At 45.2% G+C, this 278,239-nt stretch overlaps 1 protein-coding gene and 1 pseudogene across 1 annotated transcript; both read right to left on the reverse strand.

Moving 5' to 3' along the window:
• Window positions 1-83,262: 83,262 nt before the first annotated feature.
• Window positions 83,263-220,881, reverse strand: RNF182 (ring finger protein 182). Its single transcript, XM_077269919.1, has 2 exons — window positions 220,746-220,881; window positions 83,263-88,649 (listed from the first exon to the last, which is right to left on the reverse strand). Exon 2 carries the CDS (start codon window positions 88,418-88,420, stop codon window positions 87,680-87,682), a length of 741 nt encoding a protein of 246 aa, XP_077126034.1. The 5' UTR covers window positions 88,421-88,649; window positions 220,746-220,881; the 3' UTR covers window positions 83,263-87,679.
• LOC143783281 (inverted formin-2 pseudogene) lies at window positions 113,597-115,918 on the reverse strand (annotated as a pseudogene).
• Window positions 220,882-278,239: the final 57,358 nt, after the last annotated feature.

Genomic DNA, 278,239 nt, shown 5'->3' on the forward strand with positions numbered 1-278,239 from the left:
GGGCACCGAACCCTCACAAGAACCACCAGGGCGATCAGGATGAGCCCTATGAAAGGCACGGACCAAATCAGAGGCATGAACATCAGAGGCTGTCACCCAAGAATTATCCTCTTGACCGTAGCCCTTCCACTTGACCAGATACTGAAGTTTCCGTCTGGAAACACGGGAGTCCAAGATCTTCTCCACAACGTACTCCAATTCACCCTCAACCAACACCGGAGCGGGAGGCTCAACGGAAGGCACAACCGGTACCTCATACCTGCGCAATAATGACCGATGGAAGACATTATGGATAGAAAAAGATGCTGGGAGGTCCAATCGAAAGGACACGGGGTTAAGAATCTCCAAAATCTTATACGGGCCGATGAACCGAGGCTTAAACTTAGGAGAAGAAACCCTCATAGGGACAAAACGAGAAGACAACCACACCAAGTCCCCAACACGAAGACGAGGACCAACACGACGACGGCGGTTAGCAAAATGCCGAGTCTTCTCCTGGGACAACTCCAAATTGTCCACCACCTGTCCCCAAATTCGATGCAACCTATCCACCACAGTATCCACTCCAGGACAATCCGAAGACTCCACCTGACCGGAAGAAAAACGAGGATGAAACCCCGCATTGCAAAAGAAAGGAGAAACCAAAGTGGCAGAACTAGCCCGATTATTGAGGGCAAACTCCGCCAACGGCAAAAAGGCAACCCAGTCATCCTGATCCGCAGACACAAAACACCTCAAATAAGTCTCCAAGGTCTGATTAGTTCGCTCAGTCTGGCCATTAGTCTGAGGATGGAACGCAGATGAAAAAGACAAATCAATGCCCATCCTAGCACAGAACGCCCGCCAAAATCTAGACACGAACTGGGTCCCCCTGTCAGAAACGATATTCTCTGGAATACCATGCAAGCGAACCACATTTTGAAAAAACAGAGGAACCAACTCGGATGAGGAAGGTAACTTAGGCAAGGGCACCAAATGGACCATCTTTGAAAAACGGTCACACACCACCCAGATGACAGACATTTTCTGAGAAACAGGGAGATCAGAAATAAAATCCATAGAGATGTGAGTCCAAGGCCTCTTCGGAATAGGCAAAGATAACAACAATCCGCTGGCCCGAGAACAACAAGGTTTGGCCCGAGCACAAACATCACAAGACTGCACAAAAACTCGTACATCTCGAGACAGGGAAGGCCACCAGAAGGACCTAGCCACCAAATCCCTGGTACCAAAGATCCCGGGATGACCTGCCAACACAGAAGAATGTACCTCCGAGATTACTCTACTGGTCCAATCATCAGGAACAAACAGTCTCCCAGGCGGGCAACGATCAGGTCTATCAGCCTGAAACTCCTGCAAAGCCCGTTGCAGGTCTGGGGAAACAGCAGATAATATCACCCCATCCTTAAGGATACCTGTAGGTTCAGAATCACCAGGGGAATCAGGCTCAAAACTCCTAGAAAGGGCATCCGCCTTCACATTTTTAGAACCTGGTAAGTATGAGACCACAAAATTAAACCGAGAGAAAAACAACGACCAGCGCGCCTGTCTAGGATTCAGGCGCCTGGCAGACTCAAGATAAATCAAATTCTTGTGATCGGTCAATACCACCACTTGATGTCTAGCCCCCTCAAGCCAATGATGCCACTCCTCAAAAGCCCACTTCATAGCCAAAAGCTCCCGATTACCAATATCGTAATTTCGCTCGGCGGGCGAAAATTTTCGAGAAAAGAACGCACAAGGTCTCATCACGGAGCAGTCGGAACTTTTCTGCGACAAGACCGCCCCAGCTCCGATCTCGGAAGCATCGACCTCAACCTGAAAAGGAAGAGTAACATCAGGCTGACGCAACACAGGGGCGGAAGAAAAGCGGCGCTTAAGCTCCCGAAAGGCCTCCACAGCAGCAGGGGACCAATCAGCAACATCAGCACCCTTTTTGGTCAAATCAGTCAAAGGTTTAGCAACATCAGAAAAACCAGTTATAAATCGACGATAAAAATTAGCAAAGCCCAAAAATTTCTGAAGGCTCTTAAGAGAAGAAGGTTGCGTCCAATCACAAATAGCCCGAACCTTGACAGGATCCATCTCAATGGAAGAGGGGGAAAAAATGTACCCCAAAAAAGAAATCTTTTGAACCCCAAAAATACACTTAGAACCCTTCACACACAAGGAATTAGCCCGCAAAACCTGAAAAACCCTCCTGACCTGTTGGACATGAGAATCCCAGTCATCCGAAAAAATCAAAATATCATCCAGATACACGATCATAAATTTATCCAAATATTCACGGAAAATGTCATGCATAAAGGACTGAAAGACTGAAGGGGCATTTGAAAGACCAAAAGGCATTACTAAATACTCAAAATGGCCCTCGGGCGTATTAAATGCGGTTTTCCACTCATCCCCCTGCTTAATTCGCACCAAATTATACGCCCCACGGAGATCAATCTTAGAGAACCACTTAGCCCCCTTTATTCGAGCAAACAAATCAGTCAGCAGTGGCAGAGGATACTGATATTTGACTGTAATTTTATTCAAGAGTCGATAATCAATACACGGCCTCAAAGAGCCATCTTTTTTAGATACAAAGAAAAAACCGGCTCCTAAGGGAGATGAAGAAGGACGAATATGTCCCTTTTCCAGGGACTCCTTAATATATTCTCGCATAGCAGCATGTTCAGGTACAGATAGATTAAATAAACGACCCTTTGGAAATTTACTGCCCGGAATCAGATCTATGGTACAATCGCAATCTCTGTGAGGAGGTAGTGAACCAAGCTTAGGCTCCTCAAAAACATCACGATAATCAGACAAAAATTCCGGAATCTCAGAGGGAATGGATGACGAAATGGAAACCAAAGGTACGTCCCCATGAGCCCCCTGACATCCCCAGCTTAACACAGACATAGCTTTCCAGTCAAGGACTGGGTTATGAGATTGTAACCATGGTAATCCGAGCACCAAAACGTCATGTAGATTGTACAACACAAGGAAGCGAATCATCTCCTGATGGTCTGGATTCATACGCATAGTCACTTGTGTCCAGTATTGTGGTTTATTACTAGCCAATGGTGTAGAGTCAATACACTTCAGAGGTATAGGAACTTCCAGAGGCTCTAGATCAAACCCACAGCGCCTGGCAAAGGACCAATCCATTAGACTCAAAGCGGCGCCAGAGTCGACATAGGCATCCGTGGTAATTGACGATAATGAACAAATCAAGGTCACAGACAGAATAAACTTAGACTGTAAAGTGCAAATTGAAATAGACTTATCAACCTTTTTTGTACGTTTAGAGCATGCTGATATAACATGAGTTGAATCACCACAATAGAAGCACAACCCATTATTTCGCCTAAAATTCTGCCGTTCGCTTCTGGACAGAATTCTATCACATTGCATATTTTCTGGAGCCTTCTCAGAAGACACCGCCAAATGGTGCACAGGTTTGCGCTCCCGCAAACGCCGATCAATCCGAATAGCCATTGTCATGGACTCATTCAGACCTGTAGGTGCAGGGAACCCCACCATAACATCTTTAATGGCATCAGAGAGACCCTCTCTGAAATTCGCCGCCAGGGCGCACTCATTCCACTGAGTAAGCACAGACCATTTACGAAATTTTTGGCAGTATATTTCAGCTTCATCTTGCCCTTGAGATAGGGCCATCAAGGCTTTTTCAGCCTGAATCTCTAAGTTAGGTTCCTCATAAAGCAACCCCAAAGCCAGAAAAAACGCATCCACATTGAGCAACGCAGGATCCCCGGGTGCCAATGCAAATGCCCAGTTTTGAGGGTCACCCCGCAGCAAGGAAATTACTATCTTAACCTGCTGTGCGGGATCTCCAGCGGAGCGAGATCTCAGGGAAAGAAATAATTTACAATTATTTTTGAAATTCAGGAAACGAGATCTATCCCCGGAGAAAAATTCTGGTATAGGAATTCTAGGTTCAGATATAGGAGCATGAATAACAAAATCCTGTAAATTTTGAACCTTCATAGCAAGATTATTCAAACCTGTAGCCAAACTCTGAGGATCCATTTTAATCAGGTGAGATCAGAGCCATTCAAGGATTAGAAGGAGAGAGAGAGACAAAGGCTGCAATTAGAGCAGAAATGCAACTGAGTCAACTAAAAAGCAAGCTCAGAAGAAAAAAAAAAAAAATCTGCAGACTTCTTTTTCTCTCCTTTCTTCTGCCAACGGTTTTAACCCTTGGCCGGCCATACTGTCATGGTTCCCAATGGCAAGGAAACGTCAGAGAACTTAAACTACAGACTAGCTCCTGGGTGATGGAATCTCGAGCTGACCGTGAGCTAAACCTACCACACAACTAACAGTGGCCGGGTGGCGTACCTACGTTTTATCCCTAGACGCCTAGCGCCAGCCGGAGGACTAACTAACCCTAATAGAGGAAAAGACAGACCTGGCTTACCTCTAGGGAAATTCCCCCAAAAAGGAGACAGAAGCCCCCATCATATATTGACGGTGAGTTTAGAGGAAAAGACATACGTAGTATGAAGGTAGGTTCAGCAAAGCGAGGTCCGCTTACTAGATAGCAAGAAGATACAATAGGGAACTTCACGGTCAGCTGAAAACCCTATTAAAATACCATCCCGAAATTACTTTAAGACTCATGTGTCAACTCATGACACCGGAGTGGCAATTTCGGCCCACAAGAGCTTCCAGCTACAGAAAAATAACATAACTGTGAACTGGAACAAAAATGCAAAACAAACTTAGGACTAAGAGTCCAACTTAGCTGATAGTAGTCTAGAAGCAGGAACATGCAACAGAAAGGCTCTGGTTACATTGATGGCCGGCACTAGAATAACTGAGCAGCAAGGCTAAATAGGATACACCCATATCCTGATGGAAACAGGTGAACAGAGAAAGTGAAGCACACAAGTCCAGTACCACCAGTGACCACCGGGGGAGCCCAAAAACCAAATTCACAACAAATATCCCTTAATTAGCCCCTATGGTAATAATATCTCCGATCGTGGCTCCAGGAATATGTTCTTCCATCCTGGCCCCATATGCTCTCCAATCTTGCCCTCATCAGTATCCATTCTGCCCCATGTGGTGTCCCATGATCCTGCCCCACCTGCCCCGTGATCCTGCTCTATCTGTCCCCATTGTACCCATCCTGCACCATGTGGCACCATGTGGCTCCTTCCTGCCCCATGTCTCCATCCTGCCGCATGATACTGCACCCTGTGTCTCCATTCTTGCCCTCTGTGTCTCTATTCTTCCCCTTGTGTCTCCATTTTTCCCCCTGTGTCTCCTATTCTTCCCCCGTGTCTCCCATCCTGCCCCCTGCCGCTTTCAAACATTTGACGTAACTTTTAGGGGCCTATATGACAAAAAATACCCAAAAGTGACACCATTCTAAAAAAAACTGCACCCCTCAAGGTGCTCAAAAACCACATTCAAGAAGTTTATTAACCCTTGAGGTGCTTCACAGCAACTGAAGCAATGGGGAAGGAAAAAATGAAGTTTTATTTTTTTTTCCAGAAATTTTTATAAGGGTATATGTGAACCAATATGTGTAGGAAAACTACTCTTTGGTGCACGGCAGGGCTTGTAAGGGAAGGAATGCCATTTCACTTTTTGAAGGCTTGTCGCGTTTGGAGAGCCCCTCAAGTGCCTAACATGGGAAACTGCCTACAAGTGACCCAATTTTAGAAACTACCCCTCTCAAGAAATGTATTTAGATGTGTATTGAGCACAGAAGTTTATAGCGTTGAGCCGTGAAAATAAAAAAAAAATCACATTTCTCCCATAAAAATGTAATTATAGCCTCAATTTGTAATCAAAATGATAACAGGAGAAAATGCACTGTAAATTTGTTGTGTAAATTCTCCTGTAAGGCCGGGGTCACACTTGCGAGTGCAATGTGAGAAACTCACGGGAGTCTCTCGCCTCAATACCCGGCACAGCCGCCAGCACTCGGGTCCAGAGCATTCAGCTGCATAAAAATACATGCAGCCGCACGCTCCGCTCTTGAGTGCCGGCGGCAGTGCCGGGTATTGAGAGACTCACGCGTCTTTCTCGCATTGCACTCGCAAGTGTGATCCTGGCCTTACTTGCAATCGCATTGTGCCGATGGGAGACAAGAGGGAGCTCACTCCTTCTAAGATGCCCATCGAGGTCGCTGTGACTATTGACAGCGGCATCAGAAGGGTTAAATGTCCGCAAACTGTGCTCACACCAATCGTGGGTGCTGCCACAGTGTCAGCTCTCATAGAGCGTGAGCCCGCACGATCGTGAAGAAGTATATGTACAGCGGTTTGCGAAAACTTAGCTCACAAAGCGCTGTAGATACACGGCACATGTCGGAAAGGGGTTAAAGTGAACCTTACATCTGATACGTGCTGCCAAATTTTTGGGCAGCATGTATCAAACACTGTATGAACAAAAGCCTTGTATGTTTGACTTTGAAATGCTGCGGCATTTCGGAGAAAAACATCCTTTTAATAGCCACTGGGTACCGAGCCGCATGGCCGACTAGTGTTAAAGGCAGGTCCCTGATGACTTTCCCTGCACACTGCCCTGGATTGATATGATTCAGCCTATGTGCACGTAATAGCAGAGACTTATCTGTCACTTGCAATGGATGGTGAGAAGCCATAATGTATCAGCTGTCAGGTTCACGTTAACACTTATAACCAATCCCCACTGACTGACAGTTCACAGTAGCAAATGTATAGACAGAATTTTGTGTATTATATTTATTTTTTCAATCCTGTCATCTACTAATTTCCTCCCTAGCTCAAGATTTCATAAACCCAAAGGTCACTGCATATACACAGAGTATGAAAAATATGCTGGAAAGGCCTCTAGGTTTCCTTAGTCTTATTTAGAGTACTACCAACTATGTCCCAAATAATTGCTGACATTTTGCCAAGAAGCTCTATTCTTGGCTGCCTTATACAAGGCTATGCAAATTGCCTCTTCTGAGAAAAAGAGGACTTATCTCTATAGCGCCACCTGTTGGAAGTAGCGATCCTACAAGTCACAATCAACCCTCTAACGAGTCGTGCAATATGACTTAGGATAAAAGCCAAATCAGTATCTCAATTCGCAGACACGGTGTTTCGGGCTGTTGGCCCTCGTCAGTGCGAAGCATGAGAACTGATTTGGCTAGGTGAGAGGCTCTGGACTGGGGTCTAAGGGGTATCGTTTCTCCTTATGGAGAGTGACATACCATCTGGCTTGTCAAGGTAAGGAGGCTTATTTGCCGTACAATGCTACACATATATACAAGGCTATATACATTATACATGTATAATGTATACATACAATATATACATTATACAAGGCTACACATTCAAAACTTAATGGTTTATTGTGGACCAGATTTATTTAATAAAAGCGACCAGAGTTTGCACTCCCTTTATGATTTTTTATCTGTATAATTTAGACATTTTCTGTGGCAGACATGCTGTCATCCAGTAGATGGCAGTAAATGATTTAAAGAAAATTTACATAAGCAAATAGCAAAACAGTTTACCGCATAATGTCTCTTGAACCATTATCTCATTACGCCCCACTAAAAAGGATGGGGAGCTATCCAAAAAACGTATTCCTGACATGTCTGTAAAATCAAGTCAAAGAACAAATTTATTCATTATTGTTATTCCTCATGTAAATGTATTAATTATTTGACAACTGGGTGTTATTGTCAATGTGTATAACTCTGCACAAGCACACAAGCTAAAACTGTCCAATCAGTCAAAAAACAAGAAAGAAACAAACAAAATGAGCATATAACCTGTAGAAAGTAAAAAAGTAAATAGGAATAGTACATGTAAATAACATAGGGTACTTGGTTAATATTTTGATCAAAAAAGCGTAAAGCCATTCCACTATGACTAGGTGTACTCAATAGGGACGGTCCTATATTATTTCTAGTAGAAAAACCTCACCTTCTGTCAGCCTTCCGCAATATAGATGGGGCAGAGCAGGGCCCAAGCCCGACTGTTCAGACACCTGCCCATGGTCAGCTATATAGATGAAATGCCTAGCTCATAAAGGTTGGTCACAAATTACAAGAAACTACAGCAAGACCAAAGAAATGAGCTGGAGCATGAATTGGTACATTATAATTTAATTTAGTTATAAATAGAGATGAGCGAATATTTCAATGTTCGGTTCGGATTATGACTGCTGAATTTGCAATAATTGCCGATTTATTCATCGAATATTATTATTATTATTATTATTTATTGTTATAGCGCCATTTATTCCATGGCGCTTTACAAGTGAGGAGGGGTATACATAATAAAAACAAGTACAATAATCTTGAACAATACAAGTCATAATAGGTACAGTAGGAGAGAGGACCCTGCCCGCGAAGGCTCACAATCTACAAGGGATGGGTGAGGATACAGTAGGTGAGGGTAGAGCTGGTCATGCAGCGGTTTGGTCGATCGGTGGTTACTGCAGGTTGTAGGCTTGTCGGAAGAGGTGGGTCTTCAGATTCTTTTTGAAGGTTTCGATGGTGGGTGAGAGTCTGATGTGTTGTGGTAGAGGGTTCCAGAGTAGGGGTGATACGCGAGAGAAATCTTGTATACGATTGTGGGAAGAGGAGATAAGAGGGGAGTAGAGAAGGAGATCTTGTGAGGATCGGAGGTTGCGTGTAGGAAAGTACCGGGAGATGAGGTCACAGATGTAAGGAGGAGACAGGTTGTGGATGGCTTTGTACGTCATGGTTAGGGTTTTGTACTGGAGTCTCTGGGCAATGGGGAGCCAGTGAAGGGATTGACAGAGGGGAGAGGCCGGAGAATAGCGGGGGGGGACAGGTGGATTAGTCGGGCAGCAGAGTTTAGAATAGATTGGAGGGGTGCGAGAGTGTTTGAGGGGAGGCCGGCCACAGAGCAGGAGGTTGCAGTAGTCAAGGCGAGAGATGATGAGGGCATGGACTAGGGTTTTTGCAGATTCTTGGTTGAGGAATGAACGGATTCGTGCAATATTTTTGAGTTGAAGTCGGCAGGAAGTGAAAAGGGCTTGGATATGTGGTTTGAAGGAGAGATCAGCGTCAAGGATAACCCCGAGGCAGCGAGCTTGTAGGACTGGGGAGAGTGGGCAGCCATTTACTGTAATGGATAGGTTCGTTGGGGGGGTCACGTGAGATGGGGGAAAGATGATGAATTCTGTTTTGTCCATGTTAAGTTTCAGAAATTTAGCGGAGAAGAAGGATGAAATAGTGGACAGACATTGAGGGATTCTGGTTAGTAGGGAGGTGATATCTGGTCCAGAGATGTAGATCTGTGTGTCATCAGCATAGAGGTGATACTGAAAGCCATGAGATTCTATGAGCTGTCCCAGGCCAAAGGTGTAAATGGAGAAGAGCAGGGGCCCAAGGACTGAACCTTGTGGGACTCCGACAGAGAGGGGGCGAGGTGAGGAGGTGGTGTGTGAGTGGGAGACGCTGAATGTCCGGTCTGTTAGGTATGATGAGATCCAGGATAGGGCCAAGTCTGTGATGCCAAGGGATGAGATGGTCTGTAATAATAGGGAATGGTCCACTGTGTCAAAGGCAGCCGACAGGTCGAGGAGGAGGAGAACAGAGTAGTGTCGCTTGCTCTTGGCGGTTAAGAGGTCGTTGGTGACCTTAGTTAGTGCAGTTTCAGTGGAATGGTGTGACCGGAAGCCAGATTGTAAGCGGTCAAAGAGGGAGCAAGAAGAGAGATGGGAGGACAGTTCAAGGTAGACGTGTTGTTCCAGTAGTTTGGAGGCATAGGGGAGAAGTGATATAGGGCGATAGCTAGATACAGAGGATGGGTCAAGAGAGGGCTTTTTGAGGATAGGTGTGATGGAGGCATGTTTAAAGCGTGAGGGGAAAACACCAGTTGTTAGTGATAGGTTGATGAGATGGGTTAGGGTTGGGATGAAGATTGTGGTGAGGTTTGGGATGAGGTGGGATGGGAGCGGGTCAAGTGCACAGGTGGTGAGATGCGATCTTGAGAGTAGAGTGGCGAGTTGATCTTCTGTAATGGAGGAGTAGTTGGTTTTGGAGGTGGAGGGTAGGGAAGCTGGGAGGAAGGGCTCTGGGGCTTGTTGACCAAAACTGTCTCTGATGTTATCAATCTTCTGCTTGAAGAATGAGGCAAAGTCTTCAGCAGAGATAAGTGAGGAGGGAGGAGGTGCTGGGGGACAGAGGAGAGAATTGAAGGTGTTGAATAACTGTTTAGGGTTGTGAGACAGGGAGGATATGAGAGATGAGAAGTAGGTTTGTTTAGCTGTGGCGAGTGCGGTCTTGAAAGTAGTGAGGGACTGTTTGAATGCGATTAAGTGGTCGTTGGAGTGGGATCTTTTCCATCTGCGCTCAGCAGCCCTGGAAGCTCGCCTCAGTTCTTTGGTCAGGCTGGTGTGCCAGGGCTGTCTGTTGATTTTGCAAGCTTTGGTATGTGTAAGTGGGGCAGCAGATTCCAAAGCTACAGCTATTGTGGTGTCATATAGAGCGGCAGCGTCATCCGCATTGTGTATGGAACTTATGTCTGTGAGAGGGAGGAGGGATTCAGAGAATGAATGTAGGTCAAGATGTTTAAGATTTCTGCGAGGGTGTGAAAGTTTGTGGGGTGGGGACTCTAGACATGGAGTGGAGAGAGATGAGAATGTGAGAAGGTTGTGGTCAGAGAGAGGAAGAGGTGAGTTAGAGAGGTTAGATAGGGAGCAGAGGTGGGTGAAGATGAGGTCCAGTGTGTGACCATCTTTGTGAGTGGCTGCAGAAGACCACTGAGTGAGGCCAAAGGAGGAGGAGAGAGATAGTAGTTTAGTGGCAGCTGAGAGGGAAGTGTCAATGGGGATGTTGAAATCGCCCATGATGATAGTGGGGATGTCTTCAGAAAGGAAATGAAGTAGCCAGGTGGTGAAGTGGTCAAAGAAGATGGTGGCTGGCCCTGGGGGGCGGTAAATGACAGCCAGTTGGAGGTTGGAGGGGGAGTAGATGCGCACAGAGTGCACCTCAAAGGAAGGGAGGGTAACAGAGGGTGGCAGTGGGATTGGGGTGAAGGAGCAGTTATCTGACAGGAGAAAACCAACTCCTCCACCATGCTTGCTGCTGGGGCGGGGTGTGTGAGAAAGGTGGAAGCCACCGTAAGAGAGTGCAGCAGGAGAGGCTGTGTCAGAAGGGGTGAGCCAGGTTTCGGTGATGGCGAGGAAGGAAAGTTTGGTAGTAACAAAAAGATCGTGGATGTAGGAGAGCTTGTTACAGACAGAGCGAGCGTTCCACAGAGCTCCTGTTAGTGGGACTGGGGAAGCGGGGGCTGGGCGAATGGGTATAAGGTTAGAGAGGTTACGGAAGTTTGTGATGGAGCGTGGATGGGAGGTAGAAATGACTGTGGGAATGTGGTGAGGAGGACCAGGATTTGGAGAGATATCACCAGCAGTGAGAAGGAGCAGAGATAGTGTTAGCAGGTGGGAGCAGGAGAGAGCGTGAGGGGGCTGCCTGTGCTTTGAGACAGAGGAATGTATGTTATGGAACAGTTCTGAGGAGGAGGTGAGATGGATGGGGAGGATTGAAGAGGAGATGAACAGTTCCTTACTTGGTGTGGGGATTGGGGGAGGTAGCAGAAAGTGAAAGATTATAGGGGTAAAAGTGACAACAAACAGAAACATTGTTTGCAGTGACAGGCCAGTTACCTTCAGTTCCCTTCAGGTTCAATTCAGGTTTTAATTCTAATGTAATCCACACTTTTAGAACACACTTCTAGAAATCACACTGCAGACTGAAGTCATGCAGACTTGTGCTAGGCAATATATGGAAAACTAAGTGCGTTCAGGTGTGGAGCAGAGAGGAGTGGTCTCTGCTCATCTTGGTCAGAGAATTAAGGGTGGACCAGATGCATACAATCAAGACTAAGTAAACAAGGTCATAAATATCACAGAGTAAGTTGGGGGTTAGCTGAAAGGCATACCATCACAATGCTAGGAGCAGAGGAAAGTCTATGTGCAAAGCTGGGTGATGTATTATGTGCACTTCATAGGAGAGCTGGATGAACATACCATCACAATGCTAGGAGCAGAGGAAAGTCTATGTGCAAAGCTGGGTGATGTATTATGTGCACTTCATAGGAGAGCTGGATGAACATACCATCACAATGCTAGGAGCAGAGGAAAGTCTATGTGCAAAGCTGGGTGATGTATTATGTGCACTTCATAGGAGAGCTGGATGAACATACCTGTTGGAAAAATAGAGATGCTTGTTAGAGTGCGATGGTGGCAGGTAGCAGGGCTCAGTCTGTATACATCTTTCAGGTTTTAATTCTAATGTAATCCACACTTTTAGAACACACTTCTAGAAATCACACTGCAGACTATTATGCGAAACATAATCGAACACCATTCAAGTCAATGGGAGGCAAAAACAAATGCATGCCCAATTCCTTCAAATGGCCAAAAAAGCTGCCAAAACGCATCAAATGAAAGAGAGACACCAGGAAAGTGGCCTCAATTCACCGACAGTGCAAATTGTAGCATGGCACAGCAATCAGCCATGCATGACGTATTGTGGTCTAGGCCAGCATTTACAGCTTTCAATTGAACGTCAAAGTAAGAAGAGGTGGCTGAAGGATTAGTGTGGGCCTGCTGTGCTGGGAGTCCTGATACCACATGCAACATCTCAACCTGCTTTCATGCTCAGCCACACTCAGATGGTACAAATATCAGTTTTGTATACTGCTATTGTCAGAAAAATCTAAGTATAATAGTAACACGGGTAGTTGACTCCAATGAAGTAGAGGCCTGAAGGTCTCGGAGGCCTACTGCTATAGGCAACATACATGAAGGAGACCCAACCAGGAGTCTACACATTTACAAAGATTAGTGGGAGACACCAACAAAGTGCCATCAATTTCACCACAGTAGAGATAGTATAATAGGGACCTGTGTGAGCTTGTCTCGCCATAGGGCCAAAAACAGGTTTGTACCGTTATCGGACACTGCCTTCCCTGGATGCAGGTTCAACTGAGACAGTCATTGCTTATACTCAGCCTGGATAACTTTCCACAACTCTTCAGCTATATGACTGAGATCTCCAAGGCATAGCAATTTTACCACTGCTTGGTTGCAGTGAGCCATGGCTGCTCAGTACGGAGGTGGTGGGGATACACTCTGCACTGTTGGAAGGTGTGTCTCATTAACGCAGAGATTGAGGGTGCAGGTGGAGACCCTAGAGGAAGAGGAAGAAGCAGTGGAGGAAGTGTGAAATATAGCGGTTTGTCCTGCAAGCCTTAGGGATTCCAAGACTTGTGGATCAGCGCCTGCTCCCATAGCCACCAAAGTCACCCAGTGCCAATTCAGTAAGGCGTAATGCCCTTGGCCAAACTTACTCATCCAAGTGTTTGTGGTGAAATGCACCCTGGCAGACATTGATTTTGTCAAGGAACAGGTGATGTCTGCGATATGCTGGTATAGCGCAGGCACAGCTTTCTTAGAAAAGTAATGGCGACTGGGAAACTAGTACTGGGGGACTGCGATGGCTATCATCTTTTGGAAACCGTCTGTACCTACAAGGAGGAAAGGCAGCATTTCCGAGGCCAACAGATTGGAGATGGTGGAGTACAACATCTTAGCTTTGTCATGTGTAGGAGGAAACAATCTTTTACGTTACCACAATTGCAGGACCATGGGCTGGCTGCAGTGCTGAGAGAGGGCCAACCGGACAAACTGCTGGACCGTGAGTGAGGTGCAGGCGGAGATGTTAGGGTGGATTGATAAAGTTGTGCTGTCTCGTTCTCTGAGATCGATCAAAAACAGCAGTCATGTCTGCTTCCATTACAGCTGACTCTCAGTCAGTGTGACTGGACCAGGTACAAAAACCCGAGTTTCTACGATCAGAGACCTGTGTCTCAATAGTTGACATGGTAACAGAGGAGGAGGAAGAAGCAGCAGATGACATTGATGGGGTGGCTGATGGTTGTTGAGGTCTGTTGGTCCTCATTTTAGTTCAGTGGGATTCCCAGAGTAGTGCATTTTGATTGTGCATATGAAGTTTCATACATGTATTAGTCAAATTATTGCACTTTTTACCTCTACTCAGTTTTTTTGCAAATTTGGCACATTAAGTGAGTTGGCTCATCTTTTGCGGTATCAAAAAAGGCCCAGACTAGGCAACCCTTGCCACCCCTGCGAGCTGCAGACTTTCGAATGCTGCTGGTCACAGCCACAATTGTTGCTAAGGATGCATTGCTCATCGTGGCTGCGATGTACGACTCAATGTAACCTTCTTATCTAACTTTTCAAATTACTTACTCAGTTGTGTGCCTTTGTGTTCACGCCAACTGTGATCTACCACCTCATCATCATCATTCTCTGTGTTATCACATACCTCACCCTTGGAGTCACCCTCCTCCTCTTCCTCCCCTGACAGAACAGTACAGTCCGCCTGAGCTTCAGATGTCTGAATCTCATCAGGATCACCTCCCCCTGGGGGTTAACGACTGGTGTTGAGGTTCAGGATTCTGTTCGGACCATACTTCGTCCTGCCCCTGATACAATCTAAAAAAAAATTTGCATCGGTGCAGATTTCCTCCTCTTGACTCTGTGAAGCTTTTGAGTACACTTCTGATGACCATGGCATAAAATGTGTGAACAGCTCTTCAGACTCACCCATCTGTGATTCAACACAGTTAGTTGTGTGGGTGGAGATTTGGGGATGTGGGGCGAAGCAAGGGTAATTTTGGTGCCACCTCTGTGGAGTTTAATGGGGGTGACGTTGAGGTGGATGAAAAGGAGGAGAGGCCACTTGAAGCTGCACTTGCCATCCTCCTGAGCACATGCTCTTTCTGTTTCTGGGCCTCAACAACAAGGCGTATCGCTGTGCGTCTGCCAAAAGAAAGTAGCGTAGTAGCCTGTCCAGTAACCAAAGTTGTCAGTTGTCTTTGTATAGGACATGATTTTGTTGGTTCACTAGTGCTTTCACAAACATTACCACCTACCCCACACTCACCTTGAACACCAAGCCTAATCCCCTCCACCATGGCCTTACTTTTTCCCAGTCATGTTGCTCAGATAGTGTGGTAATAGCAGAGATTTTAAACTGCCCCAGCTCTGCAAACAGCTGAATTTCAGTAGCAGTAAATGATAAGGTGAAATATGGCGTGCTGAATAGTCATAGAAGAAATAATTATTTGAGTGTGGATGAGGCCTGTATGACAGAGAAGATATGCTCCAACTTTAAAATGAGATCTCCCATACTGTATGACATTAGTAACAGAAGAATTTTGGGGGCCTGTAGATGAGGCCTCTATAACAGACTAGATGCTACAAACAATTTGAAAGTGAGATGTCCCCCTACTGTATGACATTAGTAAAAGAATACTTTTGGGGGGGCCTGTGGACGAGGCCTCTATAACACAGACTAGATGCTAGAAACAATTTGAAAATGAGATATCCCCTACCGTGTGAAGTTAGTAACAGGAGAATTTTTTGGGGGCCTGTGGATGGCGTCTTTAAACATAGACTAGACTTCCCCTGACGAAGCTGCATCCTGCAGCGATACGCGTGGGGCTCTCCCCACACTACTTGGGTCCCGGGACCATTCCCCTTCTGACTCTATGATAGCTGATGGCTGACGCCACACACTGGACTGCCTGATATGGTGATGTTCTTTTTTTCACATTTAGCCTTTTGGCCCACTTTCCTGACATAGGTCTGCCCTTTTTCCTTCCATTTTGATGGCATATGTCGGCAGGTGAACCCTAAACGCTCCCTACACTACTCCAACAGGCTTATCTCTCTGCCGCAGTGGTAGCTTTGCCTTTCCATAGGAGCTGTTTCTGGTATAAAACTCCACTTTTTTTTTTTTCTTTTTGAGGGATTTATGCTTATTCACTTGCTGCAATTTAGTAGGCTTATCGGGGCCCCCTAGCTAGCATTAGCCCCTTTACTTATATAGGAGCACTCCCGCACTATATGGTACTCTGGGGAAGCCCAGAGTTTACCTGCTGCCTTGCTCTGTGTACATAAGCTATTGTGTACACAAGCCATTGTTCGTGCATATGTGTCGTGCTATTTGTGATACATCATTGTACCCTAGGTTGTCCTTCTATATATTTCATGATAGTACCAATAGTGTGTTGGTGGCGTGATTTACGACATACTATTGTACCTTAAGCTATCTCTATATATTGACTTATTATAGGACCATTGGTGTATTGGTTGTATTTTAATATATGTTTTTACTTGTGTTTTCTGTCTTCCCTAATAAAAATTTTGTATTTTTGGTATTTAATTGTATTTTGGGAGTGCGCCCTATATGCATAGTCTCTTTTCTTGTTTGTCTGACATAAACATAGACTAGATGTGACAAACAATTTGAAAGTGAGATGTCCCCTACTGTACAACATTACTAATAGAAGAATATCTTTGAGGCCTGTGGATGAGGACTCTATAACAGACTAGACGCTACAAACAATTTTAAAAGGAGATGTCCCCTACTGTTTGACGGTAGTAACAGAAGAATTTTTGAGGGTCTGAGGATGAGGCCTCTATAACATTAAGTAGATGCTACAAACAATATGAAAGTGAGATGTCCCCTACTGTATGACGTTAGTAACAGAATAATTTTTGGGGGGTCTGAGCATGAGGCCTCTATAAACATAGACTAGATGCTTCAAAAAATGTGAAAGTGAGACGTCCCTTACTGTACAACATTAGTAACTGAAGAATTTTTTTGAAGTCTGTGGATGAGGCTAGATGCTTCAAACAAATTGAAAATGAGATGTCCCTTACTGTACGACGTTAGTAGCAGAAGACAGAATAATTAATTTTGGGGCCTGTGGATGAGGTCTCTATAACATAGACTAGATGCTACAAACAATTTAAAAGTGAGATATCCCCTACTCTATGATGTTAGTAACAGAAGAATTTTTTTGGACCTGTGAATGAGACCTCTGTAACAGACTAGATGATACAAACAATTTGAAAGTGAGATGTCCCCTAATGTATGACATTAGTAGCAGAAGAATAATTTTTGGGCCTGTTGATGAGGCATCTATAACATAGACTAGATGCTACAAACAATTTGAAAGTGAGATGTCCTCTACTGTATGACATTAGCAACAGAAGAATTTTTTGGGGGGCCTGTGGATGAGGCCTCTATAACATAGACTAGATGCTACAAACAATTTGAAAATATGTCCCCTAGTGTATAACATAATGTGTTTCTTATTTTCATTTGAATATTTATTTAATTAATTTACTTTTTTTAAAAACTTTGAGCACAGGCGCCAGCTGACGAGAAGCTACTTCTCACATCAGTGGCTCCTGCCATCACTGTTATCAGTGACAGCAGACCTAGTCTGATGGGAGGAGTAGTCTATCATCTCATCAGACCGCATCTGCTGACCTGCGGTAAGCTTTTTACCGTGGGTCACCACTGCAGGTCACAGTATCTCTGCGGGGTCATGCTCACATCTGACAGCGTGACCCCGTGGTGATCTGACGGTGGTGAGGTTATTTTTTAACTTTGACCAGAGGCACCGGCTGATGAGAGACTACTTTTCCCATCAGCGGCACCTGCTGTCACTGTTATCAGTGACCGCAGATGCAGGCTGATGGGAGAAGTAGTATCTCATCAGCCAATGCCTGCTGACCTGAAGTAAGCTTTTTACCACAGGTCACCGCATCTCTGTGGGGTCACTCCAACATCTGACAACTTGATCCCGCAGGGCTTTGACGCCAGTAATAATACCGCCTATCAGAAGCAATACAACGGTGTTTCCCATGCTGTCACACAGTGTGGGAAACACCGGCTTTTGTGCTGTGTATGTTTGGCTATATTCGGCGATTAAATCACCAATAAACCCCTTTACCCCCGAGGGTGGTTTACACGTTAATGACTAGGCCAACTTTTACAATTCTGACCACTGTCCCTTTATGAGGTAATAACTCTGGAACGCTTCAATAGATCTTGGCGATTCTGAGAATGTTTTTTCGTGATATACAGTACTTCATGATAGTGGTAAAATTTCTTTGATATAACTTGCGTTTATTTGTGTAAAAAATGGAAATTTGGCGAAAATTTTGAAAATTTTGAAATTTTCAAATTGTGAATTTTTATGCCCTTAAAACAGAGAAATACGTCACACAAAATAGTTAATAAATAATATTTCCCACATGTCTACTTTACATCAGTCTATATGGCAGAAAATACCCCAAAGTGACAACATTCTAAAAACTGCACCCCTCAAGCTGATCAAAACCACATTCAAGAAGTTTATTAATTAACCCTTCAGGTGTGTCACAGGAGCAGAAGCAACGTGGAAGGAAAAAATGAACATTTAACTTTTTAGTCACAAAAATTATATTTTAGCAACTTTTTTTATTTTCACAAAGGTAAAAGAAGAAACTGGACAGATAAAGTTGTTGTGCAATTTCTCCTGAGTATGCTGATATCCGATATGTGGGGGAAAACCACTATTTCGGCGCACAGCATAGCTTGAATGGGAAGGACTTTTTCAAACCAAAAATTGGTTGGAATTGAGATCGGATGCCATGTCGCATTTGGAGAGCCCCTGATGTGCCTAAACAGTGGAAACCCCATTTTGGAAACTAGACTCTCCAAGGAACTTATCTAGATGTGTGGTGAGCACTTTGAGAACCCAAGTATTTCACTAAAGTTTAGAACGGCCGGGGCGTGAAAATAAAAAATCATATTTTTTCCACAAACATGGTGTTAGGGGTCGAGTTCCCACCTCTGCACAGGGGGAATCTCGGGCCATCTCCGCTGCGGTCTCCCATTCTCCTCCTGCCGCAGTGGAGCCTGCTCAGCGGAGACGTCGGTCCCAGCATCTCGCTCAGTCTGACTCTGTACAAAGAGTTACTGCTGCTTTTCCTGCTTCTGCCATTGAAGTCAGTGCTGGGCAGCAGCGAGCAGACGCTTCTGGGACTAAGTCCTGCTTTTCTCGTTCTGAGCATGCCCAGAGTAAGATCTCTCAGTGGAGATCGAGGGTCACATGATCAGTTACTGCAGCTAAGGCCATTGGCCCTTCAGGAAGGTCCTGTAGGTGCTCACGCTCTGTGGCAGCCTCTCATTGGTCCTTCTAGGAAGGTCCTGTATGTGCTGCAACTGTTTAAGGCTCGCATGGCCACACGGCCATGCGCTAGTATTGTTCTATGTTATGTGCTTTGCGCCAGTGTGGTCATGTGAGTTTGTGTTCAGGGACCCGGCTGAAATAAGCCCCTAGAATGGTGGCACCTCCGGCGAGGAGATTTTGTGTGAATGTATTCAGGGACCTGGCTGAAATAAGCCCCTAGAATGCTGGCACCTCCGGCGAGGAGTTTGTGTGCATGCATGACCACTGACTGCTCTCAGTTGGGTAGTTAGCCTGTGCCACTGTGAAGTCAAACAGGGCGCAGTGCTTTGAGTTTCGGCTACTCTGTGAAGTAACAGGGTTAGCTCATACCGCCTTATAGTTCCGCCGTTTGCTAGCAGCAGGTTCTCCTGCACGGTGGACCCCGGGCTGCGAACGCATCAATTATAATAAAACCTCTATATTTACTCGGTGCGTTCCGCTAGCCCTAACATAATACTAGCGCCAGGGTCTGGCTAGTAAATGGCGGACATTCAGCAATCCTTGCGGCATATCCAGCAGCTGGAGGGTAGGTTGGCGGCTCTCGAGAGCTCAACCTCAGCTGTGGATGTTACCGCAGTTGCTGTACAGGCTGCTAGCGTGGCTGCAGCAACCTTGTCCACTACCACCCCTGTTCCGACATTATCTCGCCTCCCGCTGCCAGAAAAATTTTCTGGAGATAGCAAATCTTGTAGGGGATTCGTGAGTCAGTGCTCTATCTACCTCTAACTCCTGGCTGCACGTTTTCCCACAGAGCAGGCTAAGGTGGGATTTATTGTGTCTCTTTTGTCGGACAGGGCGTTGGAATGGGCTACGCCGCTGTGGGAGCGTGGCGATCATGTGGTGCAGAGTGCTCTGCTGTTCCTGAGCACTTTGAAACAGGTCTTTTTAGGACCTCGAGTCACCCATGACACGGCGCTCCAACTGCTGGCATGAACTCAGGGAGTGTCCTTCGTCAGCCATTTTGCCGTCCACTTCCGTACTTTAGCTTCTGAGCTGGAGTGGTCGGATAAAGCCCTTATCCCCATATTTTGGAGGGGGCTGGCTGATCACGTGAAGGACGCTCTGGCCACTAGGGAGATTCCTGCCACACTGGAGGAGTTACTAACTGTCTCTGCTCGTATTGACCTCCGTTTTAATGAGCGGAGGTTAGAGCGAGCCCAGTGTAGGCAGAGGTTTCGGCTGGCTCCCACCTTCGCCAAACCTCTGCAATCTCCGGTCCTGGTTCCTGAGTCACATGAGACCATGGTAGTGTCACAAGCGGGATCTAAGTCCCGGACCGCTTGTGCACTCAAGGTCTGTCATCTTTGCCAGCAGTCCGGACATCTTGCCACCAGATGTTTCCAGCGGTCGAGGAAACGTCAGCGTCTAGTGGTAGTAGGTGGAGGTACACTAGACACGACGATGTTTGCCTCCAAATTGTCCTTTAAGGGGACAATTATTATAGGCTCATCCTCCCACTCGGTAGAGCTCTGCGTGGATTCGGGGGTGGAGGGCAATTTTATGTCTTCTGCCTTCGCCCAACGTCACGCAATACACCTGGTTATGCTAGCTCAACCAGTAACGGTACGAGTGGTGAATAGGTCGACACTGCCCTCACAGATAACACACCAGACCATCCCTTTTACTCTGTCCATGTCACCATCCCATCAGGAGATTATATCTCTGCTCGTCATCCCTGAGGGAATTGATGAGGTCCTGTTGGGGATACCTTGGCTACGGTACCATTCTCCTCATATTGAGTGGTCCTCAGGCAGAATTTTGGGATGGGGTGAATCTTGTGGAGGTAGGTGTCAGAGGGAGTGCATTTAGGTTGCTACTACAGAGGTACCCGCAGATCTATCCTCTCTCCCCAAGCAATATTGGTCTTATGCGGACGTGTTCTCCAAAAAGGCGGCGGAGACCCTACCGCCCCATCGCCCCTATGACTGTCCTATTGACCTGTTGCCTGGTGCTGAGCCTCCTCGGGGTCGAGTCTATCCGTTATCTCTCCTGGAGACAGAGGCAATGTCTCAGTACATTCAAGAGAATCTGGCAAGAGGGTTCATCAGGAAGTCTATGTCACCTGCTGGGGCTGGGTTCTTCTTCGTGCAGAAGAAGAATGGGGAACTGCGTCCATGCGTAGATTACAGGGGTCTTAACGCCATCACCTTTAAGAATAAGTATCTTATGCCCTTGATATCTGAGCTCTTTGATAGGCTTCGGGGAGCAAGGGTATTTACTAAATTAGATCTGTAAACCTGATTCGCATTCGTGAGGGGGACGAATGGAAGACGGCTTTTAACACCAGGGATGGGCACTATGAATATCTGGTGATGCCCTTCGGGCTCTGTAATGCCCCAGCCGTTTTCCAAGACTTTGTGAACGACATCTTCCGGGATATGCTCTCCACTTCGGTCATAGTCTATCTGGATGATATTGGAGCGCCCCCACACCGCCGCAGGGCCTAGGGGTACCCGGAGCCGGGCCTCTGGGTCTCAGTCCTGGGGTTGTCACGGTGGCTGGACCCGGTCCGTGGCCCTGTCCGTCAGTGGGGTACGTCCGGTGCAATAAGGGATGATGATGGTGCAGTAACGGTGGTGTAGCGGTGCAGTTGTGGGGTGCAGGTCGCGGTAAATAACGAGGACACCAGGTTGCAGTCTCTTTACCTCTTTACTGAAGATGTGGGAGACCTCAGTCCAGAGCGCTGTTAACTGGGTTTTCAGAGACCGGCCGGTCCAACGACACATCAGGAGCTCTCTTTACAGGTGGGAATCAGTATCTACCTTCTAGCGCTGTGTGTTGTAGTTCTTCCCTGCTGAGCTCCCGGGATAGTCCTCACAACTGTTTCTTTCTGTCTCTACTGTTCTTTTTCCGTCCTCCAGGTGATATGGTAGGACGCACCCGTATGACGGGGTAGGCCTGGAGTTCTTCCGGGACTCTAGAGTCGCCCCTCTCCCGCAGCTGCCTCCGTTGTCTGCTTAGGTGTTAAGTGAGACAGCCAACCTGTAGTTAGCTGTCCTGCCGTGGTTTGCAATGTACTTAAAGTCTCTTACTTGCTCGGCGTTCCGGCCACCGACTGTTGCGCCTCAGAAGGATGTTGCCTCGGTCTAACAGCAAGACCCCTTCTGGTATTTCTCCTTTTCTGTATTCCCGTTGTTTACTGGTTAGTTCTGCTCTGAGGAGTCTGCCAGGATCCTATCCCTGACAGGTCCTCTCACTAGCTCTTCCCAGCTACTTCTCCCTCTCTTCCTGTCCAACCCCCAGTTTTACCAGAGTTGTGAGGAGTGGCCTACTAGATAGGACCACCCCCCCTGGTGGCCGGAGTGTGAAGTGTGGTGTGAGTGTACCTGATCAGAGAAACTCCTTAGTGCAATCAGACGTACCATAGCTCCCCGTAGTGGCGGAGCCACAGTACTGCAACAACCAGGACTCTGGGGTGCTGCACTCCCCCCCGGTTAAATCCAGTACTCCGGGACTGGGAAAACAAGAACAATAATACATGTTAACAGAAAACACACAAATTTTTGAAATAGCATAACAATTGAACATAACAATGCTTCCCTTTACAGGAGGTGAGGATTCTTGAACGTTGCAAAAGTTAGGTCATGCACAGTTTATGACTCTCAGTTCAGTGGTTGAAACAGCGGGGACCCCGGGTAAACAAAGGGGCCCCCTTTTTGAAAGTTTTTGAGCAATTCACCGTCCATTACTCTATTGTCCATTTAAAAACCTGTAACAAAAAGATATATATATACAAACATTTTCAATTAAATAGCGGCCCTTATTAATACCTCCAAGGTTTGTAGCGGAGGGGAGTTTGATTTTGAGTGCTGCGTGTGGACCTTCGCAGCGCAGGGGTTGCTATTGGCCTAACAGGGCCCGCTATGCTTGCTACCGCTGGTGTAGTGCACTGTCTTCTAGCTACACTTCTAGTGAGTCTGGGTAGCACTGGCAGGTTAGGGCTCTCAGAGCTGCTGCTATCAACAGTGGGTACAGCAGATTCACCGATAGCAGAGGGAGGATTTGCCGGTTCAACGGTTGGCATGGCTTCATCAGGTAAGGCTTGTTGAGGTAGTGGGGCCGGATGATCTGGTACCTCCATCGTTTCTGGCGGGTCCGGCTGTGGAAACGTTAGGACAGGTACCACGAGGGCTTGGTTTATCTGAGTCCAGGACTGGGGAAAGTCACCAAGGACAGTATGGAACACCTTCTCCTTTTCTACCGGCGGGGAGATTTCTGGGGCCGTGCCCCCCTCTTTCAACTTATCGGGGCAGACCTTAAGGTGATCCCTGGATACCGCTGCCGAGGTCTCCCCTCTGTCCTTGCTGATGAGACAGACCTTAGTGTTGTCGAAGTCGGATGGCAAGATGGTATACGGTTCCGCTTCCCATTGGTCATCGAGCTTGTGTAACCTCCTCTTTCGTTTAAGCACTTGCTCACCAGGTGACAGGGGAGTCGCAGGAGCATGTTGATTGTAGTCCCTTTCTTGTTTCTGCCTGGCCTGGGCGAGACTTCTCTCTACACACTCCTGTATTTCGCGGTACCTTCGCTGCCTTTCTGCATCCCAATCTGCATCCGGCGAGGTATCTTCAGGTACTAGGACCCCCATGTCCAGATCAACGGGTAACCGACTAGATCTTCCTCGCATCAGGTACGCTGGAGTACAGTTGGTGGAACTTACGGGGATGTGATTGTACATATCCACTAAGTCAGGCAACTTTGTCGGCCACAGGTTCCGTTCCTCCACCGGTAAGGTCTTCAATAAATCAATTACCACCTGGTTCATCTTCTCGCACATCCCGTTGGTTTGAGGGTGGTACGGTGTAGTTCTGATCTTCTTACACCCGTACAACTGGCAGAATTCTTGGAACACTTCCGCTTCGAATGCAGGCCCCTGATCGGTCAGTACTTTCTCTGGGTAGCCATGGGGCCTACAAAAGTGCTGCTGGAAGGCCCTGGCGGCAGTCCTAGCTGTTAGATCCTTGACAGGCACAACCACCAAAAACCTGGAGTAGTGGTCCACGATGGTAAGGGCGTAGATATAGCCCGACCGGCTAGGTGTCAGCTTCACATGGTCCAGCGCGACCAGTTCGAGCGGCCGTTTGGTGATGATAGGCCGCAGGGGAGCCCGTTGACTGTCACGGTCCTTCCTGCGCAGACTACATGGACCACACTCCCGACACCACTTCTCAATGGTTCTCTTCATGCCAACCCAATAGAACCTCCCTCGGAGCAGCTTCTCCAGCTTCTTCCATCCGAAGTGTCTGGCTCCATCATGGTAGGCTCCCAGAATCATGGGCGCATCTCGCCTTGGCACCACTATCTGCCACACCAATTCATGAGTACGTGGGTCGATGCTCCTCCTGCACAACTTGCCATCATGGATAAACAGTTTGCTTCTCCCCTTCCACAGCTGTTGGGTCTCTTGTGGATCATCTGGGCCAGGGTGCAAGCCAGCCTGCGTCAAGAGTTCCTTCACCTGACGGACCGCGGGGTCACTATCCTGGGTTTCTGCCCATCCGTGGTGGGGCAGGGGATTCAGCGTGGCATCCGGTTGATTCTTGTGCCTGTTCTTCACATGGTGAGAGTTCTGAGTGGCTTTGGGGCGATGGAAGGCAGGCAGCTCCACTTCTTCAAGTGCCTCCGGGTCTTCTCCCACTTCTGGTAAATTGGGCATTCGGGACAGAGCATCGGCATTGGCATTCTGGTGCCCTGCCCGATATTTGATGGTGAAATCATAGTTGGACAGCCGGGCCATCCACCGCTGTTCCAAAGCCCCGAGTTTGGCAGTATCCAGATGCGTTAGCGGATTGTTGTCCGTGAAGACGGTGAATTTCGCAGAGGCCAGGTAGTGCTTAAACCTCTCTGTCACCGCCCAGACGAGGGCAAGGAATTCCAGTTTGAAGGAACTGTAGTTGTCAGGGTTCCTTTCCGTGGGACGGAGTTTCCTGCTGGCGTAAGCAATCACTCTTTCCTTGCCTTTCTGGACTTGAGACAGCACGGCTCCTAATCCCACATTACTGGCATCTGTGTACAGCACAAACGGTTGGTCGTATTCGGGGTAAGCCAGTACCTCTTCCCCCGTCAGTGCCGACTTCAAGCAGGTGAAGGATTCTTCCAGCTCCCCGTTCCAGTCAAAGGGGGTGTTCTTCCCCCTGGTCTTCTTTGGTTGGCCCACCAACAGGTTTTGCAAGGGTGCGGCCTTTTTGGTGAAGTCTTTAATGAACCTCCAGTAATAGCCTACCAGCCCGAGGAACTGCCGGACTTCGTGGAGGTCACTGGGCTTTGGCCAGTCCTTGATCACTGTGACCTTGTCAGGGTCTGGGGCCACTCCTTCAGCGCTCACCACATGGCCCAGGTACTGCACTTTAGGTTTCAGCAGATGACACTTGGACGGTTTCACTTTTAGGCCGAAGTTGGACAAGACTTCAAACACCTCGGCCAGGTGCTTCAGATGGTCTTCGTAGGTTTTAGAGAAGACTATGACGTCATCCAGATATAGCAGCACGGTTTCAAAGTTCAGGTGTCCCAGGCAGCTCTCCATCATCCTCTGGAACGTTCCGGGAGCATTGCACAATCCGAAGGGCATGTAGTTGAACTCACAGAGGCCCATTGGCGTCGTGAAGGCCGTCTTCTCTTTGTCCGCCTCCGCCACAGGAACCTGCCAGTACCCACTGGTGAGATCTAAGGTAGAGAAATAGTTAGCAGATTTTAAGGCAGCCAGAGACTCCTCTATCCTGGGCAGTGGGTATGCGTCCTTATGTGTAATGCGATTCAGCTGTCTGTAGTCAACACACATCCTCATTGTACCATCTTTCTTTTTAACAAGGACTAACGGAGCCGCCCAGGGGCTACAGCTGTCTCTCACCACCCCAGCCTCCTTCATTTCTCGCAACATGTCCTTGGCACACTGGTAATGAGCTGGGGGTACAGGGCGATATCTCTCTTTTATGGGTCGGTGATTTCCTGTGGGGATGTGATGTTGGATCCCTTTCACCTGCCCAAAATCTGAGGGGTGTTTGCTGAATACCTGCTCGTACTCGTGTACCACTCTGTAAGCCCCCTGTATTTGATGAGATGGGGTAGAGTCAGTGCCCACATGCAATTCCCGACACCAGTCTTTCAAGTGCTCGGCAGAACCTTTGTTCTCCGCCACGTTTGACGGGACCAAGGGTTCAGGTGTCTGTATTACACTATTATTGACAGTGAACAGTTTGGCGAGCGTGGTATACTTGGTTAGGTGGCCCTCTTCCTCCCCACAATTGAGGACACGTACGGGCACTCTCCCCTGTCGGACGTCGACCACCCCCCGGGCTGTCAGAACAGTAGGCCTATTGTCTGAATATACAGGTTCCACCAAGGCCTGGTAGTCCTTACCCCTGAGGCCTATGGCTGCTCGACACCATATTAACATTTCACTTTTGGGGGGTATCGCGATGGGGTTTGAATCACTCACAGTGACACGACCAATCTCACCACCAGTCAGCTCTACCTGTTGTCTCTGCATCAGAGCTCTGATTTCCTTCTGCAGGGCACGTTGCTCACTGTGGCCAGCGGTTTCTGCCACCTGTTGCAACAAAACAATCACTTCTGCAAGACAATTTTCTATAACATTAGTACCAAGAGTCATCATGGGATTACATTCTCGACGATCAATATCTACAATCACAATCCCTTGGGCTTTCAATTCCACCCGCCCCACTTTGATGGTGACCTCCTTATACCCCACCTGTGGCAACGGCTGACCATTACTGGCGATTATGGTGAAATCATCGTCAGGGCCACGAGTAATATCAGCGTCCTCCCAATACCGTTTGTAGAGCACGTAAGGTATAGTCGTCACCTGAGAACCGGTGTCCAGCAAAGCATTCAAGGGGATTCCATCAATCACTACAGGGAGAACTGGTCGTCCTCCAATATACTTGGTTCTCCAATGCTGCAGGCCTGACCGTCCTACTCCTGGGGGTTGGCCCTTTGCCCCAGGGGTTGCTCGTTTAAAGGACAGTACCTTGCAAGATGGCCCACCTGGTGACAGCGGCGGCAGATGGGTCGTCCATCCGGGTGGAAGCGATCGTCGGGCCGGCTCCTAGTCGGCGGAGTCCTCCTCTGTCGCATCCAAGGGACATCCTCCGGACTGGGAGCCAACTGGATCTTCTCTTTGGGGGCCTCCTGTAGGGACTGCACCGTCCGGGCCAGGGCAGCAACGCTCTTGGTTAGCTCTTGCATTTGGAGACGGAGTCCTGCAGGGGAGTCGTCCTCGAAGCTCTGGGCGTCGGCCTCCGCGGCAACTGGGGTATCCGATGCCACCTCCTGGTGGTATGTGAGAGCGGGGCGCCTGGGTGGTATTGCGCGGCTGGGCTGTCGCTCCTGCAATGCCTGGATAGCTTTATTTTTAAACTGCGCAAAAGTCAAGTCTGGATTTTGCATGGCCAGGAAGTGCAATTGGCTCCGCTGGTGACTGCACAGGAGCCCCTCAATGAACCGCTCCTTCAGGATTTTATCCTCATCCTGCATGCTGCCGGGGTCACTCTGCTTAATGGCCCGCATCGCTTCCTGGAGATTAAGGGCATAGTCCCGTAAGCTATCCTGTGACCTTTGTTTGCATCCATAAAAAGTCAGTTTAATTTCTGTAGCAGTGCGAGTATCAAAGGTGGCTTTAAGCTTGGCAAAAATCTGTTGTGCAGTTCCTTTATCCTCAGCGGGCCAGGATTTCAATTCTCTCAGAGCCGCCCCAAAGAGTTGGCCGGTTATCATATGGACCTTCTGAGGCTCGGTTAGGGGATAGAACTCGAGCAGGCTGCAGAGCCCTTCCTTAAAGTCAGTGAACGTATGCGCCTCCCCAGAGTATCGTGGGAGCCAGGCCGCTCCGGGCAGGTAGGGCATGGAGAAGGGCATTATGGCTTTTGCATTAGCGGCAGTGTCCGACTGGCTGATGGGGGCAGCGGGTTCTGCGGCAGCCATTGGTGGTATTAGGGCCACGGCTTCGCCCGCTGCGGGGACCGGAGCTGCCCCTGCGTCCGCGGCTGCGACCGCCACCTCCTCTCCTCCCGACTCGGACATGGCCGTCCCTTCCTCCCACTAACCTGCTGGAGGTCGGAGTTCCTCTTCCGGGATTGGCGTCTCACCGCGCTTTCCGTCCCGCGCTTCTTTTGGCTGATCCCGCCCACGTAGCTAAGGCTCCTCCCTCCGCGCGCGGCAATGGCGAATTTTGGCGGTAACTTTCCGCGGCAAGCAGTAGCACACAGTTCTCTCAATAAAGTACAGTCCAAGCACAACAAATCACAGTTCCAAGGCACACATGACCTGATTCCTCAGGCTTAAGTAAATCCTGTTCGTGACGCCAAGTTGGAGCGCCCCCACACCGCCGCAGGGCCTAGGGGTACCCGGAGCCGGGCCTCTGGGTCTCAGTCCTGGGGTTGTCACGGTGGCTGGACCCGGTCCGTGGCCCTGTCCGTCAGTGGGGTACGTCCGGTGCAATAAGGGATGATGATGGTGCAGTAACGGTGGTGTAGCGGTGCAGTTGTGGGGTGCAGGTCGCGGTAAATAACGAGGACACCAGGTTGCAGTCTCTTTACCTCTTTACTGAAGATGTGGGAGACCTCAGTCCAGAGCGCTGTTAACTGGGTTTTCAGAGACCGGCCGGTCCAACGACACATCAGGAGCTCTCTTTACAGGTGGGAATCAGTATCTACCTTCTAGCGCTGTGTGTTGTAGTTCTTCCCTGCTGAGCTCCCGGGATAGTCCTCACAACTGTTTCTTTCTGTCTCTACTGTTCTTTTTCCGTCCTCCAGGTGATATGGTAGGACGCACCCGTATGACGGGGTAGGCCTGGAGTTCTTCCGGGACTCTAGAGTCGCCCCTCTCCCGCAGCTGCCTCCGTTGTCTGCTTAGGTGTTAAGTGAGACAGCCAACCTGTAGTTAGCTGTCCTGCCGTGGTTTGCAATGTACTTAAAGTCTCTTACTTGCTCGGCGTTCCGGCCACCGACTGTTGCGCCTCAGAAGGATGTTGCCTCGGTCTAACAGCAAGACCCCTTCTGGTATTTCTCCTTTTCTGTATTCCCGTTGTTTACTGGTTAGTTCTGCTCTGAGGAGTCTGCCAGGATCCCATCCCTGACAGGTCCTCTCACTAGCTCTTCCCAGCTACTTCTCCCTCTCTTCCTGTCCAACCCCCAGTTTTACCAGAGTTGTGAGGAGTGGCCTACTAGATAGGACCACCCCCCCTGGTGGCCGGAGTGTGAAGTGTGGTGTGAGTGTACCTGATCAGAGAAACTCCTTAGTGCAATCAGACGTACCATAGCTCCCCGTAGTGGCGGAGCCACAGTACTGCAACAACCAGGACTCTGGGGTGCTGCACTATCCTCATCTACTCTCCAGATATTGACTCCCACCGGAGAGATGTTTGCAAAGTCTTCGACCTCCTACGGGCAAACTCCCTCTATGCCAAGTTGGAGAAGTGTATGTTCGAGCAGGAGTCTTTACCTTTCCTGGGTTATATCATCTCTGCCCAGGGATTGGCTATGGATCCTGCCAAACTACAGGCTGTGATGGACTGGCAGGAACCCCATTCTCTTAAAGCGGTGCAGCGCTTTATGAGGTTCATTAATTATTATCGCCAGTTCATTCCGCACTTCTCAACTTTGGTAGCTCCCTTGGTTGCCCTCACCAAGAAGGGAGCAAATCCCAAATTGTGGTCTGAGGAGGTCTCCAAGGCCTTTAACTCCATAAAGTCACACTTCGCTAGCGCTCCCATCCTACATCGCCCCGATGTAGATAAGCCATTTATCATGGAGGTGGATGCCTCATCTGTTGGTGCTGGAGCAGTCCTCTTCCAAAAGGATGCTCAAGGTCGGAAGCATCCTTGCTTCTTCTTTTCTAAGACCTTCTCACCAGCAGAGAGGAATTATTCCATCGGGGACAGGGAGTTGCTAGCCATGAAGTTGGCTTTCTCGGAGTGGAGACATCTCTTGGAGGGAGCTCGTTTTCCCTTCCAAGTCTTCACAGATCATAAAAATTTGGTGTACCTGCAGACAGCCCAGCGGTTAAATTCTCGCCAGGCCAGATGGTCCTTGTTCTTCTCCCGGTTTCATTTCACCCTCCATTTTCTTTCTGGGGAGAAGAACATTCGTGCCGACGCTCTCTCTCGCTCCGTTGTGTCATCTGTGGAGGAGGAAGAGGAGCCTCAGCTTATTGTCCCCACTGAGAGCCTGAGAACTGTGGCCCCGGTTTCGCTAGAGTCTGTGCCACCGGGCAAGACTTTTGTACCATCCAGTTTGCGACCGGAGGTTCTCTCTTGGGCACACTCGTCCAGGGTGGGTGGACATTTTGGTTCCAAAAGGACATCTGAGTTACTGGCGAGGACATACTGGTGGCCGCATATGGCTCGTGATGTCGCAGACTATGTTCGGGCGTGTGTCTCTTGCGCCAAGAAAAAGTCCCCTTGGCAATGGCCAGCTGTGTTGCTTTACCCTCTGCCGGTGGCGGACAGGCCCTGGGAGATGGTCGGGATGGACTTTTTGGTGGGCTTACCCAAGTCTCGTAACTGCACCATTATCTGGGTGATCACCGACCATTTTTCCAAAATGGTTCATTTGGCGCCTCTTCCACGACTACCTTCTGCACGGGCTCTGGCAGCCTTGTTCATCAAGCATATCTTTCGCTTACACGGTATGCCGGACAAGATTGTCAGTGACCGGGGTCCCCAGTTTGCGTCTCGATTCTGGAGGGAGCTTTGTCGTCTACTCAGTATTGAGTTAAATCTCTTCTCGGCTTATCATCCCGAGACGAATGGGTTGGTTGAGAGGGCCAATCAGACTCTGGTCACTTATTTACGACATTTTGTTTCTGCCAGGCAGGATGACTGGGCATCCTTGTTACTGTGGGCTGAGTTTGCCCTTAACAACGCTGTAGCCGACTCCACTGGTCAGACTCCTTTCCTCCATAATTACTAACTGCTCTCAGTTGGGTAGTTAGCCTGTGCCACTGTGAAGTCAAACAGGGCGCAGTGCTTTGAGTTTCGGCTACTCTGTGAAGTAACAGGGTTAGCTCATACCGCCTTACAGTTCCGCCATTTGCTAGCAGCAGGTTCTCCTGCACGGTGGACCCCGGGCTGCGAACGCATCAATTATAATAAAACCTCTATATTTACTCGGTGCGTTCCGCTAGCCATAACACATGATCATTTAGTCCCCAATGTTTAATTTTCCCAAGGGTAACAGGAGAAATTGGACCCCAAAAGTTGTTGTCCAATTTATCCTGAGAACACTGATACACCATATGTGGGGGGGACCACTGTTTGGGCACAAGACAGAGCTCGGCAGGGAAGGAGTGCCGTTTGACTTTTTTAAACCAAAATTGGCTGGAATTGAGATCGGACGCCATGTTGCATTTGGAGAACCACTGATGTGTAGTGTTGAGCATTCCGATACCGCAAGTATCGGGTATCGGCCAATATTTGCGGTATCGGAATTCCGATACCGAGTTCCGATATTTTTGTGATATCGGAAATCGGAATCGGAAGTTCCCAGTGTATGGTTCCCAGGGTCTGGAGGAGAGGAGACTCTCCTTCAGGCCCTGGGATCCATATTCATGTAAAAAATAAAGAATTAAAATAAAAAATATGGATATACTCACCCCTCCGGCGGAGCCTGGACCTTACCGATGTAACCGGCAGCCTCCGTTCCTAAGAATGAGGTGTTTAGGACCTGCGATGACGTCGCGGCTTGTGATTGGTCGCGTGACCGCTCATGTGACCGCTCACGCGACCAATCACAAGCCGCGACGTCATCGAAGGTCCTAAACACCTCATTCTTAGGAACGGAGGCTGCCGGTTACATCGGTAAGGTCCAGGCTCCGCTGGAGGGGTGAGTATATCCATATTTTTTATTTTAATTCTTTATTTTTTACATGAATATGGATCCCAGGGCCTGAAGGAGAGTTTCCTCTCCTTCAGACCCTGGGAACCATCCAGGATACCTTCCGATACTTGTGTCCCACTGACTTGTATTGGTATCGGGTATCGGCGATATCCGATATTTTTCGGGTATCGGCCGATACTATCCGATACCGATACTTTCAAGTATCGGAAGGTATCACTCAACACTACTGATGTGCCTAAACAGTGGAAACCCCCCACAAGTGACCCCATTTTGGAAACTAGACCCCCTAAGGAACTTATATAGATGTGTGGTGAGAACTTTGAACCCCAAAGTGTTTCACTAAAGTTTATAATGCCCAGGTGTGAAAAAAACAAAACTTTTTTTTTCCCACAAAAATGATCTTTTTAGACCCCATTTTTTCCCCAAGGAAACAGGAGAAATTGGACCCAAACTTAGTTGTACAATTTGTCCTGAGTACGCTGGTGCCCCATATATGGGGGGAAAACCACTGTTGGGCACAAGGCAGAGCTCGGAAGTGAAGTAGTGATGTTTTGGAATGCAGACTTTGATGGAATGGTCTGCGGGCATCATTTTCCATTTGCAGAGCCCCCTGATGTGCTTAAACAGTAGAAACCCTCCACAAGTGACCCCTTTTTGGAAACTAGACCCCCTAAGGAACTTATGTAGACATGTGGTGAGAACTTTGAACCCCCAAGTGTTTAACTAAAGTTTATAATGCCCGGACGTTGAAAAAAAACATTTTTTCCACAAAAATGATTTTTAGCCCCCAATTTTTTATTTTTCCAAGGGTAACAGGAGAAAATGGACCCCAAAAGTTGTTTTCCAATTTGTCCTGAGTACGCTGGTACCCCATATGTGGGAGAAAACTACTGTTTTTTTTGTCAATATGAGCACCTTCAGTTCCGGAGGTACTGGGGCCCGTTTCTTCCTGAGTGCCAAATATCAGGGCCTTAACCACTACCTCCTGGAACTGAAGGTACGACATATCGGTGTGACCTGCACATCCTGACAGCAGGAATGAGTTGAGCAATGCCATTTGTATGATGTGCATGGCCGGCTTTTTGTATCACACCTTGGCCTTTCTCAAAGCATTGTATGGTTGGAGGAGTTGATCAGAAAGATTAACGCCCCCCATGTTTTTGTTGTACCCTAGTACACAGCCCGGTTTGCAGACCTGTGTAGGGGTACCTCGTACAGTGCTAAGGGTGCTGCCATCACTGTTTTTGGTGGTTAAGAAAAAGACATCCTTCTTGTCCTTGTACTTGACCACCAGCAGGTGGTCGCTGCATTGGGCTCTGCTGTCACCCTTTCTGAGCATCTGCCCAAGTAGCATTTTTGGGAGCCCTCTCTGATTTTTGCAGACAGTACCGTAGGCTGCTGTACCTCACGCAGAGAGGGATTTGAAGAGTTAGATGCTGGTATAAAAGTTATCGGTGTAGAGGTGATAACCTTTATCCAGCAGTGGGTGCACCAAATCCCACACAATTTTCCCACTCACTCTCAGGACAGGGATACATTCAGGGGAAGTTTCCCATCGGAAACTCTAAACCCATGGGTCTACCCTGAGGTACTCTCACGCAGCTTATAGAGTTTTATTCCATACCTGGCCCTCTTGCTGGGCAGGCACTGACGGAATCTGAGCCTTCCCTTAAAATGAACTAAGGACTCATCCACGCATTTTTGTTGAAGTGTTCGATGACTTTCTGAACTTTGAACAGACGGTTAAAGTTGGGGTCATCTCGTGGGGGACACTGTGCATTATCGGTATAATGCAGGAATTTGTGGATGGCCTCAAAACGCATCTGGACCATGACCATTTGGAACACTGGAGTGTGGTATAAAACATCAACACTCCAATATTGCTGAAGTTCTGGCTTCTTCAGGATCTGTATGCGAAGGACTGGGCCCCAAAACTGCACAATTTCAACTGCGTCTACAGGCGACCAGTTAGAAAATGATGAACCGGGGTTTTGTGCCAAAAATTGATGAGCAGTAGAAATTAGTTTGGCCCACCATGAGGGTAACAAAATCCTCAGAGAAAAAGACTTTGAGGCTAAGTGCACACGTTGCAGAATTGCCGCGGAAATTTCCACGGCAATTCTGCAGCTCCTGCCGCGGGTATATCGCATGCGGAATTGGCATGCATATTCCTGCAGAAAACTAGCGTTTTGCAAGCATAATTAGCTTGCAGAATGCTAGCGTTTTCCAAGCGATCTGTAGCATCGCTTGGAAAACTGATTGACAGGTTGGTCACACTTGCCAAACATAGTGTTTGACAAGTGTGACCAACTTTTTACTATTGATGCTGCCTATGCAGCATCAATAGTAAAAGATAGAATGTTAAAAATAATAAAAAAAATTAAAAAAATGGTTGTACTCACCTTCCGCAAACAGCCGATCTCCTCAGCGGCTTCCGTTCCTATAGATGGTGTGTGTGCAGGACCTTCGATGACGTCGCGGTCACGTGACCGCGACGTCATCGCGGTCATGTGACTGTGACATCATCGCAGGTCCTTCACACACACACCATCTATAGGAACGGAAGCGGCCACATGCAACGCTGAGAGGCGGGAAGGCTCCGGGGCCATCAGAGGGTGAGTATATCAAGATTTATTATTTTAATTCTTTTATTTGTTACCAATTATATGGTGCCCAGTGCGTGGAGGAGAGTCTCCTCTCCTCCACCCTGGGTACCAACCGCACATGATCTGCTTACTTCCCGCATGGTGGGCATAGCCCCATGCGGGAAGTAAGCAGATCAATGCATTGCTATGTGTGCGGAATCCCCGCTATTCCGCAAATTTAATGAACATGCTGCATTTTTTTCTGGAATGCGATTCCGCTCAGGAAAAAAATGCAGCATGTGCACAAAAAATGCGGATTGCATTCTATTAAATAGGATGCTTAATGTGAGCGTTTTTTTCGCGGTTTTATAGCGTTTTTATAGCGAAAAATCTGCTACGTGTGCACATAGCCTGATACCACCAGCCTCACAGAACTAGAAATTTTCAAACTTGATTCCTGATTCTGTCACAAAATCAAATGTGTTCAGTTGATTCAGGCGATCCAGGAAGCCCGGTTTCCTCTGCAGCTTATTCGGCAAGCGCTATAGCTTGCCGAATAAGAGGGAACCCGAGCAAATTCGCTCATCTCTAATGGAAAGAAATTTGTAAGACACCTCTATTAATGACCCCATAGCCAGATTGTAATAAAGAAGAAGCTAGAATAAAGTCCTTTATTCAAAATAAAACTCCCTACCCTCTTTTACCCATTTTATTTAAAAAAAAATAAAAAAAAAAAAAACAAATTTATGCTCACCTGTTCAACGAGAAGATAATCCACCAATGCCCATGTCCCCGGTAAAAGACTAAAAATAATAAAACACCATATTCCTCACCTGTATATTGAGAAGGTAACCCATATCTATCCCATGAAGATCTGGATGATTTGTAGAGCAGACCGCTCTCCATGCCAGCCGGAACACACTGTGACAGGAGCGTGATTACGCTCCTGCAGTGTGTAGTACTGATGTGAGAAAAGTCAATGAAGTTCATAGCTGATGAACCCCGGTCATCTCACTGACGGAACCTCTTACATGGTGGGAAAATTCTCAGGCAGCGAGCGGTGACATCAGTGAGGTGACCGGGGTTCATCAGCTATGAACTCCAGTGACTTTTCTCACATCAGTGCTACACACTGCACACTGTTCTCATTCTTCTGTCTCAGTGTGCTCTAGCTGGCTTGCTAAGCACTCACGTCATGCCAGCGCTCAACAAACCACCCAAATGTAAAAGAGCTAGACCTCTTTGAGGGACAGATATGGATTATCTTCTCATCGGACAGGTGAGGAATATGATGTTTTTTAATTTTAATATTTTTTTAAATAAATGGGTAAAAGAGGGTGGAAAGTTTTATTTCAAATAAAAGGCTGTATTCGTGCTGTGTCTCTCTTACAATAAGACTATGGGTTACTAATAAGTGATGAGCGAGTATACTCATTGCTCGGGTTTTCACGAGCACGCTCGGGTGATCTCTGAGTATTTGTTAGTGTTCAGAGATTCAATTTTCATCACCTCAGCTGAATGATTTACAGGGAATCCTCACATGCAATGAAGCTGGCTAATAGCTGTAAATCATTCAGCTGAGGGGATGAAAACTTAATCTCTGAACACTAACAAATACTCGACTCAGAGATCACCCGAGCATGCTCAGGAAAACCCGAGAAACGAGTACACTCGCTCATCACTATTGTTAATCCCTTAACCCCGGAGCATTTTTCGATTTTGCGTTTTCGTTTTTCGCTCCCCTTCTTACCAGAGCCATAACTTTTTTATTTTTCCGTCAATATAGCCATGTGAAGTCTTGTTTTTTGCGGGATGAGCTGTACTTTTGAACAACAGCATTGGTTTTACCATGTTGTGAACTAGAAAACGGGAAAAAAATTTCAAGTGCGGTGAAATTGCAAAAAAAAGTGCAATCCTATACTTGTTTTTTGTTTTCCTTTTTTAGGCTAAGCACCAGAATTGGCGCATTTGTTGGATGCACCATTTCTGGGGTGGCTAAGGGCTGATGTTTTTAGTCTTGGAAGGGACCAATAATCATATCCCTTTCCTAGGCTATTAACCCTGCTGTTCTGTTAGGTCAAAAATGACCGTTTTTGAAATTCTATAATGTTATAAAAATTCAGCGTGTGATTCTGAGACTTGAGGCTCCCTGACTTTTCGTCATTAGGGGGGTACTCTCTGTGGGAATTTTTTTTTTTTTTAATTTTTGTTTACTTTATTTGGGAACAGTACAAGTGTATGTGAAATCTAAACAGAACAGCAGGGTTAATATCAGCCCACAACTGTCTCTTTAGCCTTTGCTGGTTAGTGATTATAGGGGGGACCCCACATCATTTTTATTGGAGGGTCTCAGCTCTAATAAACAGTAAAGACTAAGCAAACAGCTCTGTGCTGATATTCATAGTGTGGGAAACTTTAGCGCTATTGGCCTGTTCCCAGAATATTAACAATAGCCCCCAGCCATCGGCTTTACCTCAGCTGGTTATTCAAAATAGAGGGGACCCCCCATATTTTTTCCATTTATTTATTGACATTAGTAAGAAATAAAAAAAAAAGGTGTGCGGTCCACAGTAATTTTCATAAACAGCAGAGGGAAAGCCGGCAGCTGGGGACTGATGATAATATTCTGGGAACGGGCCTTTATGATGTCACCGCTCGTTACTGATGCTGCGCTCGTAGCAGCTCATTGTGTCCTGATTTTCAGCTTGAACGGTCGCATAATGACACCGTTCATTTTGAATATCAGATGTCGCAGAGATGAATTTCGACGTGGGACAGTTTGAATTATCTTCACGTCGGACAGGTGAGGGATAAGGTTGTTTTTTTTTTTGTTTTTTTTTTACAGGAGACATGGACATTGGAGTATTATCTTAGCAATTCTCCAAAGATGAGTTTGACAAAATTCTTCTGGAGCGCTGTAAGAGACTCATTGCCATTTATCGCAAATGCTTGATTGCAATTGTTGCTGCTAAGGGTGGCCCAACTCGTTATTAGATTTAGGGAGCAATCATTTTTTCTCACAGGGCCCTGTAGGTTTGGATTTCTTTTTCCTTTACTAATAAAGACCTTCATTTAAACCTACATTATGTGTTTACTTGTGTTATTGGAGCGCCCCCACTGCCGCAGGGCCGAGGGGTACCTGGTACCGGGCCTCTCTGTCTTGGTTCTGGGATTGTCACGGTGGCTAGACCCGGTCCGTGACCCTGCTGAGGGGCGTCCAGTGAAAGTTGAGAGTGATGATGGTGTGGTGCAGGTCGCGATGAATAACGAGGACACCAGGTTGCAGTCTCTTTACCTCTTTACTGAAGACTTCAGGATCCTCAATCCGAAGTACGGTTAACAGGGCTGGCTGAGACCGGCCGGTCCGATGGCACCTCCAGAGTTCCCTTTGCAGGTGGAAATCTGTGCCTACCTTCTAGCGCTTGTGTGTTGTAGTCCTTCCCTGCTTAGCACCACGGGATAGTCCTCACAACTGTTGTGTCTGTTTCTGAAGTTCCCTCACAACTGATTCTGATGTTCTTCTCTGTCCCCCAGATGATATGGCTAGGACGACCCGTACCGTACCGTTCCAACCAAGTCAGCTTCTCACTAACTTCCTATCTAACCCCCAGTTTTACCAGATTGTGAGGAGTGACCTAATACATAGCACCCTTAGCTCCCCCTGGAGGCCAGACTGTGAAGTGTATTGGTGTCTGTGATACCTGGTCAGGTGAACTCCTTCAGTGCCATCAGACGTACCAACACCCCCCTTAGCGGTGGAGCATCAGTACTGCAACGACCAGGACTCTGGGGCGCTGCACTCCCCCCCGGTTAAATCCAGTACTCCTGGACTGGGAAGAAAACAACAATACATGTCAGCAAAAAGACATACAATTTTTGAAATGCAATAACAAGTAAATTTTGAACAGAGCTTCCCTTTATGGGAGGTGAGGACACTTGAACGTTACAAACATGGTTAAATATTTTAAATAACATACTATAAATAACTTCTGTTACCCAACTGGGTATTCTACTTAGTGCAATCACTGAACAATAATTTAACTTTGCCTCTAAGGACGTATAAGCTGAATCCACTAAAGGCTTACTATAAAACACTATAAGGCTAATCAACTTTTCTTCATTTTTCAAACTTTACATTTGCAGGACCGCCTGTCTATCTGCCCCACGCCTACTGCCTCTCGCTCTTCTGCAGGACCGCCCCATTCTCATCCGGGCCTACTGCCTTTCTCTTTCTATACACAGTATAGGACTTATTAACCTTCTCTCAGCACAAGACCACTGAGCCATCTCTGTATGGCTCCTCGGAGGACTCATCAATTAACCCCGTACGGGTTCACTTCCTGTCCTCATTCTTTAACACATTGTTAAACATTTCCTACAAGCAACTAACTTCATATAACTTTTTCATATAAATACTATCATTACTTCTTTTAAGGCAACATTATGCTTTAAGTGCTATTGGTGAACGTTCCCTTTAAGAGGGGACCAAGTCTCTCTGAGGTAGCGCAACCTCTCAGGCTGCAAGTTCGTGTAAGGCAGGGACTCCTGTACTGTTCCCAGGAACAGTTTCTTTGCAAAGAGTCCTTTTCCTTGTAAAACCAGTAGGGGGGCACCTTTAAGAAGGTGCAAACTATTTACATTACAGTTTGTGAACCATTCACCGTCCATGATTCGGCAGTCTTTATAACATGGGGGGAACAAGGAGCAAAAAGGAAAATAAAAGCAAAAATAAAAAGCAATAGGCATCCCGGGTAAACAAAGGGATCCCTTTAAGAATAACCCTAGACGGGTTTAAAGCAGCAAAACAACAGGAAGACAAACAGTTAACTATTTACAGGTTCAGGTTTCCAAGGTTTAGTTGGACGGCTTCCAGGGCTGCACCTGGCACTTAACCCTTCGTGGCCTGGGAAAAGTGAGGTCCAGGGTTACACCCAGTGCTGGACAACCGCCGTTAATCCGTCTTTCATGTACGGTTAAATCATGCGCAGCGATGGGGGTCCGCGTAGCTTGAGTATGGGCATCTGCTGCAGCAGAGGTAGCGGCTGCTGCAAGATCAGTCACTGGAACGGAGTCAGCAGCTGGGGCACTAGCAGTTGCTGGAGTGGTGTCGGTCATCAGGGCAGGGTAGTCCTTCATACCTGCTTCAGATGCGGTCCCTCCAGTGCCGGTCTGCTCTGCCTCCGCCGGGGTCTGGAACGCTGGTTGCGGGGCCTTGTACGGCGACGTTGTCATCTCCGTTTGCAGCATCTCGCTTTCCGGCAGGGCCTTGCTTTCTGGCTTCTGAGCGCCGGAACCTCTTTCCTGCTCCGGACCAGACGAGGCTGCCGACAGGTGTCTGGTGAGGCTCCCAATGAAGTTCTTCTTCCACCTGGCCTCAGTGTTCAGCTGCATCCACAGGAGTTGGTCGCTGAGCTCTTCCACACTGGCCTGCAGGAAATCAGCATCAGCGGTGGAGGCCTGGTTACGGTGCCCCTCCGGGTAGCTGGGGGGTCCTCTGCTCCGACCCCACGCTCCGGCTCCGGGTGGCTCGCCATGGCGTCCTCCACGTGGCTGACTTCTTCTTTGTCCTTTTCCCGCTCTCTCCTTCGTGGGCGGTTTCGCTTTCTTTGTCTCCACCCTCCATTGAGAATCAGGAGGCGGATCTCGGCTGCTGACGGACACGTCCTCAAGGGGCAGAATTACTTAGACTGGGCAGCCATTGTCTTTGGCGCTCTTCAGCTTGTTTACGCCCACTTCCACGCCCTTCTTCTTTTCCTGCGCTCTCCTCAGCGCTGTAATGGCGGCGGTTTTGGCGGGAACTTTTAGCAGCAAGTGGCAATACGCAGTCTTTGCAATAAGTCACAGTCCAAGCACAATAAATCACAGTTCCAAGGCACACATGACCTGATTCTTCAGGCTTAAGTAGATCCTGTTCGTGACGCCAAGTTGGAGCGCCCTCACTGCCGCAGGGCCGAGGGGTACCCGGTACCGGGCCTCTCTGTCTCGGTTCTGGGATTGTCACGGTGGCTAGACCCGGTCCGTGACCCTGCTGAGGGGCGTCCAGTGAAAGTTGAGAGTGATGATGGTGTGGTGCAGGTTGCGATGAATAATGAGGACACCAGGTTGCAGTCTCTTTACCTCTTTACTGAAGGCTTCAGGATCCTCAATCCGAAGTACGGTTAACAGGGCTGGCTGAGACCGGCCGGTCCGATGGCACCTCCAGAGTTCCCTTTGCAGGTGGAAATCTATGCCTACCTTCTAGCGCTTGTGTGTTGTAGTCCTTCCCTACTTAGCACCACGGGATAGTCCTCACAACTGTTGTGTCTGTTTTTGAAGTTCCCTCACAACTGATTCTGATGTTCTTCTCCGTCCCCCAGATGATATGGCTAGGACGACCCGTATGACGGGTAGGCCTGGAGTTCTTCCGGGACCCTAGAGTCGCCCCTCTCCAACTGTTGCCCCCTATGTCTGCTTAGGTGATTTGGGTGAGACAGCCCGCCTATAACTGACTGTCCTGCCGTAGGTTTGAAGTAAGGCCTGGAGCTCAATACTTCCTCGGCGTTTCCGGCCACCGGCTACGCGCCTCAGTAGGATGTTGCCTCGGTCTTACAGCACGACTCCTACTGCTGTTTTCTCCTTGTTGCGTTGATCTCGTTTCTCACTCTTCACAATAAACCTCGCTTCTTGTCCTTTCTTGGGGTACCGCCGCAATGAAGTGCAGGCGCGGTCCCGTAACGTTCTTTCTATTTGCTAGGCCTCTGTCAGGATCCCACCCCTGACAGGGACCCCCCTGAATCTTCCCCTGCAACACCCTCTGCCACAGGATGTTGCCTGGTTCCAACCCAGTCAGCTTCTCACTAACTTCCTATCTAACCCCCAGTTTTACCAGATTGTGAGGAGTGGCCTAATACATAGCACCCTTAGCTCCCCCTGGAGGCCAGACTGTGAAGTGTATTGGTGTCTGTGATACCTGGTCAGGTGAACTCCTTCAGTGCCATCAGACGTACCAACACCCCCCTTAGCGGCGGAGCATCAGTACTGCAACGACCAGGACTCTGGGGCGCTGCACTATCTTTGTCTAATATTTAGATTTTTTTGGTGATCTGAAACATTTAAGTGTGACAAACATGCAAAAGAATGTGAAATCATGAAGAGGGCAAACACCTTTTCACACAACTGTAGGTAAAAAATAAATAGAAAATTACTTCCACAAATGTGAAGTAATAGCTTTTAGTCATAATCTCTGTCTTTGGAAACATAAAAAAAATTGAGGGTCTTCAGTAGGTGAAACCTTTTTGGAATCATAAGCAGGCATAATTTTCAAAACCCTGAGAAAAACGAGTCCTCACAATAAGTGAATGGAAATGATTAGTGTTCTAGTATGTAAAAGCTCTCCTCACCAATGTATCCTTATTCTAACTTGACCCTTCCGATCTGCAATTTAGCTCCTTTGTGCTAAAATCACCTGTGAACTTCCGACATGAATGCAATGAGCAGAAAAACACTGTGAATCCCAAATGCTCTTTACATGAAGAAATAATAAAATCATCACAAATCCTGAATAATATCTACTACTTCACATAAATGCCTAAAAGGAATTGTTCTGTTGCTATGAACAGTGCCTAAAAGGGAATCATTTATTATATCAGCGAGAAGATAAACAAATGCTGGCCATTAGCATCTTTTTGTGTGTGTATAGACTATAATATTGTATCCTTAAATCTACTGTTATTGATCTAATGGTCGAGTTCAAATGTTCCTAAGCCTTTATGTCACTCTGAGTTCTGACGATTTTACACAATAAAAACCGTTTTATAGAAAAAATAATTATTTTTGCATCGCTTTATTCTGAGAGCTATAACTTTTTTATTTTTCTGCTGATGGGGCTGTATGGCAGCTTGTTTTTTTGCGGGACAAGATGATGTTTTCAGCTGTACCATTTTAATTTACATCGATCTTTTTGATCGCGTTTTATTGCACTTTTTGTTCGGCGGCATGGTGATAAAGCGTTGTTTTTTGCCTTGTTTTTTATTTATTTATTTTAACGGTGTTCATTGAAGGTGTTAACTAGTGGGACAGTTACGGGTTATTATGGGCACAAATATGTGTACTTTTATTGTTTCTATTTACATAAATGTATTTATTGGTAAAATGTGTATTTTATTTTTTTTCTTTATTTGGGAATTTAAAAAATATATATTTTTACACATTAGAACACTTTTTTTTTTTTTTAAACTTTATTACATTGTCCCAGTGTGGACAACACTATATAACTGGACATCACTATATAATGTCAGATCACTGATCTGACACTTTGCACAGCAGAGTGTCAGATCAGGTTCTGACAGGCAGGAAAGGAGGCATGCCAGCGGCTGCTCTGAGCAGGCACTCACAAGTCACCCCCTGCAGGACTTGGAAGGATCCTGCGGCCATCTTGATGCCAGGAGTCTCCATGGAGACCATCAGAAAAGCGTGATCATATTGCGTTATTCTGATGGAAGCGCGCAGGGAGCCCCCTCCTTGCGCGATGCTTCTCCATGCTGCTGTCACTACTGACAGCCGCATCAGAGGGGTTAAATGCCCACGATCAGAGCTGTCATCAGCGTACATGTAAAACAGGCTATGTGAGAGGCAATATGACTGAGTGGTGCTTATAGTGCTGCTTTTTACCATATTTGCCTAATAAAGTCTTTTTACTTTTCAAAGTATCACTTTCTATTCTGCTTGGACCTTGCATTTGATATTTTCCTCCTTTGTTCACCCAGTCATATTGCCTCTCATATAGCCTGTTTCACATGTACGCTGATGACAGCGCTTGTCTCTACCCTTCCCTCTGTTTCCTGCCTATATATATATATATATATATATATATATATATATATATATATATACAGTACAGGCCAAAAGTTTGGTCACACCCTCTCATTTAAAGATTTTTCTGTATTTTCAAGACTATGAAAATTGTACATTCACACTGAAGGGCATCAAAACTAGGAATTAACACATGTGGAATTATATAAGTGTGAAACAACTGAAAATATGTCATATATTCTAGGTTCTTCAAAGTAGCCACCTTTTGCTTTGATGTCTGCTTTGCACACTCTTGGCATTCTATTGATGAGCTTCAAGAGGTAGTCACCGGAAATGGTTTTCACTTCACAGGTGTGCCCTGTCAGGTTTAATAAGTGTGATTTCTTGCCTTATAAATGGGGTTGGGACCATCAGTTGTGTTGAGTAGAAGTCTGGTGGATACACAGCTCATAGTCCTACTGAATAGACTGTTAGAATTTGTATTATGGCAAGAAAAAAGCCGGTAAGTACAGAAAAATAAGTGGCCATCATTACTTTAAGAAATGAAGGTCAGTCAGTCCGAAAAATTGGGCAAACTTTGAAAGTGTCCCCAAGTGCAATGGCAAAAACCATCAAGCGCTACAAAGAAACTGGCTCACATGAGGACTGCCGCAGGAAAGGAAGACCAAGAATCACCTCTGCTTCTGATGATAAGTTTATCCGAGTCACCAGCCTCAGAAATAACAGGTTAACAGCAGCTCAGATTAGAGACCAGGTCAATGCCACACAGAGTTCTAGCAGCAGACACATCTCTACAACAACTGTTAAGAGAAGACTTTGTGCAGCAGGCCTTCATGGTAAAATAGCTGCTAGGAAACCACTGCTAAGGACAGGCAACAAGCAGAAGAGACTTGTTTGGGCTAAAGAACACAAGGAATGGACATCAGACCAGTGGAAATCTGTGCTTTGGTCAGATGAGTCCAAATTTGAGATCTTTGGTTCCAACCACCGTGTCTTTGTGTGACGCAGAAAAGGTGAACGGATGGACTCTACATGCCTGGTTCCCACCGTGAAGCATGGAGGAGGAGCTGTGATGGTGTGGGGGTGCTTTGCTGGTGACACTGTTGGGGGGATTTATTCAAAATTGAAGGCATACTGAACCAGCATGGCTACCACAGCATCTTGCAGCGGCATGCTATTTCATCCGGTTTGCGTTTAGTTGGACCATAATTTATTTTTCAACAGGACAATGACCCCAAACACACCTCCAGGCTGAGTAAGGGCTATTTGACCAAGAAGGAGAATGATGGGGTGCTACGCCAGATGATCTGGCCTCCACAGTCACCAGACCTGAACCCAATCGAGATGGTTTGGGATGAGCTGGACCGCATAGTGAAGGCAAAAGGGCCAACAAGTGCTAAGCATCTCTGGGAACTCCTTCAAGATTGTTGGAAGACCATTTCCGGTGACTACCTCTTGAAGCTCATCAAGAGAATGCCAAGAGTGTGCAAAGCAGTCATCAAAGCAAAAGGTGGCTACTTTGAAGAACCTAGAATATAAGACATAATTTCAGTTGTTTCACACTTTTTTGTTAAGTATATAATTCCACATGTGTTAATCCATAGTTTTGATGCCTTCAGTGTGAATGTACAATTTTCATAGTCATGAAAATACAGAAAAATCTTTAAATGAGAAGGTGTGTCCAAACTTTTGGTCTTTCTTTACTGTATAAGGTCAGCCTCCTGAGCTGCTTTAGTTGACTGTGATTCCCAAGGCAGCACCAGACAAGGTTGGTACATCAAGCGCTCTCCACTTCACTAACTATTTGTTTCCTAGCTGGTGTTTGACTTTACTACTTTGCAGCCCACAATGGGATTTCAGTATTTATCAACTTTACACTACTCTACCTTTCCTTGAATCTCTATTATAAGGTCAGAACCTGCTGCTCTTCATGTGTCAGCTCTTTTACGTTTGCAATAGTGCTCCACCACCCTATATCAGTACCTTTTTGGACACTGGACCCATGTATGATTCAGAATAGTCTCCATCTCATTATTTATACTGTGTCATGAATTCTTTGTATAATACCAGATTATTTCTTTGAGTCTAGGGATTTATTTGTATGGGATCCTCTCTACGTCTGATTTATCATGTATATTGTGTATATATAATTGTACAACACTATTATATCATTTTGTCTTATTCTCCTGTATATATTTTCTTTTTGCATATATCTCTATTATATTTATTTACCGTATATACTTGAGTATAAGCTGAGATTTTCAGCCCAAAAAAATAGGCTGAAAGTGCCCCTCTTGGCTTATACTCGAGTCATGGTCAGCAGGTGAGGGGGAGCGATGACTGTCAAATAATCACCTGCTCCCGGCGCTCCTGGCGCGGTCCCTGCATGTCCCACGGTCTTCGAGCGCGGCAGCTTCTTCCCCTGTTCAGCGGTCACTGGTACTGCTAATTAAAGTAATGAATATGCGGCTCCACCCCCATAGGGGTGGAGCCGCATATTCATTACTGTAATGAGTGGTACCATGTGACCGCTCACTACAGGAAGAAGCTGCCGTGCCCGGAGACCGTGGGACATGCAGAGACCGTGTCAGGAGCGCCGGGAGCAGGTGAGTATTTCCTATTCACCTTTCCGCGTTCCACCGATGCTCCATCTTCCATGTCCTCTGCACTGATTGTTCAGATCAGAGGGCGCGATGACGTATTAGTGTGCGTGTCGCCCTCTGCCTAAACAGTTACTGCGGAGAGACGGGACGCTGAGGAGCAGCGGGCAGCGACGAGAGGTGAGTATGTCATTTTTTTTGTGCAGCAGCATTACATGTGGCACACTGTTATATGGAGCTTCTATGGGGCATTAATGAACTGCATGGAGCATTATATGGAGCATCGATGGGGCCATAATGAACTGCATGGAGCATTATATGGGACATCTATGGGGCCATAAAGAACTGCATGGAGCATTATATGGGGCATTTATGGGGCCATAAAGAACTGCATGAGCATTGTATGGGGCATATTTGTATATGGAGCAGCTTATGGGGCCATAAAGTACTGCATGGAGCATTATATGGGGCATCTATGGGGCCATAAAGAACTGCATGGACCATTATATGGGGCATCTATGGGGCAATAATGAACTGCATGGAGCATTATATGGGGCATCTATGGGGCCATAAAGAACTGCATGGAGCATTATATGGGGCATCTATGGGGCCATAAAGAACTGCATGGAGCATTATATGGGGCATCTATGGGGCCGTAAAGAACTGCATGGAGCATTATATGGGGCATCTATGGGGCCATAAAGAACTGCATGGAGCATTTTATGGGGCATCTATGGGGCCGTAAAGAACTGCATGGAGCATTATATGGGGCATCTATGGGGCCATAAAGAACTGCATGGAGCATTATAAGGGGCATATTTGTATATGGAGCATCTTATGGGGCCATAATGAACTGCATGGAGCATTATATGGGGCTCCTGATTCAATATGGATATTCAAAAACACTTAACCTACTGATGTCTCAATAAATTTTACTTTTACTGGTATCTATTTTTATTTTTGATATTTACCGGTAGTTGCTGCATTTTCCACCCTAGGCTTATATTCAAGTCAATAAGTTTTCCCAGTTTTTTGTTGCAAAATTAGGGGATCGGCTAATACTCGGGTCGGCTTATACTCGAGTATATGTAGTATGTATTCTTTTCTTTTCCAATAAGGTATGATAAAGATCAGGGACATGGTCAAAACGTTACCTTATGGAATAGTTTGAATATCTCTACTGCGGTGAAGCAATTTTCTTTATTTGGTGATTGAAATAAATCCTTTTTTTGCAAATTATATGGGACTCTGAGTGCGACTGTTTATCCTCTGGATTACGGTCAGTGGAATATTTTCGCGTTCAGTCAGCACCTCCTAAGCTAGAGTGCGTGTCTTTCCTTCTTTTTTAAATTGTGCGCACACAGGAGGGCATAACTGCTCTCTTCCTCCAATCTGAACTGTCCCTGATCTGTGCAATGGCGTCAATGAGCCGAGCGTGGTGGTGCCAGTCCTTTTATTACCTTTGATGAGGTGATGCGGCAAGCCAATCACAGTAATGTCATTACAGTGACTGGCAGGCAATCCCTGCATGCTTATTGGCTGTGTAACAGGCGCCAAACATTTGAGCATCAAATCCAAGCACCAGGCAATGCTCGTCGAGTGCCAAGCACATCCAAGCACCCAGAAACTCGAGTGATATCCAAGTATCACCAAGCACGTTCGCTCATCTCTAATAATAAACTTTACACAATGTTGACAGCAGTTGACTTACTATTCCCATTATACTCTCATTTACTTCTCTTGACTTGTCTTCCATTAATTACCCCCTATCAATGATAAATATCTCAAATTTTGCATGTGTCAACTGTTACATCAGCTACACGTACATATATATTCCCTTAGCTCCTTAACGCTACAGGCTTTTTTCACCTTCCTAACAGGCCAAATTTTTCGAGTTTGATCAGTGTCTTTTCATGTGGTAATATTTCAATATTTCACATATCACATTGATTCTGAGATTTTTTGTGTTACACTTGACCAAAATGTAGAAAATTGTGCAGTTTTTGAACTTTGAGGTTTTATTTCCTTGAGCCCCATTCACACGTCAAGTTACAAAAAAAGTACTCATGATACGGTCCACTTTACTATCCATGTGATTTTGTGTTGGCCATCCATGTTTATGTGTACCACCCTTGTGCCATCTGTGTGACATGTAGCGGAATAAAATGGATTAAAAAAATTACTGATTTTTATGTGTTACAGATGTGCAAAGATAATAGACAGTTTCACATCTGCAAAACACAATATAAAATTTCACCCTTTAGTGCCTTTCAAATGGAGCAGTCAGGCCTTTTTGGCAGAGTGGACCGACGGAAGCCTCTCCTTAGTGCAAGACATATGAAAGCCTGCATAGAGTTTGCTAAAAAACACACAAAGGACTCCCAGACTATGAGAAATAAGATTCTCTAGTCTGATGAGACGAAGATACAACTTTTTGGTGATAATTCTAAGCAGTATGTGTGAAGAAAACCAGGCACTGCTCGTCACCTGCCCAATACAATACCAACAGTGAAACATGGTGGTGGTAGCATCATGCTATGGGGGTGTTTTTCAGCTGCAGGGACGGGATGAATGGTTGTCATTGAAGGAAACATGAATGCAGCCAAGTACAGAGATATCCTGGATGAAAACCTCTTCCAGAGTGCTCTGGACCTCAGATTGGGCCGAAGGTTCACCTTCCAACAAGACAATAACCCTAAGCACACAGCTAAAGTAACAAAGGTGAGGCTTTAGAACAACTCTGTGACCATTCTTGACTGGCCCAGCCAGAGCCCTGACCTAAACCCAATTGAGAATCTCTGGAGAGATCTGAAAATGGCTGTCCACCAACGTTCACCATCCAACCTGATGGAACTGGGCAGGATCTGCAAGGAAGAATGGCAGAGGATCCCCAAATCCAGGTGTGAAAAACTTGTTGCATCATTCTCAAGAAGACTCATGGCTGTACTAGCTCAAAAGGGTGCTTCTACACAATACTGAACAAAGGGTCTGAATGCTTACGACCATGTGATATTTCAGTTTTTCTTTTTTAACCCCTTACCGACATCGGGCGTAATAGTACGCCGATGTCGGTATCCCTCCCTTTGATGTGCGCTCCGACGGTGAGCCCACATCTTTCCCGGGACTTGATCGCAGGTCACCGGCGTAACGGCATTACATCCCGAGGTCTCCTGGAGACCTCTATGGTTGTCACTGCCGGATTGCTGTGAGTGCCACCCAGTGGATGGCGCTCATAGCAAGTCAGCAATTCTACTACATAGAGGCGATCTGACCATCGCCTCTATGTAGCAGAGCTGATCGAGTTGAGCCAGCTTCTAGTCTCCTATGGAGACTATTGAAGCATGACAAAAGTAAAAATGTGTTTAAAAATATTAAAAAAATAAATAAAAAGTTCAAATCACCCCCCTTTCGCCCCATTCAAAATAAAGGGCTAGCGGAGCGCACCAAATAATTAGAGAGATGGTATAAGGTGCATTCGCAGCCCGGGTCCACCGTGCAGAGATGGAACCTGCTGCTGAGTAATGACGGACTATATGGCGGTACAATGAGGATACACACACGGGTTAACTTCACACTGTGTGAAGGAAGCGAACCCTGTTGTGTCACAGGGCCGCGGTACCGCGGAATCACAGAATTCTATCCCAGGACACAGGATTAGAGGTCGTGTAGACCTCTTGCGCTCGACACCACAATTGGGGTAACAGAATAACTGAGAAAGTAACTTAAATGCACAAGAGTGCGTACTGTGCCACTCTGGCGGACGCCACTAACCACCCAGACTTGGGTAAGGAAAGCGCTCTAATACTGCACGGCGCCACACTGGTGGTGACAGGAATTTAGACGCTGTTTTGTGTGTTATTGTGCTGATTGCTCAGCCGGGCGCTAGATAGCAGACATCCACCTTATGCGAGCAGTCATACACAAGGGAGGGGATGTATAAAGGGAACCTGTCACCTGAATTTGGCGGGACCGGTTTTCGGTCATATGGGCGGGGTTTTCGGGTGTTTGATTCACCCTTTCCTTACCCGCTGGCTGCATGCTGGCCGCAATATTGGATTGAAGTTCATTCTCTGTCCTCCGTAGTACACGCCTGCGCAAGGCAATCTTGCCTTGTGCACGCGCAGTATGCTTTGCCCAACTGCGGGCAAAGCCGAAAAGAATTAGTGCGCATGTCCCGGAAGTATTTCGCTGTGTTCCTGGACATAGTGTGCCGGCACATGCGCACTAATGCTTTTCGGTTTTGCCCGCAGTTGGGCAAAGCATACTGCGCGTGCGCAACGCAAGATTGCCTTGCGCAGGCGTGTACGACGGAGGACAGAGAATGAACTTCAATCCAATATTGCGGCCAGCATGCAGCCAGCGGGTAAGGAAAGGGTGAATCAAACACCCGAAAACCCTGCCCATACCCATAACCAGTCGTCCAGTATCAGCCTGAGCTAGACACTGGGACCGACGTCTCCACTGCGGCTGGAGAAGAATGGGCAGACCACAGCGGAGATGGTTCGAGATTACCCCTGTGCAGAGGTGGGAACTCGACACCTAACACCCGAGATCATAAAAATGGAGACGCTACGGGTATTGGAAAATGGTTCAATTTTTTTTTTTTTTTTTAGCAAATTTTGGAATTTTTTTTACCACAGATAAAAAAGAAGCTAGACATTTTTGGTGTTTATGAACTCGTAATAACCTGAAGAATCATAAAGGCAGGTCAATTTTAGCATTTAGTGAACCTAGCAAAAAAGTCAAACAAAAAAGAAGTGTAGGATTGCACTTTATTTGCAATTTCACTGCACTTGGAATTTTTTTCCCGTTTTCTAGTACATGACGTGGTAAAATCAATGATGTTCTTCTAAACTGCAATTCATCCTGCAAAAAATAAGCCCTCACGTGGCCATATTGATGGAAAAATTAAAAAGTTATGGCTCTAGGAAGGAGGGGAGCGAAAAACGAAAACGGAAAACTGAAAAAAAAAAGCTCCGGTCACGAAGGGGTTAATAAATTTGCAAAAATTTCTACTTTTCTGTTTTTTCCAGTCAAGATGGGGTGCAGAATGTACATTAATGAGAAGAAAAAAATGAACTTTTTGAATTTACAAAATGGCTGCAATGAAACAAAGAGTGAAAAATTCAAAGGGTCTGAATACTTTCCATACCCACTGTAGAAGGGAAGGAGTGCCATTTGACTTTTGGAGCACAGTTTTTTGCTAGAATAGATTGTGGATGCCATGTCAAATTAGGAGAGTCCCTGACAATTTTAAACAATAGAAACCACCTTCTCAAATTCATTTAGAAGTGTAGTGAGCATTTTAAATCCAATAGTGATTCACAAAACTGTATAACAGTGGGCTGTAAAAATGAAAAATTACATTTTTTCACTAAAATTGTGTCTAAGCTCGAAGATTTTAATTTTAAAAGGGTTAATGGACTCATAATTTGTTACATTATTTCTTCTGAGTATGTCAATATCCCATATTTGGTTGGAAACTACTTTTCAGGCCTAGCCCACAGTCTGTATTGAAGTGCAAATTTTGCTGGAATGGTTTTCGGGTGCCATGTCACATTGGCAGAGCCCTTGAGGTACTAAAACAGCAGAACCCCCATAAGAAACCCCATTTTAACAGACTAGAATGCTCAATAAATAATTTAGGGGTGTAGTTAGCATATCGACTCCACTAGTGTTTCACAGAATTTTATGCCACTGAGCAGTGAACATAAAATAATTATATTCTTACCACTAAAATGTTATTTAGGTTCCAGATTTTATATTTTTGCAAGGGGAAATAGGTAATAATGACCTTATCATCTGTTACACAATTTCTCCTGAATATGGCAATAACCCATATGTGGCTGTGCAGTACAGTTAGGTCACACTGCAGGGCTCGGGAAGGAAGATGTGCTATTTGACTTTTGGAGTGCAGATTTTCTAAGAATAGTTTGCAGACTATATTTGAATAGCAATCCCGAAATGACTGCATTTTGGAAATTATACTCCTCTGGGAATTCAACTACTGTTATAGTGACGATTTGGACTCCATGGATGATTTCCAGATTCAAGCATATATTAGATTTTGCAGAGTGAAAAATACAAATATTCCATCGTTGTGTAAAATACATTGTAGTGCCCAATAAATTGTGCCCAATACATTGTAATGCTCAATACATTGTACCCAGCTTTTGCTTCTGAAGATAAACACCCTGTAAATTAAGTGGACTATACTAGCCACAGTAATGTGCAACTAACTGCAGTTTAGGCACTCTGTGGCAATCAGAGGGCAGGGGAGCATTCGGATTTGGGAGTGCAAACTTCACTAGATTTCTTCTGGAGAGAGATATGTTCCTTTTCCAGAGACATACCCATTGTGCTTCCAGTAACATAGACACCCCCTATATTTCCATTAACAAATAACACTTAAGTGGGGGCTTATTTTATTGGTAGCATTTTGAGGTACATAACATTTTGGATCACTTTTAAGACTTGGTTAACATTTATTCTGTGCTCTACTGTGAACACCAGTGGGATTTCGATCTAAATTTCAGATATACTTTCAGACAGAACCACTGATGGATAGATTCACTATATTGAGTCAAGTTAAACTCTGTTTGGCCTCTGTTCAGTGGTGTCCATTTTTTCAGAGGTGCACAAAACTGTGGTCGACCATGCTTTTGAGCATGCCTAAAAAGACAGGAACCACTGGATCAAAGGCCATACAATCCAAACTGAATCGATCTACCTCATCTGCTGGGGTTTTTGTCAGTATCACATAGTCTAGGGATTTGAATGGAAATCCTGTGTAAGCCCTCAGCGTAGTACGCAGGATAAAAGTGATCTGGGTTTTAAAGTGATCTTTGGGAGACAGAATGAACAAATCAACAGCAATTCAACAATAGTTTTTATTTATTTATTTAATACTGATCATTGTGCAGTGTAACTGATTAGATGTCTTTATTCTTCAGGTCAGTATGATTACAGCGATACCAAATTTATATAGTGTTTTTTAGGTTTTTCTACTATCACACCTTAAAAATGCTTTTTTTCACAAATCTTTGCATTAATATATTTTGAGAGGTGTATTTGATCTTGTCTGTTTCAAGATGCTTTGAAGATTCATTTGTACCATTTTGGGGCACATAACATTTTTGAACAAAAACACCACTTCAGGATTTTTTTTTTACGTTTTTCACCAGCTGGTAAAAGTGATAAGCTTTATTCTTTGGCTCAGTACAATTACAGTTCTAACACATTTACCGTATTTTGCAGACTGTAAGATACATGGGACCATAAGATACACCCCAAATTTTGGGGCGGAACAACATTTTTTTCTTAAATAAAATGGTGGTGTGTCTTACAGTCTGATTTTATGGTAGCTTAATTGGGGAGGGTGGAGTAGGAGACAGAGTCGTTGCTGCAGGAGGCTGTCGGCAGCAGGAGTTCAGAGATTCTGTGGGCCTTGGGCTTCTGGCGGTCATTTATCCATAGCATAACCCAGGTAAATCAATGGTAAGGGGAGTCCATTGTCATCCTACATTTTATGAAAGCCCAGGGTCCGCAGGTTCGCACAGCAGTTTTCCGTGCGGTGTACAGTACCATGTAAACCTTTGGAAAAAAAAATCCGCAGTGCACATGCTGAGGAAAATTCAGCACTGAAATGCTGTGGTTTATTTTCCGCAGCATGTCAATTCTTTGTGCGGATTCCGCAGCGTTTTACACCTATTGCTTAATAGGAATCCGCAGGTGTAAAAATGCAGGTGAAATCTGCACAAAAACTGCACTAAATCTGCAGTAAATCCGAGGTGAATTGCAGAATCCATGTGGAAAAATCCGCAATGGAATCCTCAACATGTGCACATACCCTAAGATGTACCCTCATTTTCCTCACAAATTTGGGGGGGTGGGGTGGAAAAAGTGTGCCTATTAATGTCAAAATCTACGTATATATTTTTATTATATTTAGCTAATTTTACACAATAAAAAGAATTTTATAGAAAAAAAATGTTTTTGTATCGCCATATTCTGAGAGCAACAGTAAGTTCCCACGCTCGAGTTCATATGAGGACATCCAGCAGAGGGCGCATCACCGCAACTCAAGGTAACTACAGGTCACCCTGCTTTCCATTCATTCCCCAGGGTTTTTACAGGCACGAGCACTGCTTTAGCAGAGCTCCTGGCTGTAAAATGATTTAACCCCTTCAGATGGATTTACTTCGTGGGACTTGACCTGAGCGACGGAAGGTATGAGATATTGTTGTTTTTTTATTTTTCCTTTGTTACAGGACGAGGGTCTTCAGGTGGATTACCAGTATAATTGATGCCTCTCCATTATTAATCTGGCTTAATGTCACCTTACAATAGCAAGGTGACATTAACCCTTTATTACCCCATATCCCACCGCTACACGGGAGTGGGAAGAGAGTGGCCAAGTGCCAGAATAGGCGCATCTTCCAGATGTGCCTTTTCTGGGGTGGCTGGGGGGAGATGCTTGTAGCCAGGGGGGCCAATAACCATGGACCCTCTTTAGGCTATTAATATCTGCCCTCAGTCACTGGCTTTACCACTCTGGCGGAGAAAATTGCGCGGGAGCCCACGCCAATTTTTTCCGTCATTTAACCTTTTATTTTACAAGTTACAGCGCCCAAATTTTGCACATACACACTACTAACATTAGTAGTGTGGAATATGCAAAAAAAAAAGGGATATGAGATGGTTTACTGTATGTAAACCATGTCTCATATCATGTCGGGTTTGGGAAGGAGAAAGAAAAAGCCGGCAATTGAATTACCGGCTTTTCACATATCTCGCGCTGAATTAAATATACCGTAAATACAGTATATATATATATGTGTGTGTCTCGATGACATATATATATATATATATATATATTTACATACTGTATATATGTTTTAACGAACATTTGAGCACATAAATCCATTAGATGTCGGTTTTGCAAGCCTGCGAGAAAATATCGCAGTACGGATGCCATACGGACTACATACGGAGGATGCCATGCGCAAAATACGCTGACACACCCTGCCTACGGATGACATACGGATCACTATTTTTGGAACATTTCTGCGTATTACGGCCGTAAAATATGGACCGTATTTTCATACGCTGAGTGTGACGTCGGCCTAAGTGTTAAAAGCATGACATTTGTATAGATCAGATTGTTCTGGATGTTGCTATACTAAATGCGTACCTTCTTTGTTCATTTTTGTGTTTTCATAAATATTCATATTTGTTCACTTAACTCAACATTTTGTCAACATTTTTTCTTTCTATCTGTATATATATATACTGTATATATATATATATATATATATATATATATATATATATATTTTCTATTTAACAATATGTTTTTTTACTTTCCCACTTAGCATGTGTATGGGACGTTAACTTTTGTCTATTTGATCCCTACTCTAACCCATTGCAATGCACATGTAACGCCTGTTAGGCTGTGTGCACACGTCACATTTTTGCCGCATTATTGCTGCGCGGATTTGTCACGAAACAAAGGGATTCTTGATGACAGAAAAAAGCATAAGAATCCTGAAGTCTCATGCACACGTTGCTTTTTTGTGACTTGCACATTTGGTGCAGATTCGTGAGTTTTTGTCTCTTTGTTTTTCCTGCCAAGCGATGCAGAAATGGTATAGAAATGTCTGCATCCAAATACTCAAAATGTGCACAGACCCTAAGGATACTGTCACACAGTGCAATTTTGATCGCTACGACGGTACGATTCGTGACGTTCTAGCGATATCGTTACGATATCGCAGTGTCTGACACGCAGCAGCGATCAGGGACCCTGCTGAGAATCGTACGTCGTAGCAGATCGTTTGGAACTTTCTTTCGTCACTTGATCACCCGCTGACATCGCTGGATCGTTGTGTGTGACACCGATCCAGCGATGTGTTCGCTTGTAACCAGGGTAAACATCGGGTAACTAAGCGCAGGGCCGCGCTTAGTAACCCGATGTTTACCCTGGTTACCAACGTAAACGTAAAAAAAACAAACAGTACATACTTACATTCCGGTGTCTGTCCTCCGGCGTCTCAGCTTCTCTGCACTGTGAGCGCCTGCCGGCCGGAAAGCGAGCACAGCGGTGACGCGGTGACGTTACCGCTCTGCTTTCTGGCTATGGTGCTTACACAGTGGAGAGAAGCAGAACGCCGGGGGACAGACACCGGAATGTAAGTATGTTGTGTTTGTTTTTTTTACGTTTACGCTGGTAACCAGGGTAAACATCGGGTTACTAAGCGCGGCCCTGAGCTTAGTAACCTGATGTTTACCCTGGTTACCCGGGGACCGGCATCGTTGGTCGCTGGAGAGCGGTCTGTGTGACAGCTCTCCAGCGACCACACATCGACAAAACAGCGACGCTGCAGCGATCGGCATTGTTGTCGTATGTCGTAGCAGATCGTTTGGAACTTTCTTTCGTCGCTTGATCACCCGCTGACATCGCTGGATCGTTGTGTGTGACACCGATCCAGCGATGTGTTCGCTTGTAACCAGGGTAAACATCGGGTAACTAAGCGCAGGGCCGCACTTAGTAACCCGATGTTTACCCTGGTTACCAGCGTAAACGTAAAAAAAACAAACAGTACATACTTACATTCCGGTGTCTGTCCTCCGGCGTCTCAGCTTCTCTGCACTGTGAGCGCCTGCCGGCCGGAAAGCGAGCACAGCGGTGACGCGGTGACGTCACCGCTCTGCTTTCCGGCTATGGTGCTTACACAGTGGAGAGAAGCAGAACGCCGGGGGACAGACACCGGAATGTAAGTATGTACTGTTTGTTTTTTTTACGTTTACGCTGGTAACCAGGGTAAACATCGGGTTACTAAGCGCGGCCCTGCGCTTAGTAACCCGATGTTTACCCTGGTTACCCGGGGACTTCGGCATCGATCCAGCGCCGTGATTGCAAAGTGTGACCGCAGTCTACGACGCTGGAGCGATAATCATATGACGCTGCGACGTCACGGATCGTGCCGTCATAGCGATCAAAATTGCACTGTGTGACAGTACCCTTAGATTCTGCTTATGGCAGGGTCTAACTGGCCACCATACTTGGCAAACCCGGAGGTCATTGTTTGACCTTTTTTGTTTTGAACACCATCGGCCCCCCACGATTGCAACCTTCTAAATGCTGCAATTGCTATTGACCACAGTATTTAGAGGCTTAAAGAGCCATGGACAGTAATGGCACTAGCCCATGGCGTTACAGCAGGAGCTCGGCTATCAGTCGGCAATCAACTGAGCTCCCAGCACCGACATAATCACCTGTACATCCATTTGCAGGAATGCACTGCAAAATAGAACGTACCAGTGCATCCAATGTCTGAAAGGGTTAATCCTGTTTTGTCCAGTCTGTTTTAATAAGGTTTAATTTACCTCACTGGATTTAAACTCGAAACTATGAACATGCTAAAAACGTAGACAATCTGCCTTATCCAGTTAATTCATTCTCCCAGTGTGCCTATGGCTAAAGACAAACATCAATCACAGGAGCTTACCAGTGAGAGAGTTTATTCTGAGTGATGCTGGCTGTTATCAACTGAATCTAATTATTTTATCTGTGCTAACAAATTTATCATTTTTCAAAGAACAGCAATAACTCTAACTTAGAAATGATGCCACCCCCTGCTCCTGAACTGATTACCTGCTGTGAGAAGCAGAGATGGACACTTACAATAACTGCTGAAGGTAATAATTCATAAATCAAGATGACATCCTGGAGATCAGGTCCTTTATGCTCTTTGCACATTTGCATTAGTCACCATCAGCAAATGCTACTGTGTGATAACAGTCTTCAACAAAAATGTATCTACTGGGAAACTTATTGGAGATGAGCGAATCCGTTTGTGTTGAATTTTAGGAATTCCCTACAACCGGCTAATTCAAACACCGTGCCATTTTTGCACAATTTTAGATTGCATCAGCCAGATAGGGCTCACATAACCTTGGGCATGCCCAAGGAGTGCTTCCCTATAAAGAAGAACAATCAGGCTGTATAAAACTAGAGGCAAGGAATGCAGCAGCCATTTTGTGGTGAATCTAAAAAGTGAGAGTATGGGCTCCTTTTCAGTTGCGAGAAATACGTGCGAGACTCGCATGTTAAAACCAATCTCTGGTGCCGACACTCCAGTGCGGAGCGTGCGGCTGCATAGCAACACATGGAGCCGCACGCTCCACTCCCAAGTGCCGGCGCCAGAGCTTGGTTTTAACATGCGAGACTCGCACGTATTTCTCGCAAGTGAAAAGAGCCCTATGTCAGAGCTCTCAGTTTAGTCATAAAGACAAGCAAAGAAAACCATAAAGCAGTGAAAAAAGTCTGCAGGTAATGTGTGTTATTTTACATCAGTGAAGAAGATTATTGTAACATGTGTGAAAAAAAGAGATTAATACTGAAACTTAAGGTACCTTCACACTAAGCGACGCTGCAGCGATATCGACAACGATGCCGATCGCTGCAGCGTCGCTGTGTGGTCGCTGGAGAGCTGTCACACAGATGCAGCGCCCCAGAGTCCTGGTCGTTGCAGTACTGTGGCTCCGCCACTATGGGGAGCCATGGTGCGTCCGATGGCACTGAAGGAGTTCATCTGATCAGGTATCACAGACACCAATACATTTCACAGCCGGGCCTCCGGGGGGAGCTAAGGGTGCTATTCATTAGGCCACTCCCCACCATAGTGGGTAAACTGGGGGTCAGGCAGGAAGTTAGATCAGAAAGCTGACTGGATTGGACGAAGCAACACCTAGTGGCAGAGGGTGTTGTGGAGGAAGAGACAGTAGGGTCTCTGTCAGGGGTGGGATCCTGACAGAGGCTTGGCATTGGAAAGAACGTAACGGGTCCGCGCCAGCTCCGGGAAGCGGCGGGGCCCAAGAAAGGACTAGAAGCGAGATAGATTGTGCTGAGTGAGAAACGAGATCAAGCGATAGGAGAATTCCAGTAGGGGTCGTGCTGTAAGACCGGAGCAACACCCTACTGAGGCGCACTACCGGTGGCCGGAACGCCGAGGGAGTATTATAACATTCAGCTTCAAGCAATACTCTAAACAGCGGCAGGACAGTCAGTTTAAGGCGGGCTGTCTAACACATATCACCTATGAAGTCTTGGGAGGCAATTGCGGGAGAGGGGCGTCTCTAGGGTCCCGGAAGAACTCCAGGCCTACCCGACAAACGGGTGCCGTTCTAACTGTAAAATCAGGAAGGGACGGACGATTAGAAGAACATCATTTAATCGAGTTGTGAGGGAACTTAAGAAACAGACACAACAGTTGTGGGGTACTTTCCGTAAGCACAGCAGGGAAGGACTACAACACATAGCGCTAAGAAGGAAGGCACCGATTTCCACCTGTGAAGAGAACTCTGGAGGTGCCATTGGACCGGCCGGACTTGCGCAGCCTGGTGAACCGTATTCTGGACTGAGGACTCAGAGATCTCCAGTAAAGAGGTAAAGAGACTGCAACCTGGCGTCCTCGTTATTTACCGCGACCTACACCCCACAACTGCACCGTTACAACACCACTTACTGCACCAAACGTCCCCCACTGACACACAGGGCCACGGACCGGGTCTAGCCACCGTGACAACCCCAGGACTGAGACCCAGAGGCCCGGCTCCGGGTACCCCTCGGCCCTGCGGCGGTGTGGGGGCGCTCCACAGACAGCTCTCCAGCGACCAACTATGCCGGACCCCGGGTAACCAGGGTAAACATCGGGTTACTATGCGCAGGGCCGCGCTTAGTAACCCGATGTTTACCCTGGTTACCAGCATAAATGTAAAAAAAAACAAAAACAGTACATACTTACATTCCGGTGTCCGTAATGTCCCCCGGCGTCTGCTTCCTGCACTGACTGTGAGTGCCGGCCGTAAGGCACAGCACAGCGGTGACGTCACCGCTGTGCTCTGCTTTTACTTTACGGCCGGCACTCACAGTCAGTGCGGGAAGCGGACGGCGGGGGACGTGTGACAGACAGCAGAAGGTGAGTATGTACTGTTTGTTTTTTTTACTTTTACAATGGTAACCAGGGTAAATATCGGGTTACTAAGCGCGGCCCTGCGCTTAGTAACCCGATATTTACCCTGGTTACCTTTGTAAAACATTGCTGGCATCGTTGCTTTTGGTGTCAAACACGACGATACACGCCGATCTGATGACCAAATAAAGTTCTGAACTTTCAGCAACGACCAGCGATCTCACAGCGGGATCCTGATCGCTGCTGCGTGTCAAACACAACGATATCGCTATCGAGGACGCTGCAACGTCACGGATCGCTGTCGTTATCGTTGTAAAGTCGCTTAGTGTGAAGGTACCTTAAGTTGAAGGTTAGGGATAGATAGCAGAACTGTCAATAATTGATCATAGGGGTTATAGTGCTGGACTTTTTTTTTCATTCTTCTTTAGAAGCAAGCCACTAATATTGCTGAAAAAAAACAGTGTTTGCCTCACAAAGTGTGCATTTCATAAAATACTTATTTCTTTCCACACCTGTTATATTACTTTAATTTGACTTACATACACACCACACTAATACTGTGGCCTGTTATTGCTATTGTTTTTTGGGAGTGTTGAGCACCTAGCATTTCTTGGTCATTCCTTTTTGGGTATGGTGGAATTGTATTAAAAAAATGACAAAAGAGAAGTAAAAAAATACAGATGCTTTACCGTGAGACTGTCTGCCACACAAACTGTGTCATGGGGTTACCGCGACAGTGTGGAGCCAGAACATTGCAGCATCTGATTGCTCCTACTCTGGCGCTGAGAAGAAGCACTTCTCCTTTATTTCAGTAGTGTTTATTCTTTCAGGCAGAACAAGGGTTAATCAGCCATGTTGGAAATCTCTGAGCTCGCAGCTGAGCTCAGTTAGCCACTCCTTTATAATCTGGGCTCTGATGCAAATCATTGTCAGAGCTAGCATTTGCTGCAACTCGGGTGTCCTCATCATCTCCGCGGGTAGGACACAATTTTTCCTCTGGTGTATTCTATCTGGGTGGGTTTAAGGTGGACGTGTCTGCACTTTTGGACAGTGTGGCGGGGTTTAATTTGATCGACGCCAAGTTCTTCCAGGTCCAAGGCCATAATCCACATACTCTGTCCAGACCCATACCCATAATCGCCATTGACTCTGCCCCCTCGAGACAGGGGCATTTTACTCAAGTCATCCGAGACTTACGGCTTCAGGTGGGGTCATGCACTCTGAGGTGATAGACAGTTATGTGTTAGATTGTCTGCCCTCATCTGTGGTACTGGGACTTCCTTGGCTCACTCTGCACAATCCTGTGATAGATTGGCAGACTAAGGAGGTAGTAAAATGGAATGTGTATTGTCAAGGATGCTGCTTGGGTACTCGGTTTGCTAGCGTGTATACCCAGTCTGTACCAAGTTACCTGTCGGATTTTGAGGACATATTCTTGGAGCAGGGGTGCCAAGAACTCCCTCCCCATCGTCCTTATGATTGCACCATAAATCTCGTCTCTGGTGCCAAGCTGCCTAAAAGCAGACTCTATATTATCTCTGGTCCAGAGAGGCAAGGCATGAAGGACTACATCATGGAAAGACTGGCAAAAGGTCATCTCAGATGATCCTCATCCCCTGTTGCCGCGGGGTTCTTTTTTTATGCTCATGCCTGGTTTTCTACAAACTTAATACGATAACTGTCCATGATCCTTATCTGCTCCCTCTCATTCCTGACCTCTTTAATCAAATTGTAGGGGCAAAGTGGTTCTCAAAGATGGACCTCAGGAGGCAGTATTACCTCATTCGCATTAAAGAGCGGGATGAGTGGAAGACAGCATTCAATACACCTGAAGAACACTATGAGAAACTGGTGATGCCTTTTGGGTTGACAAATGCGCCCGCAGTCTTTCAACACTTTAAAAATTATGTCTTTAGTCACCTGGTAGGCAGGTTCATGTTATCTATCAGGATGACATATTAATTTAGTCACTTGACCTTGAGTCAAATCAGGTACATGTCAGGCAGGTCATACATATACTCAGGCACAATAAGTTATATGTCAAATCCGAGAAGTGTATGTTCTCGGTTGGGGAGATCCCTTTCCTAGGATACGTGTTATCATCTTCTGGTTTTCACATGGATCCAACGAAAGTCCGGGGGGTATTGGATTGAGATCATCCAGAGGATTTGAAGGCGTTACAAAGGTTTTTAGGTTTCGCCAACTACTACAGTAAGTTCATAAAAAAACTTTTCAGTAGTAGCCAAACCTCTTACAGATATGACCAGGAAGGTGACAGACTTCTCCAAGTGGTCCAGTCCTGCCAGCGAGGCATTTGATACGTTGAAGACGTGTTTTTCATCTGCACTGATCCTTAATCAGCCTGACTCCTCTCAGCCTTTTATCATTGAGGTCAAAGTGTCTGAGGTGGGAGTAAGGTCTATATTTTCACAGGGTGCATCTCCTGGTAAGTGGCAACCATGTGCTTATTTTTCTAAGAAACTGTCGCCTGCTGAGAAAAATTATGACATTGGTAACAGGAATCTCTTAGCAATCAAATGGGCCTTTGAAGAGTGACGTCATTTTTTGGAGGGAGTGGTTCATCCAGTTATGGTAATCACGGATCCTTAGAATCTGGCATATTTGGAATCGGCGAAACGTGTCTAACGCCTTGACTGGCAAGGTGGGCATTGTTCTTTACCAGGTTTAACTTTTTTGTCACATATAGGCCGGGGAACAAAAACATTAAGGCTGATGCCTTATCTTGATTTCCCGGGGGAGGAAATAAGGGTGAACTGGTACCTATTCTTCAAAAAGTGGTGGTTATGGTGTCTATATGCTCTGATCTGGAAAGATAGGTTTCTGATGCTCAGGGGAATGCCCCTGCTGCCTGTCCACTTGGTAAACTCTTTGTTCCCGTTAATCTTCGTCTTAGAGTCCTAAGTGAACATCACAATTCGGTGTTGGACGGACATCCAGGTAATTAAGCCACCGCTGATTTTCTTACTCTGCATTTTTGGTGGCCAGGTGCTCATCAGGATGTACGGGAGTATGTAGCTGTTTGCATTCTAAGACCTCTCATAATCGTCCATCGGGGGCTCTTCAACCATTGGAGATTCCAAGTAGACCTAAGACTCACTTGTCGGTCAATTTTATCATGGATCTTCCCATGTCGGCAGGGAATGCTGTAATTCTGGTGGTGGTAGATAGATTCAGTAAAATGTCTCATTGTATTGCATTACGGAACGCCAACTCCTTGGCGCAAATTTTCCTCATTGAAATAATTAGATCACATGGTATCCAGACCGATTTTGTTTCTGACAGGGGGTGCAGTTTGTCTCCAAGTTTTGGAGGGCAGTTTGCACCCGTCTGGGGATTCATTTGTAATTTTCTTCTGCATTTCACCCGCAGTCAAATGGGCAGACTGAACAGATTAACCAGAATCTAGAGACGTATCTCAGGTTTTGTATCTGAAAATCAGGAGGACTGCCTTACCTATTTACCGTTAACTGAATTCGTTGTAAATAATCATTGTCAGGAATCATTTGGGGGCATATGGGTTCCATTCTCAGTTTAGTTCATCTAATAGAAATAGCCCTTCTGAATTACCGGAAGAGGAACGGTTTTCATATTCTATTTCTACCAAATGGCTGGGGGTTATGAATAATTTTAGGAAGATGGGATCCAAATATAAGCGTGTGGCTAATCAAAGATGCTTGGTGAGTCCGGACCTGTGTGTTGGTGACTTGGTGTGGCTGTCCTCTAGGAACATTAAGCTGAAGGTTCCATCTTGGAAACTGGGTCCCAGGTTTATCGGTCATTATAAGATTGTAGCCATCGTCAATCCTGTAGCATATCGCCTTGCTTTACCGCCTAACGTTAGGATCCATAATGTATTTCATCGATCCCTCCTCAAAAAATACATTGCATCTTCAGTACCATCACCACTACCACCATCTCCTGTCATTGTCGATGGAAACTTGTTCTAGATAGCAAAGATCTTGGATTCTAGTCTTGTTCATCAATCGCTTCAGTATCTGGTACCTTGTAAGGAGTATGGTCCTGAGGAGAGGATGTTGGTACCAGCATCTGATGTTCATGCGAGCAGACTGGTTCGGTCTTTTCACATGACACACCCCAATATGCCTTATCCTGAGGTTCCGGAGGATCCTTGTAGAAGATGGGGTACTGTCACGGGGTTATCGCGACACTGTGCAGCCAGAAGATCACAGAGTCTGAATGCTGCTACTCCAGCACTGAGAAGAAGCACTTCTCCTTCATTTTAATGGTGTTTATTCCTTCTGGCAGAACAGAGGTTAATCAGTCATGTTGGAAATCTCTGACCTTGCAGCTGAGCTCAGGTAGCCACTCCTTTTTATAATCTGGGCTCTGATGCAAATCCTTGTCAGATGTAGTATTTGCTGCACGGCTTTAGGCAGGAGAGGTGTTCATATGAGAAGGAGTGTTATCTGTGACTGTTTCTTGGTTTGTAAATGTGGCAGTTCCCTATCCTTCTCTATTTTGGTTCATTCCCCTACCTCCACTCCCCGCTGCATTCCTCTGTTATATGTGAGTGAATATTTTGTATGCCTGGAGTTTTTTGTTAACCCTTGTTTTTGCTGCCTTGTTTGTCGGGTTGGTGTACTACTGTGCACAGTAGTGACCCTTTTCCCTGGGTGGGTGAAGAGAGCAGATGGAGGGCTAACTCAGGAGATAAGGCAAGGGTGGTGGCCCCAGCATCTTCACCATCAGAAGTGTCCCGGGGAATAGGGCAAGCCAGTGTGCCCCCTAGTGTTAGAGACAGGGAAGGAGCCCCTGGTCCCGGGTCACCCGACAGCTGTTTCGTGACACTGCTTGACACAAACTAATAATTTTTGAAGACCTGTTTTGTTAGACAAATTTTATATCTGTACATGTCACAACAATACTGTGGCCTGCTACCACTATTGTTTTTTTTTTTAGCGGAACATGTACCTAGCATTTCTTGGTTGTTCCTTTTTAGGAAGTGAGGAATTTTCATTGAAAACAAAGACAAAAGTTCATCCTAGTTTATTAAAGATGTATTGTAAAAGGAAAAAATAGAAATAAATGGGATAAAGTATAATTTTGATAAAAAGTCCTTTCCATGGCTTTTAGCAATAAAAATGTGGAAGACATAAAAAGTATCCTCATTAGGACCACCAGCCTGTCTTTGGTAATACAAATTGCAGATCACAATTGCCGTCCTTTGTCTCTGGCAATCATATTAGTGGGAAAGAAGTGGAGGATGTTATGGAAAATATGGCACATCACTCAACCCAGTCACAGCAGGATGATGTTATCTCAGACAGATGCACTGTCAGCTTCAGTCAGTGTTCTGCAAATTCCTTCTCCTCTGCTACCAGTTAATCTTTTTAATTGTGGCCTTTCAGTTCTGTCAGTGACATCTTTGTCTGTTCTTACCCCTATTAGCCTAAGCTATACAATTTCAGATGCATAGGAAGATATTTCAGAACTATAACAATGTCTTCCAGTTGATGTGCTTCATAAGATGACCAGTCAGCATTTGGTCTTGGAAGAGATTATGACTGAGGACATAACTCAAATGACTAGCTGTATTGTTGGTGGAAGTAGTAGTAGCTTGTCCTCCTCCTTTTTCATTGCACTGACAGATATCCACACCTGTTTGTATGGCTGAAAAACAACAATACATTTTGTGTTGAACTTGATTGACCTATGTCTTTTTTAAGGGGGTGTGCTGGGGGGCTAATTTGTGCCTTGCATCCTTGTGCGCATCTTCTTAATAAAATCGGGTACGTGTTGTGTATAAAGTGTCATGTAATGGCATATTGTTTTATTGTGCAAATTATATATCTTTATGGGATAGGGATAGAGATACGAGATATAGTAAGGTTCATTGTTAATATGGGTTAATGTAGGGCATATAGCAGTGGGGAGCACTTTAGATTAGGAGATTGGATTGAGTTAAGATAAGAAATAGTTAAACCAATAGGATGTTAGCTAGTGGGAGGATAAATGGTAAGGGGAGTGTGTTCCGGAGTTAGTTAGAGTGGGATAGAAAGAGGAACAGTGAGGTGATTGACCGGAGCTGTGTTATGACAGAGGCTCATTTATCCAGACCCTACGGGTGGACAGACACATGGGCACGAGCAGAATTGGGCAGCATGAGAGAAACAGAGGCTAGGCTTATGGGACACTTCCGTGACGTCCATGTCCTACGGGCTGACAAGGATTGGCAGCGGCATCATTTACTTTCACCCAGGATGGGGAAAATGGATGGGGAGCACCCGGAACAAACTAGACCGGCTACTCAGGGAGCTGCGGTACCGTAGGATACAGTACAGAAATAGATGGACTCTAATGGTTATTGTGTGCTGCTGCAGAAGACCAGGACCCTGCAACCTGGGGAGGACTCTAACCCACAAGTGAATGAAGCGCATTGCACACACAGCACACACCAGAAGGGACACTGTTAATGCAGCGGGGCACCAGGGTGTGCAAGAACAGCAGCCGTTCGCCGTGATTATCACTCCGGCCCCCGTTACAAATACATGCCCAGTAATACGTTTGTGTGCCAAATGGATTCCATTGTTATTCTTAAATGATGTCATGCACACAGCTTCACCATTATTTTTTTTTATAAAAGAGATGCCTTCTCCACGGACTTGTCATTAAGATTGAAAGTGAACTGCAAGGTTGACACATATAGCAGCAGATATGGGCAGTCAAGTCTCTGTTGTCAGAGTAGCCAGGGTCAGGGGCTCCTTCCCTGCCCATAAAGCTACGGGCACCCTAGCTATCCCTGCTCCCTGGATTACTTCTGATGGTGAAGACGCGAGGACCATGTACCTTGCTGCACTCCTGAATCAGTCCTATATCTGTCCCCCACCACCACTCAGGCAAGTAGGGAGTAATAGTGTATGAATATGCACAAACCAGACAAACAAGGAAGGATGTACTAGGATTAGTGTTGAGCTAATATACTCATTACTCGAGATTTCCCGAGCATGCTCAGGTGTCCTCCGAGTATTTTTTAGTGCTCGGAGATTTAGTTTTCCTCACCGCAGCTGAATGATTTACATCTGTTAGCCAGCTTGATTACACGTGGGGGTTGCCTGGTTGCTAGAGAATCCCCACATGTAATGAATCAAGTATGGATCTGTTAGATTTTTTTTTACCTATAGGTGATGTCAATGATTAAATCAGCCATAGCATCTGTCTTCCTGCTTGTGTTCTACACTGTTCTCCTGCCCCACTTAGGCATGCAATCATTAAAATTCACTGCTGGTAGCTCCCTTTGCAATTGCTGACCAATGACATCCCAAATGTGCTCTTTAGGACACAAGTTCAGAGACTCTGTAGGCCATAAGAGTACATTTAAGCTATGCAGGCTGCTCATAGTAGTAAGAGCAACATGTAACCTGGCATTGTGGTGTTGAAAAATGGCTCCTGGCATACTCTATTATGTACTACAAGCAAGGTGTCCACCTGTAAGTGTTACAATGACTTCATGCCACCACTCTCAAAGGCTGTAGTGCAGAGCAAGAGTTTTTATCTAATATATAATTGCCTAGAATACTACTTCCTGCAATTTGTGCCAACTTCCGTGGCTTTGTCCGGAGCTAATGTCCAGAGATAATGTCCGGAGATAATGTCCGGAGATAATGTCCGGAGCTAATGTCCGGAGATAAGTGACGTCACCAGTGTCCTACACCCAGGCAGAGCACAGGGGCCCCAGGCAGCATATGGGGCCCCAGGCAGAGCACAGTGGCCCCAGGCAGAGCACACACCAAATCGGAGGCCGAGGGGCCCCGCCAACCAAATCGGAGGCCGAGGGGCCCCGCCAACCAAATCGGAGGCCGAGGAGCCCCGCCCACCAAATCGAAGGCCGAGCGGCCCCGCCCACCAAAGCGGAGGCCGAGGGGCCCGGCCCCGCCCACCAAAGCGGAGGCCGAGGGGCCCCGGCCACCACATCGGAGGCCGAGGGGCACCGCCCACCAAATCGGAGGCCGAGGGTCCCCGCCCACCAAATCGGAGGCCGAGGGTCCCCGCCCACCAAATCGGAGGCCGAGGGTCCCCGCCCACCAAATCGGAGGCCGAGGGTCCCCGCCCACCAAATCGGAGGCCGAGGGGCCCCGCCTACCAAATCGGAGGCCGAGGGTCCCCGCCCACCAAATCAGAGGCCGAGGGTCCCCGCCCACCAAATCGGAGGCCGAGGGGCCCCGCCCACCAAATCGGAGGCCGGGGGTCCCTGCCATCCAAATCGGAGGCCGAGGGGCCCCGCCCACCACATCGGAGGCCGAGGGGCCCCGCCCACCAAATCGGAGGCCGAGGGTCCCCGCCCACCAAATCGGAGGCCGAGGGTCCCCGCCCACCAAATCGGAGGCCGAGGGTCCCCGCCCACCAAATCGGAGGCCGAGGGTCCACACCATCCAAATCGGAGGCCGAGGGGCCCCGCCCACCAAATCGGAGGCCGACGGGCCCCACCCACCAAAGCGGAGGCCGAGGGTCCCCGCCCACCAAATCGGAGGCCGAGGGGCCCCGCCCACCAAATCGGAGGCCGAGGGTCCACACCATCCAAATCGTAGGCCGAGGGGCCCCGCCCACCAAATCGGAGGCCGAGGGACCCCGCCCACCAAAGCGGAGGCCGATGGTCCCCGACCACCAAATCGGAGGCCGAGGGTCCCTGCCCACCAAATCGGAGGCCGAGGGTCCCCGCCCACAAAATCGGAGGCCGAGGGTCCCCGCCCACCAAATCGGAGGCCGAGAGTCCCCGCCCACCAAATCAGAGGCCGAAGGGCCCCGCCAACCAAATCGGAGGCCGAGGGGCTTCGCCAACCAAATCGGAGGCCGAGGAGCCCCGCCCACCAAATCGAAGGCCGAGCGGCCCCGCCCACCAAAGCGGAGGCCGAGGGGCCTGGCCCCGCCCACCAAAGTGGAGGCCGAGGGGCCCCGCCCACCACATCAAAGGCCGAGGGGCCCCGCCCACCAAATCGGAGGCCGAGGGTCCCCGCCCACCAAATCGGAGGCCGAGGGTCCCCACCCACCAAATCGGAGGCCGAGGGTCCCCGCCCACCAAATTGGAGGCCGAGGGTCCCCGCCCACCAAATCGGAGGCCGAGGGTCCCCGCCCACCAAATCGGAGGCCGAGGGGCCTCACCAACCAAATCGGAGGCCGAGGGGCCCCGCCCACCAAATCGGAGGCCGAGGGTCCCCGCCCACCAAATCGGAGGCCGAGGGGCCCCGCCAACCAAATCGGAGGTCGAGGGGCCCCGCCCACCAAATCGGAGGCCGAGGGTCCCCGCCCACCAAATCGGAGGCCGAGAGTCCCCGCCCACCAAATCGGAGGATAAGGGGCCCCGCCAACCAAATCGGAGGCCGAGGGGCCCCGCCAACCAAATCGGAGGCCGAGGAGCCCCGCCCAACAAATCGAAGGCCGAGCGGCCCCGCCCACCAAAGCGGAGGCCGAGGGGCCCGGCCCCGCCCACCAAAGCGGAGGCCGAGGGGCCCCGCCCACCAAATCGGAGGCCGAGGGTCCCCGCCCACCAAATCGGAGGCCGAGGGTCCCCGCCCACCAAATCGGAGGCCGAGGGTCCACACCATCCAAATCGGAGGCCGAGGGGCCCCGCCCACCAAATCGGAGGCCGACGGGCCCCACCCACCAAAGCGGAGGCCGAGGGTCCCCGCCCACCAAATCGGAGGCCGAGGGGCCCCGCCCACCAAATCGGAGGCCGAGGGTCCACACCATCCAAATCGGAGGCCGAGGGGCCCCGCCCACCAAATCGGAGGCCGAGGGACCCCGCCCACCAAAGCGGAGGCCGATGGTCCCCGACCACCAAATCGGAGGCCGAGGGTCCCTGCCCACCAAATCGGAGGCCGAGGGTCCCCGCCCACCAAATCGGAGGCCGAGGGTCCCCACCCACCAAATCGGAGGCCGAGAGTCCCCGCCCACCAAATCAGAGGCCGAAGGGCCCCGCCAACCAAATCGGAGGCCGAGGGGCTTCGCCAACCAAATCGGAGGCCGAGGAGCCCCACCCACCAAATCGAAGGCCGAGCGGCCCCGCCCACCAAATCGGAGGCCGAGGGTCCACACCATCCAAATCGTAGGCCGAGGGGCCCCGCCCACCAAATCGGAGGCCGAGGGACCCCGCCCACCAAAGCGGAGGCCGATGGTCCCCGACCACCAAATCGGAGGCCGAGGGTCCCTGCCCACCAAATCGGAGGCCGAGGGTCCCCGCCCACAAAATCGGAGGCCGAGGGTCCCCGCCCACCAAATCGGAGGCCGAGAGTCCCCGCCCACCAAATCAGAGGCCGAAGGGCCCCGCCAACCAAATCGGAGGCCGAGGGGCTTCGCCAACCAAATCGGAGGCCGAGGAGCCCCGCCCACCAAATCGAAGGCCGAGCGGCCCCGCCCACCAAAGCGGAGGCCGAGGGGCCTGGCCCCGCCCACCAAAGTGGAGGCCGAGGGGCCCCGCCCACCACATCAAAGGCCGAGGGGCCCCGCCCACCAAATCGGAGGCCGAGGGTCCCCGCCCACCAAATCGGAGGCCGAGGGTCCCCACCCACCAAATCGGAGGCCGAGGGTCCCCGCCCACCAAATTGGAGGCCGAGGGTCCCCGCCCACCAAATCGGAGGCCGAGGGTCCCCGCCCACCAAATCGGAGGCCGAGGGGCCTCACCAACCAAATCGGAGGCCGAGGGGCCCCGCCCACCAAATCGGAGGCCGAGGGTCCCCGCCCACCAAATCGGAGGCCGAGGGGCCCCGCCAACCAAATCGGAGGTCGAGGGGCCCCGCCCACCAAATCGGAGGCCGAGGGTCCCCGCCCACCAAATCGGAGGCCGAGAGTCCCCGCCCACCAAATCGGAGGATAAGGGGCCCCGCCAACCAAATCGGAGGCCGAGGGGCCCCGCCAACCAAATCGGAGGCCGAGGAGCCCCGCCCAACAAATCGAAGGCCGAGCGGCCCCGCCCACCAAAGCGGAGGCCGAGGGGCCCGGCCCCGCCCACCAAAGCGGAGGCCGAGGGGCCCCGCCCACCAAATCGGAGGCCGAGGGTCCCCGCCCACCAAATCGGAGGCCGAGGGTCCCCGCCCACCAAATCGGAGGCCGAGGGTCCACACCATCCAAATCGGAGGCCGAGGGGCCCCGCCCACCAAATCGGAGGCCGACGGGCCCCACCCACCAAAGCGGAGGCCGAGGGTCCCCGCCCACCAAATCGGAGGCCGAGGGGCCCCGCCCACCAAATCGGAGGCCGAGGGTCCACACCATCCAAATCGGAGGCCGAGGGGCCCCGCCCACCAAATCGGAGGCCGAGGGACCCCGCCCACCAAAGCGGAGGCCGATGGTCCCCGACCACCAAATCGGAGGCCGAGGGTCCCTGCCCACCAAATCGGAGGCCGAGGGTCCCCGCCCACCAAATCGGAGGCCGAGGGTCCCCACCCACCAAATCGGAGGCCGAGAGTCCCCGCCCACCAAATCAGAGGCCGAAGGGCCCCGCCAACCAAATCGGAGGCCGAGGGGCTTCGCCAACCAAATCGGAGGCCGAGGAGCCCCACCCACCAAATCGAAGGCCGAGCGGCCCCGCCCACCAAAGCGGAGGCCGAGGGGCCTGGCCCCGCCCACCAAAGTGGAGGCCGAGGGGCCCCGCCCACCACATCGGAGGCTGAGGGGCCCCGCCCACCAAATCGGAGGCCGAGGGTCCCCGCCCACCAAATCGGAGGCCGAGGGTCCCCGCCCACCAAATCGGAGGCCGAGGGTCCCCGCCCACCAAATTGGAGGCCGAGGGTCCCCGCCCACCAAATCGGAGGCCGAGGGTCCCCGCCCACCAAATCGGAGGCCGAGGGGCCTCACCAACCTAATCGGAGGCCGAGGGGCCCCGCCCACCAAATCGGAGGCCGAGGGTCCCCGCCCACCAAATCGGAGGCCGAGGGGCCCCGCCAACCAAATCGGAGGTCGAGGGGCCCCGTCCACCAAATCGGAGGCCGAGGGTCCCCGCCCACCAAATCGGAGGCCGAGAGTCCCCGCCCACCAAATCGGAGGATAAGGGGCCCCGCCAACCAAATCGGAGGCCGAGGGGCCCCGCCAACCAAATCGGAGGCCGAGGAGCCCCGCCCAACAAATCAAAGGCCGAGCGGCCCCGCCCACCAAAGCGGAGGCCGAGGGGCCCGGCCCCGCCCACCAAAGCGGAGGCCGAGGGGCCCCGCCCACCAAATCGGAGGCCGAGGGTCCCCGCCCACCAAATCGGAGGCCGAGGGGCCCCGCCCACCAAATCGGAGGCCGAGGGTCCCCGCCCACCAAATCGGAGGCCGAGGGTCCCCGCCCACCAAATTGGAGGCCGAGGGTCCCCGCCCACCAAATCGGAGGCCAAGGGTCTCCGCCTACCAAATCGGAGGCCGAGGGTCCCCGCCCACCAAATCGGAGGCCGAGGGTCCCCGCCCACCAAATCGGAGGCCGAGGGTCCCCGCCCACCAAATCGGAGGCCGAGGGTCCCCGCCCACCAAATCGGAGGCCGGGGGTCCCCGCCCACCAAATCGGAGGCCGAGGGGCCCCGCCCACCACATCGGAGGCCGATGGGCCCCGCCCACCAAATCGGAGGCCGAGGGTCCCCGCCCACCAAATCGGAGGCCGAGGGTCCCCGCCCACCAAATCGGAGTCCGAGGGTCCCCGCCCACCAAATCGGAGGCCGAGGGTCCACACCAACCAAATCGGAGGCCGAGGGGCCCCGCCCACCAAATCGAAGGCCGAGGGGCCCCGCCCACCAAAGCGGAAACCGAGGGTCCCCGCACACCAAATCGGAGGCAGAGGGACCCCGCCCACCAAAGCGGAAACCGAGGGTCCCCGCACACCAAATCGGAGGCAGAGGGTCCCCGCCCACCAAATCGGAGGCCGAGGGTCCACACCAACCAAATCGGAGGCCGAGGGGCCCCGCCCACCAAATCGAAGGCCGAGGGGCCCCGCCCACCAAAGCGGAAACCGAGGGTCCCCGCACACCAAATCGGAGGCAGAGGGACCCCGCCCACCAAATTGGAGGCCGAGGGGCCCCGCCCACCACATCGGAGGCCGATGGGCCCCGCCCACCAAATCGGAGGCCGAGGGTCCCCGCCCACCAAATCGGAGGCCGAGGGTCCCCGCCCACCAAATCGGAGTCCGAGGGTCCCCGCCCACCAAATCGGAGGCCGAGGGTCCACACCAACCAAATCGGAGGCCGAGGGGCCCCGCCCACCAAATCGAAGGCCGAGGGGCCCCGCCCACCAAAGCGGAAACCGAGGGTCCCCGCACACCAAATCGGAGGCAGAGGGACCCCGCCCACCAAATCGGAGGCCGAGGGGCCCCGCCCACCAAAGCGGAGGCCGAGGGTCCCCGACCACCAAATCGGAGGCCGAGGGTCCCCGCCCACCAAATCGGAGGCCGAGGGTCCCCGCCCACCAAATCGGAGGCCGAGGGACCCCGCCCACCAAATCGGAGGCCAAGGGTCCCCGCCCACCAAATTGGAGGCCGAGGGGCCCCGCCAACCAAATCGGAGGCCGAGGGGCCCCGCCCACCAAATCGGAGGCCGAGGGTCCCCGCCCACCAAATCGGAGGATAAGGGGCCCCGCCCACCAAATCGGAGGCCGAGGGGCCCCACCAACCAAATCGGAGGCCGAGGAGCCCCGCCCACCAAACCAAAGGCCGAGTGGCCCCGCCCACCAAAGCGGAGGCAGAGGGACCCCGCCCACCAAATCGGAGGCCGTGGGGCCCCGCCAACCAAATCGGAGGCCGAGAGTCCCCGCCCACCAAATTATTCTTACATTTGAATAAATAAAGTATATATGGATTCTAGACTCCCGATTCTTTAGAATCGGGCTGCCATCTAGTACTTTAATAAATGCTAAGTTTTACTCTTTGGAAAGCCTCTATTTTCGCTAGATCGTTTTGATGTTTTCCTTCCCTAAGAAGCAGCTTACAATTTTCACCTACAGATTATGGGGCAGAGTACCTCCTCAGAAGCAGCTTTCAAATTTCACCCAAAGAGCATGGGGCACAGTACTCCCATATCTCCAAAATGTAGCGTATGTTCCAATTGCCGTAGATGAAAAGCTTGTAGTATGATCTTGGATCAAGCTGGCGGTCTGCAGCGAGGCTTGCTACCGGCAGTCCAGTTAAAAATTGCACCCACAGAGCATGTTTACAAATTTCCTCCACTGAAGCTGATAAATTTCACACCCCGACAATGGCCCTCTCTACCCCTACAGGCAGGGTTGCAGTGTACGCACAGCAGCTTTTGGCAAACTATTTCCATAGATATGGGTTCAAGAATAGCCTTTTGGCATAGTACTGTGACAGATATGGTTGCCTAACAGTAGAGAAAAATTTTGACACACACATAACTCCCACTGACTCAGTTGAACACTAAAAAGTTTTGGGTACCCACGATGGTATCACAGAGATGGGTGCAGAGTACACATAGAGAGTTTTTTTGTAAAACTACGCACACGCAAAACATCACACTGTCCCGCACTACAGCTGCATCCTAACCCTGCGCTAAGCAGTAGGAAAAAAAATAAGAATCTTGAACCAGGAAGAACAGATCCAAGTGTAGCGGGAGGAGGTGGACGTGGTGATATAAGTGGAAGAAGTGGAGGATTAGGTAGCCAACACAGTTTAGGCCCCCAAATGAAACAATTGGCAAATAGAGTTCAAGACTGGCTGGGTGCAGCTGTTATAGTTGTCTAGTGTCACAGGGAGACTAGGTGAGCGAGAGCTAATAACCCGGGCCCCTGCAATTTCCCTCAGACTAGGGAAATCCTGACTGACCCTCTACCTGGAGTTTACACTGATGGTGTGCATGTCCAGGCCTCAAACCTCACCCTGTCTCCTGTTTCAACCCTAGGCTGAAACCTCCGCCCACCACCCAGTGAAGAGGTAATACACCAATACCCACAGTTAGCACAGACAAGGATAAAGGAAAATATACACCACGCCGCAGTCACTCAGGAATACACTATAAATGTGCAGGGCAAAATAAATACAAATATAGAAAGGAGTAAATAAGACTAAGGAAAATACACCACCAGCAACGAATCTCCAACAACCAGCTCTCCACTCCAGACCGAGATAACAACGCACAAGACAGAAGCTATAATCGGCGACGCCCAAAGATCAGGAGAACTATTTAAAGGCAATGGGCATGGCCCCGCTTCCAATCCGAGGATCAGGTAAACTAACCCCGGAACAGCTAGATAAAATCTAGCCAACGCCAATGAGCAAATAGTGGTCAAAAGCGGAATTACCGCTGTCTGTCGAACGACCTGGTCTGAACAGCGTCCGACATGACAGTACCCCGCCTTCTACGAGGGACCCCAGGGCCCTCACGGCTTATAGGACCCGGCTTGTCTGGATGGCGACGATGAAAAAACCTGACCAGCCGATCCGCATGAATATCCGAGGCTGGTACCCAGGACCTCTCCTCAGGCCCATAACCACGCCAGTGTACCAAGTACTGTAAAGTGCGATGCACTACACGAGAGTCAACCACCTTGGAGACTTCAAACTCCAAATTACCATCCACCAAGACTGGAGGTGGCATAGGCGCCGCGTCCACAGAACCCACCACCTTCTTTAGAAGAGACCTGTGGAACACGTTGTGTATCTTATACACCGTAGGGAGCTCCAATCGGTACGCTACTGGGTTAATGACGGCGGTGACCCTAAATGGACCAATAAACCGTGGACCCAATTTAAGGGATGCTATTTTGAGTCTTATGTTTTTTGTGGATAACCACACCCAGTCATCCACACTCAGGTCCGGACCTGGCACACGCCTACTGTCAGCCACACGTTTGTACCTAGCACCCACACTCAACAGGCGCTGTTTAACTCTCCTCCAGACTGATGACAATTGTGCTCCTAACTGATCCTCCTCCGGAACGCCGGAAGAGCCCCTCTGACTCAAGGTACAAAATTGAGGATGTAGCCCGTAAACACAAAAAAACGGAGACTCCCCAGACGACTCCTGGCGGTGATTATTGATGGCAAACTCAGCCAAAGGAAGAAAGGTACTGTGTGTGTGTATATGTGTGTGTGTGTATATATATACGTATATATACTGCTCTGGCAAAAATTAAGAGACCACTGCAAAATTTTCAGTTTGTCTGATTTTTCTCTTTATAGGTATACTTTGGAGTAAAATGTAAATTGTTCTTTTTTTTCTATAAACTACTGACAACATGTCTCCGAAGTTCCAAGCAATACATTTTGTATTTATTTTCTGAAAATGAGAAATGGTCAAAATAACAAAAAAATGCATTGCTTGTAGACCTCAAATAATGCAAAAAAAACCCAACAAGTTCATAATCTCTTAGAAATAAGAATACTCATGTTTTAACTTAAGAAGAGTTCAGAAATTAATATTTTGTGGAATAACAATTATTTTTAATCATAGCTTTCATGTGTCATGACATGCTTTCCGCTAGTCTTTCGCTATGCTTTGGGTGACCTTATGCCACTCCTGGTACAAAAGTTTAAGCAGTTCTTCTTTGATGGCTTGTGACTATTCATCTTCCTCTTGATTACATTCCAGAGGTTTTCAATGGGGTTCAGGTCTGGAGATTGGGCTGGCCATGACAGGGATTTTAAGTGGTGTTCCTTCATCCACACCTTGATTGACCTAGCTGTGTGGCATGGCGCATTGTCCTGCTGGAAAAAAACAGTCCTCAGAGTTGGGGAACATTTCCTGAGCTGAAGGAATCAACTGTTTTTCCAGGATAGTCTTGTATGCAGCTTGATTCATAAGTCCTTCGCAAAGATTATCCTGCCCAATTCCAGCCTTGCTGAAAGCATCCGCAGATCAACACCTGGTAATCTAATGATTAGACGGAGACCTGGAGAGGTGTACAAGCCACCGTGTCTTGCACGCACTGTGAAATTTGGTGGAGGATCGGTGATGATCTGGGGATGCTTCAGCAAGGCTGGAATTGAACAGGTTGTTCTTTGCGAAAGACATATGAATAAAGCTGCATGCAAGGTTATCCTGGAAAAGCAGGCTGTTTTTTCCAGCAGGACAATGCGCCATGCCACACAGCTAGGTCATTCAAGGTGTGGATGAAGGACCAGCACATCAAATCCCTGTCATGGCCAACCTAATCTCCAGACCTGAATCCCATTGAATACCTCTGGAATGTAATCAAGAGGAAGATGAATAGTTGCAAGCCATCAAAGTACCCCCATTTTTGACAACCAGCCATGCTAAAGCTCACAGCTGGGGGCTGGTATTCTCAGGTTGGTAAGAGGCCATGGATATTGACCCTCCCCAGCCTAAAAATAGCAGCCCGCAGCTGCCCAGAAAAGGCACATCTATTAGATGCGCCAATTATGGTGCTTTGCACAGCTCTTCCTTCTTGCCCTGTAGCAGTGGCAAGTGGGGTTCATATTTATGGGGTTGATGTCACCTTTGTTTTGTCAGGTGACATTGTAAGGAGGGCACCTGTACTGCGCCGGGTCCAGAACTGTCGAGGCTGTGTCCCAGGTTGTCCAGGGGAAAGAATAAGGAACTGGACAGACCTCTTCACCCGGAAGCAGGAAGCGGGGCAAACCGAAAAGCACGTGCAGTGGCGGGCAGCTTCCCGCCTGCAGAGGCAGAACAGGAGAGTGCCACGCGCCCTCCGGGTTCCAGGAATCAGTGCCACGATGGACTGCGGCTGACGCCCCACGAGCACTGCACTGGGACTGTGAGCAGAGACAGGGCCATGGGCTCAGTTAAGTTTGGGGCCACGCTTGTGCATAGAAGCATGGGTCGCGTACAGGACCTGGTGCTGCGATCCTTCTTGCTGACCAGCGCATCAGAGACCTCACTTGATGTTGGGTCTTTTGCAGCACCCTTGAATTTGGCTGCATGAGTTTATGGACTAGGGGCCCAACAGGTGAGCACCTGTTGCCACCAGAAGACGAACCATGAGCTGTGGAGCCTCCTCTGAGGACCTTTCATCTGCCATTGCTGGAACTACAACCCTCATCAGAACATCCACGCCTGAGGAAGCCACAAACATGATAAGTTTATTGAGTGGATTGTTATCACGTTGTTGTTGTTTATTTGCCCTATCATTTGCCATTTAACTGTTCATCTCTGTCATGATGCAGACTGAGTTTTGAGTCCTGTTTTCCCTTTTTCCCGGTCTGGTCATGTCAAGAGCTAACCTTTCTCAGCCTCTGTCTGGGTTCAGGTTGGCTATTTATCGCCGCTACTTCCTGCAGGCAATATCAGTTATAGTTTTTGCCTAGTGAGGCTGTAGCTGACTCTGATTGCTCTGATTTGTTCTGCTGCGTTTGCTGTCTGAACCCATATCTCTGTTTTCCCCATGCCCATATTGACTCCATGTTTCCCTTTAGTGTGCGGACTCCCTTGTTTTGACTTGGCTTGTATCCTGACCTGCTTCTGTCGTTTGTCTTATCCGCTCCTGAGTGTTACTGACTTCCTGGCTTGTCTCTGACGGTGAATTTGCTTATTTCTTTGGTACTGCGCTACAGTGTAGGATTTGAACCTGCTTGTTTGACTATTCTACTTCCTCTTGTGGTAGCCTCACTACTGCACTGCAGGCCTGCTCTGTTTAGGTGCAGTCCTGCATCCACTCTACTGCCATCTAGTGGAGCCTGCACCTACCTGCATTGCGGCAGCATGACAATCTCCCTGCAAGGAGTATTCTTACTGTTAAATTATTAACCCTTGCTCTGCCTTTCTTGCGTCACTGCATCCCGCATCCTGCTTACAACATCAAACCCATGGCTTAGTAATGGACAGGCATCTATAAGACACCTATCCATTATTAATCCTATGGTTAGATGGTAAATAAAGACAAAGCCAGAATAAAGTCTTTTATTAGAAATAAGACTAAACACAGTTTTCCATTTTATTTAAAATTAACAAACACAGTTATAGTCACCTAATGCCTAATTCCACCGAAGCCCTCGATCTCCTGTAATAAAACTAAAATTAAAAAAAACAATAATATACCATACATGTCTGTTGCTTTGTCCCATGCCATAATCCGTGTCTAGGGGATTAATAGTTTTCAACCTGGATGGCGCCAAGATGCGACCGTTCAGGCTGAGAACCACTGGTGAATGAGATGCTGAGAGCGTAACCTCAGTAGCGTCATTGAGGCTGCGCTCGCAGCCGGGCTGAACTGCAGTGACCTCATCACTAGCATTTTCCCACCATCTTGAGGTTTCCACAGTTCAGCCCGGCTGAAAATTTTGGGGTCCATTTTTTCTTGATACCCTTGTGAAAATAAAGTTCGGGTCCAAAGTAAATTTTTTGTGAAAAAATTTAAATGTTCTTTTCTTCCTTCCACATTGTTTTAGTTCTCATGAAGCACCAGAAGGGTTAATAAACGTCTTGAATGTGGTTTTGCGCACGTTGTGGGGTGCAGTTTTTGGAAAGGTGTCACGTTTGGGTATTTTCTGTTAAATTGACGCCCCAAACTCACTTCAGATGTGAGGTGTTCCCTAAAAAAAGTGGTTTTGTAAATTTTGTTGGAAAATGAGTAATCGCTGGTCAACTTTTAACCCTTATAACGTCCTAACAAAAGAAAATATGTTTCCAAAATTGTGCTAATGTAAAGTAGGCATGTGGGTAATGTAATTTATTAAATATTTTGTGTTATGTAACTCTGATTTAAGGGCACAAAAAATAAAAGTTTGAAAATTGCAAAATTTCCATTTTTTCAGAAATAAACGCAAGTCATATCGAAGAAATGTTACCATTATCATGAAGCACACTATGGTATGAAAAAACAATATCAGAATCAGTGGGATACGTTGAAGCTTTCCAGAGCTATAACCTCATAAAGAGACAGTGGTCAGAATTGTAAAAATTGGCTTGGTCATTAAGTACAAAATTGTCTCTGTCAATAAGGGGTTAATAGGCTGTAAGCCGGACACTGTGCATCACATATACCTGTGTGACTGGCTTTCTATTCAAGTCTCATTTGTGTGCATTTTTTAGTAGACATTTGGAGCGCCCGCTAGGACCATGGGGTACTTGGGGTGTGTCCGTCTGTTCTTGAGGGGGTGGTCACGGCAGCAGTGACCCGGTCCGTGGCCCTGGGCATCCAATAAAAGTCATTATTAAAGGGGAATAAAGTTTATGGGGGATTAGTTTGTGAATCCACCCATGGTATTCGGCAATAAGGAGATGGCTGACGCTGCGGTTCAGGTCCACCGGGGTAGTTGGTGGTGAGGCAGAGATGTTACAGCTCTCCACAGGTAGAGCTAGGCCCTAGGGCAGTTAAGGAATTAAATTCAATGATGGTGAATGTTGTAGTGCAGGGCAGGTGACGCAGTAATAATTCAGTGGACACAGCAGGGTGCAGTTTCTACACTTTACTCACAGTTCTTGTATGTTATCCCCAGTCGGGTGCTGTGTCTTCCGGGTCTGTGGTGCGGTCAGCTCTCAGGTAATTTGGGGTACACTTCACCAGAACCCCCTTCTTATGTTCCTTCCCTGGCCGTTTCACTGCGCTGGTTCCCGCCTCTGCCCTGCGCCTTCACACACAGTGTCCCAAGCCAGCAGCCTCGGGTCCTGTCGGGTGACTTTCTCTCTTGGTCCCCTTGATCCTATACGGCTGCCTTTTCAGCAAATGTGTGTGGATGTGGCTGTGGCACATACAGATGCCACAGCCTCCTGCTTGCTGAGTCTTGTAGTTCTCCGCTAGTCTGGGGCCGGTCCCCTACTGTGACCTGGTCCCTCCACCCAACTGCGGTCGGCGTGGATTCGGGCCCCATGGGTGGATTCCTCACTACCCATGCCCCTAGGACCCTTCTTCCTCTCTCCCTCTCTGGAACTTCTCTTTACTTTCCTTGTTCTCTCTCCATGTCCTCTGGTGCTGGGATGTGCTCCTCACTGCTCAAGTCCCAAGCTCCAACTCCCCAATTCACTAACTCCTCCCTCCTGTCTCCATGACAACTCACAACTGCCACTCTCTCCACCCACACCTCCCTGGCCTGGAGAGGTCTAGTGTTGGGTGCTAGCATGTGGACACTGGGTAGTGTCCCCTCCTTACCCGAGAGCGGAGTACCACACCTCTGGCTGAGGTACAGTACCTCTGTGGCAACTGGACCCTCAGGGGCGCCACACTTCCACCCCCTTCATAAATTGGTAGGCTTGTGAGTGTCTGCTTTCATTAGTAGTTTGCACCTGTGCTGCCCCCGTCTTTATAATTGGGGTCTGTTGCATCCTGCTTGTGCATTTGTGATTTGACCTGGTGTTCGTAACTCTGTTTTTCTGGTTTCTTTTCAGCACGCAGAAAAATATGTTAATGTAAGCTTCTTCTTTGACTCACAAATACTGATACATAATACTTACCAAATTTGCAGCATTTGAATGTGACCTTAGATAGCCTTGTTCTTGGGGTGTTGTAAGGAGACCCTAAGTACCCATGCGCATAGCAAAAAAAGTGCATAAATTGCCCTATACAGCTCTAGAATATATTGAACTTAAACTGAGAAATGCGGCTCACTGAGTCACTACTAGAACCATGTTCTTCCCTTAAATGTAGCTTCTACATTTCTATGACACGCAATGGAACATGTCACATTGTGTGTGCCTCAGGCATAAACATGCTTAACCCCTTAAGGACTGAGCTATTTTGTACATTAATGACCAGGCCTCATTTTTTAAATCTCACCAGTGTCACTTTATGATGTAATAACCCTGGAATGCACCAATGGATCCCACTAATGCTGTGATTGTTTTCTCATGACAAATTGTACTTCATGAAGGGGTAAAATATGACAAGCCTTTATTTGTGAAAATATCGTAAATTTGGTGAAATATTTGAAAACTTTGTAATTTGCTGGCACCATCCCTGGCTATCACTGCAGGAGTTTGGCTGTTAAGCAGCGCCAAGCTCCTGCTGTGATCATGCGGGAGGTGGTTTTATTTCAGCACCTCCTGTGCAATCATGTTATGATCAGTCAATCAGATTGATTGACCAATCAAAGCACCCTGAGTGCGGGGACTGCTGGCATGGGTCCCAGTACCTCTTCCTGTGCTGCTCAGCTGCCAGTGACAGCTGTTGGAAAGGAACTGTCGCTGCTTGTTTACACAGTTTAAATGCATGACAGACATAGCACGTCATGGTGCAGGAACTGACACACGCTCATGAAGTGCTACAGGTGCTTCTCACAAAATTAGAATATCAAAAAGTTAATTTCAGTTCTTCAATAAAAAAAGTGAAACCCATATATTATATAGAGTCCTTACAAACAGAGGGATCTATTTCAAGTGTTTATTTCTGTTAATGTTGATGATTATGGCTTACTGCCAATGAAAACCCAACGGTCATTATCTCAGTAAATTAGAATACTTTATAACACCAGCTTGAAAAATGATTTTAAAATCCAAAATGTTGGCCTACTGAAATGTATGTTCAGTAAATGCACTCAATACTTTGTCGGGGCTCCTTTTGCGTCAATTATTGCATCAATGCGGCGTGACATGGAGGCGATCAGCCTGTGGCACTGCTGAGGTGTTATGGAAGCCCAGGTTGTTTTGATAGCAGCCTTCAGCTCGTCTGCATTGTTGGGTCTGGTGTCTCTCATCTTCTTGACAATACTCCATTGGTACAAGTATTGGTACTTTGGGCAGTGTAGACAGGTGCTAAGCTTGCAGGAGAAGGACATTTCCATCTCCAATAAACTTGTTGGCAGAGTTAAGCATGAAGTGCTCTAAAATCTCCTAGTAGACGGTTGCGTTGACTTTGATCTTGATAAAACACAATGGACCTACACCAGCAGATGATATGGCTCCCCAAACCATCACTGACTGTGAAAACTTCACACTAGACCTCAAGTAGCTTGGATTGTGTGCCTCTCCACTCTTCCTCCAGACTATGGGACCTTGATTTCCAAATTAAATGCATTATTTACTTTCCTTGTGGAGTGTGTCAGAGACTGCCTTCTGGACATCTGCCAAGTCAGCAGCCTTCCCCATGATGATAGAGCCTACTGAAACAGGCTAAGGGACCTTTTTAAATGCTTAGGAAGCCTTTGCAGGTGTTTTTTTTTTAATAAATTATTCTAATTTACTGAGATAATGAGTTTTGGGTTTTCATTGGCTGTAAGCCATAATCATCAACATTAACAGAAATAAACACTTGAAATAAATCACTCTGTTTGTAATGACCATATAATATATGAGTTTCACTTTTTGTATTACAGAACTGAAATAAACTAACTTTTTGATGATATTCTTATTTTGTGAGAAGCACCTGTATGTCCGTCATTAGTCGTTAAGGGGTTAAACATACCTCCCCCGATGTACACAAACACACAATAATCAAAAGTATTAAAAAATACATAAATTAATATTTTATACACATTCACATTCAGCTTGAAATTGAAAGAAGAGGGTTTTTTTTACATATGTTTCATTTTATTCTTTACATATCACAAAAAAGATAAAAGCAGATAGACCATACTACAACTGTGACAAGTGGCAGACTGTAAAACATCACGTACAAAACTTTTATTACAGGTGGACCTGTCACATACTGCATATCACGGTTTCAAGGTTAGCTCCAAACAATTCAACACAAGAACAAGTTTGCACTATCTATCACACTAGTGTATACCAGTAAGTACAGTAAACTTTGGAATCAAACGTGGTACAGAATGAAGCTACATCAATGGCTATGCCCAATTATGTTAATTTATGGGAAAAGGAGTGAGGAAGCTACCAATCTGGCACATATTTCATCTGCTATTCTATCCACATAACTATATCCAGCATAGATTTTGCACCATAGACGGTATATTTGCTTTAATGGTAGTTGCTCAGTATAACTGGCAGCATTATATGTACATCGCAAATGACAAAGGTACTTGTACGGCGTAAGCAGACATACACAACTGCTGAAAAGAGCCCTTTCACTACTGCTTGTAAACCAGCTAGAGAAGTAAATCGTGAATGGCTGGTAAATGGTCAATATTCGACTGTTTTTAAAGGGGATTAATTCTATTAATGCATTAACCTTCTAATCTGCAGAGTCCCATTACACACGAGGTCTGCACAGAAACATCCTGGAATGACATGTTTCTGCTGAATGACTTGATGAGAGTATTCTGCATTTGATCATTGTATCATTTAAAATATCTAAAATTAAGGAACGTAAAAGCCCTGATTCATCAAAGCAATTAAGTCAGAAGTTAGGCATCAATTGCTCTGTAAAGTCGCAAATTTTTGCACATTTGCAGAGTTTCACAAAAATCTTGAGACTTCAGGGATCTCCCACCAGTTTCGCCCAGTTATACTTAAATGGGTGGAGCTGGGGCAGGATGAGCTGAGGCGTACCTTACACCAGAAATCTTACTCTAGTATCTACGCCACTTCTAAGACGCTCCTGATTCATTAAAGAGGTGTGGGCGTCTGAATAAATTGGTTGCCTTTGACTAAAGCACTCCTGTTCATCATGACTGACGTGAAAATAGTCAGTGTTAATGAATCAGGGCCAAAATATAATGCTTTATGGTTTTATCATTCAAATATTTTCTTAGTAATATTGCATACTCTTTACTTCTTGATTACAAGCAGTCTCAGTAAAATGGAGTAAGTGGGCTTCTAATCACGTAGCAATCTTTGAAAACACTATGATCAATTAAAGCACCACCCCAGCATTTTATTCTACCATTGGAATGGTGCTACTAATCTAAGGTCATTGCCCCTAGTCTTATGCTTACCAGGCAATGTCTTGTTCTGTTATTGGCTTTGTTACGGTCGTTCTCCAGCAGTTTGTGACCTGCCAGTGTTTGCTGGGCGAGCCAGAGGTCACTTCTCAATGAAAGTCTTTGAGAGCTAGAATGAGAGCTAGAACAAGGCTCTCAAAGTCTTGCATTGCATGCTTGCGACCATTACCTCTGACTCTGGTCAGTTAGAATTTGCGTCGCAAGATGGCGGATCAGGACTGGACTGGCCCCCCAGGAACTGCTGAAGACGGCAACTGGTAAGTATACGACTAGGGTCAGGGAACTAATATTAGTGGCACCACTCCAGAGCTCAAATTATTAAAAGGCGTGGAGTGAAGCTTTAAAGTCATCTTCATAGCGAAAACAGGAACACAGGACACATGCTAACATTCCTTATACAGAATATCTAATCAAGCCTCATACCTGGTTATTGAACTGTTGGCCTAATTTCCTTGTTCTTTTTTAGTATACAAGAGCTGCAGGCTTATGTTGTGTGGGACTCTCAAGAAGACAGTAGGTGGCGCTGTGTTAGCTGTTATAGTTTGTGTATGTGCATGTAGTTCTATTTGAGACTGTATTGTATGACCTCTCTGGTTTGTTTGTGTTTCTTCCTGTGATCTTCCATGTTGATGATGAGGCAGATGATTGCTGTGAGTCCCAGGTGAGACATTTCATTCACCCACAATATCCGAATAATTGTGCTGAAGGTTGAAATCTGATACACGTTCCAGATTTATTACAGGTATACATGGTTCTTAAGTAAGATGAGTGAATTAATTACGTATGCCTTCATTTAAAACATTGGGTTCTTTTGAATTGTATTTTTACCAAATTCCAATTGTTATAAAATAAATGATGGTGCAGTTGGGTGACACATACACATGTTGATGTTTTAATTATGTGGATTAATTACTATAGTCCCTGTCCTTTCTAAGGTCACTGCACTTCCAGAGACTGATGCTGCAGCTCACTGCACAATATTAATATTTTAAATGGATTGGCATAATTTGCCAGTGATTTGAACTCTATATTTCGTGGAACATATTACATCTAATCTGCAACATTAATTTTACATCCATTTATAGGACACAATCCATTTTGTATTCATGAATTTTTCCATGATCTTCTTTCAGTGGGCGCCGGATACATTGAGTTCAGTTGCCCAGCAGAACAAGATTTAAATACGTACATGGAATTAACAATCGTCAACTCCAGCTGCTAAATATATTGAACTTGAATGAAGTATTACATTATAATTATCGTCAAGTAAACAGGAAATTACAACGCCACACCGCCTTCATCGAAAACATCACTTAGTAGTAAACAGCAAGAGAAAATCTCAGCACAGTGCAGGGGTCTGCAGCCTGCTTGTTCAGGGTCTCCATTTGTGGCACATATAGGTTGTGCAGGAATAGAAGCCAAATTCAGAAACAGCGCTACTCAGTTCATTTACATTCTAGTTATTGAGCTAAGCTGCAATACCAGGCACAACCCATATACAAGAGTGGTACTGTTTCTGGAGAGAAAATAAAACAATTTTTCTAATAGTGGGCTTCTCTTTTCAGAATTTTCTGTATCCAACATTTGTTTATTGGCCAGACTTTTAAAAATTAAGTATTTAAAGAGCATGTCTCATCAGAAAATGGCCTATTTTTAAATCAGGTTTTTGTGTTCTGTGTAATTTTTGTTGTTATCATTTTTGGCAATGTTGTTATTTTCCATTCATTCTGTATTAAAAATAAAAATGAAAAATCTTGCTATTTTCACTCTCGCTAGTGGAGCTTGAAGCATCTATTGTACATGTGCAAAGATCATTGTATAAGGACGGGTAATAGGGTTAATTACCTACTGTGACTTGTGGATCTGCTGTTATCAGAAATTATAGAAGTGTTACCTGTAATTCTAATCCTGACTCTGATGATAAGGAAACTGCTGGAAACTCTTCCTGAAATGATAGGAAGTATAAGTCTAAAAAAGCTGCAGTGGTGACAGTTCGAGTTACTGAATGCACAATTGTTATACTGAATGACCGTATAATAGCTTCATGTATAACGCATTCCAGGATTATTACTTTGCTGAATTGATTTTACTCTGTGAAAACTGAATAAAACTTAAATTTGTCATAAAAAAGTCATATGTGAAAATTGTAAGACTTCTAATTTATGTTTTTTTATTTTTTTTTTATACGAATCGGAATATGAAAAAAATAAACATTGCCTTTTATTTAATTACATTTATCGCAAAAATCTGATTTAAAATTGGGTTATATTCTGATAATACATTTCCTTAAAAAATGTACATTGCCTAGTTATTATCATATTAATTAGTGAGGAGGGATTAAATTTGCATTTTTGTCAGATGGCGGGCTGCAGATCCCGATAGAGAACTTTTAGTAAAATTAAAATTACATTCCAACATCACTGCATTCTATATCAATATACAATCATCACTGCTCATAGCGTTTTATTCCCAAGGTTTTTAAGGCCAAGATCCACTCGGCTCTATTAAATTAGAGCAATTAATATTACCACATTTCCTAAGATGGGAATAGACATTATTTTCCCTGAGTTATCAAGTAAACATCATGTGTCTAGAGTATTGCTGTATGATCCACAGATACCCTGATGTGACTGCTAACATTTTGTGATAATGCTGAATAAAAAATAAACAGAAATAAAAGCTAGAATTATTGTTTTACCATGAAATAAGAGCAATCACTGAGAATATCTGAATAAACATTACCAAAAACAACAGCTTGTTGTACTAATTTACAATGGGAATACAAAATGCAATTCAAGTCATAAACAGCAATAAGCAATGTAGTATAGTAAAAGAAGTTTGTTTCACAACCAACATATTTTAGTACAAGACATACAGTAATTATACAGTAAGTGCCAGTTTCCTTCTGCCTTACAGGAATGACCCTTTCCTAGAATTTTACTTAGGCTGAAGAAGAACCCAAGTGTCATTCTTCTAGGTAGTTACTGTGCTTGCTCAAGAGCTGAAGTAATAAGATTTTATTCCCCAAAATGTGCATAATGTATGTGTGTTGCAATAATTTGGAATATTATTTCATTGGGGTATTTTTCTCATGATGTGTTATGAGGTGGACATACAATCCAAGAATTCATGGCAGACACACTGACAAAAGCCGTATACCATTAGTATAACAAGACTGGAAGGGACAAGGCTGACAAAGACTACTCCAAGAGTTACCTTTTTTGACACCAGCAGATAAATCCCTAAAGGCAAGGAACTAAAGTAAAGTAGACCTAGCAACCAAACAAAGACACGCACAGAGGTTTGGCAGATTAAAGATGTACAGTTCCACACAGTCCAGGTTTGAGGCATTGTAACTGGGTCATACGTAGTAGGCCTGTAGAACTCTACCACCGGAGTTGCATTGAGAGATGGCGAATTTTCTCTTTGGACTTCCATGATAGTGATTACCAGACAGTTGGTAGAACTGTGAGAAGGTGTAACCAGAGTTGAAAGACGCTTTGGGGTGAGAAGCAACTCTGTTGGATTGTCTCCAGTGCACTTTCCTCTCCCACCACATGCCAGGTTAAGTAAGATGTTGTTGTCATCTGGGAGGCTACTGACTTCATCCTCAGGCAACCGTGTCTCAAACCTACAAAATGGGCATACTATGACACACTGTGGAGACTCCACACAGTCCACAAGTTTATAAAGGCATTTGGCACATACTCTGTGACAACAGCCCAAAACTTTCGGCTTTCTTTGTCTTAAATTGTAACGGTTATAACATATCTTGCACTCCAACTCATCTGAGTTCAGGTTTGGAGACTCTGAAGTATCTTCACTTAGTTGTCCAGTCATTGTGTCTTAGAATGAGTCTTTCAATAAGTAGCACAACATTAACAAAACCCATACGATGATTGTCCAAGCTTAGTGTCTACGAGCACCCACAGACTGCACCCATAGTATAAAGAGTCATAGCCAAACATTAGACGCAGGAGAGATGGATCCTTCATCACTTAGCAGTGCCTCACTCGTTGAAATTGTCTTCATTCTGTCCCATCTTTAGCTGCAGTCACATTGCTGGAATCTGCAATACAGGATTTTACATTGTTAGATTTGAGTCTAAAGCCAGGAAACTGAGCTGGATGGAAATTCTGGTCCCTTCTAGGCAGCACAATAACAGTATCACCATTGTGTTTCCTATTCAAAAAGGACTGAATGCCATGTGTACCTCTGCCAGACAGTTCTGCAATACATGGAAAACAAACAGAATGAATCATTTTAAGAATTCAACTGACCCCCAAAATTTAGATTTTAATAGTAAAATTAAATTAACAATCTGACTGGTATACAAGATGAACAAGTTGGTCATTAATAGTCCAATTTTTGTAATGCAGATAGTCCGTCTGAGGTCCGTCTGAGTATTACTTGAATTACAATGTTTCTTCACCTAAGAAGTACAGAATGGATACATAGCTACTATGAAATGGTTTATAGAGCAATCCTATAATATAGTCATGTATCACTGAAAATTAACTATCTCAGGACTTGAGATGTACAAAGCTACTAATCTCTGCCCAGACACCACAAATCTCCACCTGCAGTTTTTCCCCTCAAATGAAGTTAATGAATGTGCTTTTATATACAGAATATGATAAAAAAAAACAAGACTGTCTGCTATAAGGAATAAGGTTTCAATGAAAATTTTTAATCCTGATACTCCAGGGTCAATTCATGGGTATAAGATCCACAAGAAGATCCAGATATTTCACTGGTAATACTGTATTACTGATTTGCATGTGTAAAAAAAAATCAACAGTTCTCATAATGAACCATCTTGATAAAATGTTATGGTACTATTATGGCCATTATGAAATGGTAATACTATAATTATGTGTTCACTGTTTGGAGATGAATATAGGAGAATGTACAGCCAACTATTTGTAAATATACATTAGATGGTTAGAATATTCATTTAAAACGTAACTTCAGTAACTAAACTTTTTAAAATTAAATTTGTCATCAACTTTTGCAAAGTTATGAATCATTGTACTATAGTTCAATAGCCTGTTTTGCTTCCTTTCCCTAAAACACCATAATGAAAGTGCTGTTTTAACTGCCCAATCCATGCTCTTTTACAAGTTGCTTTGACCTGCAGCATTAGCAAAAATCAGTAGCCAGGCACTAATTCCAAACACTCTCTCTATGTAAGCATGGGAGAGGTGAACAGAGAGGCTCATACAAGGAGAGTTAGTAAATAGTGTTTTACTAAGTTTGCAGCAGTGTTTTAATGCTAGTGCTTCTTGCTAGAGCTGCAGGTCAAAGCAGCATGTAACAAAGCATGAACTTGGCAATTAAAATAGCATTTTCAGCATGGTGTTTTTGGGATAGAAAGAAGCAAAATAAGTTAATGGAGTATTTTATAAAAATTCACAACTTTGCGAAGTCTGATCAATAATTTATTGTAAATTTAGATACTCTTTTATAAAGTATGTACAGTGTTATGGGCATCTGTCACCAGTAAAGGGCAGCATCACATCCTCTGAGCAGTTAAGGAGATATATATTTACTGCATAAGGCCATGTGGCACAATGGGCCCGATTCAGCATTGCATTTTCACCATGTTTTTTGTGTGAATACCTTTCAATTAACAACTTTGTGACAAATTCATCAAACGATTTGTGCCTTTTTTCAATTTGCCCTTTGTTCTTCAGTTCTTCTTAAGATTTTTATGTCAGTGTGGCTTTTCTAGATGTTTTAGACTGATTCATGAAAGGCAACTTTTTAAAAAAGTCATACAATTTGTCAAAATTCTACTACTGTCCTCTCAGGAGTGATTTTATGAATGCCAGTTAAAAAGTACATTTTTTAGACATTTTGCAAGCCATGTGTTTTTTTATGCTAAAAAAAAATCACAAAAATGGATAATGGCAGAAAAAAAGACAATTTTGGGGCTTTGCACATAATAAAATGAATATCATGCGCCATTTGATGAAATTGCTGCAAAAAACATACCATAAGCAAAAAACACACGTTGGCACCTTAATAAGTAGCTGGTCAAAAGTATTCACATATGCAGCCATCAAAATAAGTAATAGGAAATGGTTGTCCACATACAAAATTATTGTATCACTGTGGATTTCATGCAGTGTATGCCGACATTGAAAATAACAGTTCTATCTGGGGAAAAAAACTGTTGGGTTTACTACAACAAGATAAATGTTATTATAACCTGAACCAATGAAACAAATATATTTCTTATTTTTCAACTCCATTTAGCCAATTTACATATAGTCTAGTCACTGTCATCATTATCTGTCAGCCGGTGACACAAGCATCTATGAAATGAAAATATTAAACATTTTATTGTCAAACTAATTTCTCAGAACCTGAGAACTGTTAAAGCATCAAAATGTAGAAAGCGAGCTATTGTGTGAGGACTAGGAGCAGTTTAGACTTATTAATTTCCTAAATACACAGTGTAGCTGGCTGACAGGCAAGATACTGGACAGGGTATACCGTATATCTGTCACAGAAAGTTAAGCTGGGTGAGACATTAAAACTGGGTAGTACTGGTTGGTGCAGCAGCTTGGGTGCTAAGCCATTTTATTTATGATACTTCCGGGTTGGGTTTTATTGGAGTGATAAGGAGGATTTAGTGTTGGGACCCATCACTTCCACTCTCGCTTCAGTATCGGTTTTGCTGGAGGCTTTGCTAGCTCAACTGAGAGAGGTCGCCTTATTACAGACACAGAAAAAGCTCAAGGAAAAGCTTCAGTGTGGCATAGCCTCTGGGTGGATATGATGTGTTTCTGAGGAGGATAAGTACAGCTGTTAAATGTGCAAACTTCTGAGTGGCTGGAAGGCCAAGCCCACATACATCCCTGGTAGCATGATTTAGAGATGTGTTATAATAGTTAGCGCCTTGACGGGCAAATTTTTGTTGTATTGGTTTCTTTACTGTGTGTTACTGTGTGCTACCTGTTGGCTGAAAATAAAGCCCCATATTTTCCTTATATGGACTGTGTCTGCCTATGTCACTGCCATGATGCCCTATAACACCCTAGCGCATTACAATATGGCGGAGAATGCGGGCACCAACGGTTGTTAAGGGCAACGGCATGACAAGTAAGGATTCACTGGACAGTGAGGGTTGCAGTCTGCTTGCTGTGAATCGGTGGGTTCACAAAGACTCCTGGAAGTGGGAGAAGGATTTGAGGGGAGTCAGCGGGTTCCCAAAGGTCAAAGGTTTGTCAGCCCTGGGAAGTGTCCTGGGTGCAGTTGCTGAATATGATGCAGTCACAAGTCTGCACTATGGAGGAAATGGTCAAAACTCTGGTCCAGGCCCAAGAAGGAGCCTTGGAGCAGCAGCGCCAGGCCCAGGACCCACCTAATGCTGGAACAGATGTAATTGCTGAAAGAGGTAGTTGTGGCACGTGCAGAGACAAGGCCAGCTGGGGTCCCATGTCGAGGGGTTACAGGGAGGTGGTACAATGCTTCCTGCAAGAATGACTCCAGATGATGACATGGAGCATGTAGTCTTCAACCTTTTTGCCCTGGGCCTTCCCAGTAATCTGCATTGTTGGGTCGGCCATGATGACCTCGGAGTGCAACTCGAGAGGAGTTGTTGGAGAGATTAGCCACTACGGAGGAAAATCTCATGGATGCCTTCCCCAACCTGTAACCCATAGAGAAACGCTGGCTCACGGTCAGAAATGTCCCAAGGGGGTGGAAGGGACTGCCAGGAAAAGTTGTGCCCCAGGTGGAGACTCTATGTTTAAAAAACCCAGGCTGTTTTTTTATTGGAGGTGTTGTGAGTTCCATAATGCTATTGCTCAGTGTCCATTGTACCCAAAGCCTATGGAATGTGGCACCAGTTTCTGTTTGCAACTCCCTCCTGTGTGGCCATGCCTGGATGAGAGACTGAGTCAAAAGAGTGTAAAGTCAAGCTGAATGGTTGTCCTGTCACCACTTAACTAGACTCCGGTAGTCTCATGACACTAGTCCATGACAGCATTATACAGAGTCTCCATTTGCCTCATTATAGGGAATCTTCTGTCGAGGGTTCCATCTCAAAAATGTATTTCAGAGATTTACATGAAAACCCAGTGTAAGCGCTCAGCGTAGAGCACATGATAAATGTGAGCCAAGCTGCACTGCAAAATAGGATGTACCGATACATCCAATGTCGTTAAGGGGTTAATCTTATGTGTACGGCTGAGAGGCCTGGGGTATTTCTCTCACGGAGAACATTAAATATGGTAAAAGATAATCCCAATCTCCTACATCTTTTTCCTCTACTTTTTTTAACACGTGCTTCAGCGTCTTATTGAACCTCTCAACTATTCCATCCATTTGAGGATGATATACCAAACTGCATATGTGCGCTATCTTCAGCATTTGGCATACCTCCTTCATTACCTTTGAAATGAAGGGTGTGCCTTGATCAGTAAGGATTTCCTTGGAAATCCCCATCCAAGAAAACATAAAAAATAACTCACGGGCGATACTTTTAGATGTAGTATGTGGTAAGAGAAACCACTTCAGGATTGCGTGTTTATTCTACTACGACAAAAATATACTGGTGGTCCCAAGCTGATTTTACAATTGGCCCCACCAAATCCTTCCCAATCCTCTCAAAGGGTATTTTAATGATGGGGAGAGGTACTGTGACAACTTGCGAAATGCCAAGGGTGAACCCACTGGGTCGTGGCGACGAACCTCCCCCGGGTGAGCTAACCTAATGAGGACCACTCACTATACAGGGAGCATCAGGGACAGGACCAGAGGAGACTATCACTGCGACGGCCGGTACCAAGAGATGGCCCGTAGGAGACACAAGAGGCAGAACAGGGTTAGGTGTCCTGGGGAGAGAGGACGAGACTGGAGTAAGGCAGGGAACAGGATCCAAACAGGTTGGCCAGGAAGGACCAAGCAGACTACTAGGGAGAGGTATGGGAAGGGAGCTGGAGGCTGGTGAGGACTGGAGTAGACGGGCACGCAAATCTTCCAGGTAAGGACCTTCCTGCGGCATAAGGGACCAGAGATGTGCGCGGCAGTGGCCTCAACTGCGTGGTGTGCTTGCGCATGTGACGTGATCCCGGAGCCGGCTGCGAGACTGGAAGTGAGGATACCGAGGTGTGCGTTCCCTGTCCAGAGACATGCCGGGATGCCGAGGCGAGGTAAGTATGGCAGAGCGGTGTGACAGGTACTAGTGGGCTCTGAAAATGGGTCACGGGCGCAGTTATTTGGTATCTGTGGATACCATCAGGCCTACGATCTGGTCGCGTTTGCCTTTTTTAAGTGTGCATAAAGCACGGTCGACCACAGTTTTGTCCACTTCTGGCAAGAAGGACACCACTGAACATTGGCCAGATGGAGTCCATAATAACTCTGCTGCATCATTTTAGTGAATGGATCTATCAGGGTCTTCATCTGAATCATGTCAAGTGCTCAGTGTAGCGCAAAGGATAAACGTGATCCAAAATGTTATGTTAAATATTCCCAGTAAAAGCCACAAATAAATCCACAGAAAAGCAAGTACTCACTCAGGTCAGTCGTCTGTCAATGGAAATATAGGAGGCTTTCATGTTATTGGTAGCACAACAGTTCTGGAAAAGCACTGTAGCATTTCTCCCCTCAAAAGAAATCCAGTAAATTCTGCGCTCCCAAATCCAAATGCCCCTCTTCCTTCTGAGGCCCAGTATGCCTAAACCATATTCAGCATCCACATATTTGGCATTTCTGTAGCGATGAGAGCATGAGCTGGGCATAATATACTGGTCACTACAACGTACTGGGCACCAAAATGTACAGGCACTACAAGGGCAGATTTGCAATTTTCACTAGGCATTAGGCAATATCTAGTGCAGGCGCAGCTTATTTCTGGAAAAAACATGTGTTGTTAAAATCTTCACTACATCTGTAGATAAATTCCCATAGGGATGTAATTTTCAAAAACAGGTCACTTGACCCCCTGTGACAGAGTCAGTGGTGAAGTGATAGAGGGGAGATACATGTCACTGCCCATGATGGCATCAGTGATGTAAAACCAGAGTAGTTTCCTCCATGAAAGGATGAAATGAGAGCTATGTTATGGGCTGGTTTTTGTGGACATCCATAGAGCAGGTGAGAGGGGGTCCACCATATCTCCACATACAGAGTCCTGAAAGGACCAGTGTGATGTCAAGATCATGTGATCAGTCACATGATGGAGGAGTCACAAGGTATGGGCTTAAATGGCTGAAGGCCAGAGCTTTCGGTGTTCAGTATGTGCCTGGAGAGGGAGCACTCCACGAAAAGTGTTGCTTGAACTTGTCAACCTGAACAGTGTGTGGTCTGCCAGCCGTGAGTGGGAGGAACCCCGCTCACAGTAGGGCTGTGTTTGTTCTGCCACCATTTTGTTTTGTTTTCCTGTTTTGCCCAGAGGGCTGTATTTTCTTTACTACATCTTGGTTTATGCTGCCTACAATAAATCAAATGAAGTTCTTAAAGCTGCAGTGTACTCGTGTCTACCTAGGTGTGCAGCCAAGCCAATCTACCACAGGGAATTCTGCTTTTCTGGCACTTAGGGGCTCTGTATGTAGATTTCACAAACTTTTCTACAATAATTTGTTCTACAAGAGTCAAATAGCAGCCCTTTACTCTAGAGTCTTGTAGTGTGCCTAGTAGTACTGTACAGTCATATATGGGGTATTGCACCGTTCAGCAGAAATTGTGCGACAAATTTTCTTACCATTTTAACCCATTTCCCCTTGTGAAAATGTAAAGTCTCAGGTTAGAACAAAATTTTTGTGATAAAAATTTTATTATTTTTCTTCACTGCCCAATGGTATAAAATTTTGTGACACACCCGTCCTGTCAATATGATCATTACACTCTTAGATGAATTCATTGAGAGGTGTCAATGGGGCCATTTATGGGGGTTTCTAATGTTCTGACACCTAAGGGGCTATGCCAGTGTGACATGGCACCCTCAAGCCAATCCAGCAAAGAATGAACTCCGAAATGGCGCTTCCTTCTTTCTTAGCTTTTCACTGTGTCTTAAAAGTACTTTTCAACCACATATAGGGTATTGGCATACTCAGGAGAAATTGTGTAAGAAATTGTAACATTCATTTTCTCCTGCTATTCCTTTTGAAAATTAAAAACTTGGGCAAAATCAACATTTTAGTGGAAAAATTTTAATTTTCCATTTACTTGGCCCAATGTTATACAATTCTGTGAATCACCTGAGGGTTAAAAATTCTCACTACACCCCATAGATGAATTCCTCAAGAGGTATAGTTTCCAAAATAACATCACTTGTAGGGGTGTCTGCTATTTTGGCATGTCAGGGACTGTGTAAATGCAACATTGCATCCGCAATCTATTTCAGCCAAAATTGTGCTATTATTACCCTAATAGTTTTCCACCACATATGGGGTATCAATGTTCTCATGAGAAACTGCACAACGAATTCTGTGGTCCATTTTCTCATTTACCCTTGTGAAAATAAAAAAATTTAGGTTAAAACAACACTTTTGAAGGAAAAATATATTTTTTTCATTATCACAGCTCAATGTTATAAAATTCTGTGAAGCATCTGTGGGTTCAAGGTGCCCACCACACCTCTAGATAAGTTCCTTGAGGGGTGTAATTTCCAAAATGGGGTCATTTGTAGGGGTTTTCTATTGTTTAGGTATATGCGGGACTCTGCAAACGTGGTATCCGCTATCTATTCCAGCGATTTTTGCACTACAAGAGTAAAATTGTGCTCCTTCACTTTCGAACGCTGCCATATACAAAACAGTATTTTTCCACCATGTATGAGGTATCAGTATGCTACAAAAAAATTGCACAACAAATTGCATGGTCAATATTCTCCTGTTACCATTATGAAAATGAAACATTTGGGGCTAAAGCAGCATTTTTGTGGGATGTAAAATTTTTATTTTTTTCTTGCACATTGCTGTAATTCCTGTGAAGCACCTAAAGGGTTAATACATTTCTTGAATGTGGTTTTGAGCACTTTGAGTGGTGCAGTTTTTAGAATGGTGTCACTTTTGGGTATTTTCTGTCACATGGGCCCTTCAAAGTCACTTCAAATGTGATGTGGTACCTAAAAAAATAGGATTTGTACATTTTGCTGGAAAAACGAGAAATTGCTGATTAACTTTTAACCCTTCTAATATCCTAACAATTAAAACATTTTTAAATAATGATGCATATGTAAAGTGGACACGTGGGAAATGTTACTTATTCTCTTAGATGTCTTTTGTGCAGTATAAATATTTGGTTTAGGGGCATGCAAATTCAAAGTTTGAAAACGGCAAAATTGTCTAATTTTTGGTAATGTTTTCTACATTTTCATGATTAATTGCATATCATATTGACCAAATTTACTACTAACATGAAGTATAACATGTCTCGCAAAAACACTCTCAGCATCACTAGGATACGTTGAAACATTCCAGAGTTATTACCACATAGATTAAAACTGGTCAGAATTGTAACATTTGGCCTGGTCAGGAAGGTGAAAACCAGCTTGGAGCTGAAGGGGTTAATCTTCATTTGCATAGGGGTTCTTAGACAATATTTTTTTTTTTAAATCATGTATTTTTTATTAAAGCATATGACACGCCATTAACACAGTCCGATACAATATCCAGACAAATACCGTACATTAGATACATGACCTGATAATATATTTTCATTTTACTAAACAACACCCTAGTCTTGACAGTACTTATACTTTTTATATATTTTACTCACTTATATAGCAACATCAATTCCCCAGCGCTTTACAGACATTATCAGCACTGACCACATAGGGGCTCACAATGTAGATTCCCTATCAGTATGTCTTTGGAGTGTGAGAGGAAACCAGAGAACCTAGAGGAAACCCATGCAAATACAAGGAGAACATACAAACTCCTTGCTGATGTTGTCCTTTGCGGGATTTGAATCCCGGACCCCAGTGCTGCAAGGCTGCAGTGCTAACCACTGAGCCACCATGCTGCTTTATAGTTAAAGGGGTTATCTGGGCATACAAAATTGATGACTTATCCTATGGATAGGTACTCAATATCAGAGTAGTCCGACACCTGGCACTCCCACCGATCAGATCATATTAGGTCCAACTGTGGATGGATGTAAAAAATGTATGGAGCTGCACAGCACAGCTTCGGTCAATATCTACCACCTGCTAGCCAGAAACTCGGCTCCTATTGTGGCACCCCTGAAGGTCCAGACACCACAGAGGTACTGCATCTCAGCTAGAGATGTGGTATCCCAACTCTCTGATAAGAAAGGAACATTGTACAGAACTCTAACACCTGCATCCAACACCACACTTCTCCAGTGCACCTGGGCGTACCCTAAGGGAGGATTCCCTCATCCCAGGCTGGATAGGGTTAATAGGTAGAGGGTGTCGGTGGAGGAAGGTAGGAAAGAGGGGGGAGCTAGGACACAAGGGTTGGAGAAAGGAATTGGAGCTGAGCAGACTTGAGGGTCTGCAGCTCCTGACAGGCCATAGGGAGAAGGAAGGCAAGAGGCTCCCAGAAAGCTAGAAGGGGTTCCAGGGATACGGGAAATGTGGAGGCCACCCGTGGGACCCGTATCCAGAAGTGGAGGAATCAGGCCGCAGTAGGGGACCGGCCCCCGAATTAGTAGGAAAACTTCAGGCTCCAGCTAACAATACGGAGGCTGCTCTGATTGCAGGTGCAGCTGCCACATTTGCACCTACTCACCGAAAATGTGAACACCAAGGGTCCAGGGGACAGGGAGTACTTCGGCTAACAAGACCCACATTCACTGGCTTGGGACACTGGGCGGCAACTGCAGGGCAGGAGAGGCGATAGCCAGCGCAGAAAGACGGTCAGTAGAGGCACATATATAAGAGGAGTTCTGGACAGGTGCCCGACTTGCCGGAGAGTTTCCTGGACTTCTTACCCGGAGGACACAGCACCCTGGCTGGGGGCCCGAACTGTAAGTAAAACTGTGAAAACTGCAACCTGTTGTGTCCTTCCATTTCTTTCCGGCATCACCTACTCTGCACCACTACCTGCCACTAGCAACATTGCCACCCACACCACTAACTGCCCTGGGGACCAAGCTCTACCTGTGGAGAGCTTTAACAACTCGGCTACTTTATTATCTGCCCCAGAGGACTGCACTGCAGCATCGGCTAACATCTCCGTTGCTGAGTACCACAGGTGCCATCACAAACATTTCCTTAATAGACTTTATATTTCACTATTTTGTCCCCTTTAAAAATCTCCCCTTTAATTTGGATGCCCAGGGCCAAGGACCGGGTCACTGCTGCCGTGGCAACCCCTTTAAGGACCACCGGACCCGGTATCGAGTATTCCCGCGGTCCTGGCGGGCGCTCCACTGTTGTCCTATTCCACTGTCAGATGCCACTGCTCCATTTCCCAGTTTTATACAGATTGCAATGAAGCCTTGTGGACGTCAGGGTTGCACTCCCTTCCTTCTGGGTAACATGTCCACCATCCAGACTTGAATATTAAAGTATTAGAATATGTTAATGAAGGTTCTGCTAGCCAGCGAATCACAGGGATGGCCAGCTTACCAAAGACAGGGAGCATTTGGCAGATAATGGCTGCACGTGGTGCCTTATTTAAATGCTCACAATTCTTCCTCTCATTGTGGATGCAAACTAGTGGTCTCTGTAGTGAATACCAGATCCACGGCACATAAGTGAATTGTTAGACACCTGGGCCCTCTTGAGAACTCCTAACAAAACTATCATGTGGCAGGACTGTCCATGACAACTCTTTTGCGGTTCTCGTCACAAAAAAAAGTGGTGTTAAGGACCAACAGTGCACAGAGCAGCTTGGAAACTTGCAATTGAGGAACAAATATGAGTAAATTAATGGCCTGGTGTTACAGGACCAGAGTTTTAATTGAAAAGGGTTACTTTATCACAGAGAACACCTTTTATATTGGGGTTGACAATCAACATCTACTTTTCCCTAGCGAAACTCTGAAGCTACAGTAGGTGGTAACTTTGACACCACTATGGGAAAAACAGTGTGAACCTCAATTTTTACATGCTACTTAATTGCCCATCCTTTTTTTTGGTTTAAAACCACTTAATTTCTTGTGTGGCATAAAATCTGGTACGCCATTAATCAAAAATTAGCTGCTTGTCAATGGTGCCTTACACTTTTGTCAAATTTATCACACGCCATGCATAATTTTTGTACATTTGGAACAAATCCAGCAAAGGAAAAAACACAAAAAAAGTGGCTTAACATGCCTCAGATAACACATTCCCCCACAGATTTTAGCTGTAAAACCTTGAAAGGTTTGTCTGTGAAGGGGAGATGACTAAAAAATGGATGGCTATGACCTCATTGGAATTCACAGCACACACCGTGTATGCTTTTTAACATTATGGAAATAATTGCACCAAAAATTGTTAGTAGTCAGTCTCAAACTGTGCACATGATTCAACTGGAGGTTGTACAATCCACAAGGGGTGATACAGCAGTCATGAATAATTACATTAACCTTCACAATAACCTTTTGTTTAAGTGATTTGGAAACCAGATGATTTTACTTTGTTTTACAAGACAGCATAATATATTTTATCATATAATTATAACAAATGTCTTCGGAAGAAATGGAGAAAAAGGTGTTTTTTGGAGAATAAGCAAAGTTAAAAATATTTTAATTTCTAGCATTGTAGAAAGTATTTACTCTGTAAAGCTACAATCACACAATGATTGTTCGGTGAGGTTTTAATGTTGCAGGTTTTCTGCACATATAAAGTAAATTAGGCGACTTTAATTTTTTTTCATTTTTTTACTTCTCTTTTTAACATGTGTTTTTCACTGCAGTATTGACACTGTGTTTTTTTTGCCTTTTTTTGACATGTTATGCTTTATGCAAAGCTGTTTTTGTTTTTGATACTTCCTAGTATGTGGTTTAGACAAAGATTTATTGATACAGCCATGTGCAGATTATATGCATTTCTACTATGGCTGAGTTGTGAATGTCATAACTTCAATAAACGCTTTTTGTTTGAATCAACCACTGCAGTCCGCCAGTGTCATGTCGGACGCTATTCACACTAGGGCGTCCGACAGACAACGATAATTCCACATTCGTCCACTATACACTCAGTGGCGCCGGCTAGACTTTATCCAGGTTGTCCGGGGTTAATCTAGCTGGTAATCGGGTTGGAAGCTGGGTCACGCCCGTGGCCTTTAAATAGTTATTCTGGACTTTGGGCGTCGCCGATTATAGCTTGTGTCTTGTGCCTGGTGATCTCGGTCTGGAGTGGTGGTCTAGGAGAAGAAATATCGTATCTGGTGGTGTATTATCCTTTGTCATATTTCTCCTTCCTATATTTGTATTTGTTTTGCCCTGTGCACGTTATAGTGTTTTCCTGTGTGTCTGCGGCGTGGTGCGTTTTTTAGTTTTCCCTGTCTGTGCTTTCTGTGGGGATTGGTGTGTGGTCTAATCACTGGGTGGTGGGTTGAGGTTTCAGCTTAGAACTGAAACAGGAGTCAGGGTCAGGCCTGGTGGCCCAGACAAGCACACCATCAGTGTAACTTCTGGGAGAGGGACAGACAGGGTTTTCCCTAGTCTGAGGGATATCGCATGGCCCGGGTAATCAGCTGTAGTCTACCCAGTACCCGCATGACAGCCAGTAGGTAGAAGGACCCCTTCTTGTGCACACAATGGATAATGAAATGGAGAATGGGCATTTGTATGACCGCGTTGAAGAATAAAGCTGTCTGATCACTTTTACAACACACTGCTGAAATTGAAAAATGAAGTAGAAAGCTTTCAACAAATGTCAAGTACTTATGAACAGGTACTTAGCAGTTGTTGATAGCTTTTTATTTCAATTTTTGAGAGGCAGAGTGAACCAAAAACAGCAATTCATTAATTGTTTTTATTTAGTTTTTTTATGCCATCCACTGTGTGGTAAAAGTGATCAGACAGCTTTATTCTTCAGCTTTGTCATTCAAGTGCCTATGTCATTCAAGCGCTCCATTCCATTATCCACTGGGTACAAAAAAAATCCACAGTGCGCATGAGATTTAAATAAATAAATCCCATACACTTTGCTGGAACTGAAAACTCTGCGTTTTTTGTGCATCGAAAATTCAGAGAATCAAAAACTCATCATGGGATCTTAAGTTAAAGTTACGTTCCTATGATGAGATTTGGTGTGTTTTTTACACTGCTTACGTTTGAAAACATGCAAGTAACCTAATTTATCTAATGGGTGTAGAAATGGGGCAGAAAATCTGCAACATCAAAAACTCACCAAAGGCTCATCATGGAAATATAGCCAAATACATTGGAGAACTTTGCATACGATATATAGAAATATAATTACGATAGTACATTTTCAAAATATGTTTAATTCCACGGCAAACAGATAATTTAACAGTGCCCTGTTGAATTCATCTGTTGTGAATGAGCATTTTTAAGTATATCCTCTCTGCGAATTCACTCGATATAATAGTCATCTCCTATTAATGTAAAAAGAAAAAATTTATAATACATTGCAACCATCATATTATATAGCACTGTGCACTTATAATTGCTTGTTTTGCCTTTCTACCCAGCTAATTCTTCTCCTTTCCATTAGGTCTATGATATCACTTGATTAAAAGCTGACTAGCTGAAACCTTCTAAGTTCTATGTATTAACAGGAGGTAAATTTTCCCTGTATTCATGTGTAGAATAATTGCTTATTTAATCCAGTGCATAGATATCCAAACAAATGGAGACATTTCAGCCTATCCCAAGCTATTGTCAAAAATGAAACAAGGTTACAATGGAGTTTTATATAGGGTAATACCAAGGAAATTACATCACAATAATTAACATGAAAAAAACACAAATAATAAAAATAATCAAAATATGTGATCTTATATAACTAATACAAATAACTCATCAAATAAGTATTTAATACACTGCCGATTTTGCAAGTTTTCCCACCTACAAAGAATTTAGAGGCTTCAGTACCAAATATTAATATTTTATTTTTCTATTATATCAAATACTTATTTAATGCAATAAAATGCTAATTAATTATGTAAAAATCAGACAATTTTATTTTCTGTCTTTTTTTTTTAGATTCTGTCTCTTACAGTTGAAGTGTGCCTACAATAAAAATTACAGACCTCTCCATTCACTTGCTCTTGGGAAAACGTGCAAAATCGTCAGTGTATCAAATACCGTCCTTTTGTGGACACGGTACATTGACGAAATACTGATAATCTGGCGGGGTTCTTCTGTCAGTTTACATGATTTTATGGCATCCTTGAATAATAATTTATGCAACATCACATTGACATACAAGTTTGATGGTCACACTATGGAATTCTTGGATGTCACATTGAAACGTGATGTTGCAGGTGACCTACAAACGGTCATCTATAGGAAGCCTACTTCGACCAATCTGTTGTTGCACGCCTCCTCCTCTCACCCCGAACATGTTATTCATGCTATTCCTACGGGTCAATTCCTTAGGTTGCGGCGACTGTGTTCTACTGAAGCAGATTTTCTTTACCAGGCCGAAGATCTAAAAAACAGGTTGTTGTCCCGTGGTCATAGCAAAAGGAGTATTAAGAAAGCATTTAATAGAGCTAGATATACCTCAAGAGATTCACTCCTTTACAACAAAAATAATGATAGACTTGAACGGGATATTGTCCGTTTTGTTACTAGGTATCATTCGCAATTTCCAATGATGAAGAGGATCCTCCAGAGGTCGTGGCATGTCTTAAAGGCAGATCCTGTGATTGCGTGCCATCTGCCCGAAAGGGCTGGTGTTGCAGTTAGACAATCCAGGAACCTGAGAGACATGCTTGTACATAGTCACTACACAGGCCAGGGAGTGGGTACCTTTCTGGATTCAGTGGCGGTTAGGGTGGGTTGCGTTCCCTGTGGCCGCTGTGTTGCTTGCCCTAACATTGAAAGAGTAAGTGTCTTCTCTAATTTTGATGGTTCACATGAGTATAAAATCCGTAAGAGAATCACATGTTCCACTACGAATGTTATTTATATGGTCACCTGCCCATGTGAGAAAAAATATGTTGGCATGACTACTCGCCAACTCAAAACGCGTATACGGGAACATGTTTTGGGCATCAGCGCAGCGGCCACGGTGGAGGACATCACCACCCTTAAGACATTACCACGCCACTTTAGGAGGTTCCACTCTTGTGATGCCAGTCTCCTTAGGGCCAGAGGCATTGATCTTCTGGATGTAGGGATCCGCGGAGGTGGCACTTTCCAGCGGTTGGCCCGTGTTGAATCCAGGTGGATCTGGACTTTGAACACGGTCCACCCTGCTGGACTCAATGAGAACATAAGCTATGCCCCCTTCTTATAAGTAATCCGTAGCCAAGCTGATATTATAATGAGTTCTGCGGTCCTTGGTCTGTTCTGTAGTCTGGTCCCACTGGGGGACTGTTGTATTGTTTTTAATTGTTTTTAACAGGTTTTTGTTTTTTCTAGTGTATTCGGCCCCGTGATAATTGTATATGCTTTATGATGCACTACCTGATATGGCGGAAATCCTCGAGTCAAGTCTACCTCATGATGCAGTTTACGTCATACAGCTATTTTGATTCTTTGGATGGACTGGTTCAAATTTATTTTGTCTTTTTTGGAACCAATGTGTTGGTCCAAAAAATATATTTATATATTTCTTGTCGTATGACATTTCTAATAATGTTTTTTTCTGACATTTTGTATAATTGTTATATCTGGCACAGATGTAATATTATTGTCTATATTCTTTTATGTATATGAGCAATATGCTATATTGTAGATATATTATAGTAGTTCTGTTATATATCTTTTTGTTTAGTCCTTGTGATCTTCAACATCTATATATGTCTCTCTTTTTTGATATATTGTTTTCACTATGCATTTGTAATTAGTCCTGATACTAAGAAATTGTGCTAATAAAAGTATATACACTCACTGGCCACTTTATTAGGTACACCTGTCCAACTTCTTGTTAACACTTAATTTCTAATCAGCCAATCACATGGCGGCAACTCAGTGCATTTAGGCATGTAGACATGGTCAAGACAATCTCCTGCAGTTCAAACCGAGCATCAGTATGGGGAAGAAAGGTGATTTGAGTGCCTTTGAACGTGGCATGGTTGTTGGTGCCAGAAGGGCTGGTCTGAGTATTTCAGAAACTGCTGATCTACTGGGATTTTCACGCACAACCATCTCTAGGGTTTACAGAGAATGGTCCGAAAAAGAAAAAAAATCCAGTGAGCGGCAGTTCTGTGGGCGGAAATGCCTTGTTGATGCCAGAGGTCAGAGGAGAATGGGCAGACTGGTTCGAGCTGATAGAAAGGCAACAGTGACTCAAATCGCCACCCGTTACAACCAAGGTAGGCCTAAGAGCATCTCTGAACGCACAGTGCGTCGAACTTTGAGGCAGATGGGCTACAGCAGCAGAAGACCACACCGGGTACCACTCCTTTCAGCTAAGAACAGGAAACTGAGGCTACAATTTGTACAAGCTCATCGAAATTGGACAGTAGAAGATTGGAAAAACGTTGCTTGGTCTGATGAGTCTCGATTTCTGCTGCGACATTCGGATGGTAGGGTCAGAATTTGGCGTAAACAACATGAAAGCATGGATCCATCCTGCCTTGTATGGAGCATCTTTGGGATGTGCAGCCGACAAATCTGCGGCAACTGTGTGATGCCATCATGTCAATATGGACCAAAATCTCTGAGGAATGCTTCCAGTACCTTGTTGAATCTATGCCACGAAGAATTGAGGCAGTTCTGAAGGCAAAAGGGGTCCAACCCGTTACTAGCATGGTGTACCTAATAAAGTGGCCGGTGAGTGTAGATTGTCTGATGCCATTTGTTCATTATGACATATTTGTATTTTTGTATTTCTTGTTTTGATTGATTATACTTACGGGGGTTTCTTCCATCGCTAGTGTTGAAATACCTGTCATCATCTCCCTCTGCGCCGGCGCGCCGCTGGGATGGTGGTTGGATGCTGGTGGTCACATGGGGCCCCTGTGATCTCCGGCGTTCACCTGCCTTTCTCGGAGCGCGCTGACGCGAGGGTTACTATGGTGCAGAGTGTCAACTTCCGGGTTTGTCCGCATTCATTTCCGGGGTCTTTTCTCCTATTTAATTCCTGTGTGCACACTTGTTTAATGCCCCCTGACGAAGGTGAGAGCACCGAAACGCGCGTTGGGGCGGAGGCACGTCCCCGGGATCACCAGTCCTTTCTTGCGGTGGGTACTCAGATGCGGTTGCGTATGTACTTTATTAATTGTGTTATCAGTATTTCTATGCTATGGGACAGGAGTAACATTGTGATTCAATATGCAATTTATGGCCAGATTGCCTTGTCCTATACAGTGTGCTGTACCGCAGTCCGCATTCATTGCATTCACTACTGAGTGTCCCACCGATATTTCTACTTTTTCTTTATGTTTTTTTCTTTTTTAGGTTACTTTACATATTTTGATAATTTTTTATAAATACTATTAAGGACGGTTACCCCGTGCACGTGCCTCCTTGCTTTTCTCTACAACGTCTCTACAGTGTAGCCACATTTCCCTCCATACATTTGTGTTAATTTTTAATAATAAAGTATATTTTTTTTGTACATCATAGTTCAGACCATGTGTCATCATTTGTTAATGTTCGTATATACTCGAGTATAAGCCGACCCGAGTATAAGCCGACCCCCCTAATTTTGCCACAAAAAACTGGGAAACTTAATGACTCGAGTATAAGCCTAGGGTGGAAAATGGAGCAGCTACTGGTAAGTTTCAAACGTAAAAATAGATACCAATAAAAGTAAAATTAATTGATACATCAGTAGTTTAAGTGTTTTTGAATATCCATATTGAATCAGGAGCCCCATATAATGCTCTATACAGTTTATGATGGGCTCCATAAGATGCTCCATATTAAAATATGCCCCGTATAATGCTCCACAAATGTGGATTATGGCCACATAAGAAGCCCCATACAGATATTTGCCCCCATATCATGCTGCACATGGCCACATAAGATGCCCCATACAGATATTTGCCCCCATATCATGCTGCACATGGCCACATAAGATGCCCCATACAGATATTTGCCCCCATATCATGCTGCACATGGCCACATAAGATGCTCCATACAGATATTTGCCCCATATGCTGTTGCTGCAATTAAAAAAATTAAAAAATTACATACTCACCTCTCCGGCCCCCGGCACTTGCTATAGTCACCTGCTCCCCGTTCCACCGCTGACCGCTGCTGTGTCTTCCCATCCTCTGCACTAACGTTCAGGAAGAGGGCAGCGCGCACTAATCACGTCACTGCGCCCTCTGACCTGAGCGTCACTGCGGAAGACACAGCGGCGCCGATGGTGGAACGAGGAGCAGGTGAATATCGCGCACTGCCCCGTCATACTCACTTGCTCCTGGCGCCGTCGCTGCATGTCTGTTCTCCGGCTCCGCATTTTCTTCCTGTAGTGAGCAGTCACCGTTACCGCTCATTACAGTAATGAATATGCGGCTCCACCCCTATGGGAGGTGGAGCCGCACATTCATTACTGTAATGAGCGGTACCATGTGACCGCTCACTACAGGAAGAAACTGCAGCGCAGGGAAGCCAGGGACCGCGCCAGGAGCAGGTGAGTATTATTAGACAGCCCCTGCTCCCCCTCCCCTGTCTACCTATGGGTATGACTCGAGTATAAGCCGAGAGGGGGACTTTCAGCCCCAAAAAGTGGGCTGAAAATCTTGGTTTATACTCGAGTATATACGGTACTTATTTTCCCCACTGTAATAATTATCTTAATTTTCTATTATCATTACATATACAACTCTGGCAAAAATTAAGAGACCACTGCAAAATGTTCAGTTTGTCTGATTTTTCTCTTTATAGGTATATTTTTGAGTAAAATGTAAATTGTTCATTAATTCTATAAACTATATAAACAATATATGATGGAATATTTGCATTAATTAAAATAGATGAATAAAAGATTTGCTTAAGACCTTAAAATGTAAACATAAATGCAGTTATGCCACTTAGAGTGAAGTCGGTAATGGTTTGCTGATAACAATGTACACCGGTAAGGATAGGGCAATTAAAGTGCAATCCAGGTGCTCTTATCAATCTCCAGACAGAGTCAATAATAAGTACTCATATGACTTTCAGCGTCACGCTGCATCTCCTGGATACTAACACACACAGGAGCGCTGACACATGATACTTTATTACCGCTTCCATTTCATTTTAAAGAAAAATGACAATCAATTGCTCAATTGAAATATCAAGTATTAGAACAAGTCAAAGTTCCTAGGAGGGGAGGTAATATTTAAAAATTCTTCTTTTTAGTCAAGCATATTGGATACATACTTTAAACATATTATCCCCTAATGGTTTGAACTGAGACTATCAGATTAGCCATATTATCTGAGTTTAATTATTCTGTTTCTCTTTTCTAAATACCTTTTCTTCTATTTTGACATCCCAAATGTGTCGAGTGAATATTGGATAAGTTTTTCTCAATATGGAATTGAGAGGATAGGAATTGTGTTAGCATCTTCAGTGCTCCTGTGCACGTTAGTATCCATGCAAAGCAGAGTGATGCTGAAAGTCTTCCTTGATAGTGATACCCTGATGAAGGGGGACCATGATTTCCCTGAAACGTGCACCATATTTTTTGGACTATAAGACGCACCGGACCATAAGATGCACCCCAAATTTTCAGAAGGAAAATAGGGGAAAAAATGAGTCAAATGGGGGTCTGTCTTACAGTTTGAATTCAGCTTTCCAGGGAAGGGATCAGCACAGGTGGAGGAGTGGTCACAGGGGTCGTTCGGTGGTCCAGGCTGGTGCGGTGGCCTCCCAAAAATCCCATCCCAAGCTGGTGCAGTGGCGGCAGCTCTGTGCTGGGGCAGGGGCTCTGTGCTGGGGCTCTGTGCTGGGACTTTGTGCTGGGGCAGGGGCTCTTTCCTGGGGTCCGTGCTGGGGCTCTGTGCTTAGGCAGGGGCTCTGTGCTGGGGCAGGGGGGCTGTGCTGGGGCCAGGAACTGTGCTCCAGGGCAGGGACTGTGCTTTGGTGGAGTTGCACCGGCTCTTTGGCCTCCGGGAAGATGGCAGCTGGGCCAGGGGCGGTGCATGCTCAGATTCAAGTTTTGGCAATGAGATCTTGTCCCGAGATTTTGTCTTCCAAGATCTCGGGACGAGATCTGAATCTGAGCATGCTCCGCCCCCGGCCCGGTGGCCATCTTCCTGGAGGCCATGTTCCCAGAGGCCACCGCAACATGTTAGCAATGGATGTGCAGGGGCCTCCGGGCTTTGACGAAATGCTGGTGGAGCACCCCACGGAGCACAGAGAGCCGCTGCCACTGCCCTGGAGCACAGCCTGCCACCACATCACAGAGCCCTGCTGCACAGTCACAGCCGCAGGATTTGTAAGTTTATTGCAACCATAAGATGCACCCCATTTTACCCCAAAGTTTTTTGGGAAAAAAAGTGTGTCTTATGGTCTGAAAATTATGGTATGTTTTGGCCTGGACAACGCAGGACTCCGCACTCAGCCTAACGTTACAACATGTCGCTGATTCCATCAGCCTCATAGTTAGCAGGGATGCTATCAGCCAGTGCACCCTAGTGTTATCACTATCAAGCAAGACTTTTAGTGCACAGGAGCGCCGAAGATGCTGACACAATTATTTAAAATTATGTTGTGCAATCTAGCTATGCAATCCAGATGTAGTAGAGTTGGAGCATGTCGTGGGACATATGGATTATCGTTGGACAGGTGAGGAATATGGTGTTTTTACAGTACAGAGTTTACCGTAATGAATAGACGAAAGAAGGTGGGGAAAGTTTCTTTCAAATAAAGGAGTCTGTGTTTTTATTTAAAATAAAAAAATCATAATTTTCTCTGTGTCTGTGTTTTATGACATTTGACTATAGGTTTGGGAATGGATGTTACTATCTTGTGGGCTCGCATCAACCTCACAACTATTACCCCACCTTCCACCGCACCAGGGCAAGTGGGAAGAGCCGGGTAATGGATGACGCTTTACAGCGTGGGAACTGCATCGCTGTGACCAGCGGTAACATGTAATGTTACCTCAGATCAGAAACCCTGTTTCTCACGCTGTCACACAGATGCTAGCGTGGGAAACGTCAGATGTTCAGGCCCCCTATATATATATTTATATGTGTAAAATGATGTGTTATGTGGTACTGTTTTATTGCGTAGTAATATGTTAAGTAATGTTATGATGTTTGTGTATTGTGTAAGTTATGTATCTTTGTGGGCTAGGAATAGAAATAGGGAGATACAGTGATAGAGTAAGGTTTTGTATTAGTAAGGGGTATTATAGGGTTTAGAACAGTGGGGGCACTGTATATTAGGAGATACATAGAGTTAGGATAAGGAGTAAGGGGAATTCCGAGAAGGAGGGGCCATGAGTTTTTAGTTGAGCCACTATCTGTGGTTAGTTAGTTAGAGAGTAGAGTGTGGAACAGTAAGGTTATTGTAGGAACCAGTTTAAGCAGAGAAGCCCAGCAGTCCAGGGGCCTTGGGGCTGGAAGTCACACAATCACAAGATAATCAGGGCAGCATGAGAGTTACAGCCGCTAGGCTTAATGGGAAAGTCTGGAATGTCCAAGACTTACTATCTGAGAAGGATTGGAAGCGCAATCCTTTAGTTTTGCCCACGGAGGGGAAAACGGACAGGGAGATCCAAGCAAGAGCTAGTTCGGCTAGTCGGGAAGCTGCGGTACCGGAGGATATGGTATGGGAACAAAGCATTGCAGGAAGAACACGGGATAGCACAGGGGAAGGTGTTGTGAACTCTGTTCTCGAGCTCCCTCCTGTGGTCAGGAATGGTATTTCTGTGAGTTCTGTCCATGGGTTCCCTCTGGTGGCTGAAAGTGGAGCTGCTGGTCTGGAGGTGGCTTCCTCAGCTGCATCGTTTAAGACTAGGCTGGTTCCTCTATTTAACTCTGCTCTGATCGTTACCTGATGCCAGTTGTCAATGTATCTGTACTGGTTCAGATCTCACTTGGATCTCCTGATGACCTGTCTACTTCAGCAGAAGCTAAGTCCCTGTTAAGCTCATTTGTTGTTCATTTGTGTGCTGAATATATTTCTGAGTACCTGCTAAGTTTTGTCCAGCTGGCTATCATGATATTGTCTCGCTAGCTGGAAGCTCTGGGTTGCAGAGTGGCACCTACCGCGCCGTGAGTCGGCGCGGGGGGTTTCTTGCTCACTCTGCGTGGCTTTTTGTAGTTTTTTGTGCTGACCGCAAAGATCCCTTTATCTATCTTCTGTCTATTTAGTAAGTCGGGCCTCCTTTGCTGAAACCTGTCTCATTCCTGTGTTTGTGCCTTCCTCTTAACTCACAGTCAATATATGTGGGGGGCTGCTCTTTTCCTTTGGGGAATTTCTCTGAGGCAAGGTGAGGCTATATTTCTCTTTAGGAGTAGTTACCTCTCAGGCTGTGAAGAGTCGTCTAGGCAGAGTCAGGTACGATCCACGGCTAATTCTAGTGTGTGTGATAATAGATTAGGGCTGCGGTCAGCAGAGCTCCCACTTCCCAGAGCTCGCTCTATTTTGCAGTTTTGACTATCAGGTCATTCCCGGTGCTCCTAACCACCAGGTCCAGCCATAACAGGAAGGATCTATGATCAATGAGGATTACTGTGCGATGCCTGTGACTGAACTGGACAAGCTGAGTAAAGTTGAATTGTTGAAAATTAACTTAGACACTGGCAATCATTGTATGATGCTGTCTGAAACCGGGACTCTACAACCTGAGGAGGACTTTAACCTAAAAGTGAGTGAATTACACTGCGCACACGTCACACGGCATTTGGGACTTTATAATTTCTTTGAGGGGTGCCAGGGTGTGTTGGAACAGCAGCCCCTCGCCATGACTACAACCCTGGTCACCTCACAACTGCAATATATTAAGAGGATAAAAACTTTCATGGGATGAGTGCTTCTTTAAATTGAAGACACACTTAGCATATTTGAATGTAGAGAGTTTAACATGTAACTAAACTTTAGAAATATTTTTGACATATTTTAGTTCCCTTGAGAAATTGTTGACCAGTCAGGTTCAGGTCCTTAGGCCACCATCGATCAATCAAGGCATAGCGAAGAAGCTCACATCTTATGCATGACCAAATGTACAGCAGTGAGAGATGCACAGGCTCAAAAAAAAATTTTATGTACTCAAGTAAAACTGTGATTCTGCTGGTTTGTTCAATTAATGAGGTCTTGGGTCTGAGTCCTCCAACCATCAGCAGAAACACAGAAAGGTTACAGGTAGAGATTAGTGGATCACATAAAATTATAAATTGCCTGTTAGCTTGGAATTTAGTGGGAAATGTGATTTGCAGAGAAATTATTCCATATAGTTATATGAGGGCATCATGGTGGATCGTGGTTAGCACTGATGCTCTGCAATGCTGGGGTCCTGGGGTCCAATCCCACTAAGGACAACAGCTGCATAGTTTGTATGTTCTCCCTGTTTGTGCAGTTTCCTAACACACTCCAAAGACATACAGTACTGATAGGGGATTTAGATTGTGAGCACCAATGGGGAAACTGATGACAAAGTCTGTAAATCAAGAGTATGATGTGTTATATAAGCAATACATAATAATAATATTTTTTGAGAACTTAATGTCCCTTATTGCTATTTTCAGACCCGAGAGTATAATAAACATAAGATGTAGAAAATAAAAATAAAAACTTATACTCACTCCTCACCTATCCGGCCCTGACACCTCTTACCATCACCTGTCCGGTCCTCATTGCATCTTCTTATCACCTCCACAAGCAGTGAATCCCCAGGTCTACTCATGCTGGGTCAGGACTTCCAGCTCTGATGAGACCGGGGACAGATCTGCACAAGCACACAAAAGGTCACAATGCCATGTGTTACATGTACGCCGCTAGGTACAGAGAGGGGCGAGAAAGGTCTTATGAATGCTTTGGAACTCTGGGGGAACCGTTACTCAGGGCGACCATGTACTTCAGCTTCCTCAGGCACAAGATGGATCCACTTCCTCACACAGATACAATTGATAGAATCCTCATGAACAGATGAACAGTGTAGTTTAATCTCACAGCACACTCAGTACAATTCAAGTCTCTTAAGCACAGGCTTCATAAACAGTACAGCTGCTTCTTAGAGGCACATTGACTAACAGTCAGCACAGTCCAGCACAGATCAAGACTCTTTACAAAAGCACAGTAGTACACAGCATTCCTTTTAGCAGAGTGTAATGGAGGAGGGGGGTTTGTTGAGTGAGATTATCTCTGTGACACAATTTCTTGGAGTACTTTTCTTCCTACTCCTGATAGACTTTCTAAACTGGCAGTACAGGGGATAGCCCAGTCCCACTCTGTAATGGAATCCTGTGTTTCTATCATTAACTTGCCTGAACCTTTGTGAGACAGATCACAGGCACACACCACTAATCCCTTTGGCTGCTGCCAGAACAGTAAACAAGTTTCCTACAATCCCCCTGGGGCTCTGCTAACCACTTCCTGTCTCCTGTGACTGTGTTAACCCCTCTAGTTGCTGGATGCTTTTGAAGTGACAGCAGTTAGCACTACTTCTGCATGTCACACATGACTTTGCACATACCTGTGAAAAAAGTCCCAGAAGAGTTGCAATGTAAAGAGGCCCAGAGATTCAGTGCTGTCTGACAGTGACAAGAATATGCAACAAAATGGGTGGCAGTAAGTAGTGGAAAGGTCAGAGAGGTGAGCGGTAAGATGAGTATAAGTACTTTTTTTTTTTTCACCAATATCAGGCACATTTAATTCATGCAGCATTAGGTACAGGATAAAACAGGAGCAAAGAAGCAAAAAGAAATTTGCATCAAAAAGACATGCAAATTACAAAGTATTTTTTCTGAAATACTTTAATAAATTTTAAATATAATTTTTTAACAAAGCCAAGCTCACAAACTAATTAGTAAGGATTTTGCAGGGTATGCAAAGTCATTTGGTTAGTCTTTTTTAAAAGACAAGCTTTCGAGATGCGTTTGCATAGAAGACTGAAAAAGGTTCTTGGGAAAACCTGTAGTAACTTTACCATTTAGACACTACTTGAGTTCTTCTGAGAATCCTCAGGCTCTGATTTGCTTTCTGCAGTTTTACGGAGCTGGAAACCTTTTCTGATATCGGCCAGTAAAGCATCAATGATACAACCTTCTTCTAACTTTACTGTTCCTTTCCAAATGATTTTTCCATTCTCTCCCTTCTGTCTCTTTGCTTCATCCTCCTCAAGTTACTTTTTTCTTTTTTCTGCCTTTACCGCCTGCTCTTTTCTATCTTTATTTTCCTTCCTTGCTTTCAGAAAATGATCCCTAAATGTTTTCATGGTTCCAAAAGTATCTTCTAGTGAAAGTTTTGCTTCACATAAATAATCTGATAGTTTTTTTTTCTTCTGTGAAATCTCTTCCAGCTGTTTTTTCAAGTCTTTAAGTGCATCGAGAGAGTCCTGAACACACTTTTCGTACTGTTCTCTCATGTCGCTGGAGGACTTGGAGAGCTTATTCTGCACATCGTTTAATGTTTTCAGATTGCTTCTTGTTTCAGAGTAAATATTTTCTATGTTGATTTCAGCAGCTTTTGAAATGGTCTCAAGGTCATATGGAAGTTCAAGAAGATCTGTGTAATTTCCTTCAATTTCCTCTAGGATATGGTGCAGAAGAGTTATTTGTGTTTGATTGGCCTTGGTCTCTGTTAGCTTCAGTATGGTAATTATCTTGAAGCCTTTGGCATTTCCAGTGTGACTTCCATAGTTTAAAAAGTTCCCAACTTTTAAGACAAATTGACAAAAGACCGGAAGCCTATGACTGGCAAGAACGTCATCACAAGCCTTGCTGACAAGTTCCGTCTTGGGTTGTAGCATTTCCAGCATTAGGTCACATTCTTCACATGCCAGCATGCATTGGATCCGGAGCTGACAGTTGGGAACACCAAGAAGCAACAAGTAGAACTGATCGGCATTTGAGAGCTTGGATTTATCTTCTTGGAAACTTTTTATATTTTCCACCTCGTGTTTTTCAGGTAGCAGCTTGAGGATTTGTTTTAAAACTTCAATATCAAACTTCGAGCGATCTCCTTTTTCAATCAGCCCAATTATTTCTTCATTGGGACATTTAAACTGCTTAAAAAATACGTTCAAACTTAGATTTTTTTTAGGATCCAAAACTGAAATCTCTTTTGGCGGCTTCTTTGCTGGTGCTGCCGCTGATGCTTGTGGAAGACAGAAGAGCTGCTCGATGCTTGAGTAGTTGGGTTCTGGAGTTTCTTCAATGGTGTTTGATGCAGACCACAAAGACTGACCATCTTTGGCAACATTAGGAGATAGATCCGGCCAATTCCATTTTTTCATTTTTATTGATGGCTTGTTGACTTTGAAGCAGGGTAGCCTCGTGTAACCCAAAGAATAGCCCATGTGTTCAGCAACAACTTCTTCACCAAAGCCTTCTGGAGGTGGTGGAATCATTCCTGGAGGAGGTGGTGGAGGAGGTGGGCCACCAGCTCCTGGAAAAGGAGGTGGTGGTGGTGGAGGTAATCCACCCATACCAGGAAACGGAGGAGGTGGAGGTGCTGGTGGAGGCAATCCCTCCATACCAAGAAGGGGAGGAGGGGGAGGTGGTACTGGAGGGGATGCCAGAGAACCTGGAAGGGGAGATGGAAATCCATCCAAGCCAGGAAGAGGTGGTGGTGGCGGCGGCAACACCCCTATGGTGGGAAGTGGGGGAGGTGGATTAGGTGATGGAGCAGACTGGTCTCCATGCAATGAAGGAAGAGGGCTTGGACATAAAACAAATGGAGAAGTCTTTTCAGTTTCTGAAACTGGCATCTCCTGACAGTCCTTTGAGGATTGATGGGCAGATAAACACTCCTTACAAGTCTCTTCTTTGGGTTTGTCCATCTGTATACTGTTGTGTATATTTTCCACATGTTTATCTTTGGTTTTTTGATTACTTGGTTTCTTGGAAGCTAAAAGTCTATCCATGACCTCCTGAAGGTTGTTACTTTTGCCTTAATTTTGTTAACACGTCCAGTAGCTGAAGACTGTGACCAGGATCATCAGCAGGCAGCATCAATCATAGGAGCAAACGACAGAGGCATAAAGCAGTCCTTCTGACATCGCCGACAACCCACCATGCACTGACCTGCCTCAATCACACCCCATACTTTTTTTTTTTTTAACCTTTTGGTGGCCCATTGCATATTCAGCAAAATGGTGGGCCATTATGGGTGATTGCACCCAAAATCAATAAGAACATAGATGTAAGTCACAGTAAAGTACTAAACCTTACCCATGGTGTGAGATAAAGATTCCCCGTACAACTCTGATGTGTTTCACTTTCTCAAGGGGAGGGATTTGCAAGCACCTGCTTTTAAGAAAGCAAAAGCGAAGCGTGCGTCGGAGTTGCGCAGGGAATACCTATCTCACATATCATGGGTAAGCTTTAGTACTTTACTGTGACTTACATCTATGTTCTTATTGATTTTGGGTGCAATTGAGGGCAATACCTGAGGTATATTACATGTCTTTTTTCTTGTCCTCTTTGCTTGATTACAGCTGGTGCAATATGTTACATTATGACAATGCATGGTCTACTATAAATACACTGCTGGTTATGAGTTCATATTTTTCTTATATACTCTACATATTTGAATTTTTTGTACCCAAATTATACCTGAACCCATGGGTTACATAGTATGTGGATAGATCCCCCTCTTTCCATTCCTTCTGTATGAGACCTCACTTTAACATGGCATGTATTTTTAATTGTTTTCATTAATGAAAGTTAAATAAATTAGAGTTACATTTAATTAATTCAAGTTAAACATGTCCCCACTTAGATGCATATTCTCAAGACTAAATAAATTAATTCTTTTATTTTTTCCTCATAAATGAGATCCTCCATGGTCTTTTTTAGTTTTGTTAATTTTTGTTTTTTATTTTTTTGCTCCAGGTCATCCTTTCTATTAACTGGCACCCAGAACTGAGCTGCATATTCCAGATTAAATCACACTATCATTTTGTAAAGTAGTGGTATTATGTCCATTCCCTGTCATTCCTCAACTTTTAATTTATCTTGTTGGTTTTAGAAGCTTCTGATTGACATTGAACACCATACAAGTACACCCAGATCCTTCTCTACAAGTGACTCTCCTAGTTTTACTTTTCTTAGAACATGTGGTACCTGCAGATTAGTGTCCAGATGCAGAAAGGAAGAAAATTGAAAATGTACCTGAAAGCTTCCAGAGATTGAAGCCCAAGGTTAATTGACCATTTGCCTTAAAGGGTTTGTCCTCTACTAGGACTACCGTTTCTTAAACTACAGTAAATGATTGACTATGGTAAAATAAACAAACATATACTCACCACCCGTGCCGGCTCTGTTCCAGCGGTGTCAGCACTCGTGATCCCGGGGCTGTGATGTGGTGGAATGACAGGTGGTGATCACTTGTGTTCTTTATCACAGCTGTGATAAATGTGAGACGCTGGAACAACAACTTTATTCGGACTCCCATGACGGCACCACGAGAGAGGGGATCCGCCCATTAGGAACAGGAAACCTACAGATACAAAAGGGCGGCACCTCTCCCACGTATCAGTTGGTTTCCTGTTCCTAAAGGGACTGGATCCTACAGGAAGACCTTAGGAATCCCAGGCCGGCCGGTTCGGGTAGCGGGGGGTCTCCTACCTCAGCCGATGCGGAGTTCCTGAAGTGGCCACGGTGGTCCTGGAAGGGCTGCACGGCAGTGGCACATCCAGCAGGGAGCGGTCACCAGGGGGTGTCCTGTCTCCAGGGCCAGTGCGAGGTAAATATTCCGGTTCCCCTCTCTCATGCGATGCCGTACGGGGCTCTGTTGGGGCGGTGGTATCATGGTGGTGCCACCCGGCGGTGTAGCTGGCTCCGTTGGCATCCCACGTTGCTCACAGCACTGACAGGGAAGTGCTGCGGGCCGGGGTGATGCCAGGAGGCGGAGCCGGCGGTTACTTCCGGGTCGCGGGGGTTCTGCGCATGCGCAGTAACTCCAAGATGGCGGCGCCCACCGGAAAATAACACGCCGCTCACCCTCAAGCCCTGGGGCGGTCTCTTGCAGCTGGGGGGGTGGATAATGTTACGGAAGAAGCGCTGAGCAGATCTGCTGACGGAGGAGGGGCTATATAATGGTGCTCCTGTGTGTTCCTGGCTTCTGACCTTCAGTTAAGGATGGAATCTGAGCAGGATCAGCAGCCTCTGCTGCTGGAAGAAATTTTACAGAAGCCCAAGGATGTGGAACACCGTAGAAGGAGCAATGGATCTGGCCGCAAAAGCTCCTCCAGACAGGGGTCTGGAGCATCAGCCAGGAAGGATACCCCTCGTACTCCGGTATCTCTCTGATTTTGGGACCACTGGTAAGTGATCTTCGAGAAAGTTCACCCAGTGACTGTCTCCCCTCGTATGTTTTGTTATAGGGGAAGAAGAGCATCAGTAAAGCGAAACATAGGGAATGTGCCATCTGCGGGGTTCCCTTACCTGACTCATGCCCTAAAAAACTATGTGACCCCTGTATCCAGCAGATGGTGAGGTCCTGGAAAGGGGGAGGGGATAGCGGCATAGATCTATATAGACTAGATTGCCTTGCTTGCCCCCTCAGGTAGCAGAAGAATCCTCTTCTATTGCGGCCAGCCTGAAAGAAATGGTCAGGATGGAGATTAAACAGTCCATTAAATACCTATCACATGCAGGAAGCTCTAGGCAAAAAGGCCAGTGGATATCCGATTCGTCTATGGACGAAGACAAAGGTGACATCTCCAGCGATTCGGCTGCATCATCCTCCTCTTCGGAAGAAGACGCTGCCCGTTTTTGCTTACCCCTGGAAAGGATAGACAAATTAGTAAAGGCAGTCAGGGGAACAATGGGTATAACAGAACCCAAGCCTCAACTGTCCAAAGAAGACATGATGTTCAGTGGACTAGATCAAAAGAAACGTAGAGTTTTTCCTTTAAATGAAAAAATACAGCAACTAATCAACAGGGAGTGGAAAAAAACGGAGAAAAAAGGTTCCCTGCCACCAGCACAGAAGCGTAGGTATCCCTTTGATGACCCAACAGTCAGCAATTGGGAAAAAGCCCCCAAGTTAGATGCAGCAATTGCGAAAGTGGCAAAACGAGCCTCTCTCCCATTTGAGGATATGGGAGCCCTCAAAGACCCCCTGGACAGGAAGGCAGACACCTTTCTAAAGGGTACCTGGGAGATGGCAGCTGGCGCCTTAAGACCTGCGGTAGCATCGACCTGTACTGCAAGGTCAATGATGGTCTGGCTGGACCAGTTAGAGACCCAGTTGAAGCAGGGAGCTTCTAGAGACTCTATACTAGCGGCGTTATCAGTGATTCAGGAGGGGGCTGCTTTTTTGTCAGACGCTTCCATTGATTCTGTTAAGTTGGCAGCTAGAGCAGCAGGACTCTCCAATGCCGCTAGAAGAGCCCTATGGCTAAAATGCTGGCCGGGAGATATGCAAGCAAGAGCAAAGCTCTGTGCTATCCCTTGTAAGGGAGAATATTTATTTGGGCCCACCTTGGACGAAGTCCTGGAGAAATCAGGGGATGACAAAAAGAAATTTCCTAGTTTATTTGGGTCATATCGTCGTCCCTTCAACAAAAGGAAGTTCAATCGGGGAGGGAAGCGCACCTTTTCACCAGTCAGAGATCGGTCCAGATGGGATGATAAGAGAAAACGAGGTACAGGATTCATGTTCCGCCGTTCTTCGAGAGAAAGAAAAAAAACAGACCAATGACTGGAAAGACCTGTGAGGGGGAGATTGTTACACTTTGCTGCAGAGTGTTTGAAAATTACAAATAGTGTTTGGATACAAGACACTATTTCCCAGGGACTCAAATTAGAGTTCATTCATACCCCGTGGGATAAATTTAAGTTAACCCCCTCACGTTCTTCTGCCTCTGAACAAGCTGCTTTAGAGGATGAAATGATGACTCTCTGTTCTAAGAACGTCCTGATAGAGGTCCCACGCTCTGAGAGAGGAAAAGGTTTTTACTCTCCCCTATTCTTGATTCAAAAACCTGACAAAACTTATAGGACCATTATAAATCTTAGCAGTCTCAATAGATTTTTGGTTAAACATACTTTCAAAATGGAGTCCATCAACTCAACAATAAAAATGCTTTTTCACAACTGTTTCATGGTAGTAGTGGACTTAAAAGATGCCTATTATCATGTACCCATTCATGCGGGTTTTCAAAAATACCTGAGAGTAGCGGTATTAATGGGGGGAACGATTAGACATTTTCAGTATAGAGCACTTCCCTTTGGCATAACTTCGGCCCCCAGAGTATTTACAAAAATAATCGCTGAGGTTATGGCACATTTGAGGGAATCAAATGTCCTTATAATCCCCTATTTAGATGATTTCCTAGTTGTCGGAAATTCTGTACATCACTGCCTATCACAATTGGAAATATCTAAAACTAAATTGGAACGCCTAGGTTGGGTCATAAACTACGAAAAATCGAAGTTACAGCCCCTAAACATTCAGAAATTTTTGGGGTTAATGTTGGATTCAAAAACACAACAGTGTCTCCTCCCCATAGAGAAATTAGACCAAATTCAAAGCCATGTCTTAAAAGTGATTAAATCACCCTCTATGATGCTTCGACAAAACATGTCTCTACTCGGGTCCCTTACGTCATGCATTCCAGCAGTTAAATGGGCTCAATTTCACACCAGATCCCTGCAAAGAGAAGTCTTGTTCCATGACAAAGTTTTGGGGGCGCATTAAATAAAAAATGAACGTTGGGATCAATAACATTAAAATCCCTTAGATAGTGGCTACATAAAGAAAATTTATCAGCGGGGGTTCCCTGGATAGTGAATGTTACTCGGGTGATAACCACAGATGCTAGCTCTTCAGGGTGGGGAGCCTACATGGAGGACATGGTGGTCCAGGGGCAATGGGAACCCTTTACTACATCCTCATCCAATCAAAGGGAATTATTAGCGGTTAAATTAGCTGTTAAGAAATTCCTCTGCAGGGCCAGCACGTCAGAATCCTATCGGACAACTGAGTTGCAGTCACTTATATAAACTGTCAAGGGGGAACACATTCCGAGGCCTTAATGCGGATCACGGATCGCCTATTTCAAATAGCAGAGACAAATTTTCGATCGTTGACGGCGCTCCACATCAAAGGGAAGGAAAACGTAACAGCAGACTTCCTCAGCCGCAACACACTAAAACAAGGAGAATGGTCTCTAAACAAGGACGTTTTCAATCATATCGTCCGCAGATGGGGTCAGCCAGTGGTGGATCTGTTTGCCACCAGAGGCAACAAAAAAGTGGAAAGTTTCTGCTCACTGAATCCCAGAGAGAATCCCCTGGCGGTGGACGCATTTTTAATAAAGTGGGATTTTCCGCTGGCCTATGCTTTCCCACCGTTGAACCTGTTACCTCTAGTGGTGAGGAAAATCAGGGAAGACCGAGCAAAAGTCATTCTTATTGCTCCTTTCTGACCCAGAAGGACCTGGTTCACCTGGCTCAGGACAATGTCTGTGTCGGCTCCCTGGGTGTTACCGGAAATGCTGGACCTGCTTTCTCAAGGACCGATCTGCCATCCACAAGTGGCAGCACTCCATTTAATGGCTTGGAGTTTGAGCGGTCATTATTAGAACGTAGAGGCTTCTCTCCAAAATTGGTAGACACACTCCTGAAGAGTAGAAAGCAGATAACGATGAGAATTTACTCCAGAACCTGGAGGAAGTTCTTGTCCAGTTCAGATTTTAATATGCAGGAAGGAGTGCCGATACATCAAATCTTAGAGTTTTTGCAGAGAGGGCTAGAATTAAATCTCTCTACCAGTACCTTAAAAGTGCAGGTTTCAGCCCTGGGTGCCCTGTTTTCCTGCAATATTGCTAACAACTATTGGGTATCAAGATTCATTAAGGCAGCCCATAGGACTAAACCATTACATAAAGACAGGATGGTTCCGTGGGATCTAAATTTAGTTCTTTCATCTCTAATGAAGTCCCCCCCTTTGAACCTCTACAAGAAGCCTCAATAAAAATGTTGTCCCTCAAGACAGCTTTTCTAGTGGCCATAACATCAGCTCGCAGAATAGGGGACATCCAAGCGCTTTCCAGACTGCCCCCATACACGGAATTCTTATCAGAGTAATCCTTAGGCCAGACCCTGCGTACTTGCCAAAAGTAGTAACACAATTTCATAGATCACAAGAGATAGTTCTACCATCGTTTATACCTAATCCTTCTAATCCTAAAGAGGAAGAGCTTCATACACTAGACGTTAAAAGATGTCTTCTACAGTGTATTTCAGTCACCAATAGTTGGAAAAGAGATAATGCACTATTTCTTTCCTTCCAAGGTCCTAGTAAAGGGAGTAGAGCATCGAAGTATACACTAGCTAGATGGATTAGGGAGGCTATCTCTTTCGCACACACAGCAGGTGGGGGTCCAGCTCCGCAGAATCTGAAGGCACATTCCACCCGGGCCATGGCGTCATCTTGGGCGGAAAGGTCTGGAGCGTCACTAGATCAGATATGTAAGGCGGCCACATGGTCATCCCCTTCCACCTTTTTTAAACATTATCGGTTGGATTTGGGGTTCTCTTCTGATCTCACCTTCGGGCTAAGGGTACTTCAGGCTGTAGTCCCTCCCTAAGATGGTTTACGTCTCTGTAAAATCTCTCGTGGTGCTGTCATGGGAGTCCGAATAAAGCATTAAGCTACTCACCGGTAGCAGTTTTTTACGGAGGCCCATGACGGCACCCTTAGTTCCCTCCCTTTTTTCACGTGGGGGTTGCATGTCCTTTAAAGAGTTTTTTCTTTTCCACCGGGTGATATCTGGATTAATAATTTATTAAAAATGTCATATTGTATATTATGCTTGTCACTAACCGCGGTAGTCCTCTCAGGCTCTGTAAAACAACTGATACGTGGGAGAGGAGCCGCCCTTTTGTATCTGTAGGTTTCCTGTTCCTAATGGGCGGATCCCCTCTCTCGTGGTGCCGTCATGGGCTTCCGAAAAAAACTGCTACCGGTGAGTAGCTTAATGCTTTCTTTTCCTTGAGTATGTTATCTGCAGGGCCGTATTTGCCACTAGATACTTGAGGGCACATGCCTAGGGTGGGACGATGCGGGGGTGCGGCACCTAAGCAAGTTTTTTCTGTTTTTTTTTTTAAAGTCCGTGGTCACTTCCCAACCGACCGCCCCCCTGGCTGCCCGCTCGGCTGCCTGCCTATCCACCCGCCCACCTGCCTGCCTCCTTGAAGACATCATACTCACCCTACTCCAGCGATGCCTGGTCTCAGTGCCGGCAGCTCGTCCTGTGTGAGCGGTCACATGGTACCGCTCATTAAGGTGAAGAATATGGACTCATATTCATGACCTTAATGAGTGGTACCACATGACCGCTCATGCAGGAAGAAGGTGCTGCGCCAGGACAGAGATGGAGGGATGTTCGGCGCAGTGTGGGAAAGGTGAGTATGACAGCCATTATACAGTACTGAGCATGATGAGGGGCCATTATACAGTATGGAGCATCATGTGTGGCCATTATACAGTATGGAGCATCATGTGTGGCCATTATACAGTATAGAGCATCATGTGGGGTTGTTATACAGTATGGAGCACTGTGTGGCCATATTTTTTTGTTTATAATTATTGTTTATGAAACAATGTGATCAGCAGTACTAAATGGGTGTGGCTGGGGCATGGATATCGGTGTGACTAGTTGTGAAATGGGTGTGGTCAGAGGCGTGGCCTAAAATTTTTCACGGCGTGCTTAGCGCACCGCAAACTTTATTCCTCTTTCCCTTCTTCAAAGGTTGGGAGGTAAGATACCGCATTTGCCAGGTCGCAGCAAGTGCTACAAATGTCCGCAAATCCCAAATTGAAATGAATGAGAAATGAATGAGGCTGAAGTGTTGCCTTAAGTAATCCGGGGCCGGACTGGGACTAAAATTCAGCCCTGGCATTTGAAGTTACACAGGCCCACTTGTCACATGGTGACTGTATAATATCTTTGTAGACTTGTAGGCAGGGCCGGTTTTAGGCAAAGTGGGGCTCTAGGCAAAGATTAAAATGTATCCCAAATGCTAACATATTGCACATCACACAGAAGCATTTCGGTTTACAAGAGCTGAGTTCAGGCCGCTAAATGAGTTTGATCAACAATACTGAAGTTGTTCAACGCTTGTCTCCCGGCCTCTTTCCACCAGCTGAGGAATAATGATGAGGATCATGTTATAAGAGTGCAGCGGCCCACTACTGGCACCGGCCCTTCTGGCATTTGCCAGAAGTGCCCGATGGCTAGTCCGGCCCTGGTTACGCAGCAGATGCGGAAAAACTGCCCAATCTGTTGCAAAAGGCTAATTTTACATCAGCGATTTTTTCCAAAGTCATTGCCAATAGTGTCATACTTACCAAAGGGGGAGGCAGCACTAAAAGTGCCTAGGGCAACAGAAACTCTAAATACGGGCCTGTTTATCTGGTTTGGATCCACCTGGTTCCGTGCAAACTGGACTTCAAGTACTAGGTTAGCTGGCTTTCTCTTTACTATAAGTGAAATCACATGTCATTCCATCGCAATCCAGCCCTGGGATCGCGAGTGCCCACACTGCTGGAACGGAGCCAGCATGGGAGGTGAGTATAGGCTTGTTTATTTTATCAGGGCCGAACATTTAATTTTAGAAGGGGTTGTCCTGGTAGTGTCACATTGAACTGATTGATATATAGTTTTATCATACTTGCCAACAGTCATGATTTTGCAGTCAAATGGGCAGTCCCCCCACACACTATACCGTGTGTGGGGGACTGCACTATAAAGTATGCGGGGGGCTGCACTATACTGTGTGTGTGCTGCATTATACTGTGCGTGGGGGAACTGCACTATACTGTGTATGGGGGGTTGCACTATACTGTGTGGGGGGCTGAGTGGAGTGCATTAAACTGTGTAGGGGCTGCATTATACTGTTGGGGGCTGCACTATGCTGTGTGTTTGTGGGTGCTGCATTATACTGTGTGTGGGGGGGCTGCATTATATTGTTTGCGTGTGGGGCTGCTTTATACTCTGAGGGGCTGCATTATACCCTGAAGGGCTGCTTTATACTGTGTATGTGTGGGGGGTTGCATTATACTCTGAGGGGGCTGCATTATACTCAGAAGGGGCTGCATTATACTGTGTGTATGGGGGACTGCACTATACTGTGTATGTGGGGGAGCTGCATGTTACTGTGTGTGAGGGCTGCACAATACTGTGTGTGGGAGGACCGCACTATACTGTGTGTGAGTGAGAGTGCTACATTATACTGTGTGGGGGGCTGCACTATACTGTGTACGGGGGGCTGCACTATACTGTATATGAGGGTTGCACTATACTGTGCGTGTGTGAAGGGGGCTGCATTATACTGTGAGTGTGGGGCTGCCTAATACTGTGTGGGGGCAGCATTATACTGTGTGGGGGGCTGCACTATGTTGTGTGTTTGTGGGGGGCTGCATTAAACTGTGTGTGGGGCTGCATTATACTGTGTGTGGGGGGCTGCTTTATACTCTGGGGGCTGCATTATACTTTGTGTGGGGCTGCATTATACTCTGAGGGCTGCTTTATACTTTGTATGTGTGGGGGGCTGAATTATACTCTGAGGGGGCTGCATTATACTCAGAAGGGGCTACATTATACTGTGTGTGGGGGCTACACTATACTGTGTGGGGGGTGCATTACACTGTGTGTGGAGCGCTGCATTACACTATGTGGGGCTGCATTATACTGTGAGGGGGCTGCATTATACTGTGTGTGTGAGGCTGCATTATACTCTGAGGGGGCTGCTTTATACTCTGGGGGTTGCATTGCAGTGTGTGTGGGGCTGCATTATATACTCAGGAGGCTGCATTATTCTCTGAGGGGGCTGCATTATACTCTGAGGGGGCTGCATTATACTATGTGTGTGTGGAGGGCTGCATTATACTCTGAGGGGGCTGTATTATGCTCTATGAGGAGGTTGCAATATACTCTGAGGGGGGCTGCAGTATATTCTATCAAGGACCATGGGGAGTGCATTCTACTATATGTACAATATGGGACCTGCATTATACTGTATCAAGGACTATCTGTACCGATAATACTTCCTCCCCCGTAGTAAAGAGGCTGGGAATCAAGCGTCGAACGACTTCAATATTGTCGATCACTCTTGCTTAATGGCCTGAACTCAGCGCATGTAAATATAACAGTAAAGTTTCTGTGTAATGGTGCAATGTGTGAGCATTTGGGGCCATAAAATACATGACAACTGCTGTCTGTGCATCGCATATGATACACTTTGACTTCTGTATACATCACATAGGCAGGAGTGTGACAAGAGAGCCAAGCGCTCTAACTCTACCTACAAAAAGACACCCTGACGCTGGTACTGGCCAAAGTTGGACTTAATCCACCTTGAGTGCCATGGTGGTGTTGTGTACTGAATGCTTCAAGAGTTCAGAAAAACTAAAGGGCTAGCGTGCCAAGCATCGCAACCCATGAGGAATCTGCCCGATGGCTAGAAAAGATAATATTCCCAACTCTGATACAACCAATGGTTGATTAATTAATGCTCTAACAATATTAATGTTTCAATCTTAAAAATCAAAAGAGCAGCAATACAAAAAATTCTGGTCATATCTGACATTTAAACTTTTTTGCAAAATAATATTTTTAATGATGCTTAGCATCAAGGGCGTTTCAGTGATGAAGTATTTTGTCTGAGACGTTGTTACATCATCTTCATTTACGAGTGAATGTGAAATCCTGATGTGCCGAATAAAAATACATTGCTAAAATGCAAGAAAGCCTGTGGTGTGGATCTTTCTTCTTTGGATAATTTGATTGCTGTGATATATGTGGCTTGTCTTAGATATTGGCAATTGTTAATGAAGTTTAGCACCAAGGACAAACTAGAAAAATAACTGACAGTGACGTTGGGTTGTCCTTAGGATATACATTGTGTGCTAGTGTTGAGCATTCCGATACTGCAAGTATCGGGTATCGGCCGATATTTGCTGTATCGGAATTTCCGATACCGAGATCCGATACTTTTGTGGTATCGGGTATCGGGTATCGCAACAACATTAATGTAATAATGTGTAAAAGAGAGAATTAAAATAAAAAATATTGCTATACTCACCTCTCCGACGCAGCCTGGACCTCAGCGAGGGAACCGGCAGCGTTGTTTGTTTAAATTTTGCGCTTTTACTTGGTTACGTGAAGTCCCGGCTTGTGATTGGTCAGGGCGGCCATGTTGCCGGGACGTGGACCAATCACAGCAAGCCGTGACGAAATTACGTCACGGCTTGCTGTGATTGGTCCGCGTCCCGGCAACATGGCCGCCATTAACCAATCACAAGCCGTGACGTCACGGGAGGCTGGACATGCGCGTATTTTAAAAAGCGCGCGTGTCCAGCCTCCCGTGACGTCACGGCTTGTGATTGGTTAATGGCGGCCATGTTGCCGGGACGCGGACCAATCACAGCAAGCCGTGACGTAATTTCGTCACGGCTTGCTGTGATTGGTCCGCGTCCCGGCAACATGGCCGCCCTGACCAATCACAAGCCGGGACTTCACGTAACCAAGTAAAAGCGCAAATTTTAAACAAACAACGCTGCCGGTTCCCTCGCTGAGGTCCAGGCTGCGTCGGACAGGTGAGTATAGCAATATTTTTTATTTTAATTCTATATTTTACACATTTATATGGATCCCAGGGTCTGAAGGAGAGTTTCCTCTCCTTCAGACCCTGGGAACCATCAGGAATACCGTCCGATACTTGAGTCCCATTGACTTGTATTGGTATCGGGTATCGGTATCGGATTGGATCCGATACTTTGCCGGTATCGGCCGATACTTTCCGATACCGATACTTTCAAGTATCGGACGGTATCGCTCAACACTCTCTGTTCCTCTATAATTAGTTCCCACTTTCTAGTCATGATCTACATATAAAGGGAATCCTGGAGAACCTATAAAACATGTATGACACTTTGGTGATATTTCAATTTATAAAATGTCTTCTGTATATGAATTATGCAGATTTATGTTAATAAGACCACAAGCATCTTCGTCACTTGCAGGTTAGTCTTTTTCTGGCTATGGATCCTGTTCCCTTGTACAGCTATTTTTATTTAGCTTGTATCATGTGTCCTCTGATCCAAAATGACCTTTAGCTTTAAATATAGTATACGGCTGATTGTATGAATGAAAACTGCATATCCTTGGCTACAGACACTGTAATGACCTGAAGGAGACAACTCACACCTGATAAGTCATTTGACATGCTAATAGTGTTCACATTGTACTGAGAATTACATTTATAATAAGTCTTTGCAAAAAACATGATGCTAAAAGGAGTATCTTTTAAACACCGCTCCTAAAAACTCTAAAAATGTATATGGAGGTAATACAGTGGCATGTAAGAGTTTGGGCACCCCTGGTCAAAATTATTGTTATTGTATGTAGTAAAACAAGTTTAAGAGGAAATAATCTCTAAGTTAAAAATGACACACTTCCTTTTTTTTTTTTATTTTGGGCACTATATATATATATATATATATATATATATATATATATATACTAGACTGTGGCCCGATTCTAAAGCATCGGGTATTCTAGAATATGCATGTCCCCGTAGTATATGGACAATGATGATTCCAGAATTCGCGGCAGACTGTGCCCGTCGCTGATTGGTCAAGGCAACCTTTATGACATCATCGTCGCCATGGCAACCATTATGACATCTACGTCGATACTGTGCCCGTCGCTGATTGGTCGAGGCCTGGCGGCCTCGACCAATCAGAGACGCGGGATTTCCAGGACAGACAGACAGACAGAAAGACAGACAGACAGACAGACAGAAAGACAGACAGAAAGACAGACAGACAGACAGACAGACGTAAAAACCCTTAGACAATTATATATATAGATATATATATTTACTGTATATATATATATATATATATATATATACATAGGGTGGGCCATTTACATGGAAACACCTAAATTAAATGGGAATGGTTGGTGATAATAACTTCCTGTTTGTTGCACATTAGTATATGGGAGGGGGGAAACTTTTCAAGATGGGTCATGATGATGGTGGCCATTTTGAAGTCGGCCATTTTGGATCCAACTTTATTTTTTCCAATGGGAAGAGGTTCATGTGACAACTCAAACTTAATGAGAATTTGACAAGAAAAACAATGGTGTGCTTGGTTTTAACGTAACTTTATTCTTTCATGAGTTATTTACAAGTTTATGACCATTTATAAAATGTGTTCAAAGTGCTGCCCATTGTGTTGGATTGTCAATGCAACCCTCTTCTCCCACTCTTGATACACTGATAGCAACACCACAGAAGATATGCTAGTCTAAGGGGGTCATATTCCTTGTAGGAATGATTGGACCTGCCACCCATAATGAGTTGGTGCACCATCTTGCTGGTAAAACTCAGGGAATGTGCCATCTTCAGTGCATAAAGAGGTCAACACATCATCATGTAGCAATTTCAGAAATCCAGTGGCATTGAGGTTTCCATTGATGAAGAATTGCCCCACTATCTTTGTACCCCATATACCACACATACCAACATTTATGGGTGTCAGGTACGAGCATTCCTACATGAACAGTTTCCTGGAAAGTGTATTGGTTGTCGTGGGCCAGTTGAATGGCCACCAAGGTCTCCCTATTTGACCCCCTTAGACTTTTATCTTTGGGGTCATCTGAAGGCAATTGTCTATGCTGTGAAGATACAAGATGTGCAGCATCTGAAACAACGGATACTGGAAGCCTGTGCTAGCATTTCTTCTACGGTGTTGCCCTCAGTGTGTCAAGAGTGGGAGAAGAGGGTTGCATTGACAATCCAACACAATGGGCAGCACTTTGAATACATTTTATAAGTCGTCATATACTTGTAAATAACTCATGAAAGAATTAAGTTACGTTAAAACCAAGCACACCATTGTTTTTCTTGTGAGATTCTCAATAAGTTTGATGTGTCACATGACCCTCTTCCCATTGAAAAAAATAACGTTGGATCCAAAATGTCTGACTTCAAAATGGCAGCCATAGTCACCACCCATCTTGAAAAGTTTCCCCCTCCCATATACTAATGTGCTACAAACAGGAAGTTTATATAACCAACCACTCCCATTTTATTTAGGTGTATCCATATAACTGGCCCACCCTGAAGGGTGTAAAGATCAAGAATAAGACCAAGTGAGACAAATACAAAGGTCTGACCCCAACTGAAGCCCTAGAGAATACTAAACAAAGGCTCACAGCACTCGCTGCAAGACTAGGGAGATACACCAGAGAAGCTGAGGCCAAGAGGATAAATGCCCTGTTCTCAAAATAAGCATCCAAGGTGTACTCCCAACTACCGAGTAACAGCACAAAGTCAGCAACTCCACCAATAGCAGAGACTGAACAATACTGGAGGAATATATGGGAGAAGGAAAAAACACACAACACCAGTGCAATGTGGCTGCAAGATCTGAGAATGAAACACAGCAACCACCTAGAGCAAGAACCAGTCACCATTACAGAAGCAGACATCTAACAGCGGGTCAAGAACATGAAGAGCTGGATAGCATCTGTCCCAGACATGATCCACACCTACTGGCTAAAGAAATTAACAGTGGTACATGAACGCATGGCAAAACAGATGAACCAACTGCTAGAAGCAGGCCACCACCCAGATTGACTAACACACGGAAGAACAGTGCTGATCATGAAGTACCCTCACAAAGGAACAGTTCCATCCAATTACCACCCAATAACCTGCCTTACAACAACATGGAAACTCCTGTCAGGCATCATAGCCACCAAGCTACAGAACTATATGAACCAGTACATGAATTTAGCTTAGAAAGACATTGGGTCCGACACTAGAGGCTCTAAGCACTAGCTCCTAGTAGAAAGAGCAGTAGCTCAAGACTCAAGATCCAGACAGACCAATCTCAGCATAGCCTGGATTGACGACAGGAAAGCCTATGACTCAATGCCACACACATGGATCTGTGAATGCTTGGCTCTCTACAATGTCATCAGGAAATTAAGAACCTTCCTCAGAAACTCAATGGGGCAATGGAGAACAACATTGGAAGTCAACTCAAGACAACTATCACAAGTGAAATACCAGGGTCTCAAACGGAACTGGAGAAGATGTGGAAGATGAAGGCAACAGTGACCCCTAAGTTGGTAAGTTGGAAGCATTGCTACAACAGATCCCAGGAGCAACATTTGAGCTCTCTGTCCAGAAAAGCACAAAGCTGGGAACAACTAAGATCCTGCGCAGAACTCTCAAACTCCCAGGCCTCTGGCAGGGGACCTGAGAATGAGAAAGGACAACAAAGACCACTCCCATGGGGGTGAGAAGGAAGTTTTATATATATATATATATATATATATATATATATATATATATATATATATATATATATATATATATATATATACACTGTGTTCCAAATTATTATGCACAAAGAGTTTAGGAGTGATAAGGTTAGAATTTTTTTGTTTGTCATTTAAACTCATAGATGGTGATGTGTGTCAGGGCTCTTTATATCACTGAAAGCAATTGCAGATACCTGTGCAAATTAGTTTGGCAGGTGTGTCCAAATAAAGGCAAGACTACTTAAGAAGGCTGTTCCACATTATTAAGCAGCCTACATTTTTTGCCAAAATGGGAAAGAAAAAGGATGTGTCGGCTGCTGAGAAGCAACAAATTGTGGAGTATTTAGGTCAAGGCATGACTACAATCAACATTGCCAAGACACTTCATCGTGATCATCGCACAATCAAGAAGTATGTAGCTGATTCCCAGCACACACGTGTGCGTGCTGATAAGGAAAAATTGAGGACTCTTTCCAACAGGCAATTGCGTAAGGTTAAAAGAGCAGCTGCAAAAATGCCTTTTCATAGCAGCAGACAAGTTTTTGAAGCTGCTGGTGCCTCCAACGTCCCCAGAACAACAAGATGCAGGGTCCTTCAGAGGTGCGTAAGCCATCCTGTCGACCACCTCTATCCACTGCACACAAGCAGAAACGGCTCCAGTGGGCCAAACGATACATGAAGACTGACTTCCAAACTGTTTTGTTCACCGATGAGTGCCGTGCAACGCTCGATGGTCCAGATGGATGGAGTGGAGGATGGCTGGTTGATGGACACCCCATGAAAACACGGCTAAAGCGCCAACAAGGAGGAGGTGGAGTAATGTTTTGGGCTGGAATCATGGGGAGAGGGATTGTCGGCCCCTTTATGATCCCTGAAGGGGTAAAGATGAACTCCATAATCTTTTTGGAGTTTCTAAAACAATACTTCGTGCCATTGTTCAAGAGGAAGAACCGTGCTTTCCGCAGCAAGATCATTTTCATGCATGATAATGCACCGTCTCATGCTGCAAAAAACACATCTGCATCTCTGGCTGCTATGGGCATAAAAGAGGACAAACTTATGGTGTGGCCACCATCTTCCCCTGACCTCAACCCCATTGAGAACTTCTGGAGCATCATCAAAAGTAGTGTCTATGATGGCGGGATGCGGTTCACATCTAAGCCACAGCTCTGGGAGGGTATTCTGTCCATATGCAAAACAATTGAAGCAGAAACCATCCAAAAACTGACAAATTCAATGGATGAGAGAGTTCAGAAGCTTCTTTCGAACAAGGGGTCCTATGTGCAAATGTAACATCACCTAGAATAACGTTTTCACTTGAAAACTGTTTGATTTCATTTTGTAATAAGCTGATAATGTTTATAACTTCACAATTTACCATTTTTTTGTTCAAAATAAAAAAAAAAGGTTGAAAACTCTGCTGTGCATAATAATTTGGAACATGCATTTTGAGTGTTTTTTTTTTTTTTTTTTTTTAAAAGATACTGTTTTCATAGGCAGTTTGTTCCAAAACATTGCAATTATACTAGAATAGTAGATGACTGGAAAATAACAATGACTGCAATTCAGAAAGGTAATTTAGAGAAAATATGAGGAAATATTATTTACATAATAATTTGGAACACAGTGTATATATATATATATATATATATATATATATATATATATATATATATATATATATATATATACTGCTCAAAAAAATAAAGGGAACACTAAAATCCCACATCCTAGATATCAATGAATGAAATATTCCAGTTGTAAATCTTTATTCATTACATAGTGGAATGTGCTGAGAACAATAAAACCTAAAAATGATCAACTTAAATCACAACTAATATCCCACGGAAGTCTGGAGTTGGAATGATGCTCAAAATCCAAGTGGAAAATAAAGTTACAGGCTGATCCAACTTCAGTGGAAATGCCTCAAGAAAATGAAATGATGCTTAGTAGTGTGTGTGGCCTTCACGTGCCTGTATGACCTCCCTACAATGCCTGGGCATGCTCCTGATGAGGCAGCGGATGGTCTCCTGAGGGATCTCCTCCCAGACCTGAACTAAAGCATCCGCCAACTCCTGGACAGTCTGTGGTGCAACTGTCATGTCGGACGCTATTCACACTAGGGCGTTCGACAGACAGCGGTAATTCCACATTTGTCCACTATACGCTCAGTGGCGCCTACTAGATTTTATCTAGGTTGTCCGTCTTGTTTTCCGCATTGATCGACGTTTGCGTAAGGGGGTGCAAGAGATGCCGCCTATGGGGGAGGGCGTAGGTGCACGTGAGGCTGCTGCAGGTGAGCCCACGAAGCCTATGCAAATCGCAGGGGTGTCACATCATCGAGCCCCCTCCCTCAGGAAGCAGGGAGCCTGTTTTTGCTGTGGTAAAAATGGGCATTATGTAAATGCTTGTCCACTGTTATCTAAGAAAAGCGCAACGGCAGAAAACTACTAAGCTCAGAGGGTGTGGAAGAGCTAATCTGAGCTTATGCATATCTTCCATTGTGGTCTCTCAATGTATGCTTCCTGCCAAAGTTATGGTCGCTGGCAGAGAGCTGCCAATCACTGTTTTTGTGGATAGTGGTTCGGCCACTAATCTCATTGATGAGGAGTTTGCGCGCACGGCCGGGTTCACGGTCGAAAAACTGCCTCATCCTATCTGGGTGGTCACCATCAATTCTGCTCCTCTCCCACAGGGGGAGATTACTGAGTTTGTGGCTGAGGTGAAACTCCATATTGGGGTCCTACATTTCGAGCAGGTTACATGTAGGGTACTCAGTAATCTTCCTGCACAAATGGTTTTGGGTTTTCCATGGTTATCTATGCACAACCCGGTGATTGACTGGAAAACTCAGGACATAATCCAGTGGAGCGGATTCTGCCAGGAGAATTGCCTGGCCACATGTGTGTCCGCCGTGACTCCTAGCATTCCTGAGTCAGTGCTGGATTTCGCGGATGTGTTCTCAGAGAAGGGTTGCTCAGAATTGCCACCACATCGCCCCTATGACTGTACTATTAGGTTTAAACCAGGGGCCAAATTGTCGAAAGCAAGGATGTTTAACATCTCTGGTCCTGAGAGGCAAGCTTTAAAAGACTACATTGCTGGGAGTTTGAGCAAAGGGCACATCAGGCCTTCGTCCTCGCCTGTGGCAGCGGGGTTCTTCTTCGTTAAGAAGAAAGATGGCGGACTACGCCCGTGTCTCGATTTCAGGGAGTTAAACCAGATTATGGTTCGTGATCCATACCCTATGCCACTGATACCTGACTTGTTAAACCAGGTGGCTGGTGCTAAGTGGTTCTCCAAGCTTGACCTCAGGGGGGCATACAATCTCATAAGAGTCCGTCAAGGTGATGAGTGGAAGACGGCTTTTAATACTCCTGAGGGTCATTTTGAAAGTTTGGTGATGCCATTTGGGTTGACAAACGCACCTGCAGTATTTCAACATTTCATAAATGATGTGTTCTCGCATGTCCTGGGGAAATTCGTTATTGTGTACCTAGATGACATTCTCATTTATTCATGCGACCATGATACTCATTTAGAGCATGTGAGGCAGGTGTTACAGCTACTCAGAGAGAATAAGCTCTATGCAAAACATGAGAAATGTGTATTTTCGGTTCAGGAGTTGCTTTTCTTGGGTTATATTGTGTCTGCTTCAGGGTTTAAAATGGACGCCGCTAAGGTGCAAGCGGTGCTGCGTTGGGAACAGCCTGATAACCTAAAAGCGCTTCAGCGGTTTCTTGGGTTTTCTAACTATTATAGAAAGTTTGTCAAAGATTTTTCTACCATTGCTAAACCGCTTACTGACATGACGAAGAAGGGTACCAATTTCTCCTCCTGGTCTGAGGCTGCTGTGCGCGCATTCGAATTTCTGAAGAACAGTTTTGCTTCGGCCCCCATTCTGGTGCAACCGGACGTATCAAAACCATTTACCGTGGAAGTCGATGCGTTTGAGGTTGGAGTGGGGGCGGTGCTGTCACAAGGCTCACCCTTGGGTGAGTTGCGTCCATGCGCCTACTTTTCCAAGAAGCTGTCGCCCGCCGAATGTAACTACGATATCGGCAACAGGGAGTTGTTGGCTATCAAGTTGGCTTTTGAGGAATGGCGACACTTCTTGGAGGGGTCGGTCCACCAGGTTACAGTTATCACCGACCATAAAAATATGCTTTATTTAGAGTCAGCCAAGCATCTGTCCCCCAGGCAGGCTCACTGGGCGTTGTTTTTCACACGATTCAACTTTTTTGCTACTTACCAACCGGGGTCTAAGAACACTAAGGCAGATGCTTTATCCAGGTGTTTTCCAGGGGGAGAACCTCGGGAAGATCCGGTTCCCATCCTCCAAAAGGGTGTAGTGGTCTCGGCTCTCACGACAGAGGTTTAGGCTGAGATTGCCGAGGCTCAGGAGGAGGTACCACCAGAGCTTCCCATTAACAAATCGTTTGTACCTCTCCATCTTCGCCTAAAGGTGTTGGATGAGCATCATGATACTGTTCTGGCTGGCCATCCAGGGGTCAGGGTTACCTTGGAGTTGGTGTCGTGTCGGTTTTGGTGGCATCCTGCACGGTGTTGGGCTGTGAGCACAAACCCCATCTGTGGACGTCGGGCACTCAGACCATCCTAATGGAGTTGGTTTCTAACCATTTGTGCAGACACATGCACATTTGTGACCTGCTGGAGGTCATTTTGCAGGGCTCTGGCCGTGCTCCTCCTGTTCCTCCGTGCACAAATGCTGAGGTAGCGGTCCTGCTGCTGGGTTGTTGCCCTCCTACAGACACAGCAAACCTTCCTTGTTGTGAATTCTGCTCTTGGGCTCCCTCCGGTGGTTGTTGGTTGTAGTGCAGTTGTCTTGGGGTTGTAATCTGGGCAGGTGTTTCTGCTGATTGCAGCTCTATTAGGTATTTAGGTGTGCAGGATCCATGAGCCTGTGCCAGTTGTCCATTGTACTTGGAGGGATTGCATCTCTCTCTGGCTCCTCATGCCATGCTGCCAATTCAGATAAGTGTCTGTTTTTTTGTCTCTGTGCACACATGCAGTGTGCTTTGCAATTCAGTGCAATTTATTGTGTTTTTGTCCAGCTTAGACTTTGTTTGGATTTTTCAGTCATGCTGGATAATCAGGAGATGCAGATATACTTTCTATGTCTTTAGTTAGATGTGGAATATTTGTATTATCTGCTGTGGATATTTTTAGGATTTTAATACTGACCGCTTAGAATTCTGTCCTATCCTTTTCTATTTAGCTAGAAGTGCCTCTTTTGCTAAATTCTGTTTTTCTGCCTGCGTGTGTCTTTCCTCTTATACTCAGTCAATATTTGCGGGGGGCTGCCTATCCTTTGGGGTTCTGCTCTGAGGCAAGATAGAATTCCCATTTCCATCTATAGGGGTATTTAGTTCTCCGGCTGTGTCGAGGTGTCTAGGACGTGTTAGGTACATCCCACGGCTACTTCTAGTTGCGGTGTTAGTTTAGGGTTTGCGGTCAGTACAGGTACCACCTACTCCTGAGAAAGTCTCTCATGCGGCTCCACGGTCACCAGATCATAACACTTCCTGCCACAGCTTGCATTGATGTGCCATCCTGGATGAGCTGCTCTACCTGAGCCACTTGTGTGGGTTGTAGAGTTCGTCTCATGCTACCACGAGTGTGAAAGCAAAACCAACATTCAAAAATGACCAAAACATCAGCCAGAAAGCATTGGTACTGAGATGTGGTATGTGGTCCCCAACTGCAGAACCACTCCTTTATTGAGTGTGTCTTGATAATTACCAATAATTTCCATCTGTTGTCTATTCCATTTGCACAACAGCATGTGAAGTTGACTGTCAAATAGTGTTGCTTCCTAAGTGGACATGTATACTAATGCCAGAAGCCTCGCCAACAAAATGGACGAATTAGAACTAATGTTGTTGGAGCATAATTATGACATGGTGGGGATATCTGAGACGTGGCTGGATGAGAGCCATGACTGGGCTGTTAACTTGCAGGGCTATAGCCTGTTCAGAAATGACCGTACAGATAAGCGAGGGGGAGGGGTGTGTCTATATGTAAAATCTTCCTTAAAACCCATCCTGCGTGATAATATAGGTGAATTTAATGAAAATGTGGAGTCCCTGTGGGTGGAGATAAGGGGAGGGGGAAAAAATAATAAATTACTGATAGGGGTTTGTTATAAATCTCCAAAAATAATGGAAGCAATGGAGAATATCCTCGTAAAGCAAATAGATGAAGCTGCGACTCAAGGAGAAGTCATTATTATGGGGGACTTCAACTACCCTGAAATAGATTGGGGAACAGAAACCTGCAGTTCCAGCAAAGGTAATCGGTTTTTGACAACTATGAGAGACAATTACCTTTCACAATTGGTTCAGGACCCAACAAGGAGGGGGGCACTGCTAGACCTAATATTAACCAACAGGCCAGACCGCATATCAAATATAAGGGTTGGGGGTCACTTGGGGACTAGTGATCATAAAATAATAAGTTTTCATGTAACCTTTAATAAGATGGGTAGTAGGGGGGTGACAAGGACACTAAACTTCAGGAGGGCAAATTTCCAACGGATGAGAGAGGATCTTGGTGCAATTAACTGGGACGGTATCCTGAGACACAAAAATACACAAAGAAAATGGGAGACGTTTATTAGCATCCTGGATAGGACCTGTGCACAGTATATACCGTATGGGAATAAACATACTAGAAATAGGAGGAAACCAATATGGCTAAATAGAGCTGTTAGGGGCGCAATAAGGAACAAAAAGAAAGCATTTAGAGAATTAAAGGAAGTAGGTAGTGATGAGGCATTAAATAAATACAGAAAATTAAATAAATTCTGTAAAAAGCAAATCAAGGCAGCAAAGATTGAGACAGAGAGACTCATTGCCAGAGAGAGTAAAAATAATCCCAAAATATTCTTTAACTATATAAATAGTAAGAAACTAAAAAATGACAGTGTTGGCCCCCTTAAAAATAGTCTGGGTGAAATGGTGGATGAGGATGAGGAAAAAGCCAATCTGCTAAATGACTTTTTTTCATCAGTATTTACAAAAGAAAATCCCATGGCAGCCAATTTGACTAGTGATAAAAATTCCCCATTAAATGTCAACTGCTTAACCCAGCAGGAAGTACAGCGGCGTCTAAAAATCACTAAAATTGACAAATCTCCGGGCCCGGATGGGATACACCCCCGAGTACTGCAGGAACTAAGTACAGTCATTGATAGACCATTATTTTTAATCTTTAAAGAGTCCATAATAACAGGGTCTGTACCACAGGAGTGGCGTATAGCAAATGTGGTGCCAATATTCAAAAAAGGGGCAAAAACTGAACTCGGTAATTATAGGCCAGTAAGTTTAACCTCTACTGTGGGTAAAATCCTGGAGGGCATTCTAAGGGATGCTATACTGGAGTATCTGAAGAGGAATAACCTCATGACCCAGTATCAGCACGGGTTTACTAGGGACCGCTCATGTCAGACTAATTTGATCAGCTTCTATGAAGAGGTAAGTTCCGGACTGGACCAAGGGAACCCAGTGGACGTAGTGTATATGGACTTTTCCAAAGCTTTTGATACGGTGCCACACAAAAGGTTGATACATAAAATGAGAGTAATGGGGATAGGGGAAAATATGTGTAAGTGGGTTGAGAGCTGGCTCAGGGATAGGAAACAAAGGGTGGTTATTAATGGAGCACACTCGGACTGGGTCGCGGTTAGCAGTGGGGTACCACAGGGGTCAGTATTGGGCCCTCTTCTTTTTAACATATTTATTAATGACCTTGTAGGGGGCATTCAGAGTAGAATTTCAATATTTGCAGATGACACTAAACTCTGTAGGGTAATCAATACAGGGGAGGACAATTTTATATTACAGGATGATTTATGTAAACTAGAAGCTTGGGCTGATAAATGGCAAATGAGTTTTAATGGGGATAAATGTAAGGTCATGCACTTGGGTAGAAGTAATAAGATGTATAACTATGTGCTTAATTCTAAAACTCTGGGCAAAACCATCAATGAAAAAGACCTGGGTGTATGGGTGGATGACAGACTCATATTCAGTGGCCAGTGTCAGGCAGCTGCTACAAAGGCAAATAAAATAATGGGATGTATTAAAAGAGGCATAGATGCTCACGAGGAGAACATAATTTTACCTCTATACAAGTCACTAGTTCGACCACACTTAGAATACTGTGCACAGTTCTGGTCTCCGGTGTATAAGAAAGACATAGCTGAACTAGAGCGGGTGCAGAGAAGAGCGACCAAGGTTATTAGAGGACTGGGGGGTCTGCAATACCAAGATAGGTTATTACACTTGGGGCTATTTAGTTTGGAAAAACGAAGACTAAGGGGTGATCTTATTTTAATGTATAAATATATGAGGGGACAGTACAAAGACCTTTCTGATGATCTTTTTAATCATAGACCTGAGACAGGGACAAGGGGGCATCCTCTACGTCTGGAGGAAAGAAGGTTTAAGCATAATAACAGACGCGGATTCTTTACTGTAAGAGCAGTGAGACTATGGAACTCTCTGCCGTATGATGTTGTAATGAGTGATTCATTAATTAAATTTAAGAGGGGACTGGATACCTTTCTAGAAAAGTATAATATTACAGGGTATATACACTAGATTCCTTGATAAGGCGTTGATCCAGGGAATTAGTCTGATTGCCGTATGTGGAGTCGGGAAGGAATTTTTTTCCCCATGGTGGAGTTACTCCTTGCCACATGGGTTTTTTTTGCCTTCCTCTGGATCAACATGTTAGGGCATGTTAGGTTAGGCTATGGGTTGAACTAGATGGACTTAAAGTCTTCCTTCAACCTCAATAACTATGTAACTATGTAACTATGTAAATTTGATTTCACAGAAGTTTGATTTACTTGAAGTTATATTCTGCTCTTTAAGTGTTCCCTTTATTTGTTTGAGCAGTGTATATATATATATATATATATATATATATATATATATATATATATATATATATATATAATGAAAAATTGGAACAAAACCAAACAGTTACCTCAGTTAATGTGCAAAGCTTCTCCAACCAACAATCCAATGGTTCCTTATAATAGATTAAAAAAAGAAAAAAGCACAAAAAAATAATAAAATCATAGAAAAAAGTGGACTTTATTGCCCAATGGCATAGCGACGTTGTCATATCCGTCCACTTTTTTTCTATGATTTTTTTTGTGCTGTTTTTCTTTTTTTACTATATATATATATATATATATATATATATATATATATATATATATATATATATATATATATATATATATACATACACTCACTGGCCACTTTATTAGGTACACCTGTCCAACTTCTTGTTAACACTTAATTTCTAATCAGCCAATCACATGGCGGCAACTCAGTGCAGTTAGGCATGTAGACATGGTCAAGACAATCTCCTGCAGTTCAAACCGAGCATCAGTATGGGGAAGAAAGGTGATTTGAGTGCCTTTGAACGTGGCATGGTTGTTGGTGCCCGAAGGGCTGGTCTGAGTATTTCAGAAACTGCTGATCTACTGGGATTTTCACGCACAACCATCTCTAGGGTTTACAGAGAATGGTCCGAAAAAGAAAAAAAATCCAGTGAGCGGCAGTTCTGTGGGCGGAAATGCCTTGTTGATGCCAGAGGTCAGAGGAGAATGGGCAGACTGGTTCGAGCTGATAGAAAGGCAACAGTGACTCAAATCGCCACCCGTTACAACCAAGGTAGGCCTAAGAGCATCTCTGAATGCACAGTGCGTCGAACTTTGAGGCAGATGGGCTACAGCAGCAGAAGACCACACCGGGTACCACTCCTTTCAGCTAAGAACAGGAAACTGAGGCTACAATTTGTACAAGCTCATCGAAATTGGACAGTAGAAGATTGGAAAAACGTTGCTTGGTCTGATGAGTCTCGATTTCTGCTGCGACATTCGGATGGTAGGGTCAGAATTTGGCGTAAACAACATGAAAGCATGGATCCATCCTGCCTTGTATGGAGCATCTTTGGGATGTGCAGCCGACAAATCTGCAGCAACTGTGTGATGCCATCATGTCAATATGGACCAAAATCTCTGAGGAATGCTTCCAGCACCTTGTTGAATCTATGCCACGAAGAATTGAGGCAGTTCTGAAGGCAAAAGGGGGTCCAACCCGTTACTAGCATGGTGTACCTAATAAAGTGGCCGGTGAGTGTATATATATATATATATATATATATATACATAGTAATTTTTTACATTTTAAGAATTACAAAAAGTAAAATGGACCGATGCAAAAGTTTTGGCACCCTTGGAGATTTGTGTTCTCAGATAACGTTGACCAAGGTGTCAGACCTTAACTAGTCTGTTAGGGTTATGGCTTGTTCGCTATTATCATTAGGAAAGGCCAGGTGATGAAAATTACCCAGCTTTAAAAAAGCCCAGCCTGCTCTAATCTTGTGCTAAAAAACCGCAGCCATGGGTTCTTTTAAGCAGCTGCCTAGCACTCTGAAAATGAAAATGGTGGAGGCCTACAAAGCAGGAGAAGGTCATAAGAAGATAGCAAAGCGCATTCAAGTTGCCCTTTCCTCAGTTTGAAATGTAATTAAGAAATTACAGTTAACAGGAACAGTGGAGGTCAAGATAAGGTCTGGAAGACCAAGCAAAATTTAAGTGAGAGCTGCTCGTAGGATTGCTAGAAAGGGAAACCAGAAGCCTGCTTGACTGCAAAAGACCTACGGAAAGATTTAGCAGACTCTGGAGTTGTGAATTGTTCTACTTTAGGCCTTTTAGAGATCATTTCATCTTCAACTCGCTTAACTGTTCACAGTAACAGTAATTTTGACCAGGGGTGCCCAAACTTTTACATGCCACTGTAGACATGGGGATCCTCAGCAATTTACTAATTTTGCTTAATGGTTGGTGAGATGTTCTTTTCCTGAAATTATGTGCTCTTTTTTCTCCACACATACCTTTGATTATTGTGCCAAAGAGTTCTATATTAACCTCATCGGTCCACAGGACTTGTTTCGATGTTGTTTTGCATACTTCTGACACTGAATTTTATGGTGAGGATGCACGGGAGGCGTTTCTTCTGATGACTCTTCCATGAAGGACATATTTGTGCAGATATCCCTGAACAGTAGAACAATGTATCACAACTAGTGTTGAGCGATACCTTCCGATATGCATTGGTATCGGTATCGGATAGTATCGGCCGATACCGGCAAAATATCGGATCTCGCCGATACCGATACCCGATACCAATGCATTTCAATGGGACGCAAAGTATCGGAATGGTTCCCAGGGTCTGAAGGAGAGGAAACTCTCCTTCAGGCCCTGGGATCCATATTCATGTGTAAAATAAAGAATTAAAATAAAAAATATGGATATACTCACCTCTCCGGCGGCCCCTGGACTTTACCGATGTAACCGGGAGCCTCCGTTCCTAAGAATGAGCGCGTGAAGGGCCTTCGATGACGTCGCGGCTTCTGATTGGTCGCGTGAGCGCTCATGTGACCGCTCACGCGACCAATCACAAGCCGTGACGTCATCGCAGGTCCTTCACGCGCTCATTCTTAGGAACAGAGGCTCCCGGTTACGGCGGTAAGGTCCAGGGGCCACCGGAGAGGTGAGTATATTGATATATATATATATATATATATGGATATACTCACCTCTCCGGCGGCCCCTTGACTTTACCGATGTAACCGGGAGCCTCCGTTCCTAAGAATGAGCTCGTGAAGGACCTGCGATGACGTCGCGGCTTGTGATTGGTCGCGTGAGCGGTCACATGAGCGCTCACGCGACCAATCAGAAGCCGCGACGTCATCGAAGGCCCTTCACGCGCTCATTCTTAGGAACGGAGGCTCCCGGTTACATCGGTAAAGTCCAGGGGCCGCCGGAGAGGTGAGTATATCCATATTTTTTATTTTAATTCTTTATTTTACACATGAATATGGTTCCGATACCGATTCCCGATATCACAAAAGTATCGGAACTCGGTATCGGAATTCCGATACCGCAAGTATCGGCCGATACCCGATACTTGCGGTATCGGAATGCTCAACACTAATCACAACTCCTCAGTATGGAGGACTATATATGGCTCATTATTCTGTTTGGAAGACTATGCGGGGCCTATTATTCTGTATGGAGAACTATATGGGCCCTTTATTCAGTAAAGAATGATAAGGAAAAATGTCCTCAATTGTAGACCTTTTTTTAATAAGTAACAAGATTGGCCAATGACTTTCCAAGTTTTATATTTTGGCCTTGTGCATTTTTCAGTTTGACATCCCTGGTGTACTCAATTAGAATGGTCCTTACTCTAGTAATGCACCACACTATGTGCCAGCAGGCCTCAAAATATATGGGGTGCAAGGCTGGCTGCCCACATACCCCACCTCTGGGTGTGATTCACATGTTAAAATGGAGTCTGTTGTTTGTGTGGCACCCCAGGAGTTTGGGTACCACAGTGGTTCTGCCTTGCTATCGGGGACGGTAGTGCCATACCTGGAGACAAGTGGGATCCCTTTGGCAGGTAAGCTGTACACACAACACATTTTAACTCCAGGCCAGAAGGGGGAGCTCAAAACCCTGTTTTAGGGGAACTTCCCTCAATAAAGATCCTGGTCTGGAGGAGGAGTCAGTTCAGTCGGTGTGAGACAAGAGACAGGAAAGGAGCTCAGAGGAGTGATTAGGAGCTCAAGGAGGCGGCGATTGGGCCTCCTGTGAGCCAGATCGCAGAAACCGGGCACTGGGAGCCCAAGATTGTGGATAACTGCAAGGTCCACAGTAGAACTGGAGGGCATAGGACTTAACGTAAATTGCCCATACTAAACCTGAGGTACAGCAGCAGTTAGAGCCTGGAGTCACCGTGTTTAATCCCTGATAGTAAAATGGTGCTGTTCCAAATTCTGGTTTAAAGGTGACAAGGTATATATCTTATTATAATTGTACAGGATCAGTCTGGCCCACAGGGAGACAGGTGAATCCCCCCATGGGCCTCTGTGCAGGATTGGGCCCCCCACCCTCCTATATGAGTAGTAGTAGTAAATGTCACTGGTGGGCCCTTGGTACTCCAGTTGCCATTTTATTGTCAGCCATACTAGTTATACTAGATCTTAATAGCTTGTCTATGCAAATAGTTTCCACCTTTGTTTCTATCCACGCAGTTCATATGCGATTTCTTTTAGTTTTTTTTTTTTTTTGGGGGGGGGGATATGAAAGAGAAATAGAGTAGTTTCTCAAACCTACCAATTGATTTGAGTATTGAAAGGGTCTGAGAGCAGAGAAATGATTGGTTGCTATATGTGTCCCAGTCTGTCATTGTATATTTGTTTACTGTAAATGATATCTATAACTCTGTATGTAACCCCTTTCTCATGTACAGCACCATGGAATTAATGGTGCTATCACTGCTATATAAATAAATAATAATAATAATAATAATAATAATAATATGAATCTACTGTCCTTTTACGTTGAACTAGTTTTTATTTATTTTCCCCAATTTCTCCCCTTTGTAATAGATCAACTTTACAATTTATTTAGTCTATACATCAAATAAGGCCTACCTTAAATATTTCCATACATTATTAGTCTTTGTGCATTACGTATATTGAGTTTTTCCTGTGAAAACACTCAAGACACATTAAGCACTAGAGGTTACAGAGCCATTAATGTAAAATTCTGTGAGTCTTCTGTAGCGTTCCTTATACCGATATTATAAAATCATACATTTTTCACGATGCCTTTTGATTAAACATTAATTCCAAATGCTGTTGATGTGACGAGGATGCATGATGAGTACATTTAATCATATACAGTGTTACCTTATGCACTTCTGCAATAAATCTTCCAATTTTATTATTAAAATAGTAATTGACCAATTGGACAGATTTACTAAAACCTAAAGTAGACGCTACATCAGCTTGACTTACTTTAAACCGCCAATTTGCGTTAACATTTTAGCACACGTTTTTGCATCTCAGATCATGCCCCATTTCTATCAAGTCCCACTCTTTCCGTCACCAGGCCCCAACCATTGTTGAGCAAGTAAAAATGTGTCCAAACTAAATAAAAATTTGGAACATACCAGTAATAGATTTTTTTTAGCACAAATTGAGACAGAATTCTGCAGCATTTAACCTAGTAAATGTCACCAATGTTTGCAGCAAACAAAAATAACAAAGCATTGGAAACAGTTAAAAACAAAATAGCCCCAAATGCCAGGAATCAAAATTTAGGTGTAAAGAGAGAACAGCTCAAGTTGCCTACTGTGCAGGTACTGTACCAGGACAGGAGAGAGAATAGGGTACCTTGCCAGCAAGCTACAGGTAGCAAGGGACCAGAAAACCAGAGCATAGTGGAAGGCTCCCAACCTGACCTGCCAAGGTGATTTCTACTTGTTTTCGGGTTGCCTGGACTCCTTCAGCACCTGTTGCCGATACCATGGACTGAGGCTGACTGCTAGTTCAGTAAACCAGGTAAAGACTGCAACCCCATGTCCTCCATTATTTACCAGCAACCCACCATCCTTGCCATACACCTTGGGAGACCTGGGGACCTCGCTTCACCTGTGGGAAGCGCCACCATCTTGCTGCAACTACATCACCCCAGAGGACCCCTTTAACCCCTTTCTGACCTCGGACGGGATAGTACATGCGATGCCAGATCCCCTGCTTTGATGTCGGCTCCAGCGGTAAGCCCACATCAAAGTCGCGACATGTCAGCTGTTTTGAACAGCTGAAATGTGCGCGCAATAGCGGTGGATTCGCTATCCACCCGCCGCTATGAACTAATTAAATTTCGCTGTCAAACGCTGACAGCGGCATTTAACTACCGCTTCTGGCCGCGCGGCGGGAAATGCGCGCGTCGCCGACCCCGTCACATGATCGGGGGTCAGCGATGCGTCAGGATAGTAACCATAGAGGTCCTTGAGACCTCTATGGTTACTGATGCCGGTTTGCTGTGAGCGCCACCCTGTGGTCGGCGCTCATAGCAAGCCTGTAATTAAGCTACATAGGAGCGATCTGATGATCGCTGCTATGTAGCAGAGCCGATCAGGCTATGCCATCTTCTAGCCTCCCATGGAGGCTATTGAAGCATGGCAAAAGTAAAAAAAAAAAGTAAAAAAAATATGAAATAAATGAAAAAAATATAAAAGTTTAAATCATCCCCCTTTCGCCCCATTCAAAATAAAACAATAAAAATAAAATCAAATATACACATATTTGGTATCTCCGCATTCAGAATCACCCGATCTATCAATAAAAAAAGCATTAACCTGATCGCTAAATGGCGTAGCGAGAAAAAAATTAGAAACGCCAAAATTAAGTTTTTTTGGTCGCTGCGACATTGCATTAAAATGCAATAACGGGCGATCAAAAGAATGTATCTGCACCAAAATGGGATCTTTAAAAACATCAGCTCGGCACGGAAAAAATAAGCCCTATACTCGACCCCAGATCACGAAAAATGGAGACGCTACGGGTATGGGAAAATGGTGCAATTTTTTATTTATTTTTTTTAGGAAAGTTTGGAATTTTTTTTCACCACTTAGATAAAAAATAATGTAGACATGTTTGGTGTCTATGAACTCGTGACCTGGAGAATCATAATGGCAGGTCAGTTTTAGCATTTAGTGAACCTAGCAAAAAAGCCAAACAAAAAACACGCATGGGATTGCACTTTTTTGTAATTTCACCGCACTTGGAATTTTTTTTCCGTTTTCTAGTACATGACATGGTAAAACCAATGATGTCGTTCAAAAGTACAACTTGTCCCGCAAAAAATAAGCCCTCACATGGCCAAATTGACAGAAAAATAAAAAAGTTATGGCTCTGGGAAAGAGGGGAGTGAATAATGAACACGAAAAATCCCAAGGTCATAAAGGGGATAAGCAGCGTCGGTCCCCTCTGACAGAGAACCACAGGTGGCGACACAAATAGACTTTATTCCAAAATACCCTTTATAGACCTTTCCCCTTTAATTGAGCGCCCAGGGCCACGGACCCGGTTGCAGCCAACTTGACATCCCCTTTAAGTGCGACCGGACCCAGTACCAAGTACCCCAGACCCTGGTGGGCAACTCATTTGACACATGGTATGTGTGTGTGGAGGAAGAAGACCTCCTGCGTGTTATCTCCAGACTGAGCCGGAATACTGGGTGCTATCCAGTCTGTGTGGTCAGGACTGGCTCTAAAGAATCTTGTCAAGAACTGTGTACTTTGTTTTGCCTGCACTGAAAGGTCGTTTATTTTTCCTTTGCTTGTGGCTGGTTTATGAATAACCAATAAACCAGCAAGGACATTTAAATGGAAACACTGTGTTGCCTCCCGACGCACCCAAGTGAGTAGCAATCCCACAGGGGGTAGAGCAGGACCTGTTCCTGACCGTGTTTTACATCTGTCTGTGGAGCGCTGGGGAAAATGTAGCAGTGTTATAGAGGAAAAACACCGGCAAACAACATCACATTTCTAATCTTCCTGGACCCCCAGACACTTGAAACTAGAAGTGGTGAATGATTTTGATGAAGTCAAATACAGTATCTTAGTCTTCGATACAGTGGAGCATCAATGTACTTTGTATATGAATTGTGAAGCAAATGTGTAAATACATAAACTTCTTTAGTGAAGTCAGAAGCTTATAAAAATCTCATTTTCCCAAATAGTTTAAAATATTGAAATGAATGTAGTGCTGGGCTATGCATTAATAATGAATGTACCGTATTAAAGGATTAGATGGATTATCCTGCTAACAATCTTGCTCCCCGGCATGCTGTAGAAACATTCATTTCAGCCACAATTTGATAATAGCTGCACTGGGAAGCATTTTAATTTATAGATATGTTATGTACAAACTGAAATTTGATATGATATATCCTATTTTAGTATAAATACTTGATTATGTTATTGTTTGCTTAACCCCTTTATGTACAGCAACACAAATGTACAGAACCACTGACAGCTAAACCATGAAAGGCTGTTCAAATCTGCAAGGTTTATGACATTTTGATACAGTCTGCATAACATGGCCCCTACATGCACTGCCAAGAATAAAGTGGTAACCCATTTGTACGGCTTTGGTCATTCATAAGTGATTGCAGTATCAACAATGGGAAAGGTCCCTTTGTTTTGCCTTCTTCATCTCATGGAATTTTGAATGTTGGGGTTGGCAGTTTTTTTGGATTATCCTGTGCTCAAAAAATATCTTTAACTCCTGAGGAAGTTGCTACAGTGAAACATGGTCTAATGAGGTGGTGAACTACATACACACATCTTTACAGGGTTTTACTCAGTGCGTAAATGCAATAAGTTCTTTTCTACTATGATCATAGATATAATTATGTTGCTGGTAGCCCAGGCACATTTTTAGTCTACATTTTTCTTATTAAAAAATAACACAAAAATTGAGCTTTGTTTAAATTGCTATACATGCAGCACATAAACGCATGTTCACTTTGGCCATAAAGCATACATAACCTACAAGAAGCAAAATAAACATAAATGCTGCTGTAACTAAATAAGTAAAAAGCAAAAGTGCATTTAAATAACACAGAGTTCTTAGTAATACTGGATTTGATCAAAAATAGCATAAAAGCCATCCTACCATCAACAAGGTGACCTTGATCGGGACAGTCTTTTGCTGTCTAATATTAAAAACCTTATCATGTGTCAGAGTTGATGTCAGTGTGCGAATAAGAACAGACAAAAGGACTGGGTCCTGACCTATGGATACCAGCCTGGGGAAGCCTTTAACCCCTTCCCACCATCAACAAGGTGACCCTGATTGGGACGGTTCTATACTGTCTAATATTAAAAACCTTACCATATGTCAGAGTTGACCATAGTGTGCGAATAAGGACAGACAAAAGGATCGGGTCCTTGCCGACGGTGGGATGGTTTCTATGCTGTTTTTGATCAAAAATAGTATTACTAAGAACCTTGTGTTATTTAAATGCACTTTTGCTTTTTACTTAGTAATTTAGCAATGTAGTAATTATTTAACTAAAAATTACAAAAAAACACCAATATCCCTCACCTATCCGTCATTCTGTCCCATGCTGTAATCCATGTCTGGGGGATAAATCGTTTTCAACCTGGGCGGTGCCAAGATGCGACTGACTGACGATAACCATGATGATGTCACGGCTAGTCACTGAGGTTGAGCTCATTCACCAGTGGTTCTCAGCCTGGACGGTCACATCTTGGCATCATTCAGGTTGAAACCTATTTATCCCCCAGAGATGGATTACGGCATGGGACAGAACCACAGATAGGTGAGGGATATTGTTGTTTTTCTATTTTTGTTTTATTACAGGAGATGAGGGCTTCAGTGGAATTAGGCGTTAGGTGACTATAACTGTGTTTATTATTTTTAAACAAAAATGGAAAACTTTTTTTTGTTTTATTTCTAATAAAAGACTTTATTTTGGCTGTGTCTTCATTTTCCATGTAAGTATAGGATTAGAAATGGAGAGGTGTCTTATAAACACCTCTCCATTACTAGCCCATGGGCTTGATGTCACCTGACAATACAAAGGTGATATCAACCCCACAAATATGAACCTCACTTACCAATGCTACAGGGCAAGTGGGAAGAGCTGGGCAAAGTGCCAGAATTGGTGCATCTAATAGATGCACCTTTTCTGGGCAGCTTCGGGCTGAAATTTTAGGCTGGGGGGCCTATATTAATGGCACCTTACCAGCCTTAGAATACCAGCCACCAGCTATCAGCTTTAGCATGGCTGGTTGTCAAAAATGGGGGGACCCCAAGCCAGAATAGTTTTAAATTATTTATTTACAGCACTGGAGCCGGCTGATGAATACTCCCATCAGCTGCTCCTGCTGTCACTGTTATTAGCGGCAGCAGGTGTAGGCTGATGGGAGTAAAAGTCCCAACAGTCGCCGCCTGCTTTCATTGTTCTCACTTGAATACAATGCTCATTATTCTCCCCTGCACGCTCTGATCACAGGCAGAGCAGGGGAGAGTGATGAGAGCCATCTTCAGCACCCAGCATTGGGGAACAGCGCTTACGGTACCGCTGCTTCCCTGCGCCCGTCCATGTTGTACTGATGTGGCACACGGGTGACACATAGTTGCCACATGTGTGCCGCAAGTATTACACACACAGACACTGACATCCCTGGTACAAGGACGTGTGAAACTAGCCTAAAATCGTTTTTCAAGGGTTATTTTAAAAGAATTGTTTATTTAGTAATTGTTGTTGAGTTTTCTCTTCCATTTGGTCTTATCTAAGTAAATACAATTAATGGTTATAAATTGTAATACTAGTCATTAAAAAACCCTAATTCTGGGCAAACTCTTTGAAACTTTGTCTACTAGTAACATCTAAAGGTACCGTCACATTAAGCGACGCTGCAGCGATATCGACAATGATGCCGATCGCTGCAGCGTCGCTGTGTGGTCGCTGGAGAGCTGTCACACAGACAGCTCTCCAGCGATCAACGATGCCGAAGTCCCTGGGTAACCAGGGTAAACATCGGGTTACTAAGCGCAGGGCTGCGCTTAGTAACCCGATGTTTACCCTGGTTACCAGTGTAAATGTAAAAAAAACCAAACACTACATACTTTCATTCCGGTGTCTGCCACGTCCCCCGGCGTCCGCTTCCCTGCACTGTGTAAGCGCCGGCCCTAAAGCAGAGCGGTGACGTCACCGCTGTGCTTTGCTTTACGGCCGGCACTGACACATTCAGTGCAGGAAGCTCTGAGCAGCAGCGCGGATGCCGGGGGACGTGACAGACATCAGAGGGTGAGTATGTAGTGTTTTTTTTTTACTTTTACAATGGTAACCAGGGTAAATATCGGGTTACTAAGCGCGGCCCTGCGCTTAGTAACCCGATATTTACCCTGGTTACCATTGTAAAACATTGCTGGCATCGTTGCTTTTGCTGTCAAACATGACGATACACACCGATCTGACGACCAAATAAAGTTCTGGACTTCTAGCTCCGACCAGCGATATCACAGCAGGATCCAGATCGCTGCTGCGTGTCAAACACAACGATATCGCTATCCAGGACGCTGCAACGTCACGGATCGCTGTCGTTCTCGTTGCAAAGTCATTTAGTGTGAAGGTACCTTAAGTCTGTATGGACACAAGTTTCTGTGCATGTTAAAATTGGAGTTTCATGATCTAATTTAGATAACTTATTTTTTAAACTTTTTTTATTGTATCAGTTTTTGATAGTTTAGTTTTCTTTTAAAAGGTGTCTCTAAAATCATATGCCCATTTGTGTTCTGTTTAGTCCCTGATAGTAAAATGGTGCTGTTCCAAATTCTGCTTTAATGGTGACGAGTTATATATATTATTATAATTGTACAGGATAGGATCGGGCCCCCACCGTCCTTCATGAGTAGTAGTAGTAAATATCACTGGTGGGCCCTTGGTACTCCAGTTGCCATTTTATTGTCAGCCATACTAGTCATACTAGATTTTAATAGCTTGTCTATGCAAAGAGTTTCCACCTTTGTTTCTATCCACACAGTTCATATGCGTTTTCTTTTTGTTTGTTTGCTTTTCTTTGGGAGGGGGATATGAAAGAGAAATAGAGTAGTTTCTCAAAGCTACCAATTGATTTGAGTATTGAAAGGGTCTGAGAGCAGAGAAATGATTGGTTGCTATATGTGTCCCAGTCTGTCATTGTATATTTGTTTACTGTAAATGATATCTATAACTCTGTATGTAACCCCTTTCTCATGTACAGCACCATGGAATTAATGGTGCTATCACTGCTATATAAATAAATAATAATAATAATAATAATAATAATAATATGAATCTACTGTCCTTTTACGTTGAACTAGTTTTTATTACTTTTCCCCAATTTCTCCCCTTTGTAATAGATCAACTTTACAATTTATTTAGTCTATACATCAAATAAGGCCTACCTTAGAAATATTTCCATACATTAGTCTTTGTGCATTATGTATATTGAGTATTTCCTGTGAAAACACTCAAGACACATTAAGCACTAGAGGCTACAGAGCCATTACTGTAAAATTCTGTGAGTCTTCTGTAGTGTTCCTTATACCGATATTATAAAATCATACATTTTTCACGATGCCTTTTGATTAAACATTAATTCCAAATGCTGTTGATGTGATAAGGATACATGATGAGTACATTTAATCATATACAGTGTTACCTTATGCACTTCTGCAATAAATCTTCCAATTTTATTATTAAAATAGTAATCGACCAATGGGACAGCCTTACTAAAACCTAAAGTAGACGCTATATCAGCTTGACTTACTTTAAACCGCCAATTTGTGTTAACATTTTAGCACACCTTTTTTCATCTCAGATCATGCCCCATTTCTTTCAAGTCCCACTCTTTCCATCCCCAGGCCCCAACCCTTGTCGAGCAAGTAAAAAAAGTGTCCAAACTAAAAAAAAATTGTTGAACATACCAGTAATAGATTTTTTTAGCACATATTGAGACAGAATCCTGCAGCATTTAACCTAGTAAATATCACCAATATCTGCAGCAAACAAAAATAATAAAGCATTGGAAACAGTTAAAAACATAATAACCCCAAATGCCAGGAATCAAAATTTAGGTGTATGATGTTGATACTTTGCTTTGGGATGGTAACTTCTGTACAAGTTAAAGATAATGTTTGATGTTTATAATTTTAGCTCAAAAATTAAGTATGTAATGGATAAATAATGTTTTTAATATTTTTTTGAAGAGTAACAAAACTTTCTTAATATTTTTGAAATTTAGCAGGCACTTTGATTGCATGTAGATTGGTGGGGGTCCAGGTCCTAAGATCCCCACTGATCACTCAATATACCCCCGCTAACCATAGAAAAAAAACATGAAGACAGTTTTCCTATGTTTTAAATATTGTAGCTATTTGATTTTTAATTGACTAAAAATATCCTTGGAAATATTGGTGCTCTTTCTTCCAATAGTTTATGCATAGACAGTGCAGTGGTGTTCTTTATGGCAGATACAAAGAATAGGAGTGAAAGACACAACCTATCAATAGGTTAACACTGTCTCCAGGATGTGATACAGCGGATAGTCCATAAATCAGGGAAGGGCAGGACAGTGCAAATGAATACAGAACCTTACTTGTGCATATTGAAGGGATTGTCCATTATCGACAGCACCTGCTTAGCTGCTGAAGTGCTCCATATACTTAAAGGGGTTGTCCCACAAAGTACAATTTAATCAATAGATCTTGAAATAATAAATTCCACAATTCGATGTATTAAAAAAGTTCTTGTGTAGATATTATAAATGTGCCTTTGCTATGTAATGCAGCGTCGGACTGGAGCACCTTGGGCCCACCAGAGAAAATCATTCTTGGGGCCCATTATGTAGCTGCATAGAAATAAATACAAGACCAACAATTGTGCGACATAACATGCTAATATCAGGGCATAACATAAGGTAGTACATGTCTTAATGATATAGCGGGGTTGGCGCCCACATTTTGGTTCAAACTCAATGATAAATGTCTCCTGATGTTTATTAACCGCTAGGCCAATGTGTTATAGCACCAGTGTAGAGGAGGGGATTTTATAACATCTCATCTATATGATGAGAAAATCCACGGCGGTAGTAGTAAACGCAGCAATATCTGCACAATGTCTGTGTGGCTATTTCTGCTGTTAATTTGCTGTTTGATTTCTGCAGCAAATACATTATGTGAATACCCCCTCTCCTAGTGGTGAGGGTCCTAGATCACTTATGTATGACAACATTGGAGTAATATAGAAAGCGCTTTCCCTCACATCCCTCCATACACTTTTTAGAAAAATCTTTCTGCCACCTATAAGGCCATAACGTTTTATGAAGGGCCTCATTTTGTTATGTAATCATCATCCTTGGAGGATGTTCACTCCACACAGACATGGCAGAAAACTTTCTGGCTTTAAGAAACAGTAAAAGAAATCAAGAACAAAAAATGTGGTAGTCAGTAATGGTTACTTTTTGTAACCAAGCATAGAGTAAAAATTATGGAGTCAATCAATTCTGAGCAAAAAATTATGGAATCACCCTGTAAATTTTCATTCCCAAAACTAACACCTGCATCAAATTAGATCTGCTCGTTAATCTGCATCTAAAAAGGAGTGATCACACCTTGGAGAGCTGTTGCACCAAGTGGTCTGACATGAATCATGGCTCCAACAGGAGAGATGTCAATTGAAACAAAGGAGAGGATTATCAAACTCTTAAAAGAGGGTAAATCATCACGAAATGTTGCAAAAGATGTTGGTTGTTCACAGTCAGCTGTGTCTAAAATCTGGACCAAATACAAACAACATGGGAAGGTTGTTAAAGGCAAACATACTGGTAGACCAAGGAAGACGTCAAAGCGTCAAGACCAGAAACTTAAAGCAATATGTCTCCAAAACAGGAAATGCACAACAAAACAAATGAGGAACAAATGGGTGGAAACTGGAGTCAATGTCTGTGACCGAACTGTAAGAAACTGCCTAAAGGAAATGGGATTTACATACAGAAAAGGTAAACGAAAGCCATCATTAACACCTAAACAGAAAAAACAAGGTTACAATGGTCTAAGGAAAAGCAATCGTGGACTGTGGATGACTGGATGAAAGTCATATTCAGTGATGAATGGCGAATCTGTATTGGGTAAGGTGATGATGCTGGAACTTTTGTTTGGTGCCGTTCCAATTAGATTTATAAAGATTACTGCCTGAAGAGAACATGCAAATTTCCACAGTCATTGATGATATGGGGCTACACGTCAGGTAAAGGCACTAGGGAGATGGCAGTCATTACATCTTCAATAAATGCACAAGTTTATGTTGATATTTTGGACACTTTTCTTATCCCATCAATTGAAAGGATGTTTGGGGATGATGAAATCATTTTTCAAGATGATAATGCATCTTGCCATAGAGCAAAAACTGTGAAATCATTCCTTGAAAAAAAGACACATAAGGTCAATGTCATGGCCTGCAAATAGTCCGGATCTCAATCCAATTGAAAATCTTTGGTGGAAGTTGAAGAAAATGGTCCATGACAAGGCTCTAACCTGCAAAGATAATCTGGCAACAGCAACACAGGGGGAGGTGGAGCAGTCAGGGTGATACAGGGGGAGTGTCAGGACTCTGAACATTTTTTATTACCTTTTGTGTATTACTGCCCTTTTCCAAGATGGCGTCTTTGGTCTCATGTGCACTGTGTCTTCCTGCTATAAAACTCCACCCCAGCCTTCAGTCTGTGCTAGAGTATTCTGCCTTGCATCCAGCTCCTGACCTCTGGTTACTCCCTGGCTATATACCTGTTCCTGTGAACCTGTGGGGTTATCCTGCTACTCTGCTCTGAGTTCCTGCTGCATACACCAGTTCCAGTAATCCTCCTTCATCTGCTGCTCGTGTTTACTTCCATCTGCATTTGCTGGATAGCTGTTTCTGCTCTGCAAGAACCTGAGACTATTACCCAGGCCTCCCTGGTTGAGCTAAGATATTATTTGAACTGCCTTATAAGCATATCTATCTGTGTTTTGGACTAAGCAAGGACTTATTTGTGTCAAGTATCCTCAAGAATAATTGTGCTTCATAGACTTTCTGCGTGATTGCATTTTCCTCTGAAGTTTCCTATAGACTGCTAAGCTGCATTTAATATTTACTCCAAGTGTTGTGGACTTGAGTTTCTCTCTGCACCTGTTTGAATCACCGTGTGATAATATAGACTTTACCACTTATAAAACTGTGTCCTGTAGTTGTCTTGTTCCACGCAAAGAGTCTCCTGAGTTATCCCCTATAATTATTACAGGGAGGTAGCGCAGTCGGTGATACAGGGCAGAGGTGGCACAGTCAGGGTGATATAGGGGGAGGTGGCACAGTCAGGGTGATACCAGGGAAGGGGACACAGTCAGTCAGGGAGGGGAGGTGGTGTAAATGGAGGTAATACAGGGGGGATGAGGCTCAATCAGGATGATACAGGGGAGGTGGCGCAGTCAGGGGTGATACATGAGGAGGGGGTGTAGTCAGTGGTAATACAGGGGTAGAGGGGCTCAGTCAGGAGTATTCTATGCCAAGGGGATTCAGCAGGGGTGATATGGGGAGGGGGTGCAGTCAGGGGTGATACAGGGGAGGGGGTGCAGTCAGGGGACAGATAGAGGGAGGTGGCACAGAAAGGGGTAATACAGGGGCTCAGTCAGGGTGATTCCGGGGCGAGGGGATTCAGCAGGAGTGATAGTGGGGAGGGGGTGCCGTCAGGGGTGATACAGGAGTAGGGGGTGCAGTCAGGAGTAATACAGGGGTAGAGGGGCTCAGTCAGGGTTTTTCTGGGGTGAGGGGATGCAGCAGGGTGATACGGGGAGGGGGTGAAGTCAGGGGTGATACAGGAGGAGGGGGTGCAGTCAGAGGTAATACAGGTGTAGAGGGGCTCAGTCAGGGTGATTCCGGGGCAAAGGGATTTAGCAGGGGTTATATGGAGAGGGGGTGCAGTCAGGGGTAATACAGGTGTTGACGGGCTCAGTCAGGGTGATTCCGGGGCGAGGCCCCCTATTTACACTCACTTTTAGGCTGGCGGGGGGCCCTTCTTCAACCTTTGCAGCTGTAGCAGGGAGCCCTCTATCTCCCTCTGCTGCTTAAACTGTGGGGGAGGGGAGCGTGCGTTCTGGATGACAGCAGCTCCTTACCTGAGCTGTGCTGTACGACTGGGGAGATGAGGACATGTGGTGCCCCAGGATCCTGGTCATCACAGTGGTATTGCTTTCCTCCCGGGGAGAGTGATGCTACGTTCAGAGGCAAGGAAGGATAACTGCATCCAGATATCACAAACATGCAACGCATTTCATACTCCAGGCCACCAGGAGGAGCTTCTGATCCTATTTATTGGGGGACTCCCCATATATATATAACTGGTAGTCTGTAGGGAAAGTTAGTTAGTTCCAGACATCTGTCTGAGGAGGACAGAGGGTCCACGGAGCTGTGCATGCCCTCAGAGCTGCAGCTCCCAGAAAGAGACATTTTGAAAGCCGAATTGTATTGCAGCGAGCGTGAAGGAAAGCAAAGTGCAGGAGAGGATACCAGAAGGGGACCAACCCCGAACAGGCTGCCTCCTTCTGAGGTGCAGAGCACCGTTAGCTGGAACACCGAGGTAGTAAGGACCATTATGCCTTACTTCAGAGACCGGCAGGACAGCTAGTTGCATGTTACCTGTCCGCACCTACACCCAGGAGACACGGTGACACCCCACAGAGCTGGGTTATCTAAGAGACCCTATAAACAGGCTCAAGTCACCAGTCATACGGGTTTTGTCCTATCCTATACGGGGGACAGAGAGAGAGACACTACGTCTGTAAGGACCTTATTTGAAGCTTATGCAGTAAGGGACTTACACCACTACAGCACAAGGGAAGGCTATTGATTTCCACCTGGATAAGGGGACTCTGGACTTGCCTCCGCACCGGCCGGACTCTGGCTGCCCTCTGGTCTGGTGCCCTGGACTGTGGATGCTGAAGTCTTCAGTAAAGGTAAAGAGACTGCAACCTTGTGTCTTCTTTCTTCACTGCGCCATTCACCATTCACCATCTACATACTGGGAAGCCCTGGGGATATACTTCACCTGTGGGAAGGTATACCATCTAGCTGCCATTTCATCACCCCAGCGGACCCCTTAAAGCAGCGTCGGTCACCCTGACCGAATACTACAGGTGGCGTCACGAACATAACCTTTATCCCTTTAAAGACCTTTCCCTTTAACACGGACGTCCTAGGGCCACGGACCGGGTCAGCCACCGTGACATTCCCATTTGAGCTGACCGGATCCGGTACCGAGTACCCCCTTGCCCTGACGGGGCACTCCAGACACACACAAACCTAACACTGATTGGCTGCGCTGTGGCCAATCAGTGTTACCTTAAATCTTATCGAGAGCTGCTCCACCGAAGGGAAGAGTGGTGAGTGACAGAAAAAGTTATCAGGACAGGAGCGCTGTGTGACTTACAAATCCTGAGCGCCGGAGCCGGGAGTAGTGGTGATGTCATGCTGGGAGGACGTCTTGCTCACGGTTCCTTCCACAGTTAGTCAGAGAGCAGTGCAGGCGTCACTGATAACAGCTGACACGTTCGGCTGCTGCAGCCTGCTGCTCAGGTTTTGTAAGTAACAAAGCACTTATGTGCAGACTGCGGCAAACACTGCCCGCTGCTAAAGAGAAATTAATATTCACCCTTCTCCAAGCCCATGGGGTCGTGGGAAGCAGTGAATATTCATTTCCCTTTAGCAGCGGGGACAGGAGCTTCTGCTTCCTGTCACCCACTGCTGCTCCGCTGCTGGCACCTGGGGCCCCCATGGTCAGTATGCCAGCAGGTGTCAGTACCTGGGCCCACCGTAGAATCCTCTGATTCTCCAGTGGGCCAGTCCGACCCTGATGTAATGTCATTTACTGTGTCCTACCATGCAGAGCTTCATCAGTTCTTGGTTGGCAAATACCAGAGCTCCTGGCCAGGAGGGAAGCATAAGCCAATTATGATAAGTGAATATACAGTATAGAAGAAACAAGTGGCTTGCAGATGCTGTATTTTGAGGTAGCACATTTCTTTGACTGAGGTATCTCAGAAGTGAATGTGTCTGCCACATCTCCAGCCCCCTAAGCTCATCATAATTCAAGTCTGCTGAGCATATATGTCACTGACTTGATTTATGATGAGCTCACAGGGCACTCACTCCTGTGATAAAACAGAGAAATGTGCTACTTCAGAAAGTAGCAGCTGCAAGCCCTTGTTGGTTTGTGTCCGCATGCCATTACACAGTACATACCAGGGGCACATTTGTAAGATTATCTCAGCACAGGAACATTTTCTTAACATATCCAATTGTGGAACTTATCAATATTCCATTATGCTGGGAATCTTGAGGATCATGCTAATTGCATGCAGTTCATACTGATCTTTAAGACAGAACAGTTTCATCTGACAGATATATGAAGACTGCAGCCTATTAACAGCCACTGGATGGCTGCAGACAGTGGTCATGTTACATAACAATGTCACGTGACCACTCGGAATAGTAGCATCAACATCGCAGGACATGCGTGGGCAGCGTCGGACTGGCCTGGCGTGACATCAGCAATCCTCCGGTAGCCTCTGGATCCTTGGTGGGCCCCCGTGCCGAATATAGAGTCTCGCCGCCTCTGATGGGTTGGTGGCCTTTTTAATGACCTGCTGGATATGAACCCACAATATGGAGGAGCCCAGGAGGGTGGGAAGAATCCATCCCCCTCTTTGATTGGGCAGGACAGCAGAAATATAAGAATGCACCACTCAAATATATATAAATATTGGGATCAACCTATCGCATACCAGAAATTGCCCTGTGATTGGCCAAGGTAGTGGACATAGAGGCTGACATAAAGGCCCAGGATGGGAGAACATAGAAGCCCAGGATTTGGAGACATAGGGGCCTAGGATCGGGACATTATTAAAGGGAACCATTCACCAGAAAAACACACTATTAACCTCCAGATATGGGGTTAATCTGCAGGCTAATAGCGTTACTAACCTGCCAGGTGCCTGCACGTAGTTGTGGTTTTCATTAATGATCAGTATTGTAGTATTCAATCACTTTGCGGTGGTAATATGTAGTCTGGTCATGGTGTGACGATATTTGTCCCTTGTATGTTGCAGTATTTGATCATTATGTGGTGGTAATATGTGGTCTGGTCATGGTGTGGCGGTATTTGTCTATGTATGTTGCATAATTAAGTCAATATGTGGTGGTAATATGTGATCTGGTCACGTTGTGGAGGTATTCGTTCCTTGTATATGGAATTATTTAGTCACTATTTGGTGGCAATATGTGGTCTAGTCATGGTGTGGAGGTATTTGTTCCTTGTGTGTGGTATTATTGGTCTTCATATAGGGAATTATGTTGTGAATGGAGGTAACTTGTTCTCTCTGATATCAATAAAGAGAATATTCTTTATTTCCAAAAATATCAAATACTTTGACTTTTTAACCCCTCCCTGTCCTATGACTATTACACAGTAGCAAATATGCACTTACAGAGGTTCTCCGGTGAAAACAAGTAATCACCTATCCTAAGGCCATGTTCACATGTTCACTATGTGGTCAGGATTTTACATCAGTATTTGTAAGCCAAAACCAGTAGTGGGCGAAAAATTCAGAAATGGTGCACGTGTTTCTATTATATTCTGTTTTTTCCACTCCTAACAAATAGTGATGTAAAATACTGACCAAATACTGAACGTATGAACGTGGCCTAAGGTTAAATTAAAATTTATTTATTGGAGGGTGTCCGACTGCTGGAACCCGCACCGATCGGCAGATTAACTTTTACCCCATTAGTATGGTGCGGCATGGTCGACACAACCACTGATCCCTTCATTCCCTCAGTGGCTTCCGAGTACTGCACTTGATTCATCTAAATGTTTGGCCAAGATAAAATAAAAAGCCTATACTCACCTCCCATGTCGGCGCCGTTTCAGCAGTGTTGGCACTCACGATCCCGGAGCTCTCGTGCAGTTGTTGTGACACGTGAGCCCTGCGTCCTATCAGCACTAGTGTCACTGTCTCTGCCTTTGTATGAATTGGACATGAAGAGGAAGTCAGGGCTTTGGCTGATATCTGACTTTCTCTTCATGTTCAATTTGTTTGAAGATGGGGAAGGTTTTGCCAGCACTGACTGGGCATCAGGCTCATGTTTCATAACAACAGCACTAGAGCCCCGGGACCACAAATGCAAACATCGCTTGAAAGGTGCCGGCACAGGAGGTGAGTATATTTATTTTATCTGGGAAAAACATTTAGGTAAAGAAGGGGTTGTCTTAGTAGTAGATAACCCCTTTAATCCCTTTCCGACATCGGGCGTACATTTACGCCGATGTCGGACTTCCTCCCTTTGATGTGGTAAGCCCACATCTTTCCCGGGACATGTTAGCTATTTTAAACAGCTGACATGTGCCCTCAATAGCCGCAGGTGGAATCGCGAACCACCCGCGGCTATTAGGCTGGGTTCACACTGCATTAGTGTGACCCGTTTAACGGATTACGTTACACCGCGGCATAACGCGGTGTAATGTAGTCCGTTAACGCCGCCATTGAATGCAATGGCGGACACATCGCTAGCGCACGCCCACAATGGGCGTGCGCTAGCGATGTGCCGTCATTGAGTGACGGACCCTGAGACGCGGGCTGCAGCGTTTCCGGGTCCGTCACTGCCAGCGCAGATAGAGCTAGCAGAGCTCTATCTGCGCTAGCGGGATGCAAACGCCGGCACTTGTGCTAGCAGCAGCCCGTTAGCGTATGTGCTGAACGAGCTGCTGCTAAAGCAGTGTGAACTTAGCCTTAACCAGTTAAATTCCACTGTCAAACACTGACAGTGGCATTTAACAAGCGCTTCCGGCAATTGCGCTGGAAATCCACCCACTGGTGACCTGCGTCACGTGATCGTGGGTCACCGGTGTGTTGGCATGACAACCGGAGGTCTCCTGGAGACCACTATTGGTTGTCATGCTGGCTTGCTGTGAGCGCCACCAAGTGGTTGGCGCTCAAAGCAAGTGAGTAATTCTGAAATATAGACGCGATCTGACCATCGCCTGTATGTAGCAGAGGTGATCGGGTTGTGACAGCTTCAGGTCTCCCATGGAGACTATTGAAGCATGCCAAAAGTTAAAAAAAAGTTTTAAAAGATGTAACAAAATATAAAAGTTCTAATCACCCCCCTTTCGCCCCATTCAAAATAAAACAATAAAAAAATCAAATATACACATATTTGATATCACCGCATTTAGAATCTCCAGATCTATCAATAATAAAAAGGATTAACCTGATCGCTAAACGGCGTAGTGAGAAAAAAAGGCAAAATGCCAGAATTACGTTTTTTTGGTTGCCACGACATTGCATTACAATGCAATAATAGGCAATTAAAAGACCGTATCTGCACCAAAATGGTATCATTAAAAACGTCAGCTCGGCGTGCAAAAAATAAGATGTCACCCAAACCAAGATCACGAAAAATGGAGATGCTACGCGTATCGGAAAAAGGTGCATTTTTTTTTTAACAAAGTTTGGAAAAAATTTTATTACTTAGATAAAAATGAGCCTAGACATGTTTGGTGTCTATGAACTCGTTCGTAATGCCCTGTAGAATCATAATGGCAGGTCAGTTTTAGCATTTAGTGAACCTAGTAAAAAAGCCAAACAAAAAACAAGTGTGGGATTGCACTATTTTTTCAATTTCACCGCACTTGGATTTTTTTTACTGTTTTCTGGTACACAATATTGTAAAATCAAAGATGTCATTCAAAAGTATAACTCGTTCTGCAAAAAACAAGCCCTCACATGGCCATATTAACAGAAAAATAAAAAAGTTATGGCTCTGAGAACAGGGGGGGGGGGGGCAAAAAATGAAAATGCAAAACCGAAAAAAGCTTCGGGGTTAGGGGGTTAAGAAGGGGTTGCCCACTAGTGTTAATGATGTTAATCACTGCTTACCCTGCCTCAGGTAACACAGCAAAACAACATGATTGAATGAGAATGAATTGTTAACTTATTGTGTTTAGTAGCTAGTGTAAAAAATAGTATATATCACAGATGATAGCATAAAATAAAAAACAACAACATTTTATTAAAGACAATAGAGTGGATTTACACTTCCAAAAGCTTGCTCAATAACAGAGTGTATGATCATGGGGAAGGAGCATAATTTACCGAAAGAGTTGTGACTCAAAGGGATCCTGTCATGTAAAATAACGCTATTAACCTGCAGATATGCGGTTAATTTGCAGGTTTATAGCATTCTTATACTGTGTGGCACCCACACTGAAAGCCCCACTGCCGAGAGGAAATTAACTATATTTCTCCCGACAGTGTCTGCCGTTCAGACATAGGGATGGCGCTGGCACAGTTTCAGTCTCCGCTCTGTGCATAGAGAGTGGTGGCTGTAACCGCGCCCCTGGCACTGACTGACAGCGGCCTCGTCTTTAGGGCTCCTTCTCACTTGTGCGAGACTCGGATGAGTCTCGCACGGCAATACCCCGACACTGCACCTGGCACAGAGGGGCGGAGTGTGCGGCTGCATGTATTCCTATGTGGCCGCATGCTCTCATCTGAGTGCCGGGGGCAGAGCCGGGTTTTAACCATGCAAGACTTATCCGAGTTGCTCGCAAGTGAGAAGGAGCCCTCAGAGACAGTTGTCAGTCAGTGTTGGGGATGTGATTACAGCTGTCGCACCCTGTAAAGAAAGCTGTGACTCAAGCCGTGCCTGCCACCTCCCTATGACTGAACGCCTAATGCAGCCGGGGTGAATAAAATTTGTTTCCTCTTGGCAGCGAGGCTCTCTGTATTGGCGCTATTAACCTGCACTTTAACCTCATATCTTCATTATGTTACACGACAGGTTCCCTTTAATACTCAGTGCTGTGCATCCAAAAATGTACCAACATTTGTGTGTGAATTTCTGGTACAAAGTAAGCCCTCTATATGTGATCTAAATGTAGACTCTTAATATAGTTATTTGCACTTTACAAACATACTACTCTATGCTTATAAATAGATGGGTTTAGGGATTATTTAGGGAAAGCAGACAAATTGTGCCATATTAAAGGTTAGTTGTAGTCTCTAAAGAAAGTAGACATGTAGTATCTTTCAGCCTAACCCGCTATATCGCAGTCAGATGATTACATCATTCACACTTGTGTAACTTTCTCACATTCCCCTAGAGACTTATAAGCTCATTATGAACAGTTCACTAATAGGTGTTTGTGTCCCTAGGGATAGAGTGATTGAAGCAAAAAGAAGACCTGATGTGGAGAATGAGGCAGATGGGGAAATTAGAATACGATTTCATGCAATCCATATTTATTACAAGGGGTTTCATGCTCCCATCTGCTCTCCTTTCCCTGTCTATGTTGTGTGATTACTTTGAGATAAAATGTTTGCATTGTTGACACAACAAGCCATGGGAAAACTACATAGATTAAAAAACATAGCAGAAAACTAGGGAACATACCCATAAACCTTGTATGCTATTGCAACAAAGTGGCATGGGGTAGTTGTCCCAGCCGAGTCAACTAAGCCACAGTCAATGTACACCCCGGCACCTTGTACAGAAATGGACAGGACAAACGCAATCCCAGACACAGCTGCAGCCCAACAGGGAAGCATTTTAATAATGGGATTGAAGAAAGTGGAACACCAGCTTCCTGCTCTCTCCCTAACGAAGTCCAAAGCCGTACCAACAAAAGCCACGGTGACTGAAAGAGGAGATAGTCCTTACTCCGAAATCTGGAATCTTAAAGTCTCTTCGGCGGGGCACCTCCGTAGTCCTGGTGCCCGTTTCACTGCCTGTGGGTCCAGGGCAGCAGTCTTTTCCCCTCTTGGGGTTTGGTCAGCTTAGATTTCCCCCAGCTGGTGGTCCTTCCTGTCCCAGATGGCGACATTCATCTTACCTCAGGCCATGCTGCCTGGGCTCTGACTTGCAGACAGGGGCTTCCTGTTTGCTTGGAGTTGCAGGCTCAGCTCCCTAAATTAACTCTAGACTAACCCTACACTACAGACATCATACAGTACAATGGTAGAACATTTGAACAAGGCAAACACAGAACATACATTACAATGATGCAGCACAAAAACATTATAAGCACAATACATGAACACAACAAGACATTAATAAACAGGTACACCATCCGGGTACCGCATAAGGTGCACGGGCCCAGAACACGGGAGAGAGGGGGGAAGACAAGGGTCCCCACCACCTCCTTACACCCCTCCCCCCTAAAACATGGCCGTCCCTGGCCATGACGACCTCTGGATGGTTAAAACAGTAATAAAACATCAGGGTAACAAATTTTAGTTACAGGAAACATAAGAGTCCCAGTCTCTCTCTCAAAACAGGTCTGCCGGACCAAGCTCTCCCTCTCCCTCCTTTGACCAGACCATGGGCTTAGAAGCAAATAGGTGCACTGGGCTTCAACAGGGGGCATGTCCAAGGTAAAAACAGGGGTCACAGTTCCAGGTAAAGAGAGTCTCTGCCACAGCTGCACACACACAGTCAGTTAACCCTTGTAGGGTCTCCAGGCAAGGAATGCGCAAATGTGCGCAAATAAACTTGAAGGGGAAAAACAATGTAAGTCCTTCAATTGGGAACGCGGTGGTCACTCCTGACGCCTTAAGCCCTTTGGCGCCGTACAGGGCTCACTGCCCTCTCAGGAACACGTAATAGTCCCTGGTATTTTCCACAGGTGTAGCTGGCACCGCTCAAACACTGTACTTAAAGGTTGCCGCATCAGTCTTTACACGGCCGCTGATTACTGTAATGAGCCGTATGTGGACCCTGCACAATAATGTATGCGTGGGATGAGGATCCACTGGAGGAGGAGTCCCATTGCTTCTCCAGCTCCGCATCCCCTACAGTGGTAGTTCCACAGTTACCAGAGGCTCTGCTGTAACATTTGCAACCACCTCACTGTGACTAAGCACCACTCTCTCCTGCACACCTTCAGAAACTGCAGCCGTAGCAACTGGTCGTTCAACACGCTGAGCCTCCTGCGGTGGCTTTGCCTCCCCATCAGAGGCCATTCTTACGGCCACCGCGTAGGGTCCTCAGGGCCCCTGTTCCTTGACAAAGGCTACACAGTCTCCCACCTGCAAAGGGCTGCAGAAAGTCAGGGATCCGGTGTTCACATACACCTTCCCTTCGGTTTCGGCCTCCTGGATAAAACCATAGCCTCTGGACAGGTTGAGGTGCCGGACCACACCGCTGGTCATCCGGCCAGCTGCCGTTCCCCTGCTGAGGCGCTGTAATTCTTTAACAATGCGGCGCTCTCGCCAATTCTTCTTTCGAATCATGCTCCGGATCCACTGGGCCTTGCCTGCAATGGGCATCCGGGTCTCCTCCACATATGCAGTACAGGTGCTGGCCAGGACAGGTGCAGGCCGGGAGGCCACTGGCGCTGCTGACACTGGGGACAATGGTGGAGACGGGGGTCGGGGCATGACCGAAGCTGTTGGAGGGGCCAAAGGAGGGGAAACAGCAGCAGCCGGGGTGGTACATCATTCGGATGGACACTTCCTACTCACCGCAGCTGCCTCTGGTAATAGTCTTCCTGCATGGCCACGGGAACCAGGGATGGTGGCCGCAACAATTACCATCAGCGCAGCCTGTAATGTCCTCGGGGCTCCTTCCAGTTCTGGCTCCTTCAGTCTCACGGGTAATGGCGTCTCTCTTGCAAGTGTGCTGTCTGGTCTCTCCTGGTTCCATCCATTCGAGGGTGAGGTCACTTTCTGCTGCTCCACCCATTTCTTCTGGTCAGAATGGGAGGATGACAGCTTCCCCTTCTTCGCCCACACCCATTTAGGGTTTGCCTTTTTCACAAAGTGACATGGCTTTCTTGTTTTTGGTGCCAAGATGCTTCCCTGATGCCCAGAAAAGGCAGCCTTATCCTTAGTTTTCGCGCCAATGGTCGCCATCTTTTCGGCAGCGGTCGGCGCCATCTTGGCCTCCTTTATAGCTGTAAATGGTGTGCAAATTCCAAAAGTCCTTCCCTGTGGTCCTGTAGTTGCGAGGTCGCGGGGGTCCATCCTGCCGAACTATGCCAAATGTAACAAGGTGGCACAGGGTGGTAGTCCCAGCCGAGTCAACTAAACCACAGTCAGTGTACACCCTGGCACCTTGTTCAGAAATGGACAGGACAAACGGAATCCCAGACACAGCTGCAGTCCAACAGGGAAACAGTTTAATAACAGGATTGAAGAAAGTGGAGCATCAACTTCCTGCTCTCTCTCTATCGACATCCACAGCCGTACCCACAACAGGCACGGTGACCGAAAGAGGTGATAGCCCTTATGCTGGAATCTGGACGCTTAAAGTCCCTTTGGCGGTCACCTCCGTAGTTCTGGTGCCATTTCACTGCCAATGGGTCTGGGGCAGCATTTTTTTTCCCTCCTGGGGTTTGGTCAGCTTATATTTCCCCCAGCCAGGGTGTCCTTGCTGTCCCAGACGGGGACATTCATCTTGCCTCAGGCCATGCTGCCTGGGCTCTGACTTGCAGACAAGGGCTTCCTGTCTGCTTGGAGCTGCTGACACAGCCCCCTAAATTAACCCTAGAGTAACCCTACACTACAGGTATCATACAGTACAATGGTAGAACATTTGAACAAGGCAATCACAGCACATACAATACAATTATGCAGCATAAAAACATTAATAAACAGGTACACCATCTGGGTACCACATAAGGTGCACAGGCCCAGCACATGGGAGAGAGGGGGCAGAGGAGGGTCCCCGCCACCTCCTTACAATATCTCAAGGGCTTAGAGACCCTATAGGAGTTAGCCATCATCATTAGGGTTCTTACAGTTTTGAAACGTTTAATTTTTATGCCCTTAAATCAGAGAGCTATATCACACAAAATACTTAATAAATAATATTTACCACATGTCTACTTTACATCAGGACAATTTTTGAAACTTTTTTTTGTTAGGAAGTTATAAGGGTTAAAAGTTGACCAGTGATTTCTCATTTTTCCAGCAAAATTTACAAAACCATTTTTTTAGGGACTACATAACATTTAAAGTGACATTGAGGGGCCTATTTGACAGAAAATACACAAAAGTGACACCATTCTAAATACTGCACCCCTCAATGTGCTCAAATCCATATTCAAGAAGTTTATTAACCCTTCAGGTGCTTCACAGGAATTTTTAAAATGTGGAAGGGAACAGAGAACTTATTTTTTTTTCACAAAAAATTTACTTTAAACACAAATTTGTTTAATTTTACAAGGGTAACAGGAAAAAATAAACCCCAAAATTTGTTGTGCAATTTCTCCTGAGCATACTGATACCCCATCTGTGGTGGAAAATCACTCATTGGGCACACGACTGGGCTCGGAAGGGAAGGAGCACCATTTGACTTTTTGAATGTAAAATTTGATGGATTAATTAGCAGACAGCATTTTGCGTTTGGAGAGCCCTTGATGTGCCTGAACAGTGGACACCGCCCACATGTGACACTATTTTGGAAACTAGACCCCTTAGGGAATGTATCTAGATGTGCGGTGAGCACCTTGAACCCCCAGCTGCTTCACAGACGTGTATAACGTAGAGCTGTGAAAATTAAAAAAAATCACATTTTGCCCACAAAAAATGTTATTTTAGCCCTCATTTTTTTTAATTTTCATAAGGATAGCAGGAGAAAATGGAAAATTTGTTGTGCAATTTCTCCTGAGTACACCAATACCCCATATGTGGTCAAAAGCTTCTTTTGAGGCACAGTGCAAAGCTCAGAAGGAAAGAAGCACCACTTTGGAGTTCACATTTTGCTGGAGTGGTTTGAGGGTGCCATGTCACATTTACAGAGCCCCTGAGGTGCCAGAACAGCAGAACCCCCTGAGTCGCCCACCAGGGCTGTAGGGTACTGGGTACTGGGTCCGGTACTCACAGGGGGATGTCACAGTGGTGGCGACCCAGTCCTTGGCCCTGGGTGCCCATGTAAAAGGGAAAGTCTTTAAAGGGGGTTTTAGGAATAAAGTTTGTTCGTGACGCCACCTGTGGAGTTCAGTCAGTAGGGACCGATGCTGCTTAAAGGGGTCCTCTGGGGTGATGGTATGGCAGCTAGATTGTCAGGACTCTGAACATTTTTTACCTTTTGTGCTTTACTGCCCTTTTCCAAGATGGCATCTTTGGTCTCATGTGCACTGTGTCTTTCTGCTATAAAACTCCACCCCAGCCTTCAGTCTGTGCTAGAGTAGTCTGCCTTGCATCTAGCTCCTGACCTCTGATTACTCCCTGGCTATACACCTGCTCCTGTGAACCTGTGTGGTGATCCTGCTACTCAGCTCTGAGTTCCTGCTGCATACACAAGTTTCCAGTAATCCTCCTTCATCTGCTGTTTGTGTTTACTTCCATCTGCATTTGCTGGACATGTAAGCTGTTTCTGCTTTGCAATAACCTGAGACTATTAACTAGGCCTCCCTGGTTGAGCTAAGATATGATTTGAACTGCCTAATAAGCATGTCTATCTGTGCCTGGACTAAGACAAGGATTTATTCGTGTCAAGTATCCTCAAGAATAACTGTGCTTCATAGACTTTCTGCTTGATTGCATTTTCCTCTGAAGTTTCCTATAGACTGCTAAGCTGCGTTTATTATTTGCACCAAGTGTTGTGGACTTGAGTTTCTCTCTGCACCTGTTTGAATCACCGTGTGATAATATAGACTTTACCACTTATAAAACTGTGTCCTGTAGTTGTCTTGCTCCACGCAAAGAGTCTCCTGAGTTATCCCCTATAATTATTACAGGATACTCTAGACTAAAAAAAAAAAGGAGACTGCTGGAACAATGACTGCAGAAAGCAAATTAGAGCAGGTGTTTTCCATAATTAGATCACTGCATAAAGATGTGGAAGGTCTGCAAAAGAAGTATGGAAGCTTTGAACACAATCAACAAGTGGACAAACTTTGCAGGACTTGAGCAACCGCATGGCAGCCCAGGAAAACAAACTTGCTGGCATAGAGTCCCAGTATGGACGGGCTTTTCAGGATATAAGCATGCAAACAGCTGCACAAGTGACTTTACCCTCTGGGCAACCGCCACCAGCTGGCCCGCCTAAGTTGCCCCCATTCAGATTTAATGGTGATCGCAACAAATTTCGTTTCTTTCTGAATCAATGTATGCTATATTTTGATGTGCATGCTGACCGTTTTCCTACAGATAGATCCAAAGTATTGTGTGTAATAATGCTACTGACCTCACGAGCGCTCGCCTGGGCGAATCCGATGATTGAGTCTCGTGACCCACGGTTAAATGACTTGGATGATTTTTTGGCCGCTATGGCATTAATGTTTGATGACCCTAATCACCATGCAACTGCTGAATCTGCTTTGTTATCTTTACGCCAGGCTAAACGTTTTGTTATTGAGTATGCCACTGAATTCAGGAGATTGGCGGTAGATACCAACTGGGATAGTTATGCACAATTGCCTATTTTTAAAAGGGGTCTGTCTCGTATTGTAAAAGATGAACTAGCCTACTCTGAGTCACCACAAGAGCTAGAGACATTTATACAGCATTGTGTGCGCATAGACATTCGCATTACTGAGCTTAGGCAGGAGAAATTTGCTGCATATGACCGTGTTTCTAACTTTTCCCTTCCTTCCAAAGAGCCTGCAGGTAAAACCTCTCGGGAGGTGGAGAAGGTGCCCATGCAAATTGATTCCATTCAGAGGCGCGAGTTCAATGAGAGTCGAGAGCATTGCCTTCGTGAAAGTCTATGTTTCTACTGCGGCCAGTCTGACCACTTCTTGATCAATTGTCCTAAGTGTCCTAGATGGCCTAACAAGGTGCTAGCAGCAATAGGGGAGTATGACAACTGTGATGATGAATCTGACATCTCTGAATCCTTTAAACACTGTATTCCATTCACTTTCTATGACTTCACCCCCCAAGGAGCTGAAGGAAAAGAACTCTCACTGTTCTCTCCCTATTAAGATCCTGTGTTCAGGACAGTGGATTTCCAGTTCAGCTATGATTGACTCTGGTGCAGGTGGCAATTTCATGGATATCGCACTTGCCAAGGAACATGGTATTAAAATTCAGCAAAGAGCCTCTCCAATTACCATGGAAACAGTGGATGGGTCACCTTTAATCTCTGGGCCTGTGAATCAGGAGACAGTACCCCTTGAAATTTTGTTGGAGCCTAAGCATCAGGAGCAACTTTCTTTCTTGCTAATTTCTTCTCCTCATTTTCCTGTGATTTTAGGCATTCCTTGGTTGCGTTCTCAGAACCCAATTATCAACTGGGAGACCAAGGAGATTATCTTCCCAACAAGGAGCAACTCAGCGTTAACAGAAGCTGTCCCTGAGTCCACGGCTACGGAACCACATGTACAGGTATTTTCTTTCCCTCCAGCTTATAAAGAGTTCTCTGACATCTGTGACAAGAAGAATGCAGATCAGCTTCCTCCACACAGGCATTATGACAGTCCCATTGAGCTGCTTCCCGGGGCAGCCATTCCTTTTGGTTACGTATACCCTTTGGCGGCACCTGAGCTTCAAGCCTTAAAAGAGTATATTGATGAAAATCTGGCCAAAGGCTTCATACGTCCTTCTTCCTCACCAGCAGGGGCACCTATCTTTTTTGTAAAGAAGAAGGATGGGACCCTGAGACCCTGTGTTGACTATCGAGAACTCAATAAGGTAACCGTACGAAACTGTTACCCTTTGCCTCTGATTCCCGAATTACTGGAAAGAGTCCGCCATGCTAAGGTGTTCTCTAAACTGGATCTTCGTGGGGCTTATAATTTGGCGCGTATTCGTCCAGGGGATGAGTGGAAGACAGCATTCAGATGTCGGTATGTACACTTTGAATCTCTTGTGATGCCCTTCGGGCTTTGTAACGCCCCTGCAACATTTCAACATCTTGCTAATGACATTTTCAGAGATTTGTTGGACCAGTTTGTAGTGATCTATTTGGACGATATACTAATCTTTTCTGACTCTCTACAGGAACATGAAGAACATGTCAAAACTGTTTTAAGACGTCTGAAAGAGAACCATCTGTATATTAAGCCGGAGAAATGCGAGTTCCATCGCTCTAAGATACAGTTCTTAGGTTATATCATCTCTCCCCAGGGGCTGAACACGGAATCTGGTAAGATTCAGGCTATTCTTGACTGGCCGGTCCCCAAGAACGTTAAGGAGGTCCAACGTTTTATTGGTTTTGCAAATTTCTACAGACGCTTCATTCGAAATTTTTCTGATATTGTCCGTCCCATTACTTCCTTGACAAAGAAGGAAAAGCCCTTTAAGTGGTCATCACAGGCTCAAGAAGCTTTTGATCGGCTTAAGATCTGTTTCGCATCAGCACCGCTGTTGATACACCCAGATCCAACACTTCCTTTCATTGTGGAGGTGGACGCTTCTGATAATGCTTTGGGGGCTATTCTCTCCCAAAGAACTGGAGAGAAGGGTCTGCTACATCCTTGTGCTTTCTTTTCCCGTAGACTAACCTCAGCAGAGAAGAATTACAATGTGGGAGACAAGGAATTGCTGGCTATTATTGCGGCTTTCAAAGAATAAAGGCATCATCTGCAAGCAACTGCACAACAGATCATAGTGCTAACTGACCATCGCAATCTAGAGTTCCTTAGATCCGCTAGATGTCTTTCTCCTCGTCAGGCTCGTTGGAACTTATTTTTAAATCATTTTAACTTTGTTATCTCGTACCATCCAGGTTCTCGTAATGGGAAGGCTGATGCTTTATCCCGAATCCATGCTGTGGATTCCGTACCTGGAGCCCCGTCCCAGACCATTCTATCTGATGCCAATTTCATCGGAGTTATCCATGATCAGGACTTGTGGAAGGAGTGCAGGGAGGCCTATGAAGGTGATGTATTTCTGGCCAACCCACCTGTGGATATTAATCTTGTCTTTAAGGGTGGCATGTGGTTCAGAGATCGACGTATCTACATCCCGGAGGTTTTCCGTCTGCAGATCCTCAAGTTGGTACATGACTCCAAGTTGGCTGGTCACAGGGGGCTACAGAAGACACAAGAGTTCCTGAGCCGATTCTTCTGGTGGCCAACTTGCCTGAAGGATACCAAGGACTATGTTCTCTCTTGCGAGGTATGTGCCCGTTACAAGACTCCTCATGAGGCACCTGCGGGTCTTCTACAACCATTACCTGTTCCGTCCCGCCCTTAGGGGTCTACATCAATGGACTTTAATGTGGAGCTGCCTACATCGGGGGGGGGGCATGAATACAATCATGGTGGTAGTTGATCGCCTGACTAAAGCTGCTCATTTTGTTCCGTGCACCGGCCTCCCCTCAGCTAAAGATACAGTGAACTTGGTTATACAGAATGTCTTTCGGTTGCACGGGGTTCCGGATGAGATCATCTCTGACCGTGGAGTACAGTTCACTTCAAGATTCTGGAAGGGGTTTTGCTCTGCACTCAATATTAATGTCTGTCTCTCTTCTGCTTACCATCCCCAGACAAATGGCCAGACTGAGCGTACCAACCAGACGCTGGAACAATATCTAAGATGTTATGTCAGCCATCTCCAGGATGATTGGATGGAGTTGTTGCCGCTAGCCGAATTTTCATATAATAATTCTCAGAGCGCCTCCACTAAATTTACACCTTTCTTTGCCAATCTGGGTTATCATCTGTGTATTTTACCTAGGTCTCCAATTAATTCTCCGGTTCCGGCAGTGGAGGGAAGGCTGACTGCGATGAGACAGAATCTGGAGGTTCTGAAGGAATCCCTGACCACAGCTCAAGAACGTTATAAGAGATCGGCTGATAGATTCCATAAACCTGCACCCATGTTCAAGGTAGGAGATTCCGTGTGGTTAGCAACTAAGAATCTGAAGTTAAACTTTCCTTCACAAAAACTTGGACAGAAATTCATTGGCCCTTTCAAGATCAACGGTATTGTGAGCTCTGTGGCCTGCCGGCTGAAGCTGCCTAGGACAATGAAGGTACACCCAGTTTTTCATGTATCTTTACTAAAGCCTGTATCTCCTAATACCATCCAGGGATGTGTTGTGCCACCTCCGCAGCCTGTGGTGATTGATGGGCAAGAACAATTCGTGGTGGAGAAAATTATTGATTCCAGGATTTGCAGAAATCGGCTCCAATATCTGATAAGATGGCAGGGATATCCCCCTGAGGAAGACTCTTGGGAACCTGTGGAAAACATCAATGCCCAACAGAAGATTTCTCATTTTCATCAGAGATTCCCTGAGAAACCAGGTCCAGGATCGTCCTGAGGCCGCTTCTAAGGAGGGAGTAATGTCAGGACTCTGAACATTTTTTACCTTTTGTGCATTACTGCACTTTTCCAAGATGGCGTCTTTGGTCTCATGTGCACTTTGTCTTCCTGCTATAAAACTCCACCCCAGCCTTCAGTCTGTGCTAGAGTAGTCTGCCTTGCATCTAGCTCCTGACCTCTGATTACTCCCTGGCTACACACTTGCTCCTGTGAACCTGTGTGGTGATCCTGCTACTCAGCTCTGAGTTCCTGCTGCATACACAAGTTTCCAGTAATCCTCCTTCATCTGCTGTTCGTGTTTACTTCCATCTGCATTTGCTGGACATGTAAGCTGTTTCTGCTTTGCAATAACCTGAGACTATTAACCAGGCCTCCCTGGTTGAGCTAAGATATGATTTGAACTGCCTAATAAGCATGTCTATCTGTGCCTGGTCTAAGACAAGGATTTATTCGTGTCAAGTATCCTCAAGAATAACTGTGCTTCATAGACTTTCTGCTTCATTGCATTCTCCTCTGAAGTTTCCTATAGACTGCTAAGCTGCGTTTATTATTTGCACCAAGTGTTGTGGACTTGAGTTTCTCTCTGCACCTGTTTGAATCACTGTGTGATAATATAGACTTTACCACTTATAAAACTGTGTCCTGTAGTTGTCTTGTTCCACGCAGAGTTTCCTGAGTTATCCCCTATAATTATTATATAGATGGTATAACTTCCCACAGGTGAAGTAGGTCCCCAGGGCTCCCGTGTGTAGATGGAGATGGTGAACTGTGCAGTAAAGAACAGAGGACACAGGGGTGCAGTCTCTTTACCTGGTTTACTGATGGTAGGAGGCAGCCACAGTCCAGGGCACCAGATCACAGGTACAGGCAGGGTCCGGCCAGCTTGGAAGCGAATCCTGTTGTGAATTCTGCTCTTGGGCTCCCTCCGGTGGTTGTAAGTGGTAGCGCTGCTGTCTCTGAATCGCAGCATTTATCAGGTGTGTTCACTTTTTGCAATTTTGACTGGGCTATTTAGTCTTGCTTCACCCTTTAGTCAGTGCCAGTTGTCCATTGTTCCTGGAGGATTCACATCCCTGCCTGGTCTCTTCTGCTTTGCAGTTCATTTCAACAAAGATAAGTTCTGGCCTTGATTTTTGCTGTCCACATGCTGTGGCCTTATTGTTCAGTTCTTTTCCATGTTTTTGTCTTGTCCAGCTTGGTCTGTATAAGGATTTGTTTAGCCAAGCTGGTATCTCTGGAGATGCAGATATACCCTCCATATCTTTAGTTAGCTGTGGAGATTTTGTATTTTCTGTGGTGGATATTTTCTAGTGTTTTAATACTGACCGCATAGTACTCTGTCCTATTCTTTCTATTTAGCTAGAAGTGGCCTCCTTTGCTAAATTCTCATTTCAGTCTGTGTATGTTTTTTCCCTCTCCTCTCACAGTCAATATTTGTGGGGGGCTGTCTATCCTTTGGGGATTTTCTCTGAGGCAAGATAGTTTTCCCTTTTTCTATCTCTAGGGGTAATTAGTCCTCCGGCTGTGTCGAGATGTCTAGGTACATTCCACAGCTACTTCTAGTTGCGGTGTTAAGTTCAGGGTCTGCGGTCAGTACAGGTACCACCTTCTCCAGAGTACGTCTGATGCTGCTCTTAGGCCACCAGATCATAACAGAATCCAGAGTACCCCTTTACCAGGTGGTGTTAAAAGCTTTCCTATAGCGCGGTGGTGTTGCAGTTTCTTACTGCCTATGGCTTCTGATAAGGTCCTCACAGTTCTTCTCTGTCCCCAATATAGGTTAGGACACAAACCCGTATGACAGGTGACTCGAGCCTTTTTACAGGGTCTCTATCACTACCCGGGCTCTATTTGTCACTGTGCCTCCTGGGTATTGAGGCAGACAGGTAACTTGCAGTTCAGCTGTCCTGCCGGTTTCTGCTGTAAGACTTCGAGTGTTCTCAGTGTTCTGGCTACCGGTAATATGCGCTTCAAAGGGAGATAGCTCATTCGCAGCTGTCCTCCCCTGTTGTCACTCTCCTGTGCCTCGCTCTCCTTCACGCTCACTGAACGATGTTCTTTCCTTTTCTGTTCTCTTTCTCCAGGGGCTGTAGTACTTCAGACTACAGGGCCCCTTCAGACCTCCTGACACTCTATGTCGGTCTGCTCTCTTCCTCTGTCTCTGACAGTCTGCTGAACTCACTATCTGACTGCTTTCCCTCCAGATCAGAATGTATTTATAGGGGAGTTCACCCTAAACCAGGTTTAGAGCTCCCCCTTCTGGTCTGGAGTGTGAACATGTTGTGTGCATTGTGTTACCTGATAAAGAAGATCTTTCATTGCTTCCAAGCGTAACATCACTCTCCCCATGAGGAAAGTAATGTCACTGTGATGACCAGGACCCTGGGGCATCACACCCCCATAAGAGAACCCATTTTACAAACTACACCCCTCAATTAATTCATCTAGGGGTGCAGTGATCATATTGACACTATAGGGGGGTCACAGAATTTTATAGCATTTTGTTATAGCCTCCGATTTTCACACAGGAAAATGGGTAAAAATTGCAATAATATTTGTCCCACAATTTCTATTGAATGTAGAAATACCCCAAATGTGGCTGCACAGTACTGCAGAACCATACAGCGAGACTCCGGAGGGACAGAGTGCTATTGGCAAATACTGATCAATCTTTCCCGAGTCTCACTGTATGGCTAAGCAATACAGTTACAGTTACAGTTAAGTACTTAGAAGAGCAGAATCCCCCCTCAAGTGATCCCATTTTGGAAATTATACCCCTTTGGGAATTTATTTACAGGTGTCATGATGATTTTGACTCCATGGGAGTTTTCCAGAAACAAGCAGCAGTGGATGTTGCTTAGTGAAAATTGCAAACTGCCATTGTAGTGACCAATACAACTCAGACAGCAGTATTTAAACCGTTGACTCAATGAAGCCAATCAATCCAAAACTCATTAAAACATATCATTTATTTTGTAAAGGTTAAAAGAAATTTTTAAAATGACCGCATTTATAATTTTCACATACACGTACCCCATATCAGAGAGGGAATACCCAAGCATGAAGATATTGTAATGCAGCATACATGAGGAAATGAGCTAACTATACAGACTACTATGTAGATTTAAACCAAAATTTCAGTATAAAGCGAGATTCACCAATGCAAAGCAAAGACCAAATACACGTAAGAGGTGCTATGAAGCATCCATATTACCAGTCCGCCTATTGTGAGCTAGCATATAAGTCCATATGATCATAATCCACCATAAAAATGCATACTGAATAACCCATAGTATTACCTTTCACTGAGCCAATTCGTATATGGTGAAAAAGTGCAAGTGGTCCGTCAAGTGTTCCCCTCTGGCGCCTCAACGCACGTTTTGCCCTCTGCTTCTTCCGCCCCCAGAATTGGCTAAGGGAAAGGTAATACTACGGGTTACTCAGTATGCATTTTTATGGTGGATTATGGATGCTTCATAGCACCTCTTATGTGTATTTGGTCTTTAAATCTACATAGTAAAATATAAATAAGCGGCTAAGGGCGTAGCACACATGCTCGAGTCTCTGTAGCAAATAAAGGGACAATACCACCCTATTTGTCCTGTATAAAATGATTTGTAAAAGAGAAATTTATATTTGCGCTAAGAAACTGGGAACACTTAAAAAAAGAAAAAAATCCAAGCTATTATTGGAATAAAACTATGCAATATAAAAGGAAGAGAAAACCTTGATACTCAGATAAAACAAAAAAAAATAATCAAATTACCTCTCTGAAAAAGGATAGCGGCGTACGAATGATGGTCCCAACTGAGAGCAGTTCTTATGCTGTGTAGGTCCTCTTATTTGAACGTGGTTCAATGTCCACCGCGGTATGGCATCATAACCAGAGTCCAGAGCAAGGAAAAAAAAGAAAAATGATACCCAAGAAGTTGGGGCACCATTCTGGCCGGTAACAAACGCCCCTCTGGGAAATATCAAGCTGCCACGTGCAGTAGATTCTCTTTTACAAATCTACATAGTAGTCTGTATAGTTAGTTCATTTCCTCATGTATGCTCCATTACAATATCTCCATGCTTGTGGTCTCTCTTAGGTATTCCCTCTCTGATATGGGGTATATGTATGTGAAAATGATAAATGTGGTCATTTTAAAAATTTCTTTTAACCTTTACAAAATAAATGATATGTTTTAATGAATTTGGATTGGTTGGCTTCATTGAGTCAGCGGTTTAAATTCTGCTGTCTGAGTTGTATATGACTACAGAAGTACCAATGGGTTTCTAAGATAAAGACAATTTTGTGAGCTAGAATGATCAAATCAACAGCAGGTGAAAATTGGTTTTATATATTTATTACATCGCTCCTTGTGTGGTATGAGTGATTAGATGACTTTATTCTTTGGATCAGTGCGTTTACACCAATACCAGATTTATATCGGGTTTTTATGTTTGGCTGTTGTCACACACTAAAAGATGCTTTTTTTGTTTTCAAAAACTATTTTTTTACATCACCATATTTTGAGAACTATAATTTTTTCCACATTTCCGCTGACAAAGTCATGTGATGTCTTGTTTTATGCAGGACATATTGTTATTTTTATTGGTACTATTTTCGGTCTCTTTACATTTTTTAATCGCTTTCTATTCCAATTTTTGGGTCAGTACGATAACAGCGATACCACATTTACATTTTTTTATGTTTTGGCGCTTTTAGACAAAAAAAAACTATTTTAAAGAAAAAAATATAGTTATTTTTGCATCATTTGATTCTGAGAACTATAACTTTTTTTTCAGCTGAAGGAGCTTTACAGCAGCTTAATTTTTGCGGAACAAGATGACGGTCTCAGCTCTACCATTTTTATCTACATTGTCATTTTGATTGCGTTTTATTCCACATTTTGTTTTGGCAGCATGATGATAAAGCATAGTTTTTTGCCTCATTTTTTTTTTTGATGATGTTCACTAAGGTGGTTAACTAGTAGGACAGTTTTATAGGTCGGGTCATTCCAGAAGCGGCAATACCAAATATGTGTACTACTTTTAACCCCTCAATGACAGCCAATACGTCTTTTAACTGACCTGAGATATAAGGCCGGCGTCACACTCAGCGTATGGAAATACGGTCCATTTTTTACAGCCGTAATACGCAGTAATTGTCCCAAACACTGTTCCGTATTCAATGCGAGGATGCGATTTTTACGCACAAATTTATCCGTGTGTCATCCGTATGGCTTCCGTACGGCGTTTTTTTCTCGCAGGCTTGCAAAATGGATATATCATGGATCCATCAGCTCAAATATTCTTAAAAACATATATACAGTCTATATCTATATATATATATATATATATATATATATATATATATATATATATATATATATATATGTCAGTGAGACACACATATATATATATATATATATATATTTATATTTAATTCAGCGCTAAATAGCAGAAAAGCCGGTAATTCAATTGCCGGCATTTCCTATCTCCTCCACATACCTGACAGGATATGAGACATGGTTTACATACAGTAAACCATCTCATATCCCTTCTTTTATTACATATTCCTCTTTACTAATGTAAGAAGTGTCTCTGTGTAAAATTTGGGGGCTCTAGCTATTAAATTATAGGGTTAAATCCCGGAAAAAAATGGTGTGGGCTCCCGCGCAATTTTCTCCGCCAGAGTGGGAAAGCCAGGGACTGAGGGCAGATATTAATAGCCTAGAGAGGGACCATGGTTATAGGACCCCCCCTGGCTACAAACATCTACCCCCAGCCACCCCAGAAAAGGCACATCTGTAAGGTGCGCAGGACCTGTGATGACGTCGCGGTCACATGACCGTGTCGCGGTCACATGACCGTGACGTCACGGCAGGTCCTTTGCGCGCAGGAATTGTGATGACATCGCGGTCACATGACTATGATGTCATGGCAGGTCCTTCTCCCAGACCATCCTTGCCACCGGAACGTGCCGCTTGAATGGACCGGCCGGAGCATCGCGAGGAGCGGGAAAGGCGGCGGAAGGTGAGTATCTAATGATTTTTAATTTTTTTTATTATTTTTAACATTAGATGTTTTTACTATTAACGCTGCATAGGCTGTGTCAATAGTAAAAACGTGGTCACACAGGGTTAATAACGGCGGTAACGGAGTGCGTTACCCGCGGCATAACGCGGTCCGTTACCGCCGGCATTAACCCTGTGTGAGCGGTGACCGGAGGGGTGTATGCGGGCGCCGGGCACTGAGTGCGGGGAGTAAGGAGCGGCCATTTTCTTCCGGATTGTGCGCATCGCTGATTGGTCGTGGCAATGGTCGTGGGCGTTTTGCCACGACCAATCAGCGACTTGGATTCCATGACAGACAGAGGCAGAAACCAATGAATATCTGTGACAGACAGACAGAAAGACGGAAGTGACCCTTAGACAATTATATAGTAGATACCTATTCTATGTGTACACATTTATTCTACCTATTCTATTCTATTCTGTCAGTGTGATTTTACTGTACACCGCACTATATTGCCGGCTTTTGTATAGAACACCGGTGCATATTTCTCGCAAGTCACACGCATGGTCCGTGTGTAATCCGTAATTTTCTCGCCCCCATAGACTTTCATTGTCGGATTTTTTGCGCAATGAATCGCATGCTGCGATTTTCTACGGCCATACAAGACCGTATAATACGGATACGTAATATACGGCAGATAGGAGCTGCCCCATAGAGAATCATTGGGCCGTGTGCAATGCATATTTTCTGGACATATTTTCTGCGCTCATATGTCCGTAAAACTCGCTAGTGTGACGCCGGCCTAAGAGAATAGCATCCCCATACAGGTGACAATCCAGCAGCTGTCGGCTGTACACTATAGCTGACAACTTGCTGCATCAGCCACGATCAGTGTTTGCATCGCCCAAATCTGTTTAACCCCTTAGATGCTGCTTTCAATAGTGATTACATCATTATAAATGGTTAACAGAGTATGGGGTCTTCCTCCTAATCCCAATTGGTGCCCTCAGATCATGATTTTGTGGTCCTGATGTTTCCGATTGGCAATTCATGACCAAATTCTGGCCTAAGAGTCTGCCAGCTGTTGTAACCTGTTCAGAAGTTAGAGGCATTTAAGTGGTAAAAATGCACATTGTCATTTCTGTCATGCCACTTTGCATTAATTCCTGAAAAGCAACTGAAGGGTTAATAAACTACCTGACAGCAGTTTTCAATATGTCAGGGGGTGCTGTTTTTAAAATGGTATCACTTTTGGGGGTTTCCAAATATTTGGGACCCCTAAAGGCACTTCAAACATGGCTAAGTACCTAAAAAAATAATTTTTTGTAAATTTTCTTGAAAAAATGAAAAATTACTGCTACATTTTTAAACCTCCTAAAATGCTAACAAAATAAAAGAACATTTTACAAATGGTGCTGATGTAAAGCAGACATGAGGGAAATGTTATTTATTACTGTTTTGCTGTGGCATGACTATCTGGATTAAAGGGATAATCATTCAAAGTTTAAAAATTGCTAATTTTTTAAAATGTTTCTCAAATTTCTGATATTTTTTATAAATAAACACAAAACATATCGACCTAAATTTACCATTATCATAAAGTATAATGTGTCACGAAAAAACTATCTCAAAATCACTGGGATTTGTTGAAGCGTTCCAGAGTTATTACCACATAAAGTGTCACTGGTCAGATTTAAAAAATTTGGCTCCGTCACTATGCTTTTTTTTTCATAGTATTTATTTATTTTGTGATTTAAAAAAAATATATTTTTACAACTGCTTCTTAACTTTATTATTTAGTCACACTATGGGACTTTCACTTTCTGCAGTCTGATCACAGACAGGCCAGGGTCACACTAGAGAGGAATACGGACGTATGAGAGGTGCAAGAAAACCGCATTGCACACTGACCAATGTTTCCCTATGGGGCAGCTCCTATCTGCCGTATATTTCTCGGCCGTATTTTACGGGCTGAGAAAATCGCAGCATGCTGCGTTTGTCAGCGTATTGCGCAAGAAATCCGCCAATGAAAGTCTATGGATTACACATGGACCATGCATGTGACTTGCATAACCTCATATGAACTCTAGCATGGGAATTTTTCAGAATATTTTCCCATGCTAGAGTTCATATGAGGTTATGCCAGCAGGGGGCACAGCACCGCAAGTCTAGGTAGCTACATTCCCCTGCATTCCATTCATTCCCCAATTTTTACAGACAGGGGCAGCTGCATTAGCAGGCTCCTGGTTGTAAAATTATTTAACCCCTTCAGATGGATTTACATGGTGGGACATGACTGTACCGCGGACAGGTATGGGATATTGTTTTTTTATTTTAACTTTTTCTCAGAAGACAAGGGTCGTCATTTGGATTGAGCGTATAGTAAAGCTATTACAACACCATGTGTATTTATTTCATTAAAATACTTTTTTCCTAATGTGTGTGTTTTTTTAACCCTTTATTAATATTGGATTAATAATGGATAGGTGTCTTATTGACACCTCTCCATTATTAACCAGGCCTAATGTCACCTTACATTAGCAAGGTGACATTAACCCTTTATTACCCCATATCCCACCTCTACTCAGGAGTGAGAAGAGAGAGGCTAATTGCCAGAATAGGCACATCTTACAGATGTGCCTTTTCTGGGGTGGCTGGGGGCAGATGTTTTTAGCCAGGGTAGGGTCCTATAACCATGGTACCTCCCTAGGCTATTAATATCTGCCCTCAGTCACTGGCTTTCCCACTCTGGTGGAGAAAATTGCGCGGGAGCCCACGCCAGTTTTTTCCGTGATTTAACCCTTTATTTTAACACCTAGAGCTCCCAAATTTTGCACACAGACATTTCTTACATTAGTAGTGGGGAATATATAAAAAATAAGGGATATGAAATAGTTTAATGTATGTAGACCATGTGTCATATCCTGTCGGGTTTGATAAGGAGATAGCAAAAGCCGGCAATTGAATTACCGGCTTTTCTGCTATCTAGCTCTGTATTAAATAGAAACATATATATATGTGTGTGTCAATGACACATATATATATATATATATATATATATATATATATATATATATATATAGAGTGTATATTTGTTTTCACGAACATTTGAGCCCATGGATCCATTCTATGTCCATTTTGCAAGCCGGCGAGAAAATCTCGCGGTACGGATGCCATACGGATGACAAACAGACAATTTTTGAGAAAAAATCGCATCCTCGCGTTGAATACGGATCACTGTTCAGGAACTTTTCTGCGCATTACGCCTGTAAAAAACGGACCGTATTTCCCTACGCTAAGTGTGACGCTGGCCATATAAGGCATAGCAATGCTGGATCATCGCTATATATCATAACCTGTCTGCACTGTAGACACAAGTTAGTTAGATCATGCACTATGCATGATCTAACTAACTTTCTAGTGCCTGGTGACCCAGATGTCATAATGACATCGGGTCACCATGGCAATGATCAGGACCCCACAATGACATTGCGAGGTCTCCGATTCAAGGGCAGAGGGGCTTTCTTCCCTCTGCCTGCTCTCTAAATGCTGTGATCTTACCGAACGCGGCATTTGGAGGGTTAAAGTGCCATGATCGGTGCAAGTACTACTCCTGGCACTGCGAGCAGGGTGTCAGCTGTCAGAATCTGCCAGCGGCGATCGCTGGCGCACAGCCTCCTGACATACATGTACTGCAAATGTCGGAAAGGGGTTAAAGGGCAAAAACATCTGAATGTTCTTTTATACATTGCAAATTAGGGTATAATATAACATGTTGTATAGAAAGACTCATGACACTTTTATTATTCAAACATATTTAATTGACTTGCCTAAGATACAGGTCACACAACCGTATTTTCTCTAGTCTGAGAAAAATGGTCCAATTATGCTAATCAAACTCTGATCAAACTCTGATCACAGTGTGATCATAATGTGATCCGATTTATTGTTCCAATTGTGCCATGAACTATTGCAATAAAGTATGGGCCAAAATTATTTTTCTGTCAAGAGTCAACATTTACATCACCTATCGATGGCTTACTTTGCAATAAAAATTTTAGTGTATTTATGGAAGCACAACACTATATATTAAACTGAACCTGTCTTGTAAAGCACCTACTTTAATATTGTTAGGGGTCGAGTTCCCATCTCTGCACAGGGGGAATCTCGGGCTATCTCCGCTGCGGTCTCCCATTCTTCTCCTGCCGCAGTGGAGCCTGCTCAGCAGAGACGTCGGTCCCAGCATCTCGCTCAGTCTAACTCTGTTCAGAGAGTTACTGCTGCTTTTCCTGCTCTGCCATTGAAGTCAGTGCTGGGCAGCGGCGAGCAGACGCTTCTGGGACTAAAGGTACCTTCTCACGAAACGACGCTGCAGCGATAGCGACAACGATGCCGATCGCTGCAGCGTCGCTGTTTGGTCGCTGGAGAGCTGTCACACAGACCGCTCTCCAGCGACCAATGATGCCGAGGTCCCCGGGTAACCAGGGTAAACATCGGGTTGCTAAGCGCAGGGCCGCGCTTAGTAACCCGATGTTTACCCTGGTTACCAGCGTAAAAGTAAAAATAACAAACAGTACATGCTCACTTGCGCGTCCCCCGGCGTCCGCTTCCTGTACTGTGTGAGCGCCGGCCCTAACAGCAGAGCGGTGACGTCACCGCTGTGCTTTTACTTTCACTTTAGGGCCGGCGCTCAGTCAGGGCAGGAAGCGGACGGCAGCGGACGCGCAGGTGAGTATGTACTGTTTGTTATTTTTACTTTTACGCTGGTAACCAGGGTAAACATCGGGTTACTAAGCGCGGCCCTGCGCTTAGTAACCCGATATTTACCCTGGTTACCAGCGTAAAACATCGCTGGTATCGTTGCTTTTGCTGTCAAACACGACGATACACGCCGGTCTGACGACCAAATAAAGTTCTGAACTTTATTCAACGACCAGCGATATCACAGCAGGATCCAGATCGCTGCTGCGTGTCAAACACAACGATATCGCTATCCAGGACGCTGCAACGTCGTTGTCGTTCTCGTTGTAAAGTCGTTTCGTGTGAAGGTACCTTAAGTCCTGCTTTTCTCGTTCTGAGCATGCCCAGAGTAAGATCTCTCAGTGGAGATCGAGGGTCACATGATCAGACACTGCAGCTAAGGCCATTGGTCCTTCAGGAAGGTCCTGTAGGTGCTCACGCTCTGTGGCAGCCTCTCATTGGTCCTTCTAGGAAGGTCCTGTAAGTGCTGCAACTATTTAAGGCTCACATGGCCGCACGGCCATGCGCTAGTATTGTTCTATGTTGTACTTTGTGCCAGTGTGGTCAAGTATGATTGTGTTCAGGGACCCGGCTGAAATAAGCCCCTAGAATGCTGGCACCTTCGGCGAGGAGTTTGTGTGTTTGTGTATTCAGGGACCTGGCTGAAATAAGGCCCTAGCATGCTGGCACCTCCGGCGAGGAGTTTTGTGTGCATGCATGACCACTGACTGCTGTCGTTTGGGTAGTTAGCCTGTGCCACTGTGAAGTTTAACAGGGCGCAGTGCTTTGAGTTCACGACTACTCTGTGGAGTAACAGAGGTAGCTCATACCGCCATTTAGTTCCGCCATTTGCTAGCAGCAGGTTCTCCTGCACGGTGGACCCCGGGCTGCGAACGCATATATTATAATAAAGTCTCTATATCCATTTGGTGCGTTCCGCTAGCCCTAACATAATACTAGCGCCAGGGTCTGGCTAGTAAATGGCGGACATTCAGCAATCACTGCGGTATATCCAGCAGCTGGAGGGTAGGTTGGCGGCTCTCGAGAGCTCAACCTCAGCTGTGGATGTTATCGCAGTTGCTGTACAGGCTGCTAGCGTGGCTGCAGCAACCTTGTCCACTGCCACCCCTGTTCCGACATTATCTCGCCTTCCGCTGCCAGAGAAATTTTCTGGAGACAGCAAATCCTGTAGGGGATTCGTGAGTCAGTGCTCTATTCACCTCGAGCTCCTGGCTGCACGTTTTCCCACAGAGCAAGCTAAGGTGGGATTTATTGTGTCCCTCTTGTCGGACAGGGCGTTGGAATGGGCTACACCTCTGTGGGAGCGTGGCGATCATGTGGTGCAGAGTGCTCCGCTGTTCCTGAGCACTCTGAAACAGGTCTTTTTAGGACCTCGAGTCACCCATGACACGGCGCTCCAACTGCTGGCATTAACTCAGGGTGAGTCCTTGGTCAGCCAATTTGCCGTCCACTTCCGTACTTTAGCTTCTGAGCTGGAGTGGTCGGATAAAGCCCTTATCCCCATATTTTGGAGGGGGCTGGCTGATCACGTTAAAGACGCTCTGGCCACTAGGGAGATTCCTGCCACACTGGAGGAGTTAATATCCGTCTCTACTTGTATTGACCTCCGTTTTAACGAGCGGAGGTTAGAGCGAGCCCAGTGTAGGCAGAGGTTTCGGCTGGCTCCCACCTTTGCCAAACCTCTGGAATCTCTGGTCCTGGTTCCTGAGTCACATGAGGCCATGGATGTGTCATGTGAGGGATCTAAGTCCAGGACCGCTTGTGCACTCAAGGTCTGTCATATTTGCCAGCAGTCAGGACATCTTCCCACCAGATGTCCCCAGCGGTCGAGGAAACGTCAGCGTCTAGTGGTAGTAGGTGGAGGTACACTAGACACGGCGACGTTTGCCTCCAAATTGTCCTTTAAGGGGACAATAATTATAGGCTCATCCTCCCACTCGGTAGAGCTCTGCGTGGACTCTGGGGCGGAAAGCAATTTTATGTCTTCAGCCTTCGCCCAACGTCACGCAATACCCCTGGTTATGCTAGCTCAACCAGTAACGGTACGAGTGGTGAATGGGTCGACACTGCCCTCACAGATAACACTCCAGACCATCCCTTTTACTCTGTCCATGTCGCCATCCCATCAGGAGATTATATCTCTGCTCGTCATTCCTGAGGGAATTGATGAGGTCCTGTTGGGGATACCATGGCTACGGTACCACTCTCCTCATATCGAGTGGTCCTCAGGCAGAATTTTGGGTTGGGGTGAATCTTGTGGGGGTAGGTGTCAGAGGGAATGCGTTCAGGTTGCTACAACAGAGGTACCCGCAGATCTATCCTCTCTCCCCAAGCAATATTGGTCTTACGCAGACGTATTCTCCAAAAAGGCGGCAGAGACCCTTCCGCCCCATCGCCCCTATGACTGTCCTATTGATCTCTTGCCTGGTGCTGAGCCTCCCCGGGGTCGAGTTTATCCGTTATCTCTCCCGGAGATGGAGGCAATGTCTCAGTACATTCAAGAGAATCTGGCAAGAGGGTTCATCAGGAAGTCAGTGTCACCTGCTGGGGCTGGGTTCTTCTTCGTGCAGAAGAAGAATGGGGAACTGCGTCCATGCATAGACTACAGGGGTCTTAACGCCATCACTGTTAAGAATAAGTATCCTTTGCCCTTGATATCTGAGCTCTTCGATAGGCTTCGGGGAGCAAGGGTGTTTACTAAACTAGATCTGCGGGGTACTTACAACCTAATTCGCATCCGTGAAGGGGACGAATGGAAAACGGCTTTTAACACCAGGGATGGGCACTATGAATATCTGGTGATGCCCTTCGGGCTCTGTAATGCCCCATCCATTTTCCAAGACTTTGTGAATGACATCTTCCGGGATATGCTCACCACCTCGGTCGTAGTCTATCTGGATGATATTCTCATCTACTCTCCAGATATTGACTCCCACCGGAGAGATGTTTGCAAAGTCTTCGATCTCCTACGGGCAAACTCCCTCTATGCCAAGTTGGAGAAGTGCATGTTCGAACAGCAGTCCTTAGCTTTCCTAGGCTATATCATCTCCGCCCAGGGATTGGCCATGGATCCTGCCAAACTACAGGCCATGATGGACTGGCAGGAACCCCATTCTCTTAAAGTGGTGCAGCGCTTTATGGGGTTCACTAATTATTATCGCCAGTTCATTCCGCACTTCTCAACTTTGGTAGCTCCCTTGGTTGCCCTCACCAAGAAGGGGGCAAATCCCAAATTGTGGTCTGAGGAGGTTTCCAAGGCCTTTAACTCCATAAAGTCACACTTCGCTAGCGCTCCCATCCTACATCGCCCTGATGTAGATAAGCCATTTATCATGGAGGTGGATGCCTCATCTGTTGGTGCTGGAGCAGTCCTCTTCCAAAAGGATGCTCAAGGTCGGAAGCATCCTTGCTTCTTCTTTTCTAAGACCTTCTTAATAGCAGAGAGGAATTATTCCATTGGGGACAGGAAGTTGCTAGCCATGAAGTTGGCCTTCTCGGAGTGGAGACATCTCTTGGTGGGAGCTCGTTTTCCATTCCAAGTCTTCACAGATCATAAAAATTTGGTGTACCTGCAGACAGCCCAGTGGTTAAATTCTCACCAGGCCAGATGGTCCTTGTTCTTCTCCCATTTTCATTTCACCCTCCATTTTCTTTCTGGGGAGAAGAACATTCGTGCCGACGCTCTCTCTCGCTCCATTGTGTCATCTGTGGAGGAGGAAGAGGAGCCTCGGCTTATTGTCCCCACTGAGAGCCTGAGAACCGTGGCCCCGGTTTCGCTAGAGTCTGTGCCTCCGGGCAAGACTTTTGTACCATCCAGTTTGCGACCGGAGGTTCTCTCTTGGGCACACTCGTCCAGGGTGGGTGGACATTTTGGTTCCAAAAGGACTTCTGAGTTACTGGCAAGGACATACTGGTGGCCGCATATGGCTTGTGATGTCGCAGACTATGTTCGGGCGTGTGTCTCTTGCGCCAAGAACAAGTCCCCTCAGCAACGGCCAGCTGGGTTGCTTTATCCTCTGCCGGTGGCGGACAGGCCCTGGGAGATGGTCGGGATGGACTTTGTGGTGGGCTTACCCAAGTCTCGTAACTGCACCATTATCTGGGTGATCACTGACCATTTTTCCAAAATGGTTCATTTGGTGCCTCTTCCACGGCTACCGTCTGCACGGGCTCTGGCAGCCTTGTTCATCAAGCATATCTTTCGCTTACACGGTATGCCGGACAAGATTGTCAGTGACCGGGGTCCCCAGTTTGCGTCTCGATTCTGGAGGGAGCTTTGTCGTCTACTCAGTATTGAGTTAAATCTCTCCTCGGCTTATCATCCCGAAACGAATGGGTTGGTTGAGAGGGCCAATCAGGCTCTGGTCACTTATTTACGACATTTTGTTTCTGCCAGGCAGGATGACTGGGCATCCTTGTTACCGTGGACTGAGTTTGCCCTTAACAACGCTGTAGCCGACTCCACCGGTCAGACTCCTTTCCTCCTTAATTACGGCCAACATCCGCGGGTTCCTGTGCTTATGCCCGTGTCATCTGCTGATTCCAGGGTGGCAGACTGGGCAGTGGAGGCACGAGACATTCTGGACCACACTCAGGATGCTATCCAGGCCTCCAAGGAGAGAATGAGGTCCTCCGCCGATGCACATCGGCATCCTGCCCCGACCTTTGCCCCTGGCGACTTAGTGTGGCTCTCCGCCCGTAACATCAGGCTGCGTGTTGAGTCCACTAAGTTTGCACCTCGCTACTTGGGTCCCTTCAAGGTCCTCGAACAGCTTAACCCTGTGGTCTACCATCTAGCCCTGCCTCCACGCCTAGGTATCACTGACACCTTTCATGTGTCCCTCCTTAAGCCCGTATACATGTCCCGGTTTTCTGAGTCATCTGCCGGGACATCGGGTTCATCTACGGACAATTACAAGGTGAACGCTATTTTGGGGTGCAAGGTGGTTCGTGGCAAAAAATTGTATTTGGTGGACTGGAAGGGTTATGGTCCTGAGAGCCTGCTGAGCATATTCGGGCTCCACAGCCCAAGGAGGGGGGGCCCTAGGGGGGGGTAATGTTAGGGGTCGAGTTCCCACCTCTGCACAGGGGGAATCTCGGGCCATCTCCGCTGCGGTCTCCCATTCTTCTCCTGCCGCAGTGGAGCCTGCTCAGCGGAGACGTCGGTCCCAGCATCTTGCTCAGTCTGACTCTGTTCAGAGAGTTACTGTTGCTTTTCCTGCTTCTGCCATTGAAGTCAGTGCTGGGCAGCGGCGAGCAGACGCTTCTGGGACTAAGTCCTGCTTTTCTCGTTCTGAGCATGCCCAGAGTAAGGTCTCTCAGTGGAGATCGAGGGTCACATGATCAGACACTGCAGCTAAGGCCATTGGTCCTTCAGGAAGGTCCTGTAGATGCTCACGCTCTGTGGCAGTCCTGTACGTGCTGCAACTATTTAAGGCTCGCATGGCCATGCGCTAGTATTGCTCTATGTTGTACTTTGCGCCAGTGTGGTCACAGATGATTGTGTTCAGGGACCCGGCTGAAATTAGCCCCTAGAATGCTGGCACCTCCGGTGAGGAGTTTGTGTGTTTGTGTATTCAGGGACCTGGCTGAAATAAGGACCTAGCATGCTGGCACCTCCGGCTAGGAGTTTTGTGTGTATGCATGACCACTGACTGCTCTCGTTTGGGTAGTTAGCCTGTGCCACTGTGAAGTTTAACAGGGCGCAGTGCTTTGAGTTCACAGCTACTCTGTGGAGTAAGAGAGGTAGCTCATACCGCCATTTAGGTCCGCCATTTGCTAGCAGTGGACCCCGGGCTGCGAACGCATATATTATAATAAAGCCTCTATATCCATTTGGTGCGTTCCGCTAGCCCTAACAAATATAGGGAGCTAAATATAAGGGGCTAAAATGCCCCATTAAATTCAAGAATACACAGTGGGGAAAAAAATAATTTAGTCAGCCACCAATTGTGCAAGTTCTCCCACTTAAAAAGATGAGAGAGGCCTGTAATTGACATCATAGGTAGACCACAACTATGAGAGTCAAAATGAGAAAACAAATCCAGAAAATCACCTTGTCTGATTTGGCAAGATTTATTTTGCAATATATGGTAGAAAATAAGTATTTGATAAGTATTTGATCACCTAAAAACATGCAAGATTTCTGGCTATCACAGACCTGTAACTTCTTCTTTAAGAGGCTCCTCTGTCCTCCACTCATTACCTGTAGTAATGGCACCTGTTTGAACTTGTTATCAGTATAAAAGACACCTGTCCACAACCTCAAAGTCACACTCCAAACTCCCCTATGGTGAAGACCAAAGAGCTGTCGAAGGACACCAGAAACAAAATTGTAGCCCTGTACCAGGCTGGGAAGACTGAATCTGCAATAGGCAAGCAGCTTGATGTGATTAAATCAACTGTGGGAGCAATAATAAGAAAATTGAACACATACAAGACTACTGATAATCTCCATCGATCTGTGGCTCCACGCAAGATCTCACCCCGTGGGATCAAAATGATCACAAGAGCGGTGAGCAAAAATCCCAGAACCATACAGGGGAGCCTAGTGAATGATTTACATAGAGCTGGGACCACCGCAACAAAGGCTACCATCAGTAATACAAAACGCTGCCAGGGACTCAGATCCTGCAGTGCTAGACATGCCTCTCTGCTTAAGCCACTACATATCCCGGCCCATCTGAAGTTTGCTAGAGAGCATTTGGATTATCCAGAAGAGTACTGGTAGAATGCCATATGGTCTGATGAAACCAAAGTAGAGCTGTTTGGTAGAAACAAAACTCGTCGTGTTTGGAGGAGACAAAATGCTGAGTTGCATCCAAAGAACACCATACCTACTGTGAAGCATGAAGGATGCAACATCATGCTTTGGGGCTGCTTCTCTGGAAAGGGACCAGGACGAATGATCCTTGTACATGAAAGAATGAATGGGGCCATGTATCGTGAGATTTTGAGTGCAAACCTCCTTCCATTTGCAAGGGCATTGAAGATGAAATGTGGATGGGTCTTTCAGCATGATAATGATCCCAAGCACACTGCCAGAGCAACGAAGGAGTGGCTTCGTAAGAAGCATATGAAGGTCCTGGAGTGGCCTAGGCAGTCTCCAGATCTCAACCCCTAGAAAATCTTTGGAGGGAGTTGAAAGTCCATGTTGCCAAGCAACAGGCCCAAAACTTTTCTACTCTAGAGGAGATCTAATCAACTCCTAATCACCAGAAAATTACTGGTGAAATACCGAGGCTAAGACAGAAATATATAAAATAGATATCTTTATTAACACACAAAATGTAAAATTACATATAAAACAAGACAAGGAGATTTCAAAAAAATAACGAAATAACTGATGGTTACATGTTTACAAAATTCCAATGGTCCACACACTACACAGGTTAAAGGTATATACCGGTAAGTTGCTCATTTAAATACAATGTATCTCAAAGATATATTTCTTTTTATTTCATATAGGGCAAAGCAAAACACCTTTATTGTCTATAGAAAACTCTCCTTTAGCTCAGTGTAAAGTGCAAAAATGCTATGCAAATATTCTCATTAATTAAGTCCTGTAACAGCAATGGTAACTGGCACTATATAAAGTGCTCTGTGCTGTGAAAAGGAATGCAATTTATAAATGGGCCCACGTGACTTTTTCTATATCTTACCCTAGTATATAATCCTATGCACATATGTCCATTAGTTATATCCTATAGCAGCAATGGTCACCGGCACTATATAAAGTGCTCTGTGCTGTGTAAGGGAATACACCCTATAGATAAACCAACGGGACACTTAATATATCTTGGCCCAGTATAAAATCCTATACAATTATGCTCATTAATTTTAGCCTATAACAATAATGGTCACCGGCACTAAGTAAAGTGCTCCATACTGTGCAAAGGAGTGCATACTCTGAATGAACCAACAAAGCACTTCATGTATCTCCACCCCATATATAATGCAAATCCTGTGCAGGTATCCTATGGTAGTAATGGCCGGCACTAACTAAAGTGCTCTGTGCTATACTCAGGAATATATATACTGAATCAACAGGGCAAAGAACGGGGGAGGAAAAATCAAAATATAAAGTGCAGTGCAGCAAAAAACAGGACCTATACACGCCCCCATTTGAGGAAGCCAATATGGCGAAACGGCGCTGTCGGGGTTTCTGATGGTCTCTTACATGTAAGTAATAATATCCATGGTTTGCGGTATAGGTCCTGTTTTTTGCTGCACTGCACTTTATATTTTGATTTTTCCTCCCCCGTTCTTTGCCCTGTTGATTCAGTATATATATTCCTGAGTATAGCACAGAGCACTTTAGTTAGTGCCGGCCATTACTGCCATAGGATACCTGCACAGGATTTGCATTATATATGGGGTGGAGATACATGAAGTGCTTTGTTGGTTCATTCAGAGTATGCACTCCTTTGCACAGTATGGAGCACTTTACTTAGTGCCGGTGACCATTATTGTTATAGGCTAAAATTAATGAGCATAATTGTATAGGATTTTATACTGGGCCAAGATATATTAAGTGTCCCATTGGTTTATCTATAGGGTGTATTCCCTTACACAGCACAGAGCACTTTATATAGTGCCGGTGACCATTGCTGCTATAGGATATAACTAATGGACATATGTGCATAGGATTATATACTAGGGTAAGATATAGTAAACGTCACGTGGGCCCATTTATAAATTGCATTCCTTTTCACAGCACAGAGCACTTTATATAGTGCCAGTTACCATTGCTGTTACAGGACTTAATTAATGAGAATATTTGCATAGCATTTTTGCACTTTACACTGAGCTAAAGGAGAGTTTTCTATAGACAATAAAGGTGTTTTGCTTTGCCCTATATGAAATAAAAAGAAATATATCTTTGAGATACATTGTATTTAAATGAGCAACTTACCGGTATATACCTTTAACCTGTGTAGTGTGTGGACCATTGGAATTTTGTAAACATGTAACCATCAGTTATTTCGTTATTTTTTTGAAATCTCCTTGTCTTGTTTTATATGTAATTTTACATTTTGTGTGTTAATAAAGATATCTATTTTATATATTTCTGTCTTAGCCTCGGTATTTCACCAGTAATTTTCTGGTGATTAGGAGTTGATTATATTGATTGGAGGTGGCTGTTCTACTATTGGGACCCCCTTTTTTGGTAATGTCTAGAGGAGATCTGCATGGAGGAATAGGCCAACATACCACCAATAGTGTGTGCCAACCTTGTGAAGACTTACAGAAAACGTTTGACCACTGTCATTGCCAACAAAGGATATATAACAAAATATTGAGATGAACTTTTGTTAATGACCAAATACTTATTTTCCACCATCATTTGCAAAATAAATCTTGCCAAATCAGACAAGGTGATTTTCTGGATTTGTTTTCTTATTTTGACTCTCATAGTTGTGGTCTACCTATGATGTCAATTACAGGCCTCTCTCATCTTTTTAAGTGGGAGAACTTGAACAATTGGTGGCTGACTAAATACTTTTTTCCCCACTGTATTCATTATTGGATAACTAAAAAAATAAAACCATAAAAAAGACATGCAAATGTCAGACGTATAAAATACTAAAGACAGGTAAGTAAAAAAACTCCCTTCTGTAAATACTATAAATCAATACGAGATTATATTGTATGCAATCACAGTATGTCAGGACTCTGAACATTTTTTACCTTTTGTGCATTACTGCCCTTTTCCAAGATGGCGTCTTTGGTCTCATGTGCACTGTGTCTCCTGCTATAAAACTCCACCCCAGCCTTCAGTCTGTGCTAGAGTATTCTGTCTTGCATCCAGCTCCTGACCTCTGATTACTCCCTGGCTATACACCTGCTCCTGTGAACCTGTGTGGTGATCCTGCTACTCTGCTCTGAGTTCCTGCTGCATACACCAGTTTCCAGTAATCCCCCTTCATCTGCTGCTCGTGTTTACTTCCATCTGCATTTGCTGGTCATGTAAGCTGTTGCTGCTTTGCAATAACCTGAGACTATTAACCAGGCCTCCCTGGTTGAGCTAAGATATGATTTGAACTGCCTAATAAGCATATCTATCTGTGCCTGGACTAAGACAAGGATTTATTCGTGTCTAGTATCCTCAAGAATAACTGTGCTTCATAGACTTTCTGCTTGATTGCATTTTCCTCTGAAGTTTCCTATTGACTGCTAAGCTGCGTTTATTATTTGCACCAAGTGTTGTGGACTTGAGTTTCTCTCTGCACCTGTTTGAATCACCGTGTGATAATATAGACTTTACCACTTATAAAACGGTGTCCTGTAGTTGTCTTGTTCCACGCAAAGAGTCTCCTGAGTTATCCCCTATAATTATTACACAGTATTGAGGATGGATACTCAAAAGGTACAAGCCAAACTAGCCATTGCTATATAAGTTAGGGTCATTTAAGGTTCATACAGATAGACAGGAAGAGAAAAATATCATATAAAAGTTCACATAATGGTAGTAATGCACAGTGGCATGGAGTATATTTTACCTATTGAAGAAAACACACTTGATGAAGCTTGATGCGAAACTTGCGTCGGGTGCATTTAATAGGTTAAGAGTACGCCATGCCTTTTTTTATTTTCATTGCCCATGATATAACTGTTGGCAGTGGATCAATCTTTGTACCGTCCAGCCATTCAGCAGTGAATATATATTTTTTCAGGTATAAAGATAACACAGCTTACAACTGGTGCTGGCGTGGACGTTCCCAGAAGAAGCTGATTGCGAAACGTGCATTGGGGTGAGAGGGAATCTCTGATCCATTCTGAATGATATACCTCCATATGCATCCTAACCTAAGGTAATACCTTAATTAACAAAGTTGTTTGCAATTGACATACAGTATACAGTATATATATTACAGACATACAGTATATATATTACTTTGTTCCCTGTGTGGTCTTGAGGAGTTCTTTTTTTAACATATATTTGCTTTTATTTCCTTGTGTTCGTGCATGTGCAGTTTTTATTGTTGTTTTGTACTCTTGTGTGTGCACCCGTATTCTACCGTGCCACCATTTAACCAGAGCTTGTCAATAAATGTTTTTTACTTTTAATTCATGGGTTTCTTTCTATGACCTCCTGTTCAGTTTTTCTTCTTTGAATATCCATTGATCTATATTTCTGTCTTAAAAATTACCAGTAATTAAGAGAGTTGGATTTAGCCAAGACATATTGGGCAGATTTATAACCACTGCTCAAGCAGTGCACCAGTCTCTTGTCCAATGAAAATCTTGGGCTAAATGCTAACATTTTCAATGTATTTAACGGAAACTTGTCACCAGGTTTGTCCCATGTGAGATAAGGCCACCACCTTTCAGATCTGATATACAGCATTTTAATATGCCTTATATATCACCCCAATCTGGCCTGCAAGACAAGAAAAAAATTTTTTATAATACCTACGGGGTGGTCCGGTCTGATGTGCATTGCTGTCTCGGTCAGTACCCCCTGGCAACGCAGTCCTGCGCAGGTGTCACGCACAGTATCAAGGGGAATGAAGCCCAGACACTAGGGAAAGGGTTAGTGGAGACCATTAAAAACCCCTTCACGCTGCAGCCCTTTTTCGTTTTTGTGTTTTCGTTTTTCTCTCCCCTCCTTCCCAGTGCCATAACTTTTTTATTTTTCCGTCAATATGGTCATGTGAGGGCTTATTTTTTGTGGGACGAGTTGTACTTTTGAACGACACCATTGGTTTTACCATGTCTTGTACTAGAAAACGGGAAAAAAATTCCAAGTGCGGTGAAATTGCAAAAAAAGTGCAATCCCACACTGTTTTTTTGTTTGGCTTTTTTGCTTGCTTCACTAAATGCAAAAACTGACCTGATATTATGATTCTCCAGGTCATTATGAGTTCATAGACACCTAACATGTCTAGGTTATTTCTTATCTAAGTGGTGAAAAAAAATTCAAATTATTGCTAAAAAAAAAAGCTTTTTCCGATACCCGTAGCGTCTCAATTTTTCGTCATATGGGGTCGGGTGAGGGTTTATTTTTTCCGTGCCAAGATGACATTTTTAATGATACCACTTTTGTGCAGATACGTTCTTTTGATCGCCGGTTATTGCATTTTAATGCAATGTTGCGGTGACCAAAAAAACGTAATTCTGGAGTTTCAAATTTTTTTCTCGCTACGCCGTTCAGCGATCAGGTTAATGTTTTTTTATTGATAGATTGGGCGATTCTGAATGCGGCGATACCAAATATGTGTAGGTTTGATTTTTTTTTAATTGTTTTATTTTGGATGGGGCGAAAGGGGGGTGATTTAAACTTTAATATTTTTTTTATTTTTTTCATATTTTTAAAAACATTTTTTTTAACTTTTGCCATGCTTCTTAGAAGCTGGCACCACTTGATTGGCTCAGCTACATAGCAGCGATCATCAGATCGCTGCTATGTAGCTGAAATGCAGGCTTGCTATGAGCGCTGACTACAGGGCAGCGCTCACAGCAGGCCTGCATCAGTAACCATAGAGGTCTCAAGGACCTCTATGGTTACCATCCTGATGCATTGCCGACCCCGATCATGTGACGGAGGTCGGCGATGCGCTCATTTCCGGCCACGCGGCCAGAAGCGGTAGTTAAATGCATTTGACAGCGGCATTTTAACAGGTTAATAGCGGCGGGTGAATCGCGATTTTATCCGCCACTATTGCGCGCACATGTCAGCTGTACAAAACAGCTGACATGTCGCGACTTTGATGTGGGCTCACCGCCGGAGCCCACATCAAAGGGGGAGACACGACATGCGCTGTACTAGTATGGCGCATGTCGTGAAGGGGTTAAGCAGATGTGATAACACCCTACCTGCCCTACAGTCCCTAAATTAGTTTCTCACCAATCGCCGAGCAGGAATCTAAGCCCTGTATCTCCCTAGAGCTATGCCCTGGATAGGGAGGGGGCGATGAGCACTGAGGATCAATTCCCACTGTAAACTAAATACAAAAATGTAGACAGCAAGTCTTATGACCTTAGCTCCAGCAGACTCAGAGAGGTAACACCAAACATCCTCAAACAGCTCCAGAGAGAAAGTTAGCTGACTGCTACAGCTCCAAGCCTTTACAAGGGAAAAATGTGAATATCACCGGTGACATTCTGCAGCAGATTGGGGATATATAAACTTCCAGGTCCAGGGGTATCAACTAGAGCCGGAGGGAGATTGCTGCTGGGTCCAAGAGTAATAAGGATTAAGGAGGCATCTGTAATGCCAAACGCAGAGACCTTCTACAGCCAGATGCAGAGCGACAGTCTGTTGCATCTGACACATCCGTGATAGTACCCCCCCTTCTACGAGTGGCCTCTGGACACTCAGGACCAGGTTTCTCAGGTTAAGAGGTGTGGAATGAACGAACCAGCCTGTGGGCATTCACCTCTGATTCTTAAACCCACATCCTCTCCTCTGGACTATAACCCTTCCAGTGCACCAAATACTGTAGGGAACAATGTTGGAGATGAAAATTTACAATCCTCGAAATCTAAAACTCCAGATTACTATCAACCATTATTGGAGGCGGCTGTAGGCGTGAGGACTCAAGGGGTTCCACATATTTCTGGAGCAGACACCTGTGAAAGACATTGTGGATCTTAAGGGCCTGATGTAGCTCAAGAAGAAACGCTGCTGGGTTAATGACAGCGGTCATTTTATTGGGACAAATAAATCTAGGTTCCAACTTCCAGGAAGGAACCTTCAACTTGATATTCCTGGTAGATGAGCACACAATGTCATTCACATTCAGGTCCTGCCACACTGAGTAGAGCGATGAAGCAAAACGTTCCTATTCAGGAACTCCTGAAGTTCTTTCCCCGCTAAAAGTACCAAACTGTGGATGGTAGCCGTATGCATAAAAAAACGGTGACCTGCCGGTAGAGTTTTGAAGATGATTACTTATAGCAAATTCTGCCAGCGGTAAGAAGGATGCCCAATCCTCCTGATATTCAGAGACAAACACCTGAGGTAAGTCTACAAATTCTGATTAATGCGCTCGGTCTATCCATTTGACTGGGGATGGAAGGCAGAGGTAAAGGACAGCTGCACTCCCAGTCAAGAACAGAATGCCCTCCAGAACTTGGAAACAAACTGGGTCCCTCGTTCTGACACCACATCGAAGGGAACCCCGTGAAGCTTCAAGATCTCATTTATAAATACCTGAGCAAGAGTCTTGGCATATGGAAGTGCCGGTAATGCGATGAAGTGAGCCATTTTACTGAGCCTATATAAAACCACCAAAATCAGTCTTGCCTGCAGACACCGATTTGTCAGTAGTAAAATCCATGGACAAGTGTGTCCGTGGCCTGCTAGGAATAGGTAGCAGAAGAAGAGAACCAGACGGATGGGTATGCAATACTTAAGAACATGCGCATATACTACAAGTGGACTCATGTTCAACCACATTCTGATGCAACCTCGGGCACCAAAAACAACGAGAAATGAGGTTCGGCATTGCCTTACCACCTGGATGACCAGAAAGCACAGAGTTGTGATGTTCCTTAATGATTTTGCGGTGCAGATAAGATGGCACAAATATCCTTTCTGAAGGGCAGGAGGCAGGAGCGTCCCCCTGGGCCCCCAACACCTCACACTCCAGCTAAGGGCACAATACCGAAATGACTACGCCCTTCTGAAAAATCTGGGCAGGGTTCTCATGGTCACAACCACCAGGGAAGCTCCAGGACAAAGCATCAGACTGGACATTTTTGATCCCTGTGTAAGGAGGTGAAGCACAAGAAGAGTCTGGGGGCGGTTACCTTTTCGGCTCTATGCCTGGAACCATTGAGTTGTGCTGCAGGTTCCCCAGGGGGCAGACTTAGAGACTGGGACAGGAAGGAAGCCGGGCAGAGAGCGGGAAAGGTACGCACGCAAGGAACAGAGCAGAGTGAGCAGCGGTCAGAGCAGGGTGCAGCTGCGCTCCGGGAGAGAGAGAGAGCTCCTGGTCAGAGGACAAATACAGGGAGATTGCCCAGAAAGACTGCATTTTGTGAGTACATGAAAGCGGACTCTGCTGTGACTGGAGAGGGGCGCTTTGAGACCCGTGTAGAGACTGCGACCCCCTGGTACCCGCGGTATCAGTACAGAGACTGTGACCCCTGGTAACCACGGTATCAGTGCAGAGCCCCTGATTCCTGGTGAGAGACTTAACAGTGCAGAGGCCCTGATTCCTGGTGAGAGACTTAACAATAGACTGACCATCGTTTTCCCGGGATAGGCTGTGCTGTAAAAGCTAAAGACTCAGAGCCTGTGCATATCACATTACTCCCGAAACCCCAGGCAGCGGGCTCCTAGAGACTACTCAGCCCATGGACAACAGAGGGACGACAAGTGCCGCTGTTTCTCGGTGCCTACGTTGGAGAAGACGACACTTCAAGCAAGTCCTCATCAGACTGATAAGTGTTCTTTTCTCAAGAAATCCTGCTTATTTCTGTTACACTGTTTGACTCCCATATTTTTGCACTGTTTTATTGCTAGTTACATTCCATTGCTTCCTCCCTGTGAGGAGATCCTGATTCCTGTTAATAAACCCCTCAACTGTTGGTCTGTCTGTTCCGTGGTGACATACTCAGTACCTGCATTCTATTACACCTGGACGGAAAGTGACAACAAAATTGAACCTAGTAAAAAATAGGGATCATCTAGCTCGACTGTGGTTGAGACGTTTAGCCGATTGAAGATATGAGAGGTTCTCATGGTCAGTGATAACAGTAATAGGATGGAGAGCACCATCCAACCAATGTCGTCATTCTTCAAATACCAATTTAATCCCCAAAAGCTCGCTATTTCCCACGTCATAAATTCTCTCAGCTGAAGACAATTTTTTAGAAAAGAAAGCGCACGGATGCCATTTACCAGGGGACAGACACTGAGACAACACAGCCCCAACTCCCACCTCAACAACACAGGGTTGGGAAACATCGTGTTGACTGAGTATAGGAGCCATGGCAAAACTGCTCTTTAGGGAGGAAAAAGCCTTCAGGTCCTAGGAGCCGTAGAAGCGCACATCAGCGCGAAATGGACCAGCGTGAAACGGCCGTTGTCCACTGCGACTCCAATGTGAACTCTCCTGCTTTTGTTACATGTGAATCCAAATAAAGGTCGTTTCATGGGATGGTGAGTGCCACTCTGCTCTTCATTTTTGGATTTGCATATTGCCTTGGCGTTTTTCTACAATGTGGCACCTGAGATCCCTGAGCCGGTGCAGAGTTGTGGTCCTGTAACGGCAGAGCGGTGCTGGCCACCTGTGTTCACTTGTAGTATTTTAATTTAGCCCACATAGTTGAGATTAGAATTGTAATTTAAAGGAACAGAAGTAAAATTCATTGAAGATCTTTCTTTGAAGGAAATCTGTCACCGAGTTTTTGCTACTCCATCTAAGTCATTCTAAGAGCAGCATGATGTAGGGGCAGAGACCCTGATTCCAGTAGTGTATCACTAACTGAGCTGCTTGCTACAGTTTTCATAAAATCACTGTAATCTGCTACAGATCTACCAGTTCTATGAATGCTTCTCACTTACTTATTCCCTCACACACAAAAATGTTTTTTATATTTACTTGATCCCATGTTCCTCTGAATATCTGCACATTATGGGCACAATTGCCCTACCACATTCTGCATGCAGTGTGCAATAGTCGGCGAGGTGGGCGGCATGGCTGGTGTCAGTCATAGCAGTTTTCGGCCGCTGCTTTGATGTGACCTCGGCTGTATCTTCCACCTACATCCAGGGATCGAGGCCCACACTATTGCGTGCGCCATGTAAGTATGGTGCAGCTATCCCTGTTCTTATCCACACATGCCTACCATGGGACTATGGCGTGACTAACGACTCACGGAGCCAGTTGCTTCTGGTCTGATGTGGCCTTGGCTATGTCATCAGCCTATGTCTCGGCAAGTGTTACTATCAAACTGAGCACAGGTAACTCCCTTTCCCACCTGGGCAGTATGCTTCTAATTTTCTAATACTACATATAGCTGATCTTGCCCTCACCACTCCCTGAGGAAGTGTTGGCAAAACGCTTGTTGGAGGGTGAGGTGGAGGACCAGCAGCATTGATGGACACTGTAGCCCTTATTACCTATCATTATGCTGGTTTGGCCTGACTTTGTACCATCAATTGACATTATCAATGTTATTTTATTTATCATTGCATTATGGATTGATCACTGCATTATTTATCATGCTCTAGCACTTTATTGATTTATAGACAAATGGTGGTTAGGTTATCCATTTGCGTAATTATTTGTATGCACTTGTGCACTATATAGACAATCATTAACTATTTATTTTCCATCTCTATGCCATTCCTATTATTCTTTTATTTACAGTGTCGTTTTTTGCGCATTTTTTACCTTTGTCAATGTCATGCCTGTTATGTTTTTTATTCTTCTGTCCGATTCACTTTATAACTAATGAAGAATATTTTATTACTATGTACTTCTGCGTGTTTGCTGGACTTACAGTGTTTCTGAGCTCTGTATAACCCCACTTTCCATCACTGGAGTAAGGGTCTCTGTCTCTACAGTATGCAGCTCTCAGACTAGTTGTCAAAACTCATTAACCCCTTCATGCCTGGAGGTATTTTTAGTTTTGCGTTTTCGTTTATTGCTCCCCTTCTTCCCAGAGCTATAGCTTTTTTATTTTTCTGTCAATATGGCCATGTGAGGGCTTGTTTTTGTGGGATGAGTTGTCCTTTTGAATGACACCATTGGTTTTAACATATGGTGTCCTGGAAAATGGGAAAAAAATAAAAATGCGGTGAAATTGCAAAAAAAGTGCAATCCCACAGTTGTTTTTTGTTTTGCTTTCTTACTAGGTTCACTAAATGCTAAAACTGACCTGCTTATATAATTCTCCATGTCATTGCAAGTTCATAGACACCAAACATGTCTAGGTTCTTTTTTGTCTATGCGGTTAAAAAAAAATCCAATCTTTGTTAAAAAAAAAAAAAAAATTGAGCCATTTTCTGATACCCGTAGCGTCTCCATTTTTCGTGATCTTGGGTTGGGTGAGGGCTTATTTTTTTGCATGCCAAGCTGACGTTTTTAATGATACCATCTTGGTGCGATCTTTTGATCGCCCTTTATAGCATTTGAAAGCGATGTCGCAGCGACCTAAGAAACGAAATTCTGTCATTTTGACTTTTTTTCTCGTTACACTGTTCAGTGATTATGTTAATCTCTTTTTATTGATAGATCGAGTGTGTTAGGGGTCGAGTTCCCGCCTCTGCACAGGGGGAATCTCGGGCCCTCTCTGCTGCGGTCTCCCATTCTTCTTCTGCCGCAGTGGAGCCTGCTCAGCGGAGACGTTGGTCCCAGCGTTTGGCTCAGTCTCAGGCCGGCGTCACACTAGCGAGTTTTACAGACGTATGAGCGCAGAAAATACATCCGTAAAGTACGCATTACACGCGGCCCAATGATTCTCTATGGCCCAGCTCCTATCAGCCGTATTTTATGGATCCGTATTATACGGTCTTCTCGTGCCTGTAAAACCCCGTGGAATGAATGGAAAGCAGGGTGACCTGCAGTTACCTTGAGTCGCGGTGATGCGCCCCCTGCTGGATGTCTTCATGAACTTGAGCCTGGGAAAAGTTCAGAGGGCGCATCACTGCGACTCAAGGTAACTACAGGTCACCCTGCTTTCCATTCATTCCCCTGGGTTTTACAGGCACGAGCACTGCATTAGCAAAGCTCCTGGCTGTAAAATGATTTAACCCCTTCGGATGGATTTACATGGTGGGACTGACGGAACGACGGAAGGTATGGGATCTTGTTTGTTTTTTTTAACTTTATTTCAGGTGACAAGGGTCTTCAGGTGGATTACCAGTATAATAAAATATTAAAACACCCGTGTCTTTATTTCATTAAAATACTTTCAAATAATGTGTGTGTGTTTTATTAACCATTTCGTACTATTGGATTAATAATGGATATGTGTCATAATTGACGCCTCTCCATTATTAATCTGGCTTAATGTCACCTTACAATAGCAAGGTGACATTAACCCTTCATTACCCCATATCCCACCGCTACACAGGAGTGGGAAGAGAGTGGCCAAGTGCCAGAATAGGCGCATCTTCCAGATGTGCCTTTTCTGGGGTGGCTGGGGGCAGATGTTTTTAGCCAGGGGGGGCCAATAACCATGGTCCCTCTCTAGGCTATTAATATCTGCCCTCAGTCACTGGCTTTTCTGCTATATCACACTGAATTAAATATATATATATAATATATATATCTCTCAATGACATATATATATATATATATACTGTATATATGTTTTACTGAACATTTGAGCCCATAAATCCATTAGATGTCGGTTTTGCAAGCCTGCGAGAAAATATCGCAGTACGGATGCCATACGGATTACATACGGAGGATGCCATGCGCAAAATACGCTGCCACACCCTGCCTACGGATGACATACGGATCACTATTTTGGGAACATTTCTTCATATTACGGCCGTAAAAAACGGACCGTATTGTCTTACGCCTAGTGTGACGCCGGCCTCACTCTGTGCATAGGGTTACTGCTGCTTTTCCAGCTTCTGCCATTGAAGCCAGTGCTGGGCAGTGGTGAGCAGACGCTTTTGGGACTAAGTTCTGCTTTTCCCCTTCTGAGCATGCCCAGGGCGAGATCTCCCGTTGGAGATCGAGGGTCACATGCTCAGATACTGCAGCAGATCCCATTGGTCCTTCTGGGAAGGTCCTGTACATGCTGCAGCTATAAAAGGTTCGCATGACTGCACGGCCACGCGCTAGTGTACATTTGTATACGTGTGTGTGTTGATGAGTGCAAGTCGTCCTTAAAGGGAACCTGTCACCACGTTTTTGGAAGATGGGATAAAAATAGCGTTAAATAGGGGCAGAGGTGGGCGTTACATTAGTGTGTGTGTTATGCGTTTATTACCCACCTAAGTTGCCGAAATAACTTTGCAAAGTCTCCGTTTTCGCCTGTCAATCAGGCTGGTCAGGTCACATGGGCGTGGTGTCTTCACCCAGATTTGGCGTAGTTTTCCGTTGGTGGCGTAGTGGTGTGCGCATGCCCAAAGTCCGGAATCCTCTTCCAGGGGATTTAAAATAGCGCGGTGTTCGTTATTGCATTGGTGATCGGTGGGCGCGGCCATCTTCCTTTGGCCGCGCGTGCGCAGAAGCGGTGCTCTGCTGGCCGCGGCTTCAGGAAAATGGCCGCGGGATGCCGCGCGTGCGCAGATGGAGATCGCGGCGGCCATTTTCCTGAAGCCGCGGCCAGCAGAGCGCCGCTTCTGCGCACGCGCGGCCAAAGGAAGATGGCCGCGCCCACCGATCACCAATGCAATAACGGACACCGCGCTATTTTAAATCCCCTGGAAGAGGATTCCGGACTTTGGGCATGCGCACACCACTACGCCACCAACGGAAAACTACGCCAAATCTGGGGGAAGACAACGCCCATGCGACCTGACCAGCCTGATTGACAGGCGAAAACGGAGACTTTGCAAAGTTATTTCGGCAACTTAGGTGGGTAATAAACGCATAACACACACACTAATGTAACGCCCACCTCTGCCCCTATTTAACGCTATTTTTATCCCATCTTCCAAAAACGTGGTGACAGGTTCCCTTTAAATATCCCATCCCTATTGAATGACCGTTCGCATATGGTGTATGGCTGCTATCTAGCGCCCGACTAAACTCTCAGCGTGATAACACACGAAACAGCGTCCTCTGCTGTGACCGCCAGTGAGGCGCCACGCGCCAGTAGAGCGCTTCCTTAGCCCAAGTCTGGGTGGTTAGTGGCGTCCGCCAGCACGGCACAGTTCGCACTCTTGTGCTTAAAACTATTATTTCTACTTACCTCTTACACCCAGTAGCGGTGTTGAGCGCAAGTAGTCTAGACGGACTCAAATCCCGAGTCTAGGGACTAAGCTGTGCTCTTTTGTGCGGTATCGAGGCCCTGTGACTTAACTGGGTTCGCTTCCACCGCCATATAGCGCTGCCATTTGCTAGCAGGAGGTTCTCACCTGCACGGTGGACCCCGGACTGCGAACGCACCTAATAATATCTCACCTTATACTTGGTGCATTCCTCCAGTCCTGACAGAACACTAGTGCCAGGGTCTGGCTAGTAAATGGCGGACGATCAGCGTCCACAGCGGTACATCCAGCAGCTGGAGGGTAGGTTGGCGGCTCTAGAGCGTACAACCTCAGCTGTGGATGTCACTGCTGTCGCTGTTCAGGCTGCAAGTGTAGCTGCAGCCAGTTTGTCCGCTGCCACCCCTGCTCCGACTATATCCCGTCTCCCGCTTCCAGACAAGTTTGCTGGTGACAGTAAGCTATGTCAGGGATTCGTGAGCCAGTGCTCCATACACCTCGAGCTCCTGGCGGCACATTTACCTACGGAACGGGCGAAAGTGGGATTTATTTTATCTCTTTTGTTGGGCAGGGCATTGGAGTGGGCAACGCCGCTTTGGGAGCGTGATGATCGTGTGGTACAGAGTGCTCCTCTCTTCCTGGACGCTCTGAGGCAGGTCTTTTTGGGACCTCGTGTCACCCACGATACCGCGCTCCAATTGTTGACATTTACTCAGGGTTCGTCCATGGTCAGCCAGTTTGCCGTCCAATTCCGTACTCTAGCCTCTGAGCTAGAATGGCCAGATAAAGTCCTTATTCCGGTGTTCTGTAAAGGACTGGCAGACCATGTGAAGGACCCCTTGGCCACCAGGGAGATTCCCGCCACACTGGAGGAGCTCATTTCAATATCTACCCGCATCGACCTCCGTTTTAACGAGCGGAGGTTAGAGCGGATCCAGTGTAGGCAGAGGTTTCGGCTGGCTCCCACCTTCGCCAGACCTCTAGAATCTCCTGTTCTGGTGTCTGACTCCCATGAGGCCATGGAGGTTTCTCGAGCGGGACCTAAGTCTCAGACTGCTCGAGTACCCGTGGTTTGTAAAAATTGCCAACAACTAGGACATTAGGCTAATAAATGTCCACGGCGGTCGGGAAACGATCGCGTCTAGTAACCATTGGAGGAGGTTCACTACACACAGCGGCATTTTCCTCCAAGCTGTCCTTTAAAGGGACAATCCTGTTAGGCTCATCCACTCTTACAGTCGGTCGAGCTTTGTGTGGATTCAGGAGCAGAGGGAAATTTCATGTCCTCTGCTTTTGCTCTGTGCCACGCAATACCTCTGGTGATGCTCGCCAAACCAGTAACTGTTAGAGTAGTGAATGGGTCGACACTTCCGTTACAAATCACACACCAGACTGTCCCTTTCACGTTATCCATGTCCCCTTCCCACCAGGAGATTATTTCCCTTCTTGTCCTTCCCGAGGGAATGGATGAGATTCTGCTGGGAATACCCTGGCTCTGTTTCCACTCCCCACATATTGAGTGGACCTCTGGGAGGATATTAGGTTGGAGTGAGTCTTGTAAGGGCAGGTGTGTGAGAGAGTGCGTACAGGTTTCCACTACCGAGGTACCCGCAGATCTTTCTTCCCTTCCCAAGTGCTATTGGTGCTATGCATACGTCTTCTCCAAAAAGGCTGCAGAGACCCTTCCGCCTCATCGCCCCTATGACTGTCCTATTGATCTCATGCCTGGAGCTGAACCTCCTTGGGGACGGGTCTATCCCCTCTCTCTCCCTGAGACAGAGGCTATGTCTCAATACATCCAGGAGAATTTGGCATGAGGGTTCATTAGGAAGTCAGTGTCACCTGCAGGGGCGGGGTTCTTCTTCGTGCAGAAGAATAATGGGGAATTACGTCCATGCATCGATTACAGGGGTCTTAACGCCATCACCATTAAAAATAAGTACCCGTTGCCCCTGATTTCTGAGCTCTTTGACAGGCTAAGGGGAGCAAGTGTATTTACCAAACTAGATCTGCGGGGTGCTTAAAACCTGATTCGCATCCATGAGGGGGACGAATGGAAAATAGCTTTTAATACCAGGGATGGGCACTATGAGTATCTGGTGATGCCCTTCGGGCTCTGTAATGCCCCAGCCGTTTTCCAAGACTTTGTCAACGATATCTTCCAGGATATGCTCTCCACCTCAGTCGTATTCTATCTAGATGATATTCTCATCTTCTCCAGATATTGACTCCCACCGGAGAGATGTTGGCAGAGTCTTCGATCTCTTACGGGCAAATTCACTTTATGCAAAGTTGGAGAAGTGTGTGTTTGAGCAGGAGTCTTTACCTTTCCTGGGCTATATCATCTCCGCCCAGGGATTGGCTATGGATTCTGCCAAACTACAGGCTGTGATGGACTGGCAAGAACCCCATTATCTTAAAGCGGTGCAGCGCTTTATGGGGTTCATTAATTACTATCGCCAGTTCATTCCCCACTTCTCAACTTTGGTAGCTCCCTTGGTAGCCCTCACCAAGAAGGGAGCAAATCCCAAATTGTGGTCTGAAGAGGTCTCCAAGGCCTTCACTTCTATTAAGTCTCATTTTGCTAGCGCTCCCATCTTACATTGACCCAATGTTGATAAGCCATTCATAATGGAGGTGGATGCCTCATCCTTTGGTGCTGGAGCAGTCCCCTTCCAAAAGGATTTTTAAAAACATTTTTTTCTCTTTTGGCATGCTTCAATAGTCTCCATGGGAGATTAGAAGCTGCCATAACCTGATCGACTCTGCTACATACAGGCGATGAACAGATCGCCTGCATGTAGCAGAATACCTCTCTTGCTATGAGCGTCGAGCAGTGACAACCATAGAGGTCTACAGGAGACCTCTAGTTGTCATGCCAACCCATCGGTGACCCTCGATCACATGACGGGGTCACCGATGTGCGGATTTCCGGTGCGATTGCAGGAATTGCACGTTAAATGCCGCTGTCAGCGTTTAACAGCGGCATTTAACGGGTTAACAGCCACGGGAGGATTGCGATTCCTCCCACGGCTGTTAGTGGCACATGTCAGCTGATCGATCAGCTGTCATGAGCCGGAAAAAGCATCTATCATTGGTCATTAAGGGGTTAAATACATCAAAACTCTAGGACTTCTAGGTGAGCATGTGATCGGCTGCAGTATATAACAAACGTTTATCATAGTGGACATAGCTAAAGTGGGAGTAATCATAGGCGTGGAAGCACCACATGGAGCCTTGACAGCGCAGCATTAACTGCAACACTTCTTCAAATGTATTCCTTCTATTACAACAACCAAACGACGTTGTGAGAAAGACCCTGATGGGGTTGAAACGTCTTACTTAGTCGCACATCTCCCAGCTGCCTTTTATTTATGTTTGCCTTCACGAATTAAAAAATCTCATTATCAAACTTAGAGTGTGCGGTTTCTCTTGCCTTGGTCGTGAAGTCATTGACCCCATTTCACCAGCACCTCGACATCTGACCGAGTGCACGCCAATCTTCTAGCATATACCAAACCTGCGGCGGGAATGGGAGAGGTGAGTATTTGATTTTTTATTTTAATGTATGCAGCATTATATGAGTCCCATTATACCATATGGAGCTTTATATAGGGTCCATGATATACTGTATAGACCATTATATGGGCCCATTCTACTGTATGGAACATTGTATGGGGCCATTATATTGTACGGAGAAATATATGGGTCCCATTATACTGTATAGAGCAATATATGGGGACATTATACTGCATGGCGCAATATATAGGCCAATATACTGTATGGAGCAATTTATAGGGCCCATTATACAGTATGGAGCATTATATGGGGACCATTATACGGTATGAAGCAATAAATGGGGCCCATAATACTGTATAGAGCAATATGGTGTCCATAATACTGTATAGAGTAATATATGGGGCCCATAATACTGTATTGAACAATATATGATGCCCATAATTCTGTATGGAGTACTATGTGGTTCCCATTATACTGTATGGAACAATACATGGGGCCCATTATACTGTATGTAGGACTATGTGGTGACCAATATACTGTGTGGAGCAGTACATGAGGCCCATAATACTGTATGGAGGGCTATATGCTGCCCATAATACTGTGTGGAAGACTATGTGGTGCCCATAATTCTGTATGGAGGACTATGTAGTGCCCATAATTCTGCATGGAGGACTATATTGGGCCCATAATTCTGTATGGAGGACTATATGGGGACCATAATACTGTATACAGGACTATACTGATCAATAAGTTTTCATCTACCTAACATGTAAATTGGTGATGGCTTGTTTTCATAAAAAAAATTAATGCAAACTACTGTAATTGTACATCCCAGTTATGGTGGCGCACAGTAGATGTGCAGGAGGCTACTGTACTTTACAGTCGGCTGTCCACTATATCAGGGATAACGACTAACAGGTATTTGCAGTCCATTTCTCCTGTGGGCCTCAGACACCCCAGTCTGAGCCTGATTGCTGGTAGGTCACGGCAAGAAAAAGTTGTCATGGATGTTTGGGCCCGATGGGAAAAGTGAAAGACTCCATCAGTACAAGCGTCAGTTGTAAATCACTATCTATAACGGTACTATGATCTCTTAATATATTCTACAGAACTGGCATCTACCACTATATTGTACCCTTATGGCGTTGAGATTGGTTTTTTTTGTGGTTTTTTTTTAATAACTGCCTGGTCATTTGCTGATGTTGTCCTTTACTCACATGGTTACCTAATTTAGTGGCCAAACTTGGATATGTTTTGTTTTAGATATGTTTTGCTCCCCGTTATGAAATCCTAGCTTTGCCTCTGTTAAGACCCTTTAAAAGGCATTACTATTGATGATCAAAGGGTTAAATATATTTTGACTACATGGTTTGTAGTTACAATGTGACGCTGTAGTGAAACTTACACATTTTTTTACGCTGTAAATGTAAAAAATAGGGGCTTGATTATGCACAGCAAATTTAACACCTCACACTTGCAAGTGTTACGGTGCTATGTGCTGTGTTTGTATCCAAGCAAAATGTACAAGTGATCTATGGAGACTTTACTGACATAGCAGGGGTTATGGGACCTGCTGTATACAGGGACTAACGCAGATGTGATTGTTTTCTACTTGCCAATTCCCACTGCTCTGCACCTGACCAAGAAATAGCAGAAAATGTCATTGGTATGGATGGATAGAGAGATAGATAGATAGATAGATAGATAGATAGATAGATAGATAGATAGATAAAGTGACTTGCGAAAGTATCCCCCCTCCCCCCCCCCCCCCCCCCCCGGCTTATTACCTATTTTTTTACATTACAACCTGTGTTTAAATAATCTATTCAAAATACAGGGGTATTCTTGAGCAGAACCTGTTTTAGTCTGTCAGTGATTTGAGACTGGAACGGAGGTTCACCTTCCAACAAGACAATGACCGAAAACATACTGCAAAAGCAACACTCGTGTGGTTTAAGGGGAAATATATAAATGTTTTGGAGTGGCCTAGTCAAAGCCCAGACTTTAATCCAATTGAGAATTTATGGTCAGACTTGAAGATTGCTGTTCACCAGTGACAACCATCTAACTTGAAGGAGCTAGAGCTTTTTGCCTTGAGGAATGGGCAAAAATCCTAGTGACAAGATGTGGAAAGCTCATAGAGACTTATCCAAAGCTGTAATTGTATTGTTGGAAGGTGAACTTACTGACAGACTGAAACAGGCCTTGTTCAAGAATATCCCTTTATTTTGCACCATCCATCCTCCCCTTGACTCAGACCATTTTCCCTGTCCCTGCTGACGAAAAACATCCCCACATCATGATGCTGCCACCACCATGTTTCACTCATGCTTGAGAACTCTGCAGCTCTTTCAAGGTTACCTTTGACCTCTGTGCTGCCTCTCTGACTAATGCCCTCCTTGCCTAGTCTGAGTGTTTTGGTGGGCGACCTTCTATTGGCAGGCTTGTTGTGGTACCATGTTCTTTCCAGTTGATGATAATGGTGCTCCGATGGATCATAAGAGTTTGGGATATTTTTTTATAACCTAACCCTGACTTGTACTTCTCAACAACTTTGTCCCTGACTTGTTTGGAGATCTCCTTGGCCTTCATGGTGTTGTTTGGTTAGTGGTGCCTCTTTCTTAGTGGTGTTGCGTGGCGCCCCAGGGTCCTGGTTATCACAGTAGCATTGCTTTCCTCACGGGGAGAGTGATGTTACGCTTGAAGGCAAGAAGGGATAACTGCAACAAGGTACCACAAACATGCAACACATTCACACTCCCGGCCACCAGGGGGAGCTTTTGATCCTATTTACTAGGTGACTCCCCATATATATAACTGGGAGTCTGTAGGAAAAGTTAGTCAGTTCCAGGAAGGTCCAGTCAGGAGATGGACTGGATCAGTCTGAGGCAGCAGAAGGGTTTACGGAGCTGTGTAGCCGCAGTGCAGCAGTTCCCGGAGAGAGACATTGAGAAAGCCGAATTGATTGCAGTGAACGTGCAGGAGAGCAAAGCACAGGAGAGGACATCAGGGGGAGACCAGCCCTGAGCAGGCAGCCTCTTTCTGAGGCACAGAGACCGGTAACCGGAACACTGAGGTTGTAAGGACCTCTATGACTTACATCAGAGACCGGCAGAACAGCTGAACTCCAAGTTACCTGTCCGACCTAACACCCAGGAGGCACGGTGGCACCCCTCAGAGGCCGGGGCGTGCTAGAGTCCCTATAAACAGTCTCAAGCCACCAGTCATATGGGTTATGTCCTATCCTATCTGGGGACAGAGAGAGAGATAACATCTGTGAGGACCTTATGTAAAGATTTAAGCAGTAAGGGACTACACCACCTTGGCGCTAGAGGAAGGCTTTTGATTTCCACCTGGGTATGGGGACTCCAAACTTGCCTTCAAGCCAGCCTGACCCTGCCTGCCCTGTGATCTGATGCACTGGACTGTGGATGCTGAAGTCTTCAGTAAACCAAGGTAAAGAGACTGCAACCTTGTGTCCTCGTTCTTTACTGCACTCCTCACCATCTTCCATCTACTCCATCTAGACCTTTCTCTTTAACGTTGATGCCCAGGGCCACCGACCGGGTCGCCACCGTGACATCCCCCTGTGAACCGCAGGACCCGGTTCCGAGTACCCCTCTGCCTAGTGGGCGTGTCAGTTGCAGCCTCTGTGGCCTTTGTATACACTGCTCAAAACAATAAAGGGAATACTAAAATCCCGCATCCTAGATATCACTGAATGAAATATTCCAGTTGTAAATCTTTATTCGTTACATAGTGGAATGTGTTGAGAACAATAAAACCTAAAAATGATCAACGTAAATCACAACTAATATCCCACAGAGGTCTGAAGTTGGAATGATGCTCAAAATCAAAGTGGAAAATGAATTTAGAGGCTGATCCAACTTCAGTGGAAATGCCTCAAGACAAGGAAATGATGCTCAGTAGTGTGTGTGGCCTCCACGTGCCTGTATGACCTCCCTACAACGCCTGGGCATGCTCCTGATGAGGCGCTGGATGGTCTCCTGAGGGATCTCCTCCCAGACCTGGACTAAAGCATTCGCCAACTCCTGGACAGTCTGTGGTGCAACATGACATTGGTGGATGGTGCAAGACATGATGTCCCCGATGTGTTCAATCGGATTCAGGTCTGGGGGATGGGCGGGCCAGTCCATAGCTTCAATGCCTCTTGCAGGAACTGCTGACACATTCCAGCCACATGAGGTCTGGCATTGTCCTGCATTAGGAGGAACACAGGGCCAACCGCACCAGCATATGGTCTCACAAGGGGTTTGAAGATCTAATTTCGGTACCTAATGGTAGTCAGGCTACCACTGGCGAGCTCATGGAGGGCTGCGCAACCATCCAAAAAAATGCCACCCCACACCATTACTGACCCACTGCCAAACCGGTCATGCTGAAGGTTTTTGCAGGCAGCAGATCACTCTCCACAACGTCTCCAGACTGTCCCGTCTGTGTGCCAGGGTGCCAGTGGCGAATTTGCCAATCCTGGTGTTATGTGGCAAATGCCAAGCATCCTGCACGGTGAGGGGCTGTGAGCACAACCCCCATCTGTGGATGTTGGGCACTCAGACCATCCTCATGGAGTCGGTTTCTAACCATTTGTGCAGATACATGCACATTTGTGGCCTGCTGGAGGTCATTTTGCAGGGCTCTGGCAGTGCTCCTCTAGTTCCTCCTTGCACAAAGGCTGAGGTAGCAGTCTTGCTGCTGGGTTGTTGTCCTCCTTTGGCCCCCTCCACGTCTCCTGGTGTACTGGCCTGTCTCCTGGTAGCGACTCCAATCTCTGGACTCTACGCTGACAGACACAGCAAACCTTCTTGCCACAGCTCGCATTGATGTGTCATCATGGATGAGCTGCAATACCTGAGCCACTTATGTGGGTTGTAGAGTCCGTCTCATGCTATCACGAGTGTGAAAGCACAACCAACATTCAAAAGTGACCAAAACATCAGCCAGAACGCATTGGTAATGATATGTGGTCTGTGGTCCCCTCCTGCAGAACCACTCCTTTATTGAGTGTGTCTTGATAATTGCCAATAATTTCCATCTGTTGTCCATTCCATTTGCACAACAGCATGTGAAATTGATTGTCAAACAGTGTTGCTTCCTAAGTGGACAGTTTGAATTCACAGAAGTTTGATTTGCTTGGAGTTATATTCTATTGTTTATTTTTATTCCTTATTTTTTTGAGCAGCATAGTTGGATATAGTTGAGACCAACGTCTTAGGCTGGGGTCACACTTGCATGTGCAATGTGAGAGACTTGCACGACCGAAGCGTGCGGCTGCAGGTATTTCTATTCAGCTGAACCAGAGCGGTCCCAAGTGCCGGCAGCTGTGGCGGGTATTGATGCGAGAGACTCGTGTGAGTTTCTCGCATTGCATGCGCAAGTGTGACCCTGGCCTTACTTTGAGCACCATTAAAGGGAATCTGTCACCTGAATTTGGTGGGCTATGTAAATGCCCTGTTTTCGGTCCGATGGACTGTGTTTCTTCTTTTTTCGTCTACCCCATCCTTCCCCACTGTCCGCAATATTTTCCGGAATTGGAGTAGGTGTCCTCCATAGTTCACGCGTGCGCAATGCAATCTTGTCTTGCCCATCTGCAGGCAAAGCCGAAAAGCATTACTGCGCATGCGCCGGCGGACTATGTCCCGGAAGTATTTCTCTGTGTTGGCAGTAAAGAAGCTGCCTACAAAACCAGGTTTTGCTGCAATTTTTGCTCTGTTTTTCCCAAAAAATCAGCTTTGCTTCCACCACAGAAGCATGAACACAGGTGACCAATGCAAGACATATGTGAAACCCAAAATCATTTAAGGAAAATGTAACAGGGGAGGGGGGTGAATTGGTTGGGAATAGTTTATCTAATACATTGACAGAGTATTGAGTTCCTAGGGCACAGTTTTTCCACACTTTGGTTGGCCACAGGCATTGCTCAATTTCACACCTTGCTGGGCAAATGTTTACACATCATTAATATAATTAAATTGAAAAAAGCAGCAAAACCTGAAACCTGTGTTTTTGCTGTGCTTTTGCACTTACCCACTGCTTTACATCCGTGAAAAAAATGCTGCAAAAATGCTGAAAGAAGTGACATGCTGCATTTTGCAAAAACCAAGGTATGCACAAAATGCTGAGGACAAAAAACAAACTGTGCGCATTAGATTTCTGCAATCTCATAGACTTTGCTGATACTGTAAAACGCATCTGAAAATTTGTATTAAAAAACCCTGAAAAAACGCAATATGTGAACATAGCCTTAGATTGCACACAGGTGGACTTCCTTTCACAAAACATGTGACTTATGAAGGTAATTGCTTGCACCAGCAATGTTTAGGTTTTAGGGGCTCAATCGGAAAAATGGGTGAATACATATGCACCTTACAATTAATAGTTATTTGATCCTATAAATTAAATTTATGGCTATATTTTTCTCACCTCACAAACTTAGGCTAAGTTCACATTTGCGTTCGGGGGCTTTGCGGAGGGCTGTGTACTTCCTCCGTTAATCTCTATCTTTAACCTCTTCATGACCTTGGGATTTTCCGTTTTTCCGTGTTCGTTTTTCGCTCCCCTCCTTCCCAGAGCCATAACTTTTTTATTTTTCCGTCAATGTGGCCATGTGAGGGATTATTTTTTGCAAAACAAGTTGTACTTTTGAACGACATCATTGGTTTTAGCATGTTGTGTACTAGTAAACGGGAAAAAAATTCCAAGTGTGGTGAAATTGCAATCCCACACTTGTTTTTTTGGCTTTTTTTGCTAGGTTCACTAAATGCTAAAACTGACCTGCTATTATGATTCTCCAGGTCAGTACGAGTTCATAGACACCTAACATGACTAGGTTATTTTTGCGCCATTTTCTGATACCCGTAGTGTCTCCATTTTTCATGATCTGGGGTCGGTTGAGGGCTTATTTTTTGCGTGCCGAGCTGGCGTTTTTAATGATACCATTTTGGTTCAGATGCGTTCTTTTGATCGCCTGTTATTGTATTTTAATGCAATGTCGCGGCGACCAAAAAAACCCCGTAATTCTGGCGTTTTGAATTTTTTTCTCGCTACGCTGTTTAGCGATCAGGTTAATGCTTATTTTTATTGATAGATCGGGCGATTCTGAACTCGGCGATACCAAATATGTGTAGGTTTGATTTTTTTTTATTGATTTATTTTGAATGGGGCGAAAGGGGGGTGATTTAAACTTTTATTTTTTTTTTTGTTTTTTTTCACATTTTTGTTTACTTTTTTTTTTTTTACTTTTGCAATGCTTCAATAGCCTCCATGGGAGGTTAGAAGCTGGCACAGCACGATCGCCTCTGCTACATAGCAGCGATCATCAGATCGCTGCTATGCAGCAGAAATGCAAGTGTGCTATGAGCGCCGACCACAGGGTGGTGCTCACAGCTACCGGCGATCAGTAACCATAGAGGTCTCAAGGACCTCTATGGTTACTCTGCAGAAGCATCGCTGACCCCCGATCATGTGACGGGGGTCAGCCGCCCGGCCGGAAGCGCCGGTTAAATGCCACTGTCTGCGTTTGACAGCGGCATTTAACTAGTTAATAGCGGTGGGTGAATCGCGATTTCACCCTCCACTTTTGTGGGCACATGTCAGCTGTTCAAAGCAGCTAACATGTCCCGGCTTTGATGCGGGCTCACCGCCGGAGCCCGCATCAAAGAGTAGTCTGAGTTCAAAAAGGGGTTAATATTGGGTACGCAGGACATGCGGATGCGTTATTTTGACAAGCTCACCGATAGCACGGGAACACAACAAGCATGCAGCAGTATGCAGAAGTAGGCGGAACTTAACAGAGTGGGTACGCCGCCCTCCGCAAAGCCCCCAAATGCTAATGTGAACCCAGCCTTAGACTATTTAGAGCTGATGCATCACCCACAAGTCACATTACAAAAATATTTAAACATGGGTTGTAATGTAGCAAAATTGGTAAAAAGCCAAGGGTGTGAATGCTTTCGCAAGCCACGATAGATAAATAGATAGAAAGATAGAGGGAGCGATAAGCCAGTGGTGCAACCTGTGCAGCTGCAGCACATAAAGGAATGCATGAAGATGAACACTTAGGCCATGTGCACACATTGAATATTTATTGAGTTTTTACCTCAGTGTATGTAAGCCATAACCAGGAAAAGGAAAAATCACAGGAAAAGTATAATAGAAACACGTTAACACTTCTATATTTATCATCCACTCTTGGTTTTGGATTATAAATACTGAGGTAAAAAACGCAAATATTCAACGTGTGCACGTGGCCTTGGACTCCAAAAGGCGCCCCAATTACAGTTTTTGCACAGAGGTTCTTTTCTGTCTTTGTCTGTACCGCACCACCACACAGTGTGATAAGACAAACATAGTTGTCATGGAAGTACTTTTTAGCATCAGCATTATGACTTCAAGCCATAGAACAGATTAGTAGGACTACTTTCCAAATGGATCCACATGCTAAAAAGAGCCTTTATTACAGCTGCTCTACAGTGGCCCTGCCCATCATTTCTAATTTGATGACTGTTGCATCTGTAGATACACATAATATGTCAAAAAGACAGCTAAAATGGTGGATATGTGGCACCCCAGGAGTTCTGGTACCACAGTGATGCTGCCTTCCTCTCGGGGAGGGTAGTGCCATGCCTGGAGACACGTGGGATCCCTTTGGCAGGTAAATCTTACACACAACACATTCTAACTCCAGGCCAGAAGGGGGAGCTCAAACCCCTGTTTTAGGGGAGCGTCCCTGAGATTCATCCTGGTCTGCAGGAGGAGTGAATTCAGTCTGGAGCAGACAGTGAAGGGAGAGGAGTGAATAGGAGCTCAGGGAGGCTGCAATTGAGTCTCCTGTGAGCCAGAGCGCAGAAACCGGGCACCGGGAGCCCGAGATTGTGGATAACTGCAAGTTCCACAGTGGAACCGGAGGGCATAGGACAGTATGTTAATTGCCCATACCATACCTGAGGTACAGCAGCAGATAGAGCCTGGAATCACCCTGTCAGAGACCCCCAAGAGAACAGCTCAAGCTGCCTGCCGTGCAGGTACTGTCCCAGGACAGGAGAGAGAAAAGGGCACCTACCAGCGAACTACAGGTACCAAGGGACCAGAAAACCAGCACATAGAGGAAGGCTCCCAACCTGACCTGCCAAGGGAGATCACTAGTTGTTTTCAGGCTGCCTGGACTCCTTCTGCACCTGTTGCTGGTACCCTGGACTGAGGCCTGTTACCATCAGTAAACCAGGTAAAGACTGCAACTCTGTGTCATCCGTTATTTACCGGCAACCCACCATCCTTGCCATACAAGGGAGCCTTGGGGACCCCGCTTCACCTGTGGGAAGCGTAACCATCTTGCTGCAACAACATCCCCCCAGAGGACCCCTTTAAGCAGCGTCGGTCCCTCTGACCAAGAGCCACAGGTGGCGTCACGAATAAACTTTATTACCAAGACCTTTCCCTTTTAGTTGAGTCCCAGGGCCACTGACCAGGTCGCAGCCACCTTGACATCCCCTTTAAGTGCAACCGGACCCGGTACCGAGTATCCCCATTGCCCTGGTGGGCGATCCAGGTACTCTGATAGAGCCTATGAAAAGTCAATGAGGTTGGCTGCTATTGGTGTCTGTCATACAATGGATCCGACAAGGCTCTATGACTTCCATTATGAACTGAAGACAGAACTCAGACCTAAGTAAAAGCTTAGTTACATACATAGCGAGTAGTGATGAGCGAACGTGCTGGGATAAGGCGTTATCCGAGCATGCTCAGATGCTAACCCAGTGTCCTTGATGTGTTCAAGTCCCAGCGGCTGCATGTCCCACTGCTGTTCGACAGCCGCAACACATGCAGGGATTGTCTGTTTGTTAGGCATTCCCTTCAAGTATTAAGGCTGTCTAACAACTGTGAGACATGCAGCTCCGGGGACGCAAACATATTTTTCGAACACATCCAGGACACTCGGTTAGCACCAGAGCATGCTCGGATAATGCCTTATCCCAGCATGATCGCTCATCACTAAAAGCTAGATAACTGATAAGTTGATACATTGTTACTTTCATGTTTGAACCTTGAAAAAAGCTTCAAAACGTTTATATTCATTAAGAAATTCTGAATGATTGAGTTGAAAATATTTTGGGAGTATGTTGAAAAAAGTTTACAAAACAGAATGTACATTGCATCCTAGGTAGCAATGCTAAGCATTGCATAGTAAAAAACCTCATTATTGATCAATTAATTTTTTTTTATTTAACCGAACGACATTAAATATGATTAATACAAAATACATCAGTACTAATAACAATCTGCATGGAGTTTTATTCTTTCTCCATATTCGATGGATTTCCGCTGGGTACTTTGCTTTTCTCATAAATACGCATGACCTGTAGTAAGTAGTGCCCTAGCAGGTATATATGTTTGAGAAATTCCCACAGGGCGTAGGAACAAACGCATCGGGGTTGATTTATAGAGATCTGTAAATTGAAATAGTTTCCCATAGAAACCAATCAAGTAGCTTCATAATGTAATATAACCTGTACTAGAAAAATAAGAGCCGGTCTATGGATCCTGAGGGAAACTGCTGCAATTTTCTCGTTCCTAGTTTATATACATGCAATGTTATTATGTATCCTGCAGCATTACATGAGCAACAAGTGATACAAGAAAGGCATATATTATAAAACACGTCACTCTTCTGAAAACTTTATGTACGGTAATTCTTTTTAGAGGTTTTCTATTCTTTTTACACCAGCCAGGAAAATTATTATTATTAGGAATGGCAGAACTCTACCGGCCTCATTCATTATTCCACTCGATTGTGTTTTGTCGTTGAGCTTTTCGTTGTTTTGCACCTTCATTTTTGTATGCACAAAATCGATATTTCCATTTGTTTATTTTATGTGTTCCCTTGTATTTGGTTAACCACTATGGGCTCAGTTTAGGATTTTTGGATGTTTTCATCTGATTCATTTATGACTTTTTAAAAAGTCACAAATGTACTCCAACCCCTCTTCCCCATCTGGAGTAATTTTGTGACATTTTGCACTATAAAGTTGCCAAAACGGTTACAGATAGAACAAAAAAAAAAGATTTTTTTTTTTTTAATTGGCCCAAAAGTCATGAATCACATGTAGCATTGATTAATTTGGAGCAAAAAAAAAGTCAGCAAATACCACAAGACTAAAAAAATAAAAGTGACTTAACCCCGCCGCCACACACACAAATGAAGAATCAGATCCTAAATGACACAGGACCTGAGCAGTAGACTAATGTAAATTTCTGCTAGGGCTTCGTCACAGACATAGCCAAGTGTCATAAATCAGATGGAGCCCTATTGTGTGGAGTACAATGCACGCAGCACAGAGCGCACACACCATCCTTTATCCAAGCTAAGCAAATCTTCAATATCAATCTTGTCTAATAGATGTTCATTGTCAAGGTGTGCAGCAAGTAATGACGGACGGCTAAGTCCACCAATCATTCCAGCAGTATACTCCATGGTACAGCCTGTTCTCTCAGTCACAGGTAATGCCATTCAATGGTGACTTGATGCAACTAGTATTGCAGTCAATATACATTAGGACAATGACAGAAAGGGAATCCTCTAGAAACACTAATGGCATATAATAATAATAATAATAATAACATAATGATATATTGTTTCCTTCCGCATCCATTCTCTAACCTTCCTGTCTCAATATTCAGACCCTTCTCTGCAGTATTTAATGTCTGCACTGACAAAGCCTGGATACACAGGGAGCCACTTTGTGCCCAGTGGGCAGGGGTAATGAGGCGCCACCACACAGCGCCCCATAATATAGCCATAGGTATTAGAAGAAAGGAAGGTGTCTATCATTTACCTGGGGCTAAGGCTGGAGAAATGCACACAGCTGCCTCTGCTCCTCCTCCTCCTCCTCTCCCTGTGTTGTCCCCATCAGCATCTGAGAAGTGAAGCTTTGTTACTACTACACAGCAGACTGGGCAGCTCCTGGAAGAAGTCACTATAGCAACAGACCGCCTAAAGACTCAGGCACTGTGCAGCAGCTTTACCCCCTCCTGAGTTCATTCAAGAATTCCCATTGAGTAAGGGATGGAGGCTGCAGGAGGAGCCATAGTCCTGGACACAGCACTCATTGGTTTCTGGATCTAGAGCTGCCTTGTGATGATGCTAGAAATAGGACTCAGGGGCACGGTCCTGCAGCCGATACATGGAAATTGGCAATATACAGGCTAGGTGATACGTCACATGATGCCGCATTGTCATTCCAAACGTGAGATCAATCTCATCACTGACAATATGTTATGGAAAAAAATAATTGATAGTAAAGTTCAATCTAAAATCAGATTTACACACACATATCAATGAAGTCATGGCTATCTGCTGGGTTTAATTGTGCCACTGGTAAAAAAAAATATCTAGGTTTATAGTCAGTACCCATTAAAGCAGATTCCAGGTGACAGAACATGAATCTATGGTCAAATAGCCTCCGCTGGTAGTATATATAAATGTGGTGCACCGTAAAGGGTGGAAGAGCCCCCTCCGCAATGATCTTATAAAAAGACATAGCCCACTGCCAAAATATGGAGGAAAATGCAGCCCTTTTTAGAGATGATTTTGCTTTCGTGCCAGAGTTCTTCTGCTGTAGAGTGGGGAGCGGTTATTAACGGAAGAAGTGACGGGATGCACTGAGCGGGGTGATGAGTGGGAGAGTTGGTGTTAATTTATTTGCATGTTCCATGACAATGGTCTTGATAGGAGAGAGAGTCCCACCTCTTATCTGGCAGCGTTCGCAGTTCTTTTGATTACTTTATTAGTGACAGAGTAAGGGTATGTGCACACGTTGCAGATTTGCCTGTGGAATTTTCTGTGCAGATTCTGCATCTCTTGGCAGAAAACGCAGGTAGAAATCCGCACGTTTTTGATGCGTTTTTTTGTGTGGATTTTCATGCGGATTTGTATGCGTTTTTGTAACCTAAATAATGATCTATTATTTAACAAAAAAAATAAAGTAATTGTGATGTCATTTCTTTGTCCAACCTCTTATTTCACATACTCCATCGAAGAATAATGTTTACACACACATAGACAGACAGACAGATAGATGATAGATGGATGATAGATAGATAATAGATAGATAATACCAAGGCCGATGTTTAGTAATGAACCTAAAAAAAAGTTACAGAAATAGTTAAATAAAGACACACACACAAAATCTGCACGCAATTTAAAAAAAAAAGGGAAAAAAATGATGTGGGCTCCCGAGTAGAGTTGAGCGACTTTTACTTTTTTAGGATCAAGTCGGGTTTCGCGAAACCCGACTTTCTCAAAAGTCGGGTCAGGTGAAATTGGCCGATTATTGCGAAAAGTCGGGGATCCGACTGAAACATGAAACCCAATGCAAGTCAATGAGGAAGCAAAGTCGGCAGTGAGTGGAGGACAGGAAAACACCTACAGTGCCCATTTTAATGCCAAAAACATCAATTCTTGTTACTTAAGCTTGTCAATCTTAATTTACCTTATAATAATAGTTAGGCATTGAAAATTGGGGGTCATTTGGCTAAAGTTGTGGGGGGGTAGGGCTGGTTCAAGTTGTTCGTGGGCCCAGGAAACGCGGACTACATCACGGCGGTGGACCAGGGAGAGGTAAGTTTTTCAACTTTGCAAGTGCTGTGATCCTGAGCAAGCAGGGGGGCCCACTCGTTCGCATTGGCACTGGCACAGGGCCCCTTAAAGTACGGCGGTGTGTTTGACGGCGGGGGCGCCTCCCACCGGCAGAGACACTTTGGCGTACTATGAGGGGCCCTGTGCCAGTGACGTCGCCAACGAGTATGCCCCCCCACCTGATGAAGGAACCTGCACTTTCATCTGCACCTACCGTACCTCTTTGTCCCCGTGTAAGGTGGTATAGTATGCGGGAAGGGGAACCAGACTTTCAGCAGGGTCAGATTCTGGCTGTGCAGAGTGCAAGGGGAATTGTTATGACCCCAATGGCGAGGGTCTCAGAGGAACGTGGAAGTCTGCAGAATACAAAAATCCAGCTCATAGGGCAGTGGTAACTGGGTTGACCATATATCTACTCCTAACGCCAACACTAGAAGTAGCCGGGGATCATTCCTACGTTGATTCTAGATGACACGCGCCAGCCGGAGAATCTAGCTACCCCTAGTAGAGGAAAACAAAGACCTTTCTTGCCTCCAGAGAAGGGGACCCCAAAGCTGGATAGAAGCCCCCCACAAATAATGACGGTGAGGTAAGAGGAAATGACAAACACAGAAATGAACCAGGTTTAGCACAGAGAGGCCCGCTTACTGATAGCAGAATAAAGAAAGGTAACTTATATGGTCAACAAAAACCCTATCAAAATCCACACTGGAAATTCAAGAACCCCCGAACCGTCTAACGGTCCGGGGGGAGAACACCAGCCCCCTAGAGCTTCCAGCAAAGGTCAGGATATAGATTTGGAACAAGCTGGACAAAAATACAAAACCAAAACAAATAGCAAAAAGCAAAAGGCAGACTTAGCTGATATAACTGGAACCAGGATCAGTAGACAAGAGCACAGCAGACTAGCTCTGATAACTACGTTGCCAGGCATTGAACTGAAGGTCCAGGGAGCTTATATAGCAACACCCCTAACTAACGACCCAGGTGCGGATAAAAGAAATGACAGAAAAACCAGAGTCAAAAAACTAGTAACCACTAGAGGGAGCAAAAAGCAAATTCACAACAGTACCCCCCCCTTAGTGAGGGGTCACCGAACCCTCACCACGACCACCAGGGCGATCAGGATGAGCGGCATGAAAGGCACGAACTAAATCGGCCGCATGAACATCAGAGGCGACCACCCAGGAATTATCCTCCTGACCATAGCCCTTCCACTTGACCAGGTACTGAAGCCTCCGCCTGGAGAGGCGAGAATCCAAGATCTTCTCCACCACGTACTCCAACTCGCCCTCAACCAACACAGGAGCAGGAGGCTCAGCAGAAGGAACTACAGGCACAATGTACCACCGCAACAAGGACCTATGAAATACATTGTGAATAGCAAACGACACAGGAAGATCCAGACGAAAAGATACAGGATTAAGGATTTCCAATATCTTGTAAGGCCCAATAAAACGAGGTTTAAATTTGGGAGAGGAGACCTTCATAGGAACAAAGCGGGAAGAAAGCCATACCAAATCCCCAACGCGTAGTCGGGGACCCACACCGCGGCGGCGGTTGGCAAAGCGCTGAGCCTTCTCCTGTGACAACTTCAAGTTGTCCACCACATGATTCCAGATCTGCTGCAACCTATCCACCACAGAATCCACCCCAGGACAGTCAGAAGGCTCCACATGACCCGAAGAAAAGCGAGGATGGAAACCAGAGTTGCAGAAAAAAGGCGAAACCAAGGTGGCGGAACTAGCCCGATTATTAAGGGCAAACTCAGCCAACGGCAAGAATGTCACCCAATCGTCCTGATCAGCAGAGACAAAACACCTCAAATAAGCCTCCAAAGTCTGATTGGTTCGCTCCGTCTGTCCATTAGTCTGAGGATGGAAAGCAGACGAAAACGACAAATCAATGCCCATCCTACTACAAAAGGATCGCCAGAACCTGGAAACGAACTGGGATCCTCTGTCTGACACAATATTCTCAGGGATGCCGTGCAAACGAACCACGTTCTGGAAAAACACAGGAACCAGATCGGAAGAGGAAGGCAGCTTGCAGCTTAGGCAAAGGAACCAAATGGACCATCTTGGAGAAGCGATCACATATCACCCAGATAACGGACATGCCCTGAGATAGCGGAAGATCAGAAATGAAATCCATGGAGATATGTGTCCAAGGTCTCTTCGGGACAGGCAAGGGCAAGAGCAAACCGCTGGCACGAGAACAGCAAGGCTTAGCTCGAGCACAAGTCCCACAGGACTGCACAAATGACCGCACATCCCTTGACAAGGAAGGCCACCAAAAGGACCTGGCCACCAGATCTCTGGTGCCAAAAATTCCCGGGTGACCTGCCAACACCGAGGAATGAACCTCGGAAATGACTCTGCTGGTCCACTTATCCGGGACAAACAGTCTGTCAGGTGGACAAGACTCAGGCCTATCAGCCTGAAATCTCTGCAACACACGTCGCAGATCCGGAGAAATAGCTGACAAGATAACTCCATCTTTAAGAATACCAACAGGATCAGCGACTCCAGGAGCATCAGGCACAAAGCTCCTAGAAAGAGCATCGGCCTTCACATTCTTTGAACCTGGTAAATACGAGACAACAAAATCAAAGCGGGAGAAAAACAATGACCAGCGGGCCTGTCTCAGATTAAGGCGTTTAGCAGACTCGAGATACATCAGATTTTTGTGATCAGTCAAGACCACCACACGATGCTTAGCACCCTCGAGCCAATGACGCCACTCCTCAAATGCCCATTTCATGGCCAACAACTCCCGATTGCCCACATCATAATTTCGCTCGGCAGGCGAAAACTTCCTAGAGAAAAAGGCACAAGGTTTCATAACAGAGCAACCAGGGCCTCTCTGCGACAAAACGGCCCCTGCCCCAATCTCCGAAGCATCCACCTCAACCTGAAAGGGAAGTGAGACGTCAGGCTGGCACAAAACAGGCGCCGAAGTAAACCGGCGTTTCAACTCCTGGAAAGCCTCCACGGCAGCAGGAGCCCAGTTAGCTACATCGGAGCCCTTCTTGGTCATATCCGTCAAAGGTTTCACAATGCTAGAAAAATTAGCGATAAAACGACGGTAGAAGTTAGCGAAGCCCAAGAACTTCTGAAGACTCTTAACTGATGAGGGCTGAGTCCAATCAAGAATAGCTCGGACCTTGACTGGGTCCATCTCCACAGCAGAAGGGGAAAAAATGAACCCCAAAAAGGGAACCTTCTGTACACCAAAGAGACACTTTGAGCCCTTGACAAACAAAGAATTTTCACGCAAAATTTTAAAGACCAACCTGACCTGCTCCACATGCGAATCCCAATTATCAGAAAAAACCAAAATATCATCCAGATAAACAATCAAAAATTTATCCAGATACTTCCGGAAAATGTCATGCATAAAGGACTGAAAAACTGAAGGCGCATTGGAGAGCCCAAAAGGCATCACCAAGTACTCAAAATGACCTTCGGGCGTATTGAATGCGGTTTTCCATTCATCACCTTGCTTAATGCGCACAAGGTTGTACGCACCGCGAAGGTCTATCTTGGTGAACCACTTGGCACCCTTAATCCGGGCAAACAAGTCAGACAACAGCGGTAAAGGATACTGAAATTTGACAGTGATCTTATTTAAAAGCCGATAATCAATACAAGGTCTCAAAGATCCGTCCTTTTTTGCCACAAAAAAGAATCCCGCACCAAGAGGGGAAGAAGACGGACGAATATGTCCTTTCTCCAGAGACTCCTTGATATATGAACGCATAGCGGTATGTTCAGGTACCGACAGATTAAACAGTCTTCCCTTAGGAAATTTACTGCCTGGGATCAAATCTATAGCACAGTCACAGTCCCTATGAGGAGGCAGTGCACTGGACTCAGACTCACTGAAGACATCCTGATAATCAGACAAATACTCCGGAACTTCCGAAGGCGTAGAAGAAGCAATAGACACAGGCAGGGAATCCTCATGAATACCACGACAGCCCCAACTTGAGACTGACATAGCCTTCCAGTCCAGGACTGGATTATGGGTCTGTAACCATGGCAGCCCTAAAACAACCAAATCATGCATTTTATGTAAAACCAGGAAACGTATCACCTCGCGGTGTTCAGGAGTCATGCACATGGTAACCTGTGTCCAATACTGCGGTTTATTTGCTGCCAATGGTGTAGCATCAATACCCCTAAGAGGAATAGGATTTTCTAATGGTTCAAGAGTAAAACCACAGCGCTTAGCAAATGAGAGATCCATGAGACTCAGGGCAGCACCTGAATCTACAAACGCCATGACAGGATAAGATGACAGTGAGCAAATCAAAGTTACAGACAGAATAAATTTAGGTTGCAAATTACCAACGGTGACAGGACTAACAACCTTAGCTATACGTTTAGAGCATGCTGAGATAACATGTGTAGAATCACCACAGTAGTAGCACAAGCCATTCCGGCGTCTATGAATTTTCCGCTCATTTCTAGTCAGGATTCTATCACATTGCATTAAATCAGGTGTCTGTTCAGACAACACCATGAGGGAATTTGCGGTTTTTCTATCACATTGCACCGAATTAGGTGTCTGTTCAGACAACACCATGAGGGAATTTGCGGTTTTGCGCTCCCGCAACCGCCGGTCAATTTGAATAGCCAGTGCCATAGTGTCATTCAGACCTGTGGGAATGGGAAAACCCACCATAACATTCTTAATGGCTTCAGAAAGGCCATTTCTAAAATTAGCTGCCAGTGCACACTCGTTCCAATGTGTCAGCACGGACCATTTCCGAAATTTTTGGCAATACACTTCAGCCTCGTCCTGCCCCTGAGACATAGCCAGCAAGGCCTTTTCTGCCTGAATCTCAAGATTGGGTTCCTCATAAAGTAAACCGAGCGCCAGAAAAAACGCATCAAGATCAGCCAATGCCGGATCTCCTGGCGCCAGCGAAAAAGCCCAATCCTGAGGGTCGCCCCGTAAGAACGAAATCACAATTTTTACTTGCTGAGCAGAATCTCCAGATGAACAGGGTCTCAGGGACAAAAACAATTTACAATTATTCACGAAATTCCTAAACTTAAACCTGTCTCCGGAAAACAGTTCAGGAATCGGTATTTTAGGTTCTGACCTAGGATTTCTGATAACATAGTCTTGTATGCCCTGCACACGAGTAGCCAGCTGGTCCACACTTGTAATCAAGGTCTGGACATTCATGTCTGCAGCAAGCATAGCCACTCTGAGGTAAAGGGGAAGAAGAAAAAAAAAAAAAAAAAAAAAAAACTCAGAATCTTCTTTCTTATAATCCCTCTTCTGCAATGCATTAAACATTTAATACTGGCCTGGCAAACTGTTATGACCCCAATGGCGAGGGTCTCAGAGGAACGTGGAAGTCTGCAGAATACAAAAATCCAGCTCATAGGGCAGTGGTAACTGGGTTGACCATATATCTACTCCTAACGCCAACACTAGAAGTAGCCGGGGATCATTCCTACGTTGATTCTAGATGACACGCGCCAGCCGGAGAATCTAGCTACCCCTAGTAGAGGAAAACAAAGACCTTTCTTGCCTCCAGAGAAGGGGACCCCAAAGCTGGATAGAAGCCCCCCACAAATAATGACGGTGAGGTAAGAGGAAATGACAAACACAGAAATGAACCAGGTTTAGCACAGAGAGGCCCGCTTACTGATAGCAGAATAAAGAAAGGTAACTTATATGGTCAACAAAATTCCTATCAAAATCCACACTGGAAATTCAAGAACCCCCGAACCGTCTAACGGTCCGGGGGGAGAACACCAGCCCCCTAGAGCTTCCAGCAAAGGTCAGGATATAGATTTGGAACAAGCTGGACAAAAATACAAAACCAAAACAAATAGCAAAAAGCAAAAGGCAGACTTAGCTGATATAACTGGAACCAGGATCAGTAGACAAGAGCACAGCAGACTAGCTCTGATAACTACGTTGCCAGGCATTGAACTGAAGGTCCAGGGAGCTTATATAGCAACACCCCTAACTAACGACCCAGGTGCGGATAAAAGAAATGACAGAAAAACCAGAGTCAAAAAACTAGTAACCACTAGAGGGAGCAAAAAGCAAATTCACAACAGGGAATGTAGTGGTCTGGGTCAATGTACCAGCAGACTCATCTAGCAGTGGCTGGGCAATGGGCAGGATGAGGAGGAAACACAGTTATAGGCCCAAAGAATAAAGTAGGCTACATGCAGTTCAAAATTGGTAACAGGACTAAACAGGCGGCATTGCTTTGTTCAGTGGAGGAAAACTGTAATGAGTGGCAGACACAGTTAGTAGGCCCAAGTAATAAAGTGGGCCAAATGCAGTTCAAAATTGGTAACAGGAGTAAACAGGCAGCACTGCTTTGTTCAGTGGAGTATAACATCAAGGAGTGGCAGACACCGTTAGTAGGCCCAACCAAACAAGTAGGCCAAATGCATTTTCATATTTTATGTAGGGCGAAAGCCTGAAAATTTAAGCTCAGCTTTGTTCAGTGGAGGAGAACACCAATGAGCGGCAGACACTGTTAGTAGGCCCAACCAAACAAGAAGGCCAAATGCAGTTTCATATCTGATCTAGGCCGAAAGCCTGAAAATTGAAGCTCAGCTATATTCAGTGGAGGAGACAAGCAAGGAGCGGCAGACACCGTTAGTAGGGCCCAACCAAACAAGTAGGCCAAATGCAGTTTCATATTTTACGTAGGGCGAAAGCCTGAAAATTGAAGCTCAGCTTTGTTCAGTGGAGGAGAACACCAAGGAGCGGCAGACACCGTTAGTAGGCCCAACCAAACAAGTAGGTCAAATGCAGTTTCATATCTGATCTAGGCCGAAAGCCTGAAAATTGAAGCTCAGCTATATTCAGTGGAGGAGAACAAGAAGGAGCGCCAGACACCATTAGTAGGGCCCAAACAAACAAGTAGGCCAAATACAGTTCAACATTTTATACAGGCCGAAAGCCTGAAAATTGAAGCTCAGCTGTGTTCAGTGGAGGAGAACACCAAGGAGCGGCAGACACCCTTAGTAGGCCCAACCAAACAAGTAGGCCAAATGCAGTTTAATATCTGATGTAGGCCGAAAGCCTGAAAATTGAAGCTCAGCTTTGTTCAGTGGAAGAGAAAAGCAAGGAGCGGCAGACACGGTTAGTAGGGCCCAACCAAACAAGTAGGCCAAATGCAGTTTCATATTTTCTGCAGGCCGAAAGCCTGAAAATTGAAGTTCAGCTTTGTTCAGTGGAGGAGAAAAGCAAGGAGCGGCAGACACCGTTAGTAGGGCCCAACCAAACAAGTAGGCCAAATGCAGTTTCATATTTTCTGCAGGCCGAAGGCCTGAAAATTGAAGCTCAGCTTTGTTCAGTGGAGGAGAAAAGCAAGGAGCGGCAAACACCATTAGTAGGCCCAAACAAACAAGTAGGCCAAATGCAGTTTCACATCTGATCTAGGCCAAAAGGCTGAAAATTGAAGCTCAGCTATATTCAGTGGAGGAGACAAGCAAGGAGCGGCAGACACCATTAGTAGGGCCCAACCAAACAAGTAGGCCAAATGCAGTTTCATATTTTCTGCAGGCCGAAAGCCTGAAAATTGAAGCTCAGCTTTGGTCAGTGGAGGACAGCTGTATTGAATGGCGCAGACAGACACAGGTAGTAGGCCTAAAATAAAAAAGTAGGCTCAATGCAGTTTAAATTTGGTTATGGGGTACACAGGCAGCATTGGTTTGTTCAGCGGAGGACGATTGTAAGGAGTGGCACAGACAAACTTAGTAGGCCTCAAATAAAAAAGTAGGCTCAACGCAGTTTAAATTTGGTTACAGGGGTACACAGGCAGCATTGGTTTGTTCAGCGGAGGACGATTGTAAGGAGTGGCGCAGACAGACTTAGTAGGCCTAAAATAAAAAAGTAGGCTCAATGCAGTTTAAATTTGGATACAGGGGTACACAGGCAGCATTGGTTTGTTCAGCGGAGGACGATTGTGAGGAGTGGCTCAGACAGACTTAGAAGACCTAAAATAAAAAAGTAGGCTCTATGCAGTTCAAAACTGGTAACAGGAGTAAACTGGCGGCATAGGTTTGTTCAGTGGAGGACAACTGTAAGGAGTGGATGACACAGTTAGTAGGCCAAAACAATAAAGTGAGGTAAATGTCTGCCAAACAAATTTTCATAAATAAACAGGTGGCATAGCTACGTACAGGGGTGGGCTCCTATGCAGAGTAGCAGACAGTGGTAGTTGGCGCAAAGTATTAACTGGTCTAAATGGAGGCCAGGGCCCCTGTATATTTTTACTACCATCTATCATTTCAACACATTTTTATTGGCAGAGCCATTGAAGGTTTTAACAGCACAGACTACACAGTGGTGGAGCCGGGAGAGGTAAGTTTTGCAAGTGGTAGAGCGCTGTTCGAGCTGGGGGGGACACTCTCTCGTGGGCGGCGGTACTGGCCCAGGGCCCCTCATATTATGACTGTGTCTGATGTTGGTTGTGCACCACCACCGTCAGAGACACTTCATTGTACTATGAGGGACCCTGTGCCAGTGCCGTCGTCCAAGAGTGGGCACACCTACCTGTCCAGGCAAACGGCACTCGCACGGGTGCTTGCGCTAGGTGGTGACCACGGCCCTGTGGAGGGAGTCAGCCCATTTATGGAGGTAAAAAAATGGCATATGGTGGACATTCAGCAGCTGCAAATGGAGGAATTGGAGCAGTCAGTAAGAGGAGTCCAAAAGCAAGACATTTTTCAGGCAAACTACGTGTCAGCAGGGGAAGGTGGGGCAAAATAATTAGAAATCAATCATTGGTTCATTTTAATGAAGGTTAGATCATCAACATTTTGGGTAGCCAGACGAGTCCTTTTTTCGGTCAGTATTGAACCAGCAGCACTGAAGACTCTTTCTGATAGCACACTAGCAGCTGAGCAAGCGATCTCCTGTAATGCATATTCTGCCAATTCAGGCCAGGTGTCTATTTTAGATGCCCAGTAATCAAAGGGGAATGACCTGTGAGGGAGAACATCGATAAGGGAGGAAAAATAGTTCGTAACCATACTGGACAAATGTTGTCTCCTGTCACTTTGAATTGATGCAGCAGTACCTGTTGTGTCTGCGGTCATTGCGAAATCACTCCACAACCTGGTCATAAAACCCCTCTGTCCAACGCCACTTCTGATTTGTGCACCTCTAACACCTCTGCCATGTTGCCCACTGCAGCTCGTGTGAGAACCATCACCGCCGCTGTGTGCTGGGAATGCCTGAACCAAACGGTCTACAAGAGTTGCTTGTTTGGTAGCCAATATTTGCTCAAGGTTCTCATGTGGCATGATATTTTGCAATTTTCCTTTGTATCGTGGATCCAGGAGGCAGGCCAACCAGTAATCGTCATCGGTCATCATTTTGATAATGCGGGGGTCCCTTTTTAGGATACACAAGGCATAATCAGCCATGTGGGCCAATGTTCCAGGTGTCAATTCACTGCTTGTGCTGGGTTGAGGAGCACTTTCTGGCAAATCAACATCACTTGTCTCCCGCAAAAACCCTGTACCTGACCTTGCAAAGCCACCAGTTTCTATTGCCCCCTGAGAAGCTTCCTCCTCACATAAATATTCATCCCCATCATCCTCCTCCTCTTCATCCGCGACCTCGTCCAGGAGAGTTCCCTGAGAAGACAATGGCTGACTGTCATCAAGGCTTCCCTCCTCCTCGGCTGCAGACGCCTGCTCCTTAATGTGCGTCAAACTTTGCATCAGCAGACGCATTAGTGGGATGCTCATGCTTATGATGGCGTCGTCTGCACTTACCAGCCGTGTGCATTCCTCAAAACACTGAAGGACTTGACAGAGGTCTTGTAGCTTCGACCACTGCACACCTGACAACTCCATGTCTGCCATCCAACTGCCTGCCCGTGTATGTGTATCCTCCCACAAATACATTACAGCACGCCTCTGTTCGCACAGCATCTGAAGCATGTGCAGTGTGGAGTTCCACCTTGTTGCAACGTCAATTATTAGTCAGTGCTGGGGAAGCTTCAGTGATCGCTGATAGTTCTGCATACGGCTGGAGTGTACGGGCGACCAGCGGATGTGCGAGCAAAGTCTTTGCACCTTCAGGAGCAGGGCTGGTAACCCCGGATAACTTTTCAGGAAGCACTGCACTACCAGGTTCAAGGTGTGAGCCAGGCAAGGTATGTGTTTCAGTTCTGAAAGGACTATGGCAGCCATAAAATTCCTTCCGTTATCACTGACTACCTTGCCTGCCTCAAGATGTACACTGCCCAGCCAGGACTGAGTTTCTTGCTGCAAGAGCTCGGCCAGAACTTCCGCGGTGTGTCTGTTGTCGCCCAAACACTTCATTTCCAACACAGCCTGCTGACACTTACCACTAGCTGTTCCATAATGGGACACTTCGTGTGCAACACTGGCAGCTGCGGATGGAGTGGTCGTGCGACTGCGCTCTGTGGACGAGATTTCACTTTTGCTGGAGGAGGAGGAGGGGTTTCAAACGCCTACAGCCAACTGTTTCCTAGACCGTGGGCTAGGCAGAACTGTCCCACTATGGCTGTCCCCTGTGGACCCTGCATCCACCACATTAACCCAGTGTGCCGTGATGGTCACTTAACGTTCCTGGCCTTGCCTACTGGTCCATGCATTTGTTGTGAGGTGCACCTTTCTACTGACTGATTTCCTGAGTGCATGGACAATGCGGTCTTTGACATGCTGGTGGAGGGCTGGGATGGCTTTTCTCACAAAGAAGTGTCGACTGGGTAGATCATAGCGTGGTACTGTGTAGGCCATCAGGGCTTTGAAATCTTCGCTTTCAACCAACCGGTAGGGCATCATCTCTAACGAGATTAGTCTAGCAATGTGGGCGTTCAAACCCTGTGTACGCAGATGAGAGGATGAGTACTTCCTTTTCCTAACGAGAGTCTCTTGTATGGTGAGCTGGACTGGAGAGCTGCATAAGGTGGAACTAGCGGGGGTGGTGGTGGACATGGCAGATTGAGAGAGGGTTGGTGATGGTATTCTTGATGTTGGCCAACATACAGTGTTTCCTACCAAGAACCTGGTGATTCCCTGACTGCTTTGGCCTTGCAACGATACCTCTGCATTTGCTGCAGGTGGTGTCCTAAACGGTGGGCTTACAGTGAGGGAAGCAATGTAGCGTTGCTCACTACCTTCATTCTGAGCAGGTGCACCAACGGTACAGGACGTTTGGTAGTTAGTCTAGGCTTGCAAGTGCATGCTGGTTAAATGTCTACGCATGCAGGTTGTATTTAAATTTTGGGCTTTCTGCCCTCTGCTAAAGGTCTTTGCGCATTTCTTAAGGATAACTTTGCACTGATTATTCGGATCTTGGTTAAAAAATTGTCACACTCCACTCTTCCTACTATGCAATACCTTTTCAGGCATTGCACGCTGTGCTACTTTCACCGGATGGCCACGCTGTCCTAAAAGTGTTTTTGGTTTTGTCAAACTTTTTTGACCAGATACGGGCCTGCCAGATGAAAGCTGTTGCGATGTTGATGCCTGCTGCGGACATCCTCCTCCGCTTCTGAGCTACTGCCAGCGGCACCCTGTTCCCCCAATGGCTGCCAATCTGGGTCAACAACTGGGTCATCTATCACCTCCTCTTCAAAGTCCTGTGCACCTTCCTCTGTGTCACCGTGTAAGGTGCTATAGCGTTCGGGACGGGGCACCATAATCTCATCAGGGTCAGATTCTGGCTCAGTACACTGCGAGGGCAATGTAGTGATCTGAGTCAATGGAACAGCATAATAATCTAGCTGTGGCTGTGCATCTGTGCACTCCATGTCCGATTCATCTTGTAATGGGCTGTTAACAAGTTCCCTTTCTAACCCTGGCACGGTATGTGTAAAGAGCTCCATGGAGTAAACTGTAGTGTCGCCTGCCGCATCCTTCACTTTTGCTTTGGGTGGAGGACACAAGGAAGCGACTTGTTCCTGACCGTGAGCATCCACTGACGACTCGCTGCTTTTAAATTTGGAACTTTCGGAAGAGGAGGCGAAAGAGCTGGAGGCTGAGTCAGCAAGGAAAGCCAAAACTTTTTCCTGCTGCTCCGGCTTTAAAAGCGGTTTTCCTACTCCCAGAAAAGGGAGCCTTCGAGGCCTTGTGTAGCCAGACGATGACGCTGGCTCAACAACTCGAGCCTTAGGTGCTATTTTGCTTTTCCCACTACCACCAAATGCTCCACCACCACCACCATCATTAACAGCTGGCAATGACCGCCCACGGCCTCTTCCAGCAGACTTCCTCATTCTTGGGAAAATGTAACCAAACTAACAACCGTTATATGGTACTGTAAAACAAGGAAGAAGGTGTATGTAAACTTGTTGAGAATTTAAATCTCCCTTTTTATGTGTGGGAGATTGCTGCAAAAATCAGGCCCACTGTATTAAACAGTGAACGTGGCAGAAAGGGGCTGGCAGATATACGACAAACAGAACTGATGCAGATGCACTTAGCGGCAATTTAAATCTCCCTTTTTATGTGTGGGAGACTACTGCAAAAATCAGGCCCACTGTATTACACTACACAGAGCACGTGGCAGAAAGGGGCTGGCAGATATATGACAAACAGAACTGACGCAGATGCACTTAGCGGCAATTTAAATCTCCCTTTTTATGTGTGGGAGACTACTGCAAAAATCAGGCCCACTGTATTACACTACACAGTGTACGTGGCAGAAAGGGGCTGGCAGATATACGACAAACAGAACAGACACAGATGCACTTAGCGGCAATTTAAATCTCCCTTTTTATGTGTGGGAGACTACTGCAAAAATCAGGCCCACTGTATTACACTACACAGTGTACGTGGCAGAAAGGGTCTGGAAGATATATATATATAAAAAAAGGGGACTGTACTATAATAATGTAGCACCCCCACTGCCGCAGGGCCGAGGGGTACCCGGTACCGGGCCTCTGAGTCTCTGTTCTGGGGTTGTCACGGTGGCTAGACCCGGTCCGTGACCCTGCTGAGGGGCGTACAATGATAGGTGTGCGTGATGGTGATGATGTTGTAGTGGTGCGGTGCAGGTTGCAGTAAATAACGAGGACACCAGGTTGCAGTCTCTTTACCTCTTTACTGAAGGCTTCAGGATCCTCAATCCGGAATACGGTTAACCGGGCTGCGCAAGCCTGGCCGGTCCGATGGCACATCCAGAGCTCCCCTTGCAGGTGGAAATCTGTGCCTACCTTCTAGCGCTTGTGTGTTGTAGTCCTTCCCTGCTGAGCACCACGGGATAGTCCTCACAACTGTTGTGTCTGTTTCTCGTGTTCCCTCACAACTCGATTCTGATGTTCTTCCACGTCCCCCAGATCTTATGGTAGGACGCACCCGTATGACGGGGAGGCTCGGAGCTCTTCCGGGACTCTAGCGTCGCCCCACTCCTGTTGTTACCCCCCTGTGTCTTCCTAGGTCAATTGGGTGAGACAGCCCGCCTATAACTGACTGTCCTGCCGTAGGTTTGAAGTTTGGCCTGGAGCTCTATACTTCCTCGGCGTTCCGGCCACCGGTTACGCGCCCGCGCCTCAGTAGGATGTTGCCTCGTCTTACAGCACGACTCCTACTGGTATTCTCCTTGTTGCATTGATCTCGTTTCTCATGCAGCACAATAAACCTCGCTTCTTGTCCTTTCTTGGGGTACCGCCGCTATATCGTGCAGGCGCGGTCCCGTAACGTTCTCTCTGGTTGCTAGGCCTCTGTCAGGATCCCACCCCTGACAGGGACCCCTCTGAATCTTCCCCTACAACACCCTCTGCCACAAGGTGTTGCCTGGTTCCAACCCAGTCAGCTTTCTGAACTAACTTCCTATCCAACCCCCAGTTTTACCAGACTGTGAGGAGTGGCCTAATACATAGCACCCTTAGCTCCCCCTGGAGGCCAGACTGTGAAGTGTATTGGTGTCTGTGATACCTGGTCAGATGAACTCCTTCAGTGCCATCAGACATACCATAGCCCCCCTTAGCGGCGGAGCATCAGTACTGCAACGACCAGGACTCTGGGGCGCTGCACTCCCCCCCGGTTAAATCCAGTACTCCTGGACTGGGAAGAAAACAACAATACATGTCAGCAAAAAGACATACAATTTTTGAAAATGCAAGTACAAGTAAACTTTTTAACAGAGCTTCCCTTTATGGGAGGTGAGGACACTTGGACGTTACAAACATGGTTAAATACTTTAAATAACATACTATAAATAACTTTTCTTACCCAACCGGGTATTCTACTAAGTGCAAAATTTTTGAACAATAATTTAACATTGCCTTTAAGGACGTACTCGCTGGATCCACTAAAGACCTTCTTATAAAACATTATAAGGCTAATCAACTTTTCTGCATTCTCCTTCTTTACATCTGCAGGACCGCCTGTCCTATCCGCTCCAGGCCTACTGCCTCTCCTTTCTGTTACAGGACCGCCCCTTTCTGCCCGGGCCTACAGCCTTTCCACTACTATACACGGTATAGAACTTATCATCCATCTTTTAGTTCAGGATTACTGAGCCACCTCTGTATGGCTCCTAGGAGGACTCACTAACTAACCCCGTACGGGTTCACTTTCTGTCCTCATTCTTTTATCAACATCATTAAACATTTCTCACAATCAACTAGTTAGCTACATTTAACTTCTTCTTTCAAGACATTATTGCCATTTAACCATCTGAAGGCAACACTGTTCATAAGTGCAATACGTGAACATCCCCTTTAAGAGGGGACCAAGTCTCTATGAGGTAGTGCAACTTCTCAAGCTGCAAGTCTGTTCGCAGTAAGGACTCCGGTGCTGGTTCCAGGACCAGTGTCTTCGCGAAGAGTCCTTTCCTTTATAAAACCAGTAGAGGGCACCTTTAAGAAGGTGCAAACTATTTACAAGGAGTTTGTAATCATGCAGTGTTCATGATCCAGCAGTTCTTTCAACAATGATAAACGAGAAACAAAACCAAAAAGGCAATAATAGGGATCCCGGGTAAACGAAGGGATCCCTTTAAGAGTTAACCCTAGTCGGGTTTAAAGCAGCAAAAAGCAGGGAAACAAGCAGTTAACTATTTACATATCCATGGCATCGAGGTTTACTCTCGCTCTGGCGGCCGTAGCTCCGCATAGACCTCGCCTGGCAAGGTGATCGGCGAGCTCGGGGCCTTTAAGAAGTGCTCCGTACCCGGGGCCTGATCCCAGGGTGTAAGTCACTGGAGTTTATAGATCCCAGGGAGAGGGGGTGCTGCGACGGGGCCTATCAGCAGGGCCTCTGCTGGCGGGGCAGGGTCATTCTTCATACCTGCTTCAGATGCGGTCCCTCCGGTGCCGATCTGCTCCGTCTCCGCTGGGGTCTGGAATGCTAGTTGCAGGGCCTTGCGCTGCGGCGCTGTCATCTCCGTTTGCAGCATCTCGCTTTCCGGCAGGGCCTTGCTTTCTGGCTTTGGAGCGCTGGAACTTCTTTCTTGCTCCGGACCAGACGAGGCCGCCGCCAGACGTCTGATGAGGCTCCCGATGAAGGTCTTCTTCCACCCGGCCTCAGTGCTCAGCTGCGTCCGCCGGAGTTGGTCGCCGAGCTCATCCACTCCAGCCTGCAGGAAGTCAATATCAGCGGTGGAGGCCTGGTTGCAGTGCCCCTCTGGGTAGCTGGGGGAGTCCTCTGCTCCTACCTCACGCTCCGGCTCCGGGTGGCTGGCCATGGCGTCCTCCATGTCGCTGACTTCTTCTTCCTGGTCCTTTTCCCGCTCTCTCCTTCGTGGGCGGTTTCGCTTTCTTTGTCTCTGCCCACCATTGAGGATCAGGAGGCGGATCTCGGCTGCTGACGGACACGTCCTCAAGGGGCCGAAATATTTAGACTCGGCGGCCATTGTCTTTCGTGCTCTTCAGCTTGTTCACGCCCACTTCCACGCCCTTCTTCTTCTCCTGCGCTCTCCTTAGTGCTGCAATGGCGGCGGTTTTGGCGGGAACTTCTGGCGGCAAGTGGCAATACACAGTCTTTGCAATAAGTCACAGTCCAAGTATAATAAATCACAGTTCCAAGGCACACATGACCTGATTCTTCAGGCTTAAGTAGATCCTGTTCGTGACGCCAAGTTGTAGCGCCCCCACTGCCGCAGGGCCGAGGGGTACCCGGTACCGGGCCTCTGAGTCTCTGTTCTGGGGTTGTCACGGTGGCTAGACCCGGTCCGTGACCCTGCTGAGGGGCGTACAATTGTAGGTATGCGTGATGGTGATGATGTTGTAGTGGTGCAGTGCAGGTTGCAGTAAATAACGAGGACACCAGGTTGCAGTCTCTTTACCTCTTTACTGAAGGCTTCAGGATCCTCAATCCGGAATACGGTTAACCGGGCTGCGCAAGCCTGGCCGGTCCGATGGCACATCCAGAGCTCCCCTTGCAGGTGGAAATCTGTGCCTACCTTCTAGCGCTTGTGTGTTGTAGTCCTTCCCTGCTGAGCACCACGGGATAGTCCTCACAACTGTTGTGTCTGTTTCTCGTGTTCCCTCACAACTCGATTCTGATGTTCTTCCACGTCCCCCAGATCTTATGGTAGGACGCACCCGTATGACGGGGAGGCTCGGAGCTCTTCCGGGACTCTAGCGTCGCCCCACTCCTGTTGTTACCCCCTGTGTCTTCCTAGGTCAATTGGGTGAGACAGCCCGCCTATAACTGACTGTCCTGCCGTAGGTTTGAAGTTTGGCCTGGAGCTCTATACTTCCTCGGCGTTCCGGCCACCGGTTACGCGCCTCAGTAGGATGTTGCCTCGTCTTACAGCACGACTCCTACTGGTATTCTCCTTGTTGCGTTGATCTCGTTTCTCACTCAGCACAATAAACCTCGCTTCTTGTCCTTTCTTGGGGTACCGCCGCTATATCGTGCAGGCGCGGTCCCGTAACGTTCTCTCTGGTTGCTAGGCCTCTGTCAGGATCCCACCCCTGACAGGGACCCTCTGAATCTTCCCCTACAACACCCTCTGCCACAAGGTGTTGCCTGGTTCCAACCCAGTCAGTTTTCTGTTCTAACTTCCTATCCAACCCCCAGTTTTAACAGATTGTGAGGAGTGGCCTAATACATAGTACCCTTAGCTCCCCCTGGAGGCCAGACTGTGAAATGTATTGGTGTCTGTGATACCTGGTCAGATGAACTCCTTCAGTGCCATCAGACGTACCATAGCCCCCCTTAGCGGCGGAGCATCAGTACTGCAACGACCAGGACTCTGGGGTGCTGCAATAACAATCTCCCTACAATGATCTCAGGAAAAGTATGGCAGCCAGCAATAAAAAGGACTGCTACACACAAAAGTGTGGACAAATAAACAATAGAACTGTGCAGAAAGGAGCAATAGGATTTTTGCTTTTAAAAAAGCAGTTGGTTTGCACAGCGGCGTACAAACAGCAATGCAGCTATCAGGGAGCCTTATAAGCTACAGAGCTGTTGCACACAAATATAGCATCCACTGTCCCTGCAAAGAAAAGGTGGTGTTGGACAGTGGAAATCGCTATAGCACAAGCGGTTTGGGGGTTAATCTTTCCTCCCTAACTATAGCCCTTCTGACGAAGCTGCAGCAACCTCTCCCTATGTTCAGATCGGCAGAAGTAAGATGGCGGTCGACGTGCATGCCCCTTTATACCCCCTGAGACGCTGCAGAAAGCAAGCCAATCACTGTCCTGCCCCTCTCTAAGATGGTGGGGACCGAGACCTATGTCACCACGCTGCCCACACTCTGCGCCCTCCTTTATTGGCTGAGAAATGGCGCTGAAAGCGTCATACGAAATGCGACTTTGGCGCGAAGATCGCCGACAGCATGGCTGATCCCACGCTGGGATCGGGTCGGGTTTCATGAAACCCGACTTTGCCGAAAGTCGGCGATTTTTGAAATTGACCGATCCGTTTCGCTCAACCCTACTCCCAAGCAATTTTCTGCACAAGAGAGGGAAAGCCGATGGCCGGGGCCGATGTTTGTAGCTTGGGAAGGGGGGAATACTTATGGTGCTTCCCAGGCTATGAATATCAGCCCGCAGCTGTATATTTAGCCTTTACTAGCTATTAAAATAGAGAGACCCCCCCAAAAAATGACATGGGGCCCCCTATAATTAATAGCCAGCAGCGGGCTGATATTCATAGTATAGAGAGGGGCCATGGATATTGCCCCCCGGCTACAAATACTAGCTCCCAGCCGCCCCAGAAATGGCGAATCTGTAAGATGCGCCAATTCCGGCACTTAGCCTCTCTCTTCCTACTGCCCTGTAGCGGTGGCATATGGGGTAATAAGGGGTTAATGTCACCTTTGATTGTAAGGTGACATTAAGCCCAGTTAGTATTGGAGAGGCGGGATCCTTTTGAAAAAGCTGGACAGCGAAAGCGTCAAGGGGCTCCTGGGAAGCCGTGGGGATCACTGTCTATAATGGGTAAGCATGGAGATTTGATTACAGTTTTGCTTGGCTTTTTCAACAAAAAGTCCATTAGCGCTTTTTTAAACTTCCTAAAGCATACTGTATTCTTTGCATTTTGTGGGCAGAGCCTTCTGTAAGTAACAGGGTCTGCATGTACCTTGCCAAATTTGCAAAAATTAAGTCAATCAATTCTCAGTCAATTCTATTTTTAGACCTTTTCAGATGTCTGTGACTTAAATAGAGACAGCCATTACTTTCAATCTATACCAAGAAGAGGTGATATAATTCATTCTATGCAAATCAAATCCATATTGAATTAAGGAAATTTGCAGATCTCAGTGAATTCTAACAATTAATGATTAATCACCAACAAATGCCTAGAAGGCTCAGGCCATGCAAGTATCCTTATAATGCCTTGCAGCTATCACATAACATGGTAAAGCACAGCTAATCAGTATCAGTAGGAACAGCCACTATAAAAGCTAAGGCAGGGAAAGCAGCTACAATTTTTAGAGTTTTTCATCCTAGAGAAAGGACCTCTGTAGAAACAGCTCAGCAATAGAGATATAGAGCGACCAGAATGGTGACTGGTTGGCAAACCATGTCCTATTTGTCTGCAAATATCTCAAGGGCTGTCACATTGTAGAAGGATCATCTTTACTCTCATTTGCACAAGGGAAGACTAGAAGCAATGGGATGAAACTGAATGGGAGGAGACACAGATTAGATATTAGAAAAAACTTTTTGACAGTTAGGGGGATCAATGAGTGGAACAGGCTGCCACGAGAGGTGGTGAGCTCTCCTTCAATGGAAGTCTTCAAGCAGAGGCTGGACAGACATCTGTCTGGGATGATTTAGTGAATCCTGCGTTGAGCAGGGTGTTGCACCAGATGACCCAGGAGGTCCCTTCCAACTCTAACATTCTATGATTCTATGATATGGAGAGAAAGCCGTAAAGCATTGGACAAATACCCCCAGACAAACTGTTGTACAAATGCAGCAATGAAGATGAATAGTACAGAGATTAAATCCATAAGGGGAGAGTTAGGACAGCTGACAGCAGCAGTAGTGCCAGACTTAGTGTGATGATTGCACAGTTATATAATGTAGCTGATATCTGTCTTGCTGCATTTAAATTATACATTTATGAAATAATTCTTCATGCAGTAGAAAGCAGAGATAAAATTGTAAACCTGCACAAGGCGTGGATGGGCTACAGGACAATAGTCAATCAGCTTGGTGAGAAGACAATAACTGTTGGCACAATTATTAGTAAATGGAAGAAGCACAAGATGACTGTCAATCTTCCTTGAGCTGTGGCTCCATGCAATATCTCGGCTGGTTGGCAAGTATGATTCTGAGAAAGGTCATGAATCCGCCCAGAACTACATGGGAGGACCAAGTCAATGACCAGAAGTGAGCTGGGACCATAGTCTCAAACATTACCGTTAGTAACGCACTACGCCATTGTGGATTAAAATCCTGCAGTGCACACAAGGTCCCCTGCTCACGCCAGCACATGTCCAGGCTCATTTGAAGTTTGCCAGTGACCATCTGGTTGATCCAGAGGAGGCATGGGAGACAGTCATGTGGTCAGATGAGACCAAAATAGAACTGTTTGGTATCAACTCAACTCTCTGTGATTAGAGGAAGAAGAAGGATTAGTACAACCCCAAGAACATCGTCCTACCCATGAAGCATGGTGGTGAAACATCATACTTTGGGGGTGCTTTTTTGAAAAGGAGACAGGACCACTGCACCATATTGAAGGATCATGTATTGCTAGATTTTGGTCAACAACCTCCTTCCCCTAGTAAGAGTATTGAAGATGGGTCATGGCTGGGTCTTCCGGCATTATAATGACCCAAATACACAACCAAGGCAGCTAAGGAGTAGCTTTGTAAGAAGCATTTCAAGGTCCTGGAGTGCTCCCTGATGAAGGCTGGTCCGAAACGCATTTTGGGGTGGACACACGTGAGGTTGAAGTTCCCTTCCATAGTGCTATCTTTTCCATAGATATTGTACCAATTTAAATTGTTCCTACCAGTTTTTATATCCTTATCATTGTTTCTTGCTTATTGCTTGCTATTCTTATTTGGCCGATTCCTGCTACCCTGCCACTTGGCTTTAATGGATGGGATATAAAGATACAAACCTTATGTGTGTGCAAACTTTTTCAAGAACTACAGGAAACGTCTGACCTCTGTAATTGAAAATAAAGGTTTCAGTACCAAAAATTAAGTTCTGTTTTTCTACTGTATCAAATATTTATTTCATGCAGTAAAATGCAAATTAATTATGTAAAAATCATACAATGTGATTTTCTGTTTTTTATTTTTAGATTCTGTCTCTCACAGTTGAATTGTACCTACGATATAAATTACCGACCTCTCCATTCTTTGTAGGTGGGAAAATTTGCAAAATTTACAGTGTATCAAATATTTATTCTCCCCACTGTACATAATGAACCAATAAGAAAGAAAGTCCAGGAAATAAATAATCACATATTCAATAAAAAAAAGCATAACGCTTTTATTAGATAGCATTAAAAACATGTAGCGAAATTTGTGTAGAAAAAATAAATATACCGGTGTATGGAGCAAAGAAATCACCTCCAAGAGTATAAACTGTAGATGAGGAACAACTTATTGAAGATAATGGTAGAAAACAGGATGAATACTGACTATACTGGGTGAATACAGAATATACTTAGTATGAGCGCAGCAAAGATGCAGCACATACACAATGCAAAGGGAACATCGCAGCACGTGCGATAGACATTATGTGAGATTGTAACGCCAGTCATGTGATCGGTCAAATCATGACATCACTTGTCGCGACAAAGGGGAACATATAAATTGCATAGCCATAATAAAACTGCAACATAAGGACAAGGACAAAAGAAAGATATAGGAGAAAAGAACATGTAAAATTGTGAGATAATGATGAAAAGATAATAAATAAAAGTTAAAAATGAAATAGAAATCGCTGATGAAGGAGGATGATACCTCTGAAATGTGTTACATGGAAATAATTTTGGCCCAGAGGACATTCTGTAGATGGTGATTTCACACCGATTGAGCGGCTGTTTTTTGATTGCTGATTGTTTTATTTAGGGATGCTCCAGAAGGGAACATATACGCTGACTATACTCCAAGAACTACAGTAAGCTGGCGGAGTACAATGTTACTGTAGATACACCGGGACGTTAGACTTAAGGAGAAATCATCATGTGGCAAAGCTGGTTGTATAACTATCTGTCTATAAGGGTAGCAACTACTACTGCACTGTTCTAAAGTGTGGAACGGTATTTGCTGCAGTTGTCTTCTTATGGTTATCAGTTGGGAGATATCCATAATGGTCCACCCATTTTAAGAGATCCAGAAATTCCATTGTGTTGTGTTTGGCTTGGTTGGACAATTTGATGCTATATTTTTCTGATAAGCCGAGACAGAATTGAGGTCATTTTAGGGGCCCTGCCATATCATCAAAATGTCACTGATATATTGGCTCTAAAAGTGCACATGATGTATAGAAGGATCTGGCTCAGTCAGAAAGATCTCCTTGTAGATAAAATAAGGGGGGAAGACAAGCACACACCCAGCGATATTGAAAGAAACAGATGAGAAGAGAGTTATGGCATTGCTCCCCTGAAAGGGTTGTGATTGTCACTATTCCAATAATTACCTACGAATATTAGAGCTGCTGCAGTCCCGTCGACAAATGAAGGTAAAAGCACTTTTACACCTCTGTTATTAGAAAAGGGAGACTGACGTTTCAGAGTAGACCACGCTGCTATATGAAATAGGCAGTTCCAGAATGTAAAAGTAACTTTCAGTTTTTGTTTTTACGCGTTTTGTGATTGCACTGAGCCCTTTTTTAAAAAATAAACTACATCAGAATCAATGTAACAGGGAGAGGGGGATTTAAATTCTGAAGAAAAAGAATCAACACTTAAAAAAAGGACCACCCACCTGGACGTGAATTGAACAGATTTTTAACATTGGAAAATAACTAATATTGGTATAAAAGTCAAAACATATAGTTATTAAGACAAAAAACATGACAGGATGGATAATAGTCATGTTTAAAGTTAATATTTACAAATTGCAGTAAAAAAATGAGCAAATAATGACTGTTTACTTTAGCAGTTAAAAACAATAGGTACAAGCAGGTATTGTACTAGGACTATGTGACCTAGAGGTATCACTCACCAGTGGACCGCATTAACCAAATAGCTGTGGACTTAATTGTCTATTAGTTATTGTCACTATGAAATAGGAGTCTGTAATAGATATTTACAGTTGTGTTCAAAAGTTTACATACCCTGGCAGAATTTTAGCTTTCTTGCCCTTTTTTTCAGAGAATATGAATGATAACACCAAAACTTTTTCTCCACTCATGGTCAGTGGTTGGGTGAAGCCATTTACTGTCAAACTACTGTGTTTTCTTTTTTTAAATCATAATGACAACCCAAAACATCCAAATGACCCTGATCAAATGTTCACATACCCTGGTGATTTTGGCATGATAACATGCACAGAAGTTGACACAAATGGGTTTGAATGGCTACTAAAGGTAAGATCCTCACCTGTGACCTGTTTGCTTGTAATCAGTGTGTGTGCATAAAAACTGAGTGAGTTTCCCACATGATGCTCCATACTGTATAATGGTCCCACATGATGCTCCATACTGTATAATGGTCCCACATGATGCTCCATACTGTATAATGGCCCTATATATTGCTTCATACTGTATAATGTTCCCACATGATGCTCCATTCTGTATAATGGTCCCACATAATGCTCTATACAGTATAATGGTCCCACATGATGCTCCATTCTGTATAATGGTCCCACACGATGCTCCATACTGTATAATGGCCCTATATATTGCTTCACACTGTATAATGTCCCCACATGATTCTCCATTCTGTATAATGGTCCTACATGATGCTCCATACTGTATAATGGTCCTACATGATGCTCCATACTGTATAATGGCCCTATATATTGCTTCATACTCTATTATGTCCCCACATGATGCTCCACTCTGTAAAATGGTCCTACATGATGCTCCATACTGTATAATGGCCTCATATACTGCTTCAAACTGTATAATGGCCCCACATGATGTTCCATACTGTATAATGGCCCCACATGATGCTCCATACTGTATAATGTTCCCACATGATGCTCCATTCTGTATAATGGTCCCACATAATGCTCCATATGGGATATTGGTCCCACATGATGCTCCATTCTGTATAATGGTCCCACAGGATGCTCCATACTGTATAATGGCCCTATATATTGCTTCACACTGTATAATGTCCCCACATGATGCTCCATTCTGTATAATGGTCCTACATGATGCTCCATACTGTATAATGGCCCTACATGATGCTCCATACTGTATAATGGCCCTATATATTGCTTCACACTCTATAATGACTCCACATGATACTCCATACTGTATAATGGCCTCATATACTGCTTCAAACTGTATAATGGTCCCACATGATGTTCCATAGTGTATAATGGCCCCACATGGTGCTCCATACTGTATAATGGTCCCATATACTGCTTCATACTCTGTAATGACCCCAAATGATGCTCCATTCTGTATAATGGCCCCACATGATGCTCCATACTGTATAATGGTCCTATATGATTCTCCATTCTGTATAATGGTCCCACATGATGCTCCATACTGTATAATGGTCCCACATGATGCTCCATTCTGTATAATGTCCCACATGATGCTCCATACTGTATAATGGTCTCACATGATGCTTCATACTGTATAATGGTCCCACATGATGCTCCATTCTGTATAATGTCCCACATGATGCTCCATATTGTATAATGGTCCTACATGATGCTCCATACTGTATAATGGCCCTATATAATGCTTCATACTGTATAATGTCCCCACATGATGCTCCATTCTGTATAATGGTCCTACATGATGCTCCATACTGTATAATGGTCCTACATGATGCTCCATTCTGTATAATGGTCCCACATGATGTTCCATAATGTATAATGGCCCCACATGATGCTACATACTGTATAATGGCCCCATATACTACTTAATACTCTATAATGGCCCCACATGATGCTCCATTCTGTATAATGGCCCCACATGATGCTCCATACTGTATAATGGTTTTACATTATTCTCCATTCTGTATAATGGTCCCACATGATGCTCCATACTACATAATGGTCCCACATGATGCTCCATTCTGTATAATGTCCCACATGATGCTCCATACTGTATAATGGTCCCACATGTTGCTCCATTCTGTATAATGTCTCACATGATGCTCCATACTGTATAATGGCCCCACATGATTCTCCATACTATATAATGGCCCCATATACTGCTTCATACTGTATAATGTCCTCACATTAAAAAAAAATTATAAATTACTCACCTCTGCTCATTCCAACGCATACCATCTCAGCAATAGCACCGCCACTCTCCTCAGCCCACGTAAGAGCCTCATCCTCAGCCCACGCGAGATCCCCGTCCTCAGCCCATGCAAGATCCCCATCCTCAGCACGTGCACAGACTGATGGAATGGAATGGCGTGCGGCCTGATGGGAGAGTTAGGAGCAGAGGAGAGTGGCCGTGGTGCTAGTGATGAGGAATATTATGAGCGGGCTGAGTTTTGAGGAGATGTCGCGCATGCTCACCGGGATGGCTCTGCATGCCCCCTCTGGCACACGTACAATAGGTACGCCACCACTGCACTATGGCATGCTATCAATGAGGTTATTAATGGTTATGTAATAAATGTTCCTGCCTCTCAATACATTTGGGGATGAAAATCATCAAGATCCGCTGCTGGCAACTTCCTTTATTATTGCCAACAAATGACGTCCCAGACATTCTCAATGGGAGAAAAATTCTAAGACAGGCCATAGTAACACGAGCAACAAGAGGGCTGGCATTATATTTAAGAAATCTCATGCACAGTGTGATATGTGTGGCTTCCCTGCACATTTTTACAATGCTATTTGCAGCAGTATATACCGCTTTTGGTATCCCTGCGGGATTTCTGCTGCCAGAGAAGTGGCGAATACATTTAATTCGAATGGAGCCTTATAGTGCTTCACTGATGCATGATGTGAATTTGCAGCAGTTGTATTGGCAGAATTCCTTTGCTAAGACATGTTGTAAATAGACTACTGCCACCTAGTGGAATGTTTCATAAAATGTAGGAATTAAAATAATATCTTGGCACATCAACAACGAAATATAAAAACACAACATTTACACTAAAATGTTAACATTCAACTGAATTCTCTATAATAGAAAGCCAAATATATGAAACGACACACGCCATCTATCTTCTTTTGAGTTGAAAATGTATGTGGTACACCAAATAAGTTGTTGACAAATCAACATCAAACTAAAAAAAAGTGTTAGGTTATGTTTACATATCGGCTTACAAAGTGACCTATATTCCTAGGCATGGATTGTTCAGTATTTAATAACTGATGACTTAGGGTACGTGTCCACGTTCAGGATGGCCGGCGCTTTTGACGGAGCGGAAAACCCGCTCCGCCCAAAGCTCTGCCCCTTCTGCAGACACGATGATGCCCGATGTGTTCATTGCACACATCCGGAATCATCGCACCCCACACATTGGGCCCTGTGTTTTACCTTGCGGCGGTGCAGCGGCGCCACAAGGTAAACGGACGTCCTGCGATCTAAAAAGACGCGCCGCATGTCCGGAATCGCAGGGCCGCCGGATGCGTGTTACCACGCATAGTGGAGACGGTATTTCATAAAATCCCCCCCGTTATGCTGTAACATCTGGACGCTGCGTGTTTGACGCTGTGGCTCTACGCAGCATCAAACACGCAGCGTTTCCTGAATGTGGAAACATACCCTAATCCGTTCAAGCGAATGAGAGCTACTGCTATGCTAAGCAATGTATGTATCTGCTGTATTCCCCATTCACTGCTTATACACAAGACCATAGCCAGAGCAGATTTCAGTTCATCAGTGAGGGTGCCGAGCAGTGGTGTAACTTAGAGTCCTATGGGCCCTGTAGTAATGCCCCCCATCCTGTAGTAATGTCCCTCATCTTGTAATTGTAAGAGGGTGACTGGAACAGTCATGTGCTTCTCCCTTGATTAGAAAAATGGTTATAACCTGTGTATACGGAAAAGTGTTTTATATTGCATAGAACCTTATAGGCACCAAGGAGCACGGTTAATGTATTCCTATAATATGTGGATAACTCAATGTGTTCCGACAAAAGTATTAGATCTAGGGAAAGGATAAGATTAGTACATAGGACATAGGTTAAGATTTAGCTATAAGATAAGATTGGATATAATGCAGTGGTGGGCACAATAAGTTCAGGAAGTAGACAGGTTTAGGATAGAAACAGTTAATATTTTCAGGAACAGCTCCAGTCTGGGAGGGGCAGGGGCAGTTAACAAGAGGAATACTTTCTGGTTAGTGCAGGGAGAGTAGAGTAAGAGATGAGATGGAGAAAGAGCAGTAGTTGGAGGTCCGAGGGCACAAGGAGCATAAGCTGTTCAGCAGCAAGAGAACATCAGCCATAAACTTGGAGCAGACATTCCCGAAGCCTGCAGGCCTACGGTCCAACTTAGGCACTGAGAAGTGTGCCTCAATATTTTCCTAGGTGAGGAAGTCGGATTGCATAAAGGAGTTATGACAGGACTCGTGGAAGCTCCAGAACCGGACAGAGTATTCTAGGAGTCAGAGATGTCACAGAGAAAAGCAATATCTTGGGGCATGTGAATAGCGAACATAAAAACATGCTGTGCTATCGACTTTGAAAACGTAAAAGTTTTTGGCCAATACTGTGTATGACAAAGAGTGACTGCAGACTTTCATCTCAAATCTGGAAAAGCCCTTTAATTATAAAATAAAGCTCTAACAGCATGTAATATACACACTGTCAGGATTCAGCTCTGCTTGCTAGTTCCATCAGTTATCACATGGTTACTTCACTCATATGTGATTTTCATACTGACGGTCACGTGACAACTATCTTTTCTTCCTGCCTCTCTGTTTTTCACTGAACATTGATGGAATTAGGGAGAGCAGCTTGTCGGCACTTGACTAAGTGAGCAATTCGCACATGTGCTGGGGGGGGGGGGGGCGCCAAACTGAATTCTTGCCTCGGGTGCTGGAAAACCTAGACACACCTCTGCCTGCACCCCATCCTGTAATAATGTCCATCCTCAAGCCTCGTATCTTGTAATAAGGTCCCCTATCCTGTGCCTAAATCTGCAAAATTGTCCTTTGTCCTGGCGCCTATCCTGTAATATTGTCCCCCCGTCCTGGTCCTATCTTATAATAATGCCTTCTTTCCTGGCCTCTCCATGTAATCATGTCCTCTATCCTGTAATAATGTCCCCTATCATGTAATAATGTCCCCTGCCCTGACCCCTTTAATAATGTTCCTAATTCTGGCCCGTATCTGTAGAAAAGTCCTTCATCCGCATCCCCTCTTGTAATGTCTCCAATCCTGGCCACTTCCTGTAATAATGGCCCCTGTCCTTGCCTCTTTAATAATTTCAATATAAATACCACAAGCAAAGAAAGTCTGAAAGCAGAAAATTGGCACTGCTGGGCTGCACTTACCCCTCGTGTTAGGAATTTTTATTCCAAGTAGCAGGAACTCGTAGTCCTAAATAGAGTCCGTCTTAATGAGGGTGCTGCATCCAAGAGTTTCACAAACGATGATGATAGCACAGAATGAAATAGCGCACTCCTCAGTCTTGACGATAAACTTTTTCTTTATTGAAGCATATTCATGGGTACAGGCGGGTGGATGTGAGCGGAGCGGGTACACAAGACTACAGCTGTTTCGCGCACAAAATGCGCTTCTACAGGTCCAGATAGCCACCGGAACCAGAGGGAGGCAACCTTATAGTCCTACCCAGACCCAAGCCACCTCCCCCTGCTCACATGCGGCACCGGTAGCGCTAATTACTATGTGACAACTCCACATTTAACAAATACAAAAAGTGAGACATTACTTAAAATTAATAATAATATAGTTTAAAATATGAAACTGTGATTGGACGTACTCTCTTATCCTATCAAGTATAATATGGCGTGAACAAGGAGGAACAAACGACGATGTAAACATCAATAAGAACAAGGACATAAGATAAAGTATGGTGGGCAGGAAAGGGTGTCCATGGCCTACAAAAAGACAGACATATCCACGCGTTCATTCAGACCCATAGGACCCATTGCGTTAGTACGCATTATCCATCGGGCCTCGCATTGTAACAGCCGCTGGTTTAGATTACCTCCTTGTTGTGGCGAATAAACTCGTGATATGCCAGCAAAGGATAATGTACGAGCATTGCCTGCATGGCATTGCCTGACATGATCAATAAGGCGTGGAACACCCCTTCCTGTCCGCACTGATGCAAAATGCTCTTTAATACGGATATATAGAGGACGGATTGTTTTTCCTAAATAGTAGAAACCACACTGACAAAAGATCACATAAACCACATAAGTGGTTTTACAAGAAATAAATTCCTTGACTGTGTGTTTTATTGGCCCAATCTGAACTGTACTACCTACAATATGTTGTGGGCATATACTGCATTGACCGCACTTATAATTCCCCTTAGGGGTATCCTTATTTAACCAACTTGTGCGGTCCGTAGTGATCCGATTGCGGACTAGCATGTCCCCTATGTTTCTACTACGACGACTCGCAAACAGGGGACCTTTTTCTAACCTTTCTGTTAAGTCTCCGTCTTTGCTCAAAATATGCCAATTCTTTCTAATTGTAGATCTAATGTACGAGTCCATGGGGCCATATTTAAAACTGAACACAAACTGTTTATTAGCATGTGTAGTAACCCTATCATTTGGTTTTGTAGAACCGGGTTCCTCTTTTTCCACTCGTTTCATTGCTGCATCGAGTAGGGGACGTGGATAACCTCGATTTTCAAAGCGTTTATATAATGATTTTGATTGCTTTTTATAGCCTTCAACAGAGCTATTGACTCTTTTAACTCGTAAAAACTGGCTGAACGGCAATGCTCGTTTTGTATAATACGGGTGTGCGCTTTGAAAATGGAGGAGTGCGTTAGATGAAGTAGGTTTACGGAAAACTTCAGTAACAATTTCTCCCTTCTCTATAACAATTTTAACGTCCAAGAATTCTAATTTCTGATTTCCATATGTGGAAGTAAACTTCATATTCATGGTATTATTATCTGTCAAAAAACTAACAAATTCTGTGAAATCTTCCGCTGAACCATCCCATATTACCAAGACATCATCCACATATCTGATAAATGACTTTATGTGCTTGAGAAACGGATTAATAGCTGAATAAACATATTTTTCTTCAAAGTATGCCAGGAACAGGTTAGCCAGGGTACATGAGACAGACGTACCCATGGCTGTACCTTCCCGTTGAATATACCATAAATCATCAAACGTAAAAGCGTTATTCTTAAGCACAAAAGTCAATCCATCGCATATAAAGTCAATAGTCTGGACATCTGTGGGTGTTTTGCTGAGGATCTCTCTTATGGTTTTTACCCCTAAATCTTGTGGGATCCTTGTATACAGGCTCTCTACGTCTATTGACGCTAAACTGAATGTTTCTTGCCAGGTAAAGTTTTTTAAAACTCGCAACAGATGATTAGTGTCCTTAATGTATGAGGGGACATCCTGTAACAAGGGGCGTAAAAGCCAGTCTAGATACCTAGATAATGGTTCCATAAGGGAGCCCACCCCAGAAACGATAGGACGTCCTGGGGGGTTACTGACCGATTTATGGATCTTGGGTACATAATACCAATGGGGTTTGTTTGGTGACTCCGGTATCAACTTCTCTGCCTGCCTCTTGGAAATTACGCCCCTTTCAACATATTGTCTTAATAAAGATCTTAATGCGCCCTGGTATTTCCCTGTAGGGTCCCCCTTGATTCTTCCATAGGTTGTAATATCCGTTAGTTGTCGTAGAGCCTCTGACATGTACTGATCTTTTGGCAAAAGGACAATGTTGCCTCCTTTGTCAGAAGCTCGAATAACCGTATCCTGCCAACTTTTTATTTCTTTCAAAGCTTTATTTTCTAACGCAGATAAATTAGGTGGTGATGTCCGATACAGCAACGCTTCTACGTCCTTAATTACTTGTGCCTCAAAAATGTCCACCGGGTTACCGGGTGACACCGGGGGCACAAAGGTAGATTTCACTCCTCCCATAAAGGGTTTCGTTGCTGAATTACATGTGCGTTCTACCTGAGAATCTGTCAGACTCAACAGTAATTGAACATCCTCGCCTGTGTCGTCTGTTTGATTATTAAAGGGCAAAAAACCTAAAGGACCTACTTTACATGGGATTTCGGCAGGTAACGCTGTTATAGCAGGTTTGTTATTTTTCGTTTTATACATTTTGAATAGATGTATTTTTCTAACCGCTTTATACATGTCGATCCTAAAATCTACCATGTTAAACGGCTCAGGGAGACAGAAATTTAACCCTTTTGTTAGTGCAGTGAGATGGAATTTATGTAAAACATGGTCAGTCAAATTTATCACAACATTAGAAGAATCATGTTCTATGTCAATGGTTTCCAGGAGACTTGTTTCCTTTTCCCTCTCCTCACTGATCTTGTGACGACGCTTTCTTCCTCCCCGTCGTGTTCTTTTTCTAAAGGGAGTGGATGTACTGTTGAGGCCTCCTCGGGATCTATTGTAGAAGTGGAGTCTTCATTTGCACTCGAGTCGGAATCCGTGGTCAGGTAATCCCTTTTTGTTTGTCTCTTGTTATTTTTATTATAAGGTGTAAATCTATGGGATTTTCTTACAAATGTCTTATTACCCTGACCGGAACCTTTTTTGTTCCAATTAAAAATATTGCCCGACTCAAAGTCCACTTTGTCCCGGATAAATTTGTCTCTTTTTCTTTGTTTAATCTCTGTTTGTAGATTAATTAGTTTGATATCCAGTTTTTTTGTCAGTGTTGCCCATTGATTTTCTGATAATCTCGATTTTAATTCCTCTTTTGTCTTACTTAAGTCCATTTTAGTTGTTTCATAATTAACGATGTTTTGTTGTAACACCAATTCTAACAAATCTTGTGAACATTTCAAAAGGATAGTTTCCCAATTTTTTATAAACTGCGGGTTATCTTGAAATTGTGACATATGCTTCATGACCCTCAGGCCCCTGGGAACTCTCCCGCAGTCCTTATATGATTTGAGCGAATTGTTGGTCCAAAATAAGTTCACTTCTCTTTCCGCTATATTGAAATACTTGAATTCCAAAGTCTTTGTGCTCAAAGAGAGTACGTCCTCACGCGTGTCACAATCAGTAAAATACCCCTCCACATCCTCCCGACCCGCTAGTAATCCTTGAGAAAGAGGTTGAGTTCCTTGTTCTTATTGATGTTTACATCGTCGTTTGTTCCTCCTTGTTCACGCCATATTATACTTGATAGGATAAGAGAGTACGTCCAATCACAGTTTCATATTTTAAACTATATTATTATTAATTTTAAGTAATGTCTCACTTTTTGTATTTGTTAAATGTGGAGTTGTCACATAGTAATTAGCGCTACCGGTGCCGCATGTGAGCAGGGGGAGGTGGCTTGGGTCTGGGTAGGACTATAAGGTTGCCTCCCTCTGGTTCCGGTGGCTATCTGGACCTGTAGAAGCGCATTTTGTGCGCGAAACAGCTGTAGTCTTGTGTACCCGCTCCGCTCACATCCACCCGCCTGTACCCATGAATATGCTTCAATAAAGAAAAAGTTTATCGTCAAGACTGAGGAGTGCGCTATTTCATTCTGTGCTATCATCATCGTTTGTGAAACTCTTGGATGCAGCACCCTCATTAAGACGGACTCTATTTAGGACTACGAGTTCCTGCTACTTGGAATAAAAATTCCTAACACGAGGGGTAAGTGCAGCCCAGCAGTGCCAATTTTCTGCTTTCAGACTTTCTTTGCTTGTGGTATTTATATTGACTTTACATATATTGAGCACGCTGGAAGCCTTCCCTGTGGACTGTTTTTTTGCTAATTTAGGCTTTGGAGTAGCAGGTGTGTTTTCTCCGACATGGAGTCAGAAACTCAACCTCTTTCTCAAGGATTACTAGCGGGTCGGGAGGATGTGGAGGGGTATTTTACTGATTGTGACACGCGTGAGGACGTACTCTCTTTGAGCACAAAGACTTTGGAATTCAAGTATTTCAATATAGCGGAAAGAGAAGTGAACTTATTTTGGACCAACAATTCGCTCAAATCATATAAGGACTGCGGGAGAGTTCCCAGGGGCCTGAGGGTCATGAAGCATATGTCACAATTTCAAGATAACCCGCAGTTTATAAAAAATTGGGAAACTATCCTTTTGAAATGTTCACAAGATTTGTTAGAATTGGTGTTACAACAAAACATCGTTAATTATGAAACAACTAAAATGGACTTAAGTAAGACAAAAGAGGAATTAAAATCGAGATTATCAGAAAATCAATGGGCAACACTGACAAAAAAACTGGATATCAAACTAATTAATCTACAAACAGAGATTAAACAAAGAAAAAGAGACAAATTTATCCGGGACAAAGTGGACTTTGAGTCGGGCAATATTTTTAATTGGAACAAAAAAGGTTCCGGTCAGGGTAATAAGACATTTGTAAGAAAATCCCATAGATTTACACCTTATAATAAAAATAACAAGAGACAAACAAAAAGGGATTACCTGACCACGGATTCCGACTCGAGTGCAAATGAAGACTCCACTTCTACAATAGATCCCGAGGAGGCCTCAACAGTACATCCACTCCCTTTAGAAAAAGAACACGACGGGGAGGAAGAAAGCGTCGTCACAAGATCAGTGAGGAGAGGGAAAAGGAAACAAGTCTCCTGGAAACCATTGACATAGAACATGATTCTTCTAATGTTGTGATAAATTTGACTGACCATGTTTTACATAAATTCCATCTCACTGCACTAACAAAAGGGTTAAATTTCTGTCTCCCTGAGCCGTTTAACATGGTAGATTTTAGGATCGACATGTATAAAGCGGTTAGAAAAATACATCTATTCAAAATGTATAAAACGAAAAATAACAAACCTGCTATAACAGCGTTACCTGCCGAAATCCCATGTAAAGTAGGTCCTTTAGGTTTTTTGCCCTTTAATAATCAAACAGACGACACAGGCGAGGATGTTCAATTACTGTTGAGTCTGACAGATTCTCAGGTAGAACGCACATGTAATTCAGCAACGAAACCCTTTATGGGAGGAGTGAAATCTACCTTTGTGCCCCCGGTGTCACCCGGTAACCCGGTGGACATTTTTGAGGCACAAGTAATTAAGGACGTAGAAGCGTTGCTGTATCGGACATCACCACCTAATTTATCTGCGTTAGAAAATAAAGCTTTGAAAGAAATAAAAAGTTGGCAGGATACGGTTATTCGAGCTTCTGACAAAGGAGGCAACATTGTCCTTTTGCCAAAAGATCAGTACATGTCAGAGGCTCTACGACAACTAACGGATATTACAACCTATGGAAGAATCAAGGGGGACCCTACAGGGAAATACCAGGGCGCATTAAGATCTTTATTAAGACAATATGTTGAAAGGGGCGTAATTTCCAAGAGGCAGGCAGAGAAGTTGATACCGGAGTCACCAAACAAACCCCATTGGTATTATGTACCCAAGATCCATAAATCGGTCAGTAACCCCCCAGGACGTCCTATCGTTTCTGGGGTGGGCTCCCTTATGGAACCATTATCTAGGTATCTAGACTGGCTTTTACGCCCCTTGTTACAGGATGTCCCCTCATACATTAAGGACACTAATCATCTGTTGCGAGTTTTAAAAAACTTTACCTGGCAAGAAACATTCAGTTTAGCGTCAATAGACGTAGAGAGCCTGTATACAAGGATCCCACAAGATTTAGGGGTAAAAACCATAAGAGAGATCCTCAGCAAAACACCCACAGATGTCCAGACTATTGACTTTATATGCGATGGATTGACTTTTGTGCTTAAGAATAACGCTTTTACGTTTGATGATTTATGGTATATTCAACGGGAAGGTACAGCCATGGGTACGTCTGTCTCATGTACCCTGGCTAACCTGTTCCTGGCATACTTTGAAGAAAAATATGTTTATTCAGCTATTAATCCGTTTCTCAAGCACATAAAGTCATTTATCAGATATGTGGATGATGTCTTGGTAATATGGGATGGTTCAGCGGAAGATTTCACAGAATTTGTTAGTTTTTTGACAGATAATAATACCATGAATATGAAGTTTACTTCCACATATGGAAATCAGAAATTAGAATTCTTGGACGTTAAAATTGTTATAGAGAAGGGAGAAATTGTTACTGAAGTTTTCCGTAAACCTACTTCATCTAACGCACTCCTCCATTTTCAAAGCGCACACCCGTATTATACAAAACGAGCATTGCCGTTCAGCCAGTTTTTACGAGTTAAAAGAGTCAATAGCTCTGTTGAAGGCTATAAAAAGCAATCAAAATCATTATATAAACGCTTTGAAAATCGAGGTTATCCACGTCCCCTACTCGATGCAGCAATGAAACGAGTGGAAAAAGAGGAACCCGGTTCTACAAAACCAAATGATAGGGTTACTACACATGCTAATAAACAGTTTGTGTTCAGTTTTAAATATGGCCCCATGGACTCGTACATTAGATCTACAATTAGAAAGAATTGGCATATTTTGAGCAAAGACGGAGACTTAACAGAAAGGTTAGAAAAAGGTCCCCTGTTTGCGAGTCGTCGTAGTAGAAACATAGGGGACATGCTAGTCCGCAATCGGATCACTACGGACCGCACAAGTTGGTTAAATAAGGATACCCCTAAGGGGAATTATAAGTGCGGTCAATGCAGTATATGCCCACAACATATTGTAGGTAGTACAGTTCAGATTGGGCCAATAAAACACACAGTCAAGGAATTTATTTCTTGTAAAACCACTTATGTGGTTTATGTGATCTTTTGTCAGTGTGGTTTCTACTATTTAGGAAAAACAATCCGTCCTCTATATATCCGTATTAAAGAGCATTTTGCATCAGTGCGGACAGGAAGGGGTGTTCCACGCCTTATTGATCATGTCAGGCAATGCCATGCAGGCAATGCTCGTACATTATCCTTTGCTGGCATATCACGAGTTTATTCGCCACAACAAGGAGGTAATCTAAACCAGCGGCTGTTACAATGCGAGGCCCGATGGATAATGCGTACTAACGCAATGGGTCCTATGGGTCTGAATGAACGCGTGGATATGTCTGTCTTTTTGTAGGCCATGGACACCCTTTCCTGCCCACCATACTTTATCTTATGTCCTTGTTCTTATTGATGTTTACATCGTCGTTTGTTCCTCCTTGTTCACGCCATATTATACTTGATAGGATAAGAGAGTACGTCCAATCACAGTTTCATATTTTAAACTATATTATTATTAATTTTAAGTAATGTCTCACTTTTTGTATTTGTTAAATGTGGAGTTGTCACATAGTAATTAGCGCTACCGGTGCCGCATGTGAGCAGGGGGAGGTGGCTTGGGTCTGGGTAGGACTATAAGGTTGCCTCCCTCTGGTTCCGGTGGCTATCTGGACCTGTAGAAGCGCATTTTGTGCGCGAAACAGCTGTAGTCTTGTGTACCCGCTCCGCTCACATCCACCCGCCTGTACCCATGAATATGCTTCAATAAAGAAAAAGTTTATCGTCAAGACTGAGGAGTGCGCTATTTCATTCTGTGCTATCATCATCTTTAATAACACTGGCCAACAGTGAAAATGTGTCTGAAATGAAAATAGCTGGTTTGTAATAATTTTAGCATCCTAAAAACGAATATGTTACTTAAAAATCATTATTAGCTCTTGTTGCTGAGATACATGTCATCCCTTCACCCCCGGAGCTTTTTCCGTTTTTCCGTTTTCGTTTTTCGCTCCCCTCCTTCCCAGAGCCATAACTTTTTTATTTTTCCGTCAATTTGGCCATGTGAGGGCTTATTTTTTGCGGGACGAGTTGTACTTTTGAACGACATCATTGGTTTTACCATGTCGTGTACTAGAAAACGGGAAAAAAATTCCAAGTGCAGTGAAATTGCAAAAAAAGTGCAATCCCACACTTGTTTTTTGCTTGCCTATTTTGCTAGGTTCACTAAATGCTAAAACTGACCTGCCATTATGATTCTCCAGGTCATTACGAGTTCATAGACACCTAACATGACTAGGTTATTTTTCACCTAAGTGGTGAAAAAAAATTCCAAACTTTGCAAAAAACAAAACAAAACAAAATTGCGCCATTTTCCGATACCCGTAGCGTCTCCATTTTTCGTGATCTGGGGTCGGGTGAGGGTTTATTTTTTGCGTGCCGAGCTGGCGTTTTTAATGATAGCATTTTGGTGCAGATACGTTCTTTTGATCGCCCGTTATTGCATTTTAATGCAATGTCGTGGCGACCAAAAAAACGTAATTCTGGCATTCCGATTTTTTTTCTCGTTACGCCGTTTTGCGATAAGGTTAATGCTTTTTTTTTATTGCTAGATCGGGCGATTCTGAACGCGGCGATACCAAATATGTGTAGGTTGGGGTTTTTTTTTATTGATTTATTTTGATTGGGGCGAAAGGGGGGTGATTTAAACTTTTATGTTTTTTTTATTTTTTTCACATTTTTAAAAACTTTTTTTTTTTACTTTTGCCATGCTTCTATAGCCTCCATGGGAGGCTAGAAGTAGGCACAGCCCGATCGGCTCTGCTATGCAGCAGCGATCATAAGATCGCTGTTACACAGCAGAATTGCAGGTGTGCTGTGAGCGCCGACCACAGGGGGGCGCTCACAGCCACCGGCAATCAGTAACCATAGAGGTCTCCAGGACCTCTATGGTTACCTTCCTGATGCATCGCCGACCCCCGATCATGTGACGGGGGTCGGCGATGCGCTCATATCCGGCCGCACGGCCGGATGCGGTAGTTAAATGCCGCTGTCTGTGTTTGACAGCGGCATTTAACTAGTTAATAGCGGCGGGTGATCGCGATTTCACCCGCCGCTATTGCGCGCACATGTCAGCTGTAAAAAACAGCTGACATGTCGCGACTTTGATGTGCGCTCACCGCCGGAGCGCACATCAAAGCGGGGGTCCCGACATGTGACATACTATACCGTCACATGTCGGGAAGGGGTTAAGATTATTATGCAGGAAAATAGGGAAATTTTGAATTTTCAACAAATGTGTATTGGTAAACCTGATTACAGACCTGTTGAACCAATGTCAGCCATTTTATTCATTGTGTCTGCATAGTTTGTACTAATTGAAGTCTCTTTCTCTTGTTGCAGTAATTTTGTGGAGAGAATTTACACTTTGAAAATGCCTCGTAAATGTGCAAATATTGTTAACAATTTTTGTTACGTGTGTGGTTATGTGACATTTGCCAACCAAAGAAGACCAATTACTCCACTTGTGAAGACTGCTTACCATCATTACTTTGGTGTAAAGGTTGGTGATCAGGAGAAGCCCTGGGCTCCACACATTTGCTGCAATAGTTGTTCAGTAAATCTGGTTGCATGGTTGAAGAATAAAGGACGTTCTATGCGTTTTGGTGTGCCAATGATTTGGAGGGAGCCAAGAAATCATGTAGACGACTGCTATTTCTGCATGGTTGCTCCTCTTCAGCATGGCATGTCAAGAAAAAAGAAGGGGACTATTGAGTACCCTAACATCCCCTCGGCTATAAGACCAGTCCCACATGGGAAAGATCTTCCCGTTCCTCGCCCTCCAAAGGAATATGTACTGGAATCAGATCAGGAGGAAGAATCGCCCGGAAGTTCATCACAAGATCTTGAATATGATTCACAGTCTGCATCAAATGAACCACATTTGCTTTCTCAGGGTGAACTCAATGATCTGATACGCGACCTGGACCTGTCGAAAGAAAAGGCAGAGCTTCTGGCTTCAAGATTAAAACAATGGAACTTTCTACTGTACAATGTTAAAGTGACTGCCTATAGGCATCGACAAAGAGATTTACATGTTTATTTTAAAAAGCAAGACAATCTCGTTTTCTGCACCAGTGTTGATGGTTTAATGTCCGCTATGAATGTTCAGTACAACCCACTAGATTGGAGACTTTTCATCGACGGTTCAAAGGTTAGTTTAAAAGCTGTACTATTGCACAATGGAAATGTTCTTCCTTCCGTTCCTGTAGGCCATGCTGTTTGCATGAAAGAAACCTACAACAATATGAAACTGCTTCTGGACGCAATAAAATACAGTGACCACCAATGGCAGATCTGTGCAGACTTGAAAGTGGTTGCAATATTGTTAGGCATGCAGTTGGGATACACAAAATATTGCTGTTTCCTATGTGAGTGGGACAGCCGTGCTAGATCTTCTCACTACAATATAAAAGTGTGGCCTACAAGGGACAAAATGTGTCCTGGAATTAAGAATGTTCAACACTGTCCACTTGTTGAACGCAGTAAAATCATTCTGCCGGCGCTACACATTAAACTTGGTCTTATGAAAAATTTTGTTAAGGGAATGAACCAAGAAGGAAATGCTTTTAAGTACCTCAGAGGGAAGTTTCCACAACTCAGTGATGCTAAAGTGAAAGAAGGTGTCTTCATTGGTCCTCAAATTCGTGACCTACTTAGGGATGGAAATTTTGACGAGATCCTACAAGGCAATGAGAAGGCGGCATGGCAAGCCTTCAGAGATGTTGTACGTGGCTTCTTGGGAAACAGACGAGTTGATAACTATGTTGATATTGTGAATAACCTTCTTACGAAGTATCATAAATTAGGCTGCAACATGTCATTAAAAATACACTTTCTGGACTCTCATCTGGATTTCTTCCCGGACAATTGTGGTGCAGTAAGCGATGAGCATGGTGAGCGATTCCACCAAGATATTTTAAATATGGAACAAAGATATCAGGGCAAGTGGAATGCTTCCATGCTTGCAGACTACTGTTGGACATTAATCAGAGATGTACCAGAAGAAAACTTCAATAGACAAGCAAAAAGAAAGCGTTCTCGTGAATAGGTCTTGTCTGAACTGTTGTGTTCAGTTAATGTATTGTGTTCTTGCTATTTTAATCATATTTTAAACAATATTTCAAGTTTGAACATGACATTTGTGTGCAATTTATACTCTTGTAATGAATGCTTCTCGCTACCTACAGCACATACATCCATGGCGTGTATCTAAAAAACGAGAGCTAATTAAACAATTCTGTGGGTATATTTGAGTTTCTCGACCCAAAATTAGTAATATTTGCCTATTTTCATCAAAGAAACATAAAAAAAGTTGTTTTTTGTTGGCCTGTGTATAATTTCCCCCATTCTGGCATGTTCCACTATTTTAATAAATGTGCAAAAATGGCTTTGAGGTGAGAAAAGACCACTGTAGTTTAATATTTGTGGCATCATACCCTTCAATATTTTCAATTTTTTTCCTCCATATGTCTTGATTAAACCTTGCGTTTGTAACCCTCCTTTATAAGGTGTGAGATAGCTCTTGCTGCATGTGTTCGGGACACTCGCTTAGCAACGGGACTCAGTCACACAGGCACGCTTTTCTCACAAAACAGTCCATGCAGTTTATTACGGCATCATAAACCGGGTCATGCACAATTCATTGTAAACTTCATAGAACACAATAGGCACCAACCGGTGACATTAAGTTGCAGCTTTAACTCAGATATTTCATATACGGCTTTGACTCACAGTTCAGACACTACACCCCCAGCCCTCCTTGATCCTTGACCAGTCCAGGATCTCACACTCTCCATTGCAGAGACTATTCAGGTCCATACACAGGAACCACTACAGAACCCATTACAGAGACCACAGGAACCATGTGACCCACACCCTGGTCCCATTATGTAGTTGTAACCACTCCCATAGATGGGAGGTGTGTATGGCTAGTTTGACCCGCCCAGCTCTCATAACTAGCCCTGCAAGCCTCCCTTCACAATTATACAATCACTGGTGTTGTGAATTCTGCTCTTGGGCTCCCTCCGGTGGTTGTTGGTGGTAGTGCAGTTGTCTTGGGGTTGTAATCCGCGCAGGTGTTTCTGCTGATTGCAGCTCTATTAGGTATTTAGGTGTGTAGGCATTAGTCCATGCCAGGTGTCCATTGTACTTGGAGGGATTACATCTCTCTCTGGCTCCTCATGCCCTGCTGCCAATTCAGCTAAGATAAGTGTCTGTTTTTTTGTCTCTGTGCACACATGCAGTGTGCTTTGCAATTCAGTGCAATTCATTGTGTTTTTGTCCAGCTTAGACTTTGTTTGGATTTTTCAGTCATGCTGGATTCTCAGGAGATGCAGATATACTTTCTATGTCTTAGTTAGATGTAGAATATTTGTATTATTTGCTGTGGATATTTTTAGGATTTTAATACTGACCGCTTAGAATTCTGTCCTATCCTTTTCTATTTAGCTAGAAGTGCCTCTTTTGCTAAATCCTGTTTTTCTGCCTGCGTGTTTTTCCTCTTATACTCACAGTCAATATTTGTGGGGGGCTGCCTATCCTTTGGGGTTCTGCTCTGAGGCAAGATAGAATTCCCATTTCCATCTATAGGGGTATTTAGTCCTCCGGCTGTGTCGAGGTGTCTAGGACGTGTTAGGTACATCTCACGGCTACTTCTAGTTGCGGTGTTAGTTTAGGGGTTGCGGTCAGTACAGGTACCACCTACTCCTGAGAAAGTCTCTCATGCGGCTCCAAGGTCACCGGATCATAACAGTACTACTGGCCAACAATGAGTTAAATGCATCTCAGAAGAAGGGAAGAAAGAGCCATTTTTTTTCTGTAGCCTACTTTGTCTTTTCTTCCCTCTTTTCCTCTGGGTGACTGAGGAGTCTTGTGCTAGCATGGATGTTCACGGATTAGTTTCTCGTATAGACCAGCTTGCTGCTAAGGTACAGGGTATTTCTGATTATATTGTTCAGACTCCGCTTTTAGAACCTAGGATTCCTACTCCTGATTTGTTTTTTTGGGGACAGGTCCAATTTTTTGAGTTTTAAAAACAATTGCAAACTGTTTTTTGCTCTGAAGCCTCGTTCCTCTGGTGATCCCATTCAGCAGGTTAAAATTGTCATCTCCCTGCTGCGTGGCGACCCTCAGGATTGGGCATTTTCCCTGGAATCTGGGAATCCGGCCTTGCTTAATGTAGATGCCTTTTTTCAGGCTCTAGGATTATTATATGATGAACCAAATTCTGTGGATCAAGCGGAGAAGACCTTGTTGGCCCTGTCTCAGGGTCAAGAAGCGGCAGAATTGTATTGTCAGAAATTTAGAAAATGGTCTGTGCTGACTAAATGGAATGAGGATGCTTTGGCGGCAATTTTCAGAAAGGGTCTTTCTGAATCTGTTAAAGATGTTATGGTGGGATTTCCCACGCCTGTTGGTCTGAGTGATTCTATGTCTCTGGCCATTCAGATTGATCGGCGCTTGCGGGAGCGCAGAACTGTGCGCGCTGTGGCGTTGTCCTCAGAGCAGATGCCTGAGCCTATGCAGTGTGATAGGATTCTGTCTAGAACGGAACAACAAGGATTCAGACGTCAGAATAGGTTGTGTTTTTATTGTGGCGATGCTTCTCATGTCATTTCAGTCTGCCCAAAGCGTACAAAGAGAATCGCTAGTTCAGTTACCATCGGAACTGTACAACCTAAATTTCTGTTATCTGTGACCTTGATCTGCTCATTGTCGTCATTTTCTGTCATGGCGTTTGTGGATTCAGGCGCCGCTTTGAACTTAATGGACTTTGAATTTGCCAGGTGTTGTTGCTTCCCCTTGCAGTCTTTGCAGAACCCTATTCCTTTAAGGGGCATTGATGCTACACCTTTGGCTAAAAATAAACCCCAGTTTTGGACACAGGTGACCATGTGCATGGCGCCAGCCCATCAGGAAGCTTGTCGTTTTCTGGTGTTGCATAATTTGCATGATGCTATTGTGCTGGGTTTTCCATGGTTGCAGATACATAATCCAGTGTTGGATTGGAAGTCTATGTCTGTGACTAGTTGGGGTTGTCAGGGGGTTCATAATGACGTTCCTGTGATGTCAATCTCCTCTTCCTCCTCTTCTGAAGTTCCAGAGTTTTTGTCTGATTTTCAGGATGTATTCGATGAGCCCAAGTCCAGTTCCCTTCCACCGCATAGGGACTGTGATTGTGCTATTGACTTGATTCCAGGCTGTAAGTTTCCTAAGGGCCGACTTTTCAACCTGTCTGTGCCGGAACATACCGCCATGCGGAGTTATGTTAAGGAGTCTTTGGAGAAAGGGCATATTCGGCCATCTTCTTCACCGTTGGGAGCGGGATTCTTTTTTGTTGCTAAGAAGGATTGCTCCTTGAGACCCTGTATTGATTATCGCCTCTTGAATAAGATCACGGTCAAGTTTCAATACCTTTTACTTTTGCTTTCCGATTTGTTTGCCAGGATTAAGGGGTCTAGTTGGTTTACTAAAATTGACCTTCGGGGAGCATATAATCTTGTTCGTATTAAGCAGGGTGACGAATGGAAAACTGCGTTTAATACGCCCGAAGGCCATTTTGAATACCTTGTGATGCCATTCGGGCTCTCTAATGCTCCATCTGTCTTTCAGTCCTTCATGCATGATATCTTCCGGAATTATCTTGATAAATTCATGATTGTATATTTGGATGACATCTTAATTTTTTCCGATGATTGGGAGTCTCATGTGAAACAGGTCAGGATGGTATTTCAGATCCTTCGTGATAATACTTTGTTTGTGAAGGGGTCTAAGTGTCTCTTTGGAGTGCAGAAGGTTTCTTTTTTGGGCTTTATTTTTTCTCCCTCATCTATAGAGATGGATCCGGTTAAGGTTCAGGCCATTCATGATTGGATTCAACCCACATCTGTGAAGAGCCTTCAGAAATTTTTGGGCTTTGCTAATTTTTATCGCCGTTTCATTGCTAACTTCTCCAGTGTGGTTAAACCCCTGACCGATTTGACGAAGAAAGGCGCTGATGTAACGAATTGGTCCCCTGTGGCTGTCTCTGCCTTTCAGGAGCTTAAACGCCGATTTACTTCTGCCCCGGTTTTACGTCAGCCAGATGTTTCTCTTCCGTTTCAGGTTGAGGTTGACGCTTCTGAGATCGGGGCAGGGGCCGTTTTGTCTCAGAGGAATTCTGATGGTTCCTTGATGAAACCGTGTGCCTTCTTTTCCCGTAAGTTTTCGCCTGCTGAACGCAATTATAATGTCGCCAATCATGAGTTGTTGGCTATGAAGTGGGCGTTTGAAGAATGGCGACATTGGCTTGAGGGAGCCAAGCACCGTATTGTGGTCTTGACCGATCATAAAAATCTGATTTACCTCGAATCTGCCAAGTGGCTGAATCCTAGACAGGCTCGATGGTCCCTGTTTTTCTCCCGTTTTGATTTCGTGGTCCCATATCTTCTGGGTTCTAAGAATGTTAAGGCTGATGCCCTCTCTAGGAGTTTTTGCCTGATTCTCCTGAGGTATTTGAGCCGGTCGGCATTCTGAAGGAAGGGGTGGTCCTTTCTGCCATTTCCCCTGATTTGCGACAGGTTCTGCAGGAATTTCAGGCTGACAAACCTGACCGCTGTCCTGTGGGGAAACTGTTTGTTCCTGATAGATGGACTAGTAGAGTGATTTCTGAGGTTGTCTGTTCTGTGTTGGCTGGTCATCCTGGTATTTTTGGTAACAGAGATTTGGTTGGTAGGTCCTTTTGGTGGCCTTCTTTGTCGCGTGATGTGCGTTCTTTTGTGCAGTCCTGTGGGACTTGTGCGCGGGCCAAGCCTTGTTGTTCCCGTGCTAGTGGGTTGCTTTTGCCTTTGCCGGTCCCTGAGAGGCCCTGGACGCATATTTCTATGGATTTTATTTCTGATCTTCCGGTTTCCCAGAGGATGTCGGTTATCTGGGTGGTTTGTGACCGGTTTTCTAAGATGGTTCATTTGGTGCCTTTGCCTAAATTGCCTTCCTCTTCTGATTTGGTTCCGTTGTTTTTTCAGCATGTGGTTCGTTTGCATGGTATTCCAGAGAATATTGTGTCCGACAGAGGTTCCCAGTTTGTTTCTAGGTTTTGGCTGGCCTTTTGTGCTAGGCTGGGCATTGATTTGTCTTTTTCTTCCGCATTTCATCCTCAGACAAATGGCCAGACCGAGCGAACTAATCAGACTTTGGAAACTTATTTGAGATGCTTTGTGTCTGCTGATCAGGATGATTGGGTGGCTTTCTTGCCATTGGCCGAGTTTGCCCTTAATAATCGGGCTAGTTCGGCTACCTTGGTTTCGCCCTTCTTTTGTAATTTTGGTTTTCATCCTCGTTTTTCTTCGGGGCAAGTTGAACCTTCTGATTGTCCTGGTGCGGATTCTGTGGTTGACAGGTTGCAGCAGATTTGGGCTCATGTGGTGGACAATTTGGTGTTGTCTCAGGAAGAGGCTCAGCGTTTTGCTAACCATCGTCGGTGTGTTGGTTCCCGGCTTCGGGTTGGGGATTTGGTCTGGTTGTCTTCCCGTCATGTTCCTATGAAGGTTTCTTCCCCTATGTTTAAGCCTCGGTTTATTGGTCCTTATAGGATTTCTGAGATTATCAATCCGGTGTCTTTTCGTTTGGCCCTTCGGGCCTCTTTTGCCATCCATAATGTTTTCCATAGATCTTTATTGCGGAAATATGTGGTGCCCGTTGTTCCCTCGGTTGATCCTCCTGCTCCTGTGTTGGTTGATGGGGAGTTGGAGTATGTGGTTGAGAAGATTTTGGATTCTCGCTTTTCGAGGCGGAGGCTTCAGTACCTTGTCAAATGGAAGGGTTATGGCCAGGAGGATAATTCTTGGGTTTTTGCCTCTGATGTCCATGCTGCAGATTTGGTCCGTGCCTTACATCTGGCTCGTCCTGATCGGCCTGGGGGCTCTGGTGAGGGTTCGGTGACCCCTCTTCAAGGGGGGGTACTGTTGTGAATTCTGCTCTTGGGCTCCCTCCGGTGGTTGTTGGTGGTAGTGCAGTTGTCTTGTGGTTGTAATCCGGGCAGGTGTTTCTGCTGATTGCAGCTCTATTAGGTATTTAGGTGTGCAGGATCCATGAGTCCATGCCAGTTGTCCATTGTACTTGGAGGGATTGCATCTCTCTCTGGCTCCTCATGCCCTGCTGCCAATTCAGCTAAGATAAGTGTCTGGTTTTTTGTCTCTGTGCACACATGCAGTGTGCTTTGCAATTCAGTGCAATTCATTGTGTTTTTGTCCAGCTTAGACTTTGTTTGGATTTTTCAGTCATGCTGGATTCTCAGGAGATGCAGATATACTTTCTATGTCTTAGTTAGATGTAGAATATTTGTATTATCTGCTGTGGATATTTTTAGGATTTTAATACTGACCGCTTAGAATTCTGTCCTATTCTTTTCTAGTTAGCTAGAAGTGCCTCTTTTGCTAAATCCTGTTTTTCTGCCTGCGTGTGTTTTTCCTCTTATACTCACAGTCAATATTTGTGCAGGGCTGCCTATCCTTTGAGGTTCTGCTCTGAGGCAAGATAGAATTCCCATTTCCATCTATAGGGGTATTTAGTCCTCCGGCTGTGTCGAGGTGTCTAGGACGTGTTAGGTACATCCCACGGCTACTTCTAGTTGCGGTGTTAGTTTAGGGGTTGCGGTCAGTACAGGTACCACCTACTCCTGAGAAAGTCTCTCATGCGGCTCCAAGGTTAGCGGATCATAACACACTGGTGGGACTACAGGTCCCATAACAACAACTCAACCTGTAGTAATGCCCCCCATCCTGTAGTAATGTCCCTCATCTTGTAATTGTAAGAGGGTGAATGGAACAGTCATGTGCTTCTCCCTTGATTAGAAAAATGGTTATAACCTGTGTATACGGAAAAGTGTTTTATATTGCATAGAACCTTATAGGCACCAAGGAGCACGGTTAATGTATTCCTATAATATGTGGATAACTCAATGTGTTCCAACAAAAGTATTAGATCTAGGGAAAGGATAAGATTAGTACATAGGACATAGGTTAAGATTTAGCTATAAGATAAGATTGGATATAATGCAGTGGTGGGCACAATAAGTTCAGGAAGTAGACAGGTTTAGGATAGAAACAGTTAATATTTTCAGGAACAGCTCCAGTCTGGGAGGGGCAGGGGCAGTTAACAAGAGGAATACTTTCTGGTTAGTGCAGGGAGAGTAGAGTGAGAGATGAGATGGAGAAAGAGCAGTAGTTGGAGGTCCGAGGGCACAAGGAGCATAAGCTGTTCAGCAGCAAGAGAACATCAGCCATAAACTTGGAGCAGACATTCCCGAAGCCTGCAGGCCTACGGTCCAACTTAGGCACTGAGAAGTGTGCCTCAATATTTTCCTAGGTGAGGAAGTCGGATTGCATAAAGGAGTTATGACAGGACTCATGGAAGCTCCAGAACCGGACAGAGTATTCTAGGAGTCAGAGATGTCACAGAGAAAAGCAATATCTTGGGGCATGTGAATAGCGAACATAAAAACATGCTGTGCTATCGACTTTGAAAACGTAAAAGTTTTTGGCCAATACTGTGTATGACAAAGAGTGACTGCAGACTTTCATCTCAAATCTGGAAAAGCCCTTTAATTATAAAATAAAGCTCTAACAGCATGTAATATACACACTGTCAGGATTCAGCTCTGCTTGCTAGTTCCATCAGTTATCACATGGTTACTTCACTCATATGTGATTTTCATACTGACGGTCACGTGACAACTATCTTTTCTTCCTGCCTCTCTGTTTTTCACTGAACATTGATGGAATTAGGGAGAGCAGCTTGTCGGCACTTGACTAAGTGAGCAATTCGCAAATGTGCTGGGGGGGGGCGCCAAACTGAATTCTTGCCTCGGGTGCTGGAAAACCTAGACACACCTCTGCCTGCACCCCATCCTGTAATAATGTCCATCCTCAAGCCTCGTATCGTGTAATAAGGTCCCCTATCCTGTGCCTAAATCTGCAAAATTGTCCTTTGTCCTGGCGCCTATCCTGTAATATTGTCCCCCCGTCCTGGTCCTATCTTATAATAATGCCTTCTTTCCTGGCCTCTCCATGTAATCATGTCCTCTATCCTGTAATAATGTCCCCTATCATGTAATAATGTCCCCTGCCCTGACCCCTTTAATAATGTTCCTAATTCTGGCCCGTATCTGTAGAAAAGTCCTTCATCCGCATCCCCTCTTGTAATGTCTCCAATCCTGGCCACTTCCTGTAATAATGGCCCCTGTCCTTGCCTCTTTAATAATTTCCCCCATTCTGGCATGTTCCACTATTTTAATATATGTGCAAAAATGGCTTTGAGGTGAGATAAGACCACTGTAGTTTTATATTTGTGACATCATACCCTTCAATATTTTTCAATTTTTTTGCTCCATATGTCTTGATTAAACCTTACGTTTGTAACTCCCTCCTTTATAAGGTGTGAGATAGCTCTTGCTGCATGTGTTCGGGACACTCGCTTAGCAACGGGACTCAGTCACACAGGCACGCCTTTCTCACAAAACAGTCCATGCGGTTTATTACGGCATCATAAACCGGGTCATGCACAATTCATTGTAAACTTCATAGAACACAATAGGCACCAACTGGTGACATTAAGTTGCAGCTTTAACTCAGATATTTCATATACAGCTTTGACTCACAGTTCAGACACTACACCCCCAGCCCTCCTTGACTTGTTCCCGGGGGTGTCCGTACGCTGTTTCAATGTCTCTAGTCATATCATGCACACGATATTGATTCGCAGTCTCTAAACACGCTAGACCTTACTTCGTCCAGTTACCGTGGGAGACCACAGTTCATTACTAACCCCCTGTCAGTGCACACAGTTCCCCATACTTTGAGTTACCTTCCAGGAGCTCCTGCTCCACATGCTGACTCCTGTCAGTCCTCTCTCTCAGAGAAGCTGCCAACCTGGGATTACCATCCCGAACAATGCCTTGCTCGCTAGGTCACCTGACAGTCCAGATCTTCAGATGGGCTGTAGCTCCCCCAGGGCAGTGCCATCACAGACTCTGCATTCACTTCTTCCCATGTGCTCTTCAGGAAGTCCTACTCCCAGGATCTTTCAACACAGGTTGTGCTATTCAGAAAGTTCTACTTCCAGGACTTCCAACACAGGCCACTCAGTGCACTATTCAGGAGGTCCGCCCCCACCTGGGACCATCCAACACACAAATCTCAAAGTGCGCTGTTCAGGGATCCGATCCTACTCCCAGGATCTCCCAACACAACAGTCTTCAGATCCACTGCCTCACAGTGCGCTATTCAGGGATCCAGCCCACATACAGAACCTCCCAACACACAAGCCGTCCAGGATCTCACACTCTCCATTGCAGAGACTATTCAGGTCCATACACAGGAACCACTACAGAACCCATTACAGAGACCACAGGAACCATGTGACCCACACGCTGGTCCCATTATGTAGTTGTAACCACTCCCATAGATGGGAGGTGTGTATGGCTAGTTTGACCCGCCCAGCTCTCATCACTAGCCCTGTAAGCCTCCCTTCACAATTATACAATCACTGGTGTTGTGAATTCTGCTCTTGGGCTCCCTCCGGTGGTTGTTGGTGGTAGTGCAGTTGTCTTGGGGTTGTAATCCGGGCAGGTGTTTCTGCTGATTGCAGCTCTATTAGGTATTTAGGTGTGCAGGATCCATGAGTCCATGCCAGTTGTCCATTGTACTTGGAGGGATTGCATCTCTCTCTGGCTCCTCATGCCCTGCTGCCAATTCAGCTAAGATAAGTGTCTGTTTTTTTGTCTCTGTGCACCCATGCAGTGTGCTTTGCAATTCAGTGCAATTCATTGTGTTTTTGTCCAGCTTAGACTTTGTTTGGATTTTTCAGTCATGCTGGATTCTCAGGAGATGCAGATATACTTTCTATGTCTTAGTTAGATGTAGAATATTTGTATTATCTGCTGTGGATATTTTTAGGATTTTAATACTGACTGCTTAGAATCCTGTCCTATCCTTTTCTATTTAGCTAGAAGTGCCTCTTTTGCTAAATCCTGTTTTTCTGCCTGCATGTGTTTTTCCTCTTATACTCACAGTCAATATTTGTGGAGGGCTGCCTATCCTTTGGGGTACTGCTCTGAGGCAAGATAGAATTCCCATTTCCATCTATAGGGGTATTTAGTCCTCCGGCTGTGTCGAGGTGTCTAGGACGTGTTAGGTACATCCCACGGCTACTTCTAGTTGCGGTGTTAGTTTAGGGGTTGCGGTCAGTACAGGTACCACCTACTCCTGAGAAAGTCTCTCATGCGGCTCCAAGGTCACCGGATCATAACACACTGGTGGGACTACAGGTCCCATAACAACAACTTTACTTTAGGCTTACAGCACAGACTCCCTCTGCGGCACATATTGGCCATTTACAATTCTGCCAGTCACTGTTTCACCATCACTTTAACCACAGATATGGGGCGCCCTAGGGTCCTGGTCCTCGCAGTAGTGTCGCTTTCCTCCCGAGGAGAGTGATGCTACGTTTGGAGGCAAGAAAGGATAACTGCATCCAGGTATCACAAACATGCAACACATTTCATACTCCAGGCCACCTGGGGGAGCTTCTGCTCCTATTTATTAGGTCACTCCCCATATATAGATATAACTGGTAGTGTGTAGGGGAAGTTAGTTAGTTGCTGGCTGAGCTCAGCTCAGTCAGTTTCAGACAGTGGTCTGAGGAGGACAGAGGGTCAACGGAGCTGTGCATGCCCTCAGAGCTGCAGCTCCCAGAAAGAGACTTTGAAAGGCAGAATTGTATTGCAGTGAGCGTGAAGGAAGTTAAAGCAAAGGAAAGGATACCAGAAGGGGACCAGCCCCGCTCAGGCTGCCTCCTTCTGAGATGCAAAACCCCAGTAGCCGGAACACCGAGGGGGTAAGTGTTATGATCCTGGTGGTTAGAACACATGAACTGACCTGATATGAAAGCCAAAAATAAGGACAAGCTCTGGGAATGTGGGAACTTTACTGACCGCAATCCTGATCCTATCAACACACACTATAGGCAGCTGTGGAGCGTTCCTAACTCGGCCTAGACGCCTCGTTCACAGCCTGAGAAACTAGCTACCCCTAGAGAGAAATAAAGCCTCACTTGCCTCAGAGAAATTTTCCCCAAAGTGTAGGCAGCCCCCCACAAATAATAACGGTGAGTAAAGGGGAAAACACAAACATAGAAATGAAAACAGGATTTAGCAAATGAGGCCCGCTAATAACTAAATAGTCAGAAGATAGCAAGGAATCTGTGCGGTCAGTATAAAATACTACAAAAGTATCCACGCAGAGAATACAAAAAGACCCCCACACCGACTCACGATGTGAGGGGCGCAACTCCGCACCCCAGAGCTTCCAGCTAGCAATCAAATAGAATATAAGCAAGCTGGACTGAACTCATCATATACTGAGAAACATTTTCAAATAGCAATGAGAAAAAATGGACTAGCATGAACTTAGCTTCTCCATGAGGAGACAGGTCACAAGGGAAGTCCCAGAGAGATCTGAACCAGTACTGAATACAACAACAGCAGGCAACAAGTAAAGGTCCAGATGGAGTTAAATAGGCAGCAAGCCTAGCAGGAAACGAGGCAGCTGGAGTCCAGCTACAGACCAGCCATAACACTCAAAGCCACTAGAGGGAGCCCATGAACAGAACTCACAAAGTACCACTCATTACCACAGGAGGGAGCCCGAGAACGGAATTCACAACAGGTAAGGAGGGGTCACCAAACCCTCACCAGAGCCCCCAGGCCGATCAGGACGAGCCAAATGAAAGGCACAAACCAAATCGGCAGCATGGACATCAGAGGCAACAACCCAGGAATTATCCTCCTGACCATAGCCCTTCCATTTAACCAAGTACTGAAGCTTCCGTCTCGAAATACGAGAATCCAAGATCTTCTCCACCACATACTCCAATTCTCCCTCGACCAACACCGGAGCAGGAGGATCAACAGAAGGAACCACAGGCACCACATACCTCCGCAACAATGACCTATGGAACAAATTATGAATGGTAAAAGATGCTGGGAGGTCCAAATGAAATGACACAGGATTGAGGATTTCTGAAATCTTATAAGGACCGATGAAACGAGGTTTGAACTTAGGAGAGGAAACCTTCATAGGAACATAACGAGATGACAACCATACCAAATCCCCCACACGAAGTCGGGGACCCACACAGTGACGGCGATTAGCAAAGCGCTGAGCCTTCTCCTGTGACAATGTCAAATTGTCCACTACGTGGTTCCAAATCTGCTGCAACCTGTCCACCACAGAATCCACCCCAGGACAGTCAGAAGGTTCAACCTGACCTGAGGAAAAACGAGGATGAAAACCAGAATTACAAAAAAAAGGCGAAACCAAAGTAGCGGAACTAGCCCGATTATTGAGGGTGAACTCAGCCAATGGCAAAAAAGTCACCCAATCATCCTGATCAGCAGAAACAAAACATCTCAGATAAGTTTCCAAGGTCTGATTAGTAAGTTCGGTTTGGCCATTCGTCTGAGGATGGAAGGCCGAAGAAAAAGACAAATCAATGCCCATCTTAGCACAAAAGGACCGCCAAAATCTGGACACAAACTGGGACCCTCTGTCAGACACAATGTTCTCCGGAATACCATGCAAACGAACCACATTCTGAAAAAACAGCGGAACCAAATCAGAGGAAGAGGGTAACTTAGGCAAGGGCACCAAATGGACCATTTTAGAAAAACGATCACAAACCACCCAGATGACAGACATCCTCTGAGAGACTGGAAGATCCGAAATAAAATCCATGGAAATATGCGTCCAAGGCCTCTTCGGGACAGGCAAAGGCAAAAGCAATCCACTGGCACGAGAACAGCAAGGCTTGGCCCGAGCACAAATCCCACAGGACTGCACAAAGGAACGCACATCCCGCGATAAAGAAGGCCACCAAAAGGACCTAGCCACCAAATCCCTGGTACCAAAAATCCCAGGATGACCCGCTAACACCGAAGAATGAACCTCGGAAATAACTCTACTGGTCCATCTATCCGGGACAAACAGTCTCTCCGGTGGACAACGGTCAGGTCTATCGGCCTGAAATTCCTGCAACACCCATCGCAAATCAGGGGAGATGGCAGACAAGATCACCCCCTCTCTGAGGATACCAGCCGGTTCAGAAACCCCCGGAGAGTCAGGCACAAAACTCCTAGAAAGGGCATCAGCCTTCACATTCTTTGAGCCCGGAAGGTACGAAACCACGAAATTAAAACGGGAGAAAAACAGCGACCATCGAGCCTGTCTAGGATTTAACCGCTTGGCAGACTCTAGATAAATCAAATTCTTGTGATCCGTCAAGACCACCACGCGATGCTTGGCTCCCTCAAGCCAATGTCGCCACTCCTCGAATGCCCACTTCATTGCCAACAACTCCCGATTACCAACATCATAATTCCGCTCGGCAGGCGAAAACTTTCTAGAAAAGAAAGCACATGGTCTCATCACCGAGCCATCAGAGCTTCTCTGTGACAAGACAGCCTCTGCTCCAATTTCAGAAGCATCAACCTCGACCTGAAAGGGAAGAGAGACATCAGGCTGACGCAAGACAGGAGCCGAAGAAAACCGACGTTTCAGCTCCTGAAAGGCCTGAACGGCCGCAGAAGACCAATTCGTCACATCAGCACCCTTTCTAGTCAAATCCGTCAAAGGCTTAACCACACTAGAAAAATTAGTGATGAAGCGACGGTAAAAATTAGCAAAGCCCAAGAACTTCTGAAGACTCTTCACCGATGTAGGTTGAGTCCAGTCATAGATGGCCTGGACTTTAACTGGATCCATCTCGATAGTAGAAGGGGAAAAAATAAAGCCCAAAAAGGAAACCTTCTGGACTCCAAAGAGACATTTAGAGCCCTTCACAAACAAGGCATTGGCACGCAGGACCTGAAACACCATCCTGACCTGCTTCACATGAGACTCCCAATCATCAGAAAAGACCAAAATATCATCCAGGTACACAATCATAAATCTATCCAGACACTCTCGGAAGATGTTGTGCATGAAGGACTGAAACACGGAAGGGGCATTAGAAAGCCCAAAAGGCATCACCAAGTACTCAAAATGACCTTCGGGCGTATTAAATGCTGTTTTCCATTCATCGCCCTGCTTTATACACACAAGATTATAATCTCCTCGAAGATCTATCTTGGTGAACCAACTAGCCCCCCTAATCCGAGCAAACAGATCGGACAGCAGAGGTAAAGGGTACTGAAATTTGACCGTGATTTTATTTAGAAGGCAATAATCTATACAGGGTCTCAGAGAACCATCCTTCTTGGCCACAAAAAAGAACCATGCACCCAAAGGTGACGAGGATGGACGAATATGCCCTTTCTCCAAAGACTCCTTTATATAGCTCCGCATAGCGGTATGTTCTGGTACAGATAAATTAAAAAGTCAACCCTTAGGGAACTTACTACCAGGAATCAAATTTATGGCACAATCACAATCCCTATGAGGAGGTAGGGCACTAGATTTGGGCTCATCAAATACATCCTGGTAATCCGACAAAAATTCAGGGACTTCAGAAGGAGTAGAAGAAGCAATTGACACCAAAGGAACATCGCCGTGTACCCCTTGACAACCCCAACTTGACACAGACATTGCTTTCCAATCCAGGACTGGATTATGAACCTGCAGCCATGGCAGACCCAACACGATAACATCATGCAAATTATGTAACACCAGAAAGCGAATAACCTCCTGATGTGCAGGAGTCATGCACATAGTCACTTGAGTCCAGTACTGAGGCTTATTCTTGGCCAATGGCGTAGCATCAATTCCCTTTAGTGGAATAGGGAATTGCAATGGCTCCAAGATAAAACCACAGCGCCTGGCAAATGACAAATCCATCAATTTCAGGGCAGCGCCTGAATCCACAAAAGCCATAACAGAGTAGGATGACAGAGAGCAAATCAAAGTAACAGACAAAATGAATTTAGGCTGTACAGTACCAATGGTGACAGACTTAGCGAACCTCTTTGTGCGCTTAGAACAATCAGAGATAACATGAGTGGAGTCACCACAGTAAAAGCACAACCCATTCTAACGTCTGTGATTTTGCCATTCAATTCTGGTCAGAATCCTGTCACATTGCATAGACTCAGGCTTCTGTTCAGAAAACACCGCCAGATGGTGCACAGGTTTGCGCTCCCGCAAACGCCGATCAATCTAAATGGCCAAAGACATTGACTCATTCAGACCCGCAGGCGTGGGGAACCCCACCATAACATCCTTAAGGGCTTCAGAAAGACCCTTTCTGAAAATTGCTGCCAGGGCACACTCATTCCATTGAGTGAGCACAGACCACTTCCTAAACTTCTGACAGTAAACCTCTGCTTCATCCTGACCCTGAGAGAGAGCCAGCAAAATCTTTTCTGCCTGGTCTACTAGATTAGGTTCCTCATAAAGCAATCCAAGCGCCAGAAAAAACGCATCCACATTTAGCAATGCAGGATCTCCTGGCGCCAGGGAGAATGCCCAATCTTGAGGGTCACCACATAACAAAGAAATAATAATTTTTACTTGCTGAGCAGGGTCACCAGAGGAACGAGGTCTCAGAGAAAGAAACAATTTGCAATTATTTTTGAAATTCAAAAACCTAGATCTATCTCCAGAGAACAGCTCAGGAATTGGTATTTTAGGTTCTGACATAGGACTGCGAACTACATAATTCTGAATGTTTTGTATCCTTGTAGCGAGCTGATCCACACAAGAGGACAGACCTTGAATGTCCATATCTGCAGCTGAGTCCTGAACCACCCAGAGATTAAGGGGAGGAGAGAGGCTAAACACACTGCAGAGGAAAAGAAAACAAACCTCAGAGCTTCTCTTATCCCTCTTTTGCGATGCATTAACACTTTACTGGCCTGCTGTACTGTTATGATCCTGGTGGTTAGAACACATGAACTGACCTGATAAGAAAGCCAAAAATAAGGACAAGCTCTGGGAATGTGGGAACTTTACTGACCGCAATCCTGATCCTATCAACACACACTATAGGCAGCCGTGGAGCGTTCCTAACTCGGCCTAGACGCCTCGTTCACAGCCTGAGAAACTAGCTACCCCTAGAGAGAAACAAAGCCTCACTTGCCTCAGAGAAATTTTCCCCAAAGTGTAGGCAGCCCCCCACAAATAATAACGGTGAGTAAAGGGGAAAACACAAACATAGAAATGAAAACAGGATTTAGCAAATGAGGCCCGCTAATAACTAAATAGTCAGAAGATAGCAAAGAATCTGTGCGGTCAGTATAAAATACTACAAAAGTATCCACGCAGAGAATACAAAAAGACCCCCACACCGGCTCACGA

Source organism: Ranitomeya variabilis, chromosome 6 (genome assembly GCF_051348905.1).
Source record: "Ranitomeya variabilis isolate aRanVar5 chromosome 6, aRanVar5.hap1, whole genome shotgun sequence".
Taxonomy (NCBI): Eukaryota; Metazoa; Chordata; class Amphibia; order Anura; family Dendrobatidae; genus Ranitomeya; species Ranitomeya variabilis.

Excerpts from the sequence above, each read along its gene's own strand:
- RNF182 (XM_077269919.1), bottom strand. The coding sequence starts at position 88,420 with ATGACTGGACAACTAAGTGAAGATACTTCAGAGTCTCCAAACCTGAAC.